At 47.9% G+C, this 268,492-nt stretch overlaps 91 protein-coding genes across 91 annotated transcripts; 46 read left to right on the top strand and 45 right to left on the bottom strand.

Annotated features, from left to right (window-relative positions):
- Positions 1–148: 148 nt before the first annotated feature.
- On the top strand, positions 149–1,084 carry DSM5745_06076 (DUF3716 domain-containing protein; the record flags this gene model as incomplete). Its single annotated transcript, XM_026748092.1, has 3 exons — positions 149–221; positions 280–618; positions 678–1,084. The coding sequence occupies 3 exons, from the start codon at positions 149–151 to the stop codon at positions 1,082–1,084; spliced, it is 819 nt and encodes a 272-aa protein (XP_026603924.1).
- A 550-nt stretch (positions 1,085–1,634) lies between these two features.
- Positions 1,635–2,707, bottom strand: DSM5745_06075 (DUF3716 domain-containing protein; the record flags this gene model as incomplete). The annotated part of the gene is made up of 3 exons (XM_026748091.1): positions 1,635–2,074; positions 2,130–2,462; positions 2,518–2,707. The coding sequence occupies 3 exons, from the start codon at positions 2,705–2,707 to the stop codon at positions 1,635–1,637; spliced, it is 963 nt and encodes a 320-aa protein (XP_026603923.1).
- A 640-nt stretch (positions 2,708–3,347) lies between these two features.
- DSM5745_06074 (DUF3716 domain-containing protein) lies at positions 3,348–4,788 on the top strand (the record flags this gene model as incomplete). The annotated part of the gene is made up of 3 exons (XM_026748090.1): positions 3,348–3,906; positions 3,971–4,375; positions 4,457–4,788. The coding sequence occupies 3 exons, from the start codon at positions 3,348–3,350 to the stop codon at positions 4,786–4,788; spliced, it is 1,296 nt and encodes a 431-aa protein (XP_026603922.1).
- A 770-nt stretch (positions 4,789–5,558) lies between these two features.
- DSM5745_06073 (DUF3716 domain-containing protein) lies at positions 5,559–6,771 on the bottom strand (the record flags this gene model as incomplete). Its single annotated transcript, XM_026748089.1, has 4 exons — positions 5,559–5,866; positions 5,937–6,168; positions 6,257–6,315; positions 6,354–6,771. 4 exons carry the CDS (start codon positions 6,769–6,771, stop codon positions 5,559–5,561), a joined length of 1,017 nt encoding a protein of 338 aa, XP_026603921.1.
- Positions 6,772–7,542: 771 nt separating this feature from the next.
- Positions 7,543–8,764, top strand: DSM5745_06072 (DUF3716 domain-containing protein; the record flags this gene model as incomplete). The annotated part of the gene is made up of 3 exons (XM_026748088.1): positions 7,543–7,765; positions 7,841–8,179; positions 8,256–8,764. The coding sequence occupies 3 exons, from the start codon at positions 7,543–7,545 to the stop codon at positions 8,762–8,764; spliced, it is 1,071 nt and encodes a 356-aa protein (XP_026603920.1).
- A 797-nt stretch (positions 8,765–9,561) lies between these two features.
- DSM5745_06071 (uncharacterized protein) lies at positions 9,562–11,758 on the top strand (the record flags this gene model as incomplete). The annotated part of the gene is made up of 4 exons (XM_026748087.1): positions 9,562–9,982; positions 10,070–10,471; positions 10,553–11,365; positions 11,436–11,758. The coding sequence occupies 4 exons, from the start codon at positions 9,562–9,564 to the stop codon at positions 11,756–11,758; spliced, it is 1,959 nt and encodes a 652-aa protein (XP_026603919.1).
- A 1,604-nt stretch (positions 11,759–13,362) lies between these two features.
- On the top strand, positions 13,363–14,300 carry DSM5745_06070 (uncharacterized protein; the record flags this gene model as incomplete). Its single annotated transcript, XM_026748086.1, has 3 exons — positions 13,363–13,888; positions 13,964–14,064; positions 14,091–14,300. 3 exons carry the CDS (start codon positions 13,363–13,365, stop codon positions 14,298–14,300), a joined length of 837 nt encoding a protein of 278 aa, XP_026603918.1.
- Positions 14,301–14,625: 325 nt separating this feature from the next.
- On the top strand, positions 14,626–15,060 carry DSM5745_06069 (uncharacterized protein; the record flags this gene model as incomplete). The annotated part of the gene is made up of 1 exon (XM_026748085.1): positions 14,626–15,060. One exon carries the CDS (start codon positions 14,626–14,628, stop codon positions 15,058–15,060), a length of 435 nt encoding a protein of 144 aa, XP_026603917.1.
- Positions 15,061–15,591: 531 nt separating this feature from the next.
- Positions 15,592–16,727, bottom strand: DSM5745_06068 (uncharacterized protein; the record flags this gene model as incomplete). Its single annotated transcript, XM_026748084.1, has 4 exons — positions 15,592–15,757; positions 15,831–15,908; positions 15,967–16,281; positions 16,345–16,727. 4 exons carry the CDS (start codon positions 16,725–16,727, stop codon positions 15,592–15,594), a joined length of 942 nt encoding a protein of 313 aa, XP_026603916.1.
- Positions 16,728–17,582: 855 nt separating this feature from the next.
- DSM5745_06067 (DUF3716 domain-containing protein) lies at positions 17,583–18,967 on the top strand (the record flags this gene model as incomplete). The annotated part of the gene is made up of 3 exons (XM_026748083.1): positions 17,583–17,937; positions 18,010–18,477; positions 18,546–18,967. 3 exons carry the CDS (start codon positions 17,583–17,585, stop codon positions 18,965–18,967), a joined length of 1,245 nt encoding a protein of 414 aa, XP_026603915.1.
- A 609-nt stretch (positions 18,968–19,576) lies between these two features.
- DSM5745_06066 (DUF3716 domain-containing protein) lies at positions 19,577–20,788 on the top strand (the record flags this gene model as incomplete). Its single annotated transcript, XM_026748082.1, has 2 exons — positions 19,577–19,790; positions 19,848–20,788. 2 exons carry the CDS (start codon positions 19,577–19,579, stop codon positions 20,786–20,788), a joined length of 1,155 nt encoding a protein of 384 aa, XP_026603914.1.
- A 598-nt stretch (positions 20,789–21,386) lies between these two features.
- On the top strand, positions 21,387–22,407 carry DSM5745_06065 (DUF3716 domain-containing protein; the record flags this gene model as incomplete). Its single annotated transcript, XM_026748081.1, has 3 exons — positions 21,387–21,654; positions 21,731–22,105; positions 22,169–22,407. The coding sequence occupies 3 exons, from the start codon at positions 21,387–21,389 to the stop codon at positions 22,405–22,407; spliced, it is 882 nt and encodes a 293-aa protein (XP_026603913.1).
- Positions 22,408–23,063: 656 nt separating this feature from the next.
- DSM5745_06064 (DUF3716 domain-containing protein) lies at positions 23,064–24,246 on the top strand (the record flags this gene model as incomplete). Its single annotated transcript, XM_026748080.1, has 3 exons — positions 23,064–23,448; positions 23,511–23,855; positions 23,921–24,246. The coding sequence occupies 3 exons, from the start codon at positions 23,064–23,066 to the stop codon at positions 24,244–24,246; spliced, it is 1,056 nt and encodes a 351-aa protein (XP_026603912.1).
- Positions 24,247–24,908: 662 nt separating this feature from the next.
- DSM5745_06063 (putative Short-chain dehydrogenase) lies at positions 24,909–25,697 on the bottom strand (the record flags this gene model as incomplete). Its single annotated transcript, XM_026748079.1, has 1 exon — positions 24,909–25,697. One exon carries the CDS (start codon positions 25,695–25,697, stop codon positions 24,909–24,911), a length of 789 nt encoding a protein of 262 aa, XP_026603911.1.
- A 301-nt stretch (positions 25,698–25,998) lies between these two features.
- DSM5745_06062 (zinc-dependent alcohol dehydrogenase family protein) lies at positions 25,999–27,116 on the top strand (the record flags this gene model as incomplete). Its single annotated transcript, XM_026748078.1, has 2 exons — positions 25,999–26,527; positions 26,587–27,116. The coding sequence occupies 2 exons, from the start codon at positions 25,999–26,001 to the stop codon at positions 27,114–27,116; spliced, it is 1,059 nt and encodes a 352-aa protein (XP_026603910.1).
- Positions 27,117–34,106: 6,990 nt separating this feature from the next.
- Positions 34,107–36,377, bottom strand: DSM5745_06061 (uncharacterized protein; the record flags this gene model as incomplete). The annotated part of the gene is made up of 3 exons (XM_026748077.1): positions 34,107–34,147; positions 34,216–35,563; positions 35,613–36,377. 3 exons carry the CDS (start codon positions 36,375–36,377, stop codon positions 34,107–34,109), a joined length of 2,154 nt encoding a protein of 717 aa, XP_026603909.1.
- Positions 36,378–41,998: 5,621 nt separating this feature from the next.
- Positions 41,999–43,772, bottom strand: DSM5745_06060 (uncharacterized protein; the record flags this gene model as incomplete). Its single annotated transcript, XM_026748076.1, has 2 exons — positions 41,999–42,726; positions 42,791–43,772. The coding sequence occupies 2 exons, from the start codon at positions 43,770–43,772 to the stop codon at positions 41,999–42,001; spliced, it is 1,710 nt and encodes a 569-aa protein (XP_026603908.1).
- A 1,073-nt stretch (positions 43,773–44,845) lies between these two features.
- Positions 44,846–45,730, top strand: DSM5745_06059 (uncharacterized protein; the record flags this gene model as incomplete). Its single annotated transcript, XM_026748075.1, has 4 exons — positions 44,846–45,030; positions 45,149–45,255; positions 45,322–45,669; positions 45,723–45,730. The coding sequence occupies 4 exons, from the start codon at positions 44,846–44,848 to the stop codon at positions 45,728–45,730; spliced, it is 648 nt and encodes a 215-aa protein (XP_026603907.1).
- Positions 45,731–47,658: 1,928 nt separating this feature from the next.
- Positions 47,659–48,666, bottom strand: DSM5745_06058 (acetate uptake transporter family protein; the record flags this gene model as incomplete). Its single annotated transcript, XM_026748074.1, has 4 exons — positions 47,659–47,744; positions 47,804–48,137; positions 48,267–48,403; positions 48,468–48,666. 4 exons carry the CDS (start codon positions 48,664–48,666, stop codon positions 47,659–47,661), a joined length of 756 nt encoding a protein of 251 aa, XP_026603906.1.
- A 782-nt stretch (positions 48,667–49,448) lies between these two features.
- Positions 49,449–50,432, bottom strand: DSM5745_06057 (N-acyl homoserine lactonase family protein; the record flags this gene model as incomplete). Its single annotated transcript, XM_026748073.1, has 3 exons — positions 49,449–49,616; positions 49,664–49,823; positions 49,876–50,432. The coding sequence occupies 3 exons, from the start codon at positions 50,430–50,432 to the stop codon at positions 49,449–49,451; spliced, it is 885 nt and encodes a 294-aa protein (XP_026603905.1).
- A 515-nt stretch (positions 50,433–50,947) lies between these two features.
- On the top strand, positions 50,948–52,487 carry DSM5745_06056 (NAD-dependent succinate-semialdehyde dehydrogenase; the record flags this gene model as incomplete). Its single annotated transcript, XM_026748072.1, has 2 exons — positions 50,948–51,998; positions 52,060–52,487. 2 exons carry the CDS (start codon positions 50,948–50,950, stop codon positions 52,485–52,487), a joined length of 1,479 nt encoding a protein of 492 aa, XP_026603904.1.
- A 16,422-nt stretch (positions 52,488–68,909) lies between these two features.
- Positions 68,910–70,235, top strand: DSM5745_06055 (uncharacterized protein; the record flags this gene model as incomplete). Its single annotated transcript, XM_026748071.1, has 1 exon — positions 68,910–70,235. One exon carries the CDS (start codon positions 68,910–68,912, stop codon positions 70,233–70,235), a length of 1,326 nt encoding a protein of 441 aa, XP_026603903.1.
- Positions 70,236–71,148: 913 nt separating this feature from the next.
- On the top strand, positions 71,149–74,187 carry DSM5745_06054 (phosphatidylinositol-3,5-bisphosphate 5-phosphatase; the record flags this gene model as incomplete). The annotated part of the gene is made up of 1 exon (XM_026748070.1): positions 71,149–74,187. The coding sequence occupies one exon, from the start codon at positions 71,149–71,151 to the stop codon at positions 74,185–74,187; it is 3,039 nt and encodes a 1,012-aa protein (XP_026603902.1).
- Positions 74,188–74,348: 161 nt separating this feature from the next.
- On the bottom strand, positions 74,349–75,017 carry DSM5745_06053 (uncharacterized protein; the record flags this gene model as incomplete). Its single annotated transcript, XM_026748069.1, has 1 exon — positions 74,349–75,017. The coding sequence occupies one exon, from the start codon at positions 75,015–75,017 to the stop codon at positions 74,349–74,351; it is 669 nt and encodes a 222-aa protein (XP_026603901.1).
- A 953-nt stretch (positions 75,018–75,970) lies between these two features.
- Positions 75,971–76,321, top strand: DSM5745_06052 (uncharacterized protein; the record flags this gene model as incomplete). The annotated part of the gene is made up of 2 exons (XM_026748068.1): positions 75,971–76,012; positions 76,094–76,321. The coding sequence occupies 2 exons, from the start codon at positions 75,971–75,973 to the stop codon at positions 76,319–76,321; spliced, it is 270 nt and encodes an 89-aa protein (XP_026603900.1).
- Positions 76,322–77,259: 938 nt separating this feature from the next.
- pex12 (ubiquitin-protein ligase peroxin 12) lies at positions 77,260–78,764 on the top strand (the record flags this gene model as incomplete). The annotated part of the gene is made up of 2 exons (XM_026748067.1): positions 77,260–77,317; positions 77,374–78,764. 2 exons carry the CDS (start codon positions 77,260–77,262, stop codon positions 78,762–78,764), a joined length of 1,449 nt encoding a protein of 482 aa, XP_026603899.1.
- A 315-nt stretch (positions 78,765–79,079) lies between these two features.
- On the bottom strand, positions 79,080–80,814 carry DSM5745_06050 (glycoside hydrolase family 125 protein; the record flags this gene model as incomplete). Its single annotated transcript, XM_026748066.1, has 3 exons — positions 79,080–79,348; positions 79,414–80,618; positions 80,681–80,814. 3 exons carry the CDS (start codon positions 80,812–80,814, stop codon positions 79,080–79,082), a joined length of 1,608 nt encoding a protein of 535 aa, XP_026603898.1.
- A 402-nt stretch (positions 80,815–81,216) lies between these two features.
- Positions 81,217–82,976, bottom strand: DSM5745_06049 (uncharacterized protein; the record flags this gene model as incomplete). Its single annotated transcript, XM_026748065.1, has 10 exons — positions 81,217–81,368; positions 81,421–81,597; positions 81,645–81,776; positions 81,825–81,849; positions 81,904–82,194; positions 82,259–82,336; positions 82,398–82,437; positions 82,496–82,753; positions 82,810–82,865; positions 82,917–82,976. 10 exons carry the CDS (start codon positions 82,974–82,976, stop codon positions 81,217–81,219), a joined length of 1,269 nt encoding a protein of 422 aa, XP_026603897.1.
- A 242-nt stretch (positions 82,977–83,218) lies between these two features.
- On the top strand, positions 83,219–84,718 carry rad18 (E3 ubiquitin-protein ligase RAD18; the record flags this gene model as incomplete). Its single annotated transcript, XM_026748064.1, has 3 exons — positions 83,219–83,738; positions 83,791–83,905; positions 83,965–84,718. The coding sequence occupies 3 exons, from the start codon at positions 83,219–83,221 to the stop codon at positions 84,716–84,718; spliced, it is 1,389 nt and encodes a 462-aa protein (XP_026603896.1).
- Positions 84,719–84,803: 85 nt separating this feature from the next.
- On the bottom strand, positions 84,804–86,476 carry DSM5745_06047 (putative vacuolar sorting protein SNF7 family protein; the record flags this gene model as incomplete). Its single annotated transcript, XM_026748063.1, has 5 exons — positions 84,804–85,490; positions 85,542–85,736; positions 85,800–86,021; positions 86,094–86,364; positions 86,430–86,476. The coding sequence occupies 5 exons, from the start codon at positions 86,474–86,476 to the stop codon at positions 84,804–84,806; spliced, it is 1,422 nt and encodes a 473-aa protein (XP_026603895.1).
- Positions 86,477–86,842: 366 nt separating this feature from the next.
- Positions 86,843–89,120, bottom strand: DSM5745_06046 (TRAPP III-specific subunit 85 family protein; the record flags this gene model as incomplete). The annotated part of the gene is made up of 2 exons (XM_026748062.1): positions 86,843–87,999; positions 88,052–89,120. The coding sequence occupies 2 exons, from the start codon at positions 89,118–89,120 to the stop codon at positions 86,843–86,845; spliced, it is 2,226 nt and encodes a 741-aa protein (XP_026603894.1).
- A 766-nt stretch (positions 89,121–89,886) lies between these two features.
- On the top strand, positions 89,887–91,530 carry DSM5745_06045 (tRNA adenylyltransferase; the record flags this gene model as incomplete). Its single annotated transcript, XM_026748061.1, has 1 exon — positions 89,887–91,530. One exon carries the CDS (start codon positions 89,887–89,889, stop codon positions 91,528–91,530), a length of 1,644 nt encoding a protein of 547 aa, XP_026603893.1.
- A 212-nt stretch (positions 91,531–91,742) lies between these two features.
- On the top strand, positions 91,743–93,643 carry DSM5745_06044 (Tti2 family protein; the record flags this gene model as incomplete). Its single annotated transcript, XM_026748060.1, has 4 exons — positions 91,743–91,886; positions 91,934–92,099; positions 92,149–92,579; positions 92,627–93,643. 4 exons carry the CDS (start codon positions 91,743–91,745, stop codon positions 93,641–93,643), a joined length of 1,758 nt encoding a protein of 585 aa, XP_026603892.1.
- Positions 93,644–93,843: 200 nt separating this feature from the next.
- DSM5745_06043 (glycosyl hydrolase family 43 protein) lies at positions 93,844–95,444 on the bottom strand (the record flags this gene model as incomplete). The annotated part of the gene is made up of 5 exons (XM_026748059.1): positions 93,844–94,527; positions 94,588–94,752; positions 94,801–95,191; positions 95,248–95,291; positions 95,352–95,444. The coding sequence occupies 5 exons, from the start codon at positions 95,442–95,444 to the stop codon at positions 93,844–93,846; spliced, it is 1,377 nt and encodes a 458-aa protein (XP_026603891.1).
- A 660-nt stretch (positions 95,445–96,104) lies between these two features.
- DSM5745_06042 (RsfS/YbeB/iojap family protein) lies at positions 96,105–98,177 on the bottom strand (the record flags this gene model as incomplete). The annotated part of the gene is made up of 1 exon (XM_026748058.1): positions 96,105–98,177. The coding sequence occupies one exon, from the start codon at positions 98,175–98,177 to the stop codon at positions 96,105–96,107; it is 2,073 nt and encodes a 690-aa protein (XP_026603890.1).
- A 328-nt stretch (positions 98,178–98,505) lies between these two features.
- Positions 98,506–99,594, bottom strand: DSM5745_06041 (RNA-binding ATPase activator ESF2; the record flags this gene model as incomplete). The annotated part of the gene is made up of 1 exon (XM_026748057.1): positions 98,506–99,594. The coding sequence occupies one exon, from the start codon at positions 99,592–99,594 to the stop codon at positions 98,506–98,508; it is 1,089 nt and encodes a 362-aa protein (XP_026603889.1).
- A 565-nt stretch (positions 99,595–100,159) lies between these two features.
- DSM5745_06040 (coenzyme A transporter) lies at positions 100,160–101,527 on the bottom strand (the record flags this gene model as incomplete). Its single annotated transcript, XM_026748056.1, has 2 exons — positions 100,160–101,146; positions 101,204–101,527. 2 exons carry the CDS (start codon positions 101,525–101,527, stop codon positions 100,160–100,162), a joined length of 1,311 nt encoding a protein of 436 aa, XP_026603888.1.
- A 703-nt stretch (positions 101,528–102,230) lies between these two features.
- Positions 102,231–105,528, bottom strand: DSM5745_06039 (DDT domain protein; the record flags this gene model as incomplete). The annotated part of the gene is made up of 5 exons (XM_026748055.1): positions 102,231–103,284; positions 103,341–104,959; positions 105,015–105,031; positions 105,089–105,191; positions 105,250–105,528. The coding sequence occupies 5 exons, from the start codon at positions 105,526–105,528 to the stop codon at positions 102,231–102,233; spliced, it is 3,072 nt and encodes a 1,023-aa protein (XP_026603887.1).
- A 2,691-nt stretch (positions 105,529–108,219) lies between these two features.
- DSM5745_06038 (putative lectin family integral membrane protein) lies at positions 108,220–109,806 on the bottom strand (the record flags this gene model as incomplete). Its single annotated transcript, XM_026748054.1, has 7 exons — positions 108,220–108,347; positions 108,411–108,939; positions 108,991–109,185; positions 109,234–109,414; positions 109,467–109,537; positions 109,592–109,658; positions 109,718–109,806. The coding sequence occupies 7 exons, from the start codon at positions 109,804–109,806 to the stop codon at positions 108,220–108,222; spliced, it is 1,260 nt and encodes a 419-aa protein (XP_026603886.1).
- A 947-nt stretch (positions 109,807–110,753) lies between these two features.
- DSM5745_06037 (dolichyl-P-Glc:Glc1Man(9)GlcNAc(2)-PP-dolichol alpha-1,3-glucosyltransferase ALG8) lies at positions 110,754–112,100 on the top strand (the record flags this gene model as incomplete). Its single annotated transcript, XM_026748053.1, has 4 exons — positions 110,754–110,857; positions 110,908–111,401; positions 111,448–111,587; positions 111,798–112,100. The coding sequence occupies 4 exons, from the start codon at positions 110,754–110,756 to the stop codon at positions 112,098–112,100; spliced, it is 1,041 nt and encodes a 346-aa protein (XP_026603885.1).
- Positions 112,101–113,082: 982 nt separating this feature from the next.
- DSM5745_06036 (putative PHD finger domain protein) lies at positions 113,083–115,733 on the bottom strand (the record flags this gene model as incomplete). Its single annotated transcript, XM_026748052.1, has 3 exons — positions 113,083–113,482; positions 113,534–114,319; positions 114,403–115,733. 3 exons carry the CDS (start codon positions 115,731–115,733, stop codon positions 113,083–113,085), a joined length of 2,517 nt encoding a protein of 838 aa, XP_026603884.1.
- A 2,582-nt stretch (positions 115,734–118,315) lies between these two features.
- DSM5745_06035 (curved DNA-binding protein (42 kDa protein)) lies at positions 118,316–120,016 on the bottom strand (the record flags this gene model as incomplete). The annotated part of the gene is made up of 5 exons (XM_026748051.1): positions 118,316–118,506; positions 118,589–119,386; positions 119,466–119,570; positions 119,640–119,723; positions 119,980–120,016. The coding sequence occupies 5 exons, from the start codon at positions 120,014–120,016 to the stop codon at positions 118,316–118,318; spliced, it is 1,215 nt and encodes a 404-aa protein (XP_026603883.1).
- A 909-nt stretch (positions 120,017–120,925) lies between these two features.
- DSM5745_06034 (endonuclease/exonuclease/phosphatase family protein) lies at positions 120,926–121,858 on the top strand (the record flags this gene model as incomplete). The annotated part of the gene is made up of 1 exon (XM_026748050.1): positions 120,926–121,858. The coding sequence occupies one exon, from the start codon at positions 120,926–120,928 to the stop codon at positions 121,856–121,858; it is 933 nt and encodes a 310-aa protein (XP_026603882.1).
- Positions 121,859–123,101: 1,243 nt separating this feature from the next.
- Positions 123,102–125,593, top strand: DSM5745_06033 (SWI/SNF chromatin-remodeling complex subunit SNF5; the record flags this gene model as incomplete). Its single annotated transcript, XM_026748049.1, has 2 exons — positions 123,102–125,171; positions 125,267–125,593. 2 exons carry the CDS (start codon positions 123,102–123,104, stop codon positions 125,591–125,593), a joined length of 2,397 nt encoding a protein of 798 aa, XP_026603881.1.
- A 1,201-nt stretch (positions 125,594–126,794) lies between these two features.
- DSM5745_06032 (sister chromatid cohesion factor PDS5) lies at positions 126,795–131,452 on the bottom strand (the record flags this gene model as incomplete). The annotated part of the gene is made up of 3 exons (XM_026748048.1): positions 126,795–129,299; positions 129,351–131,024; positions 131,096–131,452. The coding sequence occupies 3 exons, from the start codon at positions 131,450–131,452 to the stop codon at positions 126,795–126,797; spliced, it is 4,536 nt and encodes a 1,511-aa protein (XP_026603880.1).
- A 468-nt stretch (positions 131,453–131,920) lies between these two features.
- Positions 131,921–133,625, bottom strand: DSM5745_06031 (MFS transporter; the record flags this gene model as incomplete). The annotated part of the gene is made up of 2 exons (XM_026748047.1): positions 131,921–132,828; positions 132,884–133,625. The coding sequence occupies 2 exons, from the start codon at positions 133,623–133,625 to the stop codon at positions 131,921–131,923; spliced, it is 1,650 nt and encodes a 549-aa protein (XP_026603879.1).
- A 1,650-nt stretch (positions 133,626–135,275) lies between these two features.
- DSM5745_06030 (putative PHD and RING finger domain protein) lies at positions 135,276–137,192 on the bottom strand (the record flags this gene model as incomplete). Its single annotated transcript, XM_026748046.1, has 2 exons — positions 135,276–136,837; positions 136,907–137,192. 2 exons carry the CDS (start codon positions 137,190–137,192, stop codon positions 135,276–135,278), a joined length of 1,848 nt encoding a protein of 615 aa, XP_026603878.1.
- Positions 137,193–138,057: 865 nt separating this feature from the next.
- DSM5745_06029 (60S ribosomal protein eL43) lies at positions 138,058–138,646 on the bottom strand (the record flags this gene model as incomplete). Its single annotated transcript, XM_026748045.1, has 4 exons — positions 138,058–138,121; positions 138,213–138,377; positions 138,521–138,551; positions 138,628–138,646. The coding sequence occupies 4 exons, from the start codon at positions 138,644–138,646 to the stop codon at positions 138,058–138,060; spliced, it is 279 nt and encodes a 92-aa protein (XP_026603877.1).
- Positions 138,647–139,422: 776 nt separating this feature from the next.
- DSM5745_06028 (uncharacterized protein) lies at positions 139,423–140,860 on the top strand (the record flags this gene model as incomplete). The annotated part of the gene is made up of 5 exons (XM_026748044.1): positions 139,423–139,612; positions 139,663–139,810; positions 139,864–139,936; positions 139,986–140,110; positions 140,155–140,860. 5 exons carry the CDS (start codon positions 139,423–139,425, stop codon positions 140,858–140,860), a joined length of 1,242 nt encoding a protein of 413 aa, XP_026603876.1.
- A 167-nt stretch (positions 140,861–141,027) lies between these two features.
- On the bottom strand, positions 141,028–142,152 carry DSM5745_06027 (alpha/beta fold hydrolase; the record flags this gene model as incomplete). Its single annotated transcript, XM_026748043.1, has 5 exons — positions 141,028–141,305; positions 141,370–141,421; positions 141,506–141,836; positions 141,894–142,003; positions 142,069–142,152. The coding sequence occupies 5 exons, from the start codon at positions 142,150–142,152 to the stop codon at positions 141,028–141,030; spliced, it is 855 nt and encodes a 284-aa protein (XP_026603875.1).
- An 802-nt stretch (positions 142,153–142,954) lies between these two features.
- On the bottom strand, positions 142,955–144,044 carry DSM5745_06026 (uncharacterized protein; the record flags this gene model as incomplete). The annotated part of the gene is made up of 4 exons (XM_026748042.1): positions 142,955–143,353; positions 143,404–143,472; positions 143,532–143,970; positions 144,034–144,044. 4 exons carry the CDS (start codon positions 144,042–144,044, stop codon positions 142,955–142,957), a joined length of 918 nt encoding a protein of 305 aa, XP_026603874.1.
- Positions 144,045–145,013: 969 nt separating this feature from the next.
- DSM5745_06025 (twinfilin) lies at positions 145,014–146,284 on the bottom strand (the record flags this gene model as incomplete). Its single annotated transcript, XM_026748041.1, has 4 exons — positions 145,014–145,130; positions 145,181–145,432; positions 145,506–146,137; positions 146,266–146,284. The coding sequence occupies 4 exons, from the start codon at positions 146,282–146,284 to the stop codon at positions 145,014–145,016; spliced, it is 1,020 nt and encodes a 339-aa protein (XP_026603873.1).
- Positions 146,285–147,700: 1,416 nt separating this feature from the next.
- Positions 147,701–148,837, bottom strand: DSM5745_06024 (Ornithine cyclodeaminase family protein; the record flags this gene model as incomplete). The annotated part of the gene is made up of 1 exon (XM_026748040.1): positions 147,701–148,837. The coding sequence occupies one exon, from the start codon at positions 148,835–148,837 to the stop codon at positions 147,701–147,703; it is 1,137 nt and encodes a 378-aa protein (XP_026603872.1).
- Positions 148,838–149,465: 628 nt separating this feature from the next.
- DSM5745_06023 (uncharacterized protein) lies at positions 149,466–150,787 on the top strand (the record flags this gene model as incomplete). The annotated part of the gene is made up of 4 exons (XM_026748039.1): positions 149,466–149,482; positions 149,627–149,867; positions 149,942–150,009; positions 150,289–150,787. 4 exons carry the CDS (start codon positions 149,466–149,468, stop codon positions 150,785–150,787), a joined length of 825 nt encoding a protein of 274 aa, XP_026603871.1.
- Positions 150,788–151,133: 346 nt separating this feature from the next.
- DSM5745_06022 (uncharacterized protein) lies at positions 151,134–152,152 on the top strand (the record flags this gene model as incomplete). The annotated part of the gene is made up of 2 exons (XM_026748038.1): positions 151,134–151,218; positions 151,275–152,152. 2 exons carry the CDS (start codon positions 151,134–151,136, stop codon positions 152,150–152,152), a joined length of 963 nt encoding a protein of 320 aa, XP_026603870.1.
- A 187-nt stretch (positions 152,153–152,339) lies between these two features.
- Positions 152,340–153,237, bottom strand: DSM5745_06021 (SDR family oxidoreductase; the record flags this gene model as incomplete). The annotated part of the gene is made up of 4 exons (XM_026748037.1): positions 152,340–152,511; positions 152,560–152,676; positions 152,726–152,748; positions 152,779–153,237. 4 exons carry the CDS (start codon positions 153,235–153,237, stop codon positions 152,340–152,342), a joined length of 771 nt encoding a protein of 256 aa, XP_026603869.1.
- A 759-nt stretch (positions 153,238–153,996) lies between these two features.
- Positions 153,997–155,177, bottom strand: DSM5745_06020 (putative succinate:fumarate antiporter (Acr1); the record flags this gene model as incomplete). Its single annotated transcript, XM_026748036.1, has 5 exons — positions 153,997–154,610; positions 154,668–154,866; positions 154,921–154,970; positions 155,022–155,069; positions 155,120–155,177. The coding sequence occupies 5 exons, from the start codon at positions 155,175–155,177 to the stop codon at positions 153,997–153,999; spliced, it is 969 nt and encodes a 322-aa protein (XP_026603868.1).
- A 1,717-nt stretch (positions 155,178–156,894) lies between these two features.
- Positions 156,895–158,220, top strand: DSM5745_06019 (uncharacterized protein; the record flags this gene model as incomplete). The annotated part of the gene is made up of 2 exons (XM_026748035.1): positions 156,895–157,616; positions 157,674–158,220. 2 exons carry the CDS (start codon positions 156,895–156,897, stop codon positions 158,218–158,220), a joined length of 1,269 nt encoding a protein of 422 aa, XP_026603867.1.
- Positions 158,221–158,391: 171 nt separating this feature from the next.
- pex26 lies at positions 158,392–159,743 on the bottom strand (the record flags this gene model as incomplete). The annotated part of the gene is made up of 2 exons (XM_026748034.1): positions 158,392–159,265; positions 159,319–159,743. The coding sequence occupies 2 exons, from the start codon at positions 159,741–159,743 to the stop codon at positions 158,392–158,394; spliced, it is 1,299 nt and encodes a 432-aa protein (XP_026603866.1).
- Positions 159,744–160,280: 537 nt separating this feature from the next.
- Positions 160,281–162,072, top strand: DSM5745_06017 (CAF1 family ribonuclease; the record flags this gene model as incomplete). The annotated part of the gene is made up of 4 exons (XM_026748033.1): positions 160,281–160,656; positions 160,701–160,924; positions 160,970–161,609; positions 161,663–162,072. The coding sequence occupies 4 exons, from the start codon at positions 160,281–160,283 to the stop codon at positions 162,070–162,072; spliced, it is 1,650 nt and encodes a 549-aa protein (XP_026603865.1).
- Positions 162,073–162,518: 446 nt separating this feature from the next.
- Positions 162,519–163,646, top strand: DSM5745_06016 (mitochondrial 54S ribosomal protein mL46; the record flags this gene model as incomplete). The annotated part of the gene is made up of 3 exons (XM_026748032.1): positions 162,519–162,564; positions 162,619–163,286; positions 163,344–163,646. 3 exons carry the CDS (start codon positions 162,519–162,521, stop codon positions 163,644–163,646), a joined length of 1,017 nt encoding a protein of 338 aa, XP_026603864.1.
- A 233-nt stretch (positions 163,647–163,879) lies between these two features.
- DSM5745_06015 (cysteine-rich PDZ-binding protein) lies at positions 163,880–164,394 on the bottom strand (the record flags this gene model as incomplete). Its single annotated transcript, XM_026748031.1, has 3 exons — positions 163,880–163,965; positions 164,038–164,161; positions 164,215–164,394. 3 exons carry the CDS (start codon positions 164,392–164,394, stop codon positions 163,880–163,882), a joined length of 390 nt encoding a protein of 129 aa, XP_026603863.1.
- A 647-nt stretch (positions 164,395–165,041) lies between these two features.
- On the bottom strand, positions 165,042–166,401 carry DSM5745_06014 (uncharacterized protein; the record flags this gene model as incomplete). Its single annotated transcript, XM_026748030.1, has 2 exons — positions 165,042–166,346; positions 166,399–166,401. 2 exons carry the CDS (start codon positions 166,399–166,401, stop codon positions 165,042–165,044), a joined length of 1,308 nt encoding a protein of 435 aa, XP_026603862.1.
- Positions 166,402–167,085: 684 nt separating this feature from the next.
- Positions 167,086–167,776, top strand: DSM5745_06013 (uncharacterized protein; the record flags this gene model as incomplete). Its single annotated transcript, XM_026748029.1, has 2 exons — positions 167,086–167,525; positions 167,578–167,776. 2 exons carry the CDS (start codon positions 167,086–167,088, stop codon positions 167,774–167,776), a joined length of 639 nt encoding a protein of 212 aa, XP_026603861.1.
- Positions 167,777–169,049: 1,273 nt separating this feature from the next.
- DSM5745_06012 (uncharacterized protein) lies at positions 169,050–169,829 on the bottom strand (the record flags this gene model as incomplete). Its single annotated transcript, XM_026748028.1, has 1 exon — positions 169,050–169,829. The coding sequence occupies one exon, from the start codon at positions 169,827–169,829 to the stop codon at positions 169,050–169,052; it is 780 nt and encodes a 259-aa protein (XP_026603860.1).
- An 11,394-nt stretch (positions 169,830–181,223) lies between these two features.
- On the top strand, positions 181,224–184,200 carry DSM5745_06011 (uncharacterized protein; the record flags this gene model as incomplete). Its single annotated transcript, XM_026748027.1, has 2 exons — positions 181,224–181,332; positions 181,358–184,200. The coding sequence occupies 2 exons, from the start codon at positions 181,224–181,226 to the stop codon at positions 184,198–184,200; spliced, it is 2,952 nt and encodes a 983-aa protein (XP_026603859.1).
- Positions 184,201–184,823: 623 nt separating this feature from the next.
- On the bottom strand, positions 184,824–186,893 carry DSM5745_06010 (nuclear export protein Noc3; the record flags this gene model as incomplete). Its single annotated transcript, XM_026748026.1, has 1 exon — positions 184,824–186,893. One exon carries the CDS (start codon positions 186,891–186,893, stop codon positions 184,824–184,826), a length of 2,070 nt encoding a protein of 689 aa, XP_026603858.1.
- A 535-nt stretch (positions 186,894–187,428) lies between these two features.
- DSM5745_06009 (DCN1 family protein) lies at positions 187,429–189,036 on the top strand (the record flags this gene model as incomplete). The annotated part of the gene is made up of 4 exons (XM_026748025.1): positions 187,429–187,667; positions 188,254–188,324; positions 188,379–188,553; positions 188,607–189,036. The coding sequence occupies 4 exons, from the start codon at positions 187,429–187,431 to the stop codon at positions 189,034–189,036; spliced, it is 915 nt and encodes a 304-aa protein (XP_026603857.1).
- Positions 189,037–189,565: 529 nt separating this feature from the next.
- Positions 189,566–190,498, bottom strand: DSM5745_06008 (Mpv17/PMP22 family protein; the record flags this gene model as incomplete). The annotated part of the gene is made up of 4 exons (XM_026748024.1): positions 189,566–189,634; positions 189,684–189,950; positions 190,012–190,287; positions 190,352–190,498. The coding sequence occupies 4 exons, from the start codon at positions 190,496–190,498 to the stop codon at positions 189,566–189,568; spliced, it is 759 nt and encodes a 252-aa protein (XP_026603856.1).
- Positions 190,499–191,469: 971 nt separating this feature from the next.
- On the top strand, positions 191,470–192,537 carry DSM5745_06007 (uncharacterized protein; the record flags this gene model as incomplete). Its single annotated transcript, XM_026748023.1, has 1 exon — positions 191,470–192,537. One exon carries the CDS (start codon positions 191,470–191,472, stop codon positions 192,535–192,537), a length of 1,068 nt encoding a protein of 355 aa, XP_026603855.1.
- Positions 192,538–193,068: 531 nt separating this feature from the next.
- Positions 193,069–194,063, top strand: DSM5745_06006 (uncharacterized protein; the record flags this gene model as incomplete). The annotated part of the gene is made up of 2 exons (XM_026748022.1): positions 193,069–193,211; positions 193,313–194,063. The coding sequence occupies 2 exons, from the start codon at positions 193,069–193,071 to the stop codon at positions 194,061–194,063; spliced, it is 894 nt and encodes a 297-aa protein (XP_026603854.1).
- A 243-nt stretch (positions 194,064–194,306) lies between these two features.
- Positions 194,307–194,909, bottom strand: DSM5745_06005 (gamma-glutamylcyclotransferase family protein; the record flags this gene model as incomplete). Its single annotated transcript, XM_026748021.1, has 1 exon — positions 194,307–194,909. One exon carries the CDS (start codon positions 194,907–194,909, stop codon positions 194,307–194,309), a length of 603 nt encoding a protein of 200 aa, XP_026603853.1.
- A 1,067-nt stretch (positions 194,910–195,976) lies between these two features.
- On the top strand, positions 195,977–198,702 carry cdc48 (AAA family ATPase CDC48; the record flags this gene model as incomplete). The annotated part of the gene is made up of 6 exons (XM_026748020.1): positions 195,977–196,008; positions 196,064–196,091; positions 196,146–196,201; positions 196,263–196,512; positions 196,575–198,066; positions 198,116–198,702. The coding sequence occupies 6 exons, from the start codon at positions 195,977–195,979 to the stop codon at positions 198,700–198,702; spliced, it is 2,445 nt and encodes an 814-aa protein (XP_026603852.1).
- Positions 198,703–199,054: 352 nt separating this feature from the next.
- DSM5745_06003 (uncharacterized protein) lies at positions 199,055–199,690 on the bottom strand (the record flags this gene model as incomplete). The annotated part of the gene is made up of 1 exon (XM_026748019.1): positions 199,055–199,690. One exon carries the CDS (start codon positions 199,688–199,690, stop codon positions 199,055–199,057), a length of 636 nt encoding a protein of 211 aa, XP_026603851.1.
- A 2,637-nt stretch (positions 199,691–202,327) lies between these two features.
- DSM5745_06002 (adaptor protein STE50) lies at positions 202,328–203,916 on the top strand (the record flags this gene model as incomplete). The annotated part of the gene is made up of 3 exons (XM_026748018.1): positions 202,328–202,592; positions 202,650–202,811; positions 202,859–203,916. 3 exons carry the CDS (start codon positions 202,328–202,330, stop codon positions 203,914–203,916), a joined length of 1,485 nt encoding a protein of 494 aa, XP_026603850.1.
- A 639-nt stretch (positions 203,917–204,555) lies between these two features.
- DSM5745_06001 (uncharacterized protein) lies at positions 204,556–208,592 on the top strand (the record flags this gene model as incomplete). The annotated part of the gene is made up of 2 exons (XM_026748017.1): positions 204,556–205,588; positions 205,651–208,592. 2 exons carry the CDS (start codon positions 204,556–204,558, stop codon positions 208,590–208,592), a joined length of 3,975 nt encoding a protein of 1,324 aa, XP_026603849.1.
- Positions 208,593–208,929: 337 nt separating this feature from the next.
- On the top strand, positions 208,930–211,297 carry DSM5745_06000 (uncharacterized protein; the record flags this gene model as incomplete). The annotated part of the gene is made up of 3 exons (XM_026748016.1): positions 208,930–208,973; positions 209,271–209,972; positions 210,034–211,297. 3 exons carry the CDS (start codon positions 208,930–208,932, stop codon positions 211,295–211,297), a joined length of 2,010 nt encoding a protein of 669 aa, XP_026603848.1.
- Positions 211,298–211,681: 384 nt separating this feature from the next.
- DSM5745_05999 (Na+/H+ antiporter Nha1) lies at positions 211,682–214,849 on the bottom strand (the record flags this gene model as incomplete). The annotated part of the gene is made up of 1 exon (XM_026748015.1): positions 211,682–214,849. The coding sequence occupies one exon, from the start codon at positions 214,847–214,849 to the stop codon at positions 211,682–211,684; it is 3,168 nt and encodes a 1,055-aa protein (XP_026603847.1).
- Positions 214,850–216,527: 1,678 nt separating this feature from the next.
- Positions 216,528–222,853, bottom strand: mvp1 (sorting nexin Mvp1; the record flags this gene model as incomplete). Its single annotated transcript, XM_026748014.1, has 8 exons — positions 216,528–216,737; positions 216,789–217,382; positions 217,431–217,573; positions 217,631–218,371; positions 218,433–219,204; positions 219,239–219,243; positions 219,357–220,017; positions 220,064–222,853. The coding sequence occupies 8 exons, from the start codon at positions 222,851–222,853 to the stop codon at positions 216,528–216,530; spliced, it is 5,916 nt and encodes a 1,971-aa protein (XP_026603846.1).
- A 350-nt stretch (positions 222,854–223,203) lies between these two features.
- Positions 223,204–226,036, top strand: DSM5745_05997 (uncharacterized protein; the record flags this gene model as incomplete). Its single annotated transcript, XM_026748013.1, has 2 exons — positions 223,204–223,368; positions 223,421–226,036. The coding sequence occupies 2 exons, from the start codon at positions 223,204–223,206 to the stop codon at positions 226,034–226,036; spliced, it is 2,781 nt and encodes a 926-aa protein (XP_026603845.1).
- A 1,062-nt stretch (positions 226,037–227,098) lies between these two features.
- amdX (putative C2H2 transcription factor (AmdX)) lies at positions 227,099–230,661 on the bottom strand (the record flags this gene model as incomplete). The annotated part of the gene is made up of 3 exons (XM_026748012.1): positions 227,099–227,187; positions 227,243–230,563; positions 230,616–230,661. The coding sequence occupies 3 exons, from the start codon at positions 230,659–230,661 to the stop codon at positions 227,099–227,101; spliced, it is 3,456 nt and encodes a 1,151-aa protein (XP_026603844.1).
- Positions 230,662–235,363: 4,702 nt separating this feature from the next.
- GbpA lies at positions 235,364–240,996 on the bottom strand (the record flags this gene model as incomplete). Its single annotated transcript, XM_026748011.1, has 8 exons — positions 235,364–236,646; positions 236,694–237,458; positions 237,522–237,982; positions 238,045–238,393; positions 238,443–238,698; positions 238,728–239,186; positions 239,602–240,556; positions 240,635–240,996. The coding sequence occupies 8 exons, from the start codon at positions 240,994–240,996 to the stop codon at positions 235,364–235,366; spliced, it is 4,890 nt and encodes a 1,629-aa protein (XP_026603843.1).
- Positions 240,997–241,465: 469 nt separating this feature from the next.
- DSM5745_05994 (uncharacterized protein) lies at positions 241,466–242,964 on the top strand (the record flags this gene model as incomplete). Its single annotated transcript, XM_026748010.1, has 4 exons — positions 241,466–241,727; positions 241,792–241,820; positions 241,870–242,568; positions 242,671–242,964. The coding sequence occupies 4 exons, from the start codon at positions 241,466–241,468 to the stop codon at positions 242,962–242,964; spliced, it is 1,284 nt and encodes a 427-aa protein (XP_026603842.1).
- A 407-nt stretch (positions 242,965–243,371) lies between these two features.
- Positions 243,372–244,727, top strand: DSM5745_05993 (uncharacterized protein; the record flags this gene model as incomplete). Its single annotated transcript, XM_026748009.1, has 1 exon — positions 243,372–244,727. The coding sequence occupies one exon, from the start codon at positions 243,372–243,374 to the stop codon at positions 244,725–244,727; it is 1,356 nt and encodes a 451-aa protein (XP_026603841.1).
- Positions 244,728–246,593: 1,866 nt separating this feature from the next.
- Positions 246,594–248,422, top strand: DSM5745_05992 (putative High affinity methionine permease; the record flags this gene model as incomplete). The annotated part of the gene is made up of 4 exons (XM_026748008.1): positions 246,594–247,092; positions 247,152–247,488; positions 247,542–247,763; positions 247,825–248,422. The coding sequence occupies 4 exons, from the start codon at positions 246,594–246,596 to the stop codon at positions 248,420–248,422; spliced, it is 1,656 nt and encodes a 551-aa protein (XP_026603840.1).
- An 880-nt stretch (positions 248,423–249,302) lies between these two features.
- Positions 249,303–251,001, top strand: DSM5745_05991 (putative proline permease; the record flags this gene model as incomplete). The annotated part of the gene is made up of 2 exons (XM_026748007.1): positions 249,303–249,649; positions 249,696–251,001. The coding sequence occupies 2 exons, from the start codon at positions 249,303–249,305 to the stop codon at positions 250,999–251,001; spliced, it is 1,653 nt and encodes a 550-aa protein (XP_026603839.1).
- Positions 251,002–253,185: 2,184 nt separating this feature from the next.
- On the top strand, positions 253,186–255,315 carry DSM5745_05990 (uncharacterized protein; the record flags this gene model as incomplete). Its single annotated transcript, XM_026748006.1, has 1 exon — positions 253,186–255,315. The coding sequence occupies one exon, from the start codon at positions 253,186–253,188 to the stop codon at positions 255,313–255,315; it is 2,130 nt and encodes a 709-aa protein (XP_026603838.1).
- Positions 255,316–255,796: 481 nt separating this feature from the next.
- DSM5745_05989 (putative MFS transporter) lies at positions 255,797–257,287 on the top strand (the record flags this gene model as incomplete). The annotated part of the gene is made up of 6 exons (XM_026748005.1): positions 255,797–255,969; positions 256,019–256,599; positions 256,649–256,841; positions 256,887–256,959; positions 257,010–257,064; positions 257,118–257,287. The coding sequence occupies 6 exons, from the start codon at positions 255,797–255,799 to the stop codon at positions 257,285–257,287; spliced, it is 1,245 nt and encodes a 414-aa protein (XP_026603837.1).
- An 85-nt stretch (positions 257,288–257,372) lies between these two features.
- DSM5745_05988 (NUDIX hydrolase) lies at positions 257,373–258,417 on the bottom strand (the record flags this gene model as incomplete). The annotated part of the gene is made up of 2 exons (XM_026748004.1): positions 257,373–258,324; positions 258,377–258,417. 2 exons carry the CDS (start codon positions 258,415–258,417, stop codon positions 257,373–257,375), a joined length of 993 nt encoding a protein of 330 aa, XP_026603836.1.
- Positions 258,418–258,784: 367 nt separating this feature from the next.
- Positions 258,785–260,113, bottom strand: DSM5745_05987 (uncharacterized protein; the record flags this gene model as incomplete). The annotated part of the gene is made up of 1 exon (XM_026748003.1): positions 258,785–260,113. One exon carries the CDS (start codon positions 260,111–260,113, stop codon positions 258,785–258,787), a length of 1,329 nt encoding a protein of 442 aa, XP_026603835.1.
- A 921-nt stretch (positions 260,114–261,034) lies between these two features.
- On the top strand, positions 261,035–262,162 carry DSM5745_05986 (uncharacterized protein; the record flags this gene model as incomplete). The annotated part of the gene is made up of 1 exon (XM_026748002.1): positions 261,035–262,162. One exon carries the CDS (start codon positions 261,035–261,037, stop codon positions 262,160–262,162), a length of 1,128 nt encoding a protein of 375 aa, XP_026603834.1.
- Positions 262,163–268,492: the final 6,330 nt, after the last annotated feature.

Genomic DNA, 268,492 nt, shown 5'->3' with positions numbered 1-268,492 from the left:
TCCGCAGAGAGCCCACCGACAGCCGTTCCTCCGAAAGTTACGAGACCGGACGTGAAGCCAGAGAACGAAGCGATCCCTTCCCTTCAGCTCATACACAGCCATTTTGTATCAACTCGCGCCAAGAACGAAGGTCGAATCCAACGGAATAATGTCCTCCAACTCAAGTTCGAGCTCTTCCAGCCGTTCCGATCCTGATCAGAATCGCTGGTTCTACACTGAGGGTAAGCTGAACCAACGTATTCACTCATTCGGACAGTGTGCTAATACGATCATTCGCAGACCTAGAAAACCTCACCCATGGTGATCTGCCACTGGCATCTGGCGATACGGAAGACCCGGTCGTCAACCACTACAGATCTTTAAAGATCCGCAGAAATCTCGACTGGCGGAACGAGAAGCGGCAAGCGCTTCCCGACGGTTGCAAGCTTCAAGCTGCCTTTGCACACACACGCGGAGATGAGGCCCCGGCCCCTTGCCTTCCATGCAAGGATGGCAAGGGGCCTTGGAACACCTGCATAGCGAGAGAGCATTTGGGCTTTGCAAAATGGGTGCCCACGGATGAGGCTTGTGCAAATTGCTTTTTCGATGAGAGGGAGACGGAATGTAGTCATGCTTGTGGTAAGTGTACATCCCGCGTTGTGCTTACACCATTTCGCTGGGTTGACCATGTCCATTAGCCCCAGGGCCGGCTAGAGATTCAAGTACACCTTCCAAACGCCGCACGCGCAGTGGCGCCAATCCCGAAAGGCAGCCCCGTCCTCCTCGTCGAACCAGGAAGCCCCAGAAGACTCAAACGGCGACTGGAGTGGATGGAGATGCTGAAAACAAAGGCGACGGCGAACGACATACACCCACAGCAGGTACCTCGCGGCCAACTGCCATTCGCGACGAGGAGATCAGTGATTTGGAGTCTCTTCTTCCAGCGAGTGCGTACGATGACCTTCCTCGCTTGAAACGCAAAAGGTCCGACTTGATGAAAATGACCTTCGCAGTCCACGGGCGGATCACGGAGCTCGAGATTGAGAGAGGGAAGAAAGTCGGGCGGAGGAATGGAGAGGGCCCGTGGAAACGATGGTTAGAGTGAACGAAGTATGAGGAAAGGGACTGATTTTTGTTGAATTGATTGGGGAAATTCCTGTGGAGGTGGAGGGCAGTTTTGATTACGATCTCTGTTGTATGTATCGATGATGTGCTGAAATGTGAGAACAGTCAGAGCCCCCTTTTGGGTAACATCAATGGATGGAGTAAATTGATAATGCGTCTCCTTACCTGGTAATTTGTAGGAGCAGTTGAGAGAACTTAGGGAGGTGCGTGATTCTCCAGGGTGAGGCAGCTCGCGTCTTCAAAATTTGAACATGTCCATTACCTAGGAGAATCTAGGATTCGCAGTTTCCTAGCCAGAAATAGGGGGCACGCCTCAGAAACGATAAGCTGTCATTGCGGAGAAGTACACCCAAGAGCTGCTTTGCAAGATCATCTCAATATTTCCTCAATGAAAATGTGATTCCAGTCGGGCAAAGTGAAAAGTAAATCCCTGCCACATTTTCCAATCAATCCAGCAGTGGCCAAGCGCTATAAGGGACGAATTAGGTTCTGGGAAAGAGATAATGAAGACATGAAGCACGACGTGCGGCCTATAGGAGATCCCAAGGGTTTACTATGTCTTTCTTCTTCAGCTCCTCCTCTTCAAGCTGGTTGACCCTTCTCTCCACCAACGAAAAATGTGCCGCCAAGTCCGCCGAGGCGACTTTCAACAGAGATAGGTCGTTGAACATAGAAGGATCAAGCGGGAATGGAATGAGTTTGCCGTCATGACGGGAGGGAACCCTGCGCGGAGCAACTGGGGGGTTCTCAGCCTCGATTTTGATAACGGTAGAGTCGGTGTTGTCAGTGGAACTTCCACTTTCTATCTCTGAGGCCCGGGGGAACAGCAGTGGCGACGCGGAAGTATCCAGTCGGATACTTGCCGCCTGGGGAGTAAGGGAGGGTGACTGGGGCTCGTAGCCCTGGGTATCGCGGGGAGGAGTGCTTGGAAGCTCCGAAACTTCAACTGAAGCATTGTCCTCGCTTTCTTCTGGTTTCTGTCAGACCGCGGCACCGACGGGGCCACATGTGCTAGGTATACCTACTTAGAGTGCAACCAGGGCGCCCACTGAACCGGCAGTTTGCGCAGGTCTTGATAAGATCCCCATCACGCATATCCGATCCGGCAACGCACGTTTTCCAGGGACCTTTTCCTTCCTCGCAAGCAGTGCAGGGAACCTTCGCTAAATCCCCACGGGTCTGCGCAAAAGCTGCAACCAGCGACTTGATGCAAAAAAGGTCTCTGCGCTTCGGCTTGCCGTAGTCGTCGAGACGCCACTCCAGTTTTCTGTGGACAGGGAGCTCCACGTAGTGGAGCAAAGCAGAGTTCGTGGTCTCATCAGGGGCGTAAGGAAGATCGTCGGAGCCAATACCGGCAACTGTTCGATATCGGGATTGTCAGCGCTGGGAAGCTCTGAGAAAAACGCCACTCACATTGAGCTACTGGACTGGACAACCACTCCTTTGGCTCTGTGTTTGCCCGTTTGCGAGAGGCCGAGTAGATTGGCTGTAGGACGAAGTCATCATCTAGAGGACGCTTTGAGTTCTTCGAGTTGTTCGGGAGGATTGACCGATAGACAAAGAAGCCGGGTGCATTCTCGCCCCTACGTGGTGCGTAAGCCATCGTGGGTAGTGGTCGAGATTTTGAGGATAGGGAGGGTAGGATGGTTTCGGAAGAATGAAGGATGAGAGCGAACGATCGCTGTATTATAGATTGGTAGAGTGTTCATCTTGAGTGTTGAGAGGAGGAAACAATATCGCCATTCCACTTCGTGTGTTAGCAGATGCGGTAGGTAACACTTCCCATTGACCGAGATAGCCATCACATCCACATGCCCCTAACTGTCTGATTGCAACAGCAATAGATACGTTCTAGGTGGAGTGGCGATTCCAATACCTGAGAATCCTTCTCACCTTAGGAGCACTCCAAGTTCTTTTGTTCAAAAATTATGCTGTGTTGTCCTGCAGCATAGCACCCTTCCCCACACACTCTCGCATGGACCGTCCATCGCAGCAGGCACGGAGACAGAAGAACCCTTTGCTGCTCTCGCCGTTCCTCAATACCCGCGTGCTTTATATCTTTTTGTTGCCGCCGCTTTCGGAATACTTGGTTACATCGATACCTCGATTGTTGCGTGCTATGTGTTCAGTGAGCTCAGTCCACCACCATCAATCTTCTACAGCTGGCTTTTGATCCATGTTAGTTGGCTTGTCCCTGGAGCCTGCTGCATTTGCTGAATATTCATAGCACCACGTACGGTATCATGTCGGTCTCTCTATCTCCTGATCACCTGGAGCGTTCAGAACATACCGTCATGGACGGCGAAGTTCCACAGGAAATCAACCACCCTAACATCAGCTCCGCGCTCGCATCCAGTACTTCGCCGATCAACAACCCGGGTGCCGAATTCGAGACCGAAAGACCTGGACGCGGTGACCGACCCACCACCTCGAGTGCCTCAGCTTCTAGCACCAGTTCCAAAGCTGGGGTCGACTTGATTACCACGAGGAAGAAACGCCGTAATAATCATGACCACTACTATTCCGATGATGAGCTGCCTGCCGTGAGTCGACTTCATAATTCCGAGCCTAGAGTTCAGGTCCTCGTTGCCGAGCCGAGAGGTGATCATAAAAAGAAGGATAGTGATGGCCAGAAACGATCTGATAGAAATGGCCGCAAAAGAAGGCACAGAGGGGGCCGAAGCCGCAGAAATCGGAAGAGATCTCCCCCGGTCGACCGATATAATAGACCCATTGACCGATATACGCCGGGCGATAGGGACACGGAAGAATGCAGCAATGGAGTCAGCTTATCAGTCCACCGTAAGCGTTAACCTTTCCACATCACCTTCTGAACTTGACTAAAGTGCCATGCTATTGATCTTAGAGCAAGAACCAGGCCGGGAGCCAGGAGTCACAGCAGATAACCTTCCCATTCAGCCCCTGCGATACCAGACCAGGGTAATTGGGTACTACTCAAGGCGTCCAGTACTTCGAAAACTGGACTGGCGGAATGCAATGATTACAAATTCTATGCCTAACGGCAAGGTGGGCGTCGACCACAATTGCAGCACCGTTAACGAGCACAAAGACTGGCGCCCCCGGCCCTGGCTCGGAACGGTCCTGGACATCGAGGCCGCCTTTATTCAGACAAGAGGGATGATAGCTAAGAAGGCATGCGTACCATGTTCACTGGGACGGGGCCTTTGGCAGTCATGCGTTGAGGAAGTCGAACTGGACCATAGGGGAGTTTGCGCTAATTGCCAACAATCTGGTGAGCTCTGTACGAACTGTAAGTCATCCTCGTTTCCCATTTCCCCGAGCTTTTGGTTGAGTTGAAATTGGACATATTTGGTTGATTACATTCAACTAGCGATTTTATACCAAAGGACCGGGGCGCAGGTCAGTCCCAAGCCTAGCCTAAGCAACGAGCCCGCTACTACTATAAGAGAGGTAATTGGAGCGAACATGACCCCAATCACGACTCTGAGCGCCATAACAACAACTCCGCAACCGTTCTCCGAAGCCAGCAGTCATGGTCGTCACAAAGTCCTTCCGTTCCCCTTGGGTCGAGAGGCCATCCACAACCTTCCATTACTAAGGGACGTCGCCGATGACTTGAGAGGTCATTTGGCGACAATAATGAAGCAGATAAGGAAGCTCGAGGAAGTGGAGCAAGAAGAGGACCCCTGGAATAACGTTTAATCTGGCGTTAGTTGCAAATGCGGACTGGTCCTCTATCGCATTTCTTGTGGTGGCGCCTCCTCTATCATATCTTAACCCGCGAGAAGGGCATTTCGGATTGCTCAACGGATGAAAGTCGCATACCACTAGGCAGAGAAAAAGAGGTGCCAGGATTACCCGTTCTTATTGTGCTATGGCTACGTGCCCGGAGTTCAGGTAGTTGTAATAGGGACATTATCATTTGGACAAGATGCGAGAGAGCTTGACTGAGAGAACTACCATGCTGGAAGTATTACAGTGGCCCAGGCTACCAAAGAGTTTGTTTCTCATCAGCGTCTCTTTGAGAAGAGAAGGTGGAAAGGGGCCATGCCCTGATGGGTTTCATCTTGTTGCTAAGCTCTTATTCTTTTGTTTTCCATTTACATTCTCTTGATCAGAGGATGCCTGTATTTACTTCAAAATTTCCATCCTTGCTTCTATATGCAATCAATGTAAGATCAAACACTGCGAAGGTCTACGCATTCGTGAATAGTAACCAAGGGGACGAAACTAAATTAATAGACTGCGAATAGGATCCATGACTTATGGTAGTGTCGGTAGTGTAGGTAGGGTACTAGCCCCGGGGATACCTTTGTAGACCGGAGAAGGTTGCCAAATAGCTGCTTGTATCGTCATATGCTGCTTCAAAGCCTGCCCCCGGTTCCTAAAGCACAAGAGACCTTCCCTCCACTCTCAACCAGCGTGCACCTCATCTCTCTGCTCCCATCTCCTAGTAGATCCAGTGGCCCAGCCTATACATTCCCCCATGGGTCATCTTCCTGCCCTTGCAACCGACGAATCTGGCGCCCTATCACCTCCAAATGTGCTCTGAGGTCGTCGGCTGCGTCCTGGAGGAGAACAACGTCGTTGATGGACTCAGCCGTCAATGGGAACGGGATGGCTTCCGCGCCTTGATTGGGTGATTGGTCGGCGGGTGGTTGTCGAGGTGAGATGTCGGGGCTTCCAGGTACCGCCGATGCTCTGCAGCTTGTATCTGCCCTAAACTCAAGGCCCTGCCTAGGTCTGGGCGAGTTGCCGTACTTCGGCTTTACCCACTTAACTAGCTGGCTGTGAGCCAAGGTTATATCTATTGAAAGGGGATAGAGTCTTACAGTTCGTGCATAACTTACCCGCCTGATAGCAGTTCTGGCACGTCCCGTTACTCGTCCAATGGTTCCCTCCTACCCGCTCGATGCACTCTTTCCAGAGGCCGCGCCCTTGCGAACACCTCTTGCACGGATTCCTGGCGATAACGCCTCTAGTTTGAACGAAGGCGGCTTCCATCTCTGGTGTCTCCTCGCCAGCCGTGGTTGCTGCCACGCCAATTAAGGCTTCGTTGAACTTGGCGCTTTGAGTAGAATGCTATCGTCTTGGTTTGCCTCCCTGGGGGCGGGATGGGTAAGTTATCGGCTGTGAGACCACGAAGGCTGACACTGCATGTCTCTATTACTGGACGGCTAGATGGTAACGGATCTTGGATTGTCAGGTTCCAGTTCGACTGAGTTGATTCTGCATTTGTAGAGGTTGGCTCTGCGCGTGAAGCTTACCGTGAACTCCTCTCGCATCAGCTCCTTTCTCCCATTGGTCTCCCCGGTTATCTTTATTTGCGTCAAGGCTCTCGTCTTCGTGGTGTCTTCCGTGGCGGTAGCGCCCCCTTTCTTGAGGTTCAACTGGCTTGTGAGCTTCCAGCACTCCTCTGGCCATTGTCTCCTCATTTCTATCTCCAGCCCCCGCTGTCAAAGCCGGCATATCCCAGTATAGATCCCCAGATCGGGGTGTCTGTGTGGGTGGATAGGAGCGACTATGACAAGGTATTACAGCCTCCGTGCGTCTAACCGCCTGCATGTCCGTATAGCCCGTGGTATCACGATGATTCTCGGCTCGGACACAGGGACGCTTGCGTTCGTTCTTGTTGATGTCCGTTTTGAAGGCAGGAGCTTGATGGGTACAGTTGGCTCGTTGCATCCTGAGCCTGCCGTGGGTGGGTGGACGTATCAGATGGTATGTTATGTAGTCCAGCAACTTGATGTGTACTGGGGAGGAGAAAAGGAAGAGTAGATATTCGAGATGCGACAGGGAGATGAGGAGACTGCGGTGTTCGAAAAACCAGGATTAGCCATTGACGAAGCACAGTGAACGCTTGGGATGGACTAGGATATTCACCGTCATCTTCACTCTGAATGTTTCAACTTTCGAGGAACGGAAACTGCATCGTCAAGGAGAGTGACTGATGGATTTACTTCACACATCTGGAGTGGATCTGAAAGTAGGAATATTGCAGCAGAACCCCTAAATGAAGAATACAAATGGGGAAGGTATATTGGTTGGCCGGGGACGTGATGCGCCTGTGCGCTGTAGAGTCAGAAGTAGCTTGATGGTGGTTGAGAGTCAGCTTACCCAGATACCTCAAAGCTTTGCGTACGTATGCTGCTACCAAGGAGAGCATGCACACCAAGGCTAACCTCTCGCCACGAGGGAGAATGTGAAGAGAGCCTCCAATTAGACCGAACGCAGGCGTGCCGAGGCCATCTAGCTGCCTCCTGAAACAGGCAGTCACTGTGGTTGTCGGGGTGAATGGCCTAAGCACAGTGCAGCAGTCACCACTACATCGACGCAGAGACGACCTAATCGATATTCCAATCCAAGTATCTTCCCTTCTCTATCCTCTCACGAAGCAGACAGACTCTAACTATGCCTCATCCGTTCTACTACCGATCATCATATATCTCGTCAAAGATGCCATACGCTTACAAGGAGCTGAAACGAAAGCGCACCCTTGCGAGAAAGCAAATCATCAACGCCACTACCAACCTGCTTCACGGAGACCCCTTGAGTCCAAGCCGCAATGGCCAAATTTACAGCCCGGACGACCACGGAGAGAACTGGGAGACCGCGTCGGAAGAGTCAGAAGAACCTCAAGGTCAAGAGGATACAGGAGACACGAAAACCCCGACAGAATGTAAGTACCTTTGCAGTTAATGACCGCGTCAGCATACCTAGAGTCCGTGCTAACGACTCCCCTTCTCTCTTACAGTCAAAGGCCTCAACCCCAACGACCTCGATCTCCCCACCGCAACCGCCGAAGCCGCCAGCGCTACTCCAAAACTCAATTACTACATCCTCACCCCTATAGCCCGGAATCTCGAGTGGCGGCTCGATAGCAAAGGCGAGCCAGTGAGGAAGAGCCTCCCAATAAAATCAATGGCCATCATGGGCTTTATGCAGACGCGTGGCCCAGAGCCTACAGAGCCATGTTCTGGGTGCAGGGATGGGAAGGGTCCATGGCGGAGGTGTGTCACTGGCGAGCGGGACAAGTCGATGGGAAGGTGGAAGTGCGCGAATTGTCGCTTCAGTCGGAGGCACTGCGATCTAGGTGAGTATTTGGGTATACCAGCGAGATGGAATGCGGTGCAGCAAGAGAGTGGCTAACCACCCGGTCATCCATCCAGGCCCTAATACCGGGGACAAGCAAAGCGGCAATTCTGGCAGCAAACCCTACAAGCGTCCGCGCCTGAGCTGCGAACAACCAGAAATACCGGCACGGAAGTTGACCATCACCACACTGAGATATCGGCCAGGCCAATCTGAGGATTCTGCTCGGCTCCCTCTCTTTCAGCAGCCTGCTCGGCTCCCCCATTCGCCAGCGTCCCGAGAAAGATCCAAAAGCCTGGAAACTATTGGCAAGGACGCAGCCGGCAAGCTCAATATCCGCCTTCAACCTGCGAAGCCGGATCGTCACCGAATTGGGACCAACAACGCGAACGTGGGCCGCAATCTAACGTCTCGCCATGATGGGAAAGTGCTCAAGTTTCCCATGGGAAAGGACGCTCTTTTTAATCTTCCGATACTGCTGCAGGCAGAACGAGATTTGAAGGCACATGTTGAGAGGGTGGAGAGAAGGATCACTCAGCTGAAGGAGAATGAGAAGGCAAGCTGGGATCGGCTGCAGGTGTGCTAGGGCCTTCGTTTCAGACGAGGGCAGGAACTCGGGTTGGGACGAACCGCTTGTTTTAATTAGCACCTACTACTTTCACGATAGACCTTAGTCTTCAAAAATTGAACCATACCCGACTTGGCTTCTTGTTAGCCGTCCCGTGGCAAGGAGAAGTGTGTATGGAGTGTCGATAGTCGCAAGGCCTTTGGAGGTGCAACGTGCCTCCGTTTGACGACCTCGCCATCGGCCAGAACCAACATGACTAGTAGATTCCATGGCCGTTTGACAGCCTGGTATTAGTAGTCAATCTCTGACAGCCCTCATCCTGGTTATTCAATCAATCCATCGTTCCATCGAACTCTCATCATCTTTTTCTCCAACCAGTTCGATATGGCGCATAGAAAGACATACTCTCACAAGCTTGTCTTTGCTTTGGAGATATCCCATTTATCCACTCATGCTCTGTCATGCTCCCGATGCCCAGTGCCCCTGGCTGTTCAGCTATGCAGTGAATGGATCCCAATAGAAGTCTGGGAGTAGACTGGGAGTAGGCACTCCCAAACTTCATCCATCTCCCCTTCACCGGACGAAGATGTCCATACTCCAGATCTTCAGCGAAGATGGTATATATACCACCCATCCCCACCATCCCTCTTGACCTCTCCATCTTTCCCCCAATCGACCCTCATCTTCCCTCCAATCGACTCTCATCTTCCCTCCAATCGACTCTCATCTTCCAACCTGCTACTGAACCGCATACCCATCATCATTATCAAGCACAGTTGTCAAACATATTTGTTCCATTTTCCAAAGTTCTCATCATGGACAAGACATCTGCAGACAAAGACACTTCCAAGGGGAACTCTGACCGCGGAACCCCTAGTACGACAGTCCCAGCTTCGACTTTTGCTTTTGCGCCGGGAGGAAGTCCCTTCGTCCAGCGGGACAATCGCGGGAATATGATCATGAATACCCGTCAAAACGCTAGACGAGTACATGGGACACGGCCCCGAATGCGACCAGCAGGAACATCGCCAGGACCGGCCTCTGTACGGGCGCTAGAGCCAAAGGTCTCCGACATGCGTCGCGGAGAAACTAGGCTTCGGGATGAGCCTCAGCGCGATGGCCAATCTGGACGAAAGGATGCGAAGAGCAACGATGAGAACGTGAACAAGGATGAGCATGCGAATGGAAGTGCAGCATCAGCAAGCATTTCCCGCGTTTCGCTGCCAAAATCAAAGCGTACGTACCTTGAGCCCTATTTTCCCACCCCATCCTCTTGCATGTAAGTGCCTCAGTATAGGGTCAGGCTAACATGTACTTATGCAGTACCCCCGACTCGAGCACAATCTGAGAAGCCAAACAGCACACTAACCAGCAGCATCCGTTCCAGTCCCGGTTTCCAAGGGATAGATGCGTCCGAGAACGCCCCAATCTACGACCCGGGCATGAATGACCGCACAATCGACATTCATGCAACCCATCCGGTTCGCCGGCCCCTGGACTGGCTCGTGACAAAGCGCCCCGCTGCACTTATCCCACGCTGGCAGGGGGATAGGCGGGATCTCAAAGCCGCATTTATCCAGACGCGAGGGCCCATTGCTATGACCGCTTGCACGAATTGTCAAGAGGGAAAGGGTATGTGGAAGAAGTGTGTGGAGCGGATTCAGCTGGAGTGGAGGAAGAGTGCTTGTGCCAATTGCGTCCAGTCAGGGCAGCGTTGCTCAAATGGTATGTTTTCCTCTTTTGCTGCTTTTTGAGTCGGCGCGGAGATAATGTTGCTGACCATGGTTGCTAATCTGTTCTCTATAGACGTGGAATCTGCTCCTTTGACCGCTGACTCCGACAACGCGCCAGCCTCACAGCTGCCGATGCAGGAGACACCCTCACAGACGGCGTCAACGCAGACGGCACCGATGCAGGAGATATCCTCACTGAAGACATCTTCACAGGAGACGGCCTCGCTGAAGACATCCTCTCTAAAGACATCCTCGCCGAAGAAATTGTCGCAGAAGATAGCATCGCAGGAGACGGCCTCACAAAAGACAGCCTCAGAGAAGACAGCTTCAACGAAGACATCCTTGCAGGAGCCAGCCTCGCAGAAGACCTCCTCACACAAGACATCCTCGCAGGAGCCAGCCTCGCAGAAGACATCCTCACACAAGACATTCTCACACAAAACATCCTCACACGAAACATCCTCGCAGGAGCCAGCNGACATCCTCACACAAGACATTCTCACACAAAACATCCTCACACGAAACATCCTCGCAGGAGCCAGCCTCGCAGAAGACATCCTCACACAAGACATCCTCACACAAGACATCCTCACACAAGACATCCTCACACAAGACATCCTCACACAAGACATCCTCACACAAAACATCCTCGCAGGAGCCAGCCTCGCAAAAGACATACTACTTGCCAAAGACAATCTTACACAGGACATTCTCGCAGGAGCCAGCCTTGCAGAAGACTTCCTTGCCAAAGACACCCTCAGAGAAAGTATCCTCGCAGGAGACAGCCTCGCAGAAGGCACCGTCCAAGGACACTCTGAGCCAAGCCAGCCGCGCGGAAAGCGCACCCCGGCAAGCGAAAATCCAAGCAGCCAAGAAAGTCAACCAGGTCCAACAAAAACCGAGCAAAAGCCGCAAACCTGCAATTGACACCGCTGCCGTTATACCGAGTTTCCCAGCACCGTCAGTCCTAGCAGCGATTTCAGCTGCAAGGCCACGAACAGCTAGCACGACCACTGGCGCCAATGCCACACTAGCTTCTGCAACACCAGCTCCTGGGATTGCGAGTGGGACAAGTGCAGGGCGCCCTTTCTTTGACTTGGGTAAAAGCTTGTCAAAGCGCAAGAACCACATTCGACGCGTCACCATTGACAAAGCTACCGGTAACCCGTTGCCTTTGAAGGAAGGGGATGCAAAAGAGCCTCCCCGCCTTAAGCGGCCGGCAACGGAAATGGATGAGTCTTCTGAGAGGACCAAAAAACAAAAGACCAAGTCGGGATAGCAGGCTAAGGGCCAAGGAGCTTGAGAGATTGAGTGTGAAAGTCCTCTTTGTGTGTAGAAAAATCGGCGCAAGCGAGCTGTGGCCAAAAACCTTAGAAGTGTCGCGGGTCCTTGTAAAGACTTCTTGGATAGTTGCTGAGATCTGGATACGATCTGTGGGTATTTCAAGTGGCATGTAATGTTCTGTCTCATATGCAGCGCGTCGATTTCGTTTTTCTCTTAGTTCAGTCATGTACAATGTTATCTTAGTCTATGTAGGTTGGATAGATCCAACAGATCAAGAACTTTTAGCATTTAATCAATGTTTCGCACATCAAGTATTCCAGGTTCTTATTCCAACCCCTTGTGGTCCTAGCAGCCTAATCGGGTAACACCCCACTCACCCTCCAGCTCCAGCTCCATCTCTATCTCCCTCCTAATTTCATTCCTCACTCTTGCTAATCGAAACCCTTCCCGTCTGTCCTGAACTAAAACCTACCATCAAACTAAGCTACTAAGCAGAGCCTTATACAAGGCCATCGATCCGCCCATCTCGTCGTCCCAGCCAAAGGCTTAACCGCAAACCAAGGTGCTGCGTGCAGCCGCCGTCTCATCAAGGGATTCCCCTCGCGGTAAGAGCGACTTCTGGCAGAGGCCGATAGTTCCAGCGATGAGGAAGACTCAACGCGTTTTCGTCAGGAGTCTCGAAGCACAATGCCAGTACTTTGAAGAGAGGAACACGAAGAACAAGCAGGGAACATTATCCCCTCGGCGAATATGCAGTATTTTCGGTAATGAGCCAACAAATACGACCCAGCCTCAGCCCCGAACATCGCACCCGCGGATGCCAAAGAAGCAAATCCCAATCTCGCCGGTCTCACGATGCTTCCACTGGCGCGTATACTCGAACGGCTGCTGATGGCTCTGGACACCTTGTGCGGCAATGTTTGAAAAGTCCCAGACGGACAGAGATGGTCAACAGAAGTCACTTGGACCCAGTTTCCATGCCTCGCTTGCACTCCGGGAAACGAGCCGTGGTGCATTTGTCTAGCTTTTCAACAGCATGATAGTACCAGCAACAGGAAACACTCCCGTTTGGGTCCACCGCGACTAGAGCACGACTCTCAGCAACGGCAGCGGCAACAGCTTGATTCTGGATGAGCAGCGCAGAGGTGCACCTGCATGCCTGCTCATACTCTCGCTGCTACTACATCACCGACCCTCATAGCTCCCCGCAAATGTAAATCCCAAAACAACATTTCAACCGCTCATAATGGGCCATATCAGCAGACTCGCTTTTGCGAGGGACACTCCATCGCATGCTATGGGACATCAATTTCGATTCCAAACCCTCGAGCCCGGACGCTGGTAACTGCGAATCTCGGTGCCTACCAACTACCTGCAGCGCACCCGCTCCTGGACTCCTGGGTCGGGCATTCACTGTAGCGTACGATAGCTCCCGATTTCCACCTACCTGGACATAAAAGCACTCATCTTCCGCCCTAACCGCCCACTCATCTCAACCACATTCTACTACTATCTCACATCCATCGGTCCAAACACCCATATCCACAAAGTCCACTGCAATCCGTCTACCAATACAACCGCCTGTACCAGCTCTTCAGAATGGCCTCTCCGGATGACCCCAAACTCGCTCAGGCTACCGGCGAGCGGCTTAACAATGTCATCCGCGGACCCGTTCTCCAAGCATGCACGCTGGCTCTCCACCCGAAACACTCTCATGCGGAAGTCGATAAAGGCAGCGATGAGAAGGGCCCGAAGGGTAGATGCACTCCAAAACCAATGCCAAAGGACATAGCCCTAAATGTGGAACCTGGAAACATCCGCGGACCCGTTCTCAAATCGTGCACCCTGAGTATCCGCCCGAAACGCTCTCATGCGGAAATCGCGACAAGCCGTTGTGAGGAGGGCCCGAAGGATAGATGCATTCCAGCACCAAAGCCAAAGTACATAACCGGAAATGTGGAACGTGGAAACATCCGCGGACCTGTCCTTGAAGCACGCACCCTAAGTCTCCGCCTGAAACGCTCTCATGCTGAAATCGAGATAAGCGGTGATGAGGAGGACCCGAAGCGTAGGTGCACACCGGGAGCAAAGCCAAAGTTCAGAAGAAATGTTGGACCTGGAAAGCGTAAGTCCACTCTCCACTCTTTCAAGCTTAACATAGCAGCTATGTGCCATAGTGGCTAACAAGAGTAACAACTAGCGGCCCTTGGGATCCAGCCCATACCCGAGCGCTCTGTCAGAGCAGCCAAAGATGGGGCAGCGCTCAGGGCTTGGGACGAGTTTTCGACCGACGGTGATGATGTTTGGTTCATCTGAATTTGAAACAGATGTATAACGACCTCGATCGTCTCGAGGCCATGGCCGTCAAACACAAGAATGATCTGGAGTGCATGCTGCAGACAACAAGGGTTATGGAGCGTGAGCTTGCCAACATCCGTCCGTTGGTCTCTCATCCCAAGGCAATTGAACAAGCTGAAACGACAGAGGGAACGGCAGCACCTACCTCTAGCCAAGTTGAGAAAGATGCAGCGCAGTAAGGGCTTGTATCTGCAGTACAAAGAAGTCTTCATGTTCCGCTAAAACTTGTCATGTATTTCTTTACTGTTCATCGGCATTATCTTTTCGTTCCACCAGGGAGAACTATCTTCCAACAATGTATCTTCTGAGAGCTTTTCTGAGATCTTATCTTCAAGGAGTTTACCGTCAATTAAGTATGTTGTTTCTAACTTAAGAATCCTCAAAAGAGCAGATCACGTAGATGCAGGCGGATCTTTACCGTAGCCCTCCGCCCTTCCACGTCCCTCTGCCACCATCTCTGGATGTCTGGCCCAACATCCTCCCATCCATCCTCAAGATCCTGGAATGAATGCCAGATTCCAGCAACATCTAGTTTGTCACAACCTCACCAAAGCAGAGCCTGACCGCAACTCGCGCGCCTCACAGCCGAATGACCGAAATACGCTCGCTGGCAGCGCAAGCACCTCGCCTGCTGGAGCTCAGACGACAAGGCCGCAAACCGCTACAAACCAGGCCCGTCGCTCGAACGTGCTCCCCTCATCCTACGAACGCAGGCCTGGCTCGAATCCGTTCGTCATACGGAAACAGCAGCAGCATCTGGTTCAGGAACGACGGCCTCCACGCACAGGCGTTCAACGGGGCGCTTTTTGGTCTGGACCTCAAGTGAGGCCGCCTAGGGACAGTCATAGCGTTAGAATCACTGGCGGGAGCGCCGGCCGGAGAAGCAGATGGGATGCCGGTCACGAAGAAAGCCCGGGTTACCGACGCAGACGGAGTTGATAGCAGACTTGAGGACGATTAAGAGGGGAAGTGTAAGTGTTGAAACACTTGGTCCATCATTACAGGGAAGGGTTCGCTTTTGTATATTCTCTATCTACGCTGATATGGAGGCCATGCATCCAGTACCCCCGTCAGAGTTCCGGAGCCAGAGTGGGCGTCCATCTGGTAGAGGCAATTACGATCTCCATTATGAAAACCAAATTCAATTACATCAAAGAGGAATTCCGCGTAACGGGGTTGAGCGAGAAGCCATAAATAGCCCACATGGGGAAGATCCTCGGCTGGCTGCGGGGGGAGACATGTCCAGTTGGAATACCAGGTAAGGAGAGGTCCGCGGTGATATTGTACATAGTAATGCGTCAGGAAGTGTTCTTGAGTCCACTGAGACTGAGATGATGAGAGACAATGCACAGGCGAATAATCGACCATCTGTCACCACTGGAAGTCCCCCCACCGTTGGAGCACGTCATCTAAATATTGCCCCCAAGTCGGCCAGCCCTTCATGGAACGCCTGCTGGACACATGTTGAAACTATAGAATCCACTTCGATTTGTCGGCATTCGGGCCCTCATCTGGGGCATAATTTTCTTCATCGGGATACTGAGCGAGACCCCAGTAAATCCACTCATTGTCTTCCCATTTGCCGTCATCTTCGTCGGAGCTCACCGGTTGTGAGTGGTTAAATCCAACAAGATACCTGTCGAACATAAAGTAAGTACCGCTTCAGGTTGTTTCTCACATGCAGGAAAGATCAGTCGATTCTGACTTACACTTTGGAGGACTCGGAATCCCAAAACAGGTGCCAAAGCGCAGCCATGCAGGGTACGACACCAGCGCGTACACATTCCCTATTATAACGCGGCAGTCAATGTCGATATCCTAAAACAATGTTGACGCAAAACGAACTCCCAAGCCACCCTGAAGGCCTCGCGTATCTTGTTACGCTCATCATCGGGATAGTTCCAAAACTTGTCCTCAGTCAACCGATCACCGGGCGCATGCTCCATTAGAATGTAATGAATAAAGCCACCAGGAACCATTTCATTTTGTTCTTGTACCGTTTCCCTGTGTGTCCTAATGTGTGGGGCGGCCTGGCAGTTGTTCTTCGTAAGGATTTCGAGGGGTTCGATCTCCCACTGCGCATAGCGCGGAAGATTTGTATTATCGGCTTGCTTCGCACGCTCGGTACTCGAAACGAACTCGGCCCCTGCCCAAGGAATCCTTGCTCTGTTAGCTTGAGTCGATCGAATAGCTCTCAAAGAAGTCAGGGGGGGGGGGTGTTACTGCATGATGATCTTCATGAAGGCCACGTCGTCGGGATCGCTGGTGTTTTGACAGCGAAAAGCACCATATGCTGCACTGGGCTTTCCATAACTGATGTTGGACTCGCTGGCGACATTGTGCTCTTCTGCCGACAACTGATCGTTCTTGTCGCCCAGTCTTTCTACCAATCGCCATGTGGACGGCTGGTCTGAGTTACCCAGCTCAATGAGCCGGCCAACCCATCCGTCGAAAAAGGGCTTGCTGTGCATGAGAGCTTCGCGGATAGATGACAAGTCGAAGACGTTGGCAGCTTGAGTGAGAATCGGAGGGCGAAGGATGAGAAAGAGGGAGAAGGCGGGGGAGATGACGCAGAAAGTTTCGGGTTCCAATTCAAACGAAGTCATAACATTCCCATCCAATCCATGTTTCTAGAAGGACCTCGCGTGGTGAACTGTACACCTCTGCTCGCAATAGCACGGAAGTAGAAATAGTTACAGGATCATCTTGACACAATCATCAAGCTGATCCGCAAGCTTGAGGAACAATAGCCGCGCTTTCCTTGTCCCGGATTATTCCTTTTTACCTGTCTATCTATGCTCAATAATGTACCAGGCAATGTCTTTGTAATGCCCGGAGATAGCCATCACGTTTCCCATCTTTTCTTTCTTTTCATTTCATCTCGAGACTCTTCAAAGCTAAAGGAAACTGCTAGACATACTGCTTCAATTTCCTCAGCCAGCATCTTATACACATCATCAAGGGACGGTTGAGGAAACCATCTTTGTTTCCATATGTTTCAAACGCCCTTCCCTTTTCAACCATCTCTGAGTGTCGCAAGTTCCTGGATTGACAGCCACATTTCAACGAGATTCACTTTGTCTCCCAACCCTTACCTTCGAGAGAGCTTACTTTACCTCGAAATATTGTTCCCTTCGACAGGCCGAGTTGGTCGTCCCTCACCTAGCCTATTTGAACTTCCGGCTGACAAAAATCTATCCTGACCCCGCCAACCCAGTTATTCACTCCAAGATGAGGGGGAATATTCTGGTACCCTGCTGTGAAGCCGAAGCCTACTACTTACAATGGTGAATACCGAAGTGGGCTTATAAAATGCTACAGCCCTTCGAACCCATTAGCATCCAGAATTCGATATTTCCCCATCAAGTTCAGATTATTCTCGGACACGCTCGGTGATGATGCATCGAACTTCCATCCCCACCGTTGACTCCAATCCCAACCCGTCCGAGTCGCGGCCTAAAATGGCAAATCAGAACACTCTCGAGGCCAGCTATGGGAACGTCAAGGAACTCTACCATTCCAAAATCTTCCCATCTACTTACTCCCGCAAGCCTGGTTCGAATCCGCTCATGGTACCCAAACAGAAGCGGCAGCCTGGCGTTAAGAAACTCATGCGCCACGACGGTTTCTGGTCTACAACTGGACCTAGACTTCAACCTGCAGACGGATGCCGCGATGGATCTGTAGGCAACATAGCGCTGGATATCGCGGAAGATGAACCGGCAGATGCAATTGAATATCAAGCAGGATTATGGGGCAAAGTTCCAGTTGGTAACGGAAGCCAACTTGGAGGCAGCGAAATTCCAGATCTGCAGTGTAAGTCCTTTTCTCTGATGCACAGGTTTATCGCAAGGTGATGCCAGCCTAACGTGGAATCTCTTTATGCAGCGTCCACGACTTCCGTTACAATGCGGGAGTCAGAGACACATCGGGTTTACGCGATTCCAGCGCCACATGAACAACCTCGAGAACAGGAAATCCCCAGGGGTCCCGCCGAACCCACCATCCCCAATGTCTTAGCCTCAAACCTCCCTATCGATCCAGTCATAAACCGGAGCCAGACTATCGCCTACTACCGCAAACTTGCGGTGCTCCGCTATTTAGAGTGGCGAGATCCTGCAAATCTCCGCAATGACGGCGGGTTCGGGCCTCGCGGCACGCAGGGGCCAGACTGGACTGGTTCACTGACGGATTTAGATGCAGCATTTATACAGACGCGAGGAAGAGAAGCAATCAGGCCTTGCGTCGCGTGTGCGGAGGGACGTGGTTTATGGCGCACCTGCGTGGAGAAGCTAGGCGAGAAGAATAACGGGGTCTGTGCAAACTGTCGCCAGCACAAGGGGTATTGCAGTAATTGTAAGTCCACTTGTGTTTCCTTTTTTAAGGCGTTTTTGTTCTTAAAGTGCTTACAAGCTGCGCATCAGATATCGACGGCTGGACCACCGGAAATAAAACACCCGGGCATCTCAACGACCATGCCAATGAGGCAAAGACACACACTATTCCCGGCACCGGGACTTGCGCAATCCCCAACCAGAACCGGACCTTAACACTGGACGTTCTACTTCCTCCATCCAGGGCTCGCACGGTAACCCCGATGCCAGAACCTAACCGCTTCGACGAAGGTGAATACGGCCAGGTCGTTGCATTCCCTCTTAGCGGAGAGGACATCAGCGACCTCTCGCTGCTGGTGGAAGCGGCTAAGGACGTGCGCAAGCACGTCAAGGTCATTCTAATGCAACGGGAGAAGCTTCTAAAAGAAGCCGCAGAGCGTGCCCGAATGCACCAGCAGGAGCAAGAGCCGGATCTGTGGGGAGAAGTCTGGAATAGCAGGGGGCTACGGTAGTGGATGGGTCTTTCGTTTGCAACAAGCCGGGGGAGAAGCATAACCAGGTACAACACGTTTGGGAGGCTGGAGTCTACTGTATTGGACCTGGGTTTCGTCAAGGTGGTGGGTCACCGCCCAAGGGGCGACGATGATGTACCATGCACCCGCAGTTTTGTATCTTTAGTCATTAGAAATTATATTTCTGTTACTCTTTACACTGATTGAGCTTGGACTTGGGAATGACTCTGACTTCAGAATGTCACTAGCAATGTAGCTTTCTTGCAGTAAGTACAGGTGAAGGTGCGCCTATTATGATACATCCGGTTTAGATGTTTGAGGGTCACGTAGTCACATTTCTCCTATTGAATTGCTTTCTCAATAGGTAGACGAGTAGGTAACCCCAAGTGGACATCTCCGGTCACTGTGCCATGCACTGCCGTGGTGAATAACCCTAACCGAACTTGGCGTGTCACCGTAAAGTTAGCCATGCCCAGGGATAAAAGCAAACCGTTTCCCCCGGCTGACAGCCATCGAAAACACCTCTCTTGTCTTTCCCTACACACACCGTATTGCAGCAAACAGCCATATCTCAAAACGCGTCCATCCACCAAAGATAACCGCTCCAAGATGACGAACACGACCCGACTCCTCCAGCGCGAACGACAACCGTCCCTGGTTCCAGTAGGCGCTGGCCCTCGAGGGCAGAAGCGGCCTCGCGCGGCGGCGGAGATCGGCGAGGAGGATGAGGACCGCGTACAGCGCCCATGCAAGCCAGAGCCAAGTCTAAGCCAGGCGCAACCCTCGAGAAATCAAGGAGCTATGGGGCTACCCCGTGAGCCAAGTAAGTGTACCATGATCTGCTGCCGTTGTCATGGTTTATATTAATGCAAGTATGCAGTTCAGGGCCTCGACCCCCAAGACCACGGCCTTCCCATCGCGACCGGCGAAATGGCGCGAAGGAACCCTGCGCTCGCACGCTTGATGGCAGCGCCCTACCGTCGAAAACTAGACTGGCGGGATGGATTGCTTGGAAATCCTGTGCCCAGGGCTTTGCCGACCACTTCGCATGTATACTCAGCATACATGCAAACTCGCCATCCCGAGGCAACGGCTCCCTGTATCCACTGCGTCTCAGGCAATGGACCGTGGAAGACGTGTGTCGTTGCTGAGCTCGACAGCAAAACGAGCATGTTTCGCTGCGTCAATTGCCGTTATAGTCGGTATGGGGGCTTTTGTGGGCTGAGTGCGTTTAACCAAGTTCCGGATGAAGTAGAGCGTCTTTTATCGATGCGTAACATGGCTAACTCCAAGAATTGGCTTGCAGATAAGAGGGTCACCGACGTGGGACAGCTTCCTAAGACGCCAGGAAGCCCATCGCGGCCAGAGCCAACACCGACACCCTGCGCACCTCCTCCCGAGTGGGTTCCACCTCTTTTCATGTCCCCTGCAAGACATTATGCTCAACGACCCAGTTTGCCCTCGCCATCGCTGCCCTTCCGCGGTGCGCGATGTGCGCAGCCCATCGAAAATGCCGAAAGAAAGCGCATCGGCGCCCCGGGCCTGGCCAATACTGCGACTGCAGCGGCGGCGCAAACTAAACCCACCGAAGCCTGTCGGGCGCCCTCTCTCGCCGACGGAAACGTTCTCCCGTTTCCACTCGGACAGGACGCCATCCGTAATCTTCCCTTGCTGACACGCGCCCAGGCAGACCTGGAAAACCACCTTGCTATCATCGAAGAGCGGATCCGCGATCTTCAAGAGCAAGAGCGCAAGGAGCGGGAGTTGGCGTTAACTTGGGGCCAATCTCGTCATGGTCGGCGTTCGGAATCGCGGCTATAGCGGAGGGCTATGTGTCTAATCGCAAGATTAGCTTAGCGAAAACATCTGCGGACGTGGAGGTATAAAGCAAGCTTGGTTTCGTATAGTTTATCTACAGTTGGGCGCGCTTTGCTCGCGTTAACATTTTCTGGATCTCGGCCATCTTACCTTCGCAATGCACCGCTCTTGCAGGCTTTATTCCGTTTCACCATAGGCCTTCATCGTATCAAAGTGACTGCGTAGATCTATACCGCGAAACCGTTCAAGTCACCTCGTTCAATCTGGATCAAGGTTGTCAACATTCATGGAATTTTTTCACCCGGTTGTTCAGAGCGTGTCTTGCATGATTTCATAGTCCGATGCGCTACGGTAGTGAATAGCCCTAAGTCACAACCATTCAGTCACCAACCACAATTATCCCACCCTGTAACAGAATTTGGCGCAACCAGTCCATTCTCCATTCCGAGTCCGTTTTTTGAACGCTGCCGAATCTTCTCGTAGCCAAGAATCGCCTTTGCAGACAATACGTCAATCGCGTGAGCTCGCATCCTGTATACAAGCAATTAAGCAGCTGTCGAAAGACCGTCGGAACTTCCTGATCTATGAGCAAGCCGCTATAATGTTCACCTGCACAAACGCTCTGCCCACCTGCACCGCTAAGCGTAGGATTTGCGGTATCGGAGCGCACAACGAGGACTGGATCCTTCCGCGGTTCAAACGCCCACGTCTAACCACCGGGACGAGAACCGAGACAAAGGTGGAGCAGGACAAGAAGAGTCCGATCAGGGAGGAAACATGCAACGAAGGGGTCGATGTTTGCGAGAATGCTGCATCTGCATCTGCATCTGAAGTCCAAGTCGATGCCAAGGTCGGAGGGCAACTCGAAGGTAACGATCTTTCCATCCACTGGTAGTCAAGGTTATATGATAGACTAGCAGGGCTGGGCTAACCTTCAGATAATAGATACACTCGTGCCGGGCGTGGCAATCGGCGGCCTCCAGACTCCAGCAGATACCCAGAATATCTTGATTCAAAGATATATGGCGCTGCCCGCCGTGCGGGATTTGGATTGGCGAACCGACCGCAGGAAGCGCCCGGTCCATCGATCCCGGCTTGACGAGTTTACCCTGCTGGCAAGTTATATCCAGACGCGAGGCACAGTCGTGGAGAAAGGAAAAATATGCCTGGGGTGTATGCATCGGCAGGGACCTTGGCAGTCGTGCGTCGTCGGGTCATTGTCTGAAGGGCCAGAGGTCGGACCAGAAGAGGCGGGGAAGAGACGCAGGGCATGTGCGAATTGCTGGACTCAGCCGGGCAGGAGGTGGACGTGCGGGATCAGTAAGTGCAACTGCATCTGCTCATTTTGTGCGATGCACGGTGCCGTGGCTAATTGTTCCTTAGACGTTGATGCTGAAACCGATGCTGCCAATCTGGCCATGGTCAGCGTTGAGATGCCCGAGGATGGATTCTTTGTACTGGAGGTTGGACCGACGCAGCGGGTGTACATATCCGGGGTTGAGACGAGGGTCCACCCGTTGCGACAATTGCGAGAGCTGGAAGAAGAGGGGATGGAGCAGATCGTGGCAATCTGGGCTGCCTTGGGCGAGTTGACTGGTGGCGGGGAGCTTTGCTTAGGCTAGACGGGGTGGGACAAGCCTTGTGGTGTTTGCTTTCTTTCGTTTGTTGGCATTCCTTACACTGCGATGTGCACTCAGACCTTTGATTCATCCCGGCCTAGATACACAATATATCCTTGTTTTGTCTTTCCGCTGAAGCTGTTCTCCTTCCTTTCATGGGCTGCTTCTCAGAGTGCTCTTATCCTTTCTCCTGCGCTGACTTCGTGCCCATGGAGTCCCAAACCGATTCATTGCATTTGGCTACCTCAGTTTTAGCCCGCCGAACTTCCTTCATTAGTGTGAAGTCAAGGCCATGGCCAAAACGTTAACAGGCGCAGGCAAAGTGAAGGCCGGGAGCCTGGAAAGCGTGCGCCTATTGATGGCGGCATGGGTGAATCGTATTGTCCGTTGTCTATTGTCTCCGTCATTGTTGGCAGTGACTGCCATCTCTCACCCTTGCACAGCAGTCACCATCCAACTCTCTCGACCTTGTCACCTCCGCCTGCACACTGTGAATACAGCGTCCATGATGGCCTATATAGCTTTCCTGCTTTTCCGGCCAGTCTGTTCCCATCTCTCTTCTCTCCATATTCCCGGCATCCATCATTCTGGACCATCTACTCTCAACCCACCATCCAAGTCAATCCAATCGTGCCACAACGTACAACCGAACCTCGACCATGGCGAAACCAACCTTCAGCAAGTCCTCCAAGCACATCTCCAAGCGCGCCCCGCAGCCCGCCCAGTCTGCCTCGACTCCTCCCTCCAACAAGACCACTCAATCCGACGCTGAGATGGACATCGCCGACGACCTCGATGGCGTGTGCTTGGACGTCGCCCACAGCACCTCGAACTCCGACTTTGACATCATCGTGGACACACCCGCCACTCTCAAACGCTCCCGCTATGCCTGCGAGATGGAAGATGAGGTTGACTTCGGCGACGATGAGCCCGCAACCATCCGCCGTCGTAGCTCTTCTCCACGGCGCGATAATGTGAATGAGGACGCGGATATTGAGGATGGCGAGATTGAGTTCAAAGGTCAAGGCAGCGCAGCTGACCAACGTAAGTCCCTTGACCCAATCCTTGGCCGCGGCACACATTTGCTAACAACCATGCCACTCTAGACCCTTCCAACGCGAACTTCCCGGGCGTCACTGCCGACAACGTCCCGATCATCCCCAAGGGAACAATCAACAAGACCATCCGCTACTACGCACCCTGCCCCATCGTCCGCTCCCTTGACTGGCGTGAGCCCGATGGACCTAACGTTGGCGAAGGCAAGCCTTGGACCGGAGGAATCGGAGACCTTGAGGCTGCGTTCGTGCAGACGCGTGGCGCCATAGCAAAGTCTCCCTGCGAGTCCTGCAGCGCTGGCAAGGGTCTCTGGAAGTCATGCGTCGAGCGCCTCGGCTCGAAGAATAACGGGATTTGCGCCAACTGCTGGCAGGCTGGTGGGTTCTGTACCAACTGTGAGTTCATCCTTTCTCCTTACCTCTTTGCAGCAAAACGTACTGAGATATTATCTTTCATGTAGTCAACAAGCAGGCCGGTGATGCGTCCGCGCCCCGTGCACATGGTTTTCGTTTCCGATTCAGGAACCCTAGACCCGGACCACTCAACGTCCGAGTTGATTCAACTCGAATGAATGCGGCTAGGGAGAACTATGAGCTTCGCAATGCCCCGGAGGTTATCCCCTTCCCACTCGGTGCGGAAGCAATCAACAACCTGCCTCTCTTGAAACGCGCCCGACAGGACCTCTGCGAGCACATCGCGCGAATCGATGCTCGCATTGACATGCTTGAGATGAAGGAGAAGCTGCAGAAGGAAGCTGGAGGGGAGATCGCTTGGGATGAGATTTGATCTGTTGTCGTCGTGCGGACAGTCGGCCTGGCGCTTTGGGTGCCTAGGTGTATACCTGACTGGACTTCAACCATATACCTAGATCTACCTGCCTAGTAGAGGCTTTTCCTGGTTATCATGCAGACCAAGCCTCCTCATCTGTCATCTAGGCAGCGGCGCGTTTGATTCGCCCGATCTTGCATCGTTTTTCGTGCTTGAGCTGGTCTCAAAGCCATACTTTGCTTTGCTTTTTTTCCGGGTTTCTTGGTTTTTGGTTCACACTGCTGACGCAGACATTATATTTACCTCTATCAAAGTTTCCCTAGGTAATTCTACTAGACACCTAGACGTAAACCTAGTATCGTAATAACGTAACATCTACAGCACTCGCCTCATCGGCGGAGCAAGTAGACCATCGCCATCACTGTCTCAGCGACACGATTTTGAGGTACTAATATCTCTTCCTACCTACCCATCTCAGTACACGGCTTCTCCTCTTACCGTAAAATTGATTTCGCGTAAATATAATATCTGCCTTGTTTATGCAGCAATAGTGAGCCACATGTTAGTAGTTCTATGTCACGCCAAGTACCGTACGGTATGTCCAAAGCCAATAAAGCCAGTAAAGTCCCAGGTAAAGATCTCCAGAAGCCTCGAAGATGCCAGAACGCCGCCTGCTATCCTCATTTCGCCAAGCGCTCATACGTCGCCCCAAACTCCGCATACCACTTCTCCACAATATCCCGACTCATCCCCGGCGCAATCACAGTCTCGCCCTTCTCCAGGCTCCCAGCAACAGACTCCATAAACTCCTCAACGCTCAACGCATTCGGATTCTTGTCCTTCTTATTATCATCCGGGTCCTCGCGGTCCCGATGCAAATCCGTCCCCACAGACGGCGGCGCAATCTCAACAACCCGGATCTTCTCGTACCCCCCGCGGCACAGCTGCGTGCGCAGCGTCATCGACCAGAAATGCAGCCAGGCTTTCGTGCCGTTATACACGGGGTTGATGACGGAGAAGGGCACGAACGCCAGGATCGAGGAGACGTTCATGATGACGGCGCCGTTGGGGAGACGCCTGAAGTGTTCGAGGAGTCCGAGCGTTAGATGCATTGGGCCGCGGACGTTGATGTCGATTTCCTGGTCTGCTTTGGATAGGAAGGTTGCTGGGTCGTCGTTTAGCACGGAGAGGGGGCGCTGCACGCCGGCGTTGTTGATTAGGCAGTCGAGGTCGGGGTACTTTGCTGTGATGGTCTCGATGAACTCGGGGATCTTGGTGGTTACGCCTGTGTCGAGGACGAAGTAGTCTGTTGCGCCGATTTCCGTAGCTGTTGCGCGCAGGGTCTCCTCGGTGCGGCCGGCGATGATAACTTTTTTGCCTTTGGATAGCAGGTATGCGGCCAGGGCTTTGCCGATGCCACCGCCGCCGCCGGTGACGAGGGCGCAGTTCAAGGAGAGGACGTCGGACATGATCTTATGTAAGGTGAGGTACGTTGGTATGGTATGGGGCTGAGAGCTCTGGCTGGGGCACCCGTCTATTTATCTCGGCTTGCCGGGTCAACGGTGGAGCCAAACTGGATCTGCATTTCAAGGACTGTGGATTTCGGCGGGTTCCAGGTTTCGCAGAAGATAGTTTGATTTGTCACCGCGATGAAAGTCTCCGAAGCTTGAGAAGGCGATTTATGCTTAAAAGCCGGGCATACAACCGCAGTCTTGGGCGTGGCGTCATCCCAACGCACCTATCTAACACAACCACCCTGCGGCATCTACCATGTCCACACCCACCACGCAAACCGTCTACCGACTAATCGGAGAACGAACCTCCATCCACAACATCCAGCCCTCCTCCGAGCCAATCCCCACAGCCTCGAAACACGAGCTCCTGATCCGCATCCGCGCCGTCGCCCTCAACTACCGCGACATCGCAATCAGCTCGGGGCTGTACCCCTTCTACATCAAAGACAACGTGATCCCGTGCTCCGATGCCTCCGGCGACGTGGTATCCGTCGGCGAGGGCGCGCGCGGTTTCGAGATCGGCGATAGAGTCGTCATCTCCTTCGACGTCGCGAACCTCTACGGGCCCCAGCGTGACTGGACGACCGGGCATGGAGGCCCCATCGACGGTATGCTGAGGCAGTACATTGCCGTCCCTGCGGCGGCGGTCGTCAAGGTCCCCGGCGGTTCTGAGGCGCCGCAGAGCTACAGTGAGCTGGCGAGTCTGGTTTGCGCGGGGCTCACGGCGTGGAATGGGCTTTTTGGCGTGCAGCCTTTGAAGCCGGGGCAGGTTGCTCTTTTCCAGGGTAGGAAGACTATCTTTTCTCAGCCCTGGTGCATTAGGTGCTAACACGGTACGGGGCAGGAACCGGCGGAGTCTCGATAAACGGCCTCCTCCTCGCCAAAGCGGCCGGCGCGAAAACAATCATCACCTCGTCTAGCGACGAGAAGCTCGCGTACGTTCAAAAGAAATTCGGCGCGGACCATGTGATTAACTACAAGACTACCCCCGACTGGGCTTCCAAGGCCCTTGAGCTTACCAACGGCCGCGGTGTTGACTTTGTCCTTGAGAATGGCGGCGCTGGAACCATTGCCCAGTCCATCAAATCTATTGCATTTGGTGGTGTCGTCTCGGTTATTGGGTTCCTTGCGCAGGCGAAGCAGGAAGAGATGCCTGATGTTGCGGCACTGGCGATCTCCAGGGGGTGTATTGTACGTGGTGTGACGATTGGCCCCGTTCAGATGCTTGAGGATCTTGTTCGATTTGTTGGGAACAAGGGGCTACGACTTCCGGTTGAAAAGGAGTTTGGTTTCAGCCGCGACGATGTTGTGGGTGCTTTTGAGTACCTCAAGTCTGCGCAGCATGTTGGGAAGGTTTGTATCAAGGTCGACTAAACGTTCTCAAGCAAGGCGCCATTTTCAGCAGCACTGTTAAGGTCTCGATGCCGCGCGAATTTGTATGCTCAAATGTATCATATGCAGAGTGGAAGAAATATATGTAATGATTCCCAAAAATGAACAGCCACATTCCGAACCAGAGCACATATGCAATCGACCAACTGCAAAAGCTAACCCAAACCAGTAGTACCCATCGCCACTCAAGTGCAAGTCTCCGTTTCCCACATCCGTGGATTGGGCCACGAATCCTCCTTGCCTGATACTCCTTGTACATTGAGAACATGGGACGATTAATCGACGTCTCACCGGCCCAAAGACTTGCACAGCCCGCCTAGTCTATACACGAAATTAGCACCTTCATTCCACTGCCAAGTAGTCAAGCCAAGAAAGAACTCACACGAGATACTGGCCGTAATCAGATAATACTCGATGCAATGTTGGGTGCAGCCCGAGCAGGCGCCGAAGGAAGCTATATATCCCCTGGTTCTGGAGACTCGGCTGAACAAGGGCTGAAGACTGCAAACTGAGTCGGCCCCAACTTAATGGATCCCTGTCCACATTCAAGCTCAGCTGGCGACAGACTCGGAATGATCAACTGGGCCTGACTCGCTCTGGTCAGAAAGTGGAGTTTCCGTTGGAAATCAAACGGAGTGCAGTCTGAACTCCTCGAGAAAGTTCTAGCCAACGAATTATTATCGCTCAAGAGGGGGTTAAAGCCTACCTGTGTAGAAATATATTTGAGCAGCCCAAAGGCCCCAGGAACCGGGTTGTCGGTACATCAGTAGGCTTGATCCAGGCAGCCTTATGGCTAAGAACCCGCCGAAGAAGTGTATGCACACTTGGGTCAAAGCCAGACCTTTCATCAGGTCGCCCCTAATATGTGAGTCCCACGCGCATCAAGCCAAGGCGTGTCGGCGCTATTTTGTAGCTAAATGGATGAAAAGCACTTCTCCCCTGCGGTCAGTCAACGTGAGGACGTTGCTCCGAATTGCTGCAGTAGTTTTTTTGTGGTCGGGAGGCAACCATAACTCCTTCTGACCATGTATCGTAAGCCAATAGCCGTCATCTGATTCCACAGCCAGTCCTCTTTCATCCCTGCAGCAGTCTGCGTTCCACCCCTGGTACCAAGGATGAATGTCAAAGGTCCCGCGATCGGTAATAAGAAGTGGCCCAGTCCTGGAGAACTCAAGTTCATAGGCAAAGCCATGAGCACCAAGCCCACTTGTGGATATAGAATGCTGGAGCTCGCCATTAGTGAGAGACCAGAGCTTGATAGTTTCATCGTTGGAGCTAGATGCAAGCAGGTGGTTGTCCGGAGATATGGCAATGCACCATATCACCCCAGAATGGCCTCTAAGAACATGAATTCTCTTGGAGATGAAAGCTTGGAGATTGTATCTAGCTAGGCCACGATAGTAAAGCTATACTTGGTATGGCTAACTAAGCTAATAGGCAAGGGCTATAATAAGGCAAGTAATATATTATACTTTAATACCCCCCTTGCTAGGAGCCTTACTAAAAAAATAAAGTTAAATATATTTTTTAAATAAAAAGTAAATAGTAAAATATAAAGTAATAAAAAATAAATAAAGTGTTATGGTAGGCCGCCCTCGTGTATAAATAAAATAAAGGTTAAAATAAAAAATTATAAAGCTATTTAAAAATTACCCCCCTTACTAAGGCATTTTATATTAAGTTACTTAATAAAATAAAAATACTAAACTTATTTAAAAGGCTTAATAAGGCCATTAATAGCCTATTTTTTAATATTAATATAAATAAATTTAATATTACTAGCGGCCATTTTTTTTATAAATAAAATAATATTTAATTACCACGTGCTTTATATAGGTATAAAATTTTAAATTTTTTAATAAGGTAATTACACCTTAATTATTTATATAAATAAATATTAATTTAGTAAAAAGTATTTGCGTTAAAGCAAGGCGTAAAATATTAAATTTAGTAAAAAAAAGTTAAAGCTATAATAGTTCTTAAGTTATAACTACTTAAAAAATATACTTTAATTTTATTAATAAAAGGGCTATAGTAAATTATTTTTTAAAAAACTAGCTAATTAGCCTATTAACTATTTTAAAAATATATTTAAAAGTAAAAATATAGCTATTAGCGTGAGCACTAGCTTAATTAATATTATAATATTTAATAAGGCCTTTACCTTTATATTAATAAAAAATAGTAAGGTTTTTTAATACCTTAAAATAGTAAAAAACACGTGTTAAGGCTATAATATAATTTTTTAAAAAATTTATTATATAGCAAGATAAAAGTATAATAGTAAAAAAAATATTTAGGCGCGTATTAATAAAAATCTAAATAAAAATACTAATTTATTTTTAATATAAAAAAATCTTTTTTATTAAGGCCTTGCTATTAAACTTTTATAATATAACTTTAAAATTATATAAAGTTATAAAGTTTTTATAGTTTTTAAGGCTAAATTATTTTAAAATATTTTTAATATAATATTTTTAAAAAAAATAAATATTATTATTTATATAGTAAATATTAATATTAATAAAGCAAGTAAGTACTTTATTATTAGTAATTTTAAAGGCGCCTTTAAGCGCCTTAATAACCTTTATAATATTATTTATAAATAAAAAAAAGTATAATATTATTTATATAAAAAAGAATAAATACTTAGCTGCAGGTAAAGACTAAATAATTTACATATATTTTAGTAAATTTAAGTAAAATAAAAAGGCTAGTAAGTATTTTATACCACTTTTTTAGTAACTACTTTAAATTATATAAGGTTTTTAAAAGTAAGCTATATTTACTAGTAATCTTACTACCCTTAGGTAGCTTAATAAAAATCTTTTTAAAAAAATTTATGTATAAAAAGGTAATAATAATATTAAAAAAGTATAGTATCTAGCTATAGTAGGCAGCTAGTATAATAAAAAGTTTAAAAAATATTAATTTAATAATAGCTATATATATCTTATAAATCTTATAATTATAGCTAGTAATTTAGTAAAAGCCTTTAATAACTAGGCAAGCTTTATAAATACTATTATATTTAATCTTAAATACTTATTTAAAATTAAGAAGGTATATTCCTTTTTAATAATTAATAACGTGCTATATATTATTAAAAAAATAATTATTAAGCTTTTTATAAATAATTATAATTTTTTATTTACCTTTAAATAAAAAACTATATTTATATATATTTTTAGCTTATAGCTAGTATTATTTAGGGTTTTAAAAGTAAAGTTTTATTTATCTAGCTTGCTAAAATTTACTATAAAAATAATATTATTAATAAAGCTATTAAGGGCAAGCTTATAATTTATAAAAAACCACGCGAGATAGTTTAAAAAAAGGTTAAAATTATATATAAAAAAAAGTTTATTCGCGCTTATTAATTTAAAATACTTTTTTATAATTTAACTTAGTTTTTTTAAATAATTTAAGCAGTGTATTTTACTTTCTAAAAATAAAAAATATTAAGTATTAGCCCTTAAAGCGTGAGTATGTTTTACTAGGCTATTATAATTTTTATTAATTATACTTAAATTACTTTTTTAAAAAAAAGGGGGGGGGTTTAAAGCAGGATAATATTAAGGCTTTATATTATATAACCCTTAGACTAAAAAGTTTAGTATAAATATTAAAAAAAATACTAATTAGTTAGTATTTTTAAAGCCACTCCGGGTTATAAGTAGTATTATTAAAAAGGTTTTTTTAAAATAGTTTTTTTTATTTTAGATTTATTTTAAAAGGTTAAGAAATAGGGTTATAAAAAGTAAAAATATTTTTATAAAAATTTAGTAAAGTTTTAAAGCCTAGGGGCGTATATTTTTATTTTTAAAAATATAATTTTTTTTTATTTATTTTACTAGTAACAAGGCGTGAAGCATTAAGATTATATTTATTAATAAATAATAAAAGGGAAGTACTTAATTTTTTAAAAATAATATTATAGGTAGTAATAACTTACTTTAACTTAAGGTTATAAATTTTATATAAATTTTTAAAGTATTTAATAAAGCGGCCCTTAGCTATATAAGAATTAATTTTTATTTTATATATTTTTTTAAAAATAAGGTAAAAGTATTTATATTTTAGCGCGTGCTAGTAAAAAATATTAAGTTATATTTTATTAAGTACTTTATAAGGCGTTTTACTAATAATTTTATAATAAAAATAGTTATAAATATAAATAATAGCAAGAACTAGGTAATCCTAAAAAAACTTTAAAAATTAGTTTTTTATTATAATAAATATAACTAGTTTAATAATATAATAATTTTTTACCTTAGTAATTAGGTTTAGCGCTAAGTAATATTTTAATACTAAATTAAAAATAATATTGTAGTTTTTATAATATAACTTTAATAATTAATATTTTAAAGTATTATTATAGTAAATATACTTTATTTTTAACTTTAATTATATTTATAGCTAGTTATAAAGCTAAAGAAATTTCTTAAAAAGTTTTTTTTTTTTATAATAAATACCTAGTAAAATTAAAAGGCCTTATTAATAAATATAATAAAATATAAGGTGCTTATTTACCTATGTATTAATATAAGCTTATAAATATTTATATATATAATATTACCTAGCTAGCGGCCAAGATTCCTAGTTAAATTTTACTTTATTAAAAAAAGTGTTATTTTTTTATTAATAATATATAGCTTGTATTATTTAATTAACAAGCCCTTATATAGTTTAAGGCTAATAATATATTAAAAAAAATTCTTAATTTTTTTTTTAAATGCGTGGGTAGCCTGTTAATAAGCTAAATATATAAAAATTATCTTATTAAAAACCTTTACCCTAGCTGCTATTAAACCCTTAGGTAAAATTATATTTTAACTAAGTGTAAAGGTATTTATAAGCATAATAATTATTTTAAAAAAAGTATTAATATTTAAATAAAAATAGTAATAGGATTTAAGCAAGGTGGTATATATAATTAAGGATTTATATTATATAAGTTTAATAATAGTATTAGTATTAAATATTATATAAATATTATTATTTATAAGCTATTTAATTAATAATAAATTATAAGCTAAGCTAGGCGTGTACTAAATATTTTTTAATAAAAAACTCCTAATTTATTATATATTAAATTTATTAATAACACCTAATATAATATTACTATAGCCTTTAGTAAAAAACTTGCTATTATTAGCTGTTTTAACTAAAACTTTAGTATATTTAAATAATATAAAGTTATGCTTAAAGTATATTATATAATAAAAGGTACTAAAATTAAGTATTTAATTATTATTAGCAGCCGGTTTAATATTTATATAAGTTAATTTAACATAAAAATCTAGCTTATTTATACTAAAATTTAATAGTTATATAAACACGGAGTTCGCGTATATAAAATTAAAGTTAATATTAATTATATTAGCGCCTGGAGAGGCCTGTAAAGTATTAGGCGGAGGTATTAATAAAGGGTTTTAAGTTAATTTTTAAGCTAACTATTATAAAGCGCTAGTAGTAGTATTTTTTACTTATATAATATTTATAAAAATAAAGGTATTATAGTTTTTTTTACCTTTTTTTTTTATGGTATTTAAATTTACTACTACGGCCTTAATAGGCGCTGGCACTAGCGCCTTTAAAGTTATTACCTTTATTTTATAACTAGGTGTTTGCCGGATTCCTAATATAAGTAAAAAAAAGATAATTATTATATAATTAGTAATATATACACTATATAATACTATAATTTTTAATAAGAATAAAGCTATTATAATTAAAGTAGCTAGTGATGTTAATAATATATTAAATAGTTTTAAATATTTATATTTAATTAAGTTTAAACTGTAAAAAAAATAAATAAATATTATTAATACTTTAATAAGATATTATATATAGCTAAGTAATAAAGGGCTATATGCTATATAAGCTAAAGATTATTATAATAAAAAAATATTATATAACTTATTAATTAAGGGTTTAAATAGTTACTAGCTTAATAATAGTATTTTTAAATTTTATAAAAAATTATTTTAGTTATTAATTAATATATTTTATTATATTAAGTATTTACTAGCTTTTTAAAAAAAAACTAGTACTAAATAAGTTATATAGCTCTTGTAGGTAATAAAAGGCTTAGGTAATATTTTAAAGGCTAGAAATTTAGTTTATATATTATATATAAAGCATTAATTATAAAAATAATAATAAAAAAAAGTTATGCTATGTTTAGCGCCCTTACTTTACTTTTATTTTAATATTTTAAAAAGTTTAAATATTAATTTAATTTTTAATAATAAGCTTAATAACTTAATCCTAAGCTATATTATTTTTATTAATATATTTTATAATAATAATAACTTGCTTTAGTAAATACTTATAAAAAAAAACTTTTTTAATAATAATAAGCTAAAAATAAGGCGGTTTAAATTAAAGTATAATTTTAAAAAATTTATGCTATAAATAATAATTTTTTTAATTATTAAGCCATGTAATAACTTTATAAAGGTTAAAAATAATAATAATAATATTAGCTATGCTATAAATAAATTTTTATATAGTTTTAATATATAAGGGTAGCGTAAAAGTTATATAAAATAAGTAATTAAAAAATTTATACTAGGCGGCTAAAAATCCTAATATTATATAAAAATATTTTTAACTTAATAAATATTTAAAGTAAATAAATTTTAAAAAAAGGTAGTAATAAAAAAAGTARTTATATATAAGTAAATATAATATTTTAATAAAAARAGCTACCTAGGGTATATAACCTTTTAAAAATAAAAGCTTAAAAATTATATTTAGCTAGGCTATAATAGTAAAGCTATACTTAGTGTGGCTAACTAAGCTAATAGGCAAGGGCTACAGTGGGGCGAGCAGTATACTACGCTCCGACAAATTCGCGCCATGGTCGCCAGTTCCCAGATGTGGATCGTGTGGTCGTCACAACTGCAAGCTAATAAACGATCATCTTGAGCCAAATGAAATTTTCGGCTTGGCGAAAACTGGTGCTTAACAGTATACTTCAATGACCCTGTGCATGTGTCCCAGATCTTGACGGTGTCAGTAGAGGTAGACACTAAGGTTTTTCCATCAGAGGTCAGAGCAAGACGATCTGTACCTGCGTCGTCTTCCAACGTTTGTTCTAACATCCCATTTTCAGCATTCCAGAGTCTGATGCAGGTGCGGGAGTATATTTTGGCTTTTAGAGACTTGACAGATGTGCGAGTCCAAGGTTCGATAACGGTGCGAGTTGCTGTTGCCAACATTCGGCCATCAGCAGAGAATGCCCACGTATTGTGTGTTTTCCGCTCACGTGAGTAATGTTCCTTCACAGCAGGATCCCATATCGTTGCCCCATGGTAACTGCCGGACATCAGCAGCTGGCTGTCAGGGGAGAATGCCAGGGCTTCAACCGAGGTGTGACTTTGGAGAGTTTGCTCCGGCTCTAAACCGGATGTATTCCAGACTTTGATGTCTTTGTCGCAGCTATACGCTAGCATTCGACCGTCTGTGGAGAATGCAAGGCCGACAGGGTAATTACCTCGAAAGGTGTATTTTACTATGCCATCATTAGAGTCCCAGACCCTGATGGCATTTGAGTCGGTGAATGTGGCTCCTAGCAGTCGGCCGCGGGGACAGAAAGCAACAGTACTGACTGTGTTTCGTCGGCCATTCGAATTTGAATCACATTCAGGTGGCCCATGCATATACTTGATGGTGCCATTGGTGACGTCCAAAACCGTAACTGCCGCGCCATAGGGGGAGTCAGTCGTACTGTTAGAGCCAGCCGCCAGTAAATGGCCATCTGGCGAGAAGGCCATAGATACGACTGGATTCGGGCGGCATCTGAACGTATATCTCACTGTGCCGTTGTCTGGATCACACAGAGTGATCGAGCCGTCGACATGTCCAGCCGTGATTAGGCCATCCGGGGAAAACACTGCAGAACTGACTGGCGGCCCACTGATTCTGATAGTCCTCAGCAGCGTGCCGGTAGTAGCATTCCAGAAATTGATAGTCTGGTCCCGCCAGGACCCTGAAGCCACCAGCTGACTTTTTGGGAGAAAGGCAAGATAATTGAGGTAGAGCTGACACGAAAAGCTGTGTCTAAGAGCGCCAGAAGTTGGGTCCCACATGCGAATAGTGCCATCAGAACTGCCGGTAGCTAGCACTCTACCATCTGAGGACATAGCAATATGGCTGACTGAATTGCTCTCCGACGAATTCCTTACTAAAAGTTGTAATTCTGGTCCCCAAGTCTTACTCACTCGTGGGAATTGGGTCACCCAGTCAGGGTACTCAGGACATTGATCAACAAATCTTTTCCTGATGATTGCCTCTGACGGTGCGAAGACGAGCCCAAACGCATATATCTGAAGAGGTGCATAGTCTGCTATCTGCAGGATTCTGAATATGAAGCGCTTCGCATCTTGGAGGAACTCGAAGATCTGACTATCTTCAAGGGTCTGTAGATGTCAGTCTTCTTTGCCAAAAGGATCGCTTTTCAGAACCTACTCTGACTTTCATCAACAAGACACTGAGTCCCTCCAGGCATTCAGATACAAGGCCAAATAGACCCATAACCTCCACCCAGTGAAGAAAGTGGGCTTCTAGAAACGCAAGGACATGGCCCAGGTTCATAGTATCATGACGCTTCATACTTTGCGTGAGATGGTGAATCCAGTATCGACAGGAATACTGCAGCTCTGGCCGTACATGCTTATGAAGTAAATAGCTACCAATCTTCATTCGCTCTGTGCCATAGTTTTTCAGTCCGCAAATATTTTTCTTCAGCTGTCTGTGCATGGTACCAAGACAGTATCCCGTGACGCTCAAATTTGCTTCGCACTCATCGATCCAGAACGGGGTCTTATCACGAGTGTTATCATGCAGAAGAAAATCTCGAAACGATAGATGAAAAAGTCTTATTGGCATGGTTTCGTCATCTGGTATATCCAGAACCGAGTGCAGTGGGCCGAGCCTGGCGTTGATTGAGCTTTTCGGAACGCCCGTTAATTCTGACAGCGATGCAATTGAGAGCGGGGTTTCCAGGATGATGATAGTACCTAGGATCTGTCGAACATCTTCGACGACCTGTCTTTGCCGCGTGCCGCTATATCTGACAAGCAGCCGATCTAGTACTGGTCGATATGTCCCATCCAGCTTGGACTCCACGTTTCTGTACTCGAGGACATCGGCCAAAGACTCTATGGGATCCAAGTAAGGATCTTCGAAGAGGCGACATATGGTGGCTGCAAAGATAAACAGGGGTACTGACATAGTGACCAGAACCTGAAAGGTGGCATCTCCTGGCCATCCTGGAGGAAGCGAGCGTCGGGCCGGAGACTGTCTGATGATTCCAAGCTTGTGCTGTAAAAACAAGGCAATGTCGTGCTCGATTATGGGTCTCGCCACTTCATGGAGGGCGAAGTCCTGCAGCTTATCGTACATGGCCTGGAAACCCAGCTGGATAGGCAGTTCGGGGCGACTAGTCACAAAGACTCGCAACTGGATAGATTTTATGAGGCCCTTTGTATACCGTACTAACTAGTAAAGCTATTAATTAAATATTATAAAAGAAAATAAAAAAAAAAGCAAGTTATTTATTAAAAGCTAAAGCTACCTAGGGGTTTATATAAATATTTTAAGTTTTTAAAAACTTATTAATAGCCTAATTTTTTTACTAAAATAATAAGGTATTAAGTACCTTATTTTTTTATATTAGCATGGCATGTAAAGGTGTTAATAAATAAAAACTTTACTAAACTTTACCTTTAGCTAATATATTCCCTTAATACCTACTAAATACTAAAAATAAGGCTAAAAATATTTACTAAACCAAGTATTTTAATAAATTTATAATATTATTATTTAGTAAGTAACTTAGTAAGGCTATTTATAATTATTTAATTAATAAAAGTTTATTTAATTTTAAAATTTTTACATTAAACTTTTTATTAAAGCTATAAGTTATAAATATTAATATATTAAAATTTTAATTAATACTAGATATTAAGGCTAGTAAAAATATTAATAATTTATTTATTATTATATTAAATTAAAAAATAGTATTAAAAATTAAACTATATTAAATTAAAAACCTAGTATTACTAGTAAGTTACTTTAAAAACCTTAAATAAAGTAAGTAATTTTACTTTAGTTATTAAAATTATAATTAAGTACTACTTTATAGCTTTTTATTTAATTAAATTATTATATAGCTTATAAATATAGCCTATACTAAAAAAGTAATTAAATTAATTAATAAAGGCTATATTAAAGTAGGCCTTATAAAAATTATATACCTTTAAAATAAGCTTATTTTTAAAACTATTTAAACTAAAATATTTAAGGGTTATAAAGCATGTGTTATAAAAATAAAAAATAAGTTAATTTATTATATATTAATAATAATCCGCTGGATTAACTAGGTATTTTAATAGTTAATTAATAATATAAAAAATATTTAAATAGGTAAGCGTGCTTATATATTTAACTAAGCTAATTTTAAACCTTATTTTTTTAATTTATTAAGGTATAGCAGTACTAAAGTTTAAATAAAGCTTATTAAAAAAAATATTTTTAAAGATTAAACTATTATATTTAAGTAAAATTAATTTATAATTACTTTAATATAAGAGTTTTAATATAGCTAAACCTTGCGTTTTTTTTTATTTTAAATAATTTAAACTTTTAAAAATTATTTTATTTTATTAAAATACCGGAGCTTATACTTTATTACTAATTTTTTTTAAAAGTAACTATAATAGCTTGGCCTTTTTTAGTAAAAAGGTTTATAATAATAATATTATTTATATAAATAAAAAGGATTATAAACTTACTAATATAAAGGCACTTTTTTTTAGGAACTATAGTAAATTTAAATTTTTATAGTATTATAGTTAAATTAAGCTACTAAAGGCGTAAAAACTTTTAAAATTTATAAATAATTTTAAGGGCTTTTAGTAACTTACCCTGCTACTTATAATTATTTAAAAAGTAAAAATATATTATTTTTTTAAGGGTAGTATTAAAAAACGCGTTAATAATATTTTTCTAGTTAAAATTAAGGTTAAAAGTAGTTATAAATATTATAAGAGCTTTAAAGGCCCTTATTAAGGTTATTACTACTTAATTTTTTTTAAAAAATTTTAGTTTTAAATTTCCGTGTATATAGATTTAGGCTTTAGCTTTAATAAAGTAGTTATTAGTATTAAGTTTATAGGTAAAAACTTATAATAAAAAAATTAGCTTATTTATTTTTATTTTTTATTTATTTACTACTTTTTATATTTTTATTTTATAAAAAGCTTTTAATTTAAGATCTATAGCCTCCAGGAACTTATTATAAAGTAAATAATTTTTAAAATTACTTTAGTACTTAAAAAAAAAAATAAATTATTTTAATAAAGCCATTCTTTTACAGGGTTTTAATAAAAAGTAAAAAAGGTAAATTAAATATAATTAAGGTTATTTAAATTATTTAAAAGAGTATTATTTAAATTTAAATTATATATATAATTATTAGTATTATATTATTTATACCTGCACCTAGATATTTTAAAAAAAAAAAGTTAAAGTTACTAAAGTTTTACCCCTTAAGCGCGTTAAGCTTAAAGGCTAAGTAAAAAAAAAAAAAAGTTAGGCATGCTTATTTATTTTTTTTAAGTAATTATTTACTTGCTAAATTAGTAAAAAAATATTAAGGTACTTAAAAGTGTAAAATTTATTACTAAGAATTTTTTAAATAGGCTTTTAAAGTTATTTATAAGGCCAAGTTTTATATAAGCCTTTTATAATAATAAGATTTAGAAGTTACCTTAAAAGTTAGTAAGTATAAAAACCTATTTAGCTAATTAAAGGCCTTTTTTTTACTAATAGTATTTTTAATTTTACTAGTAATATTTTAAGCCTTATTTCTTGCTTTATACTTATTATTATTATTAATACCTTTTTTTTTTAAAATCTCCACCACCCGTGGCCTATTTATATTTAAAATACCCTTATTTTTTTTTATTTAAAAAATTTACTAAAATTAAGATTAAGGTTAATTTCTTTAGTTTCACGGTTTTAAAAGGGGATATTAAGAACTTAAGTTAAAGGCTTTAGTAACTTAATTTTAATATTAATAATAAGAAAGAAATTTTTTAAATTATATAATTTAAATTTATTAAAAATAATATTTTTATAAGCATGTATAAGCTGCTTTTTAAAAAACTAGATTTACTAAATATTTAAGGTAATATAGCCTAGTAAGTATTTTAATAAAGCCTTTAGTTTTATTTTATAAAAACTTTTTACTTAGAATTATCTTGCCCAGGCAAAACATTTTAATATTTTAATATTAAAAATATAGGGTTTCTTACTAGTAAATACTTTTTATAATATTTTTTAATTTAGTGGCTTAATAAAAATTTAATTATTAATATAAGCTATAGTTTTTATAACCTAGGACTATATATTAAAAAAATTTTTTTTATAAAAAGCTATTATTTTTACTTTTTTAATTAATATACTATTAAAGTACTTAGCTATACTATTTTAAAAAAAAGTATAAAAAATAAACTAGTTTTAGAGTATACCTTAAGATATAATAAAGTTAGGAATATTATTACTAAGTATAGGCTTATAATTACTAAAAAAAACCTTAAAAGTAATATTAAATTAGGTTTAAATAAGCTTAGTATACTATTTAATAATATTTTTATACCTACTTTTTTTTTAATAAACATAGGCCTAGTAAAACTTGGTGTTTTTATTATAAAAGTAAGTTACCTACTTTTTTTTATTTATTACTTTTTTTATAAAAATTAAGTTAAAGTAAACTTAATTAAATAGTGTAGTAGCAGGATTTTTAGGCCTTTTAAATATTTATTAAGGGGCTTATTTATATTTATAAGTATTATATTACTAAGGTAATTAAGAACTAGTAATTTAAACTTTTTTAGTTATAATTAGTAAGTATTAAAGTATTTTATTACTAATATAGCCTAGGCGCTAGTAAAAAGCTTTAAAATTTTTTTTAATATAGATTTTTTAAGTTAAGGTCTTAACTTTTTATTAAGTTAAAGTATTAGCCTTTTTTTGCTTTAAGTTTTTTTTAAACTTAATTATTTAAAGGCTAAATAAGTAATCTTTAAAATAAAATACTGGTTTGCTATTTTTAGTAATTAAAGTATTAAAATCTTAAAAATATCTAGCTTTTTTAAAAGGCCTAGCTACTAAAATATTAATATAAAAGCTAAGTATAAAGGCCACTTTATTAAAAGTAAAAGGTATTATTTTATTATTTAAAGCCTTAAAATAAAAAAGTACTAATTCCATGCCTTAAATAATAATAATTATATTTTTTACTTAAATATTACCTTTTTTTAATTAATTAAAAAAAATAAAATAACTAAAATTATTATAAATATAAATAAAGGCACCGGTATTAAAAATAAAGGTATTTTAAAGTATTAAATTACTTTAAATACTTATAATAAGCATGTAGCCATGGTGTTTTTTTTTATTATAGCTTAAATAGTTAAAAAAGTTTTTTAAGTTTTTTTTTTTAACTTTTTTTTATTTTTAAAAATTTATTTATTTTTAGCCCTTACCTTTTAAAGTTTCTTACTATATTTATTATTTTTATTAAAAGCTTTACTAACCTTTTTATTTATATTTTTTTTAGGTTTATACCATGGCTTTTTATATAATTATATAAAGTACTAATACTACTTTATTACTTAAAAATAGCTATATAAATAAAAAGGCTTATTATTAGTTAGTACTATTTTAAAAAAAATATTTAATTTTTTACTAAAAGTTATAAAGGCTACCGCTTTAATAAAGTTTTTAAAAAAGTTATTAATTATAAAAAAATATTATTAATATTTAAATATAAACTAAAGGTAAGAAATTAAATTAGCACCTTTTTAATTTAATTAATTAGTATTTTATTTTATATAAAAGTTTAAATACTTATTAATTATTTATAGGAAGGTTATATTAGCTATTTTATTTTTTAATTTAGGTTAATTAAGGTATTTAATTTTTTAGTAGGTGTTTTTATAATTTTAAAGCTAATTACTAATCTTGCCTTATTAAATTAAAGTATTTAAGGCTATAAAATAATTATTAAATACCTTTAGTTTAATTTTAAAATTAGTTAAAGTAAATTATTACTTTAATTTAGCTAAAACCTTTGTAATAAGTTTATTTTTAATAAGTTATTAAATAAAAATAATAATAATTTTTTAAATAGCTTTATTTATTTCCTAAATTTTAGTATAATAGTACTTAGTATTAAGCTAGTATTTATTATATATTTTAAAAGCCTTTTTAATTGCATTTTTAAAAGGTAATTTAAAAAAAAAAGGGATTTTTTTCTTTTTTTTTAAAAAAAATATTTAGGTTAAAAAACTTTTAAACTTTTATTATTTAAGTAAAGTAAAAAATTTAATTATATTAAGCTGGCTAGTTATTCCTGGACTTAAAAATAACTTTTATATTTATAATATTATTAATAAAAGTTATAATAACTTTTAAGTTAAGTATAGGAGTTAAAAATTAATTAATATTTATTTTAATTTAATAAAAAAAATAATTAATTATAAAAAGGCTTGGTATAGCTTTAGGACATGTATTTAAAGGTATAAATAATTTTAAAATATTTAAAAAAGGTAAAAATTTAATAAGCTAAATTATTAAATTAATATTTAGGTTTATAACTATAAGGCCCTTTATATATTATATTAATTAATAAAGCTATTAATTAAATACTATAAAAAAAAATAAAAAAAAAAATAAATTATTTATTAAAAGCTAAAGCTACCTAGGGGTTTATATAAATATTTTAAGCCTTTAAAAACTTATTAGTAGCCTAATTTTTTTACTAAAATAGTAAGGCGTTAAGCACCTTACTTTTTTATACTAACGCGGCATGTGGAGGCGTTAACAAATAAGAACTCCACCAAACTCCACCTTTGGCTGACAGATTTGATGTCCTGGACCCGGGGCAATAGATGCAGAATAAGCTGAATATCCTGGTCATTATCGCATTCGTCCAGGGCATCGATCACAATCAGCAGCAGCGAGCTCTCTTGCTGTGGCTCCAGTTGACTAAGTGGATCATAGATCAGCTTGGTAAACTGCTCATTGAAAGACTGAACAGCTATATCTGGCTCCTTCTTGATTGTTCGAATAAGGGCAGGGCGTAGCTCCGGGATGCTGGCAAACAGCTGCCTAGCGATTGTTGAGAAAAATCGCCTTGCATTGCCACGGTCTCCTCCATTTCTCTTGAAGAAGAAGCTCGCTGCCAGGAGGCGTTGCTTCTTGAAAAGACTCGCTGTAGATCGAGAGACCGTGGACTTCCCCGTCCCAGCCAGTCCGTACAGCCAGAAGACACACTTCCCCTTTGGCGAGTGAGCCCATTCCTCAACCCTGCGAAGGAGGTCCGTCCTTGTCCCAGGGAGACATTCTGCCTCGTGCTGCTCCTTGTACGATCCAAACTCTGCTCCCTCAGCCACCGGTAGTTTGTCCAGGTCGATACTCTGGACTACACTCTCAAGGTCTCTAGCAGATGCGCTCACGGTGATCTGAACATTGCTAACGAGCTCAGACATATCGTCTAATTGAGGTTGAAGGACTGTCTTGGTAGATACAGACTTAGCATGAATACGAGATACATATCAGCTTAGGCCAGAACTAACCGCCCAGGATCTCACTGGCCCTCTGTTCAGCCTGCACCTGCTGAGGAATAATCTGATTCAAAAGGTCTCTTGCATACGCTGCAGCTGTCATGGCTGCATAGCCCTGCCATTGTTTATTCTTGTGAGAGTCCGAGTAGTCGCAGATTCCACGAATCACCAGGCAGGGAAAGAGATTTCTCAGCCCCGCGGCCTCCATTTCGAAGCATAAGATGCCTTGCTTTGCTGCTAGCTTGTCGCGGAAGGTTGCATTTCTTACCAACTTGCTACCCGATGCGATTAGACCATAGTGAATCACTGGGTCGTCAATATCATCCCCTCGTTCCGGCCGGATTATAACTCTGTCATCGCTGCAAAGCTCATCGCAGCTTCGCTCGCTCTCTCTGTGGACAAAATCGCTTTGGTATAATCGGTCACTCGTTGGATTGGGCCGTGCATATTTCTTTCTCAATCGGGGATTCCGTTCAAGGGCCAAGCGGATGTTTTCCTGCAGTTGATGGCCCTCTTCCTCATGGAGCGTTTGGACTCCAGCGAGAGCCGTACGGAGGACCCGAGGAGCCTGGTTCAGAAATCCCGTCGGTCTAAAGTCCTCATCCTGGAGCTCCTTGCCAAGGTCGTAGAAAGAGACGCCGCCGTGGTCGTTACCGCGGGAGGAACTCACGACAACATCGCCGAGGCGAATGTCCTGTTTGCTAGTTGGTGCTCCGCCGCCGATTCCCACCATAAGTCCAAAGCGAATGTTGGGGAAACTGTGCAGCATACTTTCGGCAATGGAGGCCGCTGCAGCGACACCATATTCTCCGTCAGGGAGCACAGCGATGACAACAAGGTGGTCTCCTATCTTGCCGAGAGTGTAGTGGTTGTTGTCGTTGGGAGAATGTGTGCTTGGCGGTGGATGTCTCTCGTCGAGGAAGGCACGGGCTGCCACATACTCAGTCTGTAGCGCACAGATCCAGCCAACGGTATATTGGGCCGAGTCGGCCATGGTCGATCGAGCTTGGACCAGCCTCGAGGTATGGGAAGCGGACAGTTAGGGAGCAAGGGGTCATTAAATAGGCCAGGTCGCAGCCTCGTTTCTCAATCAAGAGGGGCAGTTTCCCCCCCCCCACCTCCATGATCCTTGCAAGCGAGGCGCAGTTCATTGGTGCGCAGTTCTCACACGTCATGTCCACTCTGCAATCGCAGCCAGTCTTACATACTTTCAGTCTGACCGGAGCCTTCCGTTTGTACTGAGGTTGGCGCTGTGTCAGACGGGCGAAGGGAGTATGCCGGCGATCAGCTCAGCCGACCTCACTTTTCTACGCTTATTGTTTCACAGAGGGTGCAGACAATGTCCAATCGCTTCATTTGGCCATGGACACCGCTCTCAGCCTCGTCGGTAGGAGTATGAAGGTGCTGATTTGTTTTTCAGCCTCTCGTGTCAAGTGAGCCCATCAAGACTGGAAAGACAGCGAATGTTCTACCATATTACATTCTGCAACTTCTTCAAACCCCAGCTAGACACGCCTGGTCAAAGCGACACAGCATTAACCTCGATTCACCCCTGATATGTGAGTCCCATGCGCATCAAGCCAAGGCGTGTTGGATCTTTTTAGTAGCTAACTGGATGAAACCCACTTCGCCTCTGCGGTCCGTCAACGTGAGGACTGACGGTGCGAAGACGTTCTCAAAAGCCTGGTATGTCTCAAACCAAGTCTATAAGATTACTTGGTCCGGAGGCAGCAACGGTGCCGGGCTGATTACCTACGAGTTACGCCGTAAATCCGATGTGAGGCCCCGGGGTGGACTTTCTTCACCAAGGCAGACTGTTGTCTCCCCTTCCTTTCTCGAGGGTGGCCGGGGTAACACCACCACTCTCTGAGTCTCCATTCATTCAACAGCCATATGCCACTCCCCACCTCGCTCTATCAATCAAATTGCATCCTCACACCCTTCAGTGTTAGCATGATGCCAGAAGTTACATACGACCTAAATAGTGACGTCCGATCACTTTCCGGTGACCACTCCTTCAATGTGTCGTCAAAAGCCCTTTATTTAGCGTCTCCGGTTTTCAAAAATATGTTCGCATCACAGTTTAAAGAGGGATTAGCTCTAAGCAAGCATGGCCATCTCGAGCTCCCCCTTCCGGAGGATGATCCTCGTGTTCTCAAAATATTTTGTGAAGTATCCCACCACCAGGCAGGCATGATCCCGAACGATCCCACGCCTGAATTCCTACGCAGGATCTCCGTCTTTATCGACAAGTATATGTGCCGAAAGGCCTTCTCTTGTTACGGCCACATATGGCTTCGACAATCTCTAAAGGAAAGAAGACTTGTGGAACCTTCTACACCACGCATACTCCATGAACGATACGTCAAGGTTTACGACCATTTCGCGGGCCCTTCTGATCAATATAACATTTTGCTTGACTGATTGGGAATCCGCTAGGGGAGGAGGAGCGAGTGTGATCCCAAATTCTATCGTGTGTAAGTATCGATCTCTCCTAGTGTCTGCACAGCATCTGAGAGCACTAAGCTGACACTATACGCCAGATGAACTTGAAGACAAACTACGACTACTCGCCAAGGTAACCGAGAATGCTCTTACTCACGATCTCGCAAAGCTCTCCACGGCGGCCTCGTACTCTTGCCTTAGTGTTACGAATTTCGTCGGGGCATATGCGATTATATTAGCACGGCGTGGAATTATGCCGGGGAGTGAACCATTTAGAGCGAAGAGCTTTACGGAAGTTGTTGGAGCAGCGAGCGAATTCCCCATTGAGGAATATCGGCAATGTCTCTATCATGACGACGACGATTCGTGTTGCGACCTGCTGCTTGGTTCGGAGCTAAGCTCCAACCTTCAGGCAAGAATAGTCAAAGCAGGAGAAGAGGTGAAAGGTATTTGCTTAGATTGCCTCAATAACAACCCTTGTCCACGTCACCATCGATAGCTTTTTGAATCGCCGCATTTTCCGAATACAGACCATAATTACTGAGCAGGAGCGGAATTTTTGCACAAGACATATGTTATTATCCTTAGCGCTAGTGTCTATGAGACATGATAAAAACTCTTCATTTAACTTTTCAGTCCACATTTAGGTAAAATCATTCGTGGAAAGAGGTTGTAATGATGACAGGCTTCACAAGTTCTTTTCTGGGCGTCAGAAGCTTTTGGCCTTGCTGGGGAATAATACCTACGTGCGCTGTCTTTTTCTCAATGGACTGGAAGATTTCGGGCGAATGTTGCATTCCGGAACATGGGATGGCTCCGTTACCTACCTGTCTATCAATACCACCCTCATTTCTCCATGCCAGATTCCGAGATGTCCATTCTCATCCCGTTCAACCCATGCAAAGATGGCCATGATAGCAGTGTATTCCGAGGAGGGAGACGTCTACGCCCACTGCGGGGCTTTTTCATTTCAGGTCTCGTCCAACATCCTCTCCCAGGCCTCGCCCGTTTTCAAGTCCATGCTCCAGCTGCGTTTCAAAGAAGAAATCGCCTTGAGTAAGGATGGGCACTGTCAAATCAGCCTCCTTGAAGACGACGCGGAGGTTTTTGGTATTTTCTGCGACATCGTGCACTTTAAGGGAACGTGTTTGAATCCGACCCCCGACTTGCTGCAACGTTTAGCAATCTTCGTCCAGAAATATGATTGCCGATCTGCACTCAAGGCTCATGGTAGAGTATGGCTGCGCGACAAGTCGCTGCGGGATCGATCCATGAGTGATCTCCGAAAACTACTGCAATTAGCATACGTCCTGAAGCTTCGAGACGACTTCTCGAAAATCACGCGCGAGATGATCATTAGGAGGCCGTTACAATTTAGTTGGAGGGCCTCCGCGGTGGAAGATCTAGGCATAATACCTGAAAAGATGCTTGGTCGGTCCTTTTCTGTCACTTTTAGCACTCAAAGCTCCAGCTAATATACCCATTTTCGCTTATAGACATGCTTGACGTTCAACGCAGGCGTTCAATCCGAATAACCGAGGATGCCTTCACGAACTGGCTAAGGAACTACGGAGGTAAAAAGTCAGATGGCTCTTCGCAGTGCGAACAGCTGCAGAAATACATCGGGGCTTACGTGCAGACTTTGCTCCACAGTGGAATTATGCCCGGTACAATGGATTTCCGTGCGAAGTGCTTTCTCGACATCTATAACGCGACCAATTGCCTGTCCAGTCCTATGCTTCTCGATACTCAGATGCATGTTAACGGTCCATGCATATGTGCCATCTGGGTGAAGAGCAATCCCGTTGCGAACATCCGAGCTCAAATGGAGAAATGCGCCGAGATACTAGAGGGGGCTTGCCTAACTTGCTTGGATCAGGAGAACTGTCAGAAACATCATTGATGATTACGCCGCGCCCTTCGAAACTAACCACCATGCCGGAGGTTCTAGGGAGCCGTTTTTTGAGTGCAGGGTGTGCAATGATAGGACTTCTATTCTCTTGGCATGATGTGTATTTACAACGAGGGGCAGATTCAGGAGTTGGGGTGCCTTCGTTCATCTCTAAGCCCTCTAGAATGGCACTCACGTGGTCTAACATGAGCCGAGCTAGACATGTCTGTTCAAAGCAATACAGCATTGACTTCGATGTTTCTGATATGGTTTGTCATTAATATATTGGGTATTCAGAGATATCAGGATGGAGGATACCAGGATTAAGAGTAACAGATCGGAGAAGAAACACACTCCTTTCTCTACAAACAGTACTTACACTGACCTACCGGAACCATCCTCTGCGGATGGCACCCAGCTTCAAGGCCTTTTAAGCCAGTCGCCCTCTCCCCAGACCGAGGACGATGTCGAGCAAGGCCTTGACACGGTACCTTTGAGGTGCAAGTTCCCGTTTCGCCCATACCCAGCTCGAACCCAGTCATCTCTACTGATGCTCCTTGTACATCGGGAACATGGGCAAGTTAATCGGCGTCGTCCCACCAGCCCAGAGACCAGCACAGCCCGCCCAGTCTGGCACACAGTTAGCATCTCACTTCGCTTGAAAACAAACGAAATACAAGAATACTTACAAGAAATTCCCGCAGTGATCATCAGGACCGAGTACCCAGCAGTCATAACATCCTGATCACCAGTCATATACGCAACCGCCAGGAGCAAGAATCCCAGACTCAGAATGGCCAGATCAATGAACAGCACCCAGGAACTCCTGACTGCCGCGATAACGTAGAGTGTGTTCACGATGAACCATGCCCATAGATATATCGCGACCGCCTGGTTGAATTCAGGATTCAGTGCGCCCGTCTCAACGTCCGTGTATGCAGCTAATATGCCCGTGCCCGGGATGTAGATCATGGCGTAGGAGAAGTTGAATGCGGAGTAAGACGCCCAGAGCGTTGCGCTAAACTATAATGCAGACATTAGATTGGCGTATACGTATAACGTCGTCGGTAGAAGGACGAAGAGAAGAATTCGTATGGATAGAAACAGGGATTTGGGACTAGGAGGGCATGATCGAAAGTGATAGAGACGCACCGTATTCCCCGTGAAGAACTCCATAATCGCTGCAAGGAACTGTCCGCATCCACCGAAGAAGATCAGCACGCCGAGCAGGACATTCGGTGTTTCGACGCCGCGGGCGTGGAGGCCGAGCGCTGAGACGAGGAAGATGCCTAAAATCCACACACGTTAGCATCCGTATCAGTCTAGAGGGCGTCGCGCAGGTGTAGTGTGTACCCGTAGCAAAAGACAACAGCCCCAATGGCGACGGATTCGCGAAGGTCCGATGCACAACAGGCAACCCGGGCTGCGAGCGGTCGTTGACGTGCCCGCCGGCTGTGTGGGTGCGGTCAAGATGGGCGAAAGTCGGTGGTGAGCCTCCACCAGCAAGGCCCTTTTCGAGGTGCGAGGCGTGGTCAATTGATGTGTCTGCCATGATCGGAGAAGTGTGGGAGGAAATGAGATAGGGGATATAAGAAGGGGATACTTGAGGAAAAAGTGATAGGTAGGCGTTGACAAAGCTGCCTTTATAGACTCAGAGCCATGGGCTCCGCCTACCAAGCCCAGGACCTAGGTAGACATCTCCCTCCTCCTTTCCCTAAACCGGGGTCGAGGTCAGGGAATGTCTCTAGCACGGGGCGGTATGGGTCTGGGGAAGTTGCCTGTCCACGGGTTGGTTCAGCTTGGGTCAGGATTATCACATGGATTCTGAGTTCCAGCAAATCATGAAGCAAGCGTACTAGCCACCTCGGACGGCACCATGAATCATGTCGATCCCCTGCTGGATTCGAATTGGCCAGGATGCGTGTTCCTCACCAGATCAGCGCAGGGAAAGTCTATAGATCCGTTTCCCCGGATCAGCCGAGAGAACTGCGCTTCTTGTGGGGAGATCTTACCCCATATGTCTCAGCAAGATTAGAGTGGAAGCCCAAGAATTGGCCTACCCACGAGATGAACCTTGTCTCCTCATCTGTTCCCGACCCACTGCAGCTATGTTGCCCTTGTTGAGTGCGGGGAAAGCTCTTGGATCTGTGGGGATTGACGAAGGCCGTGGTGTGCCCGGTCGAGGTCAAGATGAACAGCCTCCTCAAAGGACAGACGTCAAGACATAGATTCATGCAGACAGCACTAGGCTCTGAAAGGATCTTGATGGCGGCTTTTAGGTGTCCAGTTCGTGTTAAACTATAGAAGTCGTTATATATAGAAAATAGTAATGAGCTATGTAAACACCTTCGCCTGCTTCTGCAGATCTAGAAACGTCTTCTCGTCATGGCCCGGGATAACTCGCCCTCTCGTTATCCTCTCCAATTGCTTCAAGCGCTGAGTGCTCCGAAACCACGCTGGGTGGTCTCGAGCCAGCCATCCCTGAGGGATACCGTCGATCCACTATCATCATTAGCTCGGCTCAGGCATCAACCTAGTGTAGAACGTACATTCTCCAGAACGTGGCAATGGTCACTGATGAAGAAAAAGGTTCCTGTTTCAGGCATGTTGATTTGCATCCCAATCATTCCATCCGTATGGCCTGGTAGATGGTGCAGGGTGATGCCCTGGCAGAAGTCGAGGGTTTGGTCGTTGAATGTTTTCCAGTTCCTACTCAACTCGTTAGCAAGCATCCCACCAACTCAGAACGAGGCAAACTCACAGCGACAGATTCAAGTAATGCGCAAGGTAAACGCCCGCATCAGCGCCCGTCCCCACAGACCAAAACGCAGAATGAAATTCCCGCTCATGCACCCAGACCTCAACGTCCTTGTTATCCATGAACTCATCCAGACCTCCGGCGTGATCCAGATGCAGGTGGCCGATGATGATCTTCTTGACGTCTTCGACCCTGTTTCCCGTCGCCTCGATCGCAGCCCGCAGCTCATGCTGTGGCTCATACCGGACGCGTGCAAAGATATCCGCAACAACAGGGCCCCAGACTTCAGGATAGTTCTTTCCGCTGCCAGTTTCCCAGAGGATCAGACCCTCGTGGGGATGCTCGATCAGGATACAGTACATCGGCATCTGGCGGCGCTTGTTGACGAAGGATTTGCCCTCCGTGGATTTCGTTGAGGTGTTACCGCCGCGCGTAACAAAGCCCTCATCGCATTCGAGCCAGCCGCATTCTAGGACGTGAAATTTGGTACCTTGCGGGCAGACATTGGAGACAGCATTGGGAACGGCGCCTTGTGCGATTTGGTTTTGGATGGCGGACATTCTGATATTTGATGTAATTAGCAGAAAGCAATTAATGAGGAAAGAAAAGAGGGTGAGAGAAGGAAATCTATGCGGGGGAGAAATGAGGCGAACTATTCTGATGGATTTATATGCTGGCAAGAGCGACCTGCGCTCGAAGCTCCCCGCCAGGAGTCTACGATAAGACAGGTCGATTGATGAACACCGATCAGCAAGATCCACGTCATTTGCCAATCAACAGCCAGGCAATTGCTCATTTTTGGGAGCGAAGTGTGGGGTGGTGGAGTATGCCCAGTAGCTAGTCCTATACCTACGTGGAATGCGGGGAAATACTCGCTGTCCCGCCGAGAGAGCTTCGGCGGCCGAGTTGACTCGGTAATCCTTCCAAGGCTACTCGGCTACTTGGAAGGGTCGGATACCTAGGTAGGACATGGTCAGTAGAAATGGCGAACTTCCAGCTTCCGTGACTTCGCCTACCTTCAAACTAACCCGCATACTCACTGTTTCCCCGACCACAGGTCATAATTTGAGTTATCATGTCCCTCTCCAGTCTCAAACGCAAGGACCTCTTCGAGCAAAATGGCTTCATCGCCGACAATTGGGCCTCCTCCTCCTCCGGAGCGACATTCACCGTCATAAATCCAGCAACGCTTGAGACGCTTGCAACCCTCCCAGAAATGAACGGCAAAGACACCGAATCCGCCATATCAGCCGCTCACACTGCTTTTCAGTCCTACAAGAAGACTACTGCCCGTCAAAGGGCAACTTGGCTGCGTCGCTGGCACTCCCTTTGTCTCGAAAACATTGACGACCTCGCCCTTATTCTGACTCTCGAAAATGGCAAGCCACTCACTGAAGCTAAAGGCGAAGTCATGTATGCTGCGTCATTCCTCGAGTGGTTCGCAGGTGAAGCAGAGCGAGTGCATGGTGAGGTCGTCCCCGCTGCGAATGCCAGCCATCGCATTTTGACAGTGAAGCAACCTCTCGGTGTGGCTGCTTGTCTGGCGCCATGGAACTTCCCCATTGCAATGATCACACGTAAAGTTGGTGCTGCACTAGCGGCGGGGTGCACGACTGTCTGGAAGCCTGCTGGTGAAACCCCATTGAGTGCACTGGCGCAGGCGGTTCTTGCAAAAGAAGCTGGGTTTCCCGGTGGAACTATCAACGTCATTACGACATTGACCAACGTTGCTGAAGTTGGCGAAGCGCTCTGCAAGTCGAAGCTTGTGCGGAAGCTCAGCTTTACAGGTTCAACGCGCGTCGGGAAACTATTGGCAAGCCAGTGCAGTCAGAACCTCACCAAGCTGTCGCTGGAGCTAGGCGGGAATAGTCCATTCATTGTCTTTGACGATGCAAAACTTGATACGGCGGTCGAAGCTTGTATCCTGGCAAAGTTCAGAAACTCCGGGCAGACTTGTGTCACAGCAAACCGAATTTTCGTGCAGGAAGGTATCTATGACAAGTTCGCGGCAGCTCTTGTCGAAAAGATCAAAACGCTAAAAATCGGAAACGGAGTCGAAGAGGGCGTGGTAATTGGACCGCTTACGCATGACCGTGCTATTGAGAAGGCCATCGCGCATATCAGAGGTACTACCGTGGTCTCCATCTTTTCGCAAGCACCAAAGCCATGCTAACCTCGGGGCTATAGACGCCCAGGACAAAGGCGCCAGCCTCCTTCTCGGCGGATCCCCTTTCCAACCACACAACTTGCAGGGCTACTTCTTCCAGCCCACCGTGTTGAGTGGTATGTCCACAGAGTCCCTAACAACCCGCGAAGAGGTCTTTGCCCCAGTCGTCGCAATCTACCCCTTCAAAACAGAAGAAGAGGTCACTGCGAAGGCCAACGATTGCGACGTGGGGCTGGGCAGTTTTGTCATCACCGAGTCAATGCCACGGATGTGGAGAGTTGCGGAGAATTTGGAGGTCGGTATGGTCGGAATCAACTTGGGCATGCTGAGTGCCGCCGAGAGTCCGTTTGGAGGAGTCAAGGAATCTGGATACGGGCGGGAAGGTGGTCGACAAGGCATTGAAGAGTATTTGACCGTCAAGAGTATCTTGATGAACGTTGCGAATTAGGGCTGGGAAGCTCGTTGGGTGGGGACTTCAGTTTGTTCTAGTTGTGCATCCTATATTAGCGGGAGCAGTTAAGCTCAGATAAGAGTAATGGCAAAAAGAGATCGAACCTTCCGGTCACCGTCGCACATTCATGGCCCTGCCGAGTTAATATATTGATAGTAATTTGATAGATAGGTGGAAGCTTGATCCCCTAGCTCTGGGCCCCCCGCGGTCGCCAAACGCTAGGCTGCCGCGCCCCTACGGAGGACTAAATTGACAAATGCGTAAAAACTCCACTTGTAGTGTAATACTATATATTTACTTAATATTTTACTAGTAAAAAATTAAATATATTATAACTTACTTAGTTTTACTATATGGCTACTTATTTTAAGTATTATAAAAAAATACAAGCTAATACTTAGGTAAAATAAAAATACTTAAATATTTAAATACCTAAACGCCTGTAGTATAGTGTTCCTTAATTAATTATATAAAAATAAAAAAAATTTTAATTTAAATTAATTAAATTTTTTACCTTTTTTTTAAGTTTAAGTTAATTAAATTTTTTATATTATTTATAATAAGCCCTTTTTATATAGGTCCGCAGGTAGCTTATTTTTAATAATAATTTTAAAATTAACTAGGAGTAGTTTATAGTCCTATTTTTTAATAATTATTTTATATAATATATATAAAAGTATTATTTAGTTATTTATAATTAGCGCAGTACCTACTAAATATATTAAAAAGGTAAATATATTTTATAAAAAAATAAAAACTATTTAGGTATTAGTAGCGCTTGTATAAAATACTTATTTTTTTTTAAAAAATAATTAAAAGGGTGTTTATATATAAGTTTTAGTATAATATTATTTAATTAGGCCTTATATTATTATATATAATAATTATTAACCTACCTAAATAAATTATTAACTATTTTTATATAGGATTATAATAAAACCAGGCTAACTTTTAATTTTTAATAAAAAGTTTTAAAGACTAACCCGCGGGAGTTTATTAAAAAATATACTTAAAAATAATACTTAAATTTATTTTTAGCTAAGCTAGCTTAATACTAAAATAAGTAATAAATTTAAAAATTATTATATATTAAATAACCTTAAAAGTTTTATATAAAATTTTTTAAAAGCTATTACTAGTATATAAAGCTATTAGCTAGTATTTAATTAATATAAGGTATAAAATATTTAATATTTTATAAAGCTTAAAGGGCGGAGGCAAAGGGCTAAAAAAAAAGGTTATATATTAATTTTTAGTAATATTATATACTAAAATAGCCTTAAAAATTTTATATAAAATTTTTAAAAGTTATTACTAGTATATAAAGTTATTAGTAAGTATTTTAAAGTAATTAAAAAAAAAGGTTATTTACTAATTTTTAGTAATATAGTATACTAGAAATAGCCTTACTTAGCTATTTTTATATAAAAAGGCCTTATAAGGGCTATTACTAGTATATAAAAAATTAGCTAATACCTTTTTAAAATAAAAAACAAAAGGTAAAGGGCTAAATATACGCCATTATATTAATAATAATTAAAAAAAAAAGAAAAAAAAAATAATAAAGCCTTAATATATTATGTTACTTAGTTATAATTACTGTAAGGGCGCCCCAGCACCTAGATGTTCTTTACTAATAATAATAAAGCTTGGCAAAGTATTTTTAACTAATAAGAATAAAGTATTTAAAACCTTAATAAATTTAACTAAAAGAATTACTTAAAAAACTAGATATACCATAACTTTTAGCTTTTTTATATAAGCCTTGCCTAAAAGCCTAAGGCCTTTAAATAATTTTTTAAGCTATTTTTATTTAAAAAGTAAATAGTATTTAAATATTTTTATATTCACGCTTTTTATAATTACTTTTTAATTATTAAGGTAATTTAATACAAGGCGCGCCTTTATTTTACTATTTAAATAATACTTAAAACTTAAGGTTCTTAAGCTAAGGTCCCTAGTTAAAGCTAATATTATATTAAACCTAATATTATATTAAATTTAATACTATATTAAGTTTTATATAATAATTTATAATAATAAGGTTTATTAAATTAAATAAGTACTTAAGGTATTTTATATAATAATATTAATATTTTATAGTAGCATAACCCAGGTGCCTTAGGCATTGCTTAATAGCGTGACCCAGATCAATGTCGGCCCTGACAATTACCTAACTAAATACCTTAAATATTTTTATATAAAACCAGCTACTTTACTTTAAGAACTTTATTTTTATTTACTAGTATAATTTATAACTTTAGGCTTAATTTTAACCTTTATATAAAGGTAACTTTATTTTTAACTTTTAGCTTTTATATAAAGGCTAAATAACTCCCGGCCTTTATATAAAGGCTAAAATTAAGCCTAAAGTTATAAATTTTACTAGTAACTTAAATATTAAGTATTTTGCAGGGTAAGGTATATAAAAAAAAAGATTTTTATATAATACTAACTATTTTTAAAGGTAAGTAATTTAAAAAATAACTTTTAGTACCTAAATAATAATATTATAAACTTAAATTTACCTTTATATAAAGGCCTAAAGTTTATATATAAAGGTAAGTTTAGGTTTATAGTACCACTATCTAGCCTTTATATAAAGGTAAAATTAAGCCTAAAGTTATAAATCTTACTAGTAACTTAAATATTAAGTATTTTACAAGCTTATTAAAGCTTTACTAGTAAGATTTATAACTTTAGGCTTAATTTTACCTTTATATAAAGGTAAGTTTAAGTTTATAGTATTATTATCCAGGCACCAAGGCTAAAATTAAGCCTAAAGTTATAAATTTTATAAATAATTTAAATACTAAGTATTTTACAAGCTTATTAAAGCTTTACTAGGCCGTACTTGCCTTTATATAAGGCTGTACTTGCCTTTATATAAGGCTATACTTACCTTTATATAAAGGCCGTACTTGCCTTTATATGCTTTATATATATAAAGGCTATATTTATAACTTTAGGCTTAATTTTATTTTTATATAAAGGCCTGGATAGTAATACTATAAACCTAAACTTATTTTTATATAAAGGTAAAATTAAGCCTAAAGTTATAAATTTACTAGTAACTTAAATATTAAGTATTTTATACTATAAGCTTTATATAAAAACCCTAAGCCTAACTTTTTAAAGTAGGTATTTAACCCTTTATATAGGAATAAAAGGTAAAACCCTAAAATAATAATTAAAATAAATAGTAATTTTATTAATTTATATAATAAGTAAAATTAACAAGGTGTTAAGGCCTTTATACAAAATATTAAAAATAGTAAAGTAAGTAAAATTAACAAGGCATTAAGGCCTTTATATAGGATAAATTAACAAGGTATTAAGGCCTTTATATAGCATATTAAAAATAGTAAAGCAAGTAAAATTAATAAGGCATTAAGGCCTTTATATAAGATAAATTTTTTTTTAAATAAAAATCCTAAACTTTGCAGAGCGCTTAATATTCTTAAGTTAAATTTAATAATACCTTTTTATATAATAAGTAACACTATTATTTTCCTGCTTTTTTTATATAAAAAGCTTGGCTGGATTAAAAAGACTAGTTTTTTTTTTTAATAACCTGTTTTTTAGTATTTTTTAAAAAAAAAATTAAACACTTTTTAAAAGCTAGTTCTTTCTTAATTTTAAGGCCTTATATAAAAGCTAGTTTTACCTTAATTTATAATTTTTATATAGCTACCTTTTTTTTAAGCTTAGGCTTTACCTTAACCTTTAGCTTTTATATAGCTAATTTTACCTTAATTTTTAGCTTTTATATAGCTGCCTTTTTTTTAGCAAACCTTTTAAAAGGTGTTTAATCTAGCTTTAGTATAAACTTAATAATATTTTTTATAATAATTATATAAATTAAATAATTTTTCTTGCCTGGAACCTTGTACTAATTAAAAATAATAATTATTTTTTATATTTTATTATTTAATTATTAAAGGTAGACTAGGTATAGCTAGGATTAAATTATAATAGTAAGGTATAAGTTATTTTTATTTTAAAGTTTATATATATTTTTTTTATTTTTTAAATTAAGCAGGCCCTAATAAAGTCCTTGTATAAAATAACTATATAAAAATAAATTTATATAAAGTAAATATTTAAAAAAAGTAATTAATTAAATTAATAAAATTAAACCTTAAAGGTTAATTTAATATATTAATAAAATTATAAAATAAAGGCTTTTAAATTCCATAAATTTTTTTTATATAAAAAGGTAAAATTTAACCTTGCAAGAAGTTTCTTATATTAAAATTTAAGTTATATAAGTAATAAACTTTTATTAATAATTTTTTACTTTTTTTATATGGCTAAAATACTAGAAGTATTTAAAAAACTTTTTTTTAGTAATAAAAAAGTAAGAGTAAAGACCTGGAGGGCTCTTTAGAGAAAAACAGGAGGTATATTGTAAGGGCGCCCTAGCACCTAGATGTTCTTTACTAATAATAATAAAGCTTGGTAAAGTATCTTTAACTAATAAGAATAAAGTATTTAAAACCTTAATAAATTTAACTAAAAAAATTACTTAAAAAACTAAATATACTATAGCTTTTAGCTTTTTTATATAGGCCTTGCCTAAAGGCCTAAGGCCTTTAAGTAATTTTTTAAGCTATTTTATTTAAAAAGTAGGTAATATTTAAATATTTTTATATTTATATTTTTTATAATTATTTTTTAATTATTAAGGTAATTTAATACAAGGCGTGCCTTTATTTTACTACTTAAATAATACCTAAAACCTAAGGTCCTTAAGCTAAGGTTCTTGGTTAAAGCTAATATTATATTAAATTTAATATTATATTAAATTTAATGCTATATTAAGTTTTATATAATAATTTATAATAATAAGGTTTATTAAGCTAAATAGGTGCCTAAGGCATCCTGTATAATAATATTAATACTTTATGGTAGTATAACCTAGGTGCCTTAGGTATTATTTAATAGCATAACCTAGATTAATATTAGTTTTAATAATTTTTCCCCCCTTAAAAAATAAATTATCCGTAATCTAGCGCTAGCTATTTTAGGAAGATAATAGGTAAATAATTTATAATACTAACTTATTATTATATTATAATATAATAACATTTTTTATTATTATTATTTTTATTATTTATTATTTTTAGTTTAAAATATTAAATAATATTTTAATACTTTATTTAGAATACCTTACTCCTGTCTGCTTTTAAAATAGCGCCTAATTATAAAATAACTTTTTTATTAATTTAACCTAAGTTTAGTTTTTTTAAAATTTTAAACTTTAAATTACTTTTATATAGCTAAATTATATAACTTTATTTTAGCTTTTACCTGCTTTTTTACCTTATTTTTTATTTTAATTATACTTAAATAAAATTATTTTTTTAATACGGCGCTATGCTTTATTAATATTAAAAAAATATAGCTAGTAGCTTTTTTTATAAAAAACTAAAAAAATAAAATTTAAATAAAACCTTAAGGGCCCCTTACTTTTAAAAATTACTTTTTTTTAATTACTTACCTAGTTACTTTTTTAATAGTAAGTCCCCTAAATAATTTTAGATAAAGCTTTTAAGGCTTTTTTTTAAGTAATAGTAAATAGCTAATTATAAATAACGCCCTTTTATTTTACTAATTTTAAAAATAATTTTTTTTTAATTTATATTTATATGCAGGGCTTTACTTTAATAGTAAGTATTTTTTTATTTATAATAGCTTATTTAAAGGTATTTTAATAATAATATATTAATATTAAAGCATGCTAATTTAAGACTTATTAAAACTAGTAACCTATTTTATTACTATTTTTTATTCCCTGCCGGGCTGCTATTAATTAACTTATAAATAATATATATAATTATTACGGGCTTTTTAAGCCTAATAATATATTTTTTAATTTTTTTTTTTACTTATTAAGTATTTTAAATAAAAATATTTTAAATAATAATAATAATAATACTAATAATAATACTAGTACTGCCATGCTTTTTATAATTACCCCCTTTAATTTTATTTTTTTTACTTTAACTTTTTTTACTTTTATTATAGCCGGCCCCGCCCTTTTAATAAAGGTAAGTTTTTTTTATTTTTTTTTAAATAGCTTTTAATATAAATAACTAATAACTTTTAAATATATTTTAAATACGCCTAGGCAATCTTTTATAATAATAAAAAAATAAAAAATAAAAATAATTAGTAAATTTTTATTACTAGTGGTAAACTAGTAGTGTTTCCTAAGGGAAACTTTTATAGGCTTTATTATAATTATATTTTTTAGAATTTAGGTTTAGCGTGTATTTAGTATTATAATAATAATAATAAGTGCAAGCCTATCCCTGTTTATATATATAGTAATATTAATATTTTATAATACTTGCCTATTAATAAAAGCTTGGAAAAATATATAAGTATATAAAAAATATTTAATAAATATATAAAAAATATTACTAAGGCTTTTAATAAGGTGCTAGTAAAAGTTTAGTTAATAAATAACTTATATTATACTATTTTTATACTTGTTAATAAGCTTTGCTTATTTGCTAGTAAGTTTTTGGCTGTTTTTAATAAAAAGTATTAAAAAATATATAATAAAAATATATTTAATATAACTAATCCTACTATTATAGTAATTTTAAATTTTACTTTTTAAAAGTTTTATATTTTTATTCGCGCCCCTTTTTAAGGTTTTATATTTATTTATACCTTTAGCATATAGCTAGCTATTTAAGTTAACAGCCTAGTACTATTTTAATATTTTATTTATTTTTTATTTTTAAAAAAAACTCTTTTTTTTTAATATACTTTTATAAATATAACTTATAAATTTTAGCAGTTTAAAGCCATTTAGGTTATAATTTATTAAACCTTAAAATTATATAAAATAAAAAAAAAGGTAATTATATTTACCTAGGTTTTTAATATATAAGTTTAATATTATTTTTAGGGCTATAGGTAGTCTAAATTTTATTAAAAAGTGTTTTATTTATAATAATAGTTTATTAAACTTTTAAACCTTTTAAAATATAAAAAAAAGGTAACTACTTTGCTAGTTTTTTAGCTTTAGTAATATAAAAACCTAGTAAATAAAAAATTATTACTATTTTTTTTTAAACTAGGGGTGTTCCAGCGCTATTTTAGCTAGTTTATAATAATTTTTTAAAGCCTTTTATATATACTTAAAATTTTTAAATAGCTTTTATAAGTTTTTATAGCTAGGCTAGCCTTTTTATTTAATTAAAAATTAATTTAATTTATATATATGTTATTTAGTAAGAATAGCTTTAACTTTTTATTTTTGCTTTTTATTAATAAGTTTTACGTTAAGTATTTTTTTATTTTTTTTAAATTTAGGTTGCTTGGTGTAAGGCCTTAGTAAAAATATATAAAATATTAAATAAATTTTTAATTAAGTATAATAACTAGTAAGCTAGAGCTAATATACCTGCTTTTTAATAAGTTTAATAATTTTAAAAAAATTATTAAACTTTTAGTTAAGTTTTTTACTTAGCTAAATTATTTTAATATTATATAATAATAGTAAAATATTATTACTAACCTTAAATGTAGTAAGGATATGTTTTTTATTATTAAAGGGCTTGCTTTTTTTAAGCCTTATTTATATAATTTTATAATTTATCCCGTAACTTTTATAATTAATAAAGTTTATTTTTTAATAAAAAATATAATATTTTTTTTTATAATTTTTTAATAAAAAAATAATAGGTTTTTAGCCACGCAAGGCTATTTAAGGTACATACCTAGTTATATTATACTTTAAATTATTATAGGTAAATAATATAGCTAGTAAAAATATAACCTAGTTATTTTACTAAAAGTTATAATAAATATATAGGTATATTTTAAGCATTTAATTTTATTATTTAATTTAATTATTTAACTATAAATAGTACGCAGTGCTAAGGTATTTTTTAATTTATAATACTTAATAAAATAATTATTAATAACCTAAAATAAATAATAAGTTTTAATTAATAACTAGGCTCCTAGGCGCCCTTATATTATATATTATTTTTTTAATAAACTTATTAGCTAGCTTTTTAGTATTAACTTTTTAGGTGGTAAAAATATATTTTACTTTTTTACTAAAATAATTTACTATTATTAATATTATATTATATACGCGGCCTTTATACTTTAATAAAAATAGGCTAATAATAAAGTTTATAAAAAAAATTTTTTATAATATATTTAAAACTAGTAAGAAGGTAAGCTAGCCTTAGGCTAGCTATTATAAAGCTTTAAATTTTTAATATAAAAAATACTTTTTAATATACTCTTGTATTTTTTTATTAAGATTTTTTTATTAAAACTTATGTTTAAGTAGCTTAATAATACACCTATAATTAAAATAGCCTGTATAAAAATTATTATAATATATTTTTATAATTTTATGCTATAATATAAATATAAAAGGGATATAAATAGCTTTTTAATAAAAAAAATTATTTTTTATATACTAGTGCTTTAAATAAAAGCCCTACTTTATTTTAATTAAAATTATTTTTTTAGCTATTATTAAATATAGCTGGCATAAGCATTTTTATATTAGGCTTTAAATAGCTTTTATTAAAGGGGTTTTATAACTAGTTTAATAAGTTTTTTTTTATAAGCTATTTTTATAATTTATAATCTAAAATATATTAACCCCGGGAGCTAATACTTTTTTTAACCTTTTTTAAAAAGGGTAGCTAGGCCCTTTAGCACCTGTTTAATATTAATTTAATTAAAAAATAACTTTAACTTTTTTTATAAAGTTAAAAGTAAACTAACTTAATACTTTTTATTTCTTGTTTAATAATCCGGGCGCCTTAATAATATATTTATTAAATTAAACCTTTCTAGCCTATACTTAATCTTAAAGTTATAGGTTATTAATAATTTTATTTAATAAGCTTGCTTTTAATTTAAAACCTTTATTTTAAAAAAGTACTATAAATTATTATAATTATATTAAATATATATAAAATACACAGAGCCCTTTAAGTAATAATATTATTTTTTAAAAAACTTAATAATTATAAGTAGTTTTTAATTATAAACCTTGTATTTTAGCTTTAGTTTATAAAGTTATTAAAAGTAAAAAATAATAAGCTATTACTAGTTTTATTTTTTTTTACTAGGCGTTTTTTTTTAATTTAACTACGTAATAATACTAGCTATAATAAAATTTAATATATTTATAATAATAAAAATCTTTTTTTAGGTTAAAATACTATAATATTAAAGGGTAGGTAAAAGTAAATTTAACTTTTTTAAAAGCTTTTTATATATTATTTAATTATAAAAAAAGGCTGTTTTTACGCCCCTTAACCATGCTTTTTAAAAGTTATATTATAAGGCAAGTTACTTTAATATATTTTTTAATAAATTATTTAAAGTAGTTTATAAACTTTAAAAAAACTTATAACTTATAATATAATATTAGTATTAATTAATTAATAATTATTTAATTTTATACTAGGTTAATAAATATTTTACCCTGGTTAATAATAAAGCTAAAAAACTTTACCTTTTTTTAATAAAAATTATATTTTAATAACTTTATATATAAATTATGCTTTTGCAGGCGTTCCAGGACTTTTTAAATATATTAAATATATTTTTTTTTAATTTTTAAAAAAAATTAGGATGTTATTTAAGTAAACTATATAAAAATTATTAAAAACCCTGCTTATTACTATATTAATATAAAACTAAAATATTATAAGTATATTAATAAAATTAAATAGCATAACTATATATTTATAATAGCTATACTAGGTTTAAAATACTATTTTTTACTTATTTTTTTATTTTATATAAATATAATAATACACGTTATAAAAGTTAAGTTTAATAAAATATCACGTATTTATTAATTAATTTATAAGTTTATTAATATAAGGTAATAAATAATAATTTTTTTAGGTTATTATGTTTAAACCTTAATAATTAATATATAAACATAAAAATTTATTTACTTTTTAAGTAAAAAAAATAGGTACTTTTACTAAACTTTAAAATGGCTATATTTATCCCCTTGCTAATATTTTATTAAAATACTTTTTTAAAGTTAATAATTTATAATAGAAAAGGCTATAAATAGGCCCTTAAAAAGGTATTTTACCTTTTTTTAAAAAAATTTTATAATATACTTTTTTATTTAAAAGTTAAAATACTCCTTTCTTAAAAAAAACCTAATTTTATTTAGTATATTAAAAAGGCAGGACTATAACTAGTACGCCTTTAGTTTTTTTTAATTTATATAAAACTAAAAGCACAGGACCCTTTTTTATTATTTTAATAAATTTTTTTATTAATTTAATTTAAAAGCGTGGGGTATAATACTACCAACGCTATTAATTAATAATTAAAAAAATATTTAAATTTACTTTAGTTATTTAAGGCCGTTTAAGCATGGCTTGGTACTTATTATAAATAAAATTAATAATATAAAATATTATATTAAATATCTTTATTTTATTAATAAAATTATAAATTTATACTTTAGCCTTAAATTAGCTATAGCATAAAGCAATTTTTTTATTAATATATTAAACTAGTTATAGTATCTAGTCCGCAGCTATTTTAATTTTTTACTTTTTTAAAAATTAAACTAAAAAAAATTTATACTAGCCCTAGTATTTAGTAAAGCTTTAAATTATTTATTTAAATTATTTTTTTTAAACTTGTAAATTTACTAGGATAGGAAATGCGGTAGGTTTATTTATATTAGTTAAAGTTAATAACTTAGGGCCTAGTAATTACTATTTAGTTTTTAATTTTTTATTTACTTTTATTTTAATTAGGTAATTTTTTATAAAATACCCTTCCGCGCCGCATGTATAATAATAAATTTTTTTTATTTATCCCTTTTTTTAGGCAAGAGCTAATATTTAGCTTGCGCTAGCTTTTACCTGCTAGTTTTATTTTTAAAGTTATAATAATTTTTTTAACCTTGCTTTTTTAAAAACTATTTTAATAAATTTTAATTTTTTTTATTTATTAAAATGCCTTTATTTTAGCTTTAGTTAGTATTTTTTACTAAATTCTTATTTTTTATAGCAGGAGGGTTTTTATTATTTTTTTTAATTATTATTTTTAGGCATTTTTTACTTTTCGCGTGCTAAAATTAACTTATATTAAGTTATTTTTATATTAATACCTTTAAAGGTAGTTAAAAAATTTTACAGGCGCGCTATATACTGCTAATATAACTTATTTAATATATAAATATAAATAATAGCCTTTTTGGTAGTGCCCCGGAGGGGGTTAAAAATTATTTTTTAAAACTTTATTAATTATACCTTTAGTAGTTAGCTATTTTATTAGTTATTTATAAAATGCTTTATTTTTTAACTAGCTTAATTTTTTTTAGGTTAACTTATTAATATATAAACTTTTTAAATATTACCCACGTGGGTGGTTTAATAAGCTTTTTTTACTTTATATATTATTTATATTATATATTTTTTTTAACTTTACTTATTAAATAAATAACTTTACTTATTTTAGTGCTATACTATATAGGGGCTTTATTAAATATATTTTTAAAATTATTAAAAAATATTTTTAGTTTTATTAAGTTCTTGCTATTAAAAATTTTAATATTTAAAGGCCTTAATTTTTTTAGCTTAGGTTTATTTTATAATAATTACCATGCTAATACCTTAATAACCTTATTTTTAATAAATATTTAAGGTTATTTATGCGCTTGGTTCTAATTAGGCAATATTTTACTTATAATATTATTATTATTATTTAAGCTTAATAAGTTAAATAGCTTTTTAAAATTTTTAGCGGGTAAAGATGGCTTATTTAGTTACTAATACCCTTTAATTTACTAAGCTATTTATTTACCCTTATTAAGCTTTAATTTTAATAATATATTTTATTATAGTATTATAATAAATAGCCTAGCTATAAGTATTTTTAAAATAGTATTTTTAATTAAAATAATACTTATTATAATATATTTAGGGTTAATATATTATATAAAATTTTTAAAAAGGTAAGGTAGTAAAAAATCTTTTTAAGCCTTATTTATTAAAGGAAATAAGTTATTTAGTTTATAGTTTAAATTATTAACCTTAATAATAAGGGTGTTATTATATATTAATAATATAGGTTTAGGTAAAAAATAATAATTTTAAGCTTTTTTATACCTAAGTTTATATTTTAAAAATCTTAACTAAAATAGCTTTAGTCCGCCTTTATTTATTTAAAAATTTAGTTTAAAATATTATATTAATAATATTTAAAAATTAATAAAAAAAGTAATTTTAATTATAAGGGCGCCCTAGTACCTAAATATTTTTTATTAATAATAATAAAGCTTAGTAAAGTATTTTTAATTAATAAAAATAAAATATTTAAAACCTTAATAAATTTAACTAAAAAAATTACTTAAAAAACTAAATATACCATAGCTTTTAATCTTTTTATATAAGCCTTGCCCGAAGGCTTAAAATCTTTAAGTAATTTTTTAAGCTATTTTTATTTAAAAAGTAAATAGTATTTAAATATTTTTATATTTACACTTTTTATAATTATTTTTTAATTATTAAGGTAATTTAATACAAGGCATGCCTTTATTTTATTACTTAAATAATACTTAAAACCTAAGGTTCCCAAGCTAAGGTCCCTGGTTAAAGCTAATATTATATTAAATTTAATATTATATTAAATTTAATATTATATTAAGTTTTATATAATAATTTATAATAATAAGGTTTATTAAGCTAAATAGGTACTTAAGGTATTTTATATAATAATATTAATACTTTATAGTGGCATAACCCAGGTGCCTTAGGCATTACTTAATAGCGTGACCTGGATTAATATTGGCCCTGACATTTAGCTATTAATACCCTTTAGTTTACTAAGCTATTTACTTGCCCTTATTAGGCTTTAATTTTAATAGCATGTTTTATTATAATATTATAGTAAATAGCCTAGCCATAGGTATTTTTAAGGTAATATTTTTAATTAAAACAGCGCTTATTATAATATATTTAAGGTTAATATATTATATAGGATTTTTAAAAAGATAAGGTAATAAAAAATCTTTTTAAGCCTTACTTACTAAAGAAAATAAGTTATTTAGTTTATAATTTAAGTTATTAACTTTAATAATAAGGGTGTTATTATATATTAATAATATAAATTTAAATAAAAATAATAATTCTAAGCTTTTTTATACCTAAGTTTATATTTTAAAAATTTTAACTAAAATAGCTTTAGTCTATCTTTATTTATTTAAGAATTTAGTTTAGAATACTATATTAATAATATTTAAAAATTAATAAAAAAAATAATTTTAACTATAAAGGCGCCCTAGTACTTAAATATTTTTTATTAATAATAATAAAGCTTAGTAAAGTATTTTTAATTAATAAAAATAAAGTATTTAAAACCTTAATAAATTTAACTAAAAGGATTACTTAAAAAACTAAATATATTATAGTTTTTAGCTTTTTTATATAAGCCTTGCTTAAAGGCCTAAGGCCTTTAAATAATTTTTTAAGTTATTTTTATTTAAAAAATAAATAATATTTAAATATTTTTATATTCACGCCCCTTATAATTATTTTTTAATTATTAAAATAATTTAGTGCAAGGCATGTTTTTATTTTATTATTTAAATAATACTTAAAACCTAAGGTCCCTAAGTTAAGGTCCTTAGTTAAAACTAATATTATATTAAACCTAATATTATATTAAATTTAATATTATATTAAGTCTTATATAATAATTTATAATAATAAGGTTTATTAAGTTAAATAGGTGCCTAAGGCATCCCACACGGTAATATTAATACTTTATAGTAGCATGACCCAGGTGCCTTAGGCATTGCTTGATGGCGTGACCCGGATCAATGTCAGCCCTGACATATATTATTATTATTTTTAATTAAAATAACCTTTTTACCAGGGGGAGCTAGGTTCCCTATATAAGGCTAGGGATTTATATAATATTAAGGGTTTATATAAGGCTATAAAGGGGGTAAAGGCTTATTATAAGCAAGGTATAATTTATAGCTTAATATATTACTATAAGGCTATTTAGTTATAAAGCAAAATTTTAATAAAGGTATTTTAAAAGGTTATGTATAAAAAGGTTTTTTTTATTAAAATAAAATAAGTTTTTGTGTTTTTATATAATAACCTATAAATAAGGTTAACTAAGTTAAGTAAGTATATTATTATTTTTACCAGGCTTTTTATTATACTCCACCTTTTTTATTTTATTTAAAATAAATTATAAATCCTAATTAAATATATTAATAAGCTTTTTTAAAAGCTTAAGCTTAGGCTTAAGCTTATTTTTAATATAAATTTTAAGCTTAGTTTAAAAAGCAAGGTATATTATATAAAAAAGGATAAATAAGTAGTTATTATTATTTTTAGTATTTTTAAAGGGCTTTTAAAATTAAAGCTAAACTTTAAAAGCTTTATATAACTCTAAGTATAAGTTTTAGCTAGTAAATACTTATTAGGATTTAGTATATAAAGGTTAATTAAAATTAAATTATATTTAAAATAATACTTATCCTAGGCTTGTATATTTTTTTATAATAATTTAAAAAGCTTTAAATTAAACTTAATACTATAGTCTTGTATACTAGCTGCTAAGTAATAATAATTTATAAAAGGCTTATTAATAATAAGGTATAACTAGTTTTATTACTTATAAATAAAATGGTTATTCTAGGTTTATATAAAAAATATAATCTAGATTAAAATAATAAGCATGTAAATTATATATAAAATAATTTAATTAATTAAAATATTCTTAAAAAAGTGCCTATTTTATACAAGGGTTTAAAAATATACTTATTAATATAATTAGTATAAAATTAAAGTTATTATATAAAAACTTACTTAATATTAAAAAAGTAAACTTTTAGTTAATTACTTTTACTAAGCCTTAATTTACTAGTTTATAGTACTAGTTTTATATAAATAATAATTTTTAATAAAAATTTTAAAATAATATAATTATTAAAGCTTATACTAGGCCTTAATTAAAAAAATTATTTCCCCTTTTTAATTAAATTATATAAAGCAAGGCTGCCTTAAAGTAACTTTAAGTATATTTAAAAACTACCTAAGTATACTTATAATTATATAAAAGCTAATACTTATATAAACTTAAATAATATATTAAAAGTAGGTATTAATAACTATATAAATTTTAATATTATACAAAGCTAGCTTAAAATAGCTATTAATAAATTAAATAAAATTTAGCTTAAGTATAATATAAGCACCCTAGTAGCACTAAAAATTATATAAATATTTTTATATAGCCTTAAGTACTAGTTTTTTATATATTAAAAAAAGCTAATCTTGGTAAAAAAAGGTTATAAAAATAATATATATTTTAAATTACCTATACCTTTTAATTAATAATCCCTTGTTTTAAAAATAACTTACTAATATATTTTATTTATAACCTTTAATTTAGCTAGATTTAAGCTTTATATAAAAAGTTTTTATAATCTTATTTATTTTTTTTTATTAAAAATTAAATTCTAGGTTTAATATAATATTTTAAGCTTTATATAAATATATTTTAATATATAAGCCTAAATTTTAAACCCTTTAAAATATAAAACCTTAAAAATATTAACTTTACTAAGGCTAACCTAATATATTAAAACTTTAATTTAAGTATAAAGGGCTAAGTTATTATTTAAAAATATAATATTATTTAAAAATATATTTTATTTAATACTTTAATTATAAAGGTATATTTAAATTATATGCCTGCTAACTTTAAAATAGTACTTATATTTTAAGTATAAAGTAATATTATTAATATAAAAACTAGTTATAAAAAAATCTTTAATTTTTTTTTAATAAAAATTAAGATTAATAAGTAGCTAACCTATTATAAAGGCTTTAAGAATTATATAATAACCTAGCTATACTAAAGGTAAAAAAATTTTTTAAGGGGTAAATAAAAAGTGGTAAGCAAAGCAGTATACAATATTTATATAAAGCAGAGTTTTTGCGTGTTTGTTGATTTAGTCCTCCGTACGCCCCTAGCCGGCTCCCCGCTGGGCGACCCTCCCTGGCTTCCAACTGGCTACCATTTGGGGATTAGTTCCGAGCTAAATCAGAGAAAGCCTGCTTGCTAGGCTCTTGGCCAGGCACAGAATTCTGACGGCGGAGCAAATGAACTCTGACTCTTCGTCTAATAGTTCTTCAATCTCACCCCACACTTCTTCGGCAATAATCACTCGTCCTTGTCTACTCCGTACCCCAATCGTTCCGACAATTAGCCAAGAAAATGACGCAGGATCCAGCAACCCCAGCACCCAAACGCAAGAAAATCTTCGCTCGGAGATCCAGGACAGGCTGTAGGAGTTGTCGGTAGGGCAAGGCCGCTAGTCCGAAGAGAAGACCGGCTAACGATAGAAGGATCCGACATATGCGATGCGACGAATCACCAGGACAGTGCCAGAACTGCAGGGCGGCTGGGTGGAACTGTGAAGGCTATGACTTAGGCCGATTGCCCAAAGGACGCACCCGCTCCGAGACTGTCAGCGTCAAAGCGCAGCCCAGACCGGCATTGGCAATGACCTCTGACGAGCAAAGATCATTTTCCTACTTCCAGCATCACTCCATCGTCAACCTGACCGCTCTGTGGGTCTCCCCGCTCTGGCAGCAACATGTCCTACAGATGTGCCATGCAGACCAGGCCGTCTTCCATGCGGTCAACATGCTCAGCGCGGCGCATCAGGCGTCTGAGCTGCGCAATATGCGGGCTCTGGAAGGGTTGAGTCAGAGCCATCGGGTCTGTCAGTTCTCCCTTCAGCAGTCTGTTCACGCGATCTCTCTGTTGAATCAACGGTTGTCCTCGAACGATCCGGAGGTGCGCCAGATAGTTTTGCTGTGTTGTCTCTTGTTTGTGCTGTCCGATGTCTTCCTGGGACGGTATGAGAGTGCACGGGGGCATCTTCGGTATGGCTTGCGTATTATAAAGGAGATGGAGCGTACAGAAATTGTATCAAGAGTCGAGCCGTCCTTGGTCGCCGCATTCCGGCGATTCGATCTTCAAACAGACATTTACCTCACCGGACGCCAGGTTTTCTGCTCCAATCATCCACCTCTCATCCATGATGGGCCGGTTGAGCCTTATAGTACATTTTCCCCGGCACAACCTGCACTGGCCGAACTGCTGGGGTCGGGCATCGCCTACATCACAACCTGCCTGAGTCTCTCCGACATCGATTTCCTCGCCGATTATGCGTCTCTTTCCCTTGAGCATGCACGATCTTCCTCCCAGCTTAGCCAGGCCACTCAGCAATTCAAGGTATTTTGCCAGCAACGTCTCCCAACGCTAAATGCACAAGGCACAAGAAGCCTTGACCTTCTTCGACTCTTCCTCATGAGTCAAGCCCTTTGTCTCAAGATTACCATGAGCATAGAGCCCCTCCCTGATTACCTTCTGCCTGAGACACTTATCGTCCTTGAAGCCCATGAAGCGTTCATCGCTCGGTACCCAGACCTTCCCATGTTCACCGCTGACCATGGTGTTATTACGACGATGTACGTTCTCGCAACGCGAGCACCGACCCTGAACGCCGGGTTACGCGCAGTGAATGTTTTGCGCGCATGGCCACACTATGAGGGTCTCCTTAACTCCAGCCTCGTAGCAGCAGTTGCTGTGCGTGCGCTGAGAGAGCAGTTTGGAGCGAGTGAAGTCGAGATTGTGATGTCGGAGGAAGAGATTCTCTTCCTACGTCAATCGTAAGTTAGATTCTTGAAGGTATTCAGGAAGCAGCCTGTGCTGGCTTTGATACTGGTTTGGGTGTCTGATGTTAGGCTGTCTGGTGCCGTTACTCGTAAGATTCGCATCTGTCCAGCAACGTACTATACAAAACTTGGGTTAGAGAACCGCACCTGCGGTATGAAAGGCTGGATCTGACAACAAAAGGCGTAGACCGATCGATATCAGTCGCACCTTGCAGAATCCATTACTTACATTTCCCAAGCCCGCCGTGAAAACCGGACGAGTACATCCGCCCAACATGACATATGCGTCATCGCGAGTGTCTTTCTCCAAAATTGACCCCGGGCATTACCAGGATGGCTCGAATGTCGGCGGGAAAAGAGGATCTCCCTTCATCTGCGATGAGGCAAACACACTGTTTGTGTGGTTTGATAATGGATGGAACTAAGGAGAAACAGCGTAAGATCCATGGATTTGGCAGTTGTTTCCGAATCCAATTTCGTTGCATGAGACTGGTGGGAATTGGAAAGTTGCTGACGCAGAGTTTGGCAACTTTCTGAGATTCGGGATATGTTGGGCTTCTACCTAGGGGATGGGGAAGTTTGCCTAGCCAAGATATATATAGCCCGTCAACATACATACTGGCACTGAATGGAGTTAACCCACGGTATCATCCATCGTCTCAGAGAATACAGCCGCCAGCACCCTAGTGAACATACTACAGGCTCTCCGAAGCTCCTTAATTGTATATTTATTGATATCAGATCCATAAAATTTGAATCACACGCCTGTTCCCGTATCCTGCTTATGTAAAAACCAACAGCTGCCATCCCCGCATCACATGACATCACTGATAACAAAGATAAGCGACTCTTACCTACTCGAGTCTCGACACCGAACTCAAGCCCATCAGGAGAAGGCTACAGCATGAGCCATGCAGAGCTTCGACGGAGCCTCTCGCCCGACTGAGGCCGACGCAAGCCGTACAGCTTCCATCGCCGGGCGCTCATCTCGGACCGCCTCTCTCGGTGACAGCGGCTCGCTATTATCAACTGTAGCGCTAGAGCCCAACTCCGCCCCAGAAGCCTCACTTACATCGTCGTCAAGCCACAAAACCTCCGAAGACCAGACAGACGGGCCAACTATCGCACATCCCGACGATGATGGCTTGTTACGATCTCCTCTATCGCCCTTCGGGCCAGGGCCATATAATCCTCCACCGCCGCCCTCGATCAGCGAAGATGTCGGCGAGGAAGAAGACGAGGAGCCGCGGATCGCAACGTCATTTGAGCGGGACTCGATGTCTGCATCGGCGCAGAAGCAGCGACAAGTCTACCTAGATAGTGGCGGAGATGATGGGATTTACCGGATGCACAAGTTCTCTCTGTATGAGACGGCAACGTGGTTCTACATGGTCGGCATGGATTTGTCGGACACGAGGTTTCGCATTCTGAAGATTGATCGGACCTCTGAAACGGATGACCTGAACATAATCGAGGACGATATTGTTTATACGAAGAGGCAGATGAGCCAGCTTCTGGATGCAATAGACGATGGGAATAAGAGTTCAGGCGGCTTGAAGCTCAAATGCAGCGCTTGGGCTATACTTGGCTTTGTGCGCTTTACGGGGGCATACTATATGCTTCTGGTGACGAAGAGGAGCCAGGTTGCAATGATCGGGGGTCATTATGTCTACAAGATCGACGGGACGGAGCTGATCTCTCTCACGACATCTTCGAGCTCGTTGCGGTTTAAGCCCGAGAAGAACCCCGAGGAGGCGAGGTACATTGCGATCCTTCACAGCCTCGATCTCACCAGAGCGTTCTACTTCAGCTACTCTTATGATGTTACCCACACCCTCCAGCACAATATTGTTCGGGATCGCAAGCTTCATGAGGACGGCCAGCCAAGAGCATTTCGGCAGGATTTCAATACGATGTTCATCTGGAATCATCATCTCCTTGCGCCTGCCATCATGCATCTAAAGAACCCGTACCAATGGTGCCTGCCTATCATCCATGGGTATGTCGAACAGGCAAAGATGTCCGTCTATGGACGGCTTGTGTACATCACCATTATCGCTCGAAGGTCTCGATTTTTTGCTGGAGCGCGGTTCTTGAAAAGAGGTGCGAACGATCTTGGCTATGTCGCGAATGATGTAGAGACGGAGCAGATTGTCTCTGAGATGACAACGACTTCATTCCATTCGGCGGGACCGGACCTCTACGCAAATCCATTGTATACGTCTTACGTCCAGCATCGAGGGAGTATCCCTCTCTACTGGACGCAAGAGAACTCGGGCGTCAGCCCAAAGCCCGACATTGAATTGAATCTCGTTGATCCATTCTACTCTGCCGCCGCTTTACACTTCGATGACCTTTTTGCACGGTACGGTGCGCCAATATATGTCCTCAACCTCATTAAATCACGAGAGCGGACACCCCGGGAGTCGAAGCTTTTGAAAGAGTTTACGAACGCTGTGGAGTACCTCAATCAGTTCCTGCCCGAAGATAAGAAGCTCATCTATAAACCTTGGGATATGAGTCGGGCAGCCAAAAGCCGGGATCAAGATGTAATCGAGACGCTGGAAGATATCGCAGGCGATATAATTCCCAGGACCGGCTTTTTCCAGAATGGCCATGGTGTGGACACAGGGCTAAGAGTGCAGAATGGAATCGCAAGAACAAATTGCATAGATTGCCTTGACCGCACTAATGCCGCGCAGTTTGTTATTGGAAAGCGAGCATTGGGATACCAACTCCATGCTCTAGGTATTATAGAGGGTACGACAGTGGAGTACGATACGGACATCGTCAACCTGTTTACGGATATGTGGCATGATCATGGCGATAACATTGCTATCCAGTATGGGGGGTCACATCTTGTCAACACCATGGCTACGTACCGCAAGATCAATCAGTGGAGTAGTCATTCCCGCGACATGGTTGAGAGCTTCAAGCGGTATTACAACAACTCGTTCCTCGATGCACAGCGTCAAGAAGCCTATAATCTGTTCCTAGGAAACTATATCTTCTCACAAGGCCAACCAATGCTCTGGGATCTCTCCACCGACTACTACCTGCATCACGCCGACCCCAGATTCTGGGCGAACAAAAAGAAGCCCAACTACATCAAATGGTACACAGAAGAGAACTTGAAAGAGCGCGAGATGCCCGTCCCGCCAGCTCCGCCAAAGGAGCCATTATCTCGCTATGACGACTACTGGTTCGAATACTACCGCCCCCTAGCCATCTCCTCATTCTCCAAAATATTCTCATTCAAGATGAACTCCACCCTCCGCTACCTTCCCTTCCGCCCAACATCCACAGACGACTACAACCTCAGCCCCTTTGTGCCCCGCATTTCCCACGAACAACTCAACCGCGAACGACCCCAGCGAAGCGTCAAGATCCAAGAACCGGAACCCTCATCCAACGCCCCAGATCACCCTCACCAACCGTATACCACTGAAAGGCGCCCCGGGATCATGAAACCCATCTCGTCGCTCGGACCATTACGCTCCAACACGATATCCAGCCACCCATCCATGGATTCGTCCCTCACAACCAACACCCCGAGCAAAGCCCAGATTGCTCAGTGGACTCTCGGCCAGCTTGTCACCGACTCCCTGAATCCGTCCGTGACGAGCGCCGAAGCCGAGGAATACGAGCGCTATATAAACCACCCGCTTAAAGTCCCGCTGGTCGTGACGTCGGAAGACGAGCTAACGGCCGCATCAATACGTGAGCACGAGTCTAATCTTGATCTGGTCGAGTACGTGAATAAGTGTAATGTGGAGGAGTATACCCTTGGCGCGAACGCGGAGGAGAATCTAGCTGACTATGCGGAGTTTTTGAACGTCTCTGAGGAGGGTCTAACGGTTGTCGAAGAGGATAAGGATAAGAAGAGGTATAAGCGCTACGGGCAGTGGCTGAAGGGGAAGAGTCTTTTCAAACAGAGGGCGGAGACGTAGTGCCTACACTGGCCTTCTACACTACGAGGTATAAGGTAGACACAGGCAATTGATGAAGGTAATCATAAATCTGAAATTACGTGACGGATAGAATAAGCTAAAACGTGCATCTGCAACGCCAGAGATAGCAAGAGCAAAAAGAATGAAGAAGATACCGCCATCTACTCTTTATCACGAGGAGCTCTGCAGGGACAACTTTCCGTTGGTATAAAATCTGGCCACACCCAATGTCCCTGTCCATGCTTCGATTCGAATTGGGCGTCTTTCATCATCTCCTTGCGAGATTCTTTCTTGCGTCGGGGCCAGTTGGCGCTACTTTTGAAGTTCCGATACGCGGTATAACCAGGCAACTCACCCTCCGTATGCATGTATCGGTGATCAATCTCGCTAATGAGACGGGGAAGGATACCGAGTATTGGATCACCAAGCTCTTTGCACTTTTGGCAGAGAAGTCGACGATTTTTCAGGGTGAGATGCTCAATGACGAATTTGTGCAGGGACCAGTCCATGTTCGTGGCAGGATCCAGAGCACCCTTCCACCGGAAATCCATATACATGGCCTCGATATTCCTCAAGCGGCAGAATGGTAGAAATACTGCCTCGTGATCGTATGGGTTCCTAGCAATCCAAAACTTGAGGCGGTATGGAAAGGGCGCGCCATAGCGGAACGGCCATGGCCAGCGAGCGAAGTACACGCTCGTGCGGTCCTTTCCATCTCTCTCAGTCCAGGTGTATCGTTTCTTTGACCGGAACTTAAGCGTGAGCCGTTGGATTGATGATGCGTGGCCCAGCAGGTCCACCAAGTTGTTGACTTTTCGCCAAAGCACCATCATTTGTCCAGGGTCGCTGGGATCGGGTGCGTATACTTTGACAGGCACATTGGCCCTATGGAATGGGAAATGACCAAATCCTTTGCGAATAGCTGAACTGTATTTTCTAAGATACCATGATCGCCTAAGCAGCTTGTTCGAACTGGTCAATTTGGCCCGACCCAATTCGGCCCGACCCCAGTGTGTTCTGTCTCAGCTGCTGGGCTCATTGTGAACACCAGTTTTAGGTGGCGGAAAACATGGTGGGAGACCTCATCATAGAGTCTGCGACTAGTACGGAGGATCGAAATGGAGTTGTTTTCAGCTGATGCAGGAACGATAGAATCATATATGTAGAGTCGCAGCTCTGGTGGGAGCTTCGAGAGCCTTCCAAATCCGGGGTCGTGAGAAGCCATGGTGATCGGCTGTTTTTCGAGGCCCTTGCTTGGTGTGATGTGATGGAGAAAGAGAATATCTCAAGGGAAAAGGTGATGAAGTGATGAAATGAGTCACTCATTAGGTTTCTAACTAACAACATGGATAGGGGAGGGACACCGTCCCGATGAGTCGTAAGCACATGACCTGGTCGAATAAGCCTGTCTTAGCTTCTCCAGCACAGCAAGTGATGCATACTAGACTCCAGCACCACGATGAGGTGCGGGCTTCGCTGGGGACTCGGGGTTTGCAGAGAGTCAAACCGGGTGGCCTCTGGATGATCTCCCTCCCCAGGAATCAGAGCCAGAGAGCCTATAGAACGAGGGACAGAAACGAGGAACAAAAAAGCAAATGAAATGAAATATACAGGGGATAAGAGTTCAAGTGTCAGAAGGGCAAAGCCCAAAGCAAAGAATGGACTGGGAGGGAACCACCACTACCACCACTACCACTCCTCACCAGACTCCCACTCTCTTCCAATTCTCTCCTTCGCCTCCTGGATTCTCTTCTCGATGTCTTTCAGTGCGCGTTTTGCCACGATGTTGTCGCCCATTGATTGGAGCCATACTATGCCGTTCCGGGTACCATCGCTGGCATGACGACCATCCTCGACAGATTCCGACGCACCGAAAATAGTCGATGGCTTATCCCGTAGGACCAAGGACCCGGGAACCGTCCTCTTACTCGGCCAGATCGACCGTGGCTTGGCTGGCGACTTTGCTTTCGACGCTTCTTCCCCGCCTGCATGGCTACTTTCTCTGGACGGCAACAACGATGTTTGCGTGGCTCGAGATTACAACTGGAGCGTCCTCCGAATTGCAGGTCCTTCAGAAGGCGAAGGGGGAGAACCGGAGCTCGAGGAGGAGGTTTTCGACACTGACCGAAAGTAACCCATCTGTAAAAAGTTACCAGAAGGGGCACGTACCTAGAAAAGAACCCTATTCTTAAGCCTGTGGCGATCTTGGACAGGAAAACATCATCGGGACGCGTTCGCTGTTGTTTTACGGCCATGGACGGTCTCGCCACGGAAGGTGCGGTGGTGCTCGGTGTCCAGGGGCAGCCTTGAGGCGTGCAGAAGCTCCTTCCCATTCCAACAGGAGAGTACGAGCAGCAGGCTCATGACCATAGAGAGGTACGAAGGGCCTATACATCGCCATGACAAAGGAAAGGGGGTGTAAAGTGGATGTCTGTCCTGCCCACAAGAACATGCTGTTTTCGGCCGTGGCCTATTGTAACAAGCTGCAATAAGCGCGATGACCTTGTCCCTTCTCGAAGACCAAGCTTCCCAAACTGCGTTAATAAGAAGCTTACTTGACGCCCAGCTAGCAGTCTATGGCGTAGCCTGGTGAAAGGTCACTCTAGGGCTGTGGTCTCTCAGGGCTGCAGTTCCTTGAGACCAGCAACTCGCAGTACTTACCGCAGGTCTATTCTGTAATAATTGTTTTTAGTATGTCTGGAGAGCGCTCATTACCATCAATGAAACTGAAAGCTAGCCATGTTGTACACTGGGAGGAGGTCGAAACGAGGTACCTAGGGCTTCGCTCACTGCACACAACCCGACGAACACGGGTGAATGTGCGATCCAACCATATCCACAGCAGGCCAAACAAGCTCGATGTACAGTAGCTTAGGCCCTTTTATGGTCCTTGCTGAGAAGCTATGAGATTGACCATGAGGGGCGAGATGGTGTTGATGATGACTCATCCACACGTGCCGATGAGCCTCGGCCCAAATCGGACATCTCTCCAACACCCTGTCTCAGCCTATCTTTGCCTTTGCCATTGTATTTCCCAGGTCTGCAGAGCAGGCTGGTATCCCAGTCCGCACTATGGAGTACCTACCAAGCCTTCAGCAAGACTTCGATGAGCTCAAGCCATCCCTCTTCGGTAAGTCCAGATAGCTCCGCGGAGAACCCCGAAAGCTAACCACCACGTCCCGGTAGAGTTGCTCGCGGAACAACAGCTATCAGACCTCCTTCCTCCCTCGATACGATATATCCTTGCCATCGCTACACACCGTCATCCGCGGTATCTACTCCGGGTGCTTAACTCCTACGATGAAGTCTACGCGTTCCTTTCCCTCATCGTCGAGCGGTACTATCTCCGCAACTTTGGCGGTTCATTCACAGAGAACTTCTACTCGCTCAAACGCGAGCGAGTCCTTTTAACAAAGAATGGAGAGATCCCTCGCGCCCAGCTCGGCGCGCCTGGACCCGTCCGCGACAGCCTCAAACTACGGACTGCCGATGTATGGAAGAACCTGCTCATCATGGTCGGCATTCCTTACCTGAAGCGCAAGCTGGACGAAGGCTACGACATCCACGCCGCGCCGCAAGCGTCCCTGATCATGAGCGGCGGGCCTCGATATAACCCAAGCGACGATCTCCCACCACACCCAACAGTGCGCCAACGCCTCATGCACGCATACAAATGGTTCCTGCGCAACATCTACCCCTCCGTTAACGCAGCCTACTACTTCTCCATCCTCGCCTTCAACCTAGCCTACCTATTCGACAACACAAAATACTCCTCCCCCTTCCTTTGGCTTATCGGCACTCGCATCCGCCGTCTCAGCTCAGCAGATCACCACGCCATCGCAAAGATCCTAGATGGCAAGCCCCAAAATCCGCGCGGCGCGCGGACCCGTCCGGGCTCGGGATTGCTGGGCCTCCTCAGCCCGCAGAATATCTACCCGCAACTCCTCACTTCTCTCCGCTATTTCCTCCCGGCGTCCATCTTTGCGCTAAAGTTTCTCGAGTGGTGGCACGCTAGCGATTTCTCGCGCCAGCTTGCTCGCAAAGCCACCGATACGCTGGACATCCCGGCGCCTATAACGAAGGGTATGATCCCGCCGTCCGAACGAAAACCGAAGCCCTCGCAGAAACAAGACCCACAATCTCCTAAATCAGCACTCAAGTCCTCTTCATCGCCACGGAAGCGTATCCAACCACCCATCTCCGCCTCCTCATACCTGCCTATCTTCACCGTGCCCCTCCCACCAGCTGACTCCGACGCTGCCTCATCCTGCCCTATCTGCCTGAACCAGCTCACCAATCCCACGGCCTGCCAGACGGGCTACGTATACTGCTATGTGTGTATCTTCCACTGGCTGAACGGAGACCACCAGCGCCAAATTGATTTCATGAATGGGGATGGCGCCGGTGCAGCTTGGCAGGATGATTCCGGCGATGGTGAGGAGGGCGATGAGGCGGAGAAGACGCCAAAACAAGGGAAAAGTCGGGAGGGGAAATGGGAGAGTGGGAAGGGCAGGTGTCCGGTTACGGGAAGGAGAGTTCTTGGTGGGACGGAGGGGTTGCGGAGGGTCCTTATTTGATCTGATTTCTCACGACGTATGCTTTTTTGGAACATGTATAGCCACAACTTGAGCGCCATTTTGCATGAACATTCGCCTTGTTTCACGATTATTGTATATAGATTAAACTTGGCAGTGCCAACACTAATAACAGCATCATGATTGTGTATAACTTGTCTATTCAATATACCCATGCCCGGAACATGCTCACAGCCAATGGTCAATGTCGACATAACATCCGTAGAGAAAACACAATGCTAATATTAATAGTGAGGGCTCAACCAATCCTACCCCATCCTCACCAAAATACCCATTCTTCTAAGAATAACCCTAAGTCTAAGGAACATACGGCTCAGCGCCCTCCCCAAAAACAATCGCCGGCCGCTCAGCCGCAAGCTTGAGCACAGTCTGCGCAAAGACGGAATTCGCCCATGCAAACCAAGGTCTCGTATACTCGGCGATGTTGTTGACATCAACGGATTCGTGAACAAGGCCCAGCAGACTCGAGTTCTTGACCAAGTTCAGGCACTCTGTTATCTCGGCGTCGGAGTCGGAGGTTTGGGCTTGGATTAGGAGGGACATGGGCCAGGCGTTTTCGAGACCGACTGTGTTTGGGTTAGCTCGAGGTTTCAATTCGGTGATTGATTGGGGGCGAGAGAGGAGGGCTTACTATGTGGACCGCCGATACCGTGGAATGCAGAGCCTGTGAGGTAGTAAGGGTTCCCATCCTTGGATAGGATCATCTTGCGTGTATTCTTGTACACGGGGTCCTCCTTATCGACGAAGCCGAGGACGGGGAGAGAGAGGAGGGACGGAACATTCGCGTCATCCATGAAGATATGCGATCCGTAGCCGTCCACCTCAAACGCGTATACTTCGCCAAATTTCGGGTGAGTGACGATACCAGCGTCCTGGATAGCGCTGCGCAATCTAGTACTGCGGTCCGCAAGGTTCGTTGCAAGACCATCGTGTCCACCGGCCGCGCGAAGCATAGCAGCTGTCCTGTTGAGCTGAACCGCCATCTGCGCGTTTGCGGGGATAAAGAAGCCCATTATGGTTGCGTCATCGCTAGGTCTGAACGCGCTGCGAATCAGGCCAGTGGCGCTGTTCAGCGGGTTTCCGACTCCTGCTAAGCTCAGTGTTTCAGTTCCTAGCGTTGTGCTTCGTTGGAAGGTGTACTGGTTGGTGACGAACTGGCCTTCGGTGTTGAAGGTTGGTTGCGACTGTGCGTCTAGGACCGCGAGGAGGGTATCTAGTGCTGTGAACCAGCGGCTGGTGAGGAAGTCCGTAGACCCGGTATTCTCGTAAAAGTCCGTCGCAAGGCCGAGGAAGTTGGCGAGAGAGTCAAGCTCGTACTTGCACTCGAACACGACGGATGGGTCGTATGCTGGGTGGACCTGATCATCTTGGTTATGGCCCTCAGGTGGGATATTGCTCGGAGGCGGCGGCTGGAATGCATTGCAGTAGGGCGACTGTATGACGAACTCAGCCTGCGTATTGATTGCGCCCTGGATAAGGCTATAAAGGCGCTGGTCTTGGTTCGCCAGAGTCTGGTAGTTCGCCAATTGGTTTGTTGAATCGCGGAGCCATTCTGCGTTAATGTCACCAGTTACGACAAAGGTCTGTGGTCCGTTCCATTGCTCGGATTGCTTCTTGCTTTTCCTCGTCGCAGTTGTGGTGCCATCGGTATGCCAGCGTATGGTCGTGTCCAGGGTGTTAGGAAAGGCGTTGCGGAAAAGTTGCGCGAGATCTTTGTCGACCATGCGAGATGTGACATCTTCTATAACTTGTTCAACAGCAGATGAGTTGAATGTTCGGCATTCCGTCGCTGGCCTCTGGAATGGGAGGTTTAATGGGCCTCCGCTGTATGGAGGGCTGATAACACAGACATCGGTAAACAAACGTGACAAAGGGTAATAACAAGACTGAGAACCTACTGAGGGCTTTGAGAGTATGATAGGTAGTCTGGACACGCCCTTCTTAAGATCGCAGGCTCATCTGGCAGGGCTGCAGTTCCCCTTGTGCCCAGGCCGAGGATGGAGAGTGCGGAGACAAGTGCGGGGAGCGTCATGAGAAAAGAGCGAGCTCAGTTGACTGAGCTTGAAGATGACGAGAATGAATCTGAGAAGGTCCACGTAGTTATTTCCATTGAGGAAGAGGGGTAACAAGGGAATTGGATCCTGTGACTCGGAAGGTGTGGTATTTGTTGAGTTGCACATGGTGTGGCTGGTCTTGAAATGCGGAGAAGCGCGAGCGGATCTCCAACCCTGGCGATCATCCCCCTCCAAGCTCATCATTTGTCCTCGTGGTCAAGCGCCATTTCGACTGTTACAGTCCGTCATGATATTCGGATTATTAGCCTTGGGATTATTACTACATACTGACGTCGGACAGGCGATCAGACCTCTATAACAAGCATACTCCGTAGTTATGCCATTCTCGCGCTATCCCCGCCATGAATCATGCTTGAACCTCACTTCTTGCCAAAGAATGACATGATACTCCCTTGCCCCGCTTTGGGCCCAGCTTTACCCTTGGGTGCGCTCACTGCCGGCTTCTTCTTGGGCGGCGGTGGTGCAGGCTCATCCTCCGAAAATGACTCCCAGCTCGGTTCCTCGACAGTTACTAGATGGATATCAGTTGACTACCGGTAATTCTCCGACCAAGAGGGACTCACCAAGGTAGCCTTCGCTATCCTTCTTTACTGCCTTCTTCATCACCTGGCGTCGTCCTCTGCGGCGGCCGCCTTTAACCGTGGCTTCGACCTTGAGGTCCTCCTGTTTAGGGGGCGGTTTGTCAATGGTTTCTGGCTCCGCTGGAGGTTCAGTAACGTCCGGCATCTCTTCGTCTTCATCTACACTTCATTAATATTTCATGGTAGAAGTGCTTCGACGAACCCACCGTCATCTTCCATCATCTTCCTAAGCCTCTCCTCCCTTTCCTTTCTGCTTTCACGGGTCTCACTCGGGCCTTCCTTCTTAGTCTCTGGGAAGAGTTCTGCTTGCTCGTCTTCAGAAGCATCATCAAGCACAACTATTTACCGTTAGCCAGCATACCAAGAAAACGCATTAGCCTACTCACCATCTTCAGCACCGCTAGGGACAGCCTGTCAATTTGTTAGTACACAGAGTAGAAAGTGAAACAACAAATCAAGACACACCGAGTCAGCACCAGAAGCAGCAGATGTAGTCGACTCTTCCTTCTTCAACTTTGGTTTCGCCTTGGCGAAAGAGCTGAACAAGCTGCCGCCCTTTTCCTTCTTTGTCGGAGGCGCCTTATCGGTTGATTTTGCCGATGAGGCGGAATTCTGGCGCTGTAGAGGTTTTGAGGGTTCGTCCTTCTTAGCTTCTATTTTGCTCGGTTGTGAGAGTTCGGACTGCGCGGGTCTCTTCGCTGGAACAGTACTCGAAGGTGCGGGAGGTGGAGGTGGTGGTCGCACACCTGTCCTCCTCTGTTCGACTCTAAGTCAGCAAGATATGGTCTGCAACAGCATGCCGGTTGTAGGTAGACGGTACCTTGACATTCGGATTTTGTATCATCCCCCATTGCTTCCCGTACTCCAATGGGTCTTCTTGCGCATGATTGACGAGCATCTCGCGACCGACGTCAGTGAGCACATTGAGATCCTGCAATATCGTAGGCTGCAGGCTATACACGTATATGGAGGATAGTGATTCGAAAGTAGATTTTGCATCTACCACACCGTTAGCAGCTTTCCGAGGAACGCGGTCGGCATCACAGGAGCTCGCTACTCGCCTTCTAGGTCTTCCTCTCGCGCCAGCAGAACTGCAGATACGGGAACCTGCTCCGATTCGTCTTCCGGGTTGGGCATCGAGCTGCTGATATACGGGCTGCTCGGCATTATATCATCATCATCACCACCGCTGCCATTGACGGCGGCTCCATTCGTCGCGGGTTCGGCGGGTTTCGGGACTCCCGAGAGAACATAGGTCGCGTTGACGCTGGACGGTTTCTTGGAGTTCTCATTGTGGTGGAAGTCATACAGCATTCTTCGCACAGAGTCAGCATCATGACGTATCAATCCGCCAACCGGAAGAATACTTACTGCTTCGCGATCGTACTATGCACTCTCAATGCTCGACCCAGCGAGCGATATGTGACCTATTGATCCAAGTCAGGGAAGGAGCCAAAATCGCCGGCACCAGTACTGACCGTACGACGCTCATGGAGAATATTTTCCGCCAGATACTTCTTATAATCCGCGACAGCCATCTTAGACAGAATCTGGCTTCGCGGTCGTATATCGGAGATGCAGCGAGAGAGCATCGTGATCGACGCGTGACGCCGAACCACTTTACGCGTCTCAGTCAGCTGGTCTTGGCGGGCGGGTGCCCATCTCTTTCCCCGATCGAGAACCGCCATCTTGAAATCCACTCAAGCTCCTACGAAAAGGAAGACGCGGGTTTCGTCAAGGGGTCTACTGCTGGCACGCGCCTGCGGTCGCATGTGACATGATGGAGCCGACATTCGACATCCCCGACTCTACCGACTGGCTCGAAACGCCATTAACGCTTCTCGCGCCGTTCGAGTCCTTCCTCCGCTGTCAGGTCTGCAAGGACTTTTTCGACAATCCCGTGATTACATCTTGCAGCCATACCTTTTGCTCGCTGTGTATCCGACGATGCCTTAGCACGGAGGGGAAATGTCCTGCTTGCCGGAGCTCTGATCAGGAACTGAAGTTGCGTCGGAATTGGGCGGTGCAGGAGCTCGTTGAGGGGTTCAAGAATGCTCGACCGAGCATATTACAATTAGCTAAGAAGGCTAGTACCGGCGGGGATGCTGGTGCAGCTGTAGCCTCGGAAGAGCCCGCGTTGAAAAAGCGAAAAATAGAGCCCAATGGGAATGAAGTTGCCACAGATGGTCCTGCTGAGGACGGTATTCGCACACGATCACGAAGTCGAGGCGTTGCACGGCAGGCTCCGGCTGCTCCGATCGAGATCATGGATGATGTTGAGGACGACGAGTATATTCCAGGTGCGATCTTCTCATTGCGTTGATTAAGGTCTTTGCTAACCTCGAGATGCAGAGGATGGCTTGGTCCCATGCCCTATATGTGGACGAAGGATGAAAGAAGAAGCCGTTTTCCGACATCTCGACACATGCACCGGGGTTGCAGAGACCTCCAAGCCGGCAGCATTTGGGTAAGATCATGCAGCGGGAGACCCCAAAGGTGTTGGCAAGAGTGCTGATCGTCGACCAGGTCTCTAGCCTCTGGTTCACGGAGACCGCTCCCGGTACCTACAGGGAAACCTCCGGAAAGACTTCCAGCTATAAACTATTCTCTACTGAAGGATACAATGTTGCGCAAGAAACTCAAAGATCTGGGCATACCAAACTGGGGCCCGCGACCTCTTCTGCAAAGACGACACACGGAGTGGATGAATCTATGGAACGCCAACTGCGACTCCAGGACGCCGAAACCTAAACGGGAGTTACTGCGCGAGCTAGACATCTGGGAGAGAGCCCAGGGGGGAAGCTCCGTTACCCTCACCGACACAACGAGCTCTGTGATGAACAAGGACTTCAATACAGGGGAGTGGTCGGCCAATTATGACACCGACTTCAAGGCACTGATTGCGAATGCACGGAAAAGGAACGATGCTGCCGTTCGCTCAACAATACCCAATGCGTCACAGGACGGCTCGAATGCGTCGCAAAACACCCAGTCCATCGGGCAGTCGTCTGAGGCGACGACTTCTGCCCAGGCTGTGAACGAGGAAGGCTCAACGAATATCCAAAATATTGTTGTGAATCGCACAGAGGTCCAGGCCGTAACAGAATCTCCTCAAGCACTAAACGAAATAAGTGCTGCAGTAAAACTGCCAAGTAATATCGTGACGGAGACTGCGGTCCAAACAACTTCATCTGCACACAGTGATGCCTCAATCGATCTGCGCAATGGCCCGTCAAGCGAAGCCGAAGTTCAGAGATACCTCAATGACGGTAACAGCTAGGATTTTATCTTCTTCGAAAGCACCTCTCTGCTAGTCTTCCTATGTTTTAAATGAGCGATGAGTCCCGGGGCGTCAGGGCGTCGCTTCATGCATTCTCTTCCACCGACATCTGTGAGAGCTTCTCAATGCTGTCTTCCAAGGCAGACTCGACATTCTGTCCCAGTGGTGCTTTCCGCACAGCTCCCTTGGTCTCGAGGCCGAGATTGTCGAGCTCGGCAAGCTGCTTTCGGGTTTTTTCTGCTTCTTGCTCTTCCTTTGCTTCCCGCTCCTGAGATTCCAGCTCTTCGAGCTCGTCGTCGATCTCGCCCTCGTCGATTTGAGGCCCAGCTTCACCGATGATATTTCCGATCTCATCCACTTTAGACATCTCCTCACGCAGTTCATAAACCACATCTTCAACCCTAGAGACGTCACCAAGCTGAGCATTCAAGCCACGGAGAGCGCCCGTGCTGGTTTCCATCACTCTAACATATTCAATCTGATCACTGGCCTGCTCGATTTTGAGCTGCGTTTGCTCGAGCTGTGCCAGAGTATCCAACCGCTGCTGTAAATTATGTTCAGCGAGCTTCTTCGAGCGCACCGCAGCTAGGGCCGATACGCGGTTTTTCTTGCTAAGAGCGGCTTTAGCGGTTTCATTGAGCTCGGCGATCTTCTTCTCCAGACTCTCAACCTGTCTCGTCATTGTTGATGTAAGAGACTTGATGGAGGCAATAGCCGTGTCTTGCTCTGTGATCTCCCTCGGAGAATCATTCGTGGGCCGGAACTTGATAGTCTAGCTTATAATTAGCGTTGACCATATCCAGTAGATAGACCGCATTCATACCTTGCCATCGTAGGCGATGGCACCCTTATCGCGGGACAAATAAAGCAATAAAACATCCAGATCAATATCAGAGAGCTCGCTATTATCATCCAGTACCGTCCCGAAGCTTTCAACAAAGCTCTCTTTAGAGTAGATCAGGTCTGTTTTCGATGGACTTGCGCCCAGTACCTGCTTGACCAGCTTCTCTCCAGCCTCCTAAATCGCAATCAGCAACCACTTCTGTCTCATCATGACCGATATTTTGAGCATCGCGCATACCTGAAGATTACCCACCAGCACCAACTCCTGGTTCTGCAACCTGGGAGCATCAGGCCCAGATCCAACCACCACACCACGTATTTGCTTCAGCCCCCACGTCATAACATTCCACGGGCTCAATGCCGTAGTATCGATAAGACCCCACTGCGGTTTGCGCAGACTCGCGGCGCTGGCTTTATACAGCTGCACGGGTACCATGGTCCGATTCCACATGGCATCTTCCTGCAACGCACAAGCACGTTAGAAGCCGCTGAAGCCGTATCCTAGCGATGTACTCCGCAAAGGTGAACGTACAAGAACAGCTCCTAGCGCAACAGGGCGGCCGAACTCCGGGCTCTCCAAATCCCTAAGCAGCCCCTCGTCAGCACGCAGCGTCAAATGATTTGCCTTGCGCTGTTGCGTCGACCCATCGCCGGCACTCCGCGATAGCGTATGCGAGGAGATATAGCCGTTCCGCGCGGCTTTCGTCAGAGCCTGTTCCCATGCTGAGACGTTCACGTGGTAGCCGTCTGGGTTTGTTTTCTTCTGTACGGAGAAGTCGGAATAAAGAGAGGGGAGGCGGTTCCTGGTGCGCGGAGAGGAAAGAAGTTAGCGACAGGGACTGGGGGTGCTGTGAAGTTTCCACTGTACTTTCTGAATGATTCCTGGGAAAGGATGAAGTTGAGGAGCTCGCTCATGATTAGTATTCGTTCTTGGATGTGAGGTGAGGCGGAATCAAATGTTTATAAGGCTACCAGCGTCTTCCCCGCTATGAGGTCGCCCAGTTTGCGCCCGGTGGTACTTGGATCTGATGTTGGCCGTGGATCATTCTTTGATTCCACCACGAGGCCTTTGTTGGCGCCTTACCGATAAGCAGCAGGAAATCACGTGCGATGATCCCTTCCCCGTCAACCGCCACGGAGCATATCCGAACTATATGGATGTACAACTACAAAGACAGATGAAGAGTGAAAGCGTTATACAGCCTCACGTGAGACCACTTCATAAAAGTCTATTATAATATTTAGCCTGCGATAAGGCTCGTTTCCATTATCATCATGTAGTTATGCTCGTTCAAAATCGTCACTTGGCACGCTATCCCCATCTCTCGTGGTCTGGAGTTGAGCCAGAGTAGCTGTGTCTAAGGGGTTAAGGTTGCCAATCAAGGACCTTCGGTTCATGCGTCGGTCTAGCTTCTCGCTGGTTTCCTCGTCGTCCAAGGGATCCGTACTGCCTGTTTCCTCCTTAATATCCAACCCTCTTGCTTCGAGATACCCAACCTTCACGGAGAGCCGGAGGTTATCGACGAAAGTCTGCATCTCTGGCATAGGGAAAACGCCATCACTGCCCAGTACATCCGCGTAGAGACGTTCGGCTTCCTCGAGACAGGCCGAGGCTAATGCTGGCTTCCCAAGCCTGAGCCACATATCGGCGGCGAAAAGGCTCCACATGCCAGCCTTGCGACGGCGGCCACCAAATCGTACCCCGTTTGGAGGTGGTCGCGAAGCGTAACATGAGGATATCCTTTCGCTTAGAAGGCCTTGCCCGACAGACTCTACCAAGCCAAGGTCCATGGCCCGCATGGCCCATTTGGCTGCGCTTTCGGCTGCTGAGCCGCCTCGTGATCTCAGCAATTCGACGGCCAACGTAAGGCAACGTAGTGTGGTAGGGGCGTCCGAGCACCGAGTGAGATAGGAATAGCAGGCAGTGTCGAACATTTGGTCAATGGCCTCGACTTTAATCTTCGAACCCGCCCCAAGAGGGTTTAATAATGTGCTGACGGCGCACATTTCGTACGCACCTGCATGGTATTTCCAGGCTTTGTCATTCGCATAGTCCGAGCGTAAGAGCTCATAAGTAGATGCGGCCAACTTCCAATCACGAAGCATGAAAGCGTAGTCTGCCATCTTCCTCAGGATAGCTTCAGAATGATCATAGTGGTAGTAGCCTTGAGACACATTATAGTTCCCACTTGCTCCGCCTGAGCCCGAACTTGAGCGAGAGCTCGATCCAAAACCGGCCCATTTGCGCGACATTGACATAAACCGGCCACTGATACCGCGTCTTCGCGACGCTACCTGATCGTTCCAAACAGCAACCCTGTTTTCCATGAATGGCACAACAGACTGTGCGATGAGTTCTCGAACAAACCCTTTGATTGCCATCACGTCAGAATCGAAGAGGTATAGAAGACCGTCAGAGTCAAGGTCAACAAGTGGTTCTATTAAAGTTAGCATGTTTGGCTAAAAACAGACATCGAGATACCCGCTTACCTGGCCTTTCAGAAAGCCGCTCTGATGGCGATAACCACTCGCATTCTGGAACTTGCACACTATCATCGTCCGTCACCACACACTGGTTGCTGCGTAGCCTCAGAAGGTGACAGTGTAAACCAAAGTGACGCTTCATTTGGTCATAGAGTTTGGTTGAGGCGGTTATATCATCGCGATCCTCGTCGTGAACAAGAACATAGTACCGAAGGTACTCTGGATGGATCCACTCCGGCACTTTTCGTTGCCCATTGTTTGTATCGGCATACAATTGTCGAAGAGATTCCAGGGGGGCTGAGTTGCGAGAGCTAATAGCAATCACACTTGCTACAGGGTGACGAAACGTTTCATGAGGTGAGACGGAGGCGATTGACAACAGTTGCCGTAGATATAGCTTATATAGTGGTGACGTTGAGGAAAGACCTACTAGATCTTGAGGATGTATTGCCCCGCTTGGCGGACCGTCTGTTGAATCCAGCTGCTTAGCTAGGACCGCCTCAACCTGGGCTAGGGGCGAGCTCCGTCCCTGATTTGGGTCGTTGGGAGCTCGGCATATCTCCCCCAAGTCGACAAACCGCACCCCATAATCTTCCCAGCCACGGCTTGACCCAATACTGTCACGGATGACCAGTTTCCCTGGCACATTTTCTCCGAATGGCCGAATCAACTCCCAGAAACCACCCTTGAAGCCCTTTTGCCGCACCAGCTCATCAGTGTCGGGTGATGAGTAGACGCCAACAACTGGGGAGAAGGACCGAATAATCAGAGATCGCGTATCAAGAGCGGAATCAGCGCGCCCATCTAGAGGTGAACCCAGCGACGTTCTCCCTATTTGGGGTGTCGTGGACCTGACGGATCGAGCGGAGGGGGAGCCAGATCGAATTGGAAGATCGGTGGTGTTCGAAAGCGGGATGGTCGGAGGCGAGGCTATTCTGGGCTCAACCCTTTCCGGGTCTAAAGACGCGGACGAGTCGCGACGCTCAGGGTATCTCGTCTTGGAAGAGACTCGAGGCACGCCGGGCGAGAAGGACGGCGGAGGTTTGACCGGAGCAGCATCTCCGGGCGATGTCATCGACACCGATTGGATTCCGACAGGCGAAGAGTAGGAGAGGTAAATGAGGCTCTAGACCTAGCCCATCCGAGGACGTAGGGGGATATAGAAGTTGCTAAAACAATGGTAGGGAGTTTATATCGAGGCGAAGGTCGGAGATTCTTGAAGGTAAGGTTGCGGAAAGGCGACGGCGATATGGTACAGTAAATAAGGCGAGAATGCGCGGCGGTTCGGGCGAAGCCAACTCACTGCGCATGAACGTGGAGCAATTCTTCAGGACAAGCGGACGCACATCACTCCAGCTATGAACCAGATGACAAACTCAGGAATTAGCCACACCACAGAATCGCTCGCGACAAGAACTGTTCCAGTGCTGCACCTGGGATGTTGGAGGACTCGTTAGAAGCCAATGAAGGCGGTGATGATCGTTGACTGCCGCTGGCGGTAGGTATTGCTGGGCTTTATTGAGGTGACTCAATGCTCTTCAGGCATCCCAGCGATTGACTTAAAAGCTCCCATTGCCTCCGTCTCCCTCTGGGATGACTCTCCCTTTATGTTCGCTTCTTTATCTTTTCCTCTACAATTCTCCACTAGGCTAACGCGAAGAGCGACATTTTTTACCAGACACCCCTCATTGCGACAGCCCCTCTCACGACACACTCCACGCCAACTTGCTTCGTACAGCAATTTTATGAGCCGTCGTCAGGTCGCCGAACCCCTCTGTCCGCGCGCAACAAAGAGACGGCGAATTTCCGCGGCTACACCCGTGGAAGTCGACCTTGCAACCATGAGCACAGCCGCGGACGGTACCTCACAGAAGCTCCCGAGTATACAGCTCACTCCTCTCGAAAATACGCTGAAGGATCTTCTGCTCGACGTCGCTCAATATATTAGAAACCGTGGCACAGAGAACACACATGGAGATGGCACGGAGACCATCCTTAGGTTCACGGGTGGTTGGGTGCGGGACAAGCTGCTGGGAGTGGGAAGCCATGACATTGACGTTGCGATAAACAATATGACCGGTTACCAGTTTGGGACTATCCTCAAGGAATATCTGGATATTCCGGAGAACATGGAGAAGTATAAAGGGGAGCATGGAGAAAAGGCACTTAGCCTCCATAAGATAGAAGCGAACCCGGAAAAGTCCAAGCATCTGGAAACAGTGACAACAAAGATATTCGGCTTCGATGTGGATTTGGTTAATCTACGAAAGGAGGCTTACGATGAGAATAGCCGAACACCTCAAATGGAATTTGGGACCGCGGAGGAAGACGCCTTGCGCCGAGATGCGACCATAAATGCTCTCTTCTACAACCTGAATGAGTCCAAGGTTGAGGATCTTACGAGAAGAGGTCTGGACGACATGCGGGATAAAATTATTCGGACGCCGATGGAGCCATACCAGACCTTCAAAGACGACCCTCTTCGAGTGCTGCGGCTTATTCGCTTTGCTAGCCGGTTGGGATTTCGCATTGACGAAGACACCGAAAATGCCATGCAACATAGCGATATTGGCTCGGCGCTCAAGCTCAAGATCAGTAGGGAGCGCGTAGGTATTGAGGTGCAAAAGATGCTTCAAGGCCCTGATCCACGTGGAGCGCTTCACGTCATTGATCGACTTCACTTGTACCCCATCATTTTCGCCAACTATCAGGACGATGCTGCGCCAGACTGTTCAACCTGGTCTCTTGGCTACGATGCGCTTAACCGCCTCTTATTCTCAGCGGATGAGTCCGGAGCTGTTGGTCGGGTTCGCGCCTTGCTTGTTCGTGACTCGCTCGAAACATATTATGCTTGGACAATTGCTGCATTCGCTCCTTGGTCAGCGATTCCCCCACGTATTCAAGGAACCAAGCCAACAGTTCCGCGCATGGGGGAGGCTGCAAGGGACGGTTTGCGGGCGGATAACAAAATGATCAACATACTAAAGCAAGCAGCCGCCCACTGGCGAATTGTTATTGATGTGAAGACAGCGCTTGTCGAAAACCAGATGCAAGGAACGCCCGCGGAGATCCGGCAGCAGGTTGGGTTACACATCCGATCATGGACCGCGGACTGGAAGTTCTGTGTGCTCTTGTCCCTCCTCCAAGAAATAATGCAGGGAGGGGACTTTGTTCAAGGTGAGACCCTACCTCTCGTGCTTCCAACTGCAAGAATTGTCACTTACACACCAGCTTCTGCGGTAGTGCTGCATAGTTACGACCAGTTCCTTTCCTACATTGTAGAGCAGGGCCTTGAAGGCGTCTGTGATCTAAAGCACATCGTAAAAGGAGATGAAGTTATGAAGGCATTCGGTGGAAAGAAGGGGCCTTGGGTCTCGAAGGCTCTGAGGCTCGTGATTGAGTGGCAGTTGCTGAACCCGGACAGCCAGGACAAGCAAGAACTGCTGAAGTTTCTCGAATCTAAGCGAGAAGAGATAGGCGTATGAACGCAATAATATCGAAAACATACTACAACGCAATAAGCCTGAGAATTGCATCGCCCGTCTTAGCTTGTACCTCCGTACAGAAAGTTCACAACGTGATTACTCAGCAGTCCTATCTTATGCACTCTCAGCATGGACTAATTTATGCACTCTCAACTCTGGACTGAGCTCATCCACTGTTAATATAATACGTTGCCCGAGACTTCGGTTTGAAGATGGAAAGGCTACGCACTTTAGCGCATGAATCTCTCCGACAGTCAACGATCGCACCCATCGCAGACTCTGTCCTGGACGGTTTTACCGGACCTACCGTCACTGAGTTATGGCAAGCGATATCCACCAAGTTAGATAACAACGAAGTGTGTGCTCATGGGCGTCCCATAGTTCTAGACTGATTTGTTAACAGGCTCTTCAAAATCTGCTCGTTGCAGAGGCATGCTTGAGAAAGCAGGCTTGTGTAGCGCCGTCAGAATTGGACAAACGCGCTATCAACAGCCTCTACAACTGGGCGAGTGAACTTGCTCTGCCGTTGCCAGTATTCGCGGAGTCGTCAGAAGACTCGTCCTCGAAAGGTGAGACTGTTATTCAGAACAGAGTGTCAGCTGGCTAACCCAATAGTAGCGCAAGAAGACAGCCGGCAGCAGTCTACGCTTGCTGTATCAGTAATCTTGTCGCTCAACGCTCTGCTTCCGCTTGAGCAATCAGATGATGCATCGAATGTCGTGATTGCGTTAGGAAGCTTCACCTCTGAGCCAGATGCATGGAATACACATGATGCTTTTACAGCTTCTACTGCCTTGTTGAGAGATTTCGTTGAGAAAGCTGAGCCGTTGTCATTCTGGATGACAGTTGAATCCATCCTCAAGAACCGAGTCAGGCCTCTCTTCGCCAAATCCAAAAACCCTGCTATTACAGAGTCTGGTCGAAAGAATTTCCACCCCGTGCCCTTGCCGCGATTCGACCTGAGTATTTTGGATCCTGAGACGAAACCGTGGAAGAACCATGATGGCTACATTACAACCGTCTTTTCCTGGATTGTCAAGCAGTATAAGGTCCGTACTGATTTTCGTCACGCTTATCAAATACTGACTGATAACAGCCCGGCGATAGCGAGACTCTTGAAGCACACTTCCCCCTTCTAGTACCACCTATCCTCGCACTGATCGACGATGACAGCAACTCTTACAAACGTCTCGGTTGCGTCCTGCTCTCCCAATTTCTAATCCCCATCCGCGCATGCAGATCCGATATCCTCCGTCGAACAAACCTCTCCTCCGTCTTCGAAGACGCCGTCAGACCACTCTTCCACTCTCTCCCAACCATCACCCAAGAAGACGATTCCATCCAGCTCCTCGGAGAAGCATACCCCGCGTTCCGTTCCCTTCTGCAAATTAGCTACAGATTAACCCCAGCCGTCGCCAAAAGCCAGAGACAAAATACGCCAGCCGCATCCGCTAAGCGCCAGAAAGACGAAGAAACATTCATAGCAGCCATGACCAGGACGCTACGCGACCATCTCATCCCATCCTTCCACCACATCAGCTCAACGAATACGACGGCGCCGGGCTCTCACTTTGCGTCCTTCCCTCACTCCCGTCTCTCAACTCTCCTCCTTAATCAGATTGCCGTTACCTGCGCGGAGCTTAAGATCCACACAACCAAGTATCTCCAGGATATCATCCCCCTCATCTATAGCACGCTATCGAACCCCTTTGGTACCGCACACCCTCCCCTCCTTCTCTCTTCGCTTTCGGTCACGCGGGCTGTGTTGCTCAACGCGTACCCGCGGGTATGGAGATGGCGGGGTGAGCTCCTCGGTGCGATATGCTCGTGCTGGCTTCATATCCTTGAAGATGAAGAGGAGTCGAAGGGCCCATATGAGAAGAAAGCAGCCGATCTGGAGAAGTTGAAGAAGGAACTTCAGGGCTCGGTGTATCTGCTGAGATATGTACTTGAGCACCCTCTTCTTGATGATAATGATCAAGGGCAACTGGAGGCAAAGGAAAACATTAGCAAGGAAATGCAGATTTTGGTTGATGCTGATGAGAGCTTGAAGGCGTGCCTTTTTGCAGACGTTGACCCTGGTGACCCGAGTTATTTTGGGTATGATTCATGAGAATATATAGGAATAGCCTAGCAACTCAAGCTATATGATCAATGTTCAGGCCCTTAAATTCTTAGAGGGTTTAGAACCCATGCCAACTAGGGCTGCTTCCCAATAACCTTAGGCCTATTGTATCACGCCTAAATTCTGACGCAAGTTGTAAGACGAATAAGACCAATATGGGCCTGTCCAGGGAACTCAATAACCCGGCACTACAAAGGAACAACCACCTGATCAACATCCGGTCCCCATCCACCACCCTCCACGCCAAAAATCCGGATGGTATTGACCCCCTGCACCAAGTCAACATGAACAGCGGTGCTCCCAACACTACCACCTAGATGCGAAGTCGACACGAACGCCACCGTCTGTGCCTCGCCATCATTGACAGACACAGCGGCATAGCGCGGGCTCGTGTCGCCATTGAGATACTTGATATTAAGCGTCACACGGGCCGTGTCCGCAGAGTCAACCTCGAGCTCAACAACGCCCTCATTCTCGCCATCTCCGGAACCCCCAATATACCCGGCTGCTACTGCGCCACTGCACCGGGAGCAATTGATAGTCCGAGCACCGCCGGAGAGTTCTCCATCCTCACCTTCATACGCCGTTCCGTCAGATCCTGCGGTCCAGGTTCCCGCGGCCAGATCCACGCTCCATGAATCGTACCATTCAAGACTTGCGGTGGCGGTCGTGCCGTCGATCTCTAGAGGGAGCCAGATGTATGTGCTTGCGCCGAGGTTCGTTGATACCCATCGATCGCCCATGTATATTGCCTTGTCTGTGCCTAGAGGTAGAACGTAGTTCACCTGGCTGGTGAAGGTGTTTGAACCGACGGGAGCGAATTCGATCCAGTCTGTCCAGGGACCGGAGAGGGAGGTTGCAGTTGAATAGATCTAAGAAGGCATAGCAAGGTTAGCTCCTGCAGTGCGAGCGTATGATATTGGGTAAGGCACATTGTCATTAGGCGACCACCCGGTAAGATGGGACCCAAAGATGAAGTATGTCTCACCGCGCTTGATCAGCGCTGGGGATTCAGCAAAGTACTCCCAACCAAATGTTACGTTCGCGACATCAAGGTAATCATCCGTAAGTTGGATGATTCGAGTTCCGTATTCGCGCTGTGTCCGTCAGTGGCTTGCTCCATGCAGGAATAGAAGGCTGCTCACATCCTCAGTAAGCAGATAGGCAGAACCATCATCATCCTTGAAAAGCCCGATATCGCGACTCTGGAACCCCAACGGCCGGAAACTTTCCTGGTAGACATACTCACCACAGACACTGTCGCCGGTGGCAACACCAACCCTGGCATCTCTATAATCTGTTGAATCAATGTGCATCCACATGACATATTGTCCGGTGTTATCATTCTTGATAATCTTTGGTCTCTCAACAATGCGATTCGGGCCAAGGTCCGCGCCTTCCTCGTCGGTGACCGTGAGAAGCTGGTTCACGAATGTCCATTCGATCAAATTTGTAGACGAGTAGCAGTTTACGGCCTGAAAGAGGGCGCCGTTGGTTTTCTCTTCGCCGATCAGGTAGTAAGTGCCGTCTTCTTCGCTGTAGATAGTTAGGAATGTAATGGGGACAGGGTAGTTGAGGGGAGGACAACACACATAAGTCCAGCGCCGTGGGCTTGGACGTGCTGTCCAGTGTTTGTCTAGAAGACTATATGTTAATGCCACCTCCACGAAGCCCAAGATTGAATACAACAACTTACAGCAGTCCATGTTGCCCCAGGGATGATATCGAGTGCTGCCCTGGCGCATCCGGCGATCAATCCAAAGCAGGAAATCCTGATATATGGATGCATAATGCTTTCCCTTGTCCGCTAAACCCCAACACGTAGGTTGCACATCCAGCGGAAACCGTTGGTCAAGCTTGTCTCCTGACTGTCTTTTATACCTACCTACTTCCGTATACATCACGGAGTGCTTCTGCGGGGATATCGGGCCCGGTTGCTGGCCCAGTTCTTCATGGCCCTAGCTTCATGCAGGACACGACAATGTCCTGCTCTAGTCGACGGATAAACCCAGGCACGACTGTAGAACAAGGGTTGCATGATTTAACCGACTTGCGAATGATGCGATTCGCTGATGCAGTGCGCGTCAAGGGGTGCGTAATAGTTCGAGCTCTACACCCCTGTCAGTTCAGCTTCATTGGATGAGGACGGACGGAGACAGGGACACTGACGTAGAAGATTCATGCGGGGAAGCTGCCAAGGTTATTGTTATAGCGAGGTTGTCCGACAGTGCATGGAGTGTTTCGGTCGAGAGGAGTCCTGGGAGCAGGCATTGCAACATCGGATGATTTGAAAGGTTCGTAGGCCAAGACTGTAAGGACGCGTGATATTTTGTTGCTGGTTTGTTAAATGGTCAGAAGTCGGGTTGGGCCGCGGTTCTTGCTAAATACAAGTGGATTTGGAGAGAGTACAATAGATACATCATCCAGAGACTCGGGTATAACAAAACAATCAACTACTAGAGCCACGCTGTTCCAATTCCTGTCTCCACTCATCCTCATCCACAGCCCGATTCTTGCTCTCACACCGCCGCCACAACTTTGTAAGAAGACTCTGAACGCCCTGCGCAGCTTTAGCCGGAGTTTTCTTATCTGCAAGTAATATACAGCGCGAGAGATTCTCCGCTAAATAGCGCCCGAATGGAATCGGGGGGCTCTCGCGACTCATCATGGGAACCCAAGTATTTATACACTCTCGAGCTTGAGCCGAAGTGCCCGACTCGGCATGTAGTCGAAAAAGCAAGACGTAGTCGTCATACGTCCGAGGACTTTCCTTTAGAGGTAGCTTGCGCCACCATTTCATAAAGTTCTCGTAGTCGCCATTGTTGAAGAGGGAGACCATGAGGGTTCGAGCATGGGTTGGGTTGAAGGGAATATCGAGGGTCTCGATCATACGGACGACACGGGTACCCCTCTCTGCTGGGATCAGGCCGTCGTCGCTTCCTTCTGCTCCTAGAGGGGCGGGGGGCAGAGAAGACAGGTGGTATAGGCGGGCGAAAAACTGCAGATTCATGAAGTCGTGTCCTCTGAGAACAAGTTGATCTAGAACGGTGATGGCCATTTCCTTGTCTGTATCGGTGAACCATTCTTCTCCGTCTGGGTCCTCTCCTTGCCGGGGAGTGAGCAGGATATTAATGACCATGAGGCCTACGTGATTAGGCATAGAGGCGGCGACGCAGCATTCCATAAACCCGCGATATATGCTTTCTCTGCTGAAGCCGGGATGTTGTCCTCGGGAGTGTGCGTAGCATGCGAGTTGCAGTTCGGCCAAGGCTTTAATATTCGCTGACGCGCGTGACAGACTATTGTTGAAGAGATGCACGAAGTGGGTTTCCTTTTTCGAGTCCTGTGGGTAATCGCCTAGTGCAGTCCTTATTTGCTCATTTGACAAAGACTTGACAAATTCGAGCAGCACGTTAGTTGAACGAGGCACTGTTCGAATAGCACGAGTCCGAGACATTGATCGCGTAAAAACAGTGTTATGCCACGGGCGCAAGAACGGTTGCTGGCTCCCGCTGTGAAATTGTCGTCTCTGTTCAAGCGGACGACTGATTGGCGACCTGGGAACATGCGGCGATTCATAGTCAGATGGTGACGGATTTATTGAACTGGGATAACGAACCTCTTGGGGTGCGTCGTCCTTGGCGACATGGGCATGTTTCTCTCTCTCTCGTTGGGCGCGTGCCAGTCTCCCTTCCCAAAGCGTCTCCAGATCCATCTCCGCTCTTTTCTCCGCTGTGAACAGCTGAACAACCACTCTCGTACCTCCCACGAGAGGACCAAATCCCTCGAAATCACCCTCCACTTGCTCTGGCACAGCATGTTTCTCCACAACTCCCGCATTAACACAGACCCAACCAGTAGTAATCCCATCGTCCTTATCGTCAAACATCGCTCCAGTCCGACTAGCGATCCTAGCTCGCTTCATCTTTCGCCGAAGCTTGATCTTCAGCTCGTTCCTTCCCAACAACCCATCCGCGTAAGGTGACAATTTATACTCGCTTCGCAGCCAGCGACAGAGACGGTCCGCAGAAACATTGAGATGTTTGACGCTGCGCGCAGTTCCTACGATCATAATGACGTTTGCTCCAAGAGCCGCGGGCGTCTCCAACGCCCGCAGGTCGATCAACTTGAGTTCGTCAAGACCAAGGTCTTTGAAGACGTATTCTAGGAGTTCTGGTAGGATCTTGGGTGAATTTTCCGGGAGCTCTGGGAGCTTCTCTCGGGGGTTAATCTCGGACGCTGCGGGAACGGGGCTCTCTTCCTGGAGATACCAGGGAATGTGCTGTGAAGGTTCGGAGCTCTGTTGAGACTTCTGCGTCTCAGGCTCTTCAGCTGGGGCGGCATTGGGCGTAGACGAGGATGATGGCGGGTGGTGTTCTGTTGAGAGGTGAGAGGCAGAGGTCAAACTCCGTACTCGACCATACGTGAGGAATGCATGACGAGGTGCAGTAGATGTTCCCGATGCTAACAAACGAGACGCTTCCTGATAGCGCCGAGGCACCCTCAGTAATGACCGGTGCATGATGGAGTTTTCAGGGGGATGCGATGGAAATTGGAGTTAGCTATAATGCTGGGTTTTATGGAGGCAAAGACGATGGGGTTAATCCAGTGCAAACTGTGCAAAATCTGACTAAGCAGATCTATACATATCCGTTAACTAGGGCATCGGCATCAAGAGGTGAATGCTTACAGCAAAAGCCCTGGACATTGTTTATTTCTTCCGAATTTTTGATATTTCAAAAATGCTTATGCTGCCCTACCCTTCAGGCTTTCAGTGGTGGGAGTAAAGCAGGATCTAATCATCAGGTATCCGCTAACAGATCTATACAAGCAACGAAGAAAACAAGCCATTAGAAAATCTTTCCCAGAATCCTCCTAGTATCTTCCTCCACGTTGCTCTGGTCAGCAGACGCCTTGTCCCGCCCCTGCTTGACCTCGTTTTGCCTGAACAGTCTCCGCGCATTGACTGTTGCCTCTGGCCCTGCATCCCCACCACCACCAGCTGCCATCTTCCGTCGCCGCTTCTCCTCGTTCTTCTTCTGGATACCGTCCAGCATCTTCCCCTTCTCGTAGCCCTGCAAGAACACCTTCTCCTCCTTCCTTGCTCTCGTGTCTTCAATTCGCCGCTTCGCCTCCCGTTCCGACCTCTCCCTCTCCTGCTGCTCCATGAGATCGGCCCACTTGAAGCCCTTGAGATATTTCATATTCCACACATCTAGAATCACCTTGTTAGCCTGCAGAGCTAAGCCACGCAATGTCGTGTCAAACCTACCATCATGATACCAACCGCCCTTCCGCCCCCCCACAATCGTCGCATTCAGCGTCTCAGCACAGATCTTCGCCGTCTTCTTCGACGCAAACTCAACCCACCCATCCGTATACGTCTTCCGCTTATTCGACCGTCTTCTCGGCGCAGAAGGCGCCTTTACCGCAGGCGTAAGGAAAACTTTCGTAATGGGCTCGAACCCACGGGTCTCAAGGAGGGACTTGAGCGCAAACGGTTTCAGGTACGGCGGGAGTGAGGAGAAGTATACAACGCCCGTCTTGTTCTTCTTAGTCGGCTTCGTTTTCAGCTTATCGAGAGACTGTAGTGTCTTCTTGCTCTTTGCCTTTTCCACTTCGGCACTCACGTCCAGGTATTGGCCCTCTTGGTCGTCATTATCGTCTGATTCGTTTCCGCTCTCCTCGCGCTGTTCTCGCTTCTTGCTGGACAAGCGTACACCTCCGGTTTCTTCGTCGCTTGATTCCTCGCCTCCCGATACGTCGGAGCCCTCGTCTTCAGAGCCGCTTTCTAGTTCGCCCTTCCGCGACTGCGTCTTTCTTCTTTTCACTGTCCGGCCTTTGCTCTCTTCGGCTGCTTCAGAGTCGTATCCGGCGTCGTTGTCTTCGTCGTCACTAGAGACGATGTCGAGGAATTCGTTGCGCTTGCGGGTTGTCATGGTGCTTCGTGGAGCAGCTGCGGAATTGCCTTGGTTGTGTTAAGTATAGTCAGTAGCACGTTTGGCTTTTATTTTATATTCGTATCTTCGAGAAGGTTGCGAGAAACTCGTTGCGGAGATCATCGCCAACTTTTTTGTCCGCGGGTGGCCCGTGCGTTCATGCCTCGTAAATCAGGTGTTATTCTCCGTCATTATCAGAACTCACTAGTACGTAGATGGAGTGCTATTGGATTGCTATGGGGGACGAACGTATATACTATAACGCGATGGGGCATATTTTACTCCTTTATTATCATCTCTTATTTCAGATGTCGGAGGCGTCAGGTTTACAGAGCCCCATCCTAAGCCTCGAACGCGTAAACAAGTCTCAAATCTCTCGTCTTTAAATTCAATCGAAGGACTCATCTACAACACCGCGCCACAAAGTCAACTATATACGTAACCCAGATGTGCACAATAACGGGTATGATGATAAGACACCAACATAAGCAGAGACACCCAGCCCGAAGGACGCCTAAAGCAGGAAATGGAATGAAATGAAAACGATCTTGAGAAAATGCGAGGTCTAAATGCCCAATGACCACTTGAGCCGTTCATAAACAAAGAAACCAGTGGCTGTCATGGGTATCATCTTGAGATACCCAATCGTTAATCCAACCCAGAAGCCGCGGAATCCTCTCTCCATCCAGATAACGCGGGCAGTTTCGGCGATGCCCAGGCGGCGGCCGTCACCGACAACTCCGCCAACCTGCATTCGCCGGCGCACCACTTCGACAGGGTATGAGGATGTTTGGGAGATGAGACCGGCGAGCGCTCCAGAGAACAACTCCGCAGCAGCAGTTAGTTGCGGTCTCGAGCTCTTCTTATGACTCGATGAAGACTCGGATCGAGGAATGGTGGTGTAGGGGGCGAATAACGGCAACCGAAGCCAGTCGCCCACGGTGTCGTGAGTAAGGAAGGACACTCCCGCATAGGGAATCATTCCGAGGAGCGTCGGCGTAAATCCACGGTAGAAGTTTGCAAGCCCTGAGCTAGGCACTATTTTCCGGGTTGTAGAAGAGACGGTGTTTGCAGCAGCCGCAGCGGTTGCGGTAACGGGCGAAGTTGCCTTACCCGTCGAGATCTCCTTCGGAGGTTTCACTTGTTCGCCATAAATTTGCCGGAAAATGTCGACGAGGGATGAACGAGACGACTTCTTGGTTTCGAACGCCAACCGTACCCTAATCAACTCTAGCGGGTATGTGAAAAAGACCGAGGTTATTCCGGCCAAACTCCCTGAGATCAGTCGACGAAATGGGGTCTCCTTGTCTCGAGAGGGTATGACTATCGCGCGAAATTGTTCATAGGCGAGGAACTTGATTGACGCATAAGGAAAGATTCGAAGCAGGGTCGCCGAATGGCCTCGGTACAAGCCTCGCGCACCCTCATTCCGCTTGATATCCCGGATAGCGAAAACAAGGCCAGCCCAACTACCCGTGTATTTGGCGAACTGAGGATTTGACGCTTGGAAAAGGATCTTCACTCGATCGAGAGGCGCAACGACTGTCTTGGCCTAAAGTCCACCTTGTCAGCTATCTGTCCTCCGCCTAACGAAATATTAAAGACCTACCGCACAACCAGCTAGTCCTCCCGCGAGCCCGCTCCTTAAAATATAATCGGCGCTCCTCTTATTCTTCTCTTGCCCAGTACTCCGACTGCTCTGGCTCGGACGATGTGACGTGTTATCAGCTGTGGTCGCATGAGGGCCGGCCACCACTGCCCCGCTGCCTGCACTATGTGATGTCGGCCGTTGTACGTGTGAAGCCGATTCCATCTGGAGAGAAGCGGACTGATTCCGAGACTGAGATTCGGCGGCTATGGTTTTGGAAGTTGTAGAACTTGCAGGCAGTGAGGCAGGGTCCGCTTGCGCATGGCCGGTAGCTGCAGCAGACATGAGCGCACTCCGCAGTCAATCTCGGTTGATCTGGAGGTGGTGCAGGTGAGAATCTGGGGCCGACGGACTACCGGATAAACGCGGCCATAGATCTGCAAGGGCTGAGGGCGGGGGTTGCGCGGAGTTCTGCCCTAACAGGATGTCAAAACGTTATAAGTCTGGTACTGAGCACGAAGGTCAAACAAGGCTGTGTTGTCTATCAAGCAAGGTAATAGAAAATGAATGTAATAATAATCCTGTGGAGAGCAATCGAAATGGCGGCTCGTCATGGTGGCGAGCCGCGAGCGGCAATAAGATCGCTGACGTCCCGATACCTACCCGCCTCTGCGTGCTGCACCACCGAAACCGTTACATTACGCAGGTGGTATTCCGAATCTCTAATTGGTCAAGTCAAGTGATATGCATAATATGCATAAAGGACTTCACATGATTGTTCTCCGTAATTTGTGCTCTATTCAATGATCAGGCTAAAAGCTTCAACTCCTGCCGCCAAATCCCCAACCAGCCATAGCCCCCCTGTCTAATGCAATATACACTGTATAGCTGTTTGGTAGTCATCATCATGTAGCTCATTCAGTTCGGAGTAAGCAGAACCTGTGCTGTTGCTGGGTGCCTCCCGAACAAACCCTGGTAAAAGCACCAAACGCCGTTGGCCCAGAATAAGGACCATGATATGCAAACAAATTGAAGGGAAATCCGGAATTTAAAAGTTGTATCGTCCGCCTTGTCTGGTGAGCGGTTTTCCTTGTCGGTTTGTGGCCTTGAGGTCCTTGGGGTCTTCGCCTGACTTTCGCGCTCGCTTGGATGGTCGCGACGCCTCGACATGGAGATGTCCATTGTCCGCTAACGCTGTCGAGTTTCGCCAGTTCAAACAGCGATGTTTAGCGTCGGCCACGTACGTCTTATTTCGGGTGGTCACTCGTTTGGTTGTCACATCCTCGGGCTCCTCCTCTGTGCGTGACAGGTACTCGTGGCGTGCTCGTATACACTTGACAAGATTGTCGCGATGGAGAAGGAGTTCCTTGCGCAGTTTCGTCTCGCGCTCGCCTCGGGAGTCAAGCCAGTCCAAAAGCTTCTCGATTGCCTCAGGCTCGTCGTAGTAACCCCAATCGTGCGCCGTCGAAAGCCGCGTGGGTCCCTCTTCGTGCTTTTTGCGCTCGACTGGTGACATGTGAAACTGCTTCTGGTATTGCTTTTTCAATTCATCCGAGACATCAATGAAACCGAGTCGCTCCATGTCATCCGGCCCTTGAACCCACAGACGGCCATTGGCATATTTCGCCGCTGCGGTCGAGCTATTGGGCATGCCCTCATACGGCATTGCGTTGCGTTCAAACCACCAATACCTATTGCAGAAACGATCCTTTCCGAGACATCTCGTCCGCGGGCAGTCAGCCTCCCGAAGGTCATTGTCAATGACGGCAATCTTGTCCTCGCACTTCTTGACTGCAGCTTTTTGCTCCTCCATCTTCTTCAATACCCGTTGATACTGTTTAGAGCCCTTGGGTTGTTTAGCAAGCTGCTCCTTCCTCTCCCGCTCTTCATCCAATTTGCGTTTCCGCTCCATAACACGATCGGCGCCACCACGGAGAGCCCGTTGTGGTGTACCCTCCACCTCCGAATCGACTAGCGAATCGTCCATGCCGCCCATCTTCGTATCTTCTGAGGGTTCCAACTCTGGCAAGGGAGTGGGCGATTTCTCTGGTTCGGGTTCAAGAGCTTTGCGTTCTTGGTGCAACTTACGAAGCTCCTCGTGTCTATATGAATAGCGTTAGTTACTGAAAGCATGGCAGTTAGACTTGTCTTCACTTACGCTGCTTTGCGAGCTTTTTGGTACTCGATCTTCTCCTTTCGGAACTCCGTCATTTGGTTACTGCATTCTTCCATGTAGTTTCGGATAGCCTTTGTCTCCAGACTAAGCATGCAGATAATCTGTAAAGCTCGGATTCGTAAGTTGAGGTCGAGGACGGCGTATTGCGCGCGAGCGGTGCCTTGCGTCGGTTCTTGGTCGAGAGGTGCAAGATATTCGAGAATTTCGTTGCAGGCCTTCTCCATTCGCGGGCGAACAGACAGTTGGTGAAGGAGCCCAATCATAATCATCTCCCAGCCACCATTCCGGAAATCGCGTTGTCGTAGGCGCTCAACCCAGCCATATTCGGAAAGCATTTCGCTTGCGCGGTGCGTCTTAATTTCGCTGGTATCGTGATCGCCATTTACCAGAGCCTTCAAGCCCTCCGCCTCTGCTTTTGCTAAACTGCCCCGCGTCGTCATTCTTGTCACAGCGGGCTCCAGCGTATCTTCCGCCTCCTCTTCTTTATCTTCTTCGTCGTCTTCCACCTCCTCCGCCTCATCAGAGTCCTCTTGCTGCTCGACAGGACGCTCTGGAAGCGAAATTTGGATGGCACCGTTGTTATCCTTTTCCGCGTTGACCAGTTTCTTCAAGACAGCACAATGAATCTCCACGAATAGCTCACAATCCATCTCGTCGGAGGAGAACCGCATAGCTTGCAAAAAGTCATCGAACGTAAAGGAATCCAATTGGAAAACCTCGCAATATACGTTGAGAGTATTCCAGGTTTCGAGAAGGAGGCCGACCGATTCCATCTCGATGTGATCCTGCAGAAGGTCCTCATCATCGGGGTGATCGAGTTCGTTTATTCTTAGGAACTTCAGTGGCGGCCGCTGTTTCTTCTTCTCCCGACTGGGCGGTATGTCGAGGTCTTCAATAGGATACTTGATAGGTGGCGGCGACGGCGGTCTCGGAGGTTCGGCTTTGATCACAACGCTCGGGACCGGCTGCGGTTTCTTCTCGGGCTCCTGGGACTTCGAAGCCCTCGAGGGCCCATTCGTAGATTTGTTACCGACAAGAAAGCTTGGGTTCCCGTTCAAAGAACGTCTATATTCCAAGTATTGTGCCTCTTCAGAGCGCGCGAGATCCTGTGGAGACGGTTTCGCCTTTTGGCCCTTAACAGCTGGCTTCAGCTCCGGTAGTTCCTTGGAAGCGAAAAAGCCAAAGAATCCGTCTTGACCAGCCTTCTTTTGCGCCTTCTTCTCAGCGACCCTAGCTCCATACTCCAGGTGTTTCGGCACTTCCGAGGGTATCCTATACTCGTCGGCAATCGACTTCTTAACAATCCAAGGAGCGCCGTTCCACGATTCCCGAGTCACGTTATTTTTTATGAACGCGCGAAGCATTTGCTTGGTAAACGTCTTCCTATCGCGGGTGATGTGATGGCTATCCAGTAGGGCTTCCTCATCCAGACGATCGGAGACTTTGACCAGGTACGTCGCATGGGCCGGCGTTTTGACGGTTCCGTCGTCATACAGCTGCTCCGGAAACTTGGCTTTGTCTCTGATTATCCCGTGTAGGCGTGTATTGTCGTCCAATAGAATGAGAACCGGCTCCCCAGGGTAGAATTCAGACTTAAATTCCTACATTCAGTCAGCAACAATGGTTTACCCAACAAAGTATTACCAAGCCACCCACTTCATATATCTCGTCCACTAAGACCACAAAGTTAGCAAACAATGCCGTGTAGAAATGAAGCCCGATGTACGCACCGAGGTTATCGACCCGCGATACCGTGGAGAATTGCGTCCTCCGTAAAATAGGCCCCTTCAACGCTTCGGGAAAGGTGTTGTTCACCTCACGCGATTCCTCCATCTATATAATTATCGATTAGGCTTGTAAATTGGCACTCATCCATACTTGATCCGCATACCTCGCTTCGAAACGCCTCGAAGAAATTTAATCCCGAATGACCCGTGATCTCGCAAATAAATTTCCGTTGTTTGTAGAAATCCATGCGCTGAAGGTACGATTCATAGTTGGTAAAGACCTCGTTCGTCTCTGAGATAACCCAGACCTGTGCGCAAGGCGTGTCAGTATTTCTTGCTTCTTCACGGACCTCCGCGGAGTGTACATGCCTCGGAGCTGTCGTCTTCGATAGTGGGCCGCGGAAGATACTGTACGGGTTTTCGTTTGAATAGCACCTGAACATGGTAAGCACTGGTCATGCACGGTAGCGTCGTTGGTTCCGGAACTCCCAACCCACCATTATGGTCTATCGGTCTCGGGCAGATGAACGCGTCGACGTAGCATAAATATCCGAGAGGGGTAGACAAGGATCGCATAAAAGTCTACTGAGCAACATGAAATTAGTGTCAAGCGCGATTTATAGCAGTACCAGCACAGTCGTCGTTGCGGTTGCGGAGTGCATATTTACCTGGAGAAACGCGTCACAATCGCGCCGCAAGCCCTAATGCGGAGTTGACACGGGCACGGATGCACAGCAGTAGTAGCGATGAACAAGCAGTCGCAAGGAGAGCCCGGACGTAAAAAACCAGGCGCGGAGGTAGCAAGAGCAAGAAGTCAAGCTAAAGACTCGACAATTGCGAGGTAGCGGAGCGGGAGAATGCGGAGTAGGTAGAGTGCGTAGTTTATAGATGCGCAACTTGTTTGGGGAAGGATGGGATGGAAGGAGAGTAAGGGAGAAAGAAAAGAAAGCGAAGAAGAGAAGAAGCTTTACAGAAGAGGAGAGAGGAGGAAAGGAGAAGCGGTCCAAACCAAAGACGGCAGAAACTTGAAGGGGAGGAGACCCGGCGGCCAAGGGCGAAGGTGCTGAGGGCCCGCCCAATTGACGAACAGGCTTTTCCCCTTTGGGAACCCATCTCAGGTGCCTGCCCGGCCCTGGTCTGACCGTCCCCGTCCCTCGCCTCCACTGCCTCCCCTCAGCTCCATCTTCCCGCGTATTTGCACTCGTTCTGCTCCTTTTTTCTTGCTGATTCTTGCTATACTCGTCGGATCTGTCAATTCTGTTGCTGCGACTTGATTCTGCCGAAAATAAACATTCACGCATCGGGGGCTTTGGTGCAGTAGACAAAGAACAATAAGACCTACAGATACCTGCAAGTGCCCATTGAAACATCCTTTCAAGCTGGTTTCAACCACTATTTTTATTTCTTTTTGTCTTTAGTGTCACCCAAGTGTGCATAGACCGCTTTATCTTTGTCTCTTTCATCCCGGCAAATATACTCGATCTATGCAGGCTGCCGGCCTCGATATCTGGTATACCTCTAGAAAGTAAACCCGCCTTCGCCACCTCATCATACGCTCCAGTGCTAACTCTATTCCTACAGACACATTTCGCTCTAGCTCACGACTGTAACCACCTACTGTCGTCGTATTTTCGTTCATCTTTCCATCCATACACATTATCCGAGCATACTTTATCAACAAGCCGAAGCAACAATGACGCAAAGGCTCTCACTCAATACCTAATCTCAGCCCATGTCTTTGTACCCCGCAGCTTCATCACCACCGCAGATGGTCTATCTTTGTCAACTGATTCTCTGGATACGATGTTTCATGCTTACAGGGTTCGCCCTTTCATTCTCGCCAGTTGGATGAAAGAACTAACCTATCAAGCGCTTCGTCGCCAATCTGGCTATACGCTATGGCTTTTTAGCGTTCGTCGAGAGCTGCAAAGTTGGAAATCTTTTTCCAGCTGGGCATGAGTCTGTGTTCTCACCGGTCAAGCTTCTTCAATGCCCTAGGTCTGGAAGCCAGTGTCCCACAGCGTGAGCGCACGACAACGATTTTCATCTGATTCCCAGAAGGAACCCTTGGCCAACTCCCCTCGTGGCTGACTAGCTTATCTTCATAGAATGAACCCGTATTTTGCCACTAAGCTGGTTTGCCTCATACTCGAGCTCCTCTTTCTCAATGAACGGTTGTTCAGTATTGCCATTTACATGCCAGGCTGGGTAGCACAGCATTTTACAAACCCCATCCGCTGGGATAAATCTCACACTACTTCTCTACTGACGAAATAAATAAATGCACTTACAAATCCATAAACGGGAAATACTTACGTTCATGTTGCTCCTCGTGACCGGGCCAAACTTCGGGGGATGCAACGGGACGATGTATGTATGAACTTGATAGTAACCCTTACATTGAAGCCTAGAGAGATCCATCAATCATACAAGGTAGAGACAGCCCAAGATATCATACAAAGAAACAAAGTCTGCTCCTGCGAGTCTCACCGGACAATTGCAGCAAGAATATACTTCCTGCACACATCCCTGCAACTACCCTTGGACCCACTACAAGGTAAAACATTCTACAGAGCATATCCTCAGAGTACATAGATGAATATGGCTACCTTTATAACGCTCTGAACTCTGAAGGGGACCATTATAACACAAATTGAGAATCTGCAATTCCTGCAGTATCCCTTTCTCGCTTCTATTTCTACCCGTCATATGGAGTCGTCAGCGAATGGATTGATCATAATTTAGCTCATGATCTAGCCTCTTTGGGACTAGACAAGTGGGTTCATCAAAGTTTCTCGGGGCGGGAGAAAACACATGGAAAGATCAAACAGTGCAAACAATCACTAGCTATGATATCATTGGTCTCGCAGACTATGGCTTTGTAGACATGGCAGTATATCAGAGAGGTTGGTATAGATGAAACAATTCGAGTAGATAGATGTACATTTCCTTATGTGTAGCTGCACAGAAGCCAATCAAGTGTACATGATAAAGGCGCCAAAGCGATCACAATCCACAACCCGGGATTGTAGTTATACTTGGCTTGAAGACCATTCAACGCTGGCTAGATTCCATAGATAAAAGAGATACAGTACAAGGCAAATCATGTCCTCCGTTAATCGTACAGAGCGTGATCAAAGAAATTTCTTAGGCATATTGGCACGGCGGCGTTTGTAAATAACGTATGAACCAGCGAGGAGGACCTGGAAAGCGATAATGGCAAAAATGAAGAAGCCCATGCGGGGGGTTGACGCCGTGATGACTGTTTGGGCACGTTAGAAAGCTATATCGTCATTACTTTGAATTAGTTGAATTGAGAACTTACCACTAAGCACATTGTCCTTGAGGTTCTCTGTCAAGCTTTGATGCGACGACCTCAGGGTTTCATGGAGCTGGTTGAATCGGTCACGGTAGTCCTTGCCTTCCAGGTCACGTTGAATAGACAGTAGCGTTTGCTCCATACGTTGGAGGCGAGCGTCAAGTCCTTGGATTTGCTCCTTTGTGGCAAGTCGCTGGAGAAGCTCCGATTGTCTAGTTTCGGACTTGGAGGCCTGGTTCCCAAGCTCGCGGATGATGTTGTTAGTAGCGTGGTTGATCAGCTGGATGCGGCTGCCGATGTCCACGAATTGTGCGTTTATCGAGCCGAGATTGTTTGATGAAGCCTGCTCTTGTTGGGTGTTTCCTTGGGGCTGGGCTGCGCGAGGTTGCTGGTTGGTGTTCTGCGCCTGGACTGGGGGAGCTTTTCCCACAGGAGAACTAGCGGTCTGGAGGACAACCTTGAAGACTTCAAAAGAGTCAGGGTTTTCGGGAGTCGCAGCTGTGACACCTATGGTGTTTCCAGCGGGGATAGCAACCTACACGGGATTAGCTAGGCAAGAACAGATTCCTTGAGCACAACAACGTACCTTGTCCGTGGCGAAGCAGGGCTTGTCGTCTACCGTGACTTCAAAGATGGAATTAGTGGACTTGACGCGGACGACAGATGGCCGTCCAAGGTTACGGTACGAGTAGTCGCAGTGTCCAAAAGCCAGGCTATCGACACTCCTGTGGCTCTTGTAGTCTGTCGTGCCGTCGTTAAGAAAACCTCTAATGCTGCCACCCTTGATGAACATTAGTCTGGGAAATGGCTGCTAAATAGGAACGCTCACCCTTCCACTGTGGGTGTCTACGACGAGGGCAAACCCATCCCATTGGCCCACGGTGTAGATGCTCGCGGAGCCGACTTTCTCTTTTCCATCCTTGGCGTACCAAAACTGGAGGTTTCCTCCAGCTCTCTCAACTCCAGTGGCTCGAAACTGAAACTCGGCTGCCCACTCTGATTGGGATAGTCTGTTGATGTCAGTACCTGAGCACATGGTGAGAAGTCGTCCAGGCGACTTACGGGGTTTGAGACCAAGCATATCCTCTTGTATTGCCTGGGTATGGGGGCGTCAAAATGACTTTGTTCGAAAGCTACAAACATCAGTCTCTGAGCATAAAATCTAACCCCAGACTTTAGTAACGTACAATCTGAGGGAAATGTCCTTCTCCTCCAATGTCCCAACCGGGGATGCCCTCCCGGCTAGGCGCTACCCTGTACGGTTGGTCAGTTATGTAAGATACATATGATAGGTGATGAATTCGGAGAATTACATGGCGCCATGACCGAAGCTTGAGGACTCAATTACCGTCTGAGCCGTGGCAACGGCAGAGAGCAGGAGGAATGAAGCTGGGACCTTCATGGTCTATATAGTCCGGCGGCAATTACCGGTGTTGCTACGCCTGCTTTGGAAAGGAAGAAATAAAAATGAGACACGAAGCGTTATTTCAAGGTTAGAATATCCAAGTAAAGGAGTAAAGCGTCGCGAAGCCGGACTGAAGAAAATATACACAATAACGGGGTCCGATTGTATGGCCGGGATTCGAGGGAGCTTGGTGGTACAGCCTGAAGACAACAATAATAAATCACTCGGGTACAAAGGCAATCACAAAGGGCTGATGGTCTTTGCGAAGAAAGAGTAGCGACCGATTAAAGGTCAATTGAGGGCGAAATCGAGCCTGTCGAGTGTCGAGCCTGCCGAACCATGCGAGAGCTTTCCCCACGATATTCGGAGACGGACACATTGCCTCTCAGAGCCTCCCGAGCACGTGACTGATTGCTCCCCGGATCGACCGCCGGGCCGCTCTTCAAGGTCAACAGCAGTCAACATTCAGAGTCCGAAGACCAGAATAGCCTCGAAGTCTCCCCGGATACACTTTGGTCATTGATTGGACATCCGTGATGCCCAAGCACTGCTCCAATGGCTGATTTGTACCCATCCCTCACGCAATGCGCCATTGTCGCAACGGCGTTCAAAATCCTCCTTTTCCCCGCCTAGTAAGTGCTTTCGGTTGGCCCTCTATACTGTGAATGCGGCCTGGGTTCGTGCGGCTTTATGCTGACCTGTGGTATCTTTGGTATAGCAAGTCGACCGATTTCGAGGTTCATCGCAATTGGCTAGCCATCACCCATTCATTGCCAGTGCAAGAATGGTACTACGAGGTACCTGACGCTCGCCCACCAGCTCCGATCGCCGGGAGATAATAATTTTGTGCCTAGAAAACCTCGGAATGGACGCTCGATTACCCTCCGTTCTTCGCGGCATTCGAATGGCTGCTTTCGCAGCTGGCGCAATATGCGGACCCGGCAATGCTTGATGTCCAGAATCTCAACTATGATTCCTGGCAGACGGTATACTTCCAACGAGCAACGGTCATTGTGACGGAGCTTGTTCTGTTCTATGCTCTGAGTCGGTCAGTGTAATTACGCGCGTATCCGGAGCCCTCGCTAACGGTCCGTATAGATTCGTCAAGTCCGTACCTGAGCCGAACAAACACCTCGCTCATGCCGCCAGCTTGTCGATTTTGCTCTCTCCTGGGTTATTCATTATCGACCACATCCATTTCCAATACAATGGCTTCTTGTATGGGATCCTGATACTCTCTATCGTCTGGGCTCGGAAGCAGTCGACATTGCTGTACAGCGGTATGGCTTTTGCCGTTCTGCTCTGCCTTAAGCACATCTACCTTTACCTCGCCCCCGCGTATTTTGTCTACTTGCTGGCGGCCTACTGCCTAGATCCAAAATACACGTTTCGACCTCGATTTGGAAATATATTCAAGCTAGGCTTCAGCGTGATCACGGTGTTTGGGCTGGCGTTCGGACCGTTTGCATCTTGGGGCCAACTTCTCCAGTTGAAAGACCGGCTGTTTCCGTTCTCTAGGGGTCTATGCCATGCATACTGGGCTCCGAATATCTGGGCCATGTATTCCTTCACTGATCGCATACTCATACCATGTACTTATGACTTTCCGGCTTCTCGTACCATGACTGACTCTCGCAGTTGCCCCAAGACTGGGACTCCCAGTCAACCAGGACGCGCTCACAAGCGTCACTCGTGGCCTTGTTGGTGACACCTCTTTCGCCGTATTGCCCGAGATCTCGAAGGAGTACACCTTTGCTCTAACACTCCTATTCCAAATCGTAAGCCCATCGTCCTTCCAACCATTATTCAATCCTAACCCAATTTATTCAGCTTCCCCTCATTAAACTCTGGCGCCGCCCAGACCCCGACACCTTCATTGGAGCCCTGACACTCTGCGGCTACGCCTCCTTCCTCTTCGGCTGGCATGTGCACGAAAAAGCCATCCTGCTCATCATCATCCCCTTCAGCTTGATCGCCTTGAAAGATAGACGCTACTTCTCTGCATTCCGCCCCATCGCAGTAGCCGGGCACGTTTCGCTCTTCCCGCTCCTCTTCACGGCCGCCGAGTTCCCGCTCAAGACCGTCTACACTCTCCTCTGGCTGATCCTGTTCCTATTCGTCTTCGACCGCATCGCGCCGGTCCCCGAGAGACCAAGGATCTTCCTCGTAGATCGGTTCAGTCTGCTGTATATCACCGTGTCGATCCCCTTGATTCTGTACACGTCGCTGGTGCATCAGCTTGTGTTTGGCCTAGAACGGTACCAGTTCCTCCCGCTTATGTTCACGAGTAGCTATGCGGCGCTCGGGGTTGTGGGGAGCTGGGTCGGTTTTATGGTTGTTTATTTTACGGCCTAGCGAGGAGATAGAAGGTGGCTTCTTCGTATGTATATAGATGTATATCAACTGTGCCGTCGCCTTGTAACTACATGAATCCGATCCACGTTCTAGCAGGATATAGCCGTGAAACTACTTTATTACCAGGGAGACCACATGTTGCGTTAGCCCCACGCTATTTAAGGGTTCAATCATGCATTCCGCCAGGGCCTCGAAATCAAGCTGAAGCGCGGCAGGGTTACAGTACTCCGTAGAAAATGGTTTTTTAATTAGCCGAGAAACGGGCAACGAAGGAAGAACACCAATGAAATCTAGTAATGAAGTCGTTATAATACATATCAGGATTGGGTGGGTTACATCGTAGTCCAGTCCGGTATCAAGCCCTTGACTCGTTGCTCAACCCATCCGCATCCGTATGAAGTCGGATGGCATGGCATGGCATGGCATGGCATGGCGAGTCTCACAGGAACAATCGAGGCAAGAGGAACAGGCCGAGAAAGGCCGAGGCTTCCAAAAAGCTGCGCAGTCACGGCCATGTCCAGTGAGCTGGAGCTTTCCAGTGAGCGAGACCGAATTTGCTTCCAGTCTGGGTAGCACTGTTCAAGCTCGGCCTCTGCAAGATGCCAGTGACAGTAGGGGTAGGTAGTTAGAACAGGGGAGAAACGAAAAGAGAAAAGTGTTTGAGGTCAGTCTGGCCTTAGGCAGATGGACTTCATGCAACAATCAACACGCTCGACAATGCCATGTTTTATGCGCCGGGAAACCTTGGAGCCAAATTTAAAACCGGAAACTCGAGAGACGAAAGGTGGATGAAAAGTGGAAGGGCGACAAGAAAAGCCGTGACCAAGAGAAACCGTTTATCGTAAATTGATGTGGTATATAGGATTATGGGCAAGATTCGATCAAGGTCTGTTTTGCTGATGACCCAGTCGATGTGGCTCAAACTTCAGCGGACTGAGCACTCTCAGCCGGTTTTGGTTGCAGCACACTGATTCGTTGCTCAATGAGCTTCTGGAGAGCAAGGAGAGATGAGATTTCGTCTTCAGGTGCAGGTAGGTCCTTAGGCGCGTTGGCCTTGAGCTGGTCAATTAGGAGACTGATTTGGTCGTCTTCTTCTTGCCAGGTGACATGGTTACTCTGGGCGAATGATATCAAGTTCGCAGCAGCTTCTCGCTCCGCGTCCGTCCGTGAATTTAGTATAGCCGCAGTGGTGTCTGTAGCTGGTTTCTGAGATGCGAAAAATGCTTCTGCCTCCGCAGTGATAGCATCGACTTTCGATTTGGCGTACTCGAAGTACCTGCTTTCTGCTGCTTTCTTTGCCGCAGCATTTTCGTTCTCCCTATTGGCCTTGTCAGAGAAGATAATACATGTTAAAGGAAGGTTCACCAACCTTTTGACTCTCTGGATAAAGTCGAGTTTGATTCCTTTTTCTGAGACACGATACGTGATGCCTTCCTTCTCTTCATCCTCGAGGTTCTCCTCTTCCTCCTTTTCTGGAAGGATCTCAATGTCTACATAACGTGGGTTCTTAGGACGGCGAATGCGTTTCATAGTTTCGTACCCTTCGTCATCCTTGACGGGATAGCACATGTCATGTAAGGCGTGGTTCGGACACATCCAGGTGTGGTAAAGACGATCGCTTCCAGCTCGCTGGGTCGGCGGAACAGCCAGTGGCGGATCGATGCAGTCCATGTGGAAAGCACAGGGGCAGAAGTCGCACTGAATGATCGGTCGACGGCCATTGGTAGTTTGCCCACACTTTATGCAAACGATGAGTTTACCCTTTGCGTCGGTGATTCGCAACAAGAAGGGGTCGTCGTAGCGACCGATGCGACTTCCCCTAGCCGCACGAGGGTTAATGCGCGGTAATGATGCTACCTCCTCGTATTTTCCGGAATCATCAGTGCGAACTCCGGTAAAGAAGTCACGAATTTTACTGGGCAACGCGAAGTCCCGCCCGTTGACTTGGTCCATACCTCCCACAAGCGTGCTCAATGATTTTGACATTGAGCATTTGGGACAGAACCAGTCACCCCCCGGGGGATTCGCAGGATCTAGAGGTGGGTCCAAGCAGGAGAAGTGGTACGAGTACACACAGCCATCACAGCATAGAAGCCGCCCAGTTCCCTTGCATTGTCGACAGAAGTCATTGTTTTCCTCGGGTTCGTAATCGTCACTATATAATATCAGCAAAGCAATTATTTAATGGTGAATGCGCAATAGCAAATCTGGCAAAGTGAGTAGGTTGGGGCAACATACGTGAGTGAGGGAGTAAGAGTTAGACGTCTATTATCGCCGGCGTCGCTGCTTGCCAGACTGCCCGATCGTTCTCTACGCGGTCCCGTGGCTTCTGGGGTCGAGATATGTGCATTTGGTGTGATGAGACCAGGCGAAGACAAGTTCGAAGGGGGATTTGACGTCAAAGAGAAGCGGATTCCACTTTCGGATGTCACGATCCTGGGCAGGGTCTTCCGCAGCCGGGATTTCTTGGCATGTACAGCGTCTGCTGAGAGCTCACGGTTTTCCGATGCCCTTTGCCGTTGAGCATCAAGGGCTGAGGCCACGAGATTTTTCTTTTGCGCCGAGTTTTTGGACTGCTTCCCTTTCTTGGGACGGGCAGCCGACGTTGGAGCAACCACCGGGGCGGGCGCATATGTCTCGGCGTCGAGTGATTTCGCAGAGGAAAGAGTAGACACGCTGCTAGCTGAACGGGCTCGTCCTGGTACCGGTGGCGCGCTGGGTTCGATGATCGTGGTGTCGTTGGACTCCAACTCTCCGAAGGCGTTCCTCATCACTTTCTGGAACATGGATTTCTGGGGAGAGGCGGGCGTCTCTTGACAGACTCCATCCAGGATCCTGAGAGCGTAGGGATCGTTTCCGCATTTTTCCCACATGCGGAGTAGCCCCTTAATGACGGGCTGGTTGTTGGCATCTGAAGCCAAGTGCAGGGCGCTCTCAACCGCAGCCTTCAGCGTGTCTACATCGGCGTCCAGCGAATTCGGGACGGGAAGGATTGTGAAGGCAGCGAGGTCTTCTTCAATGGCAGGCCTAGGTAGAATCGGATCAGGGGCCTGTTCCTCAGCCGGCGATAAGGGAGTTGGAGGATTGTCATCCTTCTTCTCTCCGTTAGGTACAAGTTGCGGTTCCTTGACGACAGGAATGCTTGGGGTACCCGGATGCGATGGCGCCAGACCCGCTTTACGCCTATCTGCAGTAGAAGGCAATGCGCCTAGGGGGCGCATAGTTCCCAAGACAGGGTTGTGAGCTGTCGAGACATTTGACCAGGGCGTATCAAGATAACTTGGAACCGGAGCTCGCGGTGGAGGCTCTGTCCAATCTGCATTATGACCATTCAACTCTGTACCATTTACTCCATTTGTTGCGGACTCCTGTGGCTGATCGGATTGCGATTGACTCGAAACCGGCGTCTCCCGCAAGGAATCGGTTCCAACACGGGAGGTTCTCCCAGTCCGCCGTTGTTTGCGCGGTCTCGTAGATTCTGTAAATGAAGAGGCCATATTGCCAGTATGTGTTGCAGGTGTCGGGGGGCGGGAATCTGCGTGCGACGATGAACGGAGATTCCGAGCCATTGCACTGAAGGCAGGGCACGAAAGTCGCGAGGCCTGCGCCGCGTGCGATTAGCTTTTGTACCGGTCTTTGAAGAGTATTTTTTTATTTCGGCTGTCAAGTCAATACTTACTGATTAACAGACTCCGTAAAGTCAGCAACCGTGCCCGGCGTGGCTGGTTGGAATCGTGGCCAGCCCGCGCGGTTGAAGAAAGATTGCGGAGTTTCAGCGACGGGGACGGGAGTTTTCGACCAAGCCCCAATCACGCCTCCCAGGGGTTCGCCGCGGAAGCTGCCACGACCACTGGGTTTAACACCTGAAAGAGCTGAACAAGATATTAGAATTAGCGAATGTGAGATAAATATTGCTGTTTAATAAACTCAAGTCCTGGTTAAACCTGCAATAGGCGTTACGTGATGCTCACGTACCTTGTTCTCTAGTCAATCAATCCAAGCAAAGGAGTGAACACAAAGGCAGGACAAAAAGAAGGCGATATCCAAGTAGGTACGCAGATACAGCAACTTCAAGGTTGCACGTATTCTGACCGGGGCCGTCAAGTTGGTCAGAGAGGCTGAGGTCAGTCTTTTGTCAAAGTCAGCATGGTACTCGGCTCAGTGACCGCTAATTGATGAAGCTTGATGAGAACAACCAATATTGGGTCTCGAGAGTTACAGGCAAGGCAGATACAGAAGTATCGTCAGTGCTAAGCAACTGGTCACGGACGTTGAGGCCTTCTTGGTAAGCTCATCTGGAGATGAGGCCAGGGCCATCTGGCGAGTCCAAAGCTCAATAAAGCATGAGCACCCGAGATCGGCGCAAAGGGATTCTCCGCTCAGAAAATAAAGAGAGTACATGGACTTACCGTGAGCAGTGACTTGCAGTACTGTGGACAATGAGAGGGCAGCCTGTGAGTTCTTTGTTGAACCCACACTAGGCGGTCTTTGAAGAGGTACTCTGATATCACCAGGAACACAGAAACAGCACTTCTCAGCCCTAATAGCCTATTGAGAATTAGCTGCCGATGCCTTCCTGAGCGAGCTGAAGTGGCAGATAAAGCGTACTAAGAAGGGAAGACGCAGAGGAAGATGTCTGGAGGTAGAGATGAGAAGAGGTACAAGAGGCAGATGGGACGGGAAAAGGGAAGAAGATGATCTGAAGAAAAGACAAGAGGAGAAGTGTTACCGGAGACAAGAACAATAGTGTGTTATTGATGCAGCTGTCCTGTGAATGCGACAGTAAATGTCTTGCGTGGCGCTGTTCCCAGGCAGACGAAGGGGCTGGAGCACAGCAGAAGAGATTTCGCGTCTTGCTCTTGAGAGGCCAAAGTCAGAAATTCTGAGTCTCTCAATCTAGAGACAGTGAGATAGAAGTCTATAAAGATAAAATCTATCTTGGGTTGATGTGTAAGATGGGCAGCCCAGCTGCGACTTCCGGAGCTCGGGCAAAGCGTATGCTCTGACAGCTGGGTAACAAGAACAAAGGGGGCTTCAGCAGTAGAAGCAAACTTTACTCTAGAGGCCAAGCGATATATGCCAGTTGGACCTGGTCCGGTGGATACAGCAGTGTTGTGGAGGAGGAGGGAGAGCGCCGGGGAAGAGGAAGAAGAAGAGAGGATGCGAAGAGCAGACGAGCCTTGCCGTTGGCCCACTCCCCATTCATGACCAGCTCACCATCCACCATCCAAATGCCACAACCCGATGCCAGAGCACCCTACTATAGCTTTCGCCTCTAGATCTACTTCTTCTACTCCTTATAAAGACTTGTCGTGCCTTTTGAGACGCTTCATTTACATGCACTCAAGACCACCGGCAGCTCCGATAGCGCCCCAGCATCTGGGGAATGCTTGCCGGGTGCACCGCGAAGGACCGTGACGCCGTCTGACATCAGATACACAGACTTCTACATTCCTTTTATCGAGGCTTGTTGGTTTATAGGAGCAGGAGAAATGTGCGCTCATAGGGGTGGCGAAGGCCTAATCCGCCATGGCCGATTCAAGAATCAGCTGTCGCTACATTATCTTAAGGAGCAGCTGGCCAAGGCATCCATGATGACTCCGAACGGAAATACATCATATCAAAAGTTGCTGTGATATAAAGATATCATCAATCCAGGTAGCTCCAGGCATGATGGGAAACAGGGGTGTTTCCCTGAATAGCTTCAATAGGACAGTGTTCCGATGGGAAGTCCGGCCTTCCTGCCCATTGAATATCATGATCCAGGAAGCAGTCAGAACGCATTATAAGGAACGGTATGTCCGCGTTTCTGTCTCCAAAAGAAGCAGAAGCAGACCAGGTCGTACGGAGTAGTCATCTCTTCTTTGCTACCTTTGTTCATGTGCGACTTTCATGTGACTTTTTCTTATGTATAGGCTAGGTGATAAAGGCTCCTTATAGGTATAGACTGAAGAAGCGCTGGGGACCAGTAATCTGGTCCAGTCTTTAGTTCTGTCCCTTATCATAGAAATCCCTCCTTCTCCGGCTTATCATAATAAGCCGTGCCAGTGGATAATACCCGCAAGGCATAATCTCAGGCTGCAGTTCTGAACAGGGGACCACGAGACGGGTCCAGTAGATACACAAAAGTTCATCCAATCGTGCAGTTCATTTACTCATCAGTACCGTCGGCCTTCTTGGCCTTCTTCTTCTTGTTCTTGTTCTTCGATCCCGTAGACTTGGACAGGGGAAGTTCCAGGATCTTGAGGATCTCCTCGTCCTCGATCTTCTTGTCGGACTTGACCTTCTCAAAGTCGGGAGCAGCGGGGGCCGCGAGCTTGGTGATACCGTTCTTGGTGATAGCTGCAATGCTCGTTAGATATTGGTTTAGAAATTGTGGACGCGGAGGACATTGCATCCGAGATATCAAAGTTTAGGAACTCACCAATTGTGGTCAGGTAACGGGAAACCGCGGCGTTGTCAGCATCACCAGCGGGCTCGTACTGCCTCAGGACACCGTTGCGAACGGACTCAATAACACCGACCTTGGCGCTCTTCTCGTCATCCAGCTGGCGCAAGCTGAAGGGGAACTGGCCGAACTTCTTGACGATCTCAGTGAGGGTGGCTCGGGAGCTGGGTCTCTTGAGCTGGTATGTGGTGGTGGTACGTCGGTGCAGGGTGGGACGGTGGTCCAGGTTCTTGACCTTGCCAGATCCAAGGGACAGGCCAACCTCGACACCCCAGACCTCACCAACGTCGGGAACACCCTCGCCCTTAACGCCGGAGCCAGGGGAAAGGATGATCTTCTTCTCGGCCTCGATTTCGTTGCGCTCGAAAAGCCAGCTGGTGGTGTTCTCAACAACGTTGCAGTCGTAGGTCTTGGCGACCTTCTCGATCAGCTGGGTGATGCGGGCCTGAGTAGGAGCCTTCGCGGCGGCGGCCTTCTTCTTCTCCTCCTCGGATCCAGTAGCAAGGAGGCCGGGGGGCGCCATAAGTCTCAGAAGCAGCTCGTTGGCGTAGTGAGTCGCGTGGATGAGGTCCGCCTCGCGGCCGGTAACCTCGGAAGCACCGACAACGACCATGTCGCAAACAATGGTTCCGAATCCATCGATCTGGGCACCAAGCTGGATCTTCGCGATCTCACCAGCCTTGAGAGTTGTCTCCGCCTCCGCAGCTTCCGAAACCAAGGGTGTGTACGGGGTCACATAGGAGTTAGGAGAGACAGTCGTGGGGTGGCCGATACCTGCAACAAAGGCAGGTCAGTACAATCATTCGGCGGGCATTTCAGGCCATTCGGCTGATGATGTGAGCTGATGACGCACCCTTCTGGATCTTCTTGCCCTTGTAGACCTTGGCAAGCTCCTCCTCCAGGAGCTTGTCACCATTCTGGCAGAGCTCAATGATCTTGGCTCCCTCAACACATTGCGCTAGAAGACTAGGGTTAGATTGGACATCTGGCAAAGGAATCGTGCGGCGTTACCGCTCGAGCAACGCACCTGAGACAGCTTCGAGGACCTTGTGGGAGATCTGAGCAGCAGTCTTGTACTTGGTCAGAGTGTCGGGGTTGTTCAAGGTGTAGTCTACAAGCAATTGAAGCCTTGGTTAGCTGTACCCAATGCGACAGGGCGAATAGAGCGCGGTCAAAACAAGAAGTAATCAACGAGCTCGAGGAAATATGCGTTCAGTTTTCGAGGTCATCGCCGCAGACGGCAGAGCACAGAGGCACTGGTTGTCCTGTCCAGACGATGACGCCGACAAAGCAAGCGGGAAACCCACAAACGCGGAGCTTTTTCGCAGTGCAGAATGAGGGGCACTGCTCTTGCAGTCAACACTTACCAACCTCGGGGGTCTGGGTCTGGGTGGTTTCGGCCATTGTGAATAAATCTCGCAGCGATGCGAGGAGAAGACAGTCGACAAGCGCAAAATCAGTCGTGCGGAGGAAGTGGAGGGAGAAAATTAGACAGGCAGCTTTAGGTATGGAGCTGGCCACGGTCGTGTGGCCGTGTGCACTGGAGCTGGTGAGTAATAATTATGCAGGCGGGGCTCCTGCTTGGGCTTGGGCTGTGGGCTCCAGATCTTGGGTAGGGCTTGTATGTCCATTACGTCGGTTTCTTACAAGTTACCACACCGACCGCCCGCCTGGTCCCTCTCAAAGAGCATCTCGTTTTTGAGTTCATCGCCTATCCCAAAGTAGTACATTCATGCCATTATCATGAATGCAAGTGTTTTGATATCAAGCGAGTATCGGAACATGGGGAGTGATCGGAGCCTGCCAGGTGGATGACATCATTCAATCAAGGGCCACAGGAGCTTCCGAGTCCACAGTGATGTATTCCAAACCTATTTGGATGGTACAAGAGATCACGGCAAATGGGGGTCTGCAAAGGTAGACGAACATCAGACTTATTTCGAGGCCCTTATTATGGATAATAGAAGATAGAAGCTCCGGGTGGCTAATGAACGCTTCGTGGTTGTACCGATAATCATCTTGCATTGAATATATAGTTCTACAACCGATATCCGCGGCCATGTCCCTTGGTTCTGCTATCAACCACAATAACCATTCAGTCCTGACCAAATGCATCACCATGTCTTCAGCAGCTAGGTCATCTGATCCTGTGTGATTTGCCAAAGGCTCGGGATCATCAAAGACATCAAAGCGCCCCAGCCACCTTAGGTGTATCCGTCTCGGGCAAATCGCGGGGTTGCGTCAGCATCTCCTCATTTTGACCCCAGATTTATGAACAGCCCCAGCTTCAAGAAGGCAGTTGAACAGCCCAGTATGAAGGTAGTCGCGACTGAGATTCCCCTGCGAGTTTTGACGCACAACATCCGGTATGCAACTACTTCCCCGTTCAAAGGCGAGCGGCCTTGGGAAGAACGAGCACCGCGCCTCCTCAACGAGCTCCGCTATAACACTCGCAACCAGGATGCATTCATATGCCTACAGGAGGTTTTGGACAACCAGCTCATAGATATATTGTCTGGGCTGAACGCGAGCGACTCTACCAACCCGGCAACCGCCTCTAAGAGCCCAAACCAGACGTGGGCCTATATCGGCGTTGGTCGAGACGATGGCTACAAAGCCGGCGAGTACTCACCCATACTGTACCGCCCCTCAGTCTGGGAGCTTCGACATTGGGAGACCGTCTGGCTCTCTGAGACGCCCGAGGTGCCGTCGAAGAGTTGGGATGCCGCATCAATTCGCATTGTGACCATCGGGGTCTTCACTCACCATGTCAGCCGCCATACAGTCCTGGCTATGAGCACGCATTTGGATGACCAAGGGTCACGTTCTCGATATGAAGCGGCTCATATCATTCTGCGGAAGATTGAAGAGTACCGGAATGGGCGCTTTGGTAATATTATTTCCGGCGTCTTCCTTGGCGGAGATCTGAACAGCGAAGCTACCCAAGAAGCGTACACCGTGTTGACGGCTTCGACGTCACCGCTGGTCGATTCGGCGAGTTTGGTGGACACGACCGACTACTACGGTAACCAGACCACCTGGACGGGCTTTGGATACGAGGGGCAGCCTCCCACACGCATCGATTATGTCCTTCTGGGACCAGCCGTTCCAGACCAGAGTCCTGATCGCGGCCTCCCATGGGGGATCGAAGGGTATGCCGTTCTGCCAAACCGGTTCGATGACGGGGTGTTCAATTCGGACCATCGAGCGGTGGTGGTGGATGCCAAATTGCGCAGTCCATTTTAGACTCGGATTAGAAACTTGTGACAGAGGATTCCAGCAGAAGACTCGTAGACAGTAGACTAGATCCTCTGCAGCATCTTCGTACTGTACAACAGAACAGGCACGTTGAACAATAATAACTTACGCTGTCATGGCTGGACCGGAAGTGGGCGCGTCCATACTACTTTCAGTATAGTCGCCATCACATGATGCCCAAATTCGGGATAGCGCTTTTCAGAATACAGTCTTTTACAGTATCATATAGTCAGTGGGAAGGACCTCAGAAGGGAGATGAAGCTCAAGGAGATATCTGAATGGCTTCAGAATGATTCCAATATGAGTGCTTTCGTTGAGAATTGGAGAGGAACCGACCAGGGCCGCTTGCTCGCCTCCAGCCCTTCCCCAGCTGCTCTCTGCTTCCCCTCGGAACGCTTGTAACGGGCAGGGCGTTTTGTCCATTTTGCCTCGCAAGTTCGCACCTCTGCTCTTCTCCCTCTCTCCCTCCCCTTTGCCTCTGGCGTCCTGGCACAGCACGCGACTCGACCAAAGCCCAAGCCAACAGCAAACACTCGCAACCGAGAAACAACCTTTAGGGCGCATCCCAGGAGGAATATCGACAGTTGCCATCGGACTTGCGACGCGCCGTGATACGTCGGAGTCAGTCAGCTGATCCCGCCGCTCCTTTCCGGTCGCTGTTTCTCTCGCAAAGACCCAGACCAGACCCGGCACGAAGACCCATAGACTGCTTCGTTTGGCCCTGGAGCCTCTTTGCTCTGTTACTCTAATTTCTGGTTAGTATATATCCTCTCATTTCGGCCTTTCTTTCCCCTGCTTGCCTTGCCCTCAATTATTCTCACGTCCTCCGCCATGCCCCCCTCATCAGAGTCATTGGTTTCGGTATGCGTGGCTTGCTCCTCCTTGCCCTACCGAGGCTGCTGCGACGCTACATCTCCTGGCTATGCAGATGACGGCTGTTTTACCCTGGGCTTGTGACATGTTTTTCATTATTCTGGATGGCGACGCATCGCGACTCTTCGATTGGTGCGATGCCTGTCGCGTCTTTTGTGATGATCGCTTGTGCAGAGAAACGCTTGTGCAGTACCGTAACTGATATGCTCTCTCCACAATTCAGATTAGCTTGCCTAAGAATGCTGCCATTATAAATTCTCGATTCCTCCTCGGATTGTTCGCTTTTTCTTTCCACAAGCGACTCGCCGGCGTCATTTGAAAAGACTCGTGGTATCGGTGTGAGGCATAGTCACAGATAATGTCATTTCCGGACCCATCCCAACACGGGATGGCCGACGCGCAGTCGGATGCGCTTCATAATAGCTCGGACTTATTGGATGGAACTGCCGACTTCGATCATGATGTTGATACTTCACTTCTCGCGGAGCACGGAATCGAAGGGTCGGATAGGATTGAGGAAGGAAAACAGAATGCGAAAGCTGTTCTCGCAGCATCCGGAGTGACAATACCCAAATCAGATATTGGCCATGATTCTGCCAATGCGGATGCTTCTTCGGGCTCACAGAACGGCAATGCTAATGGAGCCGCGTCCGGCAAAAAGCGATCGAGAGATGGTGCCTTCATTCGATCCTCTTCCCTAGGCACTGCATTACCCGTGCGCGTTCGAGAGACTCCAGTAGACAAGATTCTGCTGGATGACTACGTCAATAGAGAATTTCAGTATTCTGCTCTAACGGCATGGCAAAACCCTAACCAACAGCTGCTCCAGGAAAAGCGTGCAGAACGCGATTATTACCTCACTCTACGACGAGAGAATCATATGAACCCTGCCGCTCTGTATGGCGTTGGCTATGAAGGATTCGGGAATGTCCGCACCGACTTGCGCAATCAACACCCGCAATTGCTATATCCCGCCCACCGGCGCCGCCCCGGCAATCGGAAAACACGAGAGCTAAGGGTTTCGCGAAAGGATATGAAAACACAAAGCGAGCAGCTTGAAAATCTAGTACCCATTAGATTGGATATCGATTGGGAGAAGGTAAAGATTCGGGATACATTCACCTGGAACCTGCACGACCGCGTCGTGTCGCCCGACCTATTCGCGGAGAAACTTGTGGAAGACCTGGGCCTGCCGCTCGAATCGTGCGTACCGCTAGTAAGAATGGTATCTCAGAGTATACAGGAGCAGATCTGTGACTTCTATCCGCATGTCAACATCGAGGAGGAAGCGCTCGACCCCCACCTCCCGTACAGCGCTTACAAAAACGATGAAATGCGCATTGTGGTCAAGTTGAACATCACCATCGGCCAACACACCCTGGTTGACCAATTCGAGTGGGATATCAATGACCCGCACAATAACCCTGAAGAATTTGCGGCGCGGATGACGAACGACCTTTCTCTTTCTGGCGAATTCACCACCGCAATTGCCCATTCTATCCGTGAGCAGTCGCAGCTATTCACCAAATCTCTCTACATCGTTTCACATCCATTCGACGGACGCCCCGTTGAGGATCCGGACCTCAAAGCATCCTTCTTACCCTCACCACTCGCCTCGTCCTTCCGGCCTTTCCAGGCTGCCAAGGAATTCACACCCTATCTCTATGAACTTAATGAAACGGAGCTTGAGCGGACAGAGGTCTCATTCCAGAGAGACCAACGGCGACAAAAACGGTCCGTCAATCGTCGCGGCGGGCCTGCCCTGCCCGATCTTAAAGACCGTCAACGAACGATTCGGACGTTGCTTGTATCATCTGTCATTCCGAACACCGCTCCCTCACTGGAAGAGAGCAATGTATTCAAACGGTCTGGTTCGAGCCGCCGCGGACGGGCTGCGGTAGGAATGCGGGACGGAGCTGATGACTCGGATGAGTCGGACAGTGACGAGTCTTCCTTGGTTGGATCTCCTGCCATTGGACCTCATCTGGCCCAAGGCACGGCGCGCACCAGAGGTATGCGGGGAGCTGCCACTGCAGCACACGCGGCTCTACGGGCGAATCTGGGCCAGTCAGCAACCCCTGAACCCCATCATGAACCTCGAGTCTCGGCCCGCAGGCGCGACTATCGCGAAGAAACCCCAGAAGAACCGGAGAAGCTGGTCGTGACGCTCAAAATCCCGCGCGAAAAGTTCCGTCATTTCCTTGTCAATGGCTACAAACTCAACCCCGCGGTCCATAGTTCCACATCGGCAACACAACCCACCTCCCAACGAAGCACGCCACAGGTTCCCACGCCAACACTAAACTCTACCCCTGTTCCACCCCATCCTCATCAACAAGCTCGGTTACCTAGCGCCGGTCGCCCAGGCCCTATCCAACACCTCGGGGCTGTAGAAGCACCCAATCCTCCTCAGCCAGGCGTCCCTGGGGTACGTAATGAAGTCCGCTTTCCTCGAACCGAAGGTTCCAGTTGGTAGAGGATCATGCTGAATATGGGACACCGTACTGATGGTTTCTATTTTAGCCTCCGCCTCCGAGCTGGCTAGTAGCAGGTCTCAATCGGCTCAACCAGGCGAACCCGAATGACTCGTTTGAAGCAGTGATGCGATACACGGCTGTAGACATGGAGACTATGCAACCGGTTGGCAACGGACAGGCCCAGACCGGCCAGAAGTTGAAATACCTCTATCTTCCACGAATTAGGTGCCACGATTGTCCCGGGAAACTCTATACGCCGGGTCCTGCCACAACGGTGGACAACTTTGAGGTTCATCTTCGGAACCGACAACACAAAGAGCGCGTCGAAGAACGACTCTCGAAGCAGGCGGCAGGCAATCTACCTGCACAATGAGAGACTGATAGAGCCGGCTGAGTCGATTCAGCCTCTCCTCTTACCTTTCACCTAGGTACTTCTCACACTCTATGTATACTGCTCTTCATCTATCTCTGGATCTGATTTCTTGACCTCGCATCACAAAACATTCTGCTGGCGTCAAGCACGTCCTACTTGATTCTATTTCTTCCCGGTTTTTACTTTTGGTTCTGGTTCTGGCTCCGGTTCTGGTGTATATGATTTGTGAGCGACTTAGTGGCCTATGCCTGTTCAATACCTACCTCTGGCTCTGGTGCCTTTTGCTTCTTGCATTCACGGCCTGCTTGGCCCTATCCATTATATGTAATATTCTCGACGTAGAAATGGCTAGCATACCATTGCTCTAATTCATTAGCTTCGACGACTTTCTGACATGTTATACTGCAGAACAAGGAATCAAGCTAGGTACTGCATCATCAAGTCACAGCTTTATCTGTCTCTCTGGACCTTCCTAGGTTGCATCTGCTATTCATCTCCATTGCTTCTACAGCCCTGCCAGCACAGTTCCTGGCGTCACGAATACATCCTGTATCATCACAGTCTCTACCTACTTCCACGTAGAACGGGATTATCTTGAAAGGACACACCAAAAGCAACTAGAGCTCACGCACTACCTACCCTTCTAGGGCCTAGATGCCCCTGTCTATCCATGGATTACGCACGCACCTTCTCGTTTCCTAGACATCCGGTCATGGTCGCGCCTTCCCTTATGAGGTAAACTCACGTATGCACAAGCGAAGAAAGAGCGACCCGTCTCTCGCTGCTAGGCAAAGGCCCTGGAGGTAGATAGTGCCTTCCGCATTCGGAGGCATACAGAGCTTGAGAAACTGGGGAAGGTCCTAAGCCCATCCATCAAGATTGTCTACTTAATGGAGTTACCTACTGGTTTGTTTGTCACAAGGCAGCAGAGCTAAGGTAGGATGGTATTCGGATAGAGAAAATAGCATAGACGGGAAAAGAGACAGCAAACTCCGTTCCATCAAAGAAGACAAACTGGCAGCATAGCTAGATAGTATCATATAGATATAGACAACTTGGGCCGAGATCTGTTATGCACACAAAAAGGGCAGAAAAGACTGATGGATAGCACGCATATAATCGACTCATACCGGATCTCGCGTAGATGTACATACACAAGGGCGACAGTGGAAAAAATGACATGGGAGAAAAGAATGAGACATCAACGACGAGCAGATCTTCGCGTTGGAAGAGTCGTTGTTCTCGTCGGTGTCTTTGGTGCCCGCTTGCCAGCTGATTTCGATTTCGCCTTTGAGTCGACGGGCGCCGGGGATTCAGATTTTGCATGATCCCCGTTCTGCTCGTCATGAGGCTCGTTTTCCTTCTCTGAGGTCTCATTGTCATCGTCGTCAAGCTCCTCTAGCATATTGCTATCGGCTTCACTCAGTTCGCTGTCACTGGACGCATCTTCAGCGCCCTCGGCTTGCTCTTCACCTTCCTCTTCTTGACCCTGGTTCCATTCGTCCATCTCCATGTCGTCGTCATCACTGTCGCGGTCCGCATAGCTGATTCTCCGTGAGCCGCCTCCTCTGTTGCTGCGTCTCCGAGCGGCACTGTTGGCGGCTTCACCTGCCGCTTCGCCGCCATCCGATGACCAGTCATCACCAGTCTTCTTAGTACTCTTGCGCTTGGGTGTCCTTGAGCCCACGGTCGACGCGGCCGATTTCCGCTTGGATGAAGTTTCGCTGTTCTTCTTTGCCTTCTTCGTCGCGCTGGCGTCGCGATTGCCCTCGTGCGCGTTATCAGTCTTCCTCTTCTTTGCAGCGGCCTGACTCGACCCGCTCTTAGTCCGCATTGACGCTCGCACGACTCGGTCGAGTCTGTCCTCGGCGTCTTCTGGGAGGAACGTTGTGTCGGCGACCTCTTGCGCCTCTCGGTGACTGCCCATTGGCGCGAAAATGGAACTAGGCACACCCACCTTGCCGGGGTATGTTTGAAGAATGCTGACACCACCGGCGCCTCCGCCGAACCTCCGTTGTTGAGAATAAATGTCCGCAAATCGTCGGATTGTTGCTTGTGCTAGATCGGAAAGTGTATGAAGGCGTGTGGACATTTCGTCGGACTTGGTGATTCCGTCCCGTGCCTGCTTGACACGCTGGGCGATGTGGAATATGAGGGAGAGGTTGTGCTCATTCGCCACTGCAGAAAGGTAGAAGAGAATATAACGGGCGAAATCTGTCAACTCGTCCAGTTTCGTGGACTCATCTAGATCTGCCGGTGGGTAATCAGGGTGATACGCAAGGAGGGATAAAAGACGTGAGAACAAGGCTTCCATGACTGTCTGCTTCTCGCCCTTCTTGCCGCCCGTCTGCTGGGCAAAGAATGCGGCCCGGGATCGCAGCCATGTCAGAGTGCTATCTTTCAGACCAACTTGCGGCTCAAATGCGAGTAAGTAAGGTATGACATACCACCGCGGACCCAGCCGGGTGTCCTGCACAAGCTTCTTCTTGAGTTGGTTAATGAATCCGCTTCTCACTTCTGGGATGGGATCCTGAGCTACAAGCGCAATTGAATTGAAATCTTTTGGCGTGAGCAGCTGTTCGCACAGAGCATGTGAGCTACATAGCTTTAGCAATGAATTGGCGGCCAAGAGCCGCAACCTCGATTTCTGGGTAGCTGGAGTGTCTTTCTTCTTCGACAACTCGCCCGAATTCACGATAAGTTTATTGAGGGTATCATAGACGGGCTGTGCGTGAGCCCGGAAATCTTCGTCACTATCAGACCCATCTTTGGCGCGCAGGCGGTTGACAATAATTTTGAGGGCCCATTCCTTGGCTGCTGTTTCATCGTCCACTTGATTAGACCAGGAATACTCTGAATCCGGAGTGGGTGATCGATTTGTCAACAGAATCTGATTGACGGAAATCTTGATGATGGCGTCGCTCTCCTCGTCAGCTTGTCGCGGAGCAAGAAGATTGAGTTGCGATAACGTTGCGAGTTTGGTAAGGAACCGGTCGGAATTGTAGGTGCATTTGGAGACACATTTCTCGACGAGATCTTTGGCGTACATCTCCTTTTTATCAGCGACAGCCATAAGAATAAAGACTGCATGCTTGGCAGCACGAGGCGACGGGCTGTGGAGGGCGTAATCAACAAGAGCCTGATAAAACTTGCGCTGCTTCGGTAGCTTCGAAGGGAGCTTCTTCGCGAACCCAGAGCAAGCCTTGAGGATCTCCTCTGTACCAGCAGCGCTCACCGTGGCGGCCTTCGGGGCTTGTGCCTCTAAGTCTTTGCAAATCTCCTGAACCTGAGCTTCCAGAACCTCGGGGTTGAGCGACGAGATTTCTTTCAGCATTTCATGCGCCGGGGCCGCTAACCCGTTCTCATCTGACCGCGAAATGCCCATGATCGCAGGTATATGACTTCTATTGAAGACAATCGAGCTACAGCGATATAATAAGGGTGTGAGGGTCTCGTGGAGGATTGTAGTATTGCTGGCTTGTATCCTCCTTGCAAGCTCTTTGATAGCTTTGGTAACGGTGCGATAGTCACTCACAGCAGCTATCGCAAAACGGATGAGTTGATAGCTTCGTCGGTCATGGATCTTTGCGAACTTCCATAAGTCGGCAGATGTCCTCCCTGAATCGGGGAAGGTCTTTGCCAGAGCGTCAACCACTTTTGTAAGTTGAGCCTTGATTTGATCCTTATTCTTTTCCATTACGCCGCCCTACTAGCAGTTAGCTACCGTAACCAGCTCATAGCTTGCGCCTCGACTTACGTTGTACTCCTCGCATGCTTGTAGATAGACGGTGACAGCAGTCCTCAGCGATACCTGGCGCTTCTGCATGGCGAAGAACACCTTTTTGGCCTTTTCGTCCAGTCCGCTCAAGAGAGTGAGAATGCGACGAACGCGGATCTTGTCGACGTCAGACTCGCTCTCGGGCTCAATAGCTTGCGAGTCCTTTAGTCTCTGAGACTGACTTGAACCACTTCTAGAAAGCTTGGGCTTGATGGGAGGATAGCTGAGCGGAAGAAGGACCTCGAACATGGCACGGTCGATTGAAACGTGGATCTCGGGGTCATTGGTATAATAGGCGTCTAGTATCCTCGACGGCCCTTCTTTTAGCAGGGCTGTAACCTGTTCGTGGTCCTGCTCTATTTCACCAGACGCGACAGCCCAAGCCCGGGCCAAGATTTTCGTAGCATGTTCGCGCACCTGCGACTTTCGGTCTTTGACACGCTCTGCGAGGATGAAGAGTAATGAGTCCTCAGTTGAAACCCCACCGCTAACCCCTAGTTTGTTTACAATATGGGAAAATCCAAAGGTGCCAACGGCATCGACCGCTGCTAAGCGGACTCTTTCATCAGCGTCCCGAAGCATCGACGCAAGATGTGTGATAAGGGTTTGCTCTTCGTTATCGCTCAATCCCGAGCCACCCGCAGAAGTTAGTATAATTCGGCCAATAGCTGTAGCCCAAGAAGCTCGCACAGAAGCTGATTTGTCCAAGCGACGGCTCAAAAAGCTGTCATACGCAGAGCTGTGTGCTTGTGAGAAAGGCTTCGGAGCGAAAGGCATAAGGAGAACGTTGGGCTGTGGGATCGATTGCGTGTATTCGTCCAGTTTTACCTGTGGATAGGCGGCAGGGTCCATCGGGAGAGAAGGGGGTGGTCCAGCAACCCCGGTCCCTGATGTCAGGTCACCAATGGTCTGAGTCGCCAATAGGCGCAATGACATCGATTCGGCGGATAATTCTGCTTCTAATTGAGGAATAACGTTCTGCAGGACGTCGGGACACGCTCTCCAGAGCTCACGGATCAAGCGATGCGCTTTGCCCAATTCTTTGATATCTTCGCCCTCCTCATCCGAGTCATCGAGGTTAGGCTTGCGAGATTGCTTCGAGGGCCTATTCTGAGCTCCGGCGGATGAAGCATCAATGATAACATTGTTAAAGTACTGGCTGACATGACTAGTCATTCTTTCCGGACAAGCCTGGCAGATCGCCTTCGCCATGTTGTAAGCTGGTGGGTAATCCTTCAGAAGCAGCGTCTCTTGCTTCTCGTCGACCTGAGCCTCGGGTTTCTTCCCTTTCTTTCCTGGGCCTTCCACGACACGGGGATCGACGCGCAGGAACTGCGCCATTATTACGTCTACCACATCGGGCGCGAGAACGGGCGACTCATCGATAACTGTCACTAACAGGCGAGTCATGTCATACTCAACATTCTTGGCCACTGGCTCGCCTGTTGAGGCTTTGGCGGAGCCTGCGACAATATCAAAGCAACTGGTAAACAACGGAACGACTAAAGTGTCCGGGTGATCTAAGTCAGTCATAAGAACAACACTCTTGACCTCCGCCAGCGAATTCAAGACGTAGATGTGTTGCCCGTTGTAAGGATTCGAGGGATCCCCCAGCGAGGGGATGATCGATGACACAATACAAGTAAAGATATCCTAGAAAACAAGAAAAACAGTCAGTTGCTGAAGCACAGCACCCAAAGGCATGGAGATTGAGCAAATCGCACTTTCAGTTGATTCCCCGTGAAAGGCGCGTCAGGCGCACAGAGGCGCAACACATCCACGATGCAGCATGTCGCCCAAGCGCGGACACCTTTATCCTTATGTCCTAGTAGTTGAGCTGTAGCAAGCTCCTGCGAGACCTTCGTCAGAGATTCCTTCTCGACTTCTTCCTGGTCGAACTTGCGCAGCTCTTGCGACAGCGTCTGTAGGCGCTGCAGCAGATCTGCGATGGGGATGGCGGAGCGTCCGACGCGCCATGAAAGCGGCTCATTGAATTTCAAGCGGCGAAGGCCACCGGAGGGCTCTTCAGATTCCACATCCTCCACTGCAACGGAGGGGCCTTGTCGAGTGCGCGACGGCATCGTTGGAGCGCGGGGAAGCCGAGGGACGAACAAGCTGCGCTGAAAGCACCATGCGTCGGATGGAGGGACTTGCAGAGACGTTTAGATGCAGGTTGCGACAGGCAAGCGATTGGTGGCTGGATTCCGCAACGGAATCAAGATCGACTGGAAGGAAACGAGATGCGAAGGACTGTAGTTTGGCGTTTCGTACTTTTGCCCAAACGGGAAGGCACCCCGCTCACCGCCTCCACTCTGGGACGCGTCGCGCGTCTACTGCATCTTTCTACTCCACTCCTACTGCTGCTGCTGCTGCGGCTACTAATGGATATTGATGAGGTGCTTGCTGAAATTCACTTTTTGGTATCGACTGGGAGATTATAATTACATTATCTGTATGATCTGAGAACGCTGAATGCCTGGCCACAATGCGAAAATCACTATGCAGAATCATCAACGCCATGGATGCTAATGAATGCTGATAAGACGGACTCAGAAGTTGGGCGAGAACTTGCTCAGCGCCCGAATCTTCTTGCCATAGATGAAGAAGATAATGGGGATGGGAATCATCGCAAGGGTGATGAACCCAAGCAGACTGGACGCCCAGGGCACGCCCAGCTTGTGGTACATCTGCGTGGCGAAGAGTGGGAAAGCTCCTCCAAGTGAGCTTCGAATAAGAGTGTTCGCCGCGATGGCAGAGTTCGCAAACATCATGTACACATCGATGATGTAGTTGAGGCCCTGCATGAAAATCACGAGGATGCCGGCGCCAATAGGGACACCAGCGGCAACCTGAGCCAACCAGTGCACGTTAGGGCTAGACGTCCAGCCAAACCAGAAAAGACCACCCGGAAGGAGGACGGAGGCGACCATCATAGGCACCAGACGTTCCTCAGGGATGACTCTGCCATGCTTGGCAAGTTTATGAGCAAAGCGGGTCTTGGTTTGCCAGATGATGAGGGCCACGCCGCAGAACACTCCGATCATGATTCCTATAAATGGAAGACCAGCGATACCCTCGTTGGTCCAACCGCGCTCCTCCTGAAACGAGACCGGGTAGGCTTCGAAGAAGAGGTACAGGATTCCGTACACCAGCGCAAGGTAGAGAGTGATTAGGATGAGAATGGGCTCGAGAATGAGCATCTGAACAGGACGGAACAGGTATTTGCGGACGATGTCTCCAAAGCTCGGCTTGTGGTGGTCGAGGAACGCATAAAGATCTTGGTTGCCAGTCTCCTTGCGAAGTTTGGCAGCGCGTCTTTTGAGAAGTACCGGATGGTAGGTCTCTGGGACCACGAACCAGGCAATGGTGCCAAACGACCCGGATGCAATCAGCGTGATCCAGGCAGTCCACCGCCAGCCGAGATATGAATCAGTGAGAAACCCGCCAACAATCGGACCTAGAGAGGAATTGTCAGTCAGGAGTACTTGAATATCGAAAAGAGTATTACATACCTAGCACGGGTCCAACGAAAGTAGCTGCTGAGAACAGCGCAATCGCTATGGCGCGATCAACAGGATCCCAGAAGTCCGCCATTGCGCCTCCAACAACAGCCAAGGGTGAGCAACCCAGGAAACCCATCAAGAACCGACACACAAGGATAGTTTCGACGTTCTTGGCCACGGCAACCGGAATCTGGAAGATAGCGAACAAGGAATATCCAAGGAAGAGGGGATATTTGCGCCCATACAGTTCCGACATGGGTGACCAGACCAGAGGACCAGCAGCAAAACCAAACACCACCAAACTGGTAGCAAGAACCATAACCTCTGTAGACACGCCAAACTGCTGTGCCGTCACCATCGTCGCCGTCGAAAACACACTACTCGCGAAAGTGAGCCACATGGTCATGGACGACATCGTCATTGTTATGATCCACTTCCTCCAATGCGGCATATTCTGCGGGTTCTCGGGGTCATCGGGACCATTCCATTCGACAAGATTTGGGTCCTTGGGCTTTTCCTCTTTGGAATCCTTGGACTTTTCTTCAATCGGCTTTTCGTCGGCTGATGGTTGCTGTGCGTCATAGTTGCCACTTTCGAGATCGCGATCTTCTTCCGCTGTATCTGGCGAAGGCTGCGAAGCCTTCTCGCCATATCCTAGACTGGAACGAGATTCTGAACGTAGTGTTGTGCTAGACGAGGGCACGTCATGCCCATTACCGTCACTTGGGCGGAGGTTGTTTGTATCGCTCATTGTTCGCCCGCTATTCGCTGAATTCGGTGCGTGATATTCAATATAATAAGGGTTTGTATTGAGGTATGTACAAGAGCCCCTCACCAGAAAGATGAAAGAAAGATAATCACCTTGTGCAGACAAAGGGGCAGAGAAAAGGTCCCATAACGCCATTAATATACTTACGTGCGAACCCTTCGCCAAGTGGGCCTTCAAAAGCCTGGATTTATAATTCCACCATCTTGCAAGAGGGGCGACTCCATCGTGGACAGTACCATCCGCTTTATCTCCGGGCCACGGCCAAGAACTACTCAAAATCCATCAAGTCCGGTCGCAGATGATCGGACAGGTCAACACCACCGCAAGTTGTGCGCCTGTTTCTCACTCCTCAGCAGCTTGCGGTGTAGACTTCCTAGTGTCATCCTCATAGTCCTGGCTCATTGCGCTATGCCGGTTACCCGAAGCCACGCCCTAGGCGCATCAGCCATCAGCTGTCTCAGAAATCCGAAACAAACAAGCTAGCCCAGCTACGTCAAAACCAGAAATGCCCAGGAAAGATTCTGGAAGCCATGATACATCGTGGACGCTTGATTGGCTGGAGACAAAAAAAATTATTACCGGAGATGACCCACGTCCATATCTTAGCTTCCTCGGTGGGTCAGCCTCGGGAGATCGCAAAGCTTCTCATTACCGAGTCCGAGGGTCATGGTGAAGTCATTGTCAACACATGGACCATACTTTATTCGATCTTTGGGCTTCATGGGGACACATGATCTATTCCCCTCGTTGCCGTGGAAGCTGGGTTCACTAGTCGCTCTTGGTGCGTATGTGTGTGCGTATCTACCATAAGGTGAGTACTGAGTACTATGAGAATCGGCTAGTCGGAACCGAGTCGGCATCGGACCACAGATACGTCCGACCACAGAATCTCGAATCTCAATCCTTCCAAGGTTCACGAGCCTCAACAGCCGCCCGGCGCTGAATAATTGGTTCATGACTTGGTTCTTCTTCGAGCCTCAAGGCTGAACTTCGGGATCCGAGAAGAAATCATCATCAATGAGCATTCAGTTTGCGCTGTACCTAGGCTGTACCTGTGCCACCTGATATGCAGAATAGTACGTACGACGGAGGGACGCGTCGACTCGCGGGCCGCGGCTCCCGTGACATTCCCTCATAGTTCTCATCTGCATTTTCATGACTCAACTATCGATTGGAGTTAGTTTCGCTAGCACTAACCCGGGAAACGGTCCGCCTCTGCAGCTCTGCTCGCTCGCTGCTGCCTGCTACAGTGCGTAGTGCTTATGCTAGTCTAGCTCTCGGATTTAGGCATATCTGATCCGACAGGCTCATGGAGTTTGGCGAGCTGTTTATCTGATCGGGCTCGGCTCGGATAACTTATACGGACTACCTACGGAGTACGGAGATGCTTTATAATCACTACTGAAGGATTTGGATGGATTCAGAATTGGATGGATTCCAAAGAAGAGGGTCTAGGACGATAGGGTCCTAGGTTAGTTATGCTTTCGTAGTATGAAGTGGGGATATGAGCCCCCGCTAAGAACTAGACCTGTAGAAGCTGTAGATGTACAATGCGCTTAGTATGCTCGCCCACATCGATATGTAACAAAAACAAGATCGCTATCAGGCGCCGCTATATGCTTCAAAGAATTATCATGAACTGTCATCTGAACCGTTAACCCTTGCCCTGCTCTGCCTGAGAGCGTCAATCGCCTTAAGCACTTCATCTTTGGCCGTGGCTTCCAAGCGTGCTTTCGTGGTCGACTCCAACGAGTCCAATCCCAAAGCATGTTCGTATAATTTGCGAGAGATGTTTCGATTAATGTCGGTGTACTCCTCCTTGGAGATGACCTTCGAGCGGTAATGCGGTTTCAAAGCTCCCCCGACGAGTTTTTGGATGTCAGACTTCACCTCCAAAGATAGCCCGGGACGAGACGGCGAGCTATTATTTGATCGTACGGTTCTGACGATTTGTGGTGCTCGAGGGACTCGACGAGGTCGAGAGCGCGATGGTGTTTCCTCTTTATCGTCTTTCTGAGAGCTAGCTGGTGAAACTTCGGGGGAGAAAGGGGGAGGAGACGACACTTCATGTGGTGGTGTGAGTTGCATTGGGGATATTGGCCTGCTCCCCAAATGCGGGGGTGGGGTGGCGGCAGACAACCGGGGAGACGACTGGGTAGACGGTACGGGTGAGATGGAAGGTGATGAAAGCCCGGGAGTGCTCTGTTCGGCTGAGATGTGAGCCGAAGGACCGTACGAGTGGACACTCTGTGGTGTTGAAGCGTCTTCGACTTCCTTCAGCAACGACGAAAGGAAACTCGGTTCGCTAGAATTATCGGCATTGAGACGTGCGGATGCTTGGGCAACGGCACTTCTCGAAGACTCGCCGTTCTGCATCGCGAGGGCTGCGAGATCCTGGGCCCTGCGAGTGCGAGGTCGTTTCAGCTTCCGTGCCGGTTCGGTGGGCTCTGGAGAAGGGGACATTGTAGGCTCTTTTCGTTTCCGTGCCGCGCTCGGGTTGTTCTCGATCTCACGAGCTCGTTCGAAAGCGTTCCACGCCCTCATTTCTTCCAGTGATTCTGGCTCGGGTGTCGGCTGTCTGGGCGCTCGTGGGCGCGATGGTCTGGGCGCTTCGACGTCAAGCAGAGCAGCAGTGTCTCTGAATCGATTTCTTCCCCCTTGTCGTTCGGCGACTTCGAAACGACGTTGCCAACTGCGGAACTCTCTCTGGTTGGCTTCCTCGCGACGTCGTTGCTGTAACACACGCTCGACAGCTCGATCATCGTCGAAAGGGAAGTCCAGATCTATGTTGAGGTGATCCCATACTGATTGCCAGACACGCGCCCAGTGCAGCGAGTTGATTTGATTCCTGCTTTGCACCGTCCGCTGCTGCGCTCTAGTACGGTGACGCCGTCGGTTCTGGACATTCGACGGTCTATCTACTGCATCAGAAGATAGTCCGATGGGACGTTGGGTCTCACATCGGGAACAGTACCAGGAACCAGCTGGCACCCCATCAAGCCCAACGCAGTATGTATGTGTCGGCACATCACAGCCGTCACAGAGAAGGAGCAACTCCTCGTTCTCCGAGTCCCCACAGATAGGGCAGGGTTGGAAGTCGGATACATCATCATCTATATATTCGACAATCATGGACGGGTCGACATCTGCGACTTGGACACGGTCTTCGACCGCATATGATGAAACTACGGGGCCTATAACAAATAACATAAGTATGCGTTCCAGCAAGAATGCATCATGAAAAGGGTTGAAATACTACTTACCTCCGACCCGGTCACTCAGCTCCACTTCATTGAAGGTCCGGCGGCATATCGGACAGCTATTCGCTCGTTCGACCCAGGGTTTCAAGCAGTTGTTGTGAAGGATATGACCGCATGGAAGTAACTGAGCGATGAGACTGTCCTTATCTCCGTCGAGGCCATCTGGCTTGGTCGAGGTCTCAGGTGCCTTGCCGTCCGGTTCAAGGTCAAGTCTTGGCACCGGGACGGCAAGAGGATCGCTGGCGCTTTCGCCAAGGTCTCCTAAGCACACAATACAAGTGTCGGACATTAACGGATGGGGATTCGATAGAGCTGTGAGTAGAGGAGCTGAGAGAAGGCATTAAGAACAGCTATCAAAAAGTTTGAGGAGAGGATGAGGAGGGAAAGGAGAAAGAGGGAGAGGAAGTAGATGAGTGTGGGGATGGGGAGGCCGCTTTTGAAGGTGAGCAAGCGGTCACGTTGGCGACCAGACTGGAAAAGGTTAGACCAGCCCGACGCACGGCGAATCACTGACCTCCGAATCAAGATACTGTTGGCTCTCGCGAAGACGGTCACAGCGCTTGAGCCTTGGTTGATGTGCTAGTTATGTTCCTGCAGTTCGCTCGAAGGGGGTTACCCCTCTTACGCTTACCTATCTTTAGAATAGATGGAAGTCGAGAATGTGGCGAGCTCGCAATCGATCAGTCTGAAACGAAACCTATATAGCCAAAGCACATTGAACAGTGAATAGATCTGGGATAGTGAATGTAGGCAAGATTGAGTACCCGGTGATATCAGAATTATTGTTACTCTCATTTCCGGTCTTCCGCAAGGTGCAGGTGAATGGTTTTGGCCCCATGGTCCTCACATGCCGCTGGCATTCGTCAGAAGACACAATCAGGTGCCCAAGCGCAAGCAAAAAAGACCGGACCATAGGAAACGAAGCGACTTTTGTTTTTATGCGGTCCAAATCGGTAGAGTTTGAAACTAGAATATGTGATCTGAAATCATCGGTGGTATTCATGTCTAAGTGATAAATCGAGTTCGATGAGGCAAACGACGCCATCAACACCGAGGACGAAGATTCGTGAGGAGGATGCGTTCATGACAATCCATATCTTGTATTTGTCTCATTTTTTAATTAACCGGAACAGAAAGGAATCCCATCATCACATTTAGACCTCCGCGATTTCCCTGAGACGACGGATGGTGGAGCGGGTAGCAGCGGCGGCGGGGGTACTAAGTGAGAGCGCGTGTTAGTCAATTATCCTGGCGAGATTCCATCGATGTCGATTTTGATCGGGCGAGGGCGGCAGAGATGTCGACTTACGAGACGGTGTAGGCACCACCGGCGATGGTCTTCTTGCAACCCTTGCACTCCCAGATGCCAACAGCCTGGCGCTTGACGGTGTTCTTTCCGCAGAAGGTGCAGACGTAGCGGGCGTGCTGGGACACTTCCATCTTCTTCACCTGCTTACGCAGGGAGGCACCGTATCTATTGACGAACCATCAGTCAGAAAAACTGTCCAGTCGCTCGTGTTTCTGGTCGTAGAATCTTCGAGTTTCGCCGTGTCGTGAACGATAATATCGCGCTCGATTCAATCCGGGGTTTTGGGGGTGTTTCTGGCAAAAGCATACCTGGTACCATATTTACCGGTGATGCCGACCTCTGCGGAACAAGTCAGCTGCTGTTTTCCATTTTTCGTTCTCCCAAAAGTCAAGGGATAGTATCCGGCTATACTCACTCTTAGTGCGCTTCGTCATCTTGTCTCTGTGCGGCTGTTGAGGTCGAAGATGGGAACAGTGCGGGAAGTTCGAAATCGAGACTGCCGCTTTCAAGTGGCCCAGTTGTGGGTGCTCGCTTAGGGCTTAGCCTTGGCACCACGTGATGGGCCTCAACTATAGCAGAATACGGCCTCCTTCAACCTAGAATTTGGCTGGAAACGAATAGAGCCAGATCCGCTTATTATCTTATATCTACCAGTATCGAACATGGACAAGATTATGCGTAGCAATTGAGATAGTGGCCTCGTTCTATCTGGAGCCTGGTGCCGTTTTACTGATCACTATAGACAGGCGGTCTGGAAAGGCAGAAAACTGTAAAATTATCTGTCTTAGATAAGCGGTTTTGTCTGGTTGCTGAGCTCGCGTCCTGCAGGAGCCCTAGTCATAGCGTGTCCCAATATAGTTATGCGATATGATCGTCAGCTATTATTCTATGCTTTTTGCATATCAGGTAGTTTATAGAAGCAAAAAAGCAGAGAATGGCGATACCGCGGGCCAAGCCTTCTCGCCCACGAGCGCCTGACATGACGTACCACTAGGTATTTGGACCGCGGTCGCCAATTCTCCTTTAAATTGGTCTCGTAGGCACTTAGTATTGGCCATCGTCAAAGCTGCTTCACTTGCGAAACAGGTTGATAGCCAATCCTTCTTCTATATAGTAGCACTTGATTGAGGTGCGCAAGGTGATACCGGACATTGTCTTGTTGAACACTGTTCTCAAAACGAGCCCCCTGCGAAGCCGCAACACCAAAGTCATGGAATCCAGCAGGGAATTCGATATCGTGGTCCTCGGCCCTACTGGGTACACTGGAAAGTACTGCGCAGAGCATATCGTCACTCATCTCCCCACGAACCTGAAATGGGCTCTGGCAGGGCGCTCATACAAGAAGATCCAGGGCGTGGCTCAGGAGCTAAAGGAGCTCAATGCTGATCGCTCAGAACCAGGTAAGACTGACCACAAGACGTGCTAGCCGGATTTACTAATACGTCCGTAGACATTATCACCATCCAGCTTAATAAGGAGGAGTTGCGCTCTCTTGCGGAGAGAACAAAGCTCATCATCAACTGCGTTGGTCCCTACCACATCTACTCGACCCCTGTGGTCGAGGCTTGTGCGAATGCCGGCACCCACTATGTCGATGCGTGAGTCTTGGTTACCTACACAGTGGATCGACGGCCTTGACTAACTACAGTAGGACTGGAGAAACGCCATGGGTCAAACAGACAGTCGACGAGTATCACGAAACAGCCAAGTCCAACGGTGCTATTGTACGCCATCAGACACTCTATACATACAGCAGCCTTCTAATCAGCGCAGATCATTCACTGCGTCGGTATTGAAAGCACACCCGCCGACATGTTGGCTTACGCCCTCGTGAAAGAGGTCCGAGAGAAATTATCCTGCCCTACTAGGGAGATCACCGGCTCAATCTATGAGTTCAAGTATGGGACCGCCTGATGTTTTGTATCACCTCTAACACGTATAGATCTTCCGGCGCGAGCGGCGGCACCCTCTCCTCCATTCTAACCTGCATCGAGGACTTCTCCGGCAAGCATCTCCTCGAATCAACAAGGCCGTTCTCGCTTGCAGTCTCCCCAGCACCAAAGGACATCCCATCCGAATCGATCATGGCTAAGGTCTTGGGAGTCCGAGCCGTTCGCGACCTAGGCACTCTCGCCAAGTCCCCAACAGACTTCTGCGACATGACCATCGTCCACCGCAGCAGCACCCTGATGCCAGAACTGTACGGACCCAGATTCTACTTCCGCCAATTCCTCAACGTCCGCAACTCATTTATTGGCATCCTATGGAACTACGCGTTTATACTCGGAACGGCCCTCTTGCTCCTGGCTCCGGTCCGATGGCTGGTGAAGAAGATCATCTACGCACCTGGAAGCGGACCAACTACGGAAAGCGGCCGTGATGACCGTTGCGAGTACCGTGCTATTGCCACGCCAGACCGGGATACGCCGAAGCGTGTATTTGGGAAGTTGGTATATGAGGGTTCGTCGATGTATCACTTCACGGGCGTGCTGATGGCCGAGGCGGCCATGGTGATCTTGGAAAACGAGCAAAAGGTCAAGAAGGTCTCGAGAGGGGGGATCGTTACTCCGGCGACACTGGGTCAGGAGTACCTTGACCGACTGGAGAAGATCGGTTGTCGTGTTCAGACGCAGCTTCTGGAAAATTGAGCTGAACCCGCCTGTCTTTCTTCTTATGATTTAAGCCTAGTTTATGCTGCCTTATGACTTGCTTGTTCCGCTTCCCGCTTGATATTGTACTATATACATCACGGTGCACACCGAATATACATCTCAAATCCAATTTCTCGCCCACGTATCGAGGCAGCAGAAGTAAATCACAACTTAGCCACTCCATTACTTCCCTTAACAACCTCATCCATCCACGCCTCCAAAGCCGCATTGACCTCCTCGGGCTTCTCCCAAAGAGCCCAGTGCGAAGCGTTAACCTGTTTCGTCGTCAACTGCGGTATGACCTTACCCATTCCCTTGCCCAAGTGCGGCGGGAGAGCAGCGTCCTTGAGCGCTTGGATGAAGAGGACAGGGATGTCGATGGTTCCTTGTTGCAGAGAAAGCTCGTCTTCGTAGTTTATCTTGCGCGTGCGGTACCAGTTCACTGCGTTCGGTTAGAATATCGTCATATGAGTTGGGAGAGGCGGAAGAAGAAGAAGAGAACATACGAGGTCCACGAAGCCCATGACGAGCGAACTCCCAGGCGTAATACTCCATTTCCTGTAATAAACTCAGTCAGCCCATCTGGTTAAGTAGCCACATTAAGCGAGCAGGTAACAGAAAGGAAACTATCAGGATACTAACATCCTCCTCTATCACCCACGTCTTCTTCAACCTCGGCAACAACCCCAAATTCACACCCTTGTGAGGATCAAATGCGAATTCCTTCTCCTGCGTCCGTCCACCATAGAGCGCAATCAGGAACTGCTTGTTTTCATCTTTGCTCTTGACAGCCTGTTCAATCTTCCCGCTGACAAAGTGCAGCTGGTACGCGAAGTGCGGCGCTACTTTGGCCACCATGTCTTCGAGCGTCATGTACTTCTTGTACGGCGGGCTGTACGGCACGCACACGGTGAAGAGGTGCGTTACTAGACCTGGGTGCCAGAGGGCGACGCGGTAGGCAAGCGCTGCGCCCCTGATCGTGCGGTTCTTGGTCAGCTCGGTGGGAGGGTAGGTGTAGGGGAAAACCTACCAATCATGGCCACCGAGGATGATCTTCGACGCTCCAAGTTGGTTAGCTAGTTCTTTGATGTCGTCCGCGCAGCTCTTGTGTGAGTACGCATTTAGATCCAATGGGGCGTCCTGGTGGAAATAACCGTGTCCTCGTTAGCTAAGTATCTTGACACCAAGGACCTGGTCAAGGTTACCGTCCGCCCATATCCGAGGCAGTCTGGCGCGATAACTCGGTAGCCTTTGTTGATGAAGAGTGGGATCTGATATCGCCAGCCCATTGACAGGTCTGGGAAACCGTGAAGCTAATAAGTTCCAGGCCACTGCGTCAGCTCAGAGCTTTGATAGGGTGTATTGTGCAGTGAGCACTTGAAGTAGTTACCAGGACTACGGTGCTTTTGTGTTGCCCTGATGGCGGCACACTATATAGGTAACCTGGATATATAATCAGCGATCTGTCTTGTTGAATTTTCGTTAAATTGCGCCCTAAGGCCGAGTATCCAGTTATTCATGCAACTGCCGACCTTTGCAGGCCTCTTAATAGACGAACAAGAAAATAGAGCTCATACCGTAAGTCTTCCCATTTACGAATGCTGAGCGATGCTCAACCCGAGAATCTCCCGAGATCGTGATCTTATCGACATCCATGGCGCAATATGAGCCCGAACGAGAGTTGATATTGTATGGATATTATCGAGAATACCGCTCACCGAACAAAGAACAAAGCCCGGTGATTCAATGAGATTGTACTCTGGTGATGGTTTATGACGGTGCTAGAGCTAAAAGTCCCAAGTGCCCCTCTTACTATCACGTGAAACCGACGTTTCTTAGATCAGAGTGGACAGGAAGGCAAAGAAATATTTCTCAGAGCTGGGAGTCAAAGACCTTGGTAATATAGAGCTCAGAAACAGCTTCCAAGGAGCAGAAGGCCATGGAGTTGGGTGCGTACTGAGCTTCGAGAAAATCATACTCCGAGATGCCTCGGCCCTCGTCAACCGTCTCCTCAATAATCATTGATTGTATCGTACATTATTGACCACCTTTTGGAGCTAATTTTAGACGTTCAAGGGGCTTGCTAGTTGTCTAGTAGATCACCGTATCCTCGTTATCCTCAACTACCTCCCCTCCATCGTCGTCGGCTCCTCGGTGGTCTTCTTGATGAGAGGTCGCTGGGACAGCTTCAGTTGAGGCACTGTCAGGTTTAGTCTCTTCGGGCTCTTTCTCGTGGTTCGTGTCAACAGCTGCTGTTTCCTTTTGCTCCTCTGGCTGATCTTCTTGTGCGTCTTGACTGGGTTCCGCTTGTTCTGTTTGCTCCTCTGGTTTCTCTTCAGGCTGGTCGTGCTTCTCGGTTTCTGCCTGGGCCTCTTGTGCATTGCGGCCATCGAATTCCTCTTCTTCCCGTGCTATTGTGGCCTCCGCTTCCCGTATTTGATCCCGTATGATATCTTCTTGCTCGGGTCGCAGTTGCCATGGTTTGTAGTACTATCCAATCGGTCAGAAGACGTAACAAACTGGTTTCAACGGGAACATACCAATATTGGCTCCGACTTGGTCTTCAAAAAGTGGGCCATCGCCAGGAGGTTTGCGTGACGAGTATGCATCTAGATAGACCGAGGATCAACAAGCAGTCCTCTTCCAGCCAAAGACGTAGGGAACCCACCATCTCCTTCTCGTAAACCTTCTGCTCCTTCTTCCGCGTAGCAAACCGTTCCTCGCGCCTCTTCTTCTTCAGCTCCCCATACTCCTCATCCTGTAGTTTGAGCTTGTCTTGCTGCTTCCGCTCAATATCCGCCCGCCGCCGTTGCGCCGCGGAGTTGGAGCTCTGCGAGAGTGTCCCAAGTAAGGAGCCGAACAATCGCTGTCCACGCTTCCGCTCCTCATCCCGGCGATTGCGCTTGCGTTCTGTGTCCTGGGATTCTTGTTTCGGAGAGGATGGTCTGCGGGCTTGAGGTTGTTCGGGACTTTGGTCATCGTTTTGAGTGCTGAGGCGACGGCGCTTGATGTCAGAATCAAGGTCGGTCGTTGAGGACTGTCTTCGCTTTTGTCCTGCTTCCGGAGACGCATTGTCATCGGGAACAATCACCGCGGAAGCTAGTGTTCTAGAGCGAAGGTCAGTCAGATATCGGAAGGTATGACAGTGAGATTCGTCAAGAAATGCGTACGCTTCTGCCATGGTTGGTGTTGGCCTGAGTGATAGCCGGGTCTGACTTTGCAAACGAATGGATGCGAGTAATGGCGATGAAGAAGCGCGAAATTTTAGTTTACAGATCGCGCGTTAGATTACTTGCATATATAGAAGATAAAAGTAAATGCAATCTGGATGCATTGGAGAGAGTTGCTGTCGCGATACGTAGAGCCGCAAAGCCAGACTCGCACGGACCAACTCCTGTCGGCTGGCCTCGCAGAAAATGGTCACGCCGTTCCTGAGCTACCCTCCCTACCATGACCTCTCCCTCGCTTTCCAACACTTTCGACAGGCTGCTTTCCAGGACAACCACCTCCTGACCATTTATAAGCAGCGTTTGCTTAAGACAAAGGATTCTTTAGCTTAGCCTTCGATTTCTACTCATCTTCTCCCACTCTCTCCGTCGACCCCTCTCCAGCAACAATGTCGCGCCATCACCCCGATCTTGTTATGTGCCGCAAGCAACCCGGTATCTCCATCGGCCGCCTGTGTGACAAATGTGACGGAAAGTGCCCCGTATGCGACTCCTACGTGCGTCCTACGACCCTTGTCCGCATTTGCGACGAGTGCTCCTTCGGCAACTATCAGAACAAGTGCATTGTTTGCGGTGGCGAGGGAATCAGTGATGCGTTCTACTGCTTCGAATGTACGCGCCTTGAGAAAGACCGAGACGGGTGTCCAAAGATTATAAACCTGGGAAGTTCGCGGACGGATTTATTCTATCAAAAGAAGAGTTTTCGGAATCATTGATGAGGCGGCTTCGACCCGCATACGCAACTGGGTCCAGGATACGGCGAGCTGGCGGGCCCTGTCTTACATGGCTGCTTTACTGGCGGCGGTTACTCGTGGCATCTAATAATGGCAATGGATCTTGACTACGGATATATGTGTATGAATATCTACGTTGGGACCTGGTCCGACTCCCCTCGACAGTTGCTGGAAAGCAACGGTCAATCTCTACCTCCCAGGGCGTCTGGGCTTCGCGAACCCTTGCCTGAGACCGTTGTTCTGTGGCGGGTTAACCTCTTCATGAAGGCGTTCGCCTGTAACCTCATCGGGAGTGCCGGCCTCAATCTGCCATTTTTTGTCAGTTCCCACTCAGTCATACTTTCGATTCGCCGTACCTTTTTCGAAACCTTCAGACCCTGTTCTTCCGCCACCTGGAGCGCATACATCCGAGAGCTCGCGTACAACATCCGCTCCTTAATCGACGAGCCCGAAGGGCAAGTATAGATGAAAATGATCGCGTCGGAGTCGGGATAGTGGTAGAAAGTGTACCTCGGCGAGGATGTGGAGATGTGGTTCTGGACGGAGTTGGCGTCAACACCAGACTCGGCGGCAGCAAGCTTGAGTGTCTCCGTTGGAACGTCAATGGCCTGTTAGATGAGTTAACAGTTAGTTCAACCATGGTAAATCACAGCGCAATTGAATATATTCCGTGAAACTCACCACCTGCACCAGGCCACCCTGCTGCAACCCCGCTAGAGCACCCTTCGCATCCTCATCCACCTGCATCTCAATCTTCATCCTAGACGGGCCCCTGGCAAACGACCCTCCAATTCCAATATCCCGCCCGGGCGTCCCACTCCTCCCCGCCTCCTCTGCCTTCCGCACGGCCTCCAACTCTCTCTCCTTCTCACTCATTAGATCCTCCCGCCTGTATCCACTAGCACTGGTCCCGTTCTTCTCGGCATCCCGCTCTTTCCACGCCTTCTCGCCCACAACCTCCTCCTCATCAGTAGCAAAGATAGTCTCGCTGAACTTCTCGCTTCCTAATTCCCTGACCAGAGTCGCACGCGTAGACGCAAAGAGCGTCTTGGCACGCACCCCTGCATTGGAGGGGATATAGGTCAACGCGATGAGGGTAGATCCGCTTCGTCGGACTAGCAGGTACATAGGCGTCTTGGGCTCTAATACAGAGGATAGTTGGGAGAGAGAAGCGTAGAATGCGCTGTCGCCATAGCCGGAGAAAGGGAGGGTTGAGAGCGGGGTTAGACGCTCCGCAGTGATTGTCACGGGGAGACAGAAAATGGAAGTGTCTGACGCGAAGCGGGAGAAGGCATCGTGGAGCTCTTGCGAGACTGTATGTTCACCAGATTAGTTAACGGATTCTATATAATCCCGTGTTTGCGGGCTGGCTTCGGGGTCGGGGATGGCGGGGCGGAGTTGGATGATTGCTGGCACTCGATTGTAGGGAGCGGAAGCGTACCTGAGATTCCGGACTGCATATTGGATGCGTCGGGATAAGCCTTCCGTCCCGTCTGGAGAATGTGATATCAATATGACTTGTTCGAGGGAGTTGTTGGTTCGCTGGTTGGACTATTTATTTCACCGCTGCGGAGGGTGGCCTCAACGCCATATCACATGACAACGTAGGTCCCGTCATTTTTGGGGCGCAGGCTTTAATGCCGGGAGTAATGCGCGTGGCGCGGAAGGCTAACCTGGCCAAATTAGGAAATAGGGCGTAGCTCTATTTCTCTATAGAATAAGGCCTTTAATAGAAAGGCGTTATATATCTATAGTAAGAACTAATTACTAATTCTCTACGTTAGAGTTCTAAGTTAAACTTGGTGTTTTGTGCGCCAAGGCGGCGGCCAGTTCGGCGCCAAAGTTTTTTATTAGGCGGCCTTAGGCCACTATGCGTCATGTGACTGGCCGCCGTGTTTAGATATATATATTTAACCTGGCCTAATTAGGAAATAGGGCATAGCTTTATTTCTTTGCAGAATAAGGCCTTTAAGTAGTATTTAAGAATTTTAGAACTAAGGGGGCTGCGCCCCCTTAAACCCCCCTAGCTCTGCGAGGCAGATATATATATTTATGGCAGAGCTAGGCAAGAAAACGCGGTAAGAAGAGATCATGTGATCGCCCTTTTTTCTAGCCAATCAGCGTTATTTAGTCTAAGCGGTAAGAAGAGGTCATGTGATCGCCCTTTTTTCTAGCCAATCAGCGCCATTCTGCCGTTTTACATGATCCCTAATAAAGCTCACGTGACTGGGAGCCGGGACCTACGATTATCATGCGCTTTGGCCTCCACTTCGTTTCGGCCACGCGCAACAATATACGTGTACGTGCGGCAAAATCAAACAACAAACTTATCCAATCTTCTTTTGAGAGTACTATTTTAGCTCTCTGTCTTGTCTCCAGAGTACTGAGTTTCATGCAAGCGCCTGGGTACCAGGGTGCTGTCCAGCCACTACTATCCCTGGCCCATGTCCGTAGATATGCCTACCTACGGTAACGCCAGACGTGGTGCCGCTTTTCGCCAATTATTCGTCAAGAACACAGAACCATCCGTTCGGACTTAGCTTATCTGTCTCTGCTGTTATAGGCGTACAGAGACGTGAAATGATTATTAATGTTTAAACGAGCACTTGTTAAGTCTGGGTTGCCTAGGAACCGTCCCAGAACCCGATTGAAGCCCCAGCAGGCCCTGATACCAAGGGCTTAATTGTTACCACGATCGAGCATCGAGGCTTCCTGGCTTACACCCCCTGAGAATGAACCAAAAGCGCTCAAAGAGCAAGACATTTACATGGCTGAAGCCGGTGAGCCCTGCCAATTCGCTATATTATATTGCAGCTTCAACGACATCTCTTCAGGGACTTTTCATTGACTTAGGTGTAAAGCCTGCCCACATCGCATCACGACTTTGATCCCCTCGCCTTTGCCAGTTCAAGAACTGCTTCGCTTACTGTCAAGTCCGTCAGACTCACACCAACGCTCTTGTAAACGACGAAGCCCTCTGAGATAAACCAATTCATCTCCTCAGCACCCCTCTCCGCCACTAGTCCAGATATCTCATTTCTTCTTCCCTTCCTCAAGGCTATGATTTCGCCCAGCTCAACAATATCTTTTGCAGCAACTTGGCTCTGAATGAGTTCACCCGAGTTCGTGAGGCCAAACTCCCGATCGTCGACCAGAATCGCACCACCAGCTTTTTCAGTGACAGAACTGTTGCTTGCAATGGCAAGTCTTAGTAGCTCTGGATCTAGCTCGATCATGTCCGGCTGCCAGGAACCAACGGCTGAGATGAAAGGGAGTCTGCTGCTGCTGTTGCCCTTTGAGCCCACATTGGGCAGATAGGATGGCGGAAAGAGAGGCTTCTTGGCCGGCGTAGTACAAAATATACAACTTGCTTCATGCAAACAACTTTTCAGCTCTCGTTGGAACTCTTCTTCTGGCGCCAAACTGGAGATATGACGCAACGAACAGCTAGCCTTCCACCGAGCGTCATTCTCCGCGGAAATAGTGGCTCGCAGCTTATTCGCGCGCGCTCTGTCGCCGCTAACATAGGTGATTGATTTTACCTCGTCACCCCGGAGAGCAAGAATGAGCCGACTATGCCAGAGAGCTTGCACCCCAGCGCCGAAAATCACAATGTTCTCAACATGCTTCCTCCAGCAAAATGGCACCATAGCGTTCATTGAAGTCCTGTAGCCGGTGATCTCCTCGGCGCTTAGAACACCTGAAGGGCTCCCCTTCTCATCACAGAGGACAATGACGCCGCCTTGCGGATCTCTTTTCCCGGTTGAATTTGGTGCAGGGTCAACAATGATCTTTGTGCCAATGCTGGAGGAGGATGTGAAAGGACGGAAGAGAGTGTTTTGGCCATCCGGGCGGTTGGCCACGCTAGGAGCTGGCTGGTGGTGGCGTTCAGTTGTCGTGAAATCCAGCAGTGTTTGTTCAAGGATGTGGAGGAAATCGAATGTTTCAGTGCGGGAGAGGTTGATCAGGATATCGTGAATTGTGGAGTTGTCTAGGACGCGGATGCCGGCCATGGTCAATGATGGGCTTGGTATTAGGCAGGTAGATGCTGAAAGCTTACGGTTTGGTTCTTAAGGCATTTGGAGAAGAGACCGGCAAGCCTTCCGATGGCGATAGGAAGCTGAGCCGGTCTTGCGGGGTTGTGTCAGGTACGCTGCCTAACCTTTCCGGTGATCAAGTTACTGAACTCCAGGGACAGCTACAGAAGCATTGAAACAATATCTCGGACTATCACTAACTTCATAAATGTGAGACCTGAAAATCAGCTGCAATCAAGATACACTGTTATCGGACGAATATCAAGCGCGGCTCGTTCATTCTCCTGGCGTATATCGGGATTTGTCAACAAATAAATGCCTCAACCTACGTGATATCGCGTTGGCAAGAGGATTAGGGCTTTGAGGACGAAACTGATGCTGCGGGTATTAGGGCAATTTCACTATACTGGAGCCCCTGCCATTCACATGGAGAGAAACTCGAGTATGACGCAGCCCTTGTCAATACGTACCTGACCCTTCTACCGGGAAGTGGAGGTATCGAGCCTAGCTTCAACTGGAAGTGCCACTATGGATAGCTGTCCCGATCCCTGCACGCTTGCTCCCCCGTGGGGTATACTGTTCGGCACTGGTCAAGATCGTCAACATGCCTTGCACAGCAAGGTACCAACGTCAATCTGACAAGTAATCAGTCTAATATGATCTAACAAGATGGAAAGTGCATATAAAGCCAAATGCCAGTCAAGAACCAGAGACCATGCTACTCCCATCTTCATCGAAAGAAGGCTCCAACTCTTAACCCGCCAGTTCTGCAGATGTTACCACCGAAATTATTGCTTCCGCTCTATTCAAGCTCCTCCTCGTCGAGGCAGGACTGGCGGCCAGTTTTGACGGCTCCCGCTACCTCTGGTACGACACGGCTGCAACCCGCTTCAGCGCAAGTCTCCCAGTGGGCAACGGCCGCCTAGGAGGGACTCTCTATTGCCTCCCAACGGAGATCATTACTTGGATTGAGAACTCTGTGTGGAGCGGCACTTTCCAGGGCCGGGTGAACGCGAAGTCCTCGTAGTCTTTTCCTCCCATTCGAGACCTCTTGGTCGGTGGTAACATTACGGCTGCAAGGACCAAGCCCTAATTGATATGACAGGTACATCTATAGACCCTCACGAGTACCGCATGCTGTCGAACTTGTATGTCGACCTTGGTTAAAACAAGGACGGGGCGGATCTCGTGCGTTATTTGGATACTCTTGAGGGATATGCGGAGCAATTAACCTGAGTGCATACCTTCAACGGTCGAAAGGGGTTCAACAGAATACTGCAACTGTCGTGGACGGAGTGGACTCGATCGTGCTGAAAGCCATTACAGGAGAGGATGACTACAGCACATTTACTGCTGAAGTGAGAGTCGTCGTGGACAAAGGTAATGGCCTCCCAGAATTAAACCGGTCAGTGACTAATTCCTTGCAGGCACTATAACTGCCAGCGGAGGCAGATTGGTCGTTTCAAACGCCAAACGGTAGATTTCCTCCTCGGCGCGGAATCCCCGTACCGGTACGAGAGTGCCAATGATCAAGAAGCAGAACTGAAGAACAAAGTTGAAGCCGCGGTGAACCTAGGCTACGATGTTCTATGCGAAGAAGCAATCAACGACCACAAAGATCTAGCTAGACGAGTCACCCTCGACCTTGGATCGTCCACGGGCAATGATGCATTGCGTCCTACAGACGACGAGGACATCGAGTTCGCTACCCTCCTTTTCAACTACGGACGCCATCTCCTGATCTCTTCCTCCCGGGACACGGGAGACCTGTCTCTCCCGCCTGAACCCCAGGGCCTCCGAAACCAAGACTACGCCCCATCCTGGGGCGCCAAGTGCATCTTTAACTCTCCTTGGGACACTCGCAATGCATCTGCCAATCATTGTTTTTCAACCACTGACCTTACCTTGGTGCTGAACGTACTCTGAAGGGTGGCAGAAGTTGGCAATACCAGCTCGCGGCTCTGGTAGATTAGTTACAGGAAGCTCTAGAGTATCTAGCTCTCTTTGTTAGAAAGCTCGAACATTGCCAGGTATTTGTTTGGAAGTCTTCAAAACCATGGCACTAAGTGTATACAATGTGTTAAAGCCTTGGATTTCAGGCAGCGAAATGGCACGTGCAGTCAGCAACAAAGATGCCTAGTACTCCAATGGCGCGAGATCCCCGCCATTCACAAATGAATCAACAGATTGGAATTACATGCGGCAAGGGCAAGCCCTCTGTCTTCTTCATCAGCTCGCATTTTGGTTGAGCCGAGGCAGCGAAGGAGGAGTCATGGATTCAGGTCCATTGCAGCTGCCCGCTGACCCCACAGAGCGCCGCCGGCTGCAGAACCGCATCGCACAGCGCAGGTTTCGTCGTGAGTGCTCCGCAAAGGACGCTGCTCCGGAATGCTAACATCAACTGGGCATGTAGAGAAAAAGCAACTCAAACGAAGCACGGACCGTGGCCGAGCTGATCGACCAGCTACCAGCGCAACTAGCAACGGTGATACCGGGCTTGCGAGATCGGCCGACAGGCCTTTCGATGAAGAGGCTTCAGGAATTCCTTGTTCGGGGAATGCGCGGGATGAAGGAATTGGTTTTGGCCTAGAGGCGATGGACAGTTCTTTGAATAGTTGCAGCTCTTTCAATCCTCCGCTGGACGCGCAATTCTTGTCGTTCCTCGCCTCTCGCTCCAGCTCCACTACTTCCCCCGACACAGCGCCTCAGGGTACGTCTAATTCTTCTGGCAATACAGGGCCAAGTACCGACCCATTCTCTCTCCACGATGTGTCGGGTGCTATCGCAGCGGAGCCTGCCGCTGAGAATGGCGAGGGCTGGCTCAGTTCAATGCACATAGCCGCGCAAAATGGTCATGAGCGGATACTCGGAGTTCTGCTTGAAAAGGGCAATATGGATCCCGATTGCACTGACAGTGATGGACGAACACCTCTTTACTACGCTGCGATTGGGGGTCACGACTCAGTAGTGCGGCTATTACTCAATCACGGGTCACGGATCTCTCATGTGGACAACCATAAACGAACCGTGCTCCATTGGGCGGCGCACTGGACACAACTAGAAGTGTTGCGGACGCTCCTTGAATATTGGTCTAAACACGAGCGAGGCACGTGCGACATCAATGCGCATGACAGTCATGGCTGGACACCGTTGCATCTGGCCGTGCAACGGGGATTTGACGATGGTGTTCTCTTGCTCATTCAGTGGGGAGCAGATATCAACATGAAGGCGAAACAGTGCTGGATGACCGAGAGGAATATTCCGTTCGATATGAATCTGTTGGTAAACTGACCCGTTACCGTTGGTTTCTTGAAGCATACCTGAGACGGGCTGAAACTGGGTACATTGCCTTTTTTTTTGGAGCACTGAACTACTGCCTATCATCTACCCAGAAGGATGATCGATTTCAGTCTCAGATCTTCATCATCTAGGGACATGAGCATAATGACGCGGCCAAGATGCTTATTGTCTGACTGCTCTACCAAGGCTCCTCCTGCCCCGTCCACTTCCACAACTTGCCTGAGTGCGTTTCCCTGGTAGACGCATCAATCACCCCAACCACACCCCGAGCACTCTCCTCGACGGTGACAGGTGCTTCCTCGAGTCCAAGCAAACGAGCGGCGTTATTGCCCAGGTCACTCTGGACAAAGCTATTTGTGGTCAGTTACGCTCAATCAACAACTAAGGAGCGGACGAACCCTGGATCAATGGGGAACGCTGAGAGCCACCGTTCCTGATTGGCAACTGTCCTAGTATACCAATGCTGCACGACTTTTGTTGGCGCGTATGCAGCGTTCGGAGCGTCGCCCACGTTCCTACTCTCTTAGTACTCGTCTGACTACGGCTCAACATAGCTCCACTCACTGGCACACGTTAGCTAGGAACTCCTACTCAGAGGCAGGAAGAAATAGTCATACCGTCAAAAATGCCGCAGAAGACCCAATCGTCACAAACTTCGGATCACTCGCGGCCTTCAGGAACGGCAGAAACGCCTGGTATACTCGCACAAACCCAATGACATTCGTCTCAAAGTGGGCTCGGATATCCTCAACTTTAGCTTCTTCAAGCTTCGGAAACGCAAACGCAATCCCCGCATTGGCAATGAGGATATCGATGTGCTCAATCCCTTCCTGGGCCTTCAACGTCTGCGCTGCGTCTTTCGCATCGGTCTCGGAGGTCACGTCAAGCTTCACAACTTTGACCACCGTATCCTCTGCAGTGGGCAAAGATAGGATCTCCTTAGACGTCGGATGTTCGGGGTTCCGGTTTGCGGCGATGACGATGTGGTGCGGTTTGGAAAGGTATAGCTCCAAAAGACCGCGTCCGATTCCGCGGTTTGCGCCGGTGATGAGGACAGTTGTACGTTGTGTAGACATGATAGCTGCTATGGCTTGAAGAAGAGAGAGTCGATAGTGGTAGTACCTCCATCATGCCTGGCTGGACAAATCGAGGCCATTTATACCTATCCTGCTTACGCCCAGTCTTACCTACTCTAGTTTGTGGACTATGGCCCTTACGATTGCACGGCCTCATGCTTATTGCCGCTCTTATTACTTTCTTACTGTAGCATTGACCGTTCCGCTTCGCCATATCGATGAACGACTCCGGTGGCATGACCTGGTGGAGCTTTACTTAGGGTAAGCGTAAGCATAAGCATAAGGCGGCGCGCCAAGATTGCGAAGTACACAAATCAGCCATGGTCTATTGCGCGATATTTCGTTAATACTACTTTGGAGAAGCAAATAATAATATATTTTCTTATTACTTACTATTTTTTTTTTTTTTTTTTTTTTTTTGAGTTAATCAAATTCCATGAAAAACGGGTTGAAGCAGAATACATAACTGCTGTAATCGATCCACCTCCACTGACTCTACAAGCCCTAACTAACTTGCGCGGGTAGACAGAGGTAGAAGCGCAGCAAGCTTTCAAGGTAAAGCACAATATACAATTGAAAGTAATTCCAAGTATCAACAAAGAAAAGATAGTATAATATATAATACTCAAGCCAAGGCCAGACAGGCCAAACGACAACGCCACCAATAATGCCCAAGAGATGGTATCTATTGTATCAAATGCTTTTCCAGCCAGCCGGGGCCAGGACAAGAAGACCAGAAGTCACAAAAAGCAGAGAAGTTTACTCCTCGAAGTTTCCGCCCACAAACGCCCAATTCGACGCCTCCAGCTTCCCCCTCAAGAACTCGTACACTGTAAACGTCACGGCCTGACCCGGCGCAACACGCATCACACGGGGTGTGATGCCCTTGTAGAATGCGCTTGCACCCTCTTGCTTGAACATATCCTTGGCGATGGTCATGATTCTGCTGACGGCACTCTGACCGGGCTCAGCCCTTGTCTTCTGAAGGCGAGTCTTGATGGTATCGATGGGTGCGTTAGAGAACGGACCGACGGCACCAGAAATCAGACCAATGACAGTCGTTTGGTAAGATGGAAGCTGGGAATTGGCGTACTCAGGCTGGCTGCGCTGCAGGAAGGCCTTGAGTTCCGTGTAGGCTGTGAAGTTGGCAGCTTGGTTTGTGCCCTGGCGGAGGGCAGTTAGGGAGACACCGCGGTAGAGAACCATGAAACCTTCCTCTTTGATGACGGTGAAAAGGGCGTGCGGTGCGGAGCGGTACTTGGGTGCGTCGAGGGGATCGGCGAGAGAGTGATGTTGCGCTTGCAGACGGATCTTGATGACTTCCATGGGGTTTACGACGGCGACAGCTTCCGTTACACCAGCGGCGAGACCAGCTGTTATCCATGTGTTAGTACCAAGCTGGGATTATACAGTATGGGGGCGAAATATACCGAGAAATGTGGCTTTGCTGGTGACAGCGCCAGTGTTTTTATCGGCGAGCAATTGCTTGTAGTATTCGTAGGAGGTGAATCGGATAGCCATTTTAGGGATGATACCGCCCAGAACGGCTCCGAGACCCTTGTATAGACCAAGGGCGGTTTCCTTCTTGACGATCTCAACACCGGTTTTTACGAAGCCGCGGGGTTTGACCTGCAAGGAAATTAGCTGCTGCGACTGGGCTCGGGGTAGATATTGAAATCATACACCAGGCGCTGTAGCTCGCCGTGAAAGCTGCATGCGGACTTTGATTGTGTCTGGACTTTGTAAGCGCGTGCGCTTTCAAGCTCGGGTTGGGGATTTCGTACCTAAGGGATGGCAAACGAGAGCCTCCATCATACCGGCACCACCACCAGCTATTCGAAATTAGTATTGAATGGATCGCAGCGCAGTCGCGAAGACCTACCGATCAGATTGACAGCCGGGGAGGCCGGTTTCTTTCCATTTCCTCCTTTAGCAGACATTGCGACTCGGATGTATAACGTGTATAGTGTCTTCCCAATTGCAACGGAACAAACTGGCGCAGGTCAACCCTCCAACTAAAAAGAAAAGAAAGGAGAGAAAGAACAATTTAAAGGAAAGAAAAGGATAGGGAAGAGCCACGAGGACAGCGACGATGTCGGACGTTCACAGAGTGAAATTTCCCCAGGTTTAGAGCGGAGAGATACGGAAGTATAAGTACCCTCGGTTGGACCGAGGAAGAACGAAGCTCTGGAGGAGGGTGTTAGTCAAGGCAAATATTGGGAGTCAGAGCTTCGGATAAGGCGATCATTGCCCGGGGACTCGGAGTCAGTAGCGGCTTTTGTCTCTGCCCTTTTCTGTGGTTAATTCTTAGGCTGAGGGCAAGAGCCGCGGAGGTGGAACGGGGAAGCGGAGACGGGGAGATGGACGAGCGGAACTTCCACTGCCAGTACTATGTCGAGATCTGGACAGCCGAGTCTTGTGCTGGAGGATTTCAATCTGATAAAGTCGATGAAGTAATGTCTACAGAACCTCTGAGATTGGTGCGGAATAGACATATTTGAGAGATCGAGTCTCTGTTGTCGTTCTCATCATTATTACCTCCGTACCATGCCCTCGACTCGACGACCCCAGATTTGCCGTGAGGGCCGGTAGAGCGAGCTCGTCCAGGCCATGGTTCTGGCTTTGGCTCTGTCCTGCAGCGCGTTTGGGTCCAAAGGGCATGATCTCATGAATCAATGCCAATTGAACTTAACTTCAGCGACCAGTAAATCTGGGGTGTCCGCATGTGAAAGCGCTGACTACTTGACAGCTTAGGTGAGAAGTATAAAGACTTGCACATCTTCTAGCTTGTGATTCCGCGCCACTGAGCCTCAGCTCTGGCTGTCAACTGACCATCTCAAGGGGTGAATGGAGGACAAAGGCGGGAGAATCCGGACCCCAGGAAGAATGACGTTGCTCACTTATGCCGAGGTAATTCCTCTCTGGGAATGCCGACGTTAGCCACATAGACAGCTGGTGATGCTGTATAAGCATCTCCGTACAAAGCGTTTGAAGCTTGCATCTGAAGCTTGCGATGATCAGCTGGTTGTTTGACCAGAAACGAGAAAACAGTTCGTCGGAGTAACTGCGAGCCTGCGAGTCTGCTGTGATACTCGAGGCGTCGGCACATGTTTTATCCAGACTTTTTCCACAAGCTGTACGGTATGGTATGCCTGAATCCCGAGGCATCAAAAATCGACCATATGGCATATCCCTCGACCACTGATAAGATCATTGAAGTTGATTCTGTCATCGTCAAGGTCTGCTGTAGCCTGTAGGTTTACTCCATAGGGTGAGCGGAGTAAAGAATTGGTGAACCCGACCAGGAAGTCATGTTTTTGCTGCGTCAATGCTGCAGCCTTCCAGCGGCTCGAACAAGGGCAGAGCGACGGTCTACTGTAGGTAGAGATGGCCGCCCTGGCGACATCTCCAGCAAAGCTGACGATGAGCTGGAAGGGATATTTTCCGGACATCAGAAAGTGCGAATGGCGAAGATCAGCGATGTTATCGGTCAATCATTCTCCCTATCAGGGCTTTATCGTCTTGTATCGGCCTCTACTCCGATCCAATATCTCCAACTCGGATGTTCAACACTTTCACACATTATGGTGGGCAAGCAGATCTGACGAGGCTAAACGATCAAGTCTAGATGACTAGGTAAGCCTCGATCTATGCGCCATGAGCACCCCGCAGCCGACGTGGAAGCGCATCGCCCTGTTTGTCTTGCACCAATGGCTCATCATAGGCATCGGAGTCGCCTGCCTGCTGGGGTACTTTTTTCCCAACGTCGCAAAACACGGCGGTATAATTCGGTCAGAATACAGCATTCTCTATGGCGCTGTCGCGGTTGTCTTCTTAATTTCGGGCCTCAGTATCCCGCAGGACAAGCTCCTTCGGCAGCTCTTCAACTGGCGCCTTCACGTCCTCGTCCAGGTCACCTCGTTCCTGTTTATCCCTGCACTTGTCCTCGCTGTTGTGCATGCTATTCTTGCTGGCGACAAAGCGGGCCGTGTCGACCGTGGTGTGCTGGCAGGGTACATTTTCACCGCTTGTATTCCGACGACGATTGCCTCGAATGTGGTCATGACCAGGTCGGCGGGAGGGGACGATGCCGCTGCGTTAGCGGAGGTTCTTATCGCTAATATCCTGGGTCCGTTTGTGACGGCAGGATGGACGGTGACGCTCCTACCAGCTTCGGAGGAGTTCGATGTCTGGAGAGACCAGAATGAGGACCTTACGGCAATGTATCGGGATGTTTTCAAGCAGTTAGGTCTGGCCGTGTTGCTGCCTTTGGCTGTCGGGCAGGTGATAAGGTTTCTGTGGCCTAAAAAGACGGGGCATATCATCCAGAAATATAGAATCGCGAAGCTTGGGTCATTTTGCCTGCTGCTTATGATCTGGTGAGTTCGTTTGAGGTCAGAAACAAACCAGGGACGAGTTACTCACCGTTACACCAGGTCAACGTTTTCCTCGTGCTTCGCAACTGGGGCACTTCAGGGCCTGTCGACCGAAAGTATCATCTTTGTCGTGCTATTCAATATTGCCTTGTACATGTTCCTGACAGCGGTGTGCTTTTCCATATCTCGTCCGCCCCAGTCTCTATGCTCTCGAACGACGTTTGGGGGTTGGCAGATCCTGAGGCAGATGCCCGCCGAAGAGACAATCGCCGTGTGCTTTTGCGGTCCTGCGAAAAGTACAGCTTTGGGCATCCCTCTGCTGTACGCGATGTGGACGCCCGTCGACTTGTACATCAAAGCGAAGACGTCTGTGCCTGTTTTACTGTACACGACTGAGCAGTTGTTCGTAGCTCACTTCTTCGTTCATGCGTTCAAGTGGTGGAAGCGAAGAATTGAGAGGCGTCGTGAGTGGGAGGAAAGTGCAGAAAGTGGAGGGGCTGAGCCGCCATCTGCTTCCCTATCAGAGGTGACAGAGGAGGTAAAAGCTGCAGAGTTTGGCCAACCCAAGCCGCGAGGGCTTCCTGCTACTCAATGCGTTGACACGTGAAGCATTCATATGGCTGAGCTTTCGATCTATTTTACATTTATACCCAAAAACATCGTGACAATTCGTTGCCGGAAGCATTCCCAGAGCGTTATTAATCTACAGCAGAATGATATGTATGATATACTTTGTCCAGATGGACGAAGGTTGAAATAAAAAAAGACAGTAGATGCATCATATATAACTCACCTTGACGCCCATCCCGACAGTTCCCCTGACCTTCTGCCATCCAGACCCAACTATCCTCTTGATCCGCTCCCGGACGTTCGGTCTGTTTAGGGCAAAGACGATACCCAAGAGGAACAGCACTGATCGCAGGAACGAAAGAGGATTCTTGGATATTGAATTGCCCAGATACTGTACGAGGTTTCGCAGCACTGTAGCCAGGGCTTGTGATTGCCTCGCCCGGGTCTCGGGCTTTTCCGGCTTTTTGAGATTCTTTGAATTGGGAGGTGAGAGGGCCGTCCTTGACGAAGAGCCGGCTTTACTGCTGCCTGCCTTCTCGCCCTTTTTACCTCGGAGGCTCCCGGTTGGATGATTTTTCTCGATCCCGTAGTCTACCTCACTACCGCTGCGCTTGTGGCTCTTAGTTTGGGCAGCTCTTTCTGCAGCCGCAGCCTCCTCCGCTTTTTGTCGTTCAGCCTCCTGCATTTGTCTCTCTAGCTCGGCGTCCTTTTCGCGCTGTAGGGCTGCAGCGCGCAGCTTGCCTTGCTCTTTCTCTTCCTTCAGTCCGTCCAGCGTCTGTAAGAAGACTTCCTTTCGCTCCTCGTCGAGGACCTCGCTCAAACTGATAAACTCTTGGGCATAATCCCACTCTTCGTTTCTCGGTAGAACGTGGAGCGTAAAGAGCTCGATGAGTCTAACTCGCGCAGCTAGGTCTTTCGGCGTATCTGTGCCGCCGTTACGTATGTGGTGTCGTTGGGAGCTGGTGGGAGAGTTCAAGTGCTCTTCGATATCGAGGTTCGGTTGTCCGTATGACGAGAGGTAGGTTTCGAGTCGTTGCTGATTGACTGTTTGCGAGGGAGAATGATTCAGAAGAAGTGTACCCCTAAGAAACACGCCGTTAATACCTAGCGGACTCTGCGCTCAGTGTCCACTCACAAGTTGTAGACAACCTCCGCATCAATCGATCCCTCTCGGCCCTGGTAGCCCATCTGCACCACCTTCTCCCAGATGCTTCCATCGCGAACTTGCGTGGAGACATCCTTCCATTCTTTCTGCCCAATTGTCTTCTTCCCTTCTTCCGGACCCAGATCAATGATAGCGCTTAGAAGTGTAATATACAGATTCCAAATTTTGATCCGCCAGGTGGCAGGAACTGTAGCGATTGGTGGCAGGCTGGTGCCATTGGCTTCCGGGTCGTCATTGCCGCTCTTGGCCGTGATTACGGGCTCTATGGAAACGAGGGCTTCTTGTAATCGCCGTGTCAGAAAGAGCTGTGAAGCTTTCTTGTAGGTCCTTGAGCAGAGCTTTGACGGCGAGAGTGCGGGTGTGGACGCCGACATGCCGGAGGCATCATCGGCCATGTTCACCGCCAGGATGAGGTAGTCGGGGAAGAGGAGGGACGGTTTCGATGGAGAAAGACAGGCGCTGCAAAAGTGAAGTCGTAACTGAGATTATTAGGTGACTGCAATTGAATCAACGGTTTTCTGTCGGCTTGAATGCGAGTTAGAGCTGCGGCAGTTTGGAGTGACACCAGACCGAGCGGCGACTCCCGTTGTCCCTCGGCTCGGCCTCACTCTGGGGTTGGCTGGGCCTCGTCACGGGATAATGCTTGGCATCAAACAACTACTCTTTATCAAACACTCATCAAGAGCAACCATTCTGACCCGGTCAAGAAAGAGCTTAGCTATAACCTATACTCGTCACTGCCAGATGCCCCCACTCTATGAAACAGTTGCACAGATTGCCAGATGTCTGCGCAGTAGCCTTCAGTGACTAAACAATATACAATATACTTCTGTCACTCCAAATACTAGACCTCACTAAAACCTCTTTCTTATTCTCAAGACGCCTACCTTCAAGTACCTTTGCCTACCTATCCTACTCCCGACACACCAACCATGGACGTTACGGCGCGGACGTTCCCTTACCACCTGGCAAGGATTCTGCAAGACCTCGAATCTTCTGTCTTCGTCTCTATTGACCTTGAATTTTCCGGCATTCACATACCTTCAAATGGAAGAGCTGGTCCGCAAAGCCTACAGCAGAGATATGAGGATCTGAAAGAGTCTGCTGAGAAGTACCAAGTACTCCAAGTGGGTTTGACATTTGGCATCGAAGATGCCGAAGCAGGTCAGAGAACCTGCAAATACTCTCGCCCTTTCACAGCTGAAAACCTTCTAGCAAAGTACACTCTGAAGCCGTACAATTTGTACCTCAGCCCCATCATTGACCGTAGGCTGGACATCGAGCGAGCTTGGATGTTTCAGAGCAGCGGTATGTATCCCTGACGTTATCTTCAAAAGACTAACCTCATACAGCGGTTGAATTTCTTTTGGAGAACAAATTCAGTATGGACTCATTGTTCAAAGGCGTGACGTACGTATCGAGAGAAGAGGAAGCGAAGGCCATCTCGAAAGCCGAAGAAAGGCGAAAAGCGACCCCGATACAGACCTCACTGGACGTCAAGGAGACCGATTATGATTCCCTCGCATTTCTTGATCTCGTCCGAAAGCTTATCGACGACTGGTTAGCTCTCGGTGATGTAAGTAATTTGCTCCCGATGTCGAATGTGCTAATCGATCCATAGAAACGCAATGACTATCTCAACATCCCCCCTCCTTCTCGTCAATCCGAGGCTCAGACATTCAAGCCTATGCCCTCAGTGTTGAACCGGCATCAGAAAAGGCTAGTCCACCAGCTCGTCGAAGTGGAATATCCAGGATTTGTCACCATTGGCCGGCCTGAATGGGTCCAGATTGTAGAGTATAACGAGAGTCGCGAGACGGCCGTTGGTGAGAAGAGGATAGAGTGGATAACAGACCGAGCGCGGAAGGAAACTGGCTTTAGATGGATAGCTGAAGCACTGGTTGGAGGCGACCTCACGCATCTCAGTCCCGGATATTTTCACGGCGTCCGAGGCAATAATACTGCACCCACAGAACAGTACGAGACAATCGAAGAGTTCGTTGACGAGTTCAAGAAGCGTTTGAAGGCACATCGATTTATTTTGGTTGGCCACAATCTCTTTACAGATCTGATATACTTCTTCCGCTGCTTCTTTGGACCACTGCCGGACCGAATGGAGGATTTTAAATCAATGGTGCACGAGCATTTTGAAGTCGTCGACACGAAGTACCTTTTTACGCACGACTGCGGCGATATAAACCCGATTTCTTCATTGCAGGAGATCAATGATAGCCTGCTGAAGATTTCGAAGCCAAAGATGAGTGCGAGACCACAGTAGCCATGTGCCTGGTTGAGAAGACTGACATCTTTTAAGGCATTCATCCACACTTTGCAAGGTATGAGGTGCAACGGATCGACCATGAGGCAGGATATGATAGCCTACTCACGGCTCAAATATTTCTCAAGCTCTCAGCACGGCTTGGTGGTGATGAAGTTGTGCCTGGAGGATCATCCATGGATACATCTTCGGCGACGACACAAAACAGATTTAGCAACCGATTTTCACAGCTGCAGGTTGGAAAATCGATCGATGGCCTTGCCGATGAGAGCGAGGGTAGCGAAGGAGTCCTAGGCGATCACAGCAGGGCAAACAAGATTCGGCAGGCGGCCAAAGGAAATTTGATACCAAGACCGTATTCTCAATTCTGGAGTGTCTATGGCAACAAGTTACGCGTCTTTGGAACGAAAGAGCGAGTCTGTGACGTTGGCGAAGGCGTTAAATAGATCCTGGACGTATTTACTGGAAGGTGATCCTCAAGAGCATCTACGATAGCGCTTAGTTAGAACTCATCAAATATGAAGCGATGAATTGGATGTGCGCAGCATCTATCTAACAGTACACCTTGGATTCAAGAAGGTACCGCTAGCGAAATCAGCCGCAGACACTCTCTCTGAGCACCGCAATGAATGATCGACTGGTTGTAGAAGAAACTGAACGCAGTGACGATAAGGATGGTGCTTGGAGAGAAAAAGAAACGGGGGCCGCGGATTTTGAATTTTAAATCCCGGACATGCGGAGGGTTTCTCCGTTCCGCCTTGGCAGGCGTAGATTGCACGGTAAGTGTCATGTGATCTGCTTGGACTAGCGCCAGCCTGCCAGGTCCGAGGCGGAGAAAATTACTGAAGGGACCGTAGGAAGTGTTGACAACCACGCCAACGCTCACTCGGAGATGTCTTCAGGTTCCAATGGCGCCAGGCGCGTAGCCTCGATACTGCGTAAGGACTTTCAGCCTCAATAGCTGCCGGATCACCCCTAATGCCGAATTGCAGGACCCTCAATCGCCGAACAGCGCGTGTGCAAAAGCTGTCAAGAGACACTTGTCCGCCGCAACTATGCCTCCGCCGCAACGCCCATCTCCCCTAAACCCTCTTCCTCAGCCTCCACTACATTCCCCGTCGTGGGCCCGACCTACACCATCAACGCAGGCGTGCTCCTGTCCCGCCCTCCCCAGATCACACGCGACCTCACCGATTTCGAGAAGGCGTACTACTTCTACCAGAAGCGTCTAAACGAGCGACTGGCGCTTCCCTTCACAAAATACTTCTACTTCAAGCGCGGAACGCCCCTAGACGAGGACTGGAAGCGTAAGGTCCGTGAGCGCCAGACCGCCGCGCGTGATATCGGCAAATACAATGCGTACGGCCAGGAGGCGTGGAACGATGAACTGCTTGTCGGAGCGAAGGAGTCAGAACCGGAGTACATCGCCGAAGCGCTGATCTCCGATGCTGAGAGCACAGCCAACAACACGTCGCAGGACACTAGCAAGCAAGAGAGCATTCCTAGGCCGCACCCCCGAGTAACAGAGGCGGATAAGAAGGGCGACACCCAGAGTCTGGACCGGGCTCTGCAGAGGACCCTCTACTTGCTTGTCCAGTCTAAGGAGGGATACTGGAAGTTCCCCAGCTCTCCTGTTGCGGCGGATGAGACTATTCGATTGGTATGCTAGTATTCACCAGCACTTCCACCACGAGGCTTGCTAATATTTCTTTGATAGGCCGCTGAGCGTACCCTCGAACAGTCCGCCGGTGTCAACATGAACACCTTCATGGTCGGATACCACCCCGTCAGCCACTACGTGTACAACGCCCGTAAGCCCAAGACTGACGAGACGACCGGCGTCACCCTTGCTGGAGAGAAGACATTCTTCATAAAAGGACGCATCATGGCCGGCCAGGCGGATCTTTCTGCCAACACGCAAAACCTCCAGAACTTCAAATGGCTTGCCAAGGAGGAGATGGCCAAGTATCTCCTGCCACCGTACTATGCTGCTATCAAGAACGCACTCGCCGACCGGTAATGAAATTTGGGGAGTTAATCCAGCTGAGGTAGAGGAGTTATTAGAGCGTCCGGAGACTATAGGATAACCTGGCTCAGTTTTGCATATATTCGCGTTTATCAAGTCATGTATAACTAGCTCATCGATATTATTCCCTTTTACAAGATATGTATCTTGCCCAAGCCTCCATAGAAAAAAAGTAGTGTAAACCCAAGCCCAACGCCACGCCAGTCCTAAATAGAATCAATCATCATTCATTTCAGGTTGAACTTCTGACCCGTCACCACAGGCTGGTCTTTGGACGACTTGCCCGTCAAACTCTTCCCACACATCGGACACGCTACATAATAGTCAATGAGTGGTTCAATTATCCAGACTCAAAAAGAAGGACAAAGGAGATAAATAAACTCACCATTCTTCTGGTACGCACACCGCTGGCAATACTTCCTCCCCTGCTCCGTCTTCGTCTTACACATGTCACAAGACGACGAGTACGCCGCATATGGGTTCTTCGCCTTCGAGCTAAGCAGCTTGTTCTGCGGAATACATTAGCAACACTCTTAAACGGTTAAAGTAGACGTCCGCGCACCTTCGAGACACCCGTATTCCCCAGCGTCGCCTTGGACTTGTTCGCCGTTGCTGAGCCCGCTCCAGCGCCACCACCGGAGGTCGTCGAGGGCGAGCCGTAGTACATCTCGCTCTTGCGCTTCACGCCTGGTGTGGCTAGCTCGGTGGCTTTCAGCTTCTTCTGGCATTTTGAGCAGACCATTGTCGCTATCTCTGGTTTATTTCGGGCTCTGTGGCACGGGCGTAAGATTGATGGATTCCTGTCGTAATACACCGGATCTGAAATTCTCGGTTGCTGTGACTTGTGATGGAGATTGATAGAGGGTGGATGTCTGGGTGCTGGGGCTAGAGGAACAGGACTGACGCCACTGAGATCGCCCGGCTGAATATGTGGCGTTGTGGTCCGTGCACGATGTATAGATCCTATGGATTGGACTTGGAGCCAGCGTGATACTCGTTAGAACGCAGTATACATATAAAACACCTGAAGCTATTAGATTTGAAATAATTGTTCGACATTTACGCCTCAGCTCTACCGAGTGGGCTGTATATCTAAGTTGTATGAGGGGAGATCAACTTATTTATTAGAATACACACGTTAAGCCTATTAATGGAAAAAAGTTCCAATTTGGCTAATTGCAGTCTGCCTTTATAGCATAGGGAAGGACTTGCTCACAGTGATAACCGAGAAAGCCATAACATTGAGTCGAGCTATTAAGATGGAAGGGAAAAAAAAATCAAGGCTAACTTCATGTCCAGGGAGTTTAAGCTGCGCCATGCAAAGTACCGGGAAAAGAGATAACACTCCTGGTATAGAAAAAGCAAAACAAAGTAACGATGTAGAGAACATTAGAAAGTTGTGCCAAATATGGGTGCAGCGTATTTCCGGGCCCATTTGTACAGCCGCTCGTTATCCCAGAGCGCATACCCCCAGGCCAAGCTTCGAGAATCTCCACCATCCTCAAGAATTTCTTTGAAGACAGGCTCATCATCCTCTATCTCATCAAGCCAGGTTAGTTCGAAGCAAAGATTGGGTCGCTCTATCTCTGGCAATGTGGACAAAAATGCTCGCAATCCATCTAAGCCCGTACCAAAATTGAATCGATCTGCAGGATACAACAATGGGTATTTATCTGAGAACTTTGATGGAACATAACTGGGAAACCATGCAAGAGTGGATGTAAGGTAGTTTGCGTAAATCATGTCGCGGCGACGGACGAAGTCTTTCTCTCGAAGAAGCTCGCAAAGAAAACGTCCGCCAATGGAAACTATTTTCTCCCGAACATTATCCGAGTGAAGCCTCAAATTATCGGTCTCGCGTATGGTATGGCTTGGAAGAAGAGTAGCCCTCAGCTTTTCTGGAAGCTCGCCACTCTCATTCGGGCCGTGCTCCTCCAGGTCATTAGAGACCTCCCAGTAGATGGCGTGGATTCTGTCGTAAAAGTGCTGCCACAAACAGGCAAATTCTTCATCCTCCCAGGGTGTGAAAGGGCCGAAGAAAACCTTCCACACTTCGTCGTCCTCAAATTCCCAATATTGTCTGTTCCACGGGCTTTTAACAAATGGCCTCTCGCCGCTATCAACAGGATTCTCAGTCTGTCCAAAGAGGTTACAGAAGGTTTGAAATCGGTAAAACGCTCGAAAGTAGCGCTTCTTTTCTAAAGCGGAGAACTTCAAGGGCAGGACTTCGGATTTCCATTGACGTATACCCATCCAGAATGGGCATGATGCATTGCGACTGTAGTCGTCAAGCAGCCAAACCGCTATCTCGTGGAGCTTTACGAGATCCAAAGCTTCATCGTAGCTCGCCGGCTGATCAGGGAGAGGCAGTGTCGATCCAGATTGTGCGCTTAACTGGCGGATTTCTTTGCTGCGGCGGCGAGCGTCTAGAAGCGCAATGATGTTATGTCGGTCTCCAGGGGTGTTAGCGTGGAATTGCTTCGAGCGGACAGCGGCAATGGCTTCATGGATTTCCACGAGTCCGTCATACTGTCTCCGCAAGATTTCTGGCACGGCTTCCTGCCGGGCTAGAATATATGCCTGGTATAAAGCGGTTGAAGAAAGTGCTATTGACTGGAGTGACTGTAGATCGGGCACCTGCAGTATAATCTGAATGCGCAGCTCGATGGGCAGACTTTCTATCGTTGGCTTACTCTATGGCGACATCAGATATGGAGTTATCTTGCCCAGGGTGGTTGAAACTTACCATGATGGCTGGTTGAAGAGGAAGGAGTAAACACGATGAACGATGACTCGGGAGGGGAAGTCTGCGCCGCCTTATGTAACCTGTTCACCATTATCTCCCCTTTCCACTCTTGAGTCAAGTCGGCGCCTACAGTTATTCTGAGACGAATATACTCAGAGCATCTGAACTAACGTGCATTTTCCTTTTACGGTAGCCGCCAGGATCAAAATCCCAAGGTGCCGCGAATTCCAATCATTGATGACCCGAGGCTGATCAGATGTATCTAGTGCCGTTCTAATGTTTATCTTAGAGCATCCAAGGATGTTTCGAATAGCCCCTACTAGGAACCGTTGCCTGCTTACCAGTCGATTCAGCCACAAGCCTGAAACTGCTAGGGTTTCTACATACAGTGTACGGATGGATCTACGCGCAGTAGGACCAGATGAAACGACATACAATCATGATGAACTTACTTCGCATGGCACAACCACATGCGAGCAAGATGAGCGATATCCACGTCTACTCATAGCATAAATGCTGTTCTTCCTCCGCATTCAACAATGCCTTCCCATCGAAGTTTGTGTCTTATTGAAGCTTCCTTATCTCGCACTGTTGCTTGTCCCTTGCTTTATACCTTCTTTAAACCTCTTTTCCAGTACACTTCTTCGACTGCATTACTTTGCCGGTTCTTCTCACTTCAGCTTCGAAATGAGTCGTCATGGAAGATACGATAACCCTCAATGGGACTCAGACCCTCGACACAAGAAGGTGATAATAGACCGGAGGGGCACTGACTCGGCCTACGACCCGCGGCGTCCTCGAGACTCACATCCTGATAGCCGACCAAAGCCGAGTCCCTATGCTCCGAACTTCAAGGAAGCTGGCCAAGGCCGGTCTCAAACATTCGCAACTATTATCAAACCCGAGATTCCTGTCCCTTACGTGAAGAACCCCCAACCATATGAGGGCGAGTCTTTGAGGGACTACAGATACTACAAGTCACTTCATGACCGTTACGATGAGACCAACCACAAGTACAAGGTACTCGACCCTGTCCATAAGAGCAGGAAATACACGCACGAGCAGCGTGAGGAGGCCCATGGACAAGGGATTGCTTTGGCCAAACTAGCACAGCGGCAGGCAAAAGAGTATGTATATCAGAGTCAGCCTCGCAGGATATACTTACTGATTGTGAACTAGAATTGCCGCTGCACGTACGGGGTTTGACCACAAATACCCCTGCGCCCAACCTTCCTTGGCGGATAAGGAGCGCCACAACGGCGAAGTCTTGAAAGCCATGCAGAATGCCAAAAAATATAACGAGTACGAAAAGATTATTGAGGCTAAGAGGACCGGATGGCGAGAGAAAAGGCTTGCTGGGACCCTTCGTAAGGCCTAGCATGTAATATTAACATGCGTACTTAAAGCCTCTGGTCTGTTGTCAGCGCAACCTTGACCATGGCTTGAACTACTGGTTCTCTTCCCTTTGAGCACCGTTACTTTTCTGTCTGACTTACCCTTTGATTTTGCTCCGCGCATCCACGTTTGATGCTTTGTTGTTGGCAATAGCTGGTCTTCGAGAAGCCAACTAGAATATTGCTTATTATAGATATGTTCTTGACAATGCTCTATCTGCACGAGGATAAGCCATGCAAATTTAGAACGCTAAAGGCCGAGCATGTACAGCAGTCGAGTCAACAATATCTCAGCCGGGCGCGGACCTCGCTCTCCTTTCAGACGCTTTGGACACCATAGACTCGGGGTGGATATTTACACTTCTTGGCAGGCTGTGTCTCGGGTTCCCTTGGGTGGCGTTCTCGGTGGGTGTGAGGGAGGGCATGGAGGAGACGATGACGACCGTACGGTAGGTAGACTGGGTTGGGTTTTCTGTGATTGTTAGGGTTAGCAAGGGCTACTATAGTAGAGCAGCTTTGTTTAGTAGGTAGACTTGAGCACCTGCTATTTATGGCGTTGATCAATGGAGGGTCTTGCCGAGGTCAGGGCTCGTTGGTGTGTTGTCCGGATCTACATGCGTGCCTTGTAGCTGAGCTCGGTATGGTAGTTGGTACTTTGGGCGTCTTGGCCGAGGCCCGGCTGTTGGAACGAAATGGGGTAGCACGACAGAGAGGTAGGTACGGGGCAAAACGAAATACCTAACCCCTGTTGTATTCGTATAGGTAGTGTACTTATCCACAACAGTACCTACCTGAGATGCCAGACACTACCGTATGTCACTGTTCCTTCGGCACCGTTTTGGAGCCCAACTTCCATCAACCAACAAAGCTGCGGTGTGACAGACTTGGGCCACCTGCATTAGAAGCGCTTCATTGCTACGCTGGTAGTTGATTGGTCTTTGCGTAAGATAATATTTATTGTTGGAACGTCTAACGAAGCCCACAATGGTACCATGACGGAAAAAGTAGTACTCGCATGGCCAGTGAGTCACCTGATTAAAGCAACAGGGACAAGAAGGTGGCTATGCCCATGTCACTCAAACTGCACCAGCGAAGGAGCTCAGAGAAAGAAAGAGTTGGAAAGAACAACTAAGGCGAGGCCATAGAGGCAAAAGATGTCATGGTAAATACTCATGAAACCAGTAAATCAACGGTCGTAAAGATGAAGGACAAGCATAGGGGGAATCAAACGTGGAGAAAGGGTATAAAAAGATAAGATCACAAAATCTCCAAGTCTTCAAACTCAACGATCAAGTGGTCGCCGATTGCAGGCGCGCTGGAGCTCGACCCTGTCCGATGCGTCCTATCCCAAACGGTGCTGCTGCGCGGGATATCCGTCGGCCGACTTGCGTATACTCCGACGTGAATGGATTTGTCTTCAACGCCGTAGAAGAACGAGCTGACCTCACGCATCTTCTTCCACCTGCTTCCCGCCTCTGCCGGCGTCATCGCATACGGCGACAGCGATGGGACCTGGTACCAGAGCCAGAGCGAATGACCGACGCGTTCGAGCTTTAGGCGCACAGAATGTATGTCTTGCGGTCTCCGGTTCGGTATGCTCAGTGGCGAGAGAGACCAGTCAGCTCCGTCTGCCGTTGCGCTGACAGATGAAACGTTGACTGTGCCAGATCCAAACTCTATACCTGCCTTGACCCACTTGCAGGACTGCGTATTCGGGCGGTTGCTCCCGAAACGGCGTGATCGCACCAAGGGCACCGTATCTGAGGAGCTGGACTGGGGCACCGCTCCGGCGAAAATGACCAGTCCTCCCTGATCCCATTCCATTTCAAAGTCCGCTGTGACTGTAACTTCGGCGAGTAGGAATGGATTTCGTAATGAGGTGAACACGATAGGGGCTGTCGCGGTGTCTCCGTTGGGCGGTTTTCGCCAGAGGTCGGTGTTTGGCCCTGCTGTCAGGGTAAAATATTCCATGCATTGCGGGAGCGTAAAATCTGCAGGCAAGTTCAATGCTGTGAAGGAGGTGCCACTGGGAGGCATCTTGACCCCTCGGGTGCCGAGCTTGCTATCAACTTCCACCCACAGGCTGTGCGGCCCTCTACCTCCTCTGTGGCCTTTTCTCGGTGGCCGTGAATATTAAATAGCTGGGCCACTCACCCTTTTCCTGCTCTTGTGACTTGCGTTCCTGTAACCCCAGAATTCCCGCTTCCAACAGTTCCAATGCAAACCGCAGAATCAACTAAAGAAGGCCGTAGAAAGCAACGGGGAACAGGGACAGGGCAGTTTGGCGACAAGCCTTTTCCCTGCGCGGCCGCACGGAGTAAGGAGTCGGAACAAGATCCCTCCACTCGGAGTCTTCAGTGTGCCGTGGCGTCCTGCGTCAGCGAGGTGGTGATTCTGTTGGCAAGGCAGGAGCCCGCGAGTATTGAGTCTGAAGTTAAATCCGGACCAGATGATTGAAGAAGGGCAGGGAAGGAGAAAAAGAAAAGACGCCAGGAAATCCCGGAATCCAGGATCAAATGGCCGAAAACGGACGGGGGTGGTTGCGAACCACAAACAAGCCGAAGGATCCTATCTCGACCCAGACTCGAGATATGACCAAGTCCCAAGGCGAGAGCCTTTTGTAGTGTCCCAGTCATGTTGGATTCTTATTATACGGCTCGGTCAGGAGCGCCACCTCCAAGTCCTTATGATACGCTGAACCGCCCCCTTGGGACAGGAGGATGAATCCAAGTTGCTGGGATCGCAACAGAGACCTATCGTGGTGTCAGTCCCGTTTCCTCCACTCGTGCTGTTTTTCTTTTTCTTTGTTAGCCTTGACTCTTTTCATTTGCTTTTCCCCAGGGCTGGCCTTGATTTGCTCCTCGACGGTGCGTCTGTGCAGCGTGGCGGATTACTGGTCCCGGCTGCATTCCCGACGGCGAACCAGTCGAGGCCGAGTCCGCGTGAGACTAAACAAAATAGTGGCAAGCTACGAAGCCAGCAGCTGAAACGTCTATACTCAGATGGTCTGACGAGAGACACCGGAGGATTCCAGGAGAGACCCCGGAGAGACGATTGGGCGTGAAGCTGGAGAGGCCAGCCCCGTGACTTCCAAGTTCCAGCTGACTTCTTCCGGGCTCACCGCCTTGGCCGGTGCTTTGGCCGCTCCACATTGTCTCGCCCTCTTGCCCTTGCCGGCTTGTCACACCTGGATCACATCCTGCAGCCCTGTTATTGACTGAAGGATCACCATCCGCGGAAATTATGCCACTGTCGGAGAATCCTACTGGCTGGCGAAAGCAATTAGAAGCCAACAATCGCTTTGCTTCGCGTAAGACAATAGGCTCCGCTGTCCTCCGTCCCGTTGATGGCGGCGGGTGCGTCCGCAAGAGGAACCCCTATCCCGGCCACCAGGAAGCGATTGGTCGCACATGGCAAGGAGAAGCTTGCAGCTTTATGTGATTCCAGGGTCCAGGGTCCTCCTGGTGGCCGCTGATCCTACGGAATAGGTACTACCAACAATCGTGACCATAACTGAATCGTTTCCTGCATTCCCAGCACCATTGACAACCACAATATGTGCCTGACGCATCATCCCAGTTAGCTTTCTACATAGCATAGCGTCAAGCTCGACTCACGAACCATATGGCTGCAATCTTCTTATTATGGACAGAACAACCGCATTATTCTGGACATTTCGCTAAAAAGAACTTACACGAATACCCGTCACTCCACTGAGCCGCTCAGCAAAGTGACGAGTATCTAGCGTTCATTCAAGGTGGGTACTTGGCTACGTCCTACATGCAACATGCGATACCAAAGCCGCTCGGTTGGAATAGGGCAAGGCCTCTGCAAGATTTCATGTTCAACAATTGTACTGTACAGTAGACGGGGGAATTGTCTCCCTCAACCGGTATACGGGAGAGAAGGTAGATGCGCTAAACCTAGGTTTCCCATAACTAGGACTACTCATCCCGTACTCACTAGACTTCAGACTGTTTCTTGTGGCAGTATACGGGTACAGTATGGGATTGTGATGTGGATGTTGGTCATAGCTACGCAGGTATACAGCATCTATTCTCCTTTAGTAGTTAAATAGTAAGTATCTGCACGGCTGTGAGATGATATAGATGCTCGTGTTATCTACCTGGAAGGCCTTTTTTCTCGTTATTCGTGCCCAGCGAGAACCGCACGATGTTGCTTATTTTGCGCTGTTGCGGGTATTGCAGAGATCTAACCCGGTAGGAGGGTGCCACAGCATCGTGATGACACAGTGGACAGATTAGTGGCTTGACCGGGCTGAAGGAGGGGCGGGACGTCTGTTGAACGTGATGGGGATTTACGAACCAAGAAATGAGCTGGGACATGAAGAAGATGGATTTATGGTGCAGGCGGTGGAATTGAATTGTTCGGAGAGTCTTTTAGGGCTTCACTATCTCGCCCAATGATAATAGCAGGTACCAGATGCAGGATCAGCCAATGTTTAGTGCCACATAGGTGAAGAGACATGCTTATACGCAGAGAGGCGAGCAGTCTAGAAATTTAGGAAGGGAGCTCATGGATCTAGCCTGCGACGAACACATATCCGCCGGCCTAGAGCGCTGGCACAGATCGAGTATCAAATACATGGTTCTAAACCTAGTCATCTCGATAGGAAAACAAGCCAGGCCGTCGCCATGTGCCCGGTCGATAACAAAGTTATGGGCTCGCCTGGGAGCCGGTAGCCGCAGTTCATGGCCTTTCTGGAGATATGTAGTCCCAGTACAATTCTCTATGATTTTTTAGGGGTGAGAATAGAGGTATGTCCTCACTAACAAGGTATATCCCAAGGCGAGACGCAACGCGCAAAGGTAGGCACATCAATCCAGCGTCCAGCTTGGAGGACTCTTAGATACCAATGACCCCTTCGCCAACTTATCGGTTGATGAAAGAGACGCAGTGTTTCCAGTAGCAGTCCCTAGCATTCTTTTGGTGGTAGTGCCGGAAAAGAGGGAGGTAAAGAGCAACCCTTGACTTAGAAACGGCATTGAGGCGGCGAAGAAGATAAATAATGACACGAGCGAGAAGGTAGCGGCGAGAGTGACTAGGGAGACCGTTAGCTGCTACTCTCGCTTGCTGAACTCAGAGTATAGGGCCTGTTCTGCGGTGGGTGGAAATTCTATGGCAGGGCGTGCAGTCTCACTGAAGGCACGGAGATCTTTGGAAGTGCTGTCGGTTTGCTTGTTTATGGCCATAGCCTGCGGGCAAGCTGGATATAAAGTCGACCCAGACTGTATTCCATGTTGTCTGTTGCGGAAGGATGTCCCAAACATCCAGTGGATGACTGGTTTGTCTGATGCATGTGTATAAGCTTGGTGCACAGCTTTATATGGCTTTGGTATTGCCCTGACAGCTCCATGCTTTACGGTTGCTCTCAGCTGACGGTCTCCTCATCTACTTCAACAGTGACAAACTATTGAAGATTCACGTCAAAGGGTGGCTTAGCAAGAACTATCTTGGACAAGCGAACCAGTTCCAATTATTGCGTGGACGGGACCAGTTTGCTTGCTAACAAGGAGATGGTGTTCTGGTGTGTCGTGTCAGTGATCAAAAGCGCGTCATATAAGATCACCTCAAGATCACTGCAAAGAAAATCTGAAGCACCCGCACTCAATTATAACCACGTTCGACCATGACTTGGACTCTCAGCGTCTTTGAGTTCACTTTCGGTTCCGGAGCCTACCTGTCTATCCTTAGTAATAAGCCCTATACGTCAAATGGGTGATCATCAAGGACCGAGTCATGCCCACAGCTACAACCATCATGCTGCGATCGACAAAGCGCGATAAGTCAAGATAAGAGCCCGTCATGGAGACATTGGTGCCCTCAAATTGCGTCACAGCCCCAAGATATAAAACACGGGGAAGCCGTGCCTTGAATCGAGATCGAGATTCGTGCCCAACGAGCCGCGATATTGAGTCATACATCGACTCCGGTCCCCCCAAATTGTGGCTCAGCAGTTGCATGAGGATGGGTATGACGATGTTTTGGAGAATCCGAGTCCGAGTGTTGAGCGAGCCGTCTCCCCGGGCCGAAACAAGGCGATTGTACGGAGTAACCATGAGCTGGTTACCGAGGAACCCGTGCAGTTCCAAGGATCGTGCTGTTTTTGCTCCACAAGATGAAAACACTGCTTGCATCTGAATCTGGGTCTGAAGAGATTTCTTCTGCAGGGCTTGTGCTTGCAGGCCAAGCGCCCGAGACATGCAGCCTTTTAGCAGGTGTTTACTGTGGCGGAGATCCGGAGTAACTCTGAGTCTGAGTCGCAAGTGCAGCGCAGATGTGGAGCGATGTAGATATTCGAAGGCGATCAAGATTATGTGCTTTAGTCCTGCACGATCGTGCGGAACACCTTGCCATAACGGTCCATGATCTGTTAGGCTTTGCTTGCATCCTGGGGAGCGACGGCGCATGTGCTTGGGTAACAGCAGGGTCGTCTGGATAGTACCTTGCGGGCTTGACGCTTGTAGCATGATCAGTGGTGGGGGTCTTCTTCCGCCCATCCCCAGCGCGATGGTGCCACCTCAGGGCCTCTGACGATTCATGCTGGTGACAATACCCCGTCGACGTGATGATATCGTGCAAATACTGGCATGACAGGACGAATGATAGACCGGATCGTCTCGGGGCACCACTTGGGCTTGAAAACATCGTAAACAAAGTTGCTGTTGGCCATGGTGTGATTGGTGCCCTCCAGGCGCCAACTCACCGCATTTTGGGCTCCCGATCTGCATCGCTATCGCAACAAGAGACAACACAGAGTCAGAGACACTCGTCCATTGGATCAATGGTCGACAAGTGCGAGCTTGCTGATACCGGGTCCTGCAGTATCCTCAATTTTTGATCTCTGCGCTTCGTGGAGGCGTCGACCCCCCCGGCTTTTGAGCTGCAATCAGCCATCGAGGGTCATAGCGATTGTTTAGACCATGCCCAATGCAAGCAAACCATAATAAAGATCACTGTGGTGATAAGTGCTGCAGCCCCGCTCACTAACGGCTTTCTCCACTAGCATGGAGCTAGTCACTGCCTAAACCGGACCGAGTTGAGGTTGGTCGTCGGCGACTCTGCCTCCTGTGGTGGAGACCTCTTTTACTTTTTTTTTCGCTCCTCCTCGTGCTCTCCTCACCCGAGCTCGTCTTCTCTCCCCTCGTCTGAATCCTCCTGATAGATCTCCTCATCATCCTCCAAAAGGCTTCTTCTCATCGTACTCCTCTTCCGTTATCTCATCCTCTACATTACCTCTCCTAATCACCTACCTCTCGTCCAAGTTGAGCTTGGGAAGTCGCCGTCCTCTACACCCCGCACCCTCGCCGTGTACCTGTACATTATTTCGTCGATCTCGTCAAGGATACCCCAGTGCGGTCTTTTAATTGTTGAGATTTATCAAGCTTGACTTCAGAATCAAGCTCGCTCGCTCTGTATTCGTTGTCTGATTTTTAGCGTCTCTCACGACCGTTACGATCATAATGGCCGCTTCCGTCGCCGAAACCCCCGCTATCTCCGTCTCAGATGAGCAGTTGAAGGATGGTGAGGTTCAATTGATTTTGAGAACTTGGAAGCCATTCGCTAACGGCTTTCGAACGGCAGGTACCACGACCAGCGTCCTCGCTTCCACCACCGAACAGGACGTAACTGAAAAGGCAAAAGAGCTGGCGAAGGACATCGCGGTCATCCCCGTCAAGGAAGAAAAAGACGATTCTCCAGTGCAGAACGGTACACACATCGACGACAAGAAGGAGGATGCCGCTGAGCCGGTACTGGAGCTGTTGACCAGGCCCGATGGACCAGAGGTCCAGGAGCCCGTTATTGTCTCCGATAAGCCGGAATCAAACGGCGTGACACTTGAGCAGCCGCCCGTTGCCGAACTGACATCAACCGAGACATCCAACGAGGCACCTATTGTCGAAGAAAAGCCGGAGCCAGTTCTGGAGCTATTGAGTAGACCTGATGGGCCAGAGGATGTGCAGCCACCTGTCGCTGAACCGACATCGACCGAAGTCGTCCCTGAGATACCAGATGTGGATGTTTCGGCCGCTGTGGAATCATCCAAAGAAGAGGCTACCAAAGAGGATGTCAAGGAATCTATCGAGGAATCTCCTGCGGCTGAGCCTGTTCAAGAAACCGCAGTTTCTGCCCCAGCTGATGAGCCTGCAACTGAATCGAAGACCGAGACCTCAGAAGAGCCCGAGAAGGAGCAAGTCGCTGAGAAAGCCGCTGAGAAAGCCGCTGAGAAAGCCGCTGAGAAAGCCGCTGCTGATGATCTGACAAAGGAGCCGATCGAGGAACCCAAGGTAACAGAGTCCGAAGTAGTAGAGTCCGCTGCCGAACCCGTCGCGGACGCTACGCCTGAACAGCAATCTGTTGAAGAGGCTTCGGCCGAGAAATCCGAAAAGCCCGAAATCGCCGAAGCAACTGCCGATGGGACCAAGCCAGATGTTGCCGAAGAACCGATGAAGGAACCCGAGGCCGAAGCGCCTGTCGCAGAGCCGACCAAGGCCACCGAAACCACCCCTACCGAGGGCGAAATCCCAGTGGCTGAGAAAGAGCCCTCAGCTGAGCAGCCAGTTTCGGAGACTACGGATGACAAACCATCAGCTGAGGAATCTGTCGAGGCGCCTAAGGTTGAGRAAAAGGCTGTCATCGAATCAACTCCGGAGAAATCCGCAAACGAGACCAAGGTCGAAGAAGCGGTTGCCCCTGAGGTTCCTGCAATTGTGGATGCCGCGGAGGAAAAGGCTACCGAAACCCCAGTGGAAGAGCCTTCCGCCAAAGAGGCTTCTGTTGAACCTACTGAGGAAGCCCCAGTGGAAGAACCAGCTTCGGAAACTCCTATCCAAGAAATTGCCGCTCAGGAAGACACAGTAAAGGAAGTTCTGACCGAAGAGCCCAAAACAGAAGAAACCGCCGAGTCCATTGAGCCAACGAAGGAAGCGGCAGAGGAGACAAAGGTGGAAGCACCCGCCGTGGTTCTTGATATTGCTGAGCCTGCTAAGGATGTCCCCGAGGAATCCCAGGCGGAAGAAGCACCAGCCATTACTGAAGCCGTCGAGCCGGTAAAGGAGGCCGCCGTGGTCGAGCCTGCTGTCGAGGAGTTAGCGACCGAAGAGCCCAAGGCAGACGAGCCGATTGCTGCTGAAGAGCCCGTCGAGGCAGCGGAGGAATCTGCGACAGAACAGCCGAAGATCGAAGAACCTAGTCCCGCTGCCGAGCCTGCCGCGGAGAAGGAAACTGCAGTTGAGGATCATAAAGCAGAAGAGGCTTCTGTCGCTGCTGAACCTATCGACCATCCGGTGAACGAAACTCCAAACGCCGTGCCCGCAGACGCTATCTCGGAAAGCGCCATTTCTACTGAAGAGCCTGCTAAGGAAACATTGAGCGAAGAGCCGAAGCCTGAAAAGCCTGTTATTGAGTCCACAAGTGAACCCTCTAAGGAGATCGCGGTCGAGGAATCGAAGGAGGAGAAGGAGGCAACAGAAGTCACTGTTGAATCTGCTTCAGAACCAGCCAAGGAAACCGCACCCGTGGAGGTCCCATCAGAGACCCCGGCTCCCGAGAAAGAATCCGTGGTCGAAGAGCCCAAGGCCGAGGATTCTATCGCGACGACCGAGTCTACGGAGGTTCCGGCGGAGGAGCCTGTGACCAAGGAGCCAGCTGCTGATGCGGCAGCCGAATCCAAGGAGGTGTCTGCCGTTGAAAGCACGGAAGCTCCTGCCACTGAGATTCTCGTGATGCCCGAATCGTCAGATGAATTATCGAACAAGGTTGTTGCTGAAGCTTCAACCAATGCCCCGGCAACAGAAGAGCCGGCAGAGCCAGCAATTCAGGAATCCGCGCCCGAGCCGCTCAACGAAATTCCCGCAACAGAAGCTGCTGCCACTGCGCCGTCAGAAGAGCTAGAGAAGGACACTCCTGCCGAAGCACCTGTCACGGAAACTGTGGCAACCGAGGTAGTCACTGAAACTGCGCCTGTTGAAGAGACTGCAAAGCCTGTGGCTGAAGCGCAAGCACAAGCCGTGGATGATTCTTCTGACAACAACAAGCCAGAGACCGCCGCAGCGCCCGCCGAAACACCTTACCAATCCACCGATGTAACAGATGAGGTAGTCACAGCGACTTCTGCTGAGAAACCTTCTGTTGAAGAGCCGGTATTCGAGGCCCCTGTGGAGGAGGTTTCCAAGGAAGAGGCTGCCGTGGCCGAATCTGAGACGGAGAAACCTGTTGAGGCTGCTGAACCTGCTCAGGTACCTGAAGCCGAGACGGGCAAGGAGATCGAGGTTCCGGAGACAACTGCTGCAGATATCCCATCCACTGAACCCACTCAGCCCATCCCTGAGGCCAACGAGAAGGAGTCTACCCCTGCTGAACCGSTTGCCGAGACGGGCAAGGAGATCGAGGTTCCGGAGACAACTGCTGCAGATATCCCATCCACTGAACCCACTCAGCCCATCCCTGAGGCCAACGAGAAGGAGTCTACCCCTGCTGAACCGGTTGCCGAGACGGCCAAGGAGAGCGAGGTCCCGGAGACAACCGCTGCAGAAATTTCATCCACTGAACCCACTCAGCCCATCCCTGAGGCCAACAAGAAGGAGTCTACCCCTGCTGACGCGGTTGCCGAGACGGTCAAGGAGAGCGAGGTCCCGGAGACAACCGCTGCAGAAATCCCCTCCAATGAATCCACGCAGCCTAACCCTGAAGTCAGCGAGAAGGGGTCTACACCTGCTGAAGCGGTTGCGGAGGAACTGCCTGCTAAGAAGCAACTCCCCGATGAGGCTGCGCCTCCGGCCACCGCTGAGGAACACCCCGCCGGAGAATTGTCGGCTAAGGATGCGGACAAGACTACCGACGCAGCGCAGGGTGAAGAAACTGCCTCCGAACCAGTGGCTGAGGCGGCCTCTGCTATTGTAACTGAACCCGAAGCTGAGCCTGCTGCTGCTGAAAAGGTTGAGCCAGAGGCTGCCGAGCAACCTCAAGCTGAAGCAGCGGTCGATGAGTCAGACAGCAAGGAGGTTGTCAGCAAGGAGGTGGCCGAGGCTGTACCGTCCGTCGTCGAGCCTACAGAGGCAGATACTTTGAAGAAGGAGGACTCCACAGTTGAGTCTGTGGTTGAAAATGCCGAGGCCGTCAAATCCGAGGCCGCCGAAGAGCCTTCCCAGGAAGAGCCCGCTGTCGAACAGGCTACTGAAGCAGTCCCTACTCAGGAGGAAACGCTGGTGATTGCTGAAGCTGAAACCCCTCTCGTCAAAGATGAGACTACTGAGTCCGCTGCAGAACTGGCTACTGAAGTTGTTGCTGGTCAAGAGGAGGCACCAGTTACCTTAGTCTCAGAAATCGCTCCAGCCAAAGAGGAGGCTACAGAGCCAGTTGCAGAACCGGCTACCGAAGTAATCGCTGGTCAGGAGGAAGCGCTGGTGGCGGCTCAAGACGAGCTAGTTGAGGAAGTGGCCGAAAAGGCAGCAGCTGAAGAGTCTGTGGTTGAGAACCCCGCTACCGATGCTTCCGTGGTTGAGGCTGCTCTACCCCCCGCTCCTCAGGAAACGCCTGAAACGTTGGAAGTGCCCTCGGAGCCGGTTGCTCCTTTGAATGACGCACCAGTTGCCGAAGCTACTGCTGTCCAGACTGAGGAGCCGAGCACACCGGAGGTCAAGCCCGAAGCTACTGAGCCCTTTTCTTCTGAAGAGACAACACAAGTCACCAAGGAAGAGCCCACTGCTCCGGAGCCTGTTGAATCATCGACCGAAGAGAAAGAGGTGGAGGCTCAGCCCGCCGAAAGCGTGCCAGTCCAAGAAGAAACCACTGCTGCAGTCCCCGATACCCCTGCTTCAGAAACATCCCAGGAAGCACCCTCTGCGGTTAAGGCTGAGGAGTCCAATGACAAGGATGGCCTCGTAACTCCTGAAATCCTCGCTGGGGGCGCTGCAGTTGTTGCTGCTGGAGCTGTTGCTGCTGGAGCCGTTGCCGTTGCGCAGAAGGAGGACGAGTCTGCTGCTGTTCCTGTGAAGGAAATCGATGCTCAGACAAGCCAGCCCGAAGCCAGCAAAGACGTTGCTGCTGTATCTTCGCAACTTCAGCCGTCTGCCAAGGATGAACAGCCTGAAACCGACTCTGCGCTGGCTACGCTGGCTGGTGATGGTGAGGCGCTTTTGAGACAGTTGGAGCAACCATCCACAGAGCAACTTCCTGTTTCTACAGAGAGTGCTCAGAAGACTCCCGAGAATGCGAACCAAGAGAACGAGACATCCACTGCCACAGAAAGTGGCCCGTCCACGACACTTCAACCGCCCTCGACCACGGAAAATACTGCGGATGATGCAGCAAACAAGGGAGACGATTTGCGATCTCCAAGTCAGAACCGGTCAGTCACTGCCGTTTCTCTTAATCACCAGAATGACAGCTGGTTGAGGAATATCCTGCGTGCCGTGTTTGTCAATTTCATTGGTTCCATTTTTGCACCCTTCCGCCGCCGTGGGAGGGCAAACTAGAGAAGAAGAATGTTTTCGATTTGATGTGATGGGGGAGATATGATTTGACTTTTGTTATGCTTTGTCTTACTTGGGCTAATGCGATTCAGGGACCTGTTCTTGATGATCATTGTTGCTGCCCCGTTCCTGGCCTTCCTCTGGCAGGCCCTATATACCCCAGGAAACGCCTGATCCCCCAAACTCCGTGTTTGTGCCACTCGTTTGATTCGACGAATCTCCCTGTATTTGATACCGAAGGACAAGTGTCCCGGATGCTTAATTTACTCTGCTCAGTTCTTATCCCACTTTTTCCAAATGGCGTGTCCCTGCGTCGCTTGTCGGCGAGACAGACAGAACTTGTCTACCGCGCGAGAATGTAATGACTTGATGTTAATGATAGCTGATGATAATGAAGACCTTTACTTGACCTTTTCTCTCCTTGCGAATGTACTGGTATTTTTGTCTGTTGCCTCACGTGCTCCCACCTTCCTCAACAAGCTTCACGGCCACCCTCTCCGACCATCATGCCATCTGCTTGATCAAATGGCTGGACGGCGGATCTTCTTTCCCAGAAGCTTACAAGCAAATAACTTTTTCTGATGTCATTGCCAGTTGTTTTGTGTGATATCTGTGTTGTTTGGTGTATCTTCAGCAGAAATGCGCGCTTTTCTATCCACACCATAATGTGTGCAGCAACAAGTCTCATTCCCCAGCAACAGATCCTTTGAAAATTCTTTCTTCCTTTCTTGCTTGGTTTTACTCTTTTACTCAACACATTGATATTTTCACCAGACCAGCAAGTTGTGGTGTACAAATTCACCACTGTCCACGGTGTGGAGGCCATTCACAACACACTTGTCAACCATTGAGTCCATCTTCGAATCCTATTTTCGCAGCACGCACATAACACAAGGGGTAAAGACTTTGATTAAGCTGGCGTCTGCCACTTATCGCGATGTCTCCTGTCGAGCATAACGCCTGGGCTCAGATGAAAGCTAAAGAGCGAGAACAGTGCCTATCTGACCCTGACAAAGGCAAGTATTCACTGGTTCTCCCTCCGATGGGTAAAGGCTGCTAACTCTGGTGAAGAACCTACTCCAAAGCCCCTCACAACCCGGAAGACATCCGGTTTAGACTACGACGCCGAGCTGGCTTTGCCCATGCCCAAGCCTCGTCACGCCCGTCCGGAAGAGATGCCGCCTACCACTAGCAAGCCAAACGTGTTGAGCAAGCCTAACGTCACGAAGAAGAGATCCACCACCGAGCCTACATTGTCATCCGATCGCAGCTCAAAGTCTGAATCCTCCGAGAAGAAAAAGAAATCGAAGGTGGCGACGCTGCGGTCCAAGTTCAGCTTAAAGGACATTGCAAAAGAGTACCGAAGCAAAGAGACTCCCCCCCTAAGCAGTATGCCTAAATTAGGGGGCAGTTCGGGATATGGGCTTCAGCGTACCTCGTCTGAAAGTGAGGGACAGTCCAAGTCCCCTCAAACCTTCAACGAGCCGAAGTTGTATGCTCCCAAGACCAGAAAGGGCGACGTGCCACCCAACTCCGCTCCTCCTCATACCACCGAATTTCCCGACTCTTCGAGCATGGATAAGCAGAGTATCTTGTCCTGTCCTTCCTCAAAGGCTCTTGTCTCCAAGGGTAGTGATGATGGGAAAATTGAAACGACGTTCAAGCATAGCCTTGTGCACAACACTGACGTTGGTCAGAGCACGCCGAACACGCGCCTGGAGACTATGCTGCTTGATGGCTCATCCCCTCCCGCCCGCGCCGGCGAATGCAAGAACACTGGTCAACCTGAACTCATCCAGGTGCAAGATCGAGTCTTCAGCATGAAAGCAGAAAACAATCAACTGACCGTGCCATCGTCCCCCAAGACCCCACCCCCTCCGCCTCGTTGCCGCGATGCCGCTGCATACTCGCCGTCAGTTTACGACACGCCCAAGGAGGTTGGCTTGAAAGTTCCGAAATCGCCACTCAATGGTAGAAATGGCACTGGGAATGGAAAGCACCCTTTCATCGTGTCTTCCTCTGATTTCAAAAACAAGGCCCACGTGAAGCAAACCGACGACCAATTCTTCTTGGAACCTCGGGCTCCACCAACTCCTCCTCTGCCTATGAAGTCTCCAGATCGAACAGTGAGAAGAAATCAGAATAACATGACTATCGATGAAGCCCAGTATTTTGCCGGCGTGACAAGTCATGGCGGGTATGCTCCTCCCCCTCCGCATCCGGGTTACCAAAACACAGCGACCTTGGAGCAGCAGCTCGTTACGCATGTTGATTCGCTTCATTTTCATCTCACTACCGTTGTTAATAAGCTTACCAGAACGTTCGAGGACGGCAACAACTGGTCAGCCGACAAGATTCTAAAGCAGGTCGACAATGTGTTTGACGTTGCTCGCACGGTTGATGGTCGCTTTCTGACCCAAGCAAATGTTATGAAAGATCTACAGCAAGGCTTGATGGAAGCTCGCAATCAGGCATTCTTAGCTCGTCAGGAGACCTTCCTAGTGGAGGAGAGGATGAAGGCATTCGTTCACCAGGAAGTTGCCAACTTGAAAAATGAGCTTCGCGAGCTGATCATGTCTAACACTGGCACTGTAAAGACCCCGACTCAAGGCCAGGACTCCAAAGCAGATGCATCCCATCCAGGAAGCCAAGGAGGATTCAAGTCAGCCGGTGGAAAACGAAATCAACAAGTAAACAAGAACAAATCACGGCAGACCAAGCTCACTGACAACAAGAAGAGTGTGGCAGAACATCAGGAAAGCAAGCCTGGCGCTGCACGACAACCCGGGTCTCATAGTCCAGGTGACAGCGTACCAACGCCTACTGCTGCCTATCGCACTCCGGGGCCTCGAACCGACGGCATTGCTTCCCCCGTCCCAACAAAGCGAGAAATATCTGAAGAGGCTGGTGAAGGCTCATCTGGGAGTCCCAAATTAAAAGCAGCCAAGTTGCATATCTCCGGCCCCATACCTAACTCAGACCCGCAGTCAGCCGCCGAGGGAAGTCATGGGAAAGGCCCAGAAAGCAATCAGCCATCTGGCCCACAGCGTGAGTCCGATAGCAACCCCCGCAGTGTTTTCAACAGTGACGGTTTGAAAACCCCCAAGAAGAAGGGGAGCGTTTTCAGTTTTCATCGGAACCGAAATGGTGACAATCAATCTGGAAGCAGATTTCTTCGCACCCCTCGCCGTACGAAGGAGGGTAAGCCAGTCGGCATCCAAGAGCCTCAGGGCCCTGGTTTCGCATTATCGACTCCTACGAAGGCACACGTGGCGCCCGCCCCTTCCAGTTCGATTGCATCCACCGCGTCAAGTAATGCAACAGCTATTGCCATCCCGCAAATCCAAAGGGAAGAGAGCCCAAGTATGATTCACCCTGCGCTCCGCAACGCCCAACAGAGACATATCATGGCAGAACGTGAACGTCTCGGACTGCTAAATCACCAGATCCCTGCACCTGGACAGCTGCAGGGGCACGGTCACCCCCTCCGCCTCTCACACTCCCATCAAAGCTTTGGCAATCGAGACTCTGCGGCCACGTCCGCATCTCCCCATCCATCTTACCTGTCCTATGATGAGCCTACCCCTTATGCATCTGCTATGTCTCTCGCTACCAGCTCTTCCACCTCTTATCACGACGTCAGACAATATCAGTCTAGCATGCATTATCCCCACGCGTCTTCGTCGTCCTCTCTTCCCCATGGCCAGGGAACAGGATTTGCGCAGCCGCAGTTTCTCACTCCCCAGTTGATGCATCCCCATCCTGCTCTACCTGGCCCCGGCTATCCTATTGGGCATAGTCACGGCCCTATACCTATTCCTAATCAATTGGATGGCGTCGGCATTGAATGGTTCGGAGACGGGAATGTGCCAATCGCTCCTGGTTATCCAGATGGGCATGGCCTTTTCTTCTGATTTACTTTATGGTTCTGCCCGCGCTTGGATACCAGCCTTTGACTCGCCGAGCCAGTATTGTTCCGATCTTGGTTGGGCTGCGTTGGGGTTGCATGTCGTCTATGTATGCATTTTGGTGGCCTGTCGCTGCCTTTTGTTTCCGTTTTGTTCCTGCGTGACGATTAACGAGCAAATTTGCGGAAGGGTTGGTAAATGGGTTCTTATTTCTTGAATTCGTCTCTGGTCTTCTGTACATGTTTGGTGTTTTGCCGTTGGCGGGATGTGGACATTTTGCAAAGCGAAGGTTTCCCAGGAGATTTTTGTATGAACTTCAGGTTTGTCTTGTTTTCCCACAGGATTCTTTCAGGAAATCCCCTTTCTTTTTTCTTCCGCATTACTTCGGTATCTTGTTCTCTCCGGCCTCTGCCGAAATCATGTGTCTTCTCTCCTTTGCGTGAGGCAAGTGGCTCAGGATGAAATTCAAGTGTAATTAATCAAACTCAGGTACCCTGAGCCACAGACATAACAAACCATGGTCTTTGAATTGACATTTAACAAAGCAGTACAAGCCAAAGTGCTTGCTTCTCGTAAACGAAGTGGATTCCATTTCCTCTATACACGGTACAATATGATATGATATAATCCTAATCCCTTGCAGCAATCATCTTCTCAACACCCGCAGCAGCATCCCTAACCTCCGGACAATAATGCAGCTTCAGCAACTCTCCCTCCCAAACCGTCCCCGCAAACACATTCGTCGCCTCAAAGTCCGTGGCATACGGGTTAAACATTCCATCTCCCTTTCTCTCTTCACTGTACCACAACGAACTGATTCTCCGCGCGTTATGCCTAGCTACCTGATTCAGCAATGCCAACGTCGCAAGCGCCGACTTCTCAGGAACCTGCAGTGACGCCGTCATAAGGCGTTTTGCGAAACTTGCCAACCGAACAGGTGGCGGGAGGCCGTTTGCGCGTGAGATAAGAGAGGCGTTGAGGCAGCGGAGGAGGAGAACAATGGGCGTTTGGAAGTTGACTTTCTTCTTGCGCTCGATGTTCTGTTGTTGCTGGGCTGCTTGTGAGGAGGAAGGGTCGGGGAGGCGGAGGGCATTCGAGGCGTTGGGGTTGTATTCGACGTCGGGGTTTGTGGAGAGCGTGTAGAGGGAGCGGTAGAGGTGTTTGATGAAGAAGCTGAGGTCGAGGTGGAGGGCTGCGGCGGCTTTGCTGGCGTCTTGGCCCTCGAGTAGGGCGAAGGCCGTGACTGTGCAGAGGAGAGATTCGCGGGTGGAGTCGCGGGTTGTGGAGGTTGGTGAGGTGGTGGGTTCTTCGTCTTCTTCGTCGGCGTTGTCATCGTCGGGGTTGAGCTCGTCGTTTTCGGCGTGCCCGATTAGGTCCTTTAGGGCTTCGAGGAGATCGCCGAAGAAGTCTTGGTTGATCATGTGGGCGTATTTGGCGAGACCTTCGAGGACGGGACCCATGAGGTTGGGGATGCGGAGTTTCAGGATGCGGAAGTAGATGCCGAAGACGAGTTTGAGAGTTTCGGCTTGGTTTTTGTCGCGGGCTTCATGGGAGACGAGGGCGTCTGCTTCGCGCATGTCCTTTTCCACGGCCTTGCGTTCTTTCTCGAGCTTGCGGTTCTTCTTGGTGCGGAATTCCTTCTTTTGTTTCAGTTTCTTGCCGCCGAGGGTGTTTTCTTCTTCGTTGTCGCGGTCCACGCGGTCCCTTGAGCCTTTTGAAGAGAATTCGCGGAGCAGTCGGAGGTGGAGGAATGTGTCTAGGACGCTTCCGTGGAGTTTGAAGTCTCGGGCCTTCATCATCTTGGAAAGGAGGCGCACAGCTTCGAGCGAGACTGCTCCGTCATCGTCACGAGAGAATACATCTTGCAAAGTATCCCGGCATTTGACGAAATCTTCGTCTATGCGCTTCCTCGCCAGCTGATTGACGATTATCCGCAGCAGTTCCGCACGGAAGTTGAAGTGTGGTACAGCGAGGAGCAGACTGCAGGCGCAATTAATTGCAACGGTTTTCAACCCGGCGTCTATGGGCTTATCCTTCGAAGACTTCGTGAAAGCCAGGAGCGTCTGGATGTAATGTTTGTAGCCCGAGAGAAGCGACTGCTCGTAATTCCGCAGTTTGCGCACGTCTTTCGATATCTTTCCGGACGTTTCTTCCTCGCTCAGCGGACGGATTCGGTAGCCTGGAATGACATCCTTGTAGACCGCAGCCTGCGAAGCAAGAGCCAGCTTCTTGACCGCGACGTGCGACCCACCGTCCACCATCTCAGACATCGTCTTAAACGATGAAATATGTTCTTCGGGATCCTCGTTAATCAGCGTCGCCGCTCGTGCAATCTCCTCCTTCGCTTGTATGATCTGCTGCTTCAGTGGAATCTTCGGTGCCTCTTCCTCGCTCTCTTCGGCCGCATCTTCTCCGGCATCACCGTTCTCCATTTCCTCGTCATCGTCAGTTGCCAGGAAGCTGTCGTCGTCTTCGGGCTCGGATTCGGATGCTTCGACGTTTTGAAACCCCTCGGATGTCTTGATTGGAAGCCTGGTCCTTTCCTTTTCCTTCTTGTTCAGCTTGCGCGGTCGCTGCTCGTAGTCTTGCTCCAGATCCCATTCGGCGGCGTGGGAATAGAAGTCGCCTGCACCATTGGTGACTTCCTCGTCGCCCGGAGGGCTAACCCTTCTCCTTTTTGTCGTCCGTCCGGGAGCCATCTGTACCTCGTTCGTCTGCGTTCGAGAACGGTGCTTGGAATGTTGGGGTGCTCCGGCTTAGACGGTCTGGAAACTTTTTTTCGCTATTTTTCCAGCGCCAAGAAATCCCGCTAGTCGCCGATCCACTCGCAGTTAACTCCGAACTGTTGACCCAAGAGCAAAGCAGGTATACCAGAGCACAAGAATGGGAATCGTTAATTATAAACTCGTCAGTAGCGCAATGGCAAGCTCTAGATCAGTATACTTCCAGCATCGCAGCAGAATAGACATCCGGTTGGTAATTTGTCCCAATTAGGAAAGTGCCTGAATAGCACGTGCCTGGATCAGTCAGCAACTGGCGCAGCGAGTGTTCTTCGAATGAGACCAAAAGGCATACCCCGGCCTCTTGAATAACTCCTTGTTTTTCTCCGAGTAGCCTTTCTCTCATCCTCACCTAGCCGACTTACGGGCTGGTATTCTACTTCCACCTCTCTCATTGCCCTCCTCAACATAACCAGAAGGGTGTCTCTACCCCTCCTAGTCTGATCACCCCGCCATGCCTCCATACACTGCCGCTCAGAAGCAACAAATAGCTCAGTTTGTGAGCTTCACAGAGGCCACTAACACAGTCGCTGCAAAGGTGGTCACCCAACTTTTCATCTTATGGTGCCTTGTCCCCGATATGGCTCTGCAACACCTCAGCCCGAATTCTTATGCATCACGTGACGCTCATACTGACAACGGTGAACAGTATCTGAAGGCGAGCCGATGGAACACGGAGGAAGCTGTTGATGCGTAAGTCGGTCATGTTATTTTGCTCTTGAATCACGTTCTACACTTCCCCTTCCCATTTCGTTGCCGAGCCAGGAAATGCATCTTTCAACACGAACCAGCATTGGGAGGGTCTTTGCGTAGAGTGAAATCCGCATTGGACAAGCCCTTAGTCGATTGAGTCTCGGGTTGTAAAAAGAGGTCGAGAATTACGTGTTTCTCTGGCTTGCCGCTTCCCAGGGCAGACGTACGTTGTAGCGTGCGATTTCCATGCCGGCATGGAGCGAAATATCATTTGGAACCTCTATACATGGCTTGCCTCGACTAAGTGGCATGACCTACTGGCCTTTCGCGCATTCTCAGGCTTGATGCTGGCCTCTTCCTACTGAGATTGGAGCAAACTGCTTCACGGGACGGTGCCGATTAGATTGAGGGTTACCCATACCGGCTTCCCTATGACCTGCCCGCCTTGGTCCTTCTCAAAGGCTCACGCAGGACTTCGTTGCTGGTAAAGATGCGCCTGGCTTAGTGGATCTCGCCGCTCTCTGAATTTGGACCCTCAACAAATGGAGTTCGAGTTGCCATGACATATGCTAATACAACGTCTCAGGTACTTCCAAAGCCCACAGGGTGGAGGAGGCTCAACGCCTGCCATCAACCAGATCTTCGATAAATACAGGGGTATTTCCTCCACTAAGAAACAATACTAAAGCCAAGAAAGCTAACTTCAACCAGATTCACCGGAGGAGAACCCAGATACTATCGGCATCGAAGGCGCCATGCGGTTCCTGGGAGACATCAAAGTCGAGCTAGACGAAGTAGCATGTCTTGCAATTGCCGAGCTTCTCCAATCACCATCCATGGGCGAATTCACACGTGAAGGCTTCCTCAACGGCTGGAGAGGCGTTCAGTAAGCACCTTCAACCCGTCTTACCAGAAAACAACTCCGTCTAACACCACCAGATGCGACTCCATCTCCAAAATGACCGCCCACGCTCAAAGCCTCCGCACCCGTATTCCCTCAGACCCCGACCTCTTCCGCCGCGTCTACCGCTACACATTCCCTCTCTGCCTGGTCCAAGGCCAGCGCAACCTGCAATTCGAAATCGCCGTCGAGCAGTGGAACCTCTTCTTCACGACACCAAAGGGCGGAGTCGCCTGGAACACGGAGGCGACTCCCTGGTTGGACTGGTGGGTTGAGTTCCTTGAGGGCCGCGGCAAGAAGCCCGTGAACAAGGATCTGTGGCAGCAGGTCGAGGTGTTTATGCGCAAGAGCCATGATGATGAGGCGTTCGGGTGGTGGAGTGAGGATGGGGCTTGGCCTGGGGCGCTAGATGACTTTGTTGCGTGGGTTAGGAAGAAGAGGGGTGGCGAGGGGGCTATGGAGGAATGAGGTTACGGTTGCCAAGGGTAAATCTATTGAATTGACAGGGTGCTGATCGGGAAAAATCGAAACTCTCAAAAGGAGTTGTGCATTGCTACTTCAAGTTTCTCGCGTGTCCCCGTTGTAGGAACGTAGACAATTTAACCCAAAGGAAACTACATTAAAGGAAGTCAAAGGCCAGATCCCAGGATATCACTGCCACAGTACCGTGCATATGCGCATTAAGAATGAAATGAGGGAATGCAGTAACCGGCATTATAAATTGCAAACTATATGGGAACTGTGTATGTAAATCGAGGGCAAGATAAAAAAGAGCAACCATTCATCGTAAGGATAAAGCATATCTTCGTCTAATAGACGATTTAGATTTGGAGTGATTCGGTCCACCGAGTATCGACAGGACAAAAGGCCAGCGAAGGAGGATATGATTGGGAAGGGTGGAGAAGGATGTTGAGATTGTGTCGAACAGCCCATGGAAACGTTGCGTATGATGTTCGACGGTCGTCAATGGCGATTGGTCTGGAGGAGTTCACATCCTCTATCGGTAGTCGGGTCCGGGTCCCTTCTCGTACTCGCTGCCGGGACCTCCGCGGCCGGAATTGTAACGCTATGAGGGGTTAACCGAGTACATCGACAGAATCTCGGAGCAACTATACCTTTCGCAGCGCTTCCAGGCGCTTTCTCTTGGTGTGAGTGTTGACGTAGGTTCCAATGAAGAACCCGACGATGTTGAAGAAAGGCACCCAGGTGTGCTCAGGGAGGAACTTCTGGGCGAAGGCCAGAGCCAGCGGCGAGGTGATCCAGCTGACCTTCATGACGGGGAAGAAACCGGCCTTGACGGTGGCGCGGACCTGGTGGAAAGTGCGGGCACCAGCGATGATTGCCATAGAGGTCAGGTAGACCACGTTTTGGATTGGGGAAACCTGGGGTACCTCGGTTAGCGGGGCCGCGCATATGGGGTATTCGCTGAATGGAGGTACATACAATCAGGTTGCTGGCGAGGATCTGGAGAACCTTAGCCTTCAAGCTGGTGCGACCCGCGAAGACCTTCTGAAGAATGCCCACAAGGACGTGACCGAGGGGGGCGCTAATGAACATGCCGTACAGAAGCATCTTGGGGACTCGGGAGCTGAAGTAGTGGCCGTGCTTGCTCACATCGTTGGCAAGGTAAGATGCGAGGAACTCTTGCGCGGAAGAGAGGACACCGGAGGTGAGCATCTTCGTGCGCAGTGGGTTGGCCTGAAGCTCTCGTAGGTACATCTGCGATCGAGGTATCCGGTCAGCAACAACCACCAAATCCCCGGATTTCACAAAGGGAACATACAGCGAGGTATCCAGTCTGGGGATTGCCCCCGGTCAGGCGCTCGCCGACCTTATGCGCCAATTCCTTTGTGTCTGCCCGGAGGGATGTGTCGGCGGCCGTGGCAGCCGCGGTAGCGGCATTTTGCACGTCTTCGAACTTGACGGACATGGCTGCGATGTGGAGGAGCGATAAGAGGAGACCTGCAGCGATCGAAAACGCGGTGAGCTGGAGGAAAAGCAATGAACTGGAAACGCGATGACAGACGATGTGGGAAAGAAGATGGAGCGATGAGACGTGGCGGGTCAGGGCCGGCCGACGACGGAAAATATGGGGTTGGGGATCGTTGGGCGAATAGTAATATAGGACAGGGGGTGTGGTGTTTGTTTATGGAGAGGCTGGACAACAGCAGATCGACTCGGGACTCCTGGAGCTTACCGAGGTTGGGATGCGGAGTCAATTGGCGGCCCTGGGCGACTGGGGCTCTGGTCGGCGATTTTTATAGCTCTTGCACGCGTCTTCAACCCAGCAGGTGCAGAATTCCCTGGAAACAAGCTCCAGAAGGATAGGAATTTGGCCTGGAGGCTGACGGCTGGAGTGGAGGGGAACCGACGGCGCCACGAGGCCGGCAGCTGCTTGCTTTATATCCCGGCTAGGCCTGCGGCATCGGAAGACGCCGACTCCCAGTCTGCCGTAGTCCACTATGTATACATAGCATTATGGCATAAAATTTCAGATAATAACATCTTCTAGTGCCTAGACGACGTGTCTGATGAGGTCAGAAAGTAATGGACCTGGAACTTTTTGGCAGGCATTTTGATCAATATCTTGTGTTTGCCGCTTCACGCCCAGACGATGCCTCAGGCATCAAATAAAAGTGCCTGAAGATGTATATTGTATAGAACTCTTTATTCAAAAGAGTGATGGTGGTTCTTTTCAAATGACTGAGATATATGAGAGTTCGCTAATCATGTGAGTAAATCTAAGCAACCATTATGGATCTTTCTTGAATCTTTGCCTGGTGTTCACTGGAGCTCCAGGCAAAGAAGAGTGCCGAGAGAAAGATTCACCTCATTGCTATCCTAATGGCGACTTTCATAACACAGGTCTTCTCTGCATGTTTGGTCTCACTCCCCCCCACCATGGAAGGTGAGGGCTTGAGTTCCTACCCAGTCTTGATGGGCGTATCCCCGGATCCAGACTCGGACATGGCCTCTTTTCAGCACTTGGAATCAGTTGACACGAACGAGGATTCGTTCGACGCAGCAGATGACTCCCAAGAGTCGGACGATTCTTTTCATCAGCCGTACACTATAAGCCCAGCCATCGTTGCATACCCGAGCCAGCAGTGCCGCCATGATAACTGCTCTCATAGTACCGTGACTCGCCAGTGGAGGATTGATCAGTACGAAACCTGCAATAACTGCGGCAGAAGGCCCTTCTTGAGATGGTTCTACCTGTGTACTGAGGACTCCACCGACTATGCAGCATCCACCGATCGTAACGGTTCACTCCTGAGCGAATCGATAACGGACGCAATCCTCGACGGCGAATATACCGACAAGCAGAGAGACAAACTGTGGCAACAGAAGCTGGAGGTTCTGGAGCTGTGCGAAATGGAGAGAACTCTATCTATGTCTGGAAGCAGTTACGACCCTAGCCAGGGCACTGCACAGCAGTACGAGTTCCATAAGTTCGAAACGCACCAGAGCAGACTCAGCGCAGACGTGCATTCTCGCCCCGGCCGCTGCCAGTACAGGGCCTGCTACCACTGCGACCGCAAGCTTCAAGAGCGAACCTGGGTTAGTCTCAATGAGGTCTGCAACAATCCCGACGTCACGCCTCCGAGTGCCTGGGACTTGTGGGAGACACCTGTGTCGGACGTGAACTTGGTCAGGAACCTTGGTTTACGCGCTCCTTACCCTCCTGCCCCGCCGCCTCATTTCACGCAGTACTCATACCGTGCTTTTCACCGTCGTCGTATAAGACGAACTTCACATCTTGCGGGGTACGAGTCTTCTCTCAACATGGGCGCTCTGAGCAACTTGTCAACGATTGAGGAGATAACTGAGGAGGTCGAGACCTTGAGCACTGAGATTCGCAAAAGGGGCTATGATGTCTCCGATGATGAAGGGCACGTCCCGTTCAACGAGTCTGACGAAGAAGAACTTGAGTTCTCGGTCAACAGCCACCACGTTGGAGAAGAGTAATGGGTCGATTGGTTCCTGGGATAGGGGTTCGCTGGAAAGATGCGCTATTCTATCAAGGGATAGAAAAGAAAACCATATTTGGCAAGGCGATGCAGGTGACGGGTTAATGACTTGAGGATCTTCTTGTTTTTCTTCGATTATTTTCGCCATGAAACTGGGATTTATCGCGACTGCGGAAAGGGGTGCTGCTGTTTATCGCATAAGGTTGAACACCTGGTCTCAAGCTGGATTGATATGCCTTGTAATGCTCAATTCAATTATCAATGATATTGAAGGATTACCGGAACTGTTTCTCGGAATTGATGTAGTTGGCTACGGAGTAGCTCAGGTGGTGTCGGTATCTGACCGCGGTCGTTCCGAGCCTCGGCACCAGGCCGAGATCATCTGGATCGTGACAGTCCGGGGACATGGAGATTCTCTCTTTCTTAAACTCCCAACCCCTACTTATCGCCGGCGACTAATCTACTTTTATTTCTTCCTACGGAGTACAGCGCATCATAATTATATCCAGCTACCGCCAAACCCTTCACCATGACAGACGAAAAGGCGCCCAACACTGAGAAGCCATTGAGCCCCGCAGGAAACACACCTCCGGTATCGTCCAGACAAGCTGCGCAGCGCCGGTTGCTGGCAGCTCTTCTGACTGCAGATAGATTTAATGGACGTCTGAATAAGTGAGTTAATCCAAGCTTCTACAAAGCCGTATCGTCAAACTGCGGCCAACAACCCAATTACATCGTCCTTATCGCCAGGCTAACCAAGATCTACTTTATAGAATTCTAGCGACATCAGCCGGCCAAGAACGCGTCTTCTCCTTCATCCAGTACACCTCGCACATCCTCCACCACGTCCTTGCCTCCGCGCCCTGGATCGCGCTCCAAACCCGTCTCAGCCTCCTCGCGCGACTCCGCTCGAAGACAACCCCATCAACTGCGAAACCAACACCAACACCACCATCAACCCCGCAGACCTCCCCCCTCCTCGCTCTCTCCTCCCTCATGTCCGAAGCCCGCTTCATGCTGCGTCTCCTAGATCTTCCCCAACTGATAGCCTGGGGTTCAGCGACGCTAAAATCCCCACCGGTAGACAAGACCATTTACGCCCTCACGCTCCTTCAAGTCCTCGCAAACATCATCTACCAAGCGCTCGAGAACTCCGCATTTCTTACGACGAAAGGCGTCATACCCAAGCGATTTCTCGCGCGGTGGGGTGGGGCGGCGAAGGTGGATATCTGGAGTACAAGGGCGTGGCTGGGCCATATCATTCTACAGTACTTCGTGCTGTGGAGAGCGAGGGCATTGCGGAAGAAAGCTGAGGCTGAAGGGGAGTCGGCTGAGAAGCGCGAGGAGCTTAATGCAGAGGTTAAGGCATGGAAGAAGAGTCTCGTGAATAACGCTTGCTGGACGCCGCTGTGTCTGCACTGGAGCTTTGAGAATGGCATTGGCTTCCCCGGTCATTTGGTCGGCGTCGTCAGTTTCATGGCTGGGGCCTGGGGCTTCGCGGATTTATGGGCTTCTACGCTGTAGAATGGGCACGGATTTTGTATATATGATAGACATTTAATAAATGGGATGGGAAAGTCTATGGCATGTTTAGATATCTTTCGTGACATGCTAGTGGGACGATTCTATTGAGGATAACAGATGAACGGCATAACTCAACTCAAGCAGCTAGCCAAAAATAAAACCAAGCTGGTCCGAGTCTCCAGAACTAAACAGATGGGTATCTAACGAGCGCTGATAGCAAGAAATATCGAGAAGTCAAAATGTCTAGTCATCGCTAACTTGCAGTTTGTTTTGCTGGTCCACGATGTTCGCGTAAAGCTGGCCATTCAAGAACTCATCTATAGGCCAGAAGGAGGTTTCCATGGGGAGCAGTTCTGTATCCTTAGAATTCCAGGCCCACACGAAAGTGCCCGCGTCCACAGTTTTCTGGCATTTGACTTCAAAGCCGTGGATTCTGTCCATCAGCGAAACCTGGACATGGACGGCCATGAACATACTATGCCCGGTTCGTACGCATTCGATCTCCTGGATGTCGCTGCGCTGCTCCCTGGTCAGCCCGAAGACAAGCATTCCCTCGACCACTTCCGCCGGTGACAATGACGGCTTGATCGTTGGTAGACCGGGCTTGCCCTCCTCCGCGAAATGATGAAGCTTGTACCCTGGGAGGGTTGCGTAGACCATGTCGACTTTCATGGCTTGCGGAATGTCCGCGAAGTACTTCAGAGCTGTGGGGAGCATCGAGTGGCCGAAGACAAAGACGGGAGGATAGCTAGACCTTGCGACGAGCTCGTCCAGCTCCCCTTCTTTTAGAGGTGATCTTCGAAATGCATCTTTGAAGTCTTCCGGATAGCTCTCCTTGCACTGCATGTTCGCTACCAGTGGAAATTTGAGGGATCTTAGCAGTAAAAGTCACCCTAGCTTGTCGCTTGTTCTGGCAGATGTGACTGTAGAGGCTCCGCCTGAAGGTCGACAAGACAAGATCAAGCGCATGCAACTGGCGAACAATCCTGAGCAAATCCCCTTTTATCCGCCAGGTCGGTATGACTCTTCACAGAGTACGAGTCATCTGTAGATTCTATGGTGAGGATTAATCGTCAAAGACTCAGAAACGTAAAATGAAAAGTTAGTTGTTCAACAACAAACCATTTTCTGAGCTTCTATACAGAACCTTGGATGAGTTAACTGTCCACGAGTTCCACGGCTTTTTTATCCGCATTGATGAGTCCATTGCGAGGCTCTGGGTAACGCAGCCTGGCGAGGCAGTTTACCAGCTTCAGTTCACCCGCTGCTTGCATTGGTGCCTGGGTAAAGTTGTAATAATGGTCACGGCATATAGATCGCAAGGCTCCATGGGTGAACCGAATGCCTCAGAATCCAGGCACCGACTAGCGGATGGACCCTGGCCGGAACCGCTGTCCATTGTCAGGCTGACGCACCCACGGTAGCCTACGGGTTAGCAAACAAAAGCAATCCCTGCAGAAAAAAGGGCGATGGCAAGAAGCTGACAGAGGTGAGAAGAGATTATCGTGCGAAGGCCGCTACGACCGGTTTCCATTTGCTTCTTCCCAGGGCGGTGGCGGTTGATACAAAGGCTCGGTGCTTAAGTCATCAACGGAACACCTTGGCGGTCGAGTTAATCGTCACCTCTTCATAACTGGAGCTCCTCTGTCCACTTCCGATCTCACCTCCAACTCTCTCTATCTGTCTCCATTCTCAAACCCATCCATCTTTCTACCTCTTTTTCGTTCCTCGGGCCATTCTCGCTGTCCTTTGGAACTTTTCCCGTTTGCGTTTACGTCCGCTTTTCGCATCTCGTTTGCGTTGCTGGGGCGTTTCCAGGTCCGGCACACTCAACTTCTTGCGTAAACTCTCCTCGAGTCTACGTTGCGTAATTGTCTTGTTCGCTTTATCATCGCCCAGCGCCTTCAATCAAGATGAGTTCAGACGAACACAAGAAGAAGCTTCTGTATGCCATCCACTTTTGTTCGTTCTTACCAGCCGTTGGACTAACCTTTCGTCAGTGACGCTTCTGGTGCCGAGAAGAAAGAGGTACATCAGTCATACGCCACAGCGCTCTCGCTCAGTTTCACTGACTCTCCGCAGGAACTCGACACCTCTACAGCTATTCTGAAGAAGAAGAAGAAGCCCAACAGCCTGATGTGAGCTATCAACTTTACCTGGTGCAGAGCTGTTTGGGTGGCGCTAACCGCTGTTTCTTAGTGTCACTGATGCAGTTAACGATGATAACTCGACGATTTCCCTCTCCAACAACACCATGGACACACTCGGTCTTTTCCGAGGCGACACGGTCACGGTCCGAGGCAAGAAGCGCAAGGAGACGGTCCTGATTGTGCTTGCCGACGATGATCTCGATGATGGAAGCGCCCGTATCAACAGGGTTGTCAGGCATAACTTGCGTGTCAAGCACGGTGATATCATCACTGTCCACGCTTGCCCTGATATCAAATATGTGAGTTGCATTGGTTTTAAGTGGCGTTGAGTGGTGGCTAACCGCTCTTTCCTTATGCGCAGGCCAAGCGTATTGCTGTTCTTCCCATTGCCGACACTGTTGAGGGTCTGACCGGGTCTCTCTTTGACGTTTACCTTGCTCCTTACTTCCGTGATGGATACAGGCCCGTGAAGCAGGGAGATCTCTTCACAGTAAGAGGTGGTATGCGGCAAGTTGAATTCAAAGTTGTCGAGGTGGACCCCCCAGAGTTCGGTATCGTTGCTCCGGATACCATTATTCACAGCGAGGGTGAACCGATTCAGCGTGAGGATGAGGAGAACAACTTGAACGAAGTCGGCTATGATGACATTGGTGGATGCCGCAAGCAGATGGCCCAGATCCGTGAGTTGGTCGAGCTGCCGCTTCGTCACCCTCAACTGTTCAAGTCTATTGGTATCAAGCCTCCTCGTGGTATCCTCATGTACGGTCCTCCCGGTACGGGTAAGACTCTGATGGCTCGTGCGGTGGCCAACGAGACTGGTGCTTTCTTCTTCCTGATCAACGGTCCTGAGATCATGTCCAAGATGGCTGGTGAATCAGAGTCGAACCTCCGCAAGGCTTTCGAGGAAGCTGAGAAGAACTCGCCCGCTATCATCTTCATCGATGAAATCGATTCGATCGCGCCCAAGCGTGAGAAGACCAACGGAGAGGTTGAGCGCCGTGTTGTCTCCCAGCTTCTGACCCTGATGGACGGTATGAAGGCTCGCTCCAACGTCGTCGTCATGGCCGCCACCAACCGCCCCAACTCCATTGACCCCGCTCTTCGCCGGTTCGGTCGCTTCGACCGTGAAGTCGACATTGGTATTCCTGACCCCACTGGTCGTCTTGAGATTCTCTCCATCCACACCAAGAATATGAAGCTTGGCGAGGATGTCGACCTGGAGACCATTGCTGCTGAGACTCACGGTTACGTTGGTTCCGATCTTGCTTCTCTCTGTTCTGAGGCTGCCATGCAGCAGATTCGTGAGAAGATGGACCTCATCGATCTCGACGAAGACACTATCGATGCGGAGGTCTTGGACTCCCTTGGTGTTACCATGGAGAACTTCCGCTATGCCCTTGGCGTCTCCAACCCCTCCGCTCTTCGCGAGGTTGCTGTCGTCGAGGTTCCCAACGTCCGGTGGGAGGACATTGGTGGTCTCGAGGAAGTCAAGCGCGAGCTTATCGAGAGCGTCCAATACCCTGTTGACCACCCCGAAAAGTTCCAGAAGTTCGGTCTGTCACCTTCTCGCGGAGTTCTGTTCTATGGTCCTCCTGGTACTGGTAAGACCATGCTTGCCAAGGCTGTTGCCAACGAGTGTGCTGCAAACTTCATCTCTGTTAAGGGTCCTGAGTTGCTGAGCATGTGGTTTGGTGAGTCTGAGAGCAACATTCGTGATATCTTCGACAAGGCTCGTGCGGCCGCTCCTTGCGTAGTTTTCCTCGATGAGTTGGATTCTATCGCCAAGTCCCGTGGTGGCTCCGTCGGAGATGCTGGTGGTGCTTCCGACCGTGTCGTAAACCAGCTTCTCACTGGTAAGTGCTTCGAACATGACTGCATGAAAACAGACTAACATGAGTGTAGAAATGGATGGAATGACCTCCAAGAAGAACGTTTTCGTCATTGGTGCTACCAACAGACCCGAGCAGCTCGACGCTGCCCTGGTGCGTCCCGGCCGTCTTGACACTCTTGTCTACGTTCCTCTGCCCGACCAGGCTTCTCGCGAGGGTATCCTCAAGGCTCAACTGCGCAAGACCCCTGTCGCTTCCGATGTCGACATTCCCTTCATCGCCAGCAAGACCCACGGATTCTCCGGTGCCGATCTTGGATTTGTTACCCAGCGTGCCGTCAAGCTTGCTATTAAGGAGTCTATCTCTCTTGACATTGAACGCCAGAAGCAGCGCGAAGCTGCGGGTGAGGATGTAAAGATGGAAGATGAGGAGGAGGGCGAAGATCCCGTTCCTGAACTCACACGAGCTCACTTTGAAGAGGCCATGAAGACTGCGCGACGATCCGTCAGCGATGTGGAGATCCGCCGATATGAAGCATTCGCCCAGAGCCTGAAGAACTCTGGTGGCAGCAGCTTCTTCCGCTTCCCTTCTGCAAATGAAGTTGCGGATGAGAACAACACATTTGGTGAAGCCGGTAATGACGACAGCCTCTACGATTAAATTCCCTTTCCTCTTTTTTACATAATGGCTTTATGCGTCAACATTAGTTAGATCTAGCGTGGTGGGGATACAGGTTCCTGGCGACAGGGAGCGGTCCTCCTCAACGTCGATAAACGAACTCATTGGTTTTGACTTGTGATACATTCCATAATCTAGACATAGTTCAGATGTATATTCGACGGGTAAAACCGTTAAGATCGGCCATAGTAACTCGACCGAGGTGTTGTACATATCAAGGCTGGTATCAGATGTAAATGCCACTCTTAACACCAGAAATCCCTACCCATAACTCCGAAAACAAAACAGCCCCCAGACAACCTATACAAAATCCCCCGACGCGTGTTCGGCAAACTCATTTCGTCTGCTTTCCTTGTTTGACCTTCTTGTCTCCCTTCTTGGTCGGACTTGTATCACCATTAATCGGCTTGTCGCCCTGCCGTTTCGCCGCACTTTCTCCCACCACCTCAACGGCGATATTTCCACTCGAGCTCGTAGGGCCGCTACTACTCCCTGCCCCATCCCCCTCATCCTCAAGGATAACCACCTCCCTCAACAAGTCCTTAATCGCGCGATACCCCTGTTCAACAACAACGCTCGGAATCCGCACATCCGCATTCTCGAACGAGTAGCCGCCGTTGCCTTCCACCCCGTCCACATCCCCATTCGCATTGTGCGTGTGGTTTGCGCGCGCGCCGGAGCTATTTTCGGAGTCCGAATCTACCAGGAACGGATGCGAGCGGCCCTGCGCCGAGGCAACGACTGCCTCGACGACGTCGTCAAAGCGCTCGCACCGGTTTGCGCGGAGGAGTTCCGTCGATAGCCGCCTGATCTTCTCGGTCCAGCCGAGTCGTTGCAGTGTGGAGAGGAGGTTTGTGTGTAGGTCGTCGAGCGCGTGTGTGGAGGCGAGGTGGTTGAGAAGGTCGGATTCGAGGTCGGAAGAGTTCAAGGGTTGCGCGGAGACGTTGGATGATGTCGGTGAGGATGGCATGACTGTGGTTTCCTGGATATCCGGTATGAAGTATGTGGAATTGGTTGTGTGGTAGTGGAAGGTTTCGTTTTTGGACAGATGTGCTGTCGGTGTTGGGGTCGGTGTCCGTAGTGAATGGAATGGCGACTCGGCGTCCGCGCCGGCTGGGTCCGTAGGTTTAGTTGGATTGCGCGGGGATCATGGGTATACTGGGAGGTCTTGATATGAAGGCGACTTGTTTGATAGGTGTAGGAGATCGAAAAGTAGCAGCGTGGGATATAGTTCGAGAATTGTAAGGTTGTAAGTATAAGGAAACTTAAAAAGGTCGGCGGAGAAAATGCGCCAGCGGAGGACTTGATCTGCGCCAAGCCGAGCGATTAGATAGCGACTGCGAATGCGGTATTTCGATGGTCGGTTTCTTTGTTTCCAGGTGTGTGTTCGGGCGATGGTGTTCTGGTATTGAAGAGATCAAAGGGTTCCGGCTATGAGGCTGAGAGAAGAGTACCTAGCGATGCAACTCGGGCCCGGTAGAAGTTGGGAATCTGGATGTCTTAGCACCTGGACAACGGAGCAATGGTGATCTCTAGAAGAAAGCGTTTATCTATTAAGACTCGTAAAGGAACATATCAATTGCTTTGCGCGGATTGACAAACTGAATTTTCTCAGCATGGTCGAGTGGCTGCAAGTGAGTGTTTGAAAATATAGATCTGACGGCCGAACTCCATGAACGCTGCAGTCAGACTCTTGACAAGGATACCCGTGTTTTCAGACAGAACATATGCATGTTCTACGTATACAGTCAAATGCTCGAAATACGACACAAAGTCAATGCTAGCAAGCAGTCAACCTGCTAAGCGCCCTCTTCTACAAATGTGGAGTCGCAAAGGCATAAGGCCAAGTGCGATATTATTTATAGCAGCCCCAGGCGCTTGGAGCTGGGAAGTCTGGGACTCGGCAGCTGCTAACCGAACTTCAGGGACAAGATTGAAGAGTCAATATAGACACAACGCCCGATCTCAGGAGAATTATTGACCGTGGCCCACATAAACGAGTGTGGGCGGTTATGCATGCGGAGACGCGGCAGAGTATACGGTGACAACGGTGTGCATCTGCAGGGGTGCATCAGCAGCGTAAGGGGAAGCATTTGCTGAATACTACTGTGTAAAGGAGAAATCGAGTACGTGGTACTCCGTATACTCGTGGTGAGCACAGCCCCAGGCTCGCGTAACAACCAGTCGGTTGTCTCTAAGCGAAGGCCGGGTTAGCTGATATCACGGTGCAGGACCATCATTGACCGATGGCTAAGGGGCGTACGGAGTATCGGTGTGGCTGACGCGGATGCTCAACGAACGCCCGTTGAAAGAGAGTGGCAAAGCTCGGGGAGGCAGTAGAAACAGGATAATGCTGACTTTATGCCGAGGATCATATACCTCGTTGACTTGTTATTGAAGCTGAATGTGTCCAGTCCAACGGAGGATTTGGAGCCCCTAAATGGGCCAAAAAAGTAAAGGGTCCGGCACTATTGGTTTTTGACAGCATTGACCCAGGTCATCTTGGACAATCGCGAATATTATTGATCCGGAGAAGAGGGTCCATTCATACATCGTCCGATATTGATTTTTGTAGAGAATCGACGCCCGAGACTAGTAGCAATGCGTGCGCAATAGTCGTCCTCGAGTCGTCCATCCAGAGAGGCCAGTTCCCAGGAACATCCCCTATTCTTTTGTTTCTGAGGATCCTTTGAGTGAATTGCAAATTGATTATTCCCTTGATAGATTGAATGATCCACTGGATACTTCGGACGGACACTCGGACAAGGTAATGGTCCTCGAAGGCTGGCTTGGCTGGGGGGTGTTGGGACGCAAGGATGAGGGCTGAAGTCTGAGTTTTGCTTCTTAAGGAGTCGGTAGGATCCGACGATTCGTATTCCTAACCTTGAGAGTCAAGATAAAAGTCAAGCTTATCCTTTGCAGTGTATTTTAAAATAGACCGGGTTGTCGTTGACTCGTTGTCGATTCTCCTCCAGCTGGACGAGTGTCTAGACTGCCATCACGTGCGGCGATCCCGGAGTGCGTCTTCGCGCCCCAAGCAGATCAACAACTTCGTCGACTCGCCCATCACTCTGCGACCAGCCGTATCTCGGCTTTTCCATCATCATATCCCTTCGCTCGCTGTTTGTACCTATGCTCCGGACGGGCAATTTGCCGCCGCTCCTACAGTCCGCTCCCAATCAAGGCATCTCTGCCTGAGCTTCCCCGCCTCCGCTCTCATCACCATCGACGCTGCTGGCGCTAACGATCGATCACAATCTCCTCAATCTCCTCCTACTTATCTTCGGGCATCAGCAGCTTTCTGAGAATCGGCGCAGTTTACTCTCGAATCTCCCTCTGTTCACGCTTTTTCGCTCTCTCGAGTCGCCGATTTTCTTGTTTTAGCCGCCGGCCATTCCATGTGGCACACCCGCTTGGCCGATCCTCGCACACTCCTTTACTCTGGGACCCATCGACAGTGAATGACACGATTACGACATTTTTACGAGCTTGAAACTCTTCATATTCACCCGCCGTCGCACCCAGCGCCGCACCGATTCTAGCCGAACGACGTCCACTACTCCTCCCTCTTCCCTGTGGGCGTCGTCAGTCCTCTATCGCTATCGCCATGTCACTCCATACCTCCTATCACGCAGACTCTGACGCGGACGATGAGTACGAGCGCAGCGTCATCACGTCGCCTCACCTAGCGACGGACTCAGAAGGCTCCGCATCAGAGTCAGAGTTCCCTTCAGCAGAACCCACTCCCACCTTCGCTCGCAATGAAGATAATTCCAAGTCCCCGAAAACAATAATTACCGAATGGACCGCTGAAGAATGCGCGAGCTATGTCGCTTCCCTGGGTCTTCGTCAGTACTGCCAATTGTTCATAGGTGAGTTGAACTCAGGACTTCGCGGAGTATAGGACACCACTGATGTCGCGTTTGTAGAGAACGGGATTGTTGGAGAAGCCCTCATTGCGTTAAGACACGACGAGCTGAAAGAAATGGGCATTGCTAGTGTGGGACACCGGTTGACCATTCTCAAGAGCGTCTACGAGACAAAAGTCAAGCAGGATATCCCGCTCGATGGTGACCACTACATTCCTCTTTGTATGTTCCACCCTATATTTGCTCATTACTTTACTAACTCCGCGCAGCTGCCGACCAAAGTATGAACGAGAGCGCAACCCAGGAAGATATCGCTCGACTAATCCAATCCATCCGACTTCGAGACGAGAAAATCATCAGCGTCGAGACCGAGTTACGGCGTGTCTTAGAGGACTACCGGCGGCTAAGGGAGGAGCTTTTGCCCGTCTTTAAGATGGCAAAAGATAAATCCCAACCGCTACCACCGCCGACTGCCGTGCCGACTACGGACAGCTACCATGACGATAGATTCTCCGGGTCAACGCTCACAGGCCAACAGTCTGGCATTACCATCCTGGATCGTTCCGGCTCGATCTTGTCTCGGAACCTGTCTAAACGAGTTCATGGAGGCACGACTCCCAAGAACAATTCCCCAACCCACATCCCACCTTCTATCCATGAGGGCCGGACGTACAACGACGGCACCAATCTTGACCCGTCCGCCGCTGCTGTTGCCGCATCCTCACATCTCAGTACGATGAATGGAAAGTCGCAGTTATCACCAAACCTACCGTCCCCGACATCCCCTGGCAATCATTACGGCACACCGCAGACTCTAGCATCCCGTGCCTACTCACAGCCAGGTTCTGCCCGCACGCACCATGATCATTACGACGACACTGCGCAATCTCAGTCCCGCTCGGACCGGCTGAACCCTCCCCCCTCGTCCGCCACACGCTCCGAGATTCCCTCGCGTTCTGAGTCTAGAGCAGGGGGCGAAAATCCCAGCGTGGAAATTTTCAAGTCCTTCCGCGTTTCCGTTGATGATCCGTGCTACAAAGTCCTTCCAGCTGCTCTCAAGAAGTATAACATCAATGGCGACTGGAAACAGTATGCCCTTTACATTGTATACGGCGATCAGGAGCGTTGTCTCGGGCTAGAAGAGCGACCGCTCATTCTCTTCAAGCAGCTGGAAAAGGAAGGACGGAAGCCGATGTTTATGTTGCGAAAACAACAACAGCCGCCTGAAAACAACACTGTCTATCCACCGGGCCCGGGCTCAGCGCCAAACAGCGCTGGTTTTGAGCCACGACAAGCGCAGATCAACCTTCCCGGCGGAGTTCTGTAAAGACAGAACTTGGATGAGCGCGACTTCTTTTATTTCTAGAGATACCCCTCTATTCGAGGCCCTTTCGACCACACTTTTTTTACATTTTATATCCTCACCTCCAAGACCATACATGCCCTTTAATTCGAATTTGCGTGGGTGCCTGGCGTTGGGATTGGATACGGAAAATATGAAACCAAATCATTAGCGTTGCTGTTATCTAGATGCATATGATATCAAAAGACTACTGGAGCACCTGGATATTGTTCTTAGTAGGCAATATAGTATTCTCGCAAGGTAGGCACGCTACCTCCTCGGACCCAGGGATCCCATTCTTGCAAATTCATCATAGATCCCACCTGCACTTCCTCTATCTTTGAAAGCTCTCAATTCCCTGGAACACTTCTGATAAGCCTACAAGTTGACAAGGGCATGTACTTGGGAGCCCGATGCGGAATGGCGTCTCACGAGACTCAGCGAACAGAAGCAGACGCGCAGCCTCGCAGCCTCGCAGCCTCGCAGCCTCGTCTCCTCTCACCGTCACCCCGCCTCTCATCTTCTCTCGCGTACAACCATTCGAACGGCATTTCACAGACAGTTGAGCAATGAACTTCAAGGACAGCTTTTTGAGACGTTACCAAACAAATAGTTTCCTCGACGATGACGACCCTACGCCATGAAGACTACACCGTCGGGTGGATTTGCGCGCTCTCCTTGGGGATGGCCGCGGCGAAGGCAATGCTGGATGAAATACACGAGGACCTACCGGTCAAGCCAAACGATCACAACGCCTATACCTTAGGAAGGATCGGAAAGCACAACGTTGCTATCGCATGCTTGCCGAGCGGAGAGTACGGGATTGCTTCTGCTGCAACAGTGGCCACGCAGTTGCTATCAAGCTTTCAATCGGTCAAATTCGGGTTGCTGGTCGGTATTGGAGGCGGGATTCCAAGTAGGGATGCGGATATCAGGCTAGGAGACGTTGTGGTCGGTCTTCCGACCAGCAGCACAACTCATGGGGGCGTTATCCAATATGATCTTGGGAAGGCAACTCATGCCGGCAAATTTGTGCGGACAGGGGCCTTAAACCGGCCACCGCAAATCCTTCTGACGGCTGTCTCCAAATTGCAGGCGATTCATCAAATGGAAGGTAGCAAGATTTCCAAATTTGTGGGTGAGATTTCCAAAAAGTATCCGATGATGCGCTGGAGCTACACGGATCGCCACGGGGTAGACTCATTGTTCGAAGCAAGTTATCAGCATGAGGAACTGCGTTCTTCTTGCATCAACTGTGACTCAAGTCAGCGTGTAAAGCGGCCCATCAGAACTAGCCAAGAGCCAGTGATTCATTATGGACTGATAGCCTCGGGCAATCAGGTGGTCCGGGACGGCCATGTCCGGGACCATTTAGGGCGGCAGCATGGAGCGTTATGCGTGGAAATGGAAGCCGCGGGCCTTGTCAACGACTACCCATGCCTGGTTATTCGCGGAATATGTGACTATGCCGACTCGCATAAAAACAAAACCTGGCAGCGTTACACAGCTGCGGTTGCAGCTGCGTATGCCAAAGAGCTTCTTCTAGTGACCTCGGATCACTCGGTTGAAGACAACGGCCAAGCGATGAAAGCCAAGTTCGTTCGGTATACAGGCTCTGGTAGGGTTTCCACAGCCTATCCGGAGGTGAGGAAGCGAGGTGAGTGCTGCATATTTACCTAAAGTATAGGTCATGAGTAACCGGGACTAAAATGCTCATAGTGAACTGGCTTCGCTCACTACACCCTTCTAGGGTGGAGGTTCCTCGTATAATCCAAGCGAGTCCGAGTGAAACAACATGGTGTCAGATGTTCAACAACCGTGACTATGGCAGATGGTATTATGGACGCCAGGTGGATACACACAAAGGTCTTATCTGGATCAAAGGCAAGCCAGGATCAGGCAAATCAACCTTCATGAAGCATGCTTTTTGTCGAGCCTTGGACGAGCTGCAAGAAGAGGGCGCAGTGGTAGCCGCATTCTCTTTTAATGCTCAAGACAAAAACAAGGTAGACCTTTTTGGATCCCTTCTTCACCAGCTGCTCCAAGCAAACGAGAGTGATCTCCATACTTTTATGAAGGCGTTTGACGATAAGCTTGAGAATATCGGCTCAGACGCGAAATGGAGCGAGGAAGAGCTGTGGTCATATCTGAAGGCTATGTTCACGGTTCAGCGGCGATCCAGGACATTGTTCTTTGTGGACGGGCTAGATGAATGCGAGAGCGGCGGGATGAGAGAACTGGCTCTTTTGTTTCGCGAGATGACAACAGCAGCGCATGCTGTTGACGCAAAATTGAGCATCTGCTTGTTCAGCAGGGAGTACCCAAAAGTCAGTGTTGAATCTTGCCCCGAAATTATGATTGACCGGTTGAATGGCATTGACATACGGCGCTACGTGGAACAAAAGTTCAACATAGTTGGCGTCGGTAAGCATCAGGAATGGCGCAAGCTGGCAGCCGCTATCGTTGACAAGTCTTCCGGAGTGTTCCTTTGGGTGGTTCTTGTCGTTGATACTGTGTTGAAGGACCACGATGATGGCAAGAATCTCAAATATCTTGAGAGGCGACTTCGAGAGACTCCACTAGCACTAGAAAAGCTCTTCGAACAGCTACTCATTACGGTCGATTCGCACGATCTTGATCTGACTAAAAAGTTGTTCTCTTGGGTGGTATACGCGGTGAAGCCACTTCGACTGCTCGAATGGCACCACATACTCGCCTGGATCCGTGATGAACCGCCGAAATCCCTGAAGGAGTGGCGGAAGTCCTCCGATTATACAGAGACCGCGTGGCAGTTAGAGCGCCAGCTCCAAAGAATCTCCAGAGGGCTAGTTGGGATCAACGCTCAAGAGACGGAATCAGCTCTTGATGATAGAAACTCAATGTGTGGCGATGCTGGATCTCTGAACAGCCAAGAAGGAGAGACGAGAACAGTCCAAGTAATTCACGGCTCGGTTCGGGAGTTTTTCCTTTCAGGCAGAGGATTCGAAGTGTTAAATCGTTCCGGATCATGTACTTCTGGTTCTGGCGATATCAGTATTTTGGAGACTTGCCTCAGCTATATACGCATCTCTGAACTGGATGCTCTGGTATCCCAGCGAGAAGAGGTTGGTAACACTCGACTCATGGGCAAGCGTACGAGAAGCGAGGCGAGTTTTGGGTCATCGGCCTCGAATTACACTGAACAATATAGACTGCCCAATGATGACAGACCAAGTTCCCCAGTCCAGTCTCTTTTCCCTTCAGGTCATATGGAGGAAGCTGCATTACCGGATGAGGGAGGGGAATCATCAGTTCCTCTCCGCAGTTTTGCATTAGAGCAATATCTGCAAGATTCCGTATCGGCCATTGATCCTGATGCTGCGGCACGAGCTGCAGCTGATCTTGACAGCCTTCATTCAGAGACAGCTGGGTCACAAACTCTGGAGGATCATCCAGCGCTACTGTCATACGCACTGGATGCGTTTCTACTTCATGCCACTTGCGCAGACAAGCGTGGTGTCAGCCCGAACTACATGCTCGACCAACTTAGGAGCGGAAATATCTGGCACCGCTGGCTACACCTAGCAGACACACTTCCACTCAATACACGTTTGCTATATTTTGCTGTCGACCATGATTTGATTTCTTGGGTAAAGTATCTATTGTCTACGGGTTCCATTCCCAACGACCCAGGAGGAGCTAATCGATATCCCCTGAATGCTGCAATTGCCAAGGGCCATCTCGAAGTCATGAAGCTGCTATTAGAATATGGTGCCAGACCGAATGTTGCAGACAGTGATCACAACCAGCCACTTCACCACATCGCCAAGCAGGGCCAGACTGAGCTACTTTCCGGCTTTCTTCACCTGCTGCATTCATCCGGTGACACCACAGTTGACAGATTGGTTAACCGCAGAGGTCAATTCAACGAGACACCTTTGCATGTCGCCGTGAAAAATGGTCATGTATCTATGACTGAACAACTGCTGGCATGTGGATCAGACCCAAACAGGGTTGACACTTTTCACAAAACAGCTCTTTATCACGCTTGCGAATCCGGTCAACCAAATTTAATTATTTGCAAACTTCTTCTCGCGAGCGGAGCGCGGGCAACTATCTCATCCGAGAGCAACCTATATCCATCTCAGGTTGCGTTCCAAAAGGGGTTTTTGGCTGGAGTATCTCTGCTGAATGATTATCTGGTGCCAGACGCAGAGCCATTATCTGACCTGTTATCCAAAATGACGGTCCAAGTAGTGGAGGCCACTGGTATAGACTTGATGAAGCGGCCATACATCCTCACTTCATTCGACGAGGAAAGGAAGATCCTTTATCCAACGGAGAACTCTCCAGCAGGGAGGAGCGAATGGAACAAAGTCCACTTCCTCGTATCTGATAGTTCCGTGGGAAGGCTGTACCTTCACTTGCTTGACTTGCAATATCCAGAGACGCGTGACTTGTGGGTATACGCAGCAAGTTGGCGTGTGAGATATGTTACCAGTGAAGGGAAGCATATCGCTGAGCACAAGCAGTGTTATACGCATAATGCGAGATTCGGGCATAGATCTTACATTGCCCCATGGAGATTGCGCTCCGTATCAGTGACTCTCGAGGTGATTGTTCCACTAATACTTGAGAACAGAGCAAGAGATGGAATGCTTGTGCGAGACATTCGATTGTGAAGAGATAACGAAAGAACGCCGAGCTAGGTAATCTTCCTAACCTTAGATCTTGATGTTCGTCATCATGAAAGCGTATAGGACAGGGAGACTCAGCAACTGGTTCAGCCCGCGCTCACATCGTCCTAGAGGGAAGCACGTATAGCCTCAGGGACGCCCTTTCCAAAAGACGAGGTCTCAGAACGCGAAAGGAAAATCTGAGAATGGGCTCAATCCCAGTAGTCCCACAGTTTCAGCTTTTGGGTCTGATCAGATTTGCCGATCCGGTGGGATTGATTTGTTCATCGACCTTGATCGTCCGGGATGCTTACGGAGAGCAGGCCAACTCCGACGCTCAAATATGAAGCCCGCCTCAGCGCAGATCGCTGCGGTGCGTGTAACTGTGTATGTTAACAAAGAAAGCTTATTGGGTGGTAGCTTCGTGACTATGGCTTGGAGGCGCATTAGGGCTGACTTTATTGATCCGGAAAGGTGTCGCATTGGCCGATTTGGACGAACTGGGATCGAGTGCTCTGATAGTGTTGCTGCGAGCATTGATCAATCATTTACTTTGAGACCAGGGGCTTACCCAGGTGTCTTCCATCAGCGGTATATAATCGTCCGCTTCGTATTCCCTTCCATATATACCCAAATCTTCCTACCATCGAGAGCATTTGGTCATCAAGACTGTTCGACCATCAGGATTGTTTTGACCATCAAGATTGTTTCGACCGTCACGATTGTTTGGACCATTGAGATTATCAAGATCGCATCCACCATCAAGATGCCAGCAGGACCTCTCCCCGTCATCATCGTCGGCGCCGGGCCCGTCGGAATGATCCTTGCGTACGCCCTCTCCCGGCAGCAGATCCCAACCATCCTGATCGAGCAAGACCCCCAGAACAAAACAACCGAATACCCCAAAATGGACTTGACGAATAGTCGGAGCATGGAGCTTCTCCGCACACTGGGGCTCGCCGATCAATATCGCGCGCTTCCCGGGGCAGTTGGCAAAGACGTGAGCTTCGAATGCGTGTTCGTGACCTCGTTGCATCCCGAGAAGGGGAAGGAGTTTGGACGCTGGAGTGTCCCTTCTATTCAGGAGCAGAAATGGGAGAGTAAGTGGGTGAATGATGGGTCTTATCCTGCGGAGCCGGGACAGAGATGCTCGCAGATTGTCTTTGAGAGGTGGTTGAGGGGGTTGGTGTTGGGTTGTGAGAATGTTGAGTTCTGGGGAGAACGGACGTATATTGGGCATGAGGAGCTGGAGGGCAAAGTGCAGGTTAGGGTTGTGGATGCCCTTGGGAAGGAGGAGACTGTTGTTGGACGGTTCCTTGTTGGTTGTGATGGGGCGAAGAGCGCTGTGAGAAAATCAGCCGGGATCAAAATGGTGGGTGCGAAAATGTATGCCCTCCCCTTCTCTCCATATACATCCTATTCTGTCTGACACTGATTGCCACGACAGTCCTGCGCGTCTGCAACTAGTGCACTTCCGCTCAAAGGCCCTGGCCTCGATCCTCGACCAGAACGGATCCCGCTTCTGGCATGCCTTCCCCGTAGGCTCAGGCTTCTTAATCGACCAAGACGACAAGCATACATTCACAGCGCACTACCCTCTCCCGGAAGCCATATCCGAAGTCTCAGCCTCAGGCGACCATGACGCTATTCCCGCCCTCGATCCCAAGGAAGTCATCCACCGCGTCATAGGAGGTCACGGACTCACCGGAACCCCCTGGAACATCCCAGTCGACGAAATATTGGTCAGCAGCTTATGGCAGCCCAGCTTAGGAATCACCTCTGCTTACTCCACCCCGTCCCTCCTCGTCTTCCTCGCCGGAGACTCCTCTCACCTTTCTCCTCCCCACGGTGGCTTTGGCCTCAACAGCGGGCTCGTCGATGCGGTGGCGTTGGCATGGCGGCTCGCTGCTGTGGTCAAGGGGTATGGTGGGAAGCATCTGCTTTCCTCTTATACCCTTGAGCGGAGGCCGACGATGATGCGAGCCTTGTGTCGGTCCTTCCGACATCTCGGTGAGCATGTCGAGTTAGGTAAGTTGTACGGTAAGTTTGGGGATGTGCTTGATGGCGAGTCCGACGAGGGTAAGTATGCTCGGGCGTTCCTGGGACGATGGATCGCCGAGTCGGGCTCGGACATCTTGGATAGGGGCATCGAGTTGGATGTCCGGTATGATTTGAGTACGTGCATCTGGGCTGAGGCTGGCTTTGGGGATGAAGGGAACGAGGAAGAGGAGGATGCTTGGGATGTACACCGGTACAAACCAAGCACGAAGCCAGGCCGTCGAGCACCGCACGTATTCCTGAACGACGGAATGACGAGCACATACGACTTCTTCGGCAACGAGTGGACGCTGACGCAATTCATCACCAACGATACACAGGTAAGTGAGGTAAGTGCATTGGTAAGCGCAGCGGCGCGGAGAAGCTTTCCGATGAAGCATGTTGTTTTGTGTGGTGAGGAGCACGTGAGGGAGATCTGGGGATGGGATCTCGTGCTTATCAGGCCGGATACGCATGTTGCTTGGCGAGGAAACGAAGGAATAGGGTTGGAGGAAGCTGAAGAGGTTTTGGATGTTGTTTTGGGCTTCAGGTCGAGGCCTGGGTATACGCATGCGAAGGATCAAGAGGAGGATTGTTTTTTGGATATCGTGGGCGAACTGGGCAGGATGGATAGAAGCAACGGCGGTCCAGATGCGAGGGAGGCTAGGCTTTGATTGTTGGGCGAATCTTGCGGCAGGTAGCACTTACGACCGAGGGCAACGGGCTGGGCTCATCGCGGTCACGATCTGGGCGGAACAGGCCAGGGGATAGCGTGGGCGGCGAAGATGGTCAAGGCGGTTGACTGAGGCTGGCAGGACCAGGGAGGAAAGGCAACCAAATATCGGCTTATTTGCAGTGTTACCATAGCATCAGTACATGACTACTTGGAGATCTTGTGGAAGTGAAAGAAGTTCTTATGATTAGCGATGACAGGTAAGTCTCTATAGACAGTAACTAGGCAGTGTCTAGAATATGTACTAATGCTATGGCATCCAACGCTACAACTAAACAAATATTTGGTTGCTTTTTCCCTCTGTGCTCCTGCCAGCCGCAGTAAATTAACTGCCTCGGCCTCTTTGGCCGCCCCAGGCTACCCTTGGCCTGTTCCGCCCAGACCGTGACCGCGACGAGCCCAGCCCGTTGCCCTCACGGTCGTAGGTGCTCCCTGCCGCAAGATTTGTCCCATCGGCAAAGGAGATTCTACCGCGTGGCCTCCGTGAGCCAGCGTCGCTCTCATTAGCAGACTCGACAGCGTCCGAGTCACCAACTTCCGAATCTGAGTTATGCCACTCACCCAAGGCAGCCAGACGACGTCGACGTTCAGCTGGCGTTTCCCCAGTGTCATCTAGGTCAGCCTCTTGCGGCGGAGGCGGGAATCCAGCGGCTTCGCGGAGCTGAGATGGCGGAATTCGTTCGGTGCCGTCATCTTCCGAGTCTCTTCGTGAACGAGGGCTCCGTTGACGAGGTGAAGCAACTGGGCTAAGGTCCCTGCGTCGCTCATCGGCGGCGGTTCCTGCGGCAATACGAGCTAACGTCTCGGCAACGTTGGGACCGGGCACTTGTTCAGAATCCGCTTCGTCATCACTGCCACTACTGACAGATTCCAAATCATCATGGGGCGTATCTGTTTGGGGAGAAAGGCCAGCGGTAGATGCACGGCGTTCCCTTTCGTCCGCCTGCCGAGCGTCGTCGCGAGCGGCATCCTTAACACGTTCAGGGGCATCGGACTCCTCCACAACACTTTGCCGGGCCTTTGGCGCAAGATTCCTAATCTGATCGGCAAACTGTTGTTTAGTCATGCGCTGACCTTTGTGTTTGATACCGTGTTTGCCAACAGTCTCATCGTTTGCAAGAGTGAACCGGAGTCCATCATCAGCAAGCCACTCGTCTGCCTGCGTCTTTTTCCCTGCCTGCGACGATTCGCCCTCTCCTTCTTTGCCGAACCATGTACCCATACGGACCAGTCCGCGTCGGACAGGAGCGTTCGCCTTGGGTTCGGGCTTGTCACCTGATGGAATGGAGTATTTCTTGATGACTTCACCATCTGCGTCTTCGACAATGATGGTGTTACCGAACTGGTAGGCATGGGCAGAGCGACTTTTGCTCTTGGCGGCCTTAGGGTCGGTCTGTTCAGCGGTCTTCTCCTGGCCCTTCTCCGTATTCTCCTCCTCAGCTTTCTTTTCTGCCGTCTTCTCAGGCCGGTCTTTGCCGAAGCCAAGCCATTGACCAAATCGTCGACGCTTTGCTTTGTCACTAACTGTCTGTTCGAGTTGATCGCCGATGGTGGGTTGCTGCTCAGAGCCCTCCGGCTTGGCCTCATCGGGTGACTTTTGGAATTCCAAGTTCAACTTGGATCGTTCAGCTTCGACATGGCGCTTCTGCTCTTCAGACGACATGTGGCCGACGTGCTCAGTCTTCAACACGTTTCCATCCCGATCCTCGAAGATTAAATCAGAGCCCTCGACATAAACGTTGACCGTAGCCTCACGCCATTTGGCAGGAGGGGGCGAAGGTGTCGACGATCCTGTATCTCCGAGAGCTTTCTCAGCATCTTCAGATTCCACCTCCGATGGTCGTAGAGGCGCAATGGCAGACTGGCTGATCGGACCTCCAGCCCCGTCGTTCTTTCTGCGGCGTCTCCGACCCCTGCGGCTGGAGACCCTGCCAGTCGGCGAACCAGTATCATCTTCCTGTACCCGGCGCAGGAAGTTGCCAGGAAGGCCGATTGGCGGTAAAGTTCCAGGAGGGTATTCGGGTTCATTGGGCGACGATCCTTCAGAGTCTTCAGCTTTGCGGAAAGACATTGAGCCTTTAGCCAATGACTGAACACGCGGTAAGCGGTTCATCCAAGACGGTCCTTCTTCGTTGGCCTGGGTGTAGGACAGAGTAATCGACAGGGTGTTGATGCGTTTCCCTAGAGTAAAGACCGCGATAGACGATCCGTGAACCAGGATGGATGAAATGACCATGAACGTCGTCAACGGCCAAATGATTTGCACAACATAATAATTGTGCGTATGGGGCTTGGGCAATTGGTCGGACACCACGGGTTGTGTAGAGCCGTTCTCAAGTTCGGCCCTGGCCAAGATGCAAGCAAAAATGGCACCGACACCGATGGGACCAAAATGGCCGGCGAACAGGGCTTCGCGCCATGTTTTCACGTCCGGAATAATCGGTTTGAGAAGCAACATGATCGGAATGCGACGGAATAAAATGACAAGAATCGCAATGACAACCAGCCTCCAGGCGTTCAGGCCAAGGTCGGCGTTGTTATAATCAGCCCAGGGAAGGATGGCTCCGAGGTACACGAAGTAGGCCAAGTTGAGCAACAAATCAATGACGTTGGACACATGCGACTCCTCCGTCTTCTCCGTGAACCAACCGTCGTTGCTGAAGCCAACACCGGCAGCAAAGCCGATCAGCAAATCATCCATACCAAGAAGACTTCCAGAACCCGCGCAGAAAAGGGCGAGCACAAAGTAGAACACGAGGAAGCTTTCACGGTCAATCAGCTGCTTGCGTTCGGCCAATCTGATTGCATGGCGAGCCGCATAGCCAATTGTAAAACCGAAGATTGCTCCGAACACACACTCGTACAGGATGGTAATGCAGAACCAATGAAGCGAGACAGCGCCCGCGTCTGGGCGGTAATGCAAGATGTAGTACGAAAGATAAATGAACGGGAATGCCATTCCGTCGTTACAGCCTGACTCCGCAGACAAAAGATCTCGCAAATGCCTCGGAACACGCTTGGCAAATTTACCCTTACCGACAACAGAAGAAGCAAGGACGGGGTCGGTGGCCGTGACGCACGCTGCGCATACCAAAGCTTCAAGCCAGGTAAGTGGTTCAATCAACCACCATATGAAAAGACTCGTGATTAACCAGCCCCAGGTCATGACTGGTAAAAGCAGGAGTGTCACTGACTTCCAATGGCGTTCCATATACGCCTTTGGTAGCTCGACACCCACCGCAAAACATTGCACAACCAGGACAATACGAGAGCATTCGAGGGTGATTTTGTCCACATTGCCCCACTCGATGGGGTTGAAAAGGTTCGCCGCATGAGGACCGAAGATGATACCACATATGGTCGCGACAGTTGCTTCGCCGATATACAGTTTCTCCTTGACGAAGAGCGAGCAAAGCATAAACAGCCCCGTGAAGCCTCCCAGGATCATGTACGCCAGGTGGGGCTTATCAATATCGAGGTGATCCCACGCCATGGTGATAGCAGATTATACCGACTCCTAAGTAATCGAGTGTTCGCAGTTCCAGCCTTATCGCTGGATTTCGCCTTCTCTGGTCGTAAACGCAAAGGTAAAGTACCAGCCGAACCGACAAAATCGAACAAGAGTCGCGGCGAGCACTAGGCGATTGCGGAGGTGAGCATCCCTTCTCGCGGAGGGATCCGAGTGAATGGATGCGGGAGGTAGAGATGCTAGACGGACGAGAGAATCATTAGCAAGGCGAAGCGACTTATAAGGGAAGGTCAAGGCAGAGGGGCGATCGACTAGTGAGCGGAGCAACTGCAACGAGACTTACCTTGTTGGTAAATGTGGTTGTAGCGAATGTATGAGTAACAGATAACCAGTTCTCTGAAGTATTCAAACGAATGACGTAGAGCGCTGGCTTAAACAGACGATAGTGAAGTCAAGACAGATCAAGAGAAATCAAGAGGAGGACAAGAGCAGGACAAGAGAGGAGAGCGTCTCGGCAGCAGGGGCGCTGGGGACTTGGGAAGGTCCGAAAATGGGAAGGAACGACCGAAAAATTACGAAGCGAAGACCAAGACCACGACCGAGCGCGAGATTGGCAAGAGGGGAGCATGGCGTCTTGTCCAAGACTGCCACTGGCGAATAAGGACAGAGGAATCGGCCCAATTGCTTATTTTTCTGGGGCGTGGGATGGGGATGGGGAGGAGAGGAGAGGAAAACGAGCGGCGTGCCGTTTCCGACCGTCCTTGTTCTTGGCTTGGCGCTCTTCCAGCCAAACTCATCCCGACGTAATGCAAGCAGAGGTTTCAATAATACTCCGGAGGAGAGCCATTGTGCATCTTCTTGCGGCGCCAAAAGATATTGAGAATCTTATTGAGTTGAAATGCTCACGAAGGGCCCTGCGGCCCCGGAGGTTGTCGGCTTGCCCTATTTTTACTCGTCTCTGCATCTATGTACGAAGCAGGATGACGCACTGCTGAGGCCCATGCCGCCTAAGGTCTGGGCGCTGTGCCCTGCTGAAGCCCGGGTTGTTTTCTGCATTGCCTCCTGCCCTCGAGTCCTGACAGATTGCCACATGGTTGCACATGCCACTGACATCCTACATATCACCGCTCGGGTCCCTTGCCCCTTTATGCCCTGAATATCCCTTCCCGAGGCTTTCCCCAAGTTCTGCCTCCATAACTCGGACTCAACAGCCTTGCAAGGCTGCCAAGATCTTCCCCATTTCATTGGAGAAGAATCGGAGATGGACCCGCTCTATGTGGGCCGGCCCAGCCGCTAGACTTAGTCGGGCGCCATGGTCGTCACGGGATCCAGTTTATCGGGAAATTCCACGCCTCCGGGCGAGCCGATTCTAATCCGAGCCCGAGATACGACCCAGGCTCAGAGGCAGCTGAAGTTCCTCACTAGTTACAACGCTCTTCCTGCAGTCAACCTGCATAAGCGTCCAACCTGCCCAAGTAGCACAGTCATATGCAGGCATCGCATATGACTCTCCCAAAATCGCAGAAACTAAAAGAGCAAATAATGCATTCCATGAAGATAAATGGATATATATCTCGGCTAAAAGAGCAGAATCTAGCACGCGCAAAGGAACAGCAAACATAGATGCGGAAAAAGCAATAGCGAATGCAAGAAACCCCCAAGCACGGGGTTGCAGCCTCGTCTCACACCCAACACCCAGGGATCAGTCTCCCAGAGGCATCCCCTCCACCTGGTCACCCAATGACCGCCAGTTGTCAGCCTGCAACTCGGAGTATTTGACTCGCTCTTGACTCCAATCCTGGTGCAGCCGGCTGATGTGATATTGGGTCTGTTGGAAATAGATAAGCTCGTCGCGGATGCACTCTTTGATGAAAACCCCGCGTGCATGCTGTTGTACAATCGACTCTTTGTCCTACAGAATGTGTCAACTAACCGTCTAGAGCATCGAGGGAGCGAAACAAACCTTGAAAATCGACTCCTCAACCTTTTCGATCTCGCCAGGTTTGACCGTCCCCTGAGGCCGCGCTCGTAAATCCTGGAGCTTCCGCTCATTGGTCTCGATTCGCTTCTCTAACTGGGGAATGTTGTTACGGGCAAGCCGGTCCCGTCGGTCAAACATCTCCCGTACACTGACAAGGTTGTCCCGTTGGCGTTTTAGGTCTTCCAACATCCCGTCTTCCCATGCCCGTGCCTCATCTTCTAGCAAACTTTGACTGGCGGACAGATGTCTTGCCGTGGCTTTGATTCCTTCGTTCAGTAAGGGTACGTCGTTGGTGTCTATCGCATATGTGTCCCTGGTCATTTCTGTTAGGGACTGAAGAGCGAGCGAAAACCGCAGGTGATCCGCCGCAAGACCTTCATTGCGCTTGGCTAGCCGCTCGAGAAGCGTGCAGAGATTAATGTATACCTCCGCCGAGCGTTTGACACCGCTCCTAACAGTGTCAAATGTGTCTATAAGGGTGGATGGCAGGGAGTCCTCTAGATCCGGGGGTAAAACTCGACCTGCAAACTCATCCTGCACGGATATCGTCGCTTGCTTTCGCCATACTGAAAGCTCCTACCCATAGTGTTAGCCATCGGTCAACCGAGGCGAAAAGTAACATACCGTAGGTACCGTCAAGAACATGACCACAAGCTGCTCCTGGCTGAGGACGGGATGTGAGACAAGGGAATTGGTGAATCGTACAAGGCCGCGCCGACGCTTTTCGAGAAATGAATTTGAATCCGCTGAGAGGTGAGTGCCATTGACTTCAAAGAGTGAGTAAGCTTAAGAGGAGAGCTTGTGACAAGCTTTCTTGCACTTACCTGCAATGCGTTTTGGTGGAAGTAAAGGTAGCTGACGGAATGGGTATCGTTTGTGAAGACAATCAAGAAGCCAGACAAAATCACTGTAGCGTCGAACCACCGTACTCCCCCGACGTGCCGATTTAACCTCATAATTGCGATGCTGAAACATAAACAAGCCCTCCTTTTCTTGCAGTAGCGTCACCGTGACTACTTCTTTGACATGATTATTGATGGCCCGGTCAATGTTTAGCGAGCGCCGACCTGAATTCGAGCCGCCGTGGCCACTACCTGACCGTCCAAAATCTCCTAAATTGGGCCGAACTGGGCCCCCAAGACCACTACCGTCTGAAGATTGTGGGAAATGATCCCCCCACCCGAACTCGGCGCTGTTGGAGCTGCGAGCTTCAGGTCGGCCGTTAGTGCGAGCAGTGTCAGAGGGCTCAGCCGGATTCCCTGAATCGCCAGTTTTGGACCAGGCGTTCGTCGCCGATCGAGCACTGCCATAACCATTCAACATGCCGCGTTCGGATTCGTTCTGAGCGTGAGCATGGCCACGGTGAAGCTGGGGACTACCCCAAGGATCTGCATCAAGGCCACCCATGGAGTCTCCTCTAGCTCGGCGTGATTGAGAAGGGCTCGGTTCTTGTACGGGACCTGAGGGAGCGGGAGGAGTACGGGGGTGTTCATGCGAAGGAGACATGGCGGACTCTTGCTTTGCGCGCAACCCATCCAAGTACGAGCTTTTCGGTACCGGCAGCTCTGCAAGTCTATTAGTTTCCACTGCTTTAAAAGCGCAAATGCGGGAAGCTTGTACTCTTACGACGATCGTCCACCGTATCGAAAGTAAGGTCTTCGCCTTCCTGCGCGAGCCCTATCAGAGCCAATAGAACATTGAACTCGCCGCGACCGAGCCCGTTATGCCTGTCAGTATCGCCAGAGAGAACAAGATTCAGGATCTTGGCCTGGTCCGTCGCTGAAAGTCCGCCACCAGACAATAGTTCTCGAACGGTCGTTAAGCCAACGCCCGTTCCCGCTCTTTCCCCCGCACTCAGCACGAGGTCGTACGCGTCGACATAACTTTCGGGAACATCTGAGTCCGGTAACAAAGACTTGACCAATTGTTGCTTGGACGTCCGTTTGCCAGTGTTATTACTCCACGGTGAGCCTAAACTGTCGTCATCAGCGAAGAGAGAGGAGCTGCCGAAGTTGGCGCCGCCAGTGCCAAACGAAGCCTCGTCGGCAAACAAAGAGGATTTCGATCTCCGAGCTGAATCAGCCGCCGGGGAATCGTCCGGCGACGTGCCGAACAGGGACATAGAGGATGAGCGATGCGCAGTACGGTGAAGGAAGGATGCGAGGGACGGAGCTCGGTCGGAGGTGATAAGAGACGGACAGAAGGACTTCCGGACAAGCCTAGCCTGGGGAGGATTAATAGTTCCAATTTCGATTTGACCGGACGGCGACTGAGAGTAACGGAGTCCAAAGATACTGAAAGGCTTGAGAGAGAAGACCTGCTTTCCCTGTGATGATAGGGAAAGGGTGACGCGAGTGCTTTGAGGGGATGATGTCGATGTTGTGGCTGACCGCGGAGACTAGTCAATCCGAGGCTTGGCATCTCCAACTTACGAGTACTTTTAACAACTGTAGTGGTATCATTCATTATTGTATGGGCGACTATACTATTTATATACGGTCACACTTCGCTATATACATCAATCGCTTGCGCTTGCTGATATATGCTCACTATCATCCCCGACCGCCTGCTCTCCTGCCACAGGCACGGTGAAATATCCATTCTGAACCAGCAGATCTTGCCATTCCTTGTTGCCCGTGGCTAGAATTCGTTGTACATTCAAAGCCGAGGAGAACCATCTTTCCCTTCGAGTTTCCGCCTTATTACCACCCTCTAGCGCTGCTCGACTAGCGCGAGTAGTCCGCATTCGTTTCGTGCCTCTCCCGTTGCCAGACAGAAGGCCGCTGAGTTCCCTGCGGTAATTCTCGAGACGCAGGTCAAACGCAACTATTGATCGAACGTAGGGCGTGACATCTTCGGCGATTGATCGTTGGCCATATTCGAACGCAAGCTCTGCGCTCCCACTGGGCGGTAGAGTTTCGCAATCGGGCTTCATGGCTGGCATGAGCGCGTCTAGAAGCTCCTTGTCATGAGACTGAGCTGCCTTGGGCTTGGAGACAGCTTCGAACAAGTTCGTAGCTAGCATATCCTTCAAATCAGCTTCATCCATTCGGCGGAATGCTCTTCCAACCAGAGCCTGGAAAGTACTCCCAACGTCCAAGGTTAGAGTGGTGTAATCGGGGACATGGTCAGCCTGTAATAGGTGATATCCTTCGACGAAATTTAGCTTTTGCTTTTCGCAGATCGGGGGTACAGATGTGTCAATCGCGTCCTGGAGGAGTTAGAGCTGTTTGGAGAAAATGTGGTGATAGCCGTACCTTCTTGGCATCCAGGGAGCAAGACGCAGTAAGAACATCCAAGACACTTCGTGATTCCGCATACTCGGACTGATGATGCAGGTTTTCTAGGAGCTCGAGTTTCGACATGCCCGAGCTCTGTTCTGAGAAAGGTCGACGCTGCATATCCTCCATGTCATCGGCCTCTTGTAAGCTCAACTGCCACCAGTGCAGAGCTTCCTCTCGAAGCTCGATCTCGGTCGTCAGGCCGGGGCTGATGGAAACATCCCGACTGAACCAGCCCATATAATCATCGTATGTATCCATGCTGAGTACCCGCATTTTGTCCCCATTAGAGTCAAGGTCTATACCTTGTGGCCATCGGTCAATCATCCAATCTAGGCCCGATTTTTCGCTTCCGACGGCCATCTGGCACCAGTAATTCAAGTCCATTATGGATTTTCGAAGGTCATTACCGGTGCTCGAGTAGAGTTTCTCAATCGCCGTCCGCTCGAGTATGTGGCCTTCATTCGCAGCCATCAGGAGAAGGTAGTCGACCGCCAGTTCCTGTGATGGAGCCCTATACCGAAGTATGGCGTGGAAGGATATATCATCAAGCGGGACAAGGCTCTCATCGTTGCAGGTTATAACTATTGGGCGCTTCGACTGGTTGATCAGAGTAAGGACTCCGGACCAGAACTGCTTATCTTCCTCAAACAAGATGTCCGCTTCCTCTAGAAGGATCAAAGATTGTTTCTGGCTTCGGGCTTGTACGGTGCTTTCCTTCGCAGAAGCCTTTGACTTTGGCCTGCCAGGTTTCTTAGCCGTCGAAGCAGATTTGAAGAATCCCTTTAACTTGTTCTGCTTCGCGTCTTCCAGCTCATCAACCTGCGACTCTGTGCCGGAAGCCTGATTCCGATTTTCCTTGTCGTGCAAGTTATGCACAAGGTGGTTTTGAGTCATGTCGCCAATCCGATCCAAGATATCTTTCGCACTGCGTCTGGAGCCTGCATTGATCTCGAAGACCTCGAAGTCCATCTCTTTCGCCACTGCATAAACAGAGGCGGTTTTACCGCATCCTGAAGGACCGCTGAGGAGAATTGCATTGGTCATACGACCACGTTCATTGTTGGACCTCAGACTGAATGTCAAATCTCCTGTTCGAATTACGGTTCGCTTGCTGGATACCGTCGTCACATCACCGGCCAATTCATCGTCAGAACCGGAGATCTCACCCATCTCGGAATACTCATCTTCGCTGTCGACGACGAATCCATCCAGTTTATCCGCTTTCTTCCGTCTTTTGCGCTTCTTCTCTTCTTTCCGTTTAGCTCTCTCATTGTCTTTCGAGGGATTGCCCATCTCAACATTCGAGACAACGAGATGGTTTAGCCAATCGCGCAACATCAGAGCTTCTTTGGTCGCGCAAAGAACCTGTTGTGCGGAGGTAGGCGCATATTTATGCGCCCAGATCTGTGCCTCGTAATCTCCACGATCAAAAGCAGATAGTGAAGTGGGTAAAGACGCGTATAACTTGGCAACAGCTGGATGAAACGCGTCGTATGCCGGGGTCTCTCCTGTATCAGAAGCTGCGCGCTGTCCCGTTAATCGTTTGGCTATGTTCGCCTGCAGCACTCGTCCACTGATGACCTGTTGACGTGGCTCACGCAAAGCCCGGTCAACATTGGCCGAGCTTTTGATCGAAGCGAGCACGCTCTCTTCGTCACTAACCTGTACAGCAGGTGTCTTTGATTTCCTGGTGTCTGTCTCGAAAGTTTGGCGGTCATCGCCCGAGTCGTACGAGTGATTAAGATCTCGCACGTGAGTTAACCCAGACGGAGGCCAAAGTGGGTGCACGGGATCCGGAACTTTTGCAAAGACATGTTTGAAAGATAATGCTGGCTTGGAGAATGGTGGTAATAGAGCTGGGTTAGGTTTGCTTGTGACATTCTCATCGGCGGGTGTGGAAGGCAGATCTTGAGGTGGCGGGTCAGTGGAAGAGACGTCCGGCTTTTGTGCTGCCTTCTTCAGGAAGAATGGATGGGTAGCCTTTGGTGGTTGTCTCGTGGTTGCTGCTGGAATGGTAGTGGTCGGACGGGCAGGATGATTTGAGGTAGTATGCTTCCTCCTTCCGCTAAGAATCTCGTTAATTTGCTGCCCTATACTTTGCGAGTGCCCGTCTTGATTTATATATTTGATCACGACAAGCTTCTTTTCCACGTCCTCGGTAAGCCGTGCCGGTGGCCTTCCGCGCCTGCTACTCTTTCTCTTAGACATATCGGCAAACTTGTTGGCAACCGGGGAACTGAGAAGCTTCCCGTTCGCGTTCAGTTTGACCACCCTTTGCTTCTTCTCACCAGGATCGACAGGTGTATAATCAGAGCTGCCGGTAACCGATTGCAGAGGTTCACTTCCCTGAGGCAGGGCTGGAACCTGGACCGCATATGATGTGCTTGGTGTCTCCGCAATTGCAATCGTAGTTCCGTCTTCAGCCAGATCGCTGCCCTCATGAATTGGCTCGCCTTCCGTCACCGCGTCAACAACCGAAGCATTATCCGCATCTCTGCTGGTTTTTCGCCGCTTTCTTCGATCCGAGTTGGGGTCGTGGTCAAGTGCCGCTACGGGCGGTGATTGGAGTGTAGGCGATCCATTGGAATTGGATTCAGGGGAGGTAGTGGGACGAAGGAGGCCAATGTCGACAGGCTGTACGACAGGTTTAGATACTCCGAAGTCTGCATCTATGAGCACATGTTCACTGATGGTTGAGAAATCATAATGACCTTTTCTGAAGAAAGCGTGTATGGCGCGCTGCTCTCCTTGTCCCATGGCCATTGGTTATGAGCCCATGTAAGAGCAAACGTTCATTGTCTTGCAGTATTCAGGGAGGGAGGGGCCACAATATCATTCATCGAACGATCTGGATTGAGGTTCAAGTACGGAATACCCCTCGGCCGTAGTTATAGCGAGCTTAATTGAGACACGAAGTGCAACGCGAAGAGCGCGTATTGCAGGACACCAAGCCCCACAACATACACTATACCGGATACGGCATGACGCCGCTTGGAGACAGCGCCGGGCCGGAACATTGTCTGACCGGAAATTTTTCGAGATAGAGTGGATTTCTTCAGCAAAGCGACAACACGCTTGCCCGGTGGTACTTTCTCCATACCAGCTTTCTCGCCATGGACTTGCAGCCGCCGTCTGTGCTGGCGCAGTTGCCGCGCCCTCTGCATGCCTCGACCGGAAAAACGCATATCAGCGAAGTCTATAGCCTCGCCAATGCAAAGAAGCGCAAGAGATATGAAGTTGCTGTCGCGGTTGACGGTGAAGCAGTGAATCTTTACAATGTGAGTCCGACTAGAGCTTCTCCCGCTTCAAAGTGTTAATTTCTTATTCTAGATCCAAAATCCGAAATTGGTAACCTCCTACGCCGTCCCTCCGCAATCGTTGTTTTCTTGCCCGCCATGTTCGTTGCGCAGGAAGCTCTCCAAGAACTCGGGTGTGAAGAGACAAACTTTCGTTGCGCTGAAGAAAGAGATCAAGGCCTTTACTGAAGAAAGTGCTGCAAGTGGGACCGGCGCTCCGGTCATTTCCTCGTCGACTTTCGCCATCGAAGATTCGACAAGCCCGGCCGTCTTCGTGGGCATTGTGCCAGGTTCGGAGGACGAGGAGAATGGTCCGTTCGACGTGCTGGTTATCCATCGTGATGGTCGTGTGCGACGGTTATCCCCTGATCTAGAGGCCCAGCGATGGAGCATGCAGCACAGCGAAATTTCCAAGGGCGACTTCGAAGTTCACGGCTCTTTTCTGTTGGAATTCGACGACGCAAAGAAGTCATTGTTCAAGCGACGTCCGGACCTAGCTTCTCTTGCTGCTGGGGACTCTGTTCTAACAGGAGGCAACGAGCCGTCCATCTTGCTCCTTGTTTCCTACCCTGTCGGCACAGACGCTATAAGTCTCAGTGAGGTCAAGGTTCAGATTTTCTCGATACCCGCTGAAGCTTCCAGCCGCAGCCTCGATGAGAGTCAACAAATGAGACATCTCCTGTCGGCCAACCTTCCCGATCTCGATGGCGAAAAGGTTAACAGGGGGAATCTGCACTGGCAATTCCATTCGGGCTCTGCCGGCTTGAACTTGTCCTTTGAAAAGGGGTTTGTCAACTTCGACCTCTCCCAGTATACTCCCGCGGCGACCTCGAAATTTATTCTTGAAGGAGAGAACTTCTCATCCGTGATGCGTGTCTCCGCCCAGTCGGTGATTGGAGCCGGCAAGTCCATGATTGCATTGTACGACACGCAGTACAAGTCCATTCAGCGCAGCATCGTGGCCGAAGACCTTCCATCCGCCGCTAGCAACAAGGCACGCACTACGTTCCTCAACTACTTCGCGAAACTCGACCTTGTGGTTGCGACAAAGGGCAACTCTCTGCTAGCATTCGACCTCGCCTCGTCCCAAACTGTCTCCGGCTCATCCGGAAAACGCTCGCGTGACGGCCTACTCATTGATGCAATCGGCCGTGGTATTGGATCCGCTTCGCAATGGGAGGAGGTATCAAAGAAGCACCGCTCAAACGGTGCCGCGGCGCTGGGTCTTACTTCGTCCGAAGAGATCGACAAGTGGAACAAGTTGTCGCGGGAGCTGCGCGAATGCGCGAAGAACAAGGATGCCAACGGGTTCGACCGGGCTGTCCTCGCCTATTTCAGCGTCGGGGACACTCCAGCCCTTCCAGAACCCGGACAATACGTCAACCTGGAGGTAGTCCTCTTCGTACTGTCGCTCATCTTCTCCGCTGGAGTGGACACTACGAGTACCGACAAGCTCTCCGCATTCTCCTCCGTCAACGTGAATGTCGCAATCTGGCCTACCCTGACATGCGAATGGCTTAACCGCCTGGGATACCTCTATCCCGGAAATGTCGAGGCCGCCCTACGTCGCGCCTACAAACCCCGTATCCTCCCTCAACTTCCCATCGGCACCTTCGCGCAGGCCCTGCAAACCTCCGACCCCTCCCTCGGCCGCCTCATCAACGTCCTCCAAGGTCCCGCCTCCTTCAACCCAGACGAACTCGCACACGCCCTGAAAATCTTCCTCAACCTCGCGCGCACAATCTCCATCCCCGCAGAAGACCAAGAGTCCCAATCCCCAAAAGCCCTCACAAACGGCGAAACAACAGACAACACCACCAACGCCCTAACAACCTCCGACTCCGCCGACTCCACCCCCTCAACCCTCCAAACAACATTCACAGGCCTCAACACCACCCTCCTCTCCCTCCACGCCCACCCAACCCCCTCAATAACCTCCTCCCTCCGCTCCACCCTCTCCCGCACAGACCTAATCTCAACAATCCACCACCTCCGCCTCTCCCTCGCAACAGGCGGCCACGCAACCCGCTTCACAGAGACCCCGCCAACCCCAATCTCGCCACACCTCACCTCCCCCTCCCTCCCGCTCAACACAATAATCGACCTCATGAACGCCGCCGTCGACGCAATCGGCCCTTCGGGCTGGGTGTCCATCGCCCCAGGCGACCTGAATCTCGGCACCAGCGAAGCCGAGCTCTCGGGGCTGAGGGACATGGCGCTCATCGCAGAGATGAAGAGCGAGGTTTCGGCGGCGCTTGCGGGTGTCGAAGAGGCTACGCTGCTTTCTGGTATGCTGAGGGAGTATCTCCGGTACTGCAAGAGCGTGACGGGTGACGAGCGGTCTCGCAAGCATGCGAAGGCGAAGAAGGACGATGCGTCCAGCGCCGCGCCCTCGTCTACATCTGTTCGTCATGAGAAACTCAACGGGGCGGATCTGCTTGTGTTTGGGGCGCAAGATGAGGATGGCGAAGGTGGGGACGGCGATGCGAGCGGGAAATTGCTTCCGCTGTCGCTTAAGGCCGCGAAGGATGTTAGTAAGACGAAGGTGCTCAAGGGTTCTGGGAGAGTTGTGCAGCGTAGTAAGCGTGAGATGGGATATCTGCGGCGCAAGGCTGTTGGGAAGTATACGTTCGAGCGGTTGGTTGTTTAGCTGGTGCGTTCTGGAGTGCTTGGGTGGTTATTGTATCTATGTATCTATTTGGATAAAAGTGAATGAATGGTGTGATAGATTACCTATAGGTGCTTCTATAGAATCCCTTAACGATATGAAGACTCTTCCCCTGATTGAAAGCAACTACGAGATACACCATACCGCTGGAGAAACGCTGGACAAAAACTCGGCGGAACCATTGACATTAGCTCAATATGTACAATCGGTATATAGTATCTATGCGTATGGATATATAATATATCGGAGGCCCGTGTCCGGTACATGGCATCCATCACATCAGATCGCATCGAACATCGTAGCCCGGACATCATGGGTAGCATAGGTGGGAGGCGGCTGTATGCATGCATCATCAGTGATCCCTTTTTCTTTCAACTCCTTGCCCGCACCAGGCAGGGCACACTCTAAATGCTTCGAATGCTCCGAATGCTTGAGTCCCACCCAGTCCCGGTCAAGCAAAGTGAAATAATTGAGATACATGCGAGATCAACGAGCACGAGCGTCAAGAGTAAGGGTAGGCATCAGGCGTGTCCGATCACAGCGCCTATGCAGATAAACAACACAATATTGTAACGAGTATCAAAAACATAGCAGTCGTTGGAAGGAAGAGAAAACAAAGTCATAAGAGCCATCATCACTGGTGGAAAACGGGGTGGTCGGGTCGTGTCATGGCACATAATCAAGTTCAAGCCACGCAACTCCATTGTATAGCATCGGGAAATGGTACAAGTCGATCTCGTAGATGTAACACCCTCACATTCATGTGGAATTCGAAGAAAATGGGAGTCAGATGTCAAGTGGAACTCCGGAACAAAAAGAATCAGAAGAGCGGAGAAAATGAAGATGGCCAGTGGATTTGGCTATGGAAAGGGCCAAAGAAGACGTTCCTTCATCATAAATCATGTCATCAGAAGGCAGGTTAAGTCAAACATTCAGTGTACGAGCCAATGCAAACGAAGAGACCGATCCGTGGGAAACGAGTTATAGTACCGTAAAGCGTATGCGCTCAAGTGGGAGCAAAAGTCGGCTCAGAGTTGAGCACCATCATGATACCGATCCCATGACGGAGTGTTCCGCGCGCTCCTTCAAGCGCATGGCTTGAGATTCCAAAGAACGAGCCATGAGTCTCATCACTGGAGATATCAACAATTAGTACGAAGTCAAAAGTTCAAATGAGAGTAGTCTTACCAGGCCATACGGAGGCCCTGTCAAGGAGACCGGCCGTTGCAAGTAGTATCTTACAACCAAAGCCGCCTTCCGCAGCCTCCGGTAACCCTTGTGAGGCAGGCACGCCATTTGGAATGTCCTTCTGCATCTTCTGTTCAATACTCGCGAGTATATCCCTCATCTTTTGCAGGAGCTTGCAGTCCTCGTCCTCGAGAAGCATGCTCTGTGCTGCTTTTTCGAAATCAATGTCGTCCTGACTCAAGATTCCGAGATACGGTCCAACTCGTTCCTGTACTGTCGTGGCCCATTCAGCAAGAACTTCGGCGCAGTCGAATGTGCACATGGCGCTTTGAAGGGGCAATTCGCGGCAAGTAAAGTCTGCAAAAGTGTTGCCTAGCTGGTCAGACATGGCGAATGAATCAGCTGCATAACAGGCAGCCCTGCGAAGGAGTCTTTCGCGTTTTGTTTGTCCGGGTCGATAAACGCCTAGAAGGGGTTGGATAGGACGCTCTTGTGTAGGAGTGTGGGATATAGCAAGCTCCCCTACGCCAAGAGAGGCTATTGAATCACGCCGAGCATCCAGTGAAACCCCATCTTCGATGATCGAAGGATCTAAGACGTCGGATGGAATCCCATCTAGAGAATTGTCCATGTCTGTTCCACGGGCCAACTCATCCGCCATGGCATTCCAGTCTCGCTGCCAGAAGGCTTCCTTGCAGCGGCCGAGGTCGACATAGAGCCGAACATAAGCGAGGTCCAACAAAGGGATGCTGTCAGCCGAGAGAGGACCGGCGCCGTACGGATTGGGTCGCTCTAGACTATGCACTGGATTTGTTGTCCAGGCAGTCTGCCAAGCTCGAAGAGCGGGTTCAATGTGCGCTCGCATGGCATCCGTCTCCCTTGTCGTCCATTGCCGACCCATATGGCGTTGGCGTGTCTCCCAAATGTAGTTGTGAATGGCATATATCAATGCAAAGCAGCCAAAAGAACTCGGCCTGAGATCGCCGTTCTTGTCTGAGGGAGCAGCGGAACCCTGAGCGCGACGACCGGCAGTCAACAGCGTAGTAAGCGCGGACGAAAAAGCAACATTCTTCTCCGAGGAGAGATGACCGCCCATCTGCTTCCAGGCCTGTGGAGATTCCGCCGCCCAAATGTCTTCTTCACAAGGTAAGTCCAGGCGAATCTCCGAGTTGGTCAAAGCAGGTGCATGGTTGTACGCCGAGACAAGGAAACAAGAGGCGGCGAAGATCGCAAAGAGCGTCCTCTTACGTTCCTCGACGATTTTCCAATCCAACCAATCTTTCTTTTCTTTCGGAGGACCAAATGGCTGGGCCCAGGAATCTGACTCGAAATCCTGGCCCTGCGAATCGGTGCCACCTGCAAAGCCGGCGTGCAAGTAGTCTTGAGGAAGGTCCTTTGCATCGATATGACGAGTCAACTCGGCCGCCCGGGCAAGACTGACCAAGGCCGCGCAGTGAGTACTTGCGATATCAGCGGACGTCTTATCGCCACAAGTATGGCCATAAACGACATTGAGTAGCATCGCCTGGACAAGCCAAAGCGGAGTGTTGTGGACAGAATTATCGCGGGTATTGGAAGAGCGAGAAACAGCAGTGGACATATCGGCCTTTCGACGCTCCTCCAGATACAGCTGGATCATCTTCTTGGAGGCTTCGAATAGGTCCTTGGAGGCGGCTGTGTCAAGCTCGTATAGCGCGCCAATTGCTGCTATGGAGAGAATCAAGCAGCCCCCACCACCAGCAACGCCCGTGGAACTGAGATTGAGGTGGCCGCTGGGCGTGCGCAGATTATTCGTATACTCGGGCGCTTGAAAGTTGAGACTAGGGATATGAAGGAACGGTAGATGAGGGTGAAAATAGGTAATGTACGCCGAGATAAATCGCTGCATATCTGCGGTACTAGGCAATTGACTGGCGGAGGTGAGGCTGGAAAAACGGGAGTAGAGATCGCGATATTGAATCATTTCGGTAGCCGGTTGAGAGTACTTGCGGTGACTGAACCCTGCGGGCTGCGCCATGCTGGCTAATAGAGCCCGTCGTGTGGAGTCTGTAAAGGTATCGGTTGAGGCTGGGGCATGGTGAGTTCGTAGGGCACTATTCGCGAAAGGTAGGTTGAAAGGATTAGGAGGATCTGCGCTCGTTGCCATGGAGGATGAAAACATACTGCTCTGCGAATGTGCTCCTAGCATGGGCTGGCCCACCGAAGTCATGGATGGAGGAGTGGCATAGGCCTCAGCGAATGGGGTTTGAGCCATCAGGGACTTGGGAGAAACGGTTTCAGGTGGGATGCCTAGATCGTTAAAGCTAGTTGTGTAATCGGAGAATTGCCTGGCAACCGCCGGATGGGGTGGAAACTGAGACTGCCAGCTCACAGACGGCATTGAGAACTGGTTGGATCCATCCATCATGGGCTCGCTGATTCCACTCTGACTACCCGTGCTCATGGCCGAGGGCGAGGACTCATCGATCGCAGATTCATTGTTCTTACCCATTGGAAGTGCTGGGTCGAATCTCTGCATCCAATCAAAGTGGTAGTCGTCCTCCATGATAGCGTCGTTCCCGTGAGGCATATGGTGGGTACCGTACGGGGAAGAGGGGGCGTCGTTCCCGTAGGTTTGCGGGGAACCTCCAAAGTGGAGCTGGGCGGGATTGATGGTGCTTCCGTGGCTCATGAAGTCTGGAATGTTGAAGTCGAAGCTGCCGTAGACCGGCGCCGTGCGCAAGCCTCCCGAAAGGTCCACGGGAAGCCCATGCGTTTCTAGTTTTGCTAGCCCGTTGACAGCAGGTTGGTGGGTGGAGGAGTAGCCCCGATAGTCGATGCTCGAGCCCACGGAAGAACCGAGACTGGGATGGTAGGCATGGCCGCCAGAATGGCCAGCCGCTCCGGACACGGGATTGGTGTTATTCGCGATCCCGATCGCGGCACCCTCAATGTGACTGATTGTGTTCGCCCGCGGGCGCATATTACTAGAGTTACTGGCTATGGAGTTCTTGCGAACACGGTTTGCTCCAGCTCCAGCCCCCGTCCCAGCAGCGCCAGTGCTTTCTCTGCGAGCATTCCTGGGCCGCGAAGAAGGCGTTGTTGTCATGTGCAGTTTTTGCTGATGTCTGAGAAGAAGATCTCGGCGAGCGAAACACCGCGAGCAGTCTGGACATTCAAATGGCTTTTCTTTCGTGTGAGAACGCTCATGACGCTTGAGGTGTTCTAGTCGAGCGAACGACCGACCGCACGTCGTACAACCATGGGGACGTGGTTTGTCAGTTTTAGGAGGGGGGATGTTGGCCGGAGCGACGGGATCCTTCTTGGAATTGTCCTTGGATGCTACTAGGTTATTAGGAGCTGGATCCAGAGCGGATGAAACCCAAATACGTACCATTAACGTCTCCAGGAACCTCCGAGATACTGGAAAGATCCTCCATTTTTGGGCTAGTGCCCAAGCTTTGGTCCACCATCGGGCCTATCAACATGCTATATCTGATCGAAAATGGGGAGGCTCGTCCAGCTCAACGCTGGCTTTCAAAGTGTAAAGACGTGGTCGCTGATTGTGTACCGACCCAAGTTGCTGTACCAGCTCGGAATTGCACTGCGACCGTGATTTCAGGCCAGCATCGATGTTTATTCGGTTCACTAATCGAGATTAGCCAGTTGTTTAGAATGGCTGAGGCGGAAGCGATCGGATCGAGGAACTCATTGCCACGATGAGACGAAAGCTTGGGCAGTGGGTCAAGTAAACGGGAGGAAGCTGGGGTAGTCGGAGAAGGCGAGGAAAGCACTGACACCGTGAGCGACAGTATGATATGTCTGAACAAAGGTCTCGAGAGTCAGGAATAAGAATAGGCTCCGTTTGATCGAAAAAGACGACGGGCGGCAGATGAAATAGAGCAGGGCGAGGTGGGATGTGGCGAGGTGTTCCTGGAGTCCAAGTCGGAGTAGTCAGCAGGGGGTCCAGGTTCCAGGTTTCAGGACCCAGGGGAGAGGCATGGGTACACCAACAGACTGAATTGCAGTCTCTCTCTGTATGCGCTGGTTCCCCGGAGAGCCTGGGAGCAGCTTCGACAGTGTGAGATGGCGGCAATCAAGCAAACATCGCCCGAGTGCAGTGGATAAGCCGGAGAGATAGCCGGGTACTGATAGCGTGAATCAGGGTCAATTGGTGATAAGAGCCAGGAACAATGATCTCGAACAGAAGAACACAAGAAACGAGGCCGAAGACTAAGAAAATGGGACGAAATCAAGATGGAGAGAAAGAGAGAGGCGGTTGTCGTCTGGTGCCAGCAGTGGAAGAAGAAGAAGTGACTGCGAGGCTCAGTGTCAGAGAGAGAGAGCTCTCAACGAGCAGGAGTTACGGCCGGCAGCACGTTACCTCCGTACCTCTAGCGGGACGCTTACCCCGGTGACTGTCGCGGGATAAACCACGAAGCTGCTGGCCAATCGTCGCCTCCACTGTGGGCCGAGGAGCACAGAGCATGGGCCACGACTGGGTCAGAGCCAAGAGCTGGGCCCACACCGGAGTCACGGGGGGAGCTACTCTTGGGTCTGTGCCACGGTGCCAGCCAATCAGATGCCTTGTTGAAACTCAATCCGAATCCGAGAGGATGATGCACTACCGCCACGCACCTCACCACTGCACACGCCGTTGCCTTGGAAGTTGAAAGACTGGTACGGGTAAGACGAGACAAAGAAAATCAATAGTCGTGATGCGAAGGACAGAGAAGGTGATTGTGAATGACCAGTGCACCTCCAGACATCTGGCAAGTCAATTAACTGCGTCTACTCTGTACAGTGCGTCCTGCAAGCGCAGTCGCAGTGCGGAATACGACCGTTGCCAGCCGAGGCGCAATCTGCGACAAGGAGCACCTCACTCGTGTCTGGTCTCAGGCAAGACTGCAGATGTACGGAGACGAGCTTGGACTTGGAAAGTCAGGATCTGACGTAGCCGGGGTCGCCATCCTGTCGCGCTTTCGCTGTCCATCCGTGGTTGAGGGATCAGATGCAGGTGCGTTGACCGTTTGCAGCACTGGAGGCCATTCCAACCCAGGATGCAGGCTGGTGGGCAGACCGTTCCTGACGACTGGGGAAGGCCACGAGCGACCGAGCCACTGCTTGATGGGTGGCGGCTGGCGCCGCATTGTCCCAGTCGGCTAAAATATGAGAGAGTGCGAGAGGCGAGAGCTGGCCAAGGACCAACTTCCAAGCTGTGGGGATTCTGGGGCAACTCTCCTGACTGTGGGGGATTTTCGTGGAGCCAGAGCGACTGCCAATCAGCTCCTCATCATTCGAGCGTCCCTGGCTGCGCTCGAGGTTCTGGAAACGAGCCCAAGCCACGGTGCATTAGCCGGGCTTGATTGCTGTTCACAGTTCACACCCGGAACTGAGTCCTCCGCCAACTCATGTGCCCACTGTGCATCGCGACCGTCGCTTACCCCGGACTTTTCCTCCGACTGGCCGCGACAGTAAAAATTCCAGTCAAGCTCAGGTCCAAGGCTGCCGCAACAGCGTTGATCCCCGTTGCCATCGACAAGCGTGGCTGATCGAACTGCGGCATCCCACGCTATGACGTCTAGCCTGGAGCCAGTGTCCTGCAGATGATATCCTCGGACTTTCCCCCGAGGCCTCTGGGACCAGAATATGAAGTATGCCATGCTCTCCAGTAATGCCACTGGGGCCCTGGCGGGGAAACTCCGGCAACCACTGCACTATTGCGACAGTGCACTGCAGAGTCGCCATCGTCCGTCGATCCCGCTGCAGAGACCAAGTGGACTGATGGGAGCCAACCGCTCCACAGTATACTCCGAACGGCCCAATCGACGAAGCAGAGTTAATCTATACAAGACGTCTTATCGATCTGAGCGACGGAATCCATCTCGAGTGTCAGATAAAATGGTTCGCCCCTTTGACCACCAGCGAAACGCTTTGCCGCTGTCAACGACCACAAGAATGCTGGCTTGAGACACGCATTTGTGCCATCCCAACGGAATGTCAACCACCCCACGACACCCCCAAATGCATCGCGATTGGCGAACCTCGGAAGGGGTATCCTTACCTGATTCCTCAAGGTGCAGATTTAGCGCGCAGCGTTGAGTGACTCGCATGAGACGGACCAGTCAGAGCCGACCTTGTAGATTTCATGACTCCATGTGGACACCGACACAACAGTCCATCCAGAAGCAATCCAAGTTGCTCGTCCTCGCGGCAGCCTCCAGGGCCTGGGCCGCCATCATTTGTAATCGCGTCCGGCCCGGCAACATCAACCCCGACGGGAAGGAAGCTCAATCAACAGCGCGCAATGGCATGAGTATGACGGCTCCAAGCTCGCCAATCTACTCTAACTTGTCAAGCCGCCTTCCTGTGGAGCCGGCCATTGTACCTTTTACGATCCGCACTCTTCCGCACGGGATATCCGACCTGGCCCGGGCGGGCGTCATCAAGGACTTCTGCAGCCTGCATCCTCTCCATGGGTCCCAAGGTCCATCGGACTGCAAAGGTATACTCCATCCTAATATGGACCGGGATCTACCCAAGACCGTTGGCCCAGCTAGCTGCAAGCTTGCAAGTACTCAAGCTGATCCCCGTCTACCAAACTGCCCACTTCAACCTCTGGAGCGCCTCATTCCCAGCCTGCAGTTAACCGCAACCACCAGATCTACGCGCATTATCAACTTCTTGTACCAGTGACACCCCTGTCCCACCCTCACCTCCAATTCACCACGAGGAGTGGCTGTGTCTCCTGAGTTGGATGATCAGACGGGTACTAATGCAGTCAAGCTCGCCGGCCCGGCGTACGGAGTACGCTAGCGCATCTTATCTATCATATCATACCCCCAGATGTAGCGCAGTGCATCCGACCTGTTTCATCTGATATGGTACCACCATCTCCACCTATGCTGCTAGCCGTTCTGCATACTGACGGAGGTGCACATCGGCCTGATCGACCTGATCGACGAGGGACAAAGGCTGACGCTGCATGAGCCACGGAGAACCAGCACTCCATATGGACGTGGTCGGGTTACACTGTCGGAGTTGTAGTACGGCAATGGAGTCGCGGATCGGATCGTCTACATATATCGTATGTCGTGTGTAACATGCAGCCTGCAGGATAGAGCGATTATCGGAGTTTACCTTGGAGGACTTGCGCCGGTGAAGAGGATTTCCGATTCAGGGCTGCCTGGCATAACCCCAAAGCTACTACCGTATGAGTCTGACACGTACCTGCAGAGCTGGAGCTTCGTCAGCCCATCCCAGGGCTACGTCCTGCGTACAGAGTAGCCTACGTATTTCCATACGGAGCTTGCGCATTCAAAGTACAGCTTGAATGGATCTACAGTATTAGAGCACCTTCCCCTGTTCTTATCTAATTCTGATCCTGTTTCGCGGAGTACCGCAGTGGATACCTGACTGCAGTCTAGTCTCCATCTCCATCTCCATTCTCGGGCTTGATGCGAACCGGAACAACCCACGGCCAAAGAAGCAAGCATTTGATTAGGAAAGCCTGCAACTGCTCTGCTTCTCGCCCCTCTCTTAAGAAGTACTTCTGGCCAGAGCATCAGATCATGTTCTTCATACAATGACAAAAGGCGTGAAACTGTGTCCAGTACTAGTTGAGCGTTGGTGATTCCGCTGCCCGGGTACTTGTACATATCTAGGTCCTTGCGATGCAGCAAGCAACCAGCCGGAACATCCATTCTACTATACGACTATGATACAGCATCTGATATAGATGAGAGTTTGCCCAAAGGCGCATTAAGAATCATATCATAGGACTAGGACTGTTCAAGCTCCTTTTTGCGAGGCAGTTGGAGGCGGGTAGATAGTCAGGGGCGCCGCGAAGCAGCGCGTAAAAGAATCGTCAAGTAGAACCTTATCGCTGTTTGCCTCCATGCTAATATCTACTCCCAAGGGGAAATTAATAAATACTTCTTTGAGCGCCATTATTAGGACTATTGGATCTTCACTCAAGTGCTCCCACTATATATTTCGGAGGCGGGTAGAAGAGCATGAACTGCCAGGTAGACAGAGGAGGACATTAGGTCTATACCAAACTAAACCAAGAAGTCCATGTATATATAGTCAAGACTACATGAACAAACACTTAAACACGAAAGGTTTACGATATGATACAATCTAAATCCCCAACGCCTCATTCGAAACAAAATGCGACCCCCCAGCGCACCGATACCCAGTCGCCTGCTTAATCCACTGAAACCCAGCAACGCAACGTCCCATATGTCGCAGCTTCTGCTGAACCTGCTGCTCCTTGCGTCTAGCCTTTTCTTCTGCCTCGCGCTGCCGACGTAGTCTTTCCAGCTCGGCGCGCCTTCTCAGTTCTTCGAGGCGGCGTTGTTCATGTTGTTTTTTGGCCTCGTCGTCGGGCTTGGAAGAACCGTCTGCGGGAGGCTGGGAGAGTTCCTCGAGTGCCTTTTCAGCGGTACGTTCTTCGTCGAGGAGCTGTTGGTATTCCTTCTCGGTTGTGTTTGCAGCTTGCTTGTCTTGCTGCAGTTGGTGCCATACATCATCCGACACTCCGTCGTCTCTGTGGACATGGTCTGGCGCAGTTCCTAAGACAGGAGGGGCGGGCTCTTCACATTCATTCTCATCGTCCTGGAAGGCCGTCGTGTTAGATGTCGTAGTAAGCACTGGCGGTGCCGGCCTCCTATCGGAAGACTGCGCTCGTAGAAGGTCAATGGGATTATTTCTCGGCCTGGACTGTTGTGCCTCGCGACTATTGCGCTCAGATATCATATGATCGATGTGGCTTAAAAGCAGATTCTCGCCGACACAGACATTCTTGTCATTGCGCATGTTCCGGATAGCGTCTCTGAAAATTGCCTTTGCCAGCGTTTGCACGTCGCGTGCATTGGCCCAGTTAGCGGTATGGATGAGTGCGTGAAATCTATTCAGTAACTTCTTGGTAAATTCTGGCTTTGGAGACTCCAATGCGTCTAGGTCGAAATTGCTGACTTTGGGCAAGAGATCCAGTTTCCGCTTCTTAAGCAAGTTGGTGAGGAGCTGGAGGCAGTCGGTTGGAGCGAGGCCGTTAAACTCAAGCTCCTCGGGGAAGCGACTGGTGAGTCCGGGATTGATGGTCATAAGGCGATTGATATCTTGGTCGTAACCGGCTAGGATGATAATGAGCTTCTGGAAGAACTTGGGCTTAGTGATGCAGTCCACGATCTCATCCATCGCTTCCTTCGCAAACGGTCCTTCTGCGAGTCGGTAGGCTTCATCGATAAGTAGGATCTTGCCCAGCGACTTTTCCAGCAGTTCTTGTGTTTTGGGACCAGTGTGGCCGATATATTGCCCTACCAAATCCGTTGCCGAGCTTTCGATGACTTCGGCAGATGATAGCAGGCCCATGTCGTAATACACCTTGCCCATCTTCCTGGCCGTGCTTGTTTTACCAGTTCCTGGGGTGGTTAATCATTGCGTCTTCTAGGTCTTTATGGTGACTTACCTGGTGGACCGCGGAAAAGAAAGTTGAATGGAACATGTTCTTTAGGATCCATGTCCAACTCGCGCATATTCTTGACTGATTGGCGATAGCCCTCCAGCTTGCTGATGATTGATTCGCATCCAACAATGTCCTGGAAGAGCATTGGAATATTCGTCTCGGCCCGCTCACCCCGATCGTACTCAGGATCCAGATCTTGCGGCTCCAAGTAATTCAGAGCAAGGTTACCCTTCTTAGAGGTACGCCGCTGTTGCTGCCGAACCTTTGCACCGTTCAGCATGATATCGATCTCGCCTGCGTTTCCATAGTTTGGGCGGTTGCGAGCGCGAGCCAGAATCTCCATCGAAACCTTCAGCCCCTTGTCTGATGTGACGAAATCCTGCTGCTTCATCTTTAGGTCAAGGATCTGCCTCATCTCAGCATCGGAGAAGTCCTCAAAGACGAATGCGTTGTCGGGAGAAAAACGTCTCGACAGTCCAGGATTCACATTCTGGAACATCTCCATCATTTGCTCTTCGTATCCGAGCAGCAGGACACAACGGTCATCTCCGGGAACGCCTTGGACTTCGGCCACTATTGTGTCGACCACTGCCGTTTTGAATTGGTTTGTATGCGAACCGGCCGGATCGCGAGTACCACCTCCGAAAAGACCGTAAGCTTCATCGATGACAAGGACCTTACCCAGAGTAGAAGCCAGAATACCCTTTGTATTCTGCTCGGAGCCCCCTATGACACTTCCGATGAAGTCTGCCGGGTTCTTGACGATACCTAAGGGTTACCAGGGTTAGTTTCCCTATCCTGACGTGCACCCTCAGACAAATTAATGCTCACCTTCACCATTTGACAAGTAGCCAATATCGACAAGGATTTGCCCATAGAGCTTTGCCACTGTCGTCTTGCCAGTGCCAGGAGATCCCAGGAACACCCTGTTCAGGGTAAACTCCACCAAAGGCTTCTCATTGAGCTCCCGTTCGTAGTTGCTCTGGATACTGTCCAAAAGAGCACGGACAGTGTTTTTGACGGATGCAAGACCGATCATCTGCTGGAGCGTTTTCCAAGCAGAACAGTTTTTGAGCGCGTTGCTTGGCTCTGGTCCGATGAGGTCCTCCTTGGTGAGCAATAGATCGTCCGAGGGGATCTTCTTTCGCCGCTCATACGCAAGAATACGAGCGAAGACATTTTCGACGGTCCTGGCGTTGCCAAAGCCTTCGTGTCCTCGTTGTCTGCTAATTCGCCGAGCAACGATACGACAAAACAATCCTCCCATTCCGCCTTCAATCTTCATGCGTCCGCTGAACTTCTTGTTGATTTGGTATTCCAAAATGCGTTCTCGCTCATCATAATCTTCGAATACGAATTCATGCGGAAATCGGCTAGGTAGGCCGGGTTATGAGCAAAGAACTTCTCCATCTGTCTGCGATATCCTGCAAGTACAACAACCACCTTCCCGGTAAGGTTCTCAATCTCCGCTAACAGGAAGTCGAGGACTTGTGAGCCCTGGCCGCTTGATTGCGCTAGCTGATAGGCTTCATCAATGAAGAGCACTCCGCCGCCCTTGTTGAGTATCTCATTGAGCTGTTTCTCGCAGCCGGACACGCCACCGTTGGACAGTCTAGATCCAGTAGTCTCTATGATATAGGTACCAGGGATAATGCCCATAGCAGTGAGGAACTTTGCGTAGAGGCGTGCAACTGTCGTTTTGCCTAGTATTCTCATTAGCAAGTCGATAGCCGAGCCAACCTCAAGACTTACCTGTTCCTGGGTTGCCCAATAGGACCGAGCCAAACCGTTCGCCTTTGAAGTCGACGTTCTGTCTTAATGCAGCGTCAACCTGGGCCTTGATGGTAAGGAACTTGGCCTTGATGCTCTCCAAGCCGATCATGCCCATTAGCTTGTCATGTTCCTCGCTTTGAGCCCCTTCATAGTCCTTCTGGTACTGCCAGTCTTGCTCCGTGGATGATAGGGGTGTCACAATGTCTGGACTATTTGTGCGTTTTGATTGATCAAACTGCACTGCTGTTGGCTGAGTGCTCTGACCTTTGAGAGCTGCTCCTTGGAACTGGGGCCATGGTCCGTAAGCTTGTCGGCCTCCTGAGAAACGCGAAAGCGCTCAAGGGCACGGTTTTTCATGCCTTCAAGGTCATCGCGATGCTGACGTAGAGTGTGCTGTCTTTCTTTTTCATCGCGGTCCTCTTTCTGGAGTCGCCTCTCATGCGCAATCTCATCTTGTATCCGAGCTAACTGGCGAGCGTACTCCCTGCGTTTCTCCTCACTCTTTACGTCAAGTTCCAGGTCTCGCTGTCGTCGGCGCTTGCGCTCCCTATCCTCTTCGGTACAGCGGTAGCACGATCCTTTCTGCTGAAAGCATGGGATCTTTAATCTGTGATCGCGAGTACATGTCCACTCCACAATGTTGCGACACTGCATCTTGGAATGATCGATAGTTGATGACACCTGTGAGGACAATCGTGGAGTCCACAATTTAACTTCGTTCCACTGTCATTAATTAGTCTATATCTGGGTGGGTAGAGTAAGAGCAACGTACCATGGTTCATCGCAGCCTCCGTCTGGGCATTTTTCATCGAAATCATTGGGCGTTTGAAGTATCGCGTTTCGCTGAGGATGCTGCTCGCATTTGACCGGAAGCCCATCATACAAATACCCGCTGGTTTGAAGCTGATCAATGAATGGCTCCCACACTTCCTTGCCTTTTCGGCTATTGATGAAGGTCTTAGAGTTTCCGATCATAATCAGGATGTCTCGAGCACGGAACAGTAGAACGTTCAACCGTTGCGGTGCTGACATGAAACCCGATATCCCCGTCCATGTTGCTTCTGGTGAGGGTGGCAATCACCATGTCGCTCTCTTCACCTTGATAGTTATCTATCTCCAGTCAGCCACTGCGGCTTACATAAAGACGCACTGATAGCTTAGCAATGGTAGACAATTTGATAGGCCGTTTGACATGTTGCGCACTTGCTTGTGACATTAAGCCAGCGCGGACCAGGTCGTACGAGTCTAAATCGTTCAGAACCGGGTCTGTTTCCTTGCTCAATTCCTGACGGAGCAGATTTAGCTGCCCAAAGTACGGAGTAAGGACAACAAGCTTGTCTGTTCCGTAACCTTGCTGACCCAGATACCTCACAATCTTCAGCACCAGCTTCACTCCGAATGGGTTTTGCTTGCTACCCTTGCTGCCATTGTCATTCCGGTCTGGAACCCCTTGGAGAGATCCCTCTGGATGGGGATGATCGATGAAACTGACTCGATTCTCTAGCCCTCTGGGCGCTGTGCGATACTTCGTTCCGTCACCGTCCAGTAGGTCTGGGTACGTGAGTCTTCGCACCAGCGCCGAGATCTCAGGGACCATGCGGTGTTGTTTCGCCAAAGTGGAGTGGGGGAATCCCGACTGTACGAGTCGTTCGAAGAGGGATTGGTTCAGGTCATACCCTGAACCCTTCTCCACAGACAAAGCGTAATTATTGATCTTTGGGCGTAGTTGTTGATGATCGCCAATCATAATCAGTTGCTTGGTATGGGGACCGAGTGCTGTAAGAACATGCGACTCCAAGGTCTCACCCGCTTCTTCCAGTAGCACAATACCTGGCGAGACTGCGCTGAGATCGCTAGCGTTCATTGCGGCAGCCGTCGTCGTGCATCCGATTACCCGTTTGGAGTGCAGGACATCGGAGGTTCTCTCCCTCCACATTTCATTGAGTCTCTGCTGACATTCGTCCAGCCTGGCCATCAGACCTTGCACATTGATGACTTGTTCCTCCAGAAGCTTTTCCTTCCAAGAGGTTATCTTCTCTTGCCGAAGTGATTTGTCCATCTCCCAAACCTGGCGAGCTTCATTGCCAAGATGACTGGGGGAAGGTAGGGAATGGTGTTTTCCCTGAGTCCAACGATCGTATAGATAATGGCCAGTTCATGCTTTTCCTCACTCACCGACGAGAGTCATTCCATCAGGGTCATGTAAGGGTATAAATACTTCAAAGAACTCCGGCTCTTCGAATTCGAGAAATTCTTGGATAGTGCCGTAATTCAACTTGAAGGTGGAGTATACATTGAATGCCACGGCTAGCTCTTTACCGATATCCCTAGCCTTTTCCTTTAGCTCATTGATGATGCTCCATCTAGTTTGGCTCCAGAAGTAGTTGGTTTGTTGGGCGGAAAGCTTAAGCTCCTCAGTTCGCGGAGACGACTTGGAACCCAATCGAACAATGGCCGACGAGTCGATCCCGATATCCATCAGATCTTCGAGAAATTGGTCCAGGGCATGATTCGTATAGCACATCACAAGCATTGTCTCTTTGCTGTTATTGTACAGTGCCTTCGCTATAAGAGCGCCAACGAAGGGCTTTCTCCTCCCTGACGAGCGGTTAGTCGGCGGACCCTAAAAGAGCAAGAGAGGATTGATATACCTGGCGGTCCTTGTATAAATATCGCTTCCAGCGCAGGCGGCACTGTTGAAGGCTGATTCCTCCTCAGCGGTTGCAGGACAAGGCTGTGAGCGTGCTTGCGACGGTTTCCAATCAGTCACTGCGCCGCAAAGCGGCAAACACCCAGTGCCCAATGGAGAGGAGATTCAAGGCAGAATCATGAAGGGGTCCATTTAGGCAGAAGGAAGTGTTAATCCAGCAATGAAAACCTGCCCCTTGCTTTCCCTTTCCCTAGCCACATTTCATATCCGCTACCAACCTCAACTTATCGACCTCTCAAGCAGACATCGCTACCTATTATTCCGACAATCCCCAACATCATTCGCAACTATCATGACAGGACGCAGACATGACTCGACCCGCGGATGGGGCAGAGGCAGAGGGGGCTGGGATCGTCCAAGGGGTTCAACCATCTCAGTCGTGACAGAGCCGCCTGCGCCAGCCGTGGGACAACTATTGGCGACAATTCGCAGAAGCGAACTGAACCCGTCCTCAACCTCATCATGCGTCCAGAAAGCGGCGAAGATTACCGAAGCCAAGTTGGTAGGGTCTTACAACTGGCTTAACCGGAAGAGCCCAACAATCCTTGTTCCAGGTAAGCGCAACTCCCTGAAATGACATCAACCCAGCGACATCATGCTTACGATGACACGCCGCAGGCTCTCCTCCAGCCTGGACTCCGGCTGCAGTAACCGGCAAGTTACCCCAGGATAGCGGCACGTATTTTCCGCGACCAGAACGCAGCACGATATGCCGACCATGTCTTTCAGCCTGCACTAGAGGCAATCCTCAAGCAGGACTCTACGTACGATTTCAACAAGATCGATGTTGTAGCATGCGGTAGTACTCTCGGTAACCTTCGTCGATTCATCGCGGAGCCCGGCAAAGCGTTCAGGATTGTGGTTGAAGCGATTGGTTCGGCTGTCTTCCTGGTGCGACGTGAAAATTCGCCAACGCAGGCCATCCCAGACGTTCGTGGGTACGGGCATACCTTTCCAGAGGCAAACACTACCTGGAATTCTGAAGTCAAAGGGTCGGAGTCGCATCAGAGAGTCCTCCAGTATAAGTTCGCCGGCTTATCTTGCCTCGTCCGTTACGAGGGCGATGGGTATCTCCCGAACCTCTACCAGCCACCCGATTCCCGTCAAGAATTTGCGGCGACTACTCCTGATAATTTGCTCGCGCCGCTTGAAGAGACCACAGTGAGTTCAGTCCGGTCTGAAGTGGGAAAGCCCCTTACCACTGAGACCGGAGGAGTTGTGATCCCGCAGTCGGCCATGTTCGATCTGAAAACCAGAACCGTGATGAAACAATACTCCGAGGTTCTGAACGGCGAGCTTCCCCGACTATGGCTCGCTCAAATTCCGAACTTTGTCATCGGCTTCCACAAGTACGGTGTGTTTGAGGATGTGCGCGTCGAAGATGTCCGTGATGAGGTACGGCAGTGGGAGGCAGATCATGAAGGGGAACTGCGACAACTTTCGACGCTTCTGGAACTCCTGATTGCGTTCGCCCATGGCCAGCCTGATGGCAGATAGGAAGTTGTGTTCGAAGGCTCAGACGGCAACGGTGAGTTGGAACTGAGAGAGGTCGGAGGCGAGGTCAATTGCTGTATTTCGGATTCAATCAAGACACGCTTGACGGTGGGAGAAGCAAATTCAGAGGACAGGAAGGACGAAGAAAGTTCAAATGAAGAAAGCGATGATGGATGGGAGGAGCGATGGAAGGAGCGGGACCAAGACTCGGACTTTGGTGGTGACTCGGGCTCTGAGAAGGATTTCACGGCCTGCTCCGCGAGCTCCTGTGGCTACTGCGGCCGTTGCGGATATTGAGGCCTTTTCCATCTACCATTGTTCCAATCTTGAAGGTTTTGTTGCACCTTACTGTTAGCATCTCTTCCTTTTCTACTCGTGTCAATGAATTTATCTAGTTCACCAATGCTTCATGCAAGATGTCTACAACTTTACCATACTTTGGACCTCCGTTTTTAGTAGACGACGGAAATGATTTCAGCCGGGGCAAGGCCAATAACAATGAATGACGAATTTTCACCAAGTAGGAGCCATAGTAATCTAGTCAGCATTGATTCGAACCTTTTCCCCTTATCTAACCCTCGCAGTATTTCAGGAAGATGAATGCGATGTGAGGGGTGCCATGCCTCTTGGCTTGAACTTGGCCATACCAGCAGAGTTCTTCGTCTCTCACAGACCTCTTCCTTCTTCAAGACACCCATCCCAACATGTCCTCTCACGATGAAAACGAGGACAAACGCGCCTCGGAGTTTAACCCAGAACTGTGTGCCACATTGTACAACCGTATCATTCAGATCGGATTCAAGGGCAGTAAATTGGAGGAACAAGGCGATCGCATAATAACCAGTTGGTTTGAAGGATTCAAGAACGACCCCGCCTTGCAAGAATGCCGAAATCTATTCCCAGCGCCTCTCGTTACCTTTCTCGAACAAGCGAACGTCATTGTTGATAAAGAGGGTCGTCCACGGGTTCCGGACGCCCTGCTCCACCATGTCGAGGTTTTAGCGACACCAGGTGATATGCTAATAATCGACCAGTATTCTGCCTTCACCGAGAAGGACGAGTGTATCATTCTCATGAGAAACAACGTTTTCGGCGAGTACGACTGCGCTGGCGTGGTAATGGACTTGCAGGACCTATCAGTCTGCTATCGACTTGATGCACACGACGTCAATGTCTCGGACCCTGAAAGCCCGGGAACAACATGGTACATGCTGGAAGAGTTCTTGGACCACTGGCTGTTTATTATAGAAGTTGAGAAGTACAAGGCTGTTGTTCCCGGGACCGAGAAATGTAACCCCTCGGGCTCGCTCGTCCAGCGCTGGGATGTTGCTCCCTGGAACCCCTTCATTCTGAGACAATCTCTTGATGCTTGGAACTCACTCGTCGAAGCCATCTCAGCCAGACTTCCAGAGCAGTGTCACCATCAAGCTCCCCCACAAGTAATAGCCGATGACTTTCTTCCAGAAGAAATCAAAGGGTTCCCGCGCGCATTCCTCCAAGCAGCGTCTAAGCCGCCGTTCAAGTTCATCGCTCCAGGGTTGACAATCTATAACCCAAACGCACCGCCCCATCTGCCCTACCGGGATCCTCAAACTATGCGCTACGACACTCCAAATTTCGATATGCGTTATAAGTGGGTACCGGATGACGCGAATGCTCTGATCCTTTTCCCAGCGGAGGGGCACCTGGATGCAGAGGCAGGCCTATGGATAGCCCCCGATGAGGGCTGGGCAGATACCGTTAGGCTAGCCTTGCCTTACAGCATCGAATCATATCCGGATAGCGAAGGAAAACGCGTCAAGCACAGACAGCCGACGTACGGAAGCAAGTTGTGGCAGCATGGCGAGTGCCCCTTCTTCATTCAGCACTCTACCCGTCTTTCGACCATGTTGCACCGGTGGAGAAAGCTTGTCGAGGACGGCATTTGGACGGTGGATGAGCATGGCGTGCAAGGTGGGATTGAGTTTTATCGGCAAGCCGAAGACCCAGCAAAGGCAGACTGGTTCTGCTTGAGGGATGTTTGTTTTGATTGGGATGAGATTTACATTGCGTTGGATTAATGAAGTCACTGTCAAGCAGTACATCCTGCTCAACATCCAAAATATCGTGGCAATGTTATAGCTTGAACGGATTTTCCGATATGCCAGTATATAACCCAGCCTGCTTCCAGTTTATGACTTGATTGTTATTTCTAAATAATGCTTCTCGCCTCAACAATGGTCTCGATCCTGTAGAGGAGAAGGTTATTGAGTGCGAAACATATTCTGTAGCAGAATGCAATTTCGCGGGGGCTACATTATTATTGACTGATTTATATTGTGTACAAAGCCTTGTAATATGCCCAAAGACATCTTCATGGTTGACAGTCCTTAGCCAACTCACATTAATCGAAGTGCTCCGTCCCCGCGTTCCCATCTCCTAAGCCAGAAGACAGGAAAACGGACTTGTCATACCTTTCTTCTCAAGGCGCCAACTCTACGTTTGGTGCTCGCTACTGTCAGCCCAGTCGGACTTTCTCCAGCTTCGCCGTGATTCCTTCCGACAACACAAACGCAACCCCGCAATAGTCGATCTCCCCCATGAGCTGCTCCGCCAGGTAATCAGGTTTGCGATACTCTTTGTCAATGGATGGCTTTTGCCTCCACGAGGAAGCGCATCAGTGTCGTCTGGAGCGAGAGCGCCAAAATATTTGTGCTGAAGCGGCGTGGAACCGAAATCGTGAGCTTTTACAATGGCTTGATGGGTACCCCTCGTTGCTTTCGACGCTGATTCCTGGAATCCCTAGGTAATCGAAGCTCTCTTTCTAGCGTCGAGTTACGAATCGCCTACGACGGGGGTAGACGTCATTTGATTCTGCTCCATCTTTACGGTACTCGACGCGAAGTCTCAATAGCTCCTCACACTGAAAGAGGGGTGCCTACTCAAGCTGGCTAAGATTTACCGTCAGACGAAGGATATACCTGCTATAGTCCGAGCCAGACCCGGTCCCTTATCAAAGGCACGAAGGATTTAGTCGAGCAATTGCCCCAAGCAGTAACACTACCCAGCACCAAGTCAAGACAATAACGACACCCCGAACGGGTAATGTGCCAGTTGCAGCCCCCGAAGATACAATCTGCACCAGATTTACAACCCTCTCTTCACCTTTGCCAACTACGTTAGCTAAAGATTGTCGAGTGCTATTCTGCTGCATCGATCTCCATCGTCGGGTCGATTTCCCTTCGGTATATGCGGGCATATGGCAATTGTGGAGTGAGTGACGCAGTGGAGGACGATGTTAGGTGCGACGACCAGGTTTTCCATATCTGCTACCCGGATGCATTTCTATGCTCTCAATTTATCCTATCCAATCCCTGCGGCCGTCAATGAGTTCTTTATGTTCCGAGAAGCGCGTATTATCAGAGACGTTCAGCCATCAGTCGTGACCGAGGGCACAACAGCTTTGAGAACAGGGAACGCCAGGCATGAGACTAGGCGATTAAAGCCGAGGCGCATTTGGACCATGACGGAGGTAAGCTCCCAGAATATACTCATCTATGTACACTCGCACCCTATAGATTTGGGTGGGGTCGAGCACGTAAGTGCCTCGTACTTATGGCACCTCGCTATAGAACAACCTGATTATACACGATACATTCGTCTACATCTCTCCCTTTCGACAGAGATTCGATTCATCACTGTCATCGACAGACCATACCACAGCAATGGCACCAAGAAGTCCAGAGTTCACCCTTCGCTTCGCACCTCAAGAACATCGCTGCCTGCGCGCTTGAGCCTATCTCCAACCAATGCAATCACGCCATCATAGTGCTAATGACCATCAACAGCGCTAAGTTGGAGTCACTATAAATTCTTATCTTCGAAACCTGGTCGATCGCCACAGTCAAGCTTCGACAAGCTTTTTTTTCGCACCTTGGCATTTGAAGATGGTGTACGAGACGAGCAAGGACACCGAGTTGAGTATCTCTCCTCACTACGGGACTGGAAATGAGAACATGGAATCAAAAGTAAGCTCAGCACGAGTTGGCGAGCTGGGCTTCGAGGAGTATACCCAAGGAGGCCTCGGTCGGCATCTGGGTGTTTTCTCGACGATTCTCCTCATGTTCGTCTTCCTACCCATATCCCTCTTACTATCTACGAATGGCGACTTACCAAATTCTCTTAGTGTCGGCCGTATCATCGGCACGGGGATCTTCTCAACACCATCCTCAATCACCAGCAGCGCAGGCAGCGTCGGCGCGGCATTACTCCTCTGGGTTCTCGGTCTTCTCCTTGCTGGCTCGGGTCTAGCAGTATGGCTGGAACTGGGGTGCATGATCCCTAGAAGTGGAGGCGAAAAGGTCTACCTGGAGGCCGCGTACCGTCGACCGAAACTACTAATTACTGTCGTCTTTGCCGTACAAGCCGTTGCACTAGGCTTTACAGGTACATTCATCCTCCCTGCAAAATGCAGCTTATGGTATGACGCAGCTAACTCAAATCAGCCTCCGGATGCATCGTTTTTGCTTCGAACATGGTCGTCGCATCTGGCAAAGAGGCGACCGAGTGGGAGGAGCGCGGCATAGCCATCGCAGTCATCAGCTTCATTACCCTTCTCCACGTCTTCCTCCCTAGCTGGGGTGTGCGCGGTATGAACGCGATTGGCGTGATGAAAGTCGTCCTCCTTCTATTCATTGTCGTCACCGGCTGGGTGGTGCTGAGCGGTCGTGTCCACAGCGTCCCTGATCCATATGCCAGTTTTCACAATTCCTTTGCTGGCTCGGCGACCTCGAGTAACCTTTACGCGACGGCGCTGTTCAAGGTCCTCAATTCCTTTGCCGGGTATGCCACAGCGCTCATGAACATGTACTATCGTATACTGACTGCATGTCTAGCTGGTCCAACGCGGCCTATGTACTTAATGAGATCCGCAATCCAGTGCAAACGCTCAAGGTCGCCGCTCCAACGGGTTTGGGTATTTGCGGTGTGCTCTATCTCCTCGCAAACGTTGCGTACTACGCCGCTGCTACCCCTGAGGAAATCGCCAACAGCGGGACCACGGTCGCATCTTACTTCATGGGAAAGGTGTTTGGAACAGCGGCCGAACGCGCTTTGAGGTAAATACTCTACTTACGCTACCTCTTCACCGGTCCCGTGCAGAGATACTGACCTGTTCAGTGTCCTCGTCGCGATATCCGCCTTCGGCAACGTCATGACGGTAACATTCGCCCAAGCCCGCGTAAACCAAGAACTCGCGAAGGAAGGCGTGATTCCCTTCCCGACATTCTGGGCCTCATCCTGGCCCTTCGGGTCACCCTCCGCTGGCCTGCTACTTCACTTCATCCCGTCGTTGATTGTCATCGTCGCGATCCCCTTCGGTGACGCCTACAACTTCATCCTCGATCTCGAAGGCTACCCCTCCTCAATCATCAATCTTCTCGTGGTTGCTGGTCTATTCTACCTCCGATACTCAGAACCGCAGCTCCCCCGCCCATTCAAGGTCTTCTGGCCTGTCGCTGTGTTCTTCATGGCCGGTCAGGCCTTCCAGGTTGTTGCGCCGTTTATCAGGCCACCCGGTGGCAAGGGGGATACGAGCCTGCCGTATTGGTTGTACCCAGTTGTAGGCATTGCGGTGCTTGCTGCGGGTGTCGTGTATTGGGCCGTTTGGCAGGTGGTGCTCCCTTGGCTTGGTGGGTATAGGCTTGTGCCTGAGCATGTAGTTCTCAACGATGGCACGACGGTGGCAGTTTACCGGAAGGTCATGAAAGTGGAATAGGGCATGACCGCCAATTTCTCTCTTTATCTTGCGTTGGGGCTATGCCAAGGACGATAATATGGCACGGATTACCGCGCAAGTGAGAGAAATATATATTTTACGCCTGTCCGCTCAATAGGCTCACACCAACTCATCAGCTTTGTTTACTTCCTTCCAGGCTGAATTCCGGACTTACTCAATTTATAGTCAATATCCAGATGTCTGTTCCAGCCCTGCCTCATGTGACACTGGTCGTCATATCATCTTGAATGCAAACCATGGTTTGATTCGAAATGGCCCCAATGAAATCGATCTCGTTCGATAAGCGTGTGGATACAGGATTGATACACTGAGGTTATTATTGCTAATCGATTTCCGCCACATGGAAAAATCCGGGGTTAGAATGACATACTCCGGACCATCCAGCGAACCATCGATCCCGTACAAACTGATAACCTTCTTTGTCCAAAGCAAAGCCAGAATCTTGAGGCTAAACTCAGAAGGGAAAGACAAGGAGAACTCCAGGCCAACCTTGAAGTTGGAGTAGACTACTCCGGTGTATGTCCGCGAGCACTATTCCACCCGAGTCAGCTGCTGATAAGGGCTTGTGCTTTGGATGGCGGCGGTGTCACGCCTTCTGATAACGATCCCGCCCAGCGCTTGCCCGTATCACTTGGCATCGCCATCTCTTTCCTGCTTGGGTAAGCTCCGTTCGCCCCAGCCCCGGGCCCGAGACGGCCGACCCCAGGCTGCCCTTGATAGCGCTTATCTCGACGCCACAGAGAGACCATATCGATTACCTACGCCCTGCACGAGCATATCAGGCTTATCAGCCCTGTGACCCTGTTTAGGGTTCTTATAAGGTCGCGGTCCTCCTCGTCTAGTCTTCAACAAACCAACTATGGACGGCATTATGGAGAAAAAGACACCCTCGGTTGATGACGCCCCTATCACCACTGCCGAGGGCACCATGGCCCCTCACGGCACGACTAAGCGCGGCCTGTCTTCTCGTCATTTACAGCTCATGGCAATTGGAGGGGCAATTGGAACGGGTCTCTTCGTTGGTATTGGAGAATACCTGCGCGACTGTGGGCCACTTTCTGTCGTTCTGGGGTACCTGTTCTATGGACTACTGTTCATCTGGCCGTGCTATCTATGCGTGGGGGAGATGTGCACATATCTGCCCATTCGAGGCTCAATATTCGAACTGGCCGGTCGATACGTTGATCCTGCTTTTGCATTTGCCATGTAAGTCTCCCATCATACTGCTCTTAATCGCCAACTAACCGTTCAGGGGCTGGGTGTACTTTTACGCCTGCGTGATGTTAGTCTGCGTCGAATACTCGGCCGTCGCAACGGTCATACAATACTGGAACACCGACGTCAACCCAGCCGTCTGGATCGCCATGGCCATGGTCGTCTGCATCATCCTCAATGTCGTCGCAGTCGAATGGTACGGTGAAAGCGAGTTCATCATGTCCTCCACCAAAGTCCTCCTCCTGATCGGCCTCGTTTTCCTCACCTTCATCACCATGGTCGGCGGCAACCCCAAGCACGACGTCTACGGCTTCCGTAACTGGACGGACGGCGTGATGTTCGAGTACTATACTACCGGCAACACGGGTCGCTTCCTTGGCCTGTTCAAAGTGATGGTCTATGCCGCGTTCTCCCTACCTGGCCCTGATATGCCCGCCCTTGCCGCCGGAGAAATCCAGAACCCTCGCTACACCATCCCGCGCGTAGTCAAGATGACGTTCTGGCGTATCGTCGGCTTCTACATCATTGGAACCATCGCCGTCAGCACCATCTGCAACCCCAAAGACCCCCGTCTCATCGGCGCCCTTACTGACGGCTCCGCGGGATCCGCTGCCTCGCCATGGGTCATCGGAATCGAGAACCTGAACATCCGCGGCCTACCAGACCTCATCAACGCCCTGATCATGCTCTCCGGCTGGTCCTGCGGCAACGCCTACGTCTACGTCTCCAGCCGCACACTCTACTCCCTCGCAAAAGACAACCAGGCCCCGCGCTTCCTACTCAAATGCACAAAGTCCGGCGTGCCAATCTACTGCGTCCTCGTCGTATCCCTAATCACCTGCGTCACCTTCCTAGCATCCACAAACTCCACCGTCACCGTGTTCAACTGGTTCATCGACCTAACCACCTCCGGCCTCATCGTAACATACACCTGCATGGTCGCCGTCTTCCTCTTCTGGTACCGCGCCCTCCGCGCCCAGGGCATCGACCGAATGACGTACCTCCACTGGACCGCGCCGCTAATGCCCTACTGGGCAATCCTGGCCTTCGTCATCGGATGCGCGGTGACGATCTTCAACGGCTTCACTGTGTTCTCGCCCTGGAGCACGCAGGGTTTCATCACGAGCTACTTCGCCATTGGGTTCTTCATCGTCATGTTTGCGTTCTGGAAGGTCTGGCATCGCACGAGTTTTGTCAAGCCCGCAGAGGCGGATATTGTTTCTGGCAAGGCGGAAGTTGACGCTGAGTGTAGGGTTTGGGAGGATGGGGGTGTTGAGGAGCGGAGGAGGGCGGAGTTGGCTCAGATGCATTGGGCTAGGAGGTGGTGGGAGAAGATGTGGTGATTTCGTTCCCTTTGCCTTTGTTTTATTAGCGAATGTGTTTTGCTTTACATCGGGTTCTGTTATACCCATTTGGTCATATATACTCGTGTTTGTTACATTGAGACTCCCACGGAAGGGACATCAACTATCAACATCCCAATATCACTGATGGTCATTACCGCAGGTAAATTAAGCTAAAATGACATCAAGGCAAGGAAAGGGAAGAAACGAAAAGTGTGGAGGACAAAAACTTTCGCCCGATGAGGGGCTCGAACCCTCGACTTTGAGGTCACCGAGTTTTCTGCCGGCAGAATTGCTGCGACAAAAGGCAGGCGGTAAAAGCCACACGCTCTAGCCAACTGAGCTAACCGGGCGATGATTTCATATTGGCATATTCTTTTAAGTCTGATGACACTTGTTGGTAATCATAAAACCTTTTTGTATACAATGTGCTTGCGTGAACTTTAACTTAGTAATGTTGTAGAAGGGCCTCCAGCAAGACCCCTTTTTAGTATTTGTTTAGGTTAGAGAGTCCAACAATCTGGGCGAATTTGTTCTACCAGTTGTCACACCCACTCGCATCTAACAAATGAACCACGGACTAAGACATTATCTCTACAGCTCTGCACCAATTTGTGCAAACTATGTTAACTGCCTAGCTTGCCCAATTCCTGTACGGTATTGGACACGCATGATCTGAAAGCAGAGACATGCTTGCCATGATAGTATATTCAAGAAGGTTGGTACCATACATCAGAGAGAACGTTGTGATGTGTGCAGGTCCAGGATCTTGAATAACAGCCCTCTCATGATTAATTCCCAAAGGCACTAGAGGAGTAAAGGATCGTTTGCGGGTTTGCGGGTTTGCAGCTGGCAGGATTGATAAGGATACCTAATATCTAACCCGGCCTAATGCTCCGGAACCTCGCTCCGCAACCTCGCTCCTGATTTGGAACGACATACCAGTTCCAGAGCCGGCGAGAACGAAGTCCTGGTAAAGCTGACGCGCACTGGACTTTGGTAAGGCTCTAGCCCTGGGAGGTACTATGGATCTAGCGACTTTAGCACCAACTCAACTCACATTGTCACAACAGCCACTCACTGGGCATCCGCGTCGGCGTGAGATGGCTGCACAGCGCATGCAGCACCGGCTCGCAGCAAGTTAATATACGAGGTAACACACCTAAATGACACTAAATGGCAGATATCTCTATAGAGCTAAAAGACAAATAAATGGCAAGTAGGTGGTTGGAGAAGAGAAGAAGGAAGGAGCGAGCAGGCTGGTATTTATACCCGGGTCCGCTGTCTTGATTACCAATTCTTGTTGCCTGCATTACCAATTCCTGTTGCGGACGTGTGTTCCGCAGTTCTTCTTGTTTCCGTGTGCCTGAACTGAAGTGCTTGAGTAAGCTGAACCTTGACAGTCTATGACGCATACGCTTGGGACTTTACAGCAGTATGCCCTTGCCGATGCGCGCTTCCCCACAAAGATTCCAGACGCCGTCCCCGATACCATTGGTGTACTGCTCCTCTGCGCGGGATTCACGATGGCCGGGGCTCTAAGTAAACTCGAGAATATACTGATCGAGGGAGATTTCCTCGTAATCTCCGGCACTGGCTGAGGACTCGGGCAAATGGGCGTGCAGATCGCGGCGAGGACTGCCGCAGAATGAGATGGATCTCCCGATTTCTGCGAGGGTGGTTGCGGCGAGAGGTACAGTTTTATTTCTTTGCTCGGTGGTGTTGTGATGGTGAAAGCCCTAACCTGTGGCCATGCGGACTCAACAGGATGGATAGAGAGGGCAACAGTCTAAGAGATTTATTTGTGTCTTAGCTGAGTATCGCTAGATACCTTAAGCTAAGATATAGACCTTGGACGATACCGTGACGAAACAGTGCTTCTTCACAACAGCACAAATGCTGCCCCAACCTGAGGGTCCTTCCCAGGGTCTCCGGGCAGATGATCCACTGCCCAAAGTAATTAGCCCGAGACCCTGGCCAAGATCATAGAATACCTTGGATCCCTGCAATCAGCTGCCTATACGCAGTGTCTAAGCTTATTGAATGCGTGCGGGGTCGCGCGGAGTAAGGATCGGTTAAATGGTCGGTATAATGCAGGCCGGGCAACAATGTATAAGGCCCATCGGAATCACACGCTCTGGACCCAGTGGCCTTGCTTTGATGATAGCCCATACTCCTTTCACCATGCTTTCCGAAGCCTCTTTGCTCATTGCTGCCTGCATTTGTACCGCCAATGCAACGCAATACCTGCAATCGCGCTCCTTTCGCATCGGCGTGGACACCGACACCGGAGCTTTGCTTTCCATCGTGCATCCCAAGGACAATGCATCCATGAGCTGGATTAGCGGACCTGATAACACACCTTGGCAACCTCTCGGAAGCAGATGGGGTCTGGGATGCGTCGACCTCGGCCCTCTCCATCGGAGTTTCTGGCAGAGGCCCGAGATCCGCGTCACTGATACTACAATGAGCGCAGCGTATACTCTGGATGGACTACAGATCGACGTCACAAGGACTGTCAAAAACGAAGACGACGTCATGGAGGAGTGCTTCGCCTTCACCAACACCGGCAACGAAAGCCTCACGTTGGACGCCGAGGGCGCTGAGTCTTTCGCCATCTACACGCCCTTCAACGACCATTATACATCGACAACCGATGTTCTTGAAAACAGAGCCCATGCACACGTCTGGGCAAACGGCGGCGCATCGTCGTGGGTAAAGCTCACGCGGATGGGTCTGCGAGGTCCGCACCTTGGTCTTGTTCTCACCGAGGGCGGGCTGCAGGGGTATAGCATTGAGGGAAGGAGTCGAGTGACCTTGTCAAATACCAGGGGTGTATTCCTACTTCATCCAAACATGCCTACTTTGGAGAGTGGAGAGACCCGCCGGGTCTGCTGGGAGATGTTTTGGCATGAGGACTGGGATGAGTTTTTTGAGGTGGCCATGCAGCGCTCTAGCCAGTTCTTGCATGTCGAGGCGGATAGATGGACTTCTGTTGCTGGTGAGGCTGTGAACTTGACTGTTTCAGGGCAGAGAGCGGATGAAGTGGTGTCTGATGGGCTTGATTTTGTTGCGGATGGCACTGCGTCATTCTCGACGTCACTCCAGACCGATGAGCCAGGGGAGCAGGAGATTACATTGACCATCGGCGAGGGAAAGAACCAGACCAATTCGACCATTGTCCTGAACGTCGTCCCAGACATCGACAAACTGATCGCAAACCGCGCCAAATTCATTGCGCAAAACCAGCAGCTGGGCACAGACTTCTCCGACCAGTCCAAGGCCGGCGCATACGCAGTCTACGACAACCAGATGGAAGACATCGTAACCTTCGAAACCTCCTCCGACCGAAACACCGGCCGTGAACGAGTCGGCATGGGCGTCCTCATCGCGCGATGGCTGCAAGAGAATCCAGACAACCCACAAATCGAAACCTCCCTCCGAACATACTACGACTACGTGACCAACAAGCTGCAAGAAGCAGACGGGTACGTCCGGTCCTGGCCTATCGGCGCTGCACGAGCAGACACCTCACTGCGCCTCTACAACTGGCCCTGGGTCATGCAGCTGCACCTCCAGATGGCGAAGCTGGGCGATCTACCAACAACAAGTCACGGAAATTCCACGGCCACACCAACCCAGCGCCTGCTTACTACAGTCGAGCGCTTCTATTCCGAACCCTCCGCAATCGACTACTACCCCATCAACCTCCCAATCCTGGAAAGCATCACCTACCTCCGCCAAACCGGCAACGAAGAGGCCGCCACCCGGTTACTGCACCTCTTCACGACACACGGCCAGCGCATCGCAGAGATCGGAGCCCATTACCCCTCCGCAGAAGTAAACTACGAACAATCGATCATCGCGCCGGCGACAATAATCCTCCTCGAACTCTACCTGTCCACAAACGAAACAAGCTGGCTGGACGCAGCCCACGGGCACTTCGCACGCCTGGAGGCATTCAGCGGGCGCCAGCCTGACTTCCACCTGCATGATATTGCGATCCGCCACTGGGACGGGTACTGGTTTGGCAAGGATCGATTGTGGGGGGATACGTTCCCGCATTACTGGAGTACACTGACCGGGATTGCGATGGGGTATTATGCCCTTGCGATCGGGGAGGAGGGGTACGCTGCTCGTGCGGAGGGGATCTTCAGGGGGAATCTGGTGCTTTTTGATCAGAGTGGACGCGGGTATAGTTCGTTTGTTTATCCGGTTACTGTTGATGGCCGGCCGGGGCATTATGCGGATCCGTATGCGAATGATCAGGATTGGGCGCTGGCGCATCTTTTGGCGATGAGGGCGTGGTTGTAGGTGTATAGGTGTATAAAGGGGACTTCGATCTCTCGCCGTTATGAGAATGTTGAGTTCGCCCAGATAGATTGCGTAGAGTATGTCATTCGACTATCTAGGTTAGCAAAGACAGCGCTTTAATCTAGATATGAACACCAGCAGCTTTGAAAAGTCTAGGAGGCAACTTAGACTGGATTATAATCAACATATCATAGGGTAGTCTGGGTAGATATAGCTGAGTTAGGGCACAAAGTGCTGGCGAACTTACCTATCCAACTGTCAGATCAGTGTCGAGCTTGGTGCACTTAGCATCAACCATGAACGATCACGCCCCGCAAAGTGGCTTACATGCCTAGACTAGCTAGCGTGCTGGGGGAGTTGCTGCTTGGGGAAGCTCTTGCCCCGGCATCCGGCCCGCTTCTCCAACCCCCCACGTTTTGATTCTTTTTATCCCATTGCTCATCCAAAAGACATCGAATATCGACTAATTCATCATCAAACCATGGAGCATCTCCAAGTTGAACAAGAACCACCAGCCCCTCGCCTTCTGCTCCTCAAGCTCATCAGCTCGGGCTTCTCGTTCTTCGTCGCGGGGCTGAACGATGGCAGTCTGGGCGCATTGATCCCTTACATCCGGCAGGAATATGCCATTGACACCAACATGGTTTCCATCGTGTGAGAACGCCCAACCGTATGCAGGGGGCGCCACTCGCTGATTTCATAGATACGGAACAACCTTCTTCGGCTGGTTCTTTGCCGCCCTGACCAATAGCTATCTAACCCAGTACTTCAACATCGGCATTTTACTGCTCCTCGGAGCAGCATTGCAAATCATCGCCCACGCGTTCCGCACCTGGGCACCCCCATTTCCACTCTTCGCGGTGACATTCTTCATCGCGGCCCTTGGCCAAGCATATCAGGATACCCATGCCAACAACTTCGTCGCGACCGTAAAAGGTGCCCATCGCTGGCTCGGCTTCATCCACGCAATGTACATGGGCGGGTGTCTAGTAGCGCCATTCGTCTCAACCGCAGTGGCGTCTTCGGGAGACCACTCGCACTGGGAACTCTTCTACACGACGCCGCTGGGCATGGGCGTGCTGAATCTCGTCCTGGTCTGGGTGGCCTTCCGCGAGTGGGCGACCATGAAGCAGTATGAGCAGAGCGAGGCATCTGATTCTGAGCCTGCGGTATCGCGACAACGCGGGGCCGCGACCGAGATGAAGAGGACGCTTGCTATGCCGGGGGTGTGGCTTGTAAGCTTGTATTTTTTCTTCTTTCTTGGGGCGGCTATTACGGCTGGGGGTATGTTCTTGCAACAAGATAGTACCAAGTGATGTGCTGACTCCGTTAGGATGGATTGTTGAGTACTTGGTGGATGTCCGCGATGGCGATCTCGACAAGATGGGATACGTCCCTGCCGGCTTCTATGGCGGCAGTTTCATCGGGCGCCTGCTGCTCGCTGAACCGACGTATCGATTTGGCGAGCGCCGGATGATCTCCATCTATGTTGTTCTCTGCTTGGCTTTGGAGCTGGTCTTTTGGCTGTACGAACACATTCAAGAATTACGGGTGTAAGCTAATCGGACCAGGGTCCCCGATATCATCACCGAAGCGGTCGCGATCAGTCTTCTAGGGCTCTTCTCTGGGCCGTTCTTTGCCACGGTAGGCTCGCTCGTCTCATTGCTCCCGAGGAGAGTCAACTAACGGCATAGGGCATATCTGTCGCGTCGAAGCTCTTCACCCCCGAGATCCGGTCGTCCGCGCTAGGTATGGGCTTGACCCAGGTACTTTAGTTGAAACTCAAGTTGACATCCATCCAGCATTCATCTTCCTCATGGGACAGATTGGAGGTGCCGTATTCCCAGCGGTGACCGGCATCATAGCTGCCCAGTCTGGAGTCAAGGTCTTGCAGCCGATGCTTGTTGGTTTACTCGGTGCAACTGGAGTGTCTTGGTTGATTATACCGAAACCTCGACTACACCACGACTAAGGGTCCGGCAGGTAGGACTAGACAAAGAAACGTGGTCGACATTGATTGAATTCAATAACTCTATATATCATCAGGAAGCAGCCACTTAATCCAAATCCAGCCTCCGATGCAGCCGACTGACAATCTCCGCATACCCAGCCTCATTCTCCGCCGTAACAACCCTCCGCCGAACCAAGAAGTCAATCACCGCAACCGCACTATTCAACTTGAACTCCCTGTTCCTCAGCGCACCCAGCACCTCCTCCACACTCCACAGATAGAACCCCTCAACCTCCCCGTCCCCAGGCACAGGAACAACCCCCGGCTCAAGACGCAGCGAATACACCCCCTCCACCTCCGGCTGCAGGAACCCCGGCCCCTCCGCCCGTGGAGCCTTAGCATGATAGTACGAAATCCGTATACTAGGCCTAATCCCACGCCGGACAATCTCCTCATCAAGACTCGCCTCCTCCACAGCCTCCCGTACAACCGCCTCAAGCGGGCAAGTCGAAAACCGCGTCTCCAGCCCCCCCGCAGCCGTATTATCCAGGAGCCCCGGATACGTCTGCTTCGTGCGCGACCGGCGCGCGATCCACAGGAGGAGTCCACGAGCCGGATCCTCAACGTAGCACGTTAACTGCACGCCGCTCGTGAGGATGCCGAAGATGGCGGACGCGCTGCGCTCGATCTCGAGCATGGTCCTTCCGGTCACTGGGTTCGCGATGGGGAAGGTCTCGTTTCGCCATGTTGTGCTGAGCTTGGAGAGGGCTGGGTGCGGGGATTTTGACATCTTTGCTGTTGTGGTCGACATTGTTGCTGTTAGGGCCGAGCTCCATTTCTCGTGGTCGAAATTAAACTTGTCTATTGTTTGGTTGTGACCGAGGGTTACTGTCTGGGCGTCGTGGTCAACGGCCCACCCGCAACTGCTGAAGTCGAAGGCGGATACGATGTCGTGCGGGACGTGGCCCAGTGTACATGCGGATCCGGCGACTTTGAAGGCGTAGTATTCTGCCAGGGTTGCTTTGTAGAACTCTGGATTGTCGGCTTGGTAGGGGAAGCTAGGCCGCGTTAGATACGTTGAAGTGAGGGCGCGGGGGAGCTGGAGCGTACTTGTCGCATTCTCTAACGATGTCGAGGAGGGTCTTTGGCATTTTGTACTGTCGTGTGGTATATGACTCTTCTTCTGGGTATATACTGGGTAAATGCACTCAAAGATATCTTCCAAGTTGAGGTTGCTGTTCTGATTCTATGGATGCGCGCGGATGGGCCGGATGAGAATGAGGCCAGATCATCCCGCGGAGTTGCCCCGGTGATCAGTGGCATTAAGCAAGATAAGAGATCCATTGCAGTAGCTGCGGAGAGAGTTCAATAATTAATATGCAAAACACAAACAATGCTAGTAAGTTGGTCCAACAATGTCCCCACCCTACGGTACTACCGTATAGGTACCGTAGGTGATGTGCCCCAGGGTGGTTAGGTTACTGTACCCGCGACACCGGGCCACAAGAGAGTGAAGCCCTAAGTCTCCCACCACATCCCATTCTCCCCCTCCCCACCCTCTCTCCAAAGCACCACCGCCGCCCCAAAGAGCTCCATAACCGCCAACAACGGATACTCAACACCGGGCTCCACAAGAATCCTATAAAGCTCCGGCGTGCTCAACCCCTCCGCCCTCAACGCCGCCGTCAACAAACCACACAGCTTCGCCATACTATGACCCCCGAGTCCCTCGATAACATCAAACGGCTCAAACCCGCTCGATTCAGCCCTGCCATCGAGGAATTCCCGTATCAGCGCCTTTTTGGTTGCGTCGGGATGATAAAGCCTGATTGCTGTCTTGCGGGACTCGTACTTTTGTGCGCGCGCTTGGTGCAGGTCCAGGTGTGTGCTTAGCAGGGCGAGTATGGACTCTTTGGATTGCTGGTGCATGGATTCGCGCACGGGCGGGAGGGAGAGGAAGTACGGTCCTGGGAGGAGGGAGAGGAGAGAGGCTTTTAGGGTTATTGTGTCGAGGTGCGAGAGGTGTTTTGGGACTGATGGTGGGTGGCTTTCTTGGAGCTTGATGTAGGAGGGGAGGGGGCCGGTGTCTGTGTCTGCATGGTGGTTAGAAGGCATTGTTGATGGAAGTATTGGGATGATTGAAACGGGTTGGTGGTTCTGACCTTGCATGACTCCGTCGGCGAAGTACTCGCGGTCGCCTTCGGGTAAAGGGGAAGGAGGGTCTTCCATCTCCCAGTGCACGGCCTGTGTGCCGTCACTCATGGGCTCATCCTCTTCAGAGTCGTCTTCATCAGCACATACTTTCTCCACGGTAATGTCACCCTCTTTGCTATCCCCTTTCACTTCATCCCAGCTGGCTGTGCCTGCACCATCTTCTTCACAGTCCTCGCATACGGCACATTCATCCCCAGTGTGTGCATGACCCTCGCTCTTCTCACTTCCCCCATCAGTATCGTTTCCATCTCGTTCTTCATCCTGTTTGCCCATCTCTGCATCAGACTCCTCGTCCTCTCCTCCCTCATCTTCTCCCATACCCTCAAACTCAGACCCAGGCTCCTCCAGCTCCGTCGACATAAACTCACCCCAATCCACCCTAACACCTTCCATACGATATTCAAACCACTGATACCTGGCACCACCACCATCTTGATTTGTCTGGTCATTCTTCTCCTCCTGAGTGCTCGGGATCTCGGTATCCAACTCCCCGTCCATGTTGGTATCCATCTCCATCTCCATCTCCGCCTCGTTCTCGACATTGCTCAACGAAGACGGCATCGCCTTTTCTCCAACGTTCTGCAATGTGGATAATCTCGACACAGGGTGGACAACGTTCGTTGTATATGGCATGGTGCTTGGTTCGCAGGCGTGGAATACGACGCGGGGGGTTGAAAAGATGGGTAGATGGCGATGGTTGCTGGGTCAAGTATAGGTGGTGAAGAGTAGAAAAATGAAAAAGGTTAGAGCACCAGGAAGATCAGACTCCTTAAACCGTTCATCGTCGGAAATGCATTCCTACCCGCTACGAGCTTACGATTCCCCGCGACGATATTGTGGTCTGGAAACTTTGGCCGTTCAGGCTGCAAGTTTCGGCAGGTAACAGTCTACTGCCTGGTAAATTTGCTCCGTCCTATGGATTACGATCCATTGTTAAACTTTTCCATGCCATTTACTTCTGCCTTTAATCTAGTAGAATGAATTTTCGACAGTGGGAAAGAAGCCCGCCTTGAGACCTGGAAGTTTAGCCCTAACTTCGAGCTCCGCTCCTAAACAGTGGACGGGTATGACTCGACGCAAGCCAGCCAACCCTGCTCACTTTTGAGAATTTTCTTAAGCGCAGAATATCGCAATTTATCCTCTAACTGCGCGAAATCGCCCAAACTACAACGTCCAAATGAAAATCACCGCGTCTGCCGGTCTCTTAATCATCCAATGCAAAGGGGCTGGAACAATGACGCAGCAGTGAAACGTACCCCTACCTGCCTCAACACGAATGTAAAGTGCTTGAAGCAGACGAACAGCTCATTGGAATAGCCAGCAGGGGTGTAATACGATCTCTTGGGCGGTACGTATCATGCACAAAGACCATGTGCTCGCCCTTTATACTCTGACACGCGCAGCGAAAGAGAATCCTGGAATCAGGAACAAAGCGATAGAGACCTATAAAAACAACAGCAGCCGTGTACCGGGAAACGTCGAAATCCATGGGAGCTGAGCAAGCAGCTCAAAAACGCGATCTGAATAAAAACAATACCAGCAACAACCACCACAATGTCCGCACACCTCAACCCCATCCAGAAATCCCGCCGCCACCACCGCGCCTCGTGCATCAGCTGCACCATCCACTGGACCCTCGCCCTGCGCCAACTCCTCACCGACCCAGCAAACTACTCCCCACTACGCTTCTGCCCAACATGCAAGCGACCGAACTACATCCGCCCAATCCCAACAGGAATACTCGCATCCAAAATCACCGAGATCCGCACAGCCCTGCAAACCTACGACGACACCCTCCACGACTCCATGGCCACCTCCATGTTTGCCGGCACCCTCACCTCGCGCCCCTTCACAAGCCTAGCGGGATTCATCCTCCCCAACGCACCCCCCTACAACATCCCCCCGCCGCTGATAAAAGACCACCCGGCGCTCCTGGCAAGAGCCTTCACCGGCACACAAGCCTCGATCGGGACCGGGCTCTTCGAGACAGAAGATGGACGGGTTGATCTAGGCACCGGGCCCGTGGAGAGCGTAAACCCGCATTTAATATTCATTGCGCGGCCGACGATGCCATTGCATTTATCGGGGAAGATCGGCCACGCGCCGCTCCTCCGCGCGATGAACGGGTTCCATGAGCCTGCGCGGATGCGCGAGACGCCTGGCGTGCGTGTCCCTGTTCCTCTGATGATGCCGCCTGATATCGCGCTCGATATGTACTGTCATCTTTATGAGAAGGTGCATGCGGAGAACTTGGATCGGGGCTATGGGGGTGCGCCGGCTGCAAAACGAGCGGTTGTGCAGGCGCGGGGCCAGGCTCAGCCTCAGGTGCAGATGCAGGTACAGGTTCCGGTTCAGACGCAGGTTCAGACGCAGGTTCAGACGCAGGTTCAGGTTCCGGTTCAGACGCACCTGCAGGCGAACCCACCTGTGAGGCGTGCGCAGATGACGCCCCGTCCGGGTTTCCGGCCGGGATTGGAGAGGTCTGTGAGTCCGGGTGTTGGTGGGCAGACCATGGGGTTTTATGGGGATGGGAGTGGGCATGTGGGTGTTCGGAATGGGACTATTCCGCAGGTTGTTGTTGTGACGCCGCAGGGGGTGAGGATTGGGATGCCGATGCATCCTGTTCAGGCGAAGGGGCTGGGGCAGGGGCAGGGATGGGGGCGAGGTCAACGGCGGCAGTAGGTATAAGCCTGAAAGTTCAGTCCACCAATTATCCTAGACATGATGTCAGCCAAAGGTGGAGTTTGGTGGAGTTCTTATTTGTTAACGCCTCCACATGCCGTGTTAGTATAGAAAAGTAAGGCGCTTAACGCCTTATTATTTTAGTAAAAAAATTAGGCCACTAATAAGTTTTTAAAGGCTTAAAATATTTATATAAACCCCTAGGTAGCTTTAGCTTTTAATAAATAACTTACTTTTTTTTTTATTTTTTTTATAGTATTTAATTAATAGCTTTACTAGTTAGTATAATATATAAAGGGCCTTATAATTATAAGCCTAAATACTAACTTAATAATTTAGCTTATTAAATTCTTACCTTTTTTAAATATTTTAAAGTTATTTATACCTTTAAGTATATGTTTTAAAGCTATACCAAGCCTTTTTGTAATTAATTACCTTTTTTATTAAATTAAAATAAATATTAATTAATTTTTAACTCCTATACTTAACTTAAAAGTTATTATAATTTTTATTAATAATATTATAAGCATAAAAGTTATTCTTAAGTCCAGGGATAACTAGCTAGCTTAATATAATTAAATTTTTTATTTTACTTAAATAATAAAAGTTTAGGAGTTTTTTAATTTAAATATTTTTTAAAAAAAAAAAAAATCCCTTTTTTTTTTAAGTTGCCTCCTAAAAATATAATTAAAAAGGTATTTAAAATATATAATAAATACTAGCTTAATACTAAGTACTATTATATTAAAGTTTAGGAAATAAATAAAGCTATTTAAAAAATTATTACTATTTTTATTTAATAACTTATTAAAAATAAACTTATTATAAAAATTTTAGCTAAATTAAAGTAATAGTTTACTTTAACTAATTTTAAAACTAAATTAAAGGTATTTAGCAACTATTTTATAGCCTTAAATACTTTAATTTAATAAAATAAAATTAATAATTAACTTTAAAACTATAAGAACGCCTACTAAAAGATTAAATATCTTAATTAACCTAAATTAAAAAATAAAATAGCTAATATAACCTTCCTATAAATAATTAGTAAGTATTTAAACTTTTATATAAAATAAAATACTAACTAATTAAACTAGAAAGGTACTAATTTAATTTCTTACCTTTAGTTTATATTTAAATATTAATAATATTTTTTATAACTAATAGCTTTTTTAAGAACTTTGCTGGAGTAATGGCCTTTATAACTTTTAATAAAAAATTAAATATTTTTTTTAAAATAGCACTAATTAATAACAAGCCTTTTTATTTATATAGCTATTTTTAAGTAGTAAAGTAATATTAGCACTTTATATAATTATATAAAAAGCTATAATATAAACCTAAAAAAAATATAAATAAAAAGGTTAATAAAGCTTTTAACAAAAATAATAAATATAGCAAGAAACTTTAAAAAATAAGGGCTAAGAATAAATAAATTTTTAAAAATAAAAAAAAGTTAAAAAAAAAGCTTAAAAAGCTTTCCCAGCTACTTAGGCTATGGTAAAAAAAAATATTATAATTACGCGCTTATTATAAGTATTTAAAGTAATTTAATACTTTAAAATACCTTTATTTTTAATACTAGTGCCTTTATTTATATTTATAATAATTTTAGCTATTTTACCTTTTTTAATTAATTAAAAGAAGGTAATATTTAAGCAGGAAATATAATTATTATTATTTAAGGTATAAAATTAGTACTTTTTTATTCCAAGGCTTTAAATAGTAAAATAATACCTTTTACTTTTTGTAAAGTAGCCTTTATACCTAGCTTTTATATTAATATTTTAATAGCTAGGCCTTTTAAAAAGGCTAAATATTTTTAAAATTTTAATACTTTAATTACTAAAAATAGTAAACTAGTATTTTATCTTAAAAATTACTTATTTAGCCTTTAAATAATTAAGTTTAAAAAGAACTTAAAGCAAGAAAAGACTAATACTTTAACTTAATAAAAAGTTAAGACCTTAACTTAAAAAATTTATATTAAAAAAAATTTTAAAGCTGTTTACCAGCGCCTAGGTTATATTAATAATAAGGTATTTTAATACTTATTAATTATAATTAAAAAAGTTTAGATTACTAGTTTTTAACTGCCTTAATAATATAATACTTGTAAATATAAATAAGCCCCTTAATAAATATTTAGGAGGCCTAAAGATCCTGCTATTATACTATTTAATTAAGTTTATTTTAACCTAATCTCCATAAGAAAAGCAATAAATAAAAAAAAGTAAGTAACTTATTTTTATAATAAAAATACTAAGTTTTACTAGGCCTACGTCCACTAGGAAAAAAGCAAGTATAAAAATATTATTAAATAATATATTAAGCTTATTTAAACCTAGTTTAATATTACTCCTAAGGTCTTTTTTAATAATTATAAGCTTATACTTAGTAATAATATTTTTAACTTTACTATATTTTAAGGTATACTCTAGAACTAGTTTACTTTTTATACTTTTTTTTAAAATAATATAGCTAAGCGCTTTAGTAGTATATTAATTAAAAAAGTAAAAATAATAGTACTTTATAAAAAAATCCCTTTTAATATATAGCCCTAGGTTATAAAGGTAGTAGCTTATGTTAATAATTAAATTTTTATTAAGCTACTAAATTAAAAAATACTATAAAAAGCACTTACTAGTAAAAAACCCTATATTTTTAGTATTAAAATACTAGGTTATTTTACCTGGGTAAAATAATTCTAGGTAAAAAGTTTTTATAAAATAAAATTAAAGGCTTTATTAAAATACTTACTAGGCTATATTACCTTAAATATTTAGTAAATCTAGTTCCCTAAAAAGCAGCTTGTACGTGCTTATAAAAATATTATTTTTAATAAGTTTAAATTATATAATTTAAAAAATCCCTTTTTTACTATTAATATTAAAATTAAGTTACTAAAGCCTTTAGTTTAAGTTTTTAATATTTTTTTTTAAAACCACAAGATTAAAGAAATTAACCTTAACCTTAATTTTAGCAAATTTTTTAAATAAAAAAAAAAAATAAAGGTATTTTAAATATAAATAGGCCACGGGTGGTGGAAATCTTAAAAAAAAAGGTATTAATAGTGGTAATAAGTATAAAGCAAGAAATAAGGCTTAAAATACTACTAGTAAAATTAAAAATACTATTAATAAAAAAAAAGCCTTTAATTAGCCAAACAGGTTTTTATACTTGCTAACTTTTAAGATAATTTTTAAATTTTACTACTATAAAAGGCCTATATAAAACTTAGCCTTATAAATAACTTTAAAAGCCTATTTAAAAAATCCCTAGTAATAAATTTTATGCCCCTAAGCATTTTAATATTTTTTTATTAATTTAGTAAGTAAATAATTACTTAAAAAAAATAAATAAGCACGCCTAGCTTTTTTTTTTTTTTTTACTTAGCCTTTAAGCTTAGCGCGCTTAAAGGGTAAAACTCTAGTAACTTTAGCTTTTTTTTAAAATATTTAAGCGTAGGCATAAATAATATAATACTAATAATTATATATATAATTTAGATTTAAATAATACTCCCTTAAACAATTTAAATAACCTTAATTATATTTAATTTACCTTTTTTACTTTTTATTAAAACCCTATAAAAAAATAGCTTTATTAAAATAATTTACCTTTTTTTCCCAAGCGCTAGAGTAATTTTAAAAATTATTTACTTTATAATAAGTTTTTAAAGACTATAAATCTTAAACTAGGAGCTTTTTATAAAATAAAAGTATAAAAAATAGTAAATAAATAAAAGGTAGGAATAAATAAGCTAATCCCTTTATTATAGGTTTTTACTTATAAACTTAATATTAATAATTACTTTATTAAAGCTAAAGCCTAAATCTATATACACAAAGATTTAAAACTAAAATTTTTTAAAAAAAATTAAGTAATAATAGCCTTAGTAAAGGCCTTTAAAGCTCTTGTAATACTTATAGCTACTTTTAACCTTAATTTTAATTAAAAAAATACTATTAACATGTTTTTTAACACTACCCTTAAAAAAATAATATATTTTTATTTTTTAAATAGCTATAAATAGCAAGATAAGTTACTAAAGGCCCTTAAGGCTATTTATAAATTTTAAAAGTTTTTATATCTTTAGTAACTTAATTTAGCTATAATATTATAAAAATTTAGATTTATTATAATTTTTAAAAAAAAGTGCCTTTATATTAGTAAGTTTATAATTTTTCTTGTTTATATAAATAATATTATTATTATAAACCTTTTTATTAAAAAAGGCCAAGCTACTATAGCTACCTTTAAAAAAAAACTAGTAATAAAGTACAAGCTCCGGTATTTTAGTAAAGTAAAATAATTTTTAAAAATTTAAATTATTTAGGATAAAAAAAAGTATAAGGTTTGGTTATATTAAGACTTTTATATTAAAGTAATTATAAATTAATTTTATTTAAATATAATAGTTTAACCTTTAAAAATACCTTTTTTTTTAGCAAGCTTTATTTAAATTTTAGTACTACTACACCTTAATAAATTAAAAAAATAAGGTTTAAAGTTAGCTTAATTAAATATGCAAGCACGCTTACCTATTTAAATATTTTTTATATTATTAGTTAACTATTAAAATACCTGGTTAATCCAGCGGATTATTATTAATATATAATAAATTAATTTATTTTTTATTTTTATAATACATGCTTTATAGCCCTTAAATACTCTAGTTTAAATAGCTTTAAAAATAAGCTTATTTTAAAGGCATATAATTTTTATAAGGCCTACTTTAATATAACCTTTATTAATTAATTTAATTACTTTTCTAGCGCAGGCTATATTTACAAGCTATATAATAATTTAATTAAATAAAAAGCTATAAAGTAGTGCTTAGTTATAACTTTAATAATTAAAATAAAATTACTTATTTTATTTAAAATTTTTAAAGCAACTTACTAGTGGCACTAGGTTTTTAATTTAATATAATTTAATTTTTAATAYTATTTCTTAGTTTAATATAATAATAAATAAATTATTAATATTTTTACCAGCCCTAATATCTAGTATTAATTAAAATTTTAATATATTAATATTTATAACTTATAGCTTTAATAAAAAGTTTAGCATAAAAACCTTAAAATTAAATAAACTTTTATTAATTAAATAATTATAAATAACCTTACTAAGCTACTTACTAAATAATAATACTATAAATTTATTAAAATACTTAGTTTAGTGGACATTTTTAGCCTTATTTTTAGTATTTAATAGGCGTTAAGGGGGTGTGTTAGCCAAAAATAAAGTTTAATAAAGTTTTTATTTATTAATGCCTTTATATACTATGTTAGTATAAAAAAGTAAGGCGCTTAATACCTTACTATTTTAATAAAAAAATTAGGCTATTAATAAGTTTTTAAAGGCTTAAAATATTTATATAAACCCCTAGGTAGCTCTAGCTTTTAATAAATAACTTGCTTTTTTTTTATTTTTTTTATAGTATTTAATTAATAGCTTTACTAGTCAGTACGGTATACAAAGGGCCTCATACATGATCAGGCTGATGATGCTAAACCCGAGGATCATGGGGAAACGGTACGCGCCCTTGTTACCTTGCATGTGCGGTTGTAAGTCCATGCAGGCGCTGGGGGGGGGTTGTGATACCGTATCAGCACGCCCACATTCGTATCCGCCGGCTGATACATATCAAAGCTCAATACGGTATAGTCGAAAAGTCATATTTGATAATATTTAAACTATTAAAATTAATATATATTTAATAATAATACACATTATTATATAATAATTCATATTTATAATAATATATATTAGTAAGCCTACTATATATTAGTAAGCCTAATATATATTATAATATAATAATATATATTAAAAAACTTRATATTTTATAAAATTTAAAAATAATAATAAAATATTTTATAAGTCACGTGACTCCCCTAATATATATTTTATTATTATATTTACTACTAATATTAATTTAAGATATAATAGTAACTAGTTATTGTTACACACCATGGAGTTCCTCCAACTCCATGGGTGCTTAGTTATGTATTAGTTATTTCTTTAAGCTAGATAGCTTTAGCTTATTCCCGCCGCTAGGCGGAGATAATTAATTAAGCAAGTATTTATAAAAGTTTTATTTACTACTATAATATATAGTAGCACTATTTTTTAATAATTAGGGCCTTTAGTTATTTAGTATAACCTATATTTTTTATATATTACTTTTTTTTAGTACCTTGCAAGTCACGATCTTATTTAACTCCCGGCCTTTACCTTTATATTTTTTTAAGTAATTAACTTTTAAACTATAACCTAGACACCTATAAAAGCTTAATTTACCTAGTTAAATTTTTTTAAACACCC

This window comes from Aspergillus mulundensis (genome assembly GCF_003369625.1).
Source record: "Aspergillus mulundensis strain DSM 5745 chromosome Unknown scaffold_5, whole genome shotgun sequence".
Taxonomy (NCBI): Eukaryota; Fungi; Ascomycota; class Eurotiomycetes; order Eurotiales; family Aspergillaceae; genus Aspergillus; species Aspergillus mulundensis.
Note: the sequence above shows the minus strand (reverse complement) of the source record. Positions and strands in the feature narration are given on the sequence as shown.